Source organism: Aplidium turbinatum, chromosome 7, assembly GCF_918807975.1.
Source record: "Aplidium turbinatum chromosome 7, kaAplTurb1.1, whole genome shotgun sequence".
Classification (NCBI taxonomy): Eukaryota; Metazoa; Chordata; class Ascidiacea; order Aplousobranchia; family Polyclinidae; genus Aplidium; species Aplidium turbinatum.
In genome coordinates, this window is record NC_137478.1 from 15,419,311 (window position 1) to 15,703,888 (window position 284,578).

A 284,578-nucleotide genomic window follows, 5' to 3' on the forward strand; every position below is an offset into this window, starting at 1 on the left:
AAAATATTTTTCATTTTTCCAAATGTAGTTCTTGCAATTTCTATCTGTCTAAGAATTTCATGGTCACACCTCCCATCTTCAGTTATTAAATGACCAAGATATGAAAAAGATTTTACTTTTTGTATTATTTCATTGTCAAGTATAATTTGGAGTACTGGAGTGTCTGGTGATTTTGAGATTATCAATATCATTGATTTGGTCATTTTAACGTTAATTTTCATATTAAATTCTTTACCAATTGAGTTAACATTGTCCAATATTTCTTGAAGATCTTGTGATTCAGCCAACAGAATAGTATCATCAGCATAGCGTAAATTTGTTATATTCGAGCCACCAACTTTTACTCCTTTCATATCATCAATGGGTCAAAAAATCATTTCTGTATATAAATCAAAAAGACATGGAGAAAGTACACATCCTTGGCGTACTCCACGCTTGATATCAATTCCTTTAGACAAATCTTTTTCCATGCGAATAAATGCTTTTTGATTCCAGTACAAATTGATAATAAAACGTAAGTCTTTGCCATTCATACCAATATTGGACAAACAATGAATCAGTTTCTCATGGTTAACTCTATCAAATGCTTTCTCATAATCAATAAAAGATGCATATATATATATATAATACATCTTTATTTACTGCATTGTAACTCTCACAAATTGTTCTGAAGTTAAGTATACCATCTCGTGTTCCTTTACCAGTTATAAATCCACTTTGAGTCATGCTAACCTCATTCTCAATAGATTTTCGATTTCTTAATAAAATTATTCTCAACAAAATTTTCAGTACATGACTGATCAAACTTAATGTTCTAAAGTCACTGCAGTTCTTTGCTTTGGATTTCTTTGGTAGTCTGACAAAAACAGTTTCCTTCATTTCTTTAGGTATAAATCCAGTCATATATATTTCATTACATAATTTGTGTATGCGTTTTAAACTTATGCCATTGAGTGCTTTTAGCATTTCTGGATAAATGTTATCCTTTCCTGCAGCTTTATTACATTTCAGATCTTGAATGGCTTTCTCAACTTCAGATATCAAAATTTCTTCTCCTTCATTATTGGTAATTTCAGGCATACATGTTCTATCATCATCATATATATAATTCTGTTACATACTCTTCCCATCTACTCTAGTCTTTATATCCTCTTCCTGAAATAACATTTTTCCTCCTCTATCCATGATGCAGCTGTTTGCTTGTTCAACTTTCTTCAAACATGTTAGCTGTTTAACTTTATTGTGTAATTCAAGTGACTTATGAGATGCTTCTAGATGTTCTATTTCACTGCATTGATTTTCCCACCAGCTTTGTTTAGCATCTTTGCATAATTGGGATATTTCCTTACTTAAAGCTTTATATTTCTTGTGATTATTGAATTTGTTTTTCTTTCTCTGTTGCATTCATAAGTCAAGTATCTTCTCAGTAATCCAAGGCTGTTTAATATTTTTCCTCTTTGATGGTAAAATGTTGGCAGCTGCATCATTTAAGGTTTCTTTAATTTCATTCCAACTTCTATCTATAGTTTCTTGTGTAATTACTTGAGGAATTTCTGTTTTTCTCTCGATATTGTTCATTTTTAAGCATGTTCATGTCCATATGTTCTGACATATTTGTTCTTTTTAGCTTTATTTGGATTTTCATAACAACTGGATTGTGGTCAGACATTATGTCACATCCTGGATACGTTTTATCTTGTCTTACTGCATTTCTGAACCTCTGGTTTATCATAACATAGTCAATTTGATTCCGAAATTGATAACTTGGACTTTGCCATGTATACAACCGCCTAGCAGGATGTTGAAAAAGAGTGTTCGCTATTACTAAATCATTAAGTTTACAAAATTCCAGCAACCTTCTTCCACGTTCATTTAAATTGCCAAATCCATATCGACCAGTTGTGGGATATTCATGATGATCACCCACAATTGCATTAAAATCGCCCATTACTACATTAACTTCTCCACTTTTAGTATATTTAAGTACATTCTTTATTGACTCATAAAACAACTCAATCTCTTCATCGGTATGCTCTTGGGTTGGTGCATAGATTTGTAATATATTTACATTAAATGGTGCTGCAAACAATTTAATCATCATAACTCTGTTAGAAATTGGCCAAAATCCAATGACTGAGTTAGCTATTTCTTTTTTCATTATCATACCGACGCCGTACATATGCTGTTCTTCTCCTGAATATACAAAAACAAATCTATCTTCTGTCACTTTACCATCACCTATCCATCTAGTTTCACTTATCCCAATTAAATCAAAGTTCATGACCGACATCTCTTGTTTTAAATTTTCGTATCGACCTGCTCTATAAAGGGTTCTTACATTCCATGTTCCTATTTTGAATGCCCTTTTTCTAGTATTCAGCAGTCTACCATCAGACTTATGCCTTCCAGAGAGATTTGGGCATAAGCCATCATCACGAGCAGCTGTGCACATAGAAGAGGTTCCTCCTTCCCTGTAGCTTTTAGGGGACTTCACAGCAGGGGGCCCTGAACAGTCTCCATGACTCATTTTCGTTTTAATAGCTAGCATTGTTTACTATGGAATATATACTTGGTAAGGCTCCAATCTTTTCCAAGGTGACCAGCCAAAAGTGTGCTTAAACGGGTCACATCGTTTTGCTATCATGCCTTCCAAGCCATTGACTATTTATGGTTCTTCTGCCTTTTCAGCCATTCTAGACTTTATGCACTTAAAGGGATCGACTTCCCTACCATGTTAACATGCGCCTCATTTAGTTTAGCCAGCATTATGCCGTTACCAGGTGTGGCCGTTGGTGTGCATTACCAACTTCGTGGAGCCATATATGAGACTTGGAGTTTGTATAAAGGACCAATGTTACCATTACTCTCATATGAGAAAATGGAAGAACTAGAGGTGCTACCTTTCACACAAACCCTCATACACCCCTTTCACCATACACATACACCCGCTTTCACTACACATATTCAAATATGTGTAGCTTTCATACAATATTCAAATATAATTCTATTTGAATAAGATTACACCATGTAACAAAAATTCGCAAAATTTTTAATTTGCGGAAAATTTTTTATGTATTGTGTTCTGTTACTTCAAACTAATCACCAAAATAGCAAAAACAAAGTCTGAAGTGTCCTTACTTTTGATAAAATGTCACTTTTTTCGATTGTTAGTTTTACTCAGAGGTTTTCTGTATTAACCAGCATAATTTTCTATTAAACCTGTAAGCATGCAAACACAAAGAAATAATATGCAAATATAAGCCATATATGCATCATGCAAAGATGAATACACTTCAAAAGTGGTCACATTTGTGTGACTTGCGTCTATACACTGAGATATCTTCTCGTATTGCGAACTATACAGTATACACCCCCCCTCCTTCATGTTGCAAATCCACAACCCTTTATATTTTCTTTCCATAAGATGAAACCTTTCACCATCTTTTCCGCTTCCACCAATCACCCATTACAAGGATCAACAAAATCAAAATGAGAGTGCAGGAAATGCATTTTTATGGACATGAAACACACAATTTTTCATATTTTTTTATCACAGTGTTTCCAAAAGTTGATAATAGTTATTGCTTCGTTGAGCCTATTACCAAAATTCTGAATTTATGTCTGTATTAGGTATGTTGAATTCCTCATGAGAGACGTTTTCTATATCTTGAGACACTACCGTGTCTTATGCAGCTTTTTTGCTCAAGGGTTTGAGAATCGGCAACTCAGCTGCTGACTGCTATGCGAAACAGGTGCAATGGAACATAGCCTAATATGGAAGAATATGCAGTGTCATGTCGGTTTTTTGTTTTTCTAAATCGTGAACTGTCAACCATATAGCAACAACGGTCTTCTGTATGGTTTCGGGGTTCTCTCCAAACTCTTGAAATAGCAAATACTGTAGTATCAAATGTCGTTTTCCTTAGTCAGTCATCTAAATTGGACCGATGTGTTCTGCAGATCACATAAAGGTGCACAGCTTTTAGCTTGGTCAATTTGGTCACTAATTTCCATACCAAAATACATTTCATAAGTATAAAAGCTTCGCTTCTAGCTTTGTTTCATTGCACATTTCGCTTGTTAGTCTGATAGTGACTGATATAGATAGACCACAGAACAAAGGGGGAAACAGTCACCTTTACACGGTCCCCCCTGTAAGTAGCATCATAAAATATGCGAAACGAAGACTGTCAAAACCGAACCTCGACCCGGAACGCTCAGTACAGGACCCCACGAGAACCGCTCTTTTCAGAGCGCGGCAGTTCCACTGTCGACAAGTACCGTCGTCCCACCATCTTACAGCTGAACGCCGAGGGCATCACATCCAGCAAGATTGATGTGATCGAGCAGCTCGCTCATAAGGACCGAGCTCTTGTCATCCTCCTCCAGGAGACCCACTGCACTTCTGCAGACAAGCTAGGAATTCCACACTACTCACTAGCTGGGTTTACCCAAAGCAGGAAGCATGGCCTTGCCACGTTTGTCCATGAGAGCTTAAACTGGACGCTTGCAAACTCCTCCGCCAATGAGGAAATAGAATGGATTTGTGTGAGCATTGAAAATTACAACATCATCAATGTATACAAGCCACCATCCTCACACCTGAACCCATCACCTATACCCGCATTCCCCTCACCCAGTATCTATGCTGGTGACTTTAACTGCCAGCACACCGACTGGGGTTACAAGTACATCAACAGCGACAGAGAATGCCTGGCTGCTTGGGCTGCAAACAACAATCTCGCCCTCCTTTACAATCCAAAAGATCCAGCCAGCTTCTGGTCCGGACGCTGGGGAACGGGCACAAACCCTGACCTGGCCTTTGCAAGCATGGATACAGACAGCTCTCTTCCTGATAGACGTGTGCTAGAGAAGTTTCCACGTTTCCAACACCGACCTTCGCTTATCACTGCTCCTAAGCTTGTCTCTCCCATCCCAAGTGCCCCAGTGAAGCGATGGAACTTCAGAAAGGCCAATTGGAATCGCTACAGCCTCATAACAATCAAATCGCGGCGGAACTACCTTCACCTTCCACAGCCAACGTGGATGAGGCTTACCAAGACTTCTGCCGTGCTATCAAATCCGCAGCTAAACAAGCTATCCCTCTCGTCCGCTGAAAGAACTACACGCCGTGCTGGGATTCAGAGTGTGAAACTTTATACCGCTCTTATCTTCGCGCCTCACCAGGTGCTGCCTCTATCTCAGCCGCAACAAGACTGCTTGATCGGCTGGACTCACGGAGGCTAGAGCAATGGAAAAACACCGTCAACACTATCGACTTTACACACTCTAGCCGGATAGCATGGAGTACTGTCAACAACCTTACGGACCGTTCAGTACGCCCTTCCCGCCGATGCCCCGTTACTGCCAATAACATCGCATCAGAACTAGTAAAAAACGGGACGTACAAAATAGGCGACCGCAAGTTCTCCAAACTTGTAAAGGGGGAAACGTCTAATCTCTGGAAAATCCCAACACCAGACAAGGAAAGCGTTTCTGGTGAATTTACGTCTGATGAGTTCACCGCTGCCCTACAATGAACTAAGACCCGCAAGGCCCCTGGTCCCGATAACATCTGCCCCGAACTTGTACTCCATGCTGGCACCGCCATGAAGTCTTGGCTGCGCAAATTCCTGTCTTCCTGCTTATACCAACTCAAAATCCCCAAAATTTGGAGACGAGCCAAAGTAGTCGCGATCCCTAAGCCTCATAAGCCACAAGAGGATCCGAAGAGCTATCGACCTATATCTCTTCTCTGTATCCCTTTTAAAATCTTCAAACGTCTTATCTACACTTGAGTCGAACCAATTATAGACCCACTCTTGCCCCGGGAACAAGCTGGGTTTGGACGTGGAAGATCTACTGTAGACCAAGTCACTCTCATGACTCAAGACATCAAAGACTGCTTTGAGGCAAAGAAGAAGGCTGGTGCTGTGTTCCTTGACCTCACAGTCGCATACAACACCGTATGGCACCAAGGCTTCACCTGCAAACTCCTCCGCCTGCTCCCGGACAGGCACATGGTCCGCATGATCATGGAGCTCGTTTACAACAGAAGCTTTACTGCTTTACCCTCACCACCGGAAGTGGTAAACCAAGCAGGTTACGATGCCTTAAAAATGACGTTCCTCAGGGATCTGTCCTGGCCCCCCTTCTGTTTAACATCTACATCCACGACTTGCCAATCACGGTATCCGCAAAGTACGCCTACGCCGATGATTTGGCCATTTTACACTTGTCGAATCAATGGAATACATTAAAAGAGACTCTAAACCAGGACATGTCGACACTTTCAGCATATCTCCAGAGATGGAGACTGAAGCTCAGCGAAACCAAACAGTGACGACAGCCTTCCACTTAAACAACCTGGAAGCGAAGCGTGAGCTCAAGATCAACACCGATGGAAAAACCCTGCCCTTCTGCCCAAACCCTAAATATCTAGGGATAGTCCTGGACGCGAAATATTTTTTCCTACGAGATTTTTGTCTCATTTGCATATTTTGGTAAAAGTTTGTATTAAAACCGTGTGAATTCAACGTTTTCTCGTTGGCACGGTTGGTTCAGTGGTTTCATCCTTGCCTAGTGATCGTGAGAACGAGGGTTCGACGCCCGTCGAAGTCAACCTTTTTTTTTTCTTTAAAATAATTTTTGCAGTGCAAAAGAGCTTTTCAAAAAAGTAGGGTTAGGGAAAGCTTATATTTTATTATCATTGCAGAATTTCATTGGCAAATAGTTATTTCGCAATCTGAATCAACCAATCTCTCAAAACACTTTCAAAAAATCTTACTTTTAGAGTGACTGGAATCAATGAGACAAAAATCTCGTAGGAAAAAAAAATTCGCGTCCTGGACAGGTCGCTCACTTACCGTCAACATTTGGAGTCACTACGCAAAAAGATCTCAACACGCACAGCGTTGCTAAGGTGTCTGGCCGGCTCAGGCTGGGGAGCCGGAGTCGATACCCTGCGCATTGCCACCATCGCGCTAGTTCACGCTCCAGCAGAATACTGTGCACCTGTTTGGAGCCGCAGTGCCCACTGCCATCAAATCGGCACTGCCATCAAATCGGCACTGCCATAAACGACGCCTTGCGTATCGTGACAGGATGCCTGCGACCTACACCATCAGAAAATCTCCCTGACCTTGCAGGCATCCAACCAGCTGAGCTTCGTCGCGAAGAAGCTATCCTGTCACTTTCTCGTCGCGCTACGAACCCCAACCACTTGCTCTACTCAAGTCTCTATGAGTCTGTGAACGAGAAACTTCAGCGACTGAAATCGAGACACCCATTTTTACGTGCCGCACAACTTCTGATGAAAACCGCTGAAAATCCATCGGTGCGGCTGCCTGGGCGGACCACCAATAGAGCTCGGAGTGGAAGAAGAACTCCTCAAGACTCCAAAGTTTCATCTCCGACACCAGCAACCACCCAACCGGAATGCATTTGCCAATGAAGGCCTGGGTGCGGCTCAACCGCCTGCGTACTAGCGTCGGACTATTCCGCTCCAACATGCACAAATGGGGGATGGCTCCATCCGCGATTTGTGAGTGTGGCAAGGAGGAACAAACCGTAGACCACACCATTTGTAATTGCGCCAAATGGTGTGCGTGGTCTGCGTGAACTGGATGACAAATCAATTGAATGGCTGCTCGACACCTGCCCAAACATCTAGACCGCATCGCCGCCACTGCCCAAGGGTGGTAAAAAGCAGAGCCTCTCGACCCTTGGAGTGGCGAAGAAGGTTCAAACGAAGAAGACCACAGACAGTGGCGTATGCAGGATTTTCTCAAGGGGGGGGGGGGGCGGCATTGAGAAAAGCGTAGCCAGTAATTTTGAAAGGAGAGGTTTTGACGACCGGCAGGCGAAGCCCGATGGCGTTTTCGCTTAAGACGACACCCAGCGGTGGGGGGTCTGGGGAGCCTCCCCCAGAAAATTTTGAAAAATTACTTTGAATTTGGTGCATTCTGAGAGCATTTTCAACAAAAATGTGGGTATGAATATTGAATATTCCTGTAAAACGGTGCTGTCAGGTGGCATAGCAAAAGGATAAGATCATGTTTTCTTCGGCATTTTTCGGAAACAAAGCCAAGTCTCTATGTTTTCTTGTTGTTAATTCCTGGCTGAGTTGTTTGAATCTTTGGTATTGGCAAAACTCGCTCTTTTAATGCAGTTTTGTTTAAAATTAGGCAAGTTTTTTTTAGACTGAAAGCATCATTCCCAAGCATACAGAGACTGAAAGCATCAATCTCAATATCGTGACGTCACACGCGTGCCAAAGTGGGGTTGTAACTCTCAACCCCTTGGCTACGCCACTGGCCATTGATATCCCAGACGTCTTCATGATATCCCAGTATGGTTTTAGTTTAGACTTTATCCACTTCTCTCTCACTAATCACTATAATAGGCTTACAGAACACTATGCCACATTGGCATACCTGGGGTGGGGTAGGTGGATTGGACCATGTATTTCGTATTGGCTTAGTCTATAAAACAACATTGTTACAGTAATTGCTTTGACAGAGCAATGCAAAACATATTAAATGCCTTAATCTACGCCGTTAACTACTAAAACATTTTTAAGGGAGGGGAGGTGGGCCATGGCCCAATGCCCCCCCCTGCGTACGCCACTGACCACAGATATAGCAAAAAGTTCCAAAACAATCAGTAGAAAATTCAAAGAAAATGAAGGGGTGTACCAGCAAACATCTTTAGGATTGGCCCATGATACAAGAGAAGGATCCCGAGAGGATACAAACTGATATGAATGAATCAACAAGTGAATAAAAAAATAACAGTTAACCTCTCAAGTACATGTAGCTCCACACAGAGTGAAATTTACATGTCTTTTGACTCTTTTTTATTTCTTTAAAAGTATTATTGACTCAAAAAGAATGTCTAAAAAGACATTACGAAAAGTAACTACGGACAAAGGCCAGTGTTTCGATCTTCAGATCTCTTCAGCGTAGTAAAGTGAAAGTAGAAAGTTGTCTTGAGACAAGACAACTTTCTACTCAAGACAACTTTCTACTTTCACTTTACTACGCTGAAGAGATCTGAAGATCGAAACACTGGCCTTTGTCCGTAGTTACTTTTCGTAATGTCTTTTTAGACATTCTTTTTGAGTCAATAATACTTTTAAAGAAATAAAAAAGAGTCAAAAGACATGTAAATTTCACTCTGTGTGGAGCTACATGTACTTGAGAGGTTAACTGTTATTTTTTTATTCACTTGTTCAATCAGTAGAAGTTTGCATTTACGTGATGATCCAATTCCCAACTTATCTGCAATTTTAGGCTAGAGCTTTTCACAGAACACAGTAAGAAACAACAACTGATTGAAACATTTTAAGTTCTATATTTTCTGATTACATTAATAGTACATAAAACAACTTGAAATTTCTGTACTTGCACTATTCCACGACTATGACCAAATAAAGATCATTGTTATGATACAAGCTACTGTTATGAAGCTTAAATGATAGCCACTATGACGTCACACTTTATCGACCTTGTAAACTTGTGGAAAAAAATTGCTAGAAGCATGTTTTAATCAGCAATATCTTTCAAAAAATACTAAAAACTTGATACAACTAATTTTTTCAAAAGTGAGAAAAACTAACTGGTAAAGGTGATCAGGTACTATGACACTTCCTCAAATGGGTGATCAACCTAACACAGAAAGCAATCATTAAGAAATTAAATCAATAGTTTTTTTTCAAGTCTAAACCTTAAACCATTTGACCAGGTTAACACTCACAATAGTATTTCAAATTTTTTTTTTTTAATAATTGAATTAATAATTGATTTATTTTCTTAACTAAATATTTGTTACATGGTGATAGAAACTATTGAAAATATTCAAATATAATTCTATTTGAATAAGAATATTCTGAAGAAGCCACACTTGTGTAGTGAAAGTTCTATATATTATTGAATTGATTTTTCTGATTTGATGTGATATTGTTTACTTTATTTTAAATTGAGGTTGACCACATCATTTTTATGTCTTTGTGAAGTCATAATGGCTCAAGTCATAACTGTTGTCGAAGACTTCACAATAGCTAAAATATAATTATTAGCTTGCAATAGGTATGCTTACAGTTAAAGTGATAAAAACACTTAGAGAAAAATGCAGTGAAAGATTTTTGATTTCCTGGTAACTAAACAATCACTTTACTTTGCGAATAGCAGCCTTAGCCCTTGTCTACTCTTCAGCAGAGTACTGTGCACCTGTCTGGTGCCGCAGTGCTCACTGCCACAACATCGACACTGCCATAAACAGTGCCCTGCGCACAGTGACCGGATGCCTGCGTCCCACACCATTGGACAATCTCCCCATTCTCGCTGGCGTCCAACCTGCTGAGCTTCATCGCGAAGAAGCCACTCTGTCCCTCGGTCGACGGGCACTGGAGCCTAATCATCTTCTCCACCACAAGATCTCTGCCTTCCCAAACGGGCACCCCCGTCGACTGAAATCAAGACACCCATTCGTGCCAGCCGCCCGGCTTCTGATTAACGAAGCTGATGAACAAGACATCTCTGCGGCTACTTGGGCGGACCATAAATGGAATTCTGAATGGAGGTCAAGCACCACCAGACTCCATTCATTCATCCGCGACGCCGACACACGCCCCATCGGCCTGACACTACAGAGACAGGCATGGGTGCGCCTCAACCGTCTCCGTACGGGCGTCGGGCTTTTCCGCTCAACCATGCACCAATGGGGAATGGCTTCTTCCTCCTCCTGTGAATGTGGTGCCGAGGAACAGACCGCAGACCACATCATCAATGACTGTACCATCTTCAAGCCACCTAACGGAGTGGAAGGTCTGCGCGTCATGGATGATGAAACTAAAGACTGGCTGCTCTCTAGCAGCCTTCCAGTGTAGTCCGGGAACATCGTGAATCTGGGGTGGTAAAAGGATAGACCCTCGGCCCCAGAAGCTCAGACGACGACCGACCGACCGACAAAATGGGGAGCCAATCAGAAAAAAAATTATGCAGTCATGGGGAGTGGGGGACCTTAAAGTTTGAGGAATTTTTAAAAAATAACATGAGAATTTTCATATCAAGCAATTGTTTTTTTGATATTTTAATAGCATAATTGAATTCCTCACCCCTGAGAACATAGGAATAGACACTTTGCTCATCATAATTGGACAAGAAATGGTGACTTTAGAGCATTTTTCACAAAATATTCCCACGCACAATGACGCCACTAGTGGCAAAAATGTAAAACTTTACATTGCAATAACTTGAAAGCGACACAAGGTTTCAAAAAAATTCCAACAGTTATGAAAATCATTCTAAAATATGTACCAAATATGTAAAAACAAAGAAAATCTAAGAGATGATGGTGTAAAATTTCTTCAAAATTTGTTGAATTATAATGGAATGACTCACCCTGAACTTGAAATATACAAGGAAGAGCTGATCATAGTGATGAAAGCTATCTTACATTCCAAGAAAACACCAAGAGATGATTACATACATACTTGATTGAGCTCACAGCCTTCTGCCTACAAGCAGACATCTCCGATGTACACAAAAAGTCCAGGTTCTTGAGCTGTGGGGTAGTGCATGAAGCCAGATGAATGGCAAAACTGATTTATGCTATTAAAATGCCACTGTTATCCGAAGAAATTCTTGCCCTTCCAAAGAGTCACACTATTTGTACCTCAAAAACAAATGCAGAAAATTCAACGTTTTTTGAAATTTGTTGTGTTTGTTTATGTTCAGTGGTAGATAGAATGTGGTTCCTCTGCTGATGCTGCTTACAATGACATCAAGCTTCTGAAAAAAATCCTCCTTTATAAAGAAATTGCAGAGTCAGCTTTATTTGCCTTCTAAAAACATCTTTGGTATCTGACAGCAGAATCTGTCCCTGTGATCTTGTTCAGTGACAAAGTAAATGAAAATGGCAAGCTTTTGTCTTTTGAAAAAACATTAAAACCCTTAAAAAGATACAGTATATACAGTACTGGGTTTGGAAAACCACAGTTTGTGATATTTGCACTTTCACCTACTCAATTACATATAAGGATTGGTTCGAACAAGACTCTTGGTTTTTTTTTGAAGTGTTGAACAACACAGAGTTTTTAAGGCATGTCTCCTTGTGGAAAACGGATACGGTATCAATTTTCTTAATGCCAAAGATGTTATCAAATTTCTGCTGGTTACCAACGATTGTGCAGAAAGAAGTGTTAAACTCACAAGTGATTTTATCAGTGGATGTAGGCAGGAAGATAACTTTTAAAATGTGCTGCAAGTTGTGGAACATGAGCGGAACCAAATCTCTTTCTCTAACCTTGAAGAAAACGACACAAATTAACTTTATAAATCACTCATATTTTATCCTTGGGTCTTTTCAACAACATAAAACTGTGAAAATGGTATTGACAATAAAGTTCCTTTTTGCTGATAATTTGGCAAAAACAAATTTTTGATTGGATTAGAAACACACTTTATGTGCTTTTTTAACAAAAACACCATTTTTTTCAAATTTTCAAATTAATACTGACACAATTAAATGGTCCTTTTTCACATCTTTTCTTTCAAATAGTGAGTAAAGAGAGGCTGTAGAACATCTATACAAAGGGCCGAATGACTAGCTGAAGTTTTTAATTTTTGAGGGGCACCAGCCTCACCCTAGCGTACATCACTGCTACTTCTTGTCTTAACTTTTTGTCTTCACGCTTTTCTGAAATTCCATTTGCTGATAGTTTGGAGAATTTCTGACGAAGATCTCATAAGATTGCATTTTTTTTTTCGAGTTTTTCACTGATTCCCTTCATCGTGGTATCAAACTGACCACAAACAAATTTTCTACTGAATTTTACTCAAAATGGGATGTCTCCAGGTCTAATGTTTTCGTTGAGTTCAATTTTTACATTTAGACAACTGGTTCAATATTTTCATTTAAAAATCGCCCTAGTAATAATATAACATAGAAGAAAGTGAAGTTTGGTTAATTTTGAAATGTTTGCGGCAACTCCGACCAGCGACTTTCCCTTTCTCTAATGTTTGCGGATACTCCGATCAGCGACTTCGGTTCTGTTCTTGTTTGTTTGTTTATCTTTATCCTGCATTGCGGGAAAGCGGACTTGAGCGCTATGCACCGGTGTACGCCTTCCGACTTACACCTGACCCACGTTGCAGCCGACGGCAATGTCTGTTTTTTGTTGTCTACTCTACTTATGACTTAAATTTGGTACTACCCATTACAGGCCTCGAAACAACTTTTTTTTTCTGGCGGCCAAACGTGTCCGACTGAAGCAAGCTGTTCAGCGGCCAATCACAAGCACATGGCGGCCATCGGAACTTCGACATGCATCAACGTACAGTCTTCAAAATTAGCACATTTTTACTTCGACAGAAACGTTGCCGAGGCCAAACGACAAAAGTTGAAATTGCCTCGGCAATTGCTGTAAACGTTTATTATGAAACAATTGTACTAAAACATGTAAAACAAGAAGCGAAAAATATATATACTAGAGTAGTTTATCACTACCGCACTGTTTGATTTGTTGTGATGTAATAATACCAAAAGTAGCGATAAAGCGAGCAACAAGATACGCACGTCACACGTAATTCACCTTAAATAAATTAGGTTGATTCAACGTTCGAGTCAGCACAAATCGATTTAATTTTTCGGCGTGCTATATTACGTAACAACAATGCCCAATAAGAAATTTACGTTCGTTTTACATTAATTTGACATCTAACAACGTTGAATGATCCATTCACGCATTGCCGACGCTAATTTTGAAGACTGAATATATCGCATCAATAAAGTACATTGTGATGTCACTTGCATCCTGCTTATGTCAGACATCACCGTCCTTCTGGGTCAATCAATAATAACAATTCAAGCATAGACAGTGTGTATTGTGATTTATCGGGTGCTTTGGTTGCTTTCTAATCCTTTGTGATTATAAGTGGCAAAGTACTTTATTCACAAGGCCGTTTGCGTAGATTTTTTTTCGGAACTTCATGGCGGACAAATGCAGCCGACGGAAGGGCAAGACCCGGCGGACAAAATGTTGGTTTTTGTAGGTTAATCGCGGCCATGGCCGCGATGGCCGCCTTCAGTTTCGAGGCCTGCATTACTCGAAATCTATCACTGGGTACAGGCAATTATCGTAAAGTTTCTTGCCCAGAGAAACAACAGCAAGTGCGGGTGGCTGAAGTCGAACATGCAGGCTCTCGACTGCGAGCCCAACGCGCTAACCACTCGGCCACTATTTTTTCTCTCGATCTTTTCAGAGGGCGAAATAGGGGATACGAAGTGTTCTGGGGACGAAATAGGTGTACCTAGTTGTTGTTAATGCTGAACTTAAGTACGGTAACTTGCAGGCTTCTAGATGGCCAGTGAACTTGAAACGTTTTCCATACTGAAACAAAATTGTATCACCACTTCTTTTGCTTTCTGTATTCTTAGTTAAACAAACATTTACCGGTACTCTCAGTGGATCAATTGTTGATGACTGTAATTGTGCAAACAAAATATCAACATGTGGCATTATTTTGTATTCTTTTCTTCCCGCGCTTTTCAAAGCCGGCAGCTGAATTTGTGCTCTCCAGGTCCAACTTAAGAAAATAAACTAATGAAAAATCAAAGCCTGGAGACACGTCAAGTTAGAAAGTTTTGATAAAAGAATTTTTTGTGGTCACTGCGAAGAAAAATTTTTCAAAATTGATCAGGAATTGTTAAAAAAATGCAATTTGAAGAAATGTTAGAAATTTGCTGAAGGAACAAGCTGAAAGTGAAAGAGACAAGAAGTGGGCTTATTACAAATGGAAATTAACTCTTATAAAAAGTAAACTGTTCTAGACTAATTTGCGATTTATCATTATTAAAATAGAACTTTAAATTATACTAAATTTTTATCATTAAATTGTCAGTAATAGAAAGGTTGACTGCTAGCCTCACTGTTTTTTGAAAGTAGTGTTGCCAGACGTGCTAAGATCAATTACATATAATGTACCGAAATTTGTATCGTCAAAACTGCTTTTTGTAGCAGTAATTTTTTGTGCAAATTGTTACAACAATAATCTTTTTTTTAAATTTGCTTTTAAATACTTGTTTCTAACTTTTCATCGCTTAAGCTTAAGGCTACCTTTTGGTGGCATTGCAAATCGATTTAAATTCTTAAAACTTGTTTTATTTGTGATTTTCATTAAGCTTTTGAAATTTTGAATTGAATTTGATTAATTAACAACATTATTTAAAAAAAAGAAATAGCACCTTATATATTTTTTTATTTCGCTTAATTATATCTCATTGTTTACTACCGGTATTTTGTTTTTCTGAATTCATATGGTCACACTGAGCCAGTTTTATGTAACTTTTTGTTTCTCTGAGTCATTCCTTTATGACATCACAGTTTTATTTTGTTAATTGTCTTGAGACTTCATAATTTAAAGGCAGTGGCTATGCGACCGGATTCGGTCTTTGAATCTAAAACACTATTTGACCGGTCATGACGTTTTTTTTCTTCTTTTTTTCCTTCAAAGTAAAAACCGAGAGAAGAAAAAAAGTGCCTATATAAGTTCTAAATTCAACAACTTTATTCAACTGAGTCCGTGGCGCGTGCGGTTTTTCTCGGGCCGGTGTTCGCGTTTGATACTATCCTGAAGCGCTTTTTTTTAACTAAATTTTGACCCAAAGTGAGCTCAATCGTTAGGCTGCTGCATTTTTGTGGTCAATTTTTAATTCGAGTAGCTTTTTTACGTCTTTTCAAATATAAGTAATAAAGTTAGAGTATTTTTAATTTGCTGGAATTTGAGAATTTCTCTGGGTAAGTTTCCGTTTGTCGTAAGAGAATGTGACCGTGTTTGCCGAACGACACATTACATTTCTGCTCTCAACAAGTTAGTTTGGTCATAGGTGGCTGTAAAAAGTTACTTGTTGAGAGCAAAAACCAAACTAACTTGTTAAGAGCAAAAATGTAATCGTTGTTTGGCAAACACGGTCACATCCTCTTACGACGAACGGAAATTTACCCAGAGAAATTCTCAAATTCCAGCAAATTAAAAATACTCTAACTTTACTACTTCAATTCAATTAAATATTACTTATATTTGAAAAGACGTAAAAAAGCTACTCAAATTAAAAATTGACCACAAAACTGCAGCAGCTTAACGATTGAGTTTACTTTGGTCAAAATTTAATTTAAAAATAAGCGCTCCGGGATAGTATCAAACTCGTTCACTCCCGAACACCAGCCTGAGAAAAATCGCACGCGCCACGGAGTCAGCTGAACAAAATTGTTGAATTTAAAACTTATATATATAGGCACTTTTTTCTTCTCCTGTCGTCTTTTGCTTTGAATGAGAAAAAGAAAAAAGAATACATTATGACGGTCAAATAGTGTTTCAGATTCATCGATCGGGGCCGGTCAAATAGCCACTGCCTAATTTAAAACCTTGAAAAACTTTTCTGGTCTTGAATTTGGTAAAGTTTAAATCGTCCTTGTTGCAAACAAGTGTTAATAACTTAATAAAATTGTACAGTATGCACGTTTTTGTTTTTTTGTAAAACTGAGAAAAAAATGTGGTTGAGCTATGTATGTATTTTTTATATGTAATCGTATCTTTGCTTTTTTTTCACTTTTTTCTAAATTTGTGCGGTCACACTGAGCCGGTTTCCTGTAATTTTGCCTTGCTGAATCTGTTACAGCATCAATTTTTAAAAATGCTTTTGAAGACTCACAAAGCAAAAGTTCAGGAAACTTGTCACTTTTTGAAATTTTTCTTTGTGTTGTAAAGTTTAATTAATCGCCCTTGCACTTGCAAGTGTTAATTGTAATTGTAGGACTATTTCACAAAAATTTTTTTTTTCTTTTTCGCTTCTAGGTTTGGTGGCTGTGCAATTTTAAGATAGTGGTAACACTGTTTTATCGATGTATGTAATATTTTGAACTTTTGGGTTTTGCCATCTTTCCTTTTTGTTGGTGTCAAATTCGTATGTTTACTTTGCCGTTCTGTACATGTTTGCGCCAGCAGCAAAAAAAAAAATTGAATTCTGGAAATTTTTTTTAACCAAAACAAGAAGTTTAGATCATTCAACATTTGTTTAATGCCACTTGCTGCATTCCTGTACTTTCTGACCTAGATTTTTCTAACTTTGGCCTACTGCAGCATTAAATGAGGAGATCTTTAAATTCAAAAGCAGTTTGAACTACTCGGCTTTTGAAGTTCCATCTACTGTAGTTGGCGAAGAAGCCGGAACTTGGTAATGTGGAACTTCTTCCAACACAGTTATTTCTTGAGAGTGAGAAAAAAGTTCGTATCCCAGACAAGTTATTAAAAAATGGTGCAACCTATTTTGTACCCTAAACAATCCGTACCCTCAGTTTGTACCCACATTACGACTATTAAACAAGTATGTATAGAACATGTGGGTTGAATTCAATTGTTTTATAGAACATGTGTTGAACAATGGGGAATATGGTTTTATCTGGCAAGGTTACGATATTTGAGATATTGATTAATGCATTTTGAAGAGTTAATTTAAAAAAGCCTAATTCGAGGAATTCGTTTAATCTGGCAACTCTGCGACTGTGGAAGCAATTTAAATATTGCTTTCATAGATTTGTTAAAAGAAACATAAATCTCGCAAACTTGGCGTTGTTTTTTTCTTTCTCTTTCACTTGTTTCTCCTTTTTGCAAAAACGAGAGCAAGGGAAGCAATATATACAATCTTTGCTTCCGTAAGCTTCCAACTTTTTAAAAATTAAAACCGAGCTGAAATCATACGGGGACGTGAGTTAGAAACTGTTCTAATTTGTATTCAGGTTAAGAAATTACGAAATCGTTTTACTTAAAAATATCTTCTCTTTTTTCAATTTTGACAGGGTAAGCAAGATGCTTCCCCTGCTTCTATTGAGGATACGCCCCTGGTTTATAATTATGTTCAGTCTAGATCTACAAAGGTTGAATTCAATTGTTGGGATTCTTACGCCTAACTAAACCCATCATCTACATATACCTCCGTTCCCCTTACTCAGTATTTACGCTGGAGAATTAACTGCCAGCACACTAACTGAGGTTACATTTACACCAACAACCGCGATGGAAAACGCCTGGCTAAATGGGCTGCAAACAACAACCTGGCTTTTCATTATTCAAAAGATCTAGCTAGCTTCTGGTCCGGTGTAACAGTCCAGAAGTTACCATTACTTCCAGACCGTGTACTGTATACTAGGACTATAGGCGGTCCAGAAGTTATTTAGTTTAATAACTATTTACTATATGATATATATTATACGATATTAGTTGAACTGTTTTTCTCAAGAAGTTATTATTTTGCAAAAAAACTGTTCAAAAGTTTTATCTTTAACACAGTTCTGGAATCAGAATGTATGATTCATAAATATGTCCATAGTGAGATAGTGTTATTGCTTTATTTATTTTTGTTCTACTGTATGTACTGTAAGTAACATGTCAAGATTTATATGCTGGTGAAAATCGAAACCTAACAAAAATTGGTTAAGTACTTAAGTAGGTACCGTATAGGTAATTAGGTGATAGGTATGCTATAAAATGTCTTGCTTTTGCACGATACAACTTTACAGCCGCTAAGTAATATGCAATTTTTGTAATTTCAGGTTTATTAAAATATTTCATCTGTTTTTTTTCAAAACCTTTATTTATCTGCATTAGTTTTGGTAAATTTCTCAAATGCGAGATTAATCATCAACTTTGCAATTTGTTACGATGGAACAAAGAATATTAAAGATTATAAGCTTAAAGTGGACTGTGATTTTTGCATACTTGACGTGCCTGATAGGAGTCTTTATATTTGCTAAGGTTTGACATGAAGTGAATGTTACTGTATGTATGTGCTACTATCCAGGGGCGCAACTAGGGGGGTCATCTAGTCGGCATGACAGCCCCCTTTAAGATTTGCAACTTCAAGAAGACGAACGACTAACTAGAATAAGACTTACCTACTACTTAATGTGTGTCAGTTCAAGCTACGTTTTATGCATACCAAACTTGTTTCACGCTGAAGTCGCATAAACCGCAATACAAAATATTAACAGACCGTCATTTATTCACGCAATATGATGTCATAAAAACAAAATGACTTTCCAGGATAGTAAAACTTTCAGTGCGGGAAACCGGCTCAGCTTTACAAAGCCATCAAGTTGTCATTCTCAAGTTCAGTCGTTTTCTTCTTCTGCCTTTGTTTTTTCAAAACAACACCCACGCGCGTTGCGCGCACACACGTAAGGGACCTCTGTTAATCACATGCAGAAACGGATTGGCATGCACGACGCACGTGACTTGCAGGCGTTTTGCGGATGGCGGAGCATTTTTTCAAAACATTTTTTTTTCTTTTTTTTATAATTTTTTTCCTTTCTCCGTATATTATTTCCGAATCCAATTACCCGATAAAAAAGCGGTTTTTAGATTTGATTCTGGATGGATTCGAATCTTAAGGATTCGAAATTCTACTTTGGGCATCCCTACTTAGGATGCAACCTTATTAACCCACAAAACGAAACTGCAGCTGGCTTTAGGCTAGTCTGATTTGTAAACTTTGTATGGTCGCAACTTCACACATTCTTAAACCAATTTTATAATTTTGGTATCAAAAAGATGGCAATTAAATTTTCTTTGCAATCTTGTCAAACTTGACGTGTATCCAGGCCCTAAGCTTGTGTGGACTACTTTTTAAAATGTGGGCCTGGAGAGCAAACAATTTGCTGCCTAATTTCGAAAGCGCGGGAAACTTTTTTTGAGATTGAATAGCAAGCGCAGACAGAGCGAAAAAGGTCGCTTCGCGCAGCACAGAATTGGATCATTGCGCTGTCAATTTACACTAAGCTAATACTCTAACAATCCAACTGTGATATATCCACTTCTACAAATAATTGTTAGTTTTCTCTCGTTGCCGACCCCCTTTGATTTTTTCTAGTTGCGCCGCTGCTACTATCAATGTACTTTAGTTGCTTGAAACAAAAATTTACTCCTGAGGATTTTATGTATACAATTCTCAATCGCTAATAGAATTCCGTTTCTATGTAAATTTGATTTAAGATTGGTTTTTGAGAGTCTCAAACTTCAGGGTAAAATAGCCTCTTCTGGACATTAATCCTGTCGATTTTGTATGCTTGTTGTAGGGGTAGGCAGTACAGGGTGGATTTTAGGCAATAACTTTGGATTTTGCATCTAGGACTCTTTTTTAGACAATAATATGATATGACAATGCTGAATCAGCAAAAAAAATTGAACTTTAGGCGTTTTTGGCGGTTAGCACCACAAAAAACTGAAAATTGCTTTTTTCAGATTTTAAATTTAACAAAAATCACAATTTTCTGAAATGAATGGTTTTCAGATGTAAAACACTGCATGAACTTGTCGTTTTTTTATGCAAATCAGCTCTGTGAAAATAGAACAATAACTCAAGACTAATTTGGAATAATATTAGTCTAAGAAAAGTCCAAAAAATGGTAAAAAAAGCATAGATATTGAGGCAAAAACACCTAAAATTGAGTTTAATTTCCAAAATATGAAGTAATGATATTTGATACTGCCTGCTATACTTGAGGAATCTTACAGAAATACTTCTTAATTCCCTTCTTGGGAAACATCCCACTCACCATCAATAACACAGTGTAACAAAATAAGAAAAAAATTTTGTCCTTGAGAAATAATTGCTGTTTTCTGTTTGATTTTGCCAAAAAAATACAAAAAATCTTTATTGTACCACAATAACTTCAGGTTTGTGTTCCTCAGATTAGTTTGAATTTTTCTCATTTCTCATGAAAATAGGCATAGCCTATACATAACGTTGAAAATTTACTGTCAGCTGCTTCCAGCAATAGTTACCTACTAATGTGTATAATTAAGTAACAATTAGATTCTGTTTGCACACAAAGCCTTGCAAGGTTTTACTTTTGTGATGAAACAAAAAGGGCTGAGCATTTTTGCAGTCGCATACCTTACTTGAGCAAGTTATTTAAATTTACTGCTTTGCGAGATGCAACCCCTACACAGTGTGTTTGTCTTGTCTTCAACTCTGAGTTACTGGTGAAAAGCGCCCTTACTATCGCCATTAAAAAGACATAAACGATCATCATCATCAACCAATTTTGATTATACAGGCTATGAATTAATCCTCATGAGGGTGTGGCCTGTCTGTCTGTCAAGAACTAAGTCTTCCCCTCCACACCTCGCGATTTATTGGGTTGGCAGAGTCCATTGTTCAGGGCTACAAGGTCACGTTTTACAAGTTCTTCCCAAGAAAGTTTTGGTCTACCTTGTGTCTTGTGATAGTGTCGGAAAATTGTCATAGATAAAGTCCAATGCTGAGCTACTCATTTTTACAACAGAGCAATGGGACTTATTGGATGACAGTGTTCAACTTATTTCACAAAGAAGCTTTTTAGTGTTCTACACATTTAAAGACGGTTTATGCTACTGCCATGATATAGAAGTCTTTCAGGCTAAATAGGCATTTCCTGCAATCCTTGACTGGAAGCTTTTCATCGACAGCTCATCTAAAATATCACAGCTGGATTGTTGAGTAACGCAGACAAGTGTCCCTCCATTCTTCCGGCTTACTCAGTTTATATAAAGGAAGAACATTAAAACATCAAAATCGTGATGAGTGCATTGAAGTAGGACCTCTACAATTGGGAGGTCGTTGGTGATTTCAAGATGGTGGCTTTCATAATGGTGCTTCCGGGTGGTTCTATCAAGTTTTGATGCTGTCTTTGTCTCTGGGATAACAGAAACACCGTTTTTCACAAGAAGAGGAATTGGCCTCCAAGAACCACCTATGAGATTGGACCTTATAATGTAAAACAACAACCTCCGGTAGATGCAACAAAAATACTGATGTCTTCTCTGCACATAAAACTAGGTCTTAAACAACTCTACAGAGGGTGGAGCGGAGCATTCAAGCAATTAAAGAGCTGTTTTAAAACTTTGCAAGATGCAAAAACCAAAGCTGGAATATTTACGTGATCTGAAGTGAAGCGACTGATAAACTCCATTTACTTTCATGATCGAGATGCTGTCTAAAGTATAACAGACAGCTTGGACCTGTTTCATGTCTGTAGTTAACAGATTTTGGGGCAATCACAAGACAGAGAACTATAGGACAGGGTACTTTTTGATCAACTTAGGGATGCATATTAGAATATGGGATTAATATTATATCATTATTATAATAGGCTATTATATGGGATTATTATTATATGAATTAAGGTATTTACTCGCAGAGTCAGTCATGATGGCGGTCATTTTCTGTCAGTTCAGGTATTTTCCCTCAGCGGCACGACTCTGGAAAAAGATACCCAAATCCTTATTTCATCACCCTAACCTCCCCCCCCCCCCCTCTGAGATGCCATCAACAGTTCAAGAAGTCCATTAAATGCATTAACCTCGAAAGCTTCCCCATTTTATACCATAATATTCTTTATCTCTTCTAGTGTCCAGGGTTTTGCAATAGGCCTGTCCTTTTCTGAACACTTTACCATAAAAAAATTGATGCTTTTTTACCATTTATTTGTGTTTTTTTGACTTTTCTTTGACTAATAAAATTCCGAATTAGTTTTGAGTTATTATTCCATCTTCACAGAGCTGATTTGCATAAAAAATGACAAGTTCATGCTGTATTTCACATTTGAAAACCATTTATTCCAAAAAATTGTGATATTTTGTTAAATTTACAACCCGAAAAAGCAATTTTCAGGTTTTTGTGGTGCTAACCGCCAAAAACGCCTAAAGTTCAAATTTTTTTGCTGATTTTGCATTGTCATATCATATTATTGTTTAAAAAAGAGTCCTATGTAAAATCTGAATACCTTCATTTTTACTGCCTACCCCTACTTGTTGGACCTTTAAAGTACTAATGCGGACCTTGGTACTAAGTTAAGACAGGGAAGTTGTCATTCATACTGAGGTGCTTCATAAATATGAAACATTGAAACATATTATGTTGGATTTGAATTAGGCTATTCAATTCAATGGGGCTACTGCCACTGGAAGAGTAGCTGATTTGAGGTACCGGTACATCTCCATCATTACTTGATCTCACCTTTAATCACATGCAAAGCAAGATTTAAAGCATTGGTGAATCTGAATTGTTTACTGTGGAGTTGAAACCAAACTTTCAAATTGTTGTGGGCATGGCATTGGCATACAGGGGTCGATCGTAACTTTTTTTTTCACTAGCCCACCGGACTAGTTGCACCCCGTTTTCACTAGCCCGCACGATTTTTCACTAGTCCGACCAGTTTACTGACTTTTCTATTGTCTGATGACGTATTAACAATAGCGATAACTACCCAGCTAACACTCAGCGTTAGACACTTTGTAGTAACGTTGAATCAGCATTTGATCACGATATATCAACAAAAAAACGTTAATTTTGCTAACTGCTGCTTGCTGGGATGCTGGCTTCGTGCTGGCGACCTGCAGGGTTGCCAACCTGTCTTCACCAAAAAAAGCCAGACCTAGTCACAAAAAAAGCCTAAAAAAAGCCAGCAAAAAACAGCTGAAAAAGCCAATTAGTATTGAGATGAAACATTTAATAACCAATTGAGGCTTTTATTCACTGAAATATAGAAACACAAAACAATAAGAACTAAAGACAAACTAATAGCAATAGGTAACGTAGTAGGCATACAACACAAACTTCTACTGTAACATATAGTTTCAAACATAAGACTGTGACGCTCTGGCAAAGCAGTTGAAAGGAAAGGTTGCTTGCGGTGCCAGAGGCATCGCGCTTCTTAATCAAGCAGCAGATGACGTAACTACCAAACACAAATTCCAGACGTTGTCAAGACGTAAATACCACATTCTTCCCTCCTTCATCTTCGGAACATCATCTTTGAATAACACAATAGCAAATCGACAAAACGATACATTTCATACATGATAAATAAATGCATTACCTACAGGCACCTCAAACGTCGTATATATTGTGACCATATCTTTCAGGTGGTCTAGTTACTCTAGAACAGTGGTTCTTAACCTGGGCGCTACCGCCCCCTAGTGGGCGCTGGTAACTTTTAGAGGGGCGGAAATATTCAGGGGGCGTTATAGGGGGCGCTACATTCAGAAGGTGTAACGTTATTTTCCTCACTGCAAATTTGCTTTAGTAGTTCTGCTGGGGGTACGAGAATCCACCGAGGATGAGGAGCTATATACAGTATAGAGATTGTGTTTAACAAGGGAAGTAGTGATTCTCTCTCAGAGCATTCTATGTTGACCTATACAGCACAATGCACAACACCATCCGACAAGCGTGGACGTCGCTATAATAGCACCTGGACTGGAAGCCAAACGCTAGGCCTCATCTTGGACGGCTAAGAGGATTGCCATATTGGCGGATCGCTTTTATTTCGGACAATACGTCGGAGTAGGACTGGTCCTGGCTGGATAAGCCAGCTAGGAAGAGATTGACCGAACATACTTCGACGACTAAACCCCAGAAATCGTTCGTAGGGTGTGGTGTTGGTTGCAGTGCATAAGAGAGATCGTACTGCGTGTAGAGCTTCGGGTAGGACTGCCTCCCAGCAGCTCTCGGGCTGTTCATATGTTCTTAGCAAGAGTTTGACAGTTCTCCAAACAGTTTGGTTAATTCTTTCACATTGAGAGTTGCCGGTAGGATGGTATGGTGTACTCCGACTACTCGCAATTCCTCTGTCTAAAAGATATTGCTTGAGATCTTGAGACATGAATGAAGAGCCTCGGTCGCTGTGGATATACAAGGGATGACCAAATAAAGAAAAGAGATGACCAAGGCATCGAATAACAGTGGGCGAAGTCATGTCTTTACATGCAAATGCGAAAGGATAGCGACTATACTCATCAACAACAATCAACATATACTTATTCCTGCCATCGAGGGGTCCTTTAAAGTCAATGCTAAGTCTTTCCCATGGTCTCATTGATTTAATCAACAATTCGGGTGGTTTACGATAAAATCGAGGTTTTAATTCAGCGCAGACTTTGCAGTGCAAACAAACATTTTTGACATCTTCCATAGAAAAAGGCAGATTTTTGGTGCGAATGAAATGGGACAAACGTGAAATGCCAGGGTGCCCAAGTTTTTCATGGATTTTGGTAAGACCGGGCGCGTTAGAAGATAGTGTACACGCTCTGGATAACGCATCTGGAACTAGATTGCTCTTACCGGGTCGATGCAAGATGTCGTAATCGAAATTTCCTAATTCGGCACGCCACAGCTGGATTTTGTTGTTTTTAATTTTACCTAGTCGTTTTGGGTCAAACATGAAGGAAACGGCCCTTTGATCTGTCAGAAGTGTAAACTTGCGGCCATGTAATAAATGGTTCCACTTTCTAACCGCATCCATGATAGCCGAAGCTTCTTTTTCCACAGTTGAGTAGTTTGCTTTGCGACGAGAAAATGTTCTAGAGTGAAAGGCAACAGGTTGCCCTCCCTGATTTAAAGTGGCAGTTAAGGTATATATGCTCCGAAGCGTCGCACTCCACTACAAATGGAATTCCTTCTTTGACACTGGTGAGGCAAGCAGATGCAAGACCCTCACGTAAAGTTTCGAAACTTTTAATAGCGTCAGGGGGTAAAGGAATAGAAGATGATAGTTTGGATTGTACTAAAGGTCTAACCTTTTCAGAGAAATCAGGTACCCATTTGGCATAGTAAGAAAACATTCCCAAAACCCGTTGTAATTCCGGTTTAGATTTCGGCAAGGTAAGTTCGAGCAAGGGTTTAAGGCGTTCGGGGTCAGGTTTGATTTTACGGTGTGAAAGTCTATAACCCAGTAAGTCAATCTCATTACGAGCAAAAACACATTTTGATTCATTAAAAGTTAAGCCCTCGGCTTTAGCTGCAGCAAACAAGGCGTTTAATTTTACGTCGTGATCTGCTCGATCATTGCCACACACAGGTATATTATCAAGATAGGCATAGGTGTCAGTCAAATTATGCTTTTCGATCAGTTTGTCAACAATTCGTTGAAAAAACGACACACCGTTAGTAACACCAAATGGTAAGCGCGTGAATTGAAATAATTTTTTTTCGGCTTCAAAAGCCGTAAATGGACGGTCAGCAGGACAAAGCGAAATTTGATAATAGGCGGATTTTAAATCTAAAGTGCTAAACACAGATCCTTCTGCGATTTTCGCAATTTGGTCACTTATTTTAGGAAGCGGATAAGCATCAAGTAACGTAAATCTATTTATAGTTTGTGAATAGTCAACAACCATTCTTGGTTTATGTCGTTCATCTCTTGCAACCAGCACTTGCGCTCGCCAAGGTGAATACGAAGGTTCGATAATTTTCTCGGACAAAAGTTTGCTTGCCTCCTCCCGGATGAATTCACGATCTTCTTGATTGAAATTTCGAGACTTAGTAGCGATAGGCTTGGAGTTAGGTTCCAAACTTTGGAATAAACGAAGAGATTCCATGTTTGAGGCAGATACTCCGCAGTAAGTGTCTCCGATCACTAACTTTCTTTGTGATCCATCAAGTTTGAACACAACTTCTTCATGCTGGTTGAGGAAACCTTGGCCTAGTATGATGTCGGCACAAAGTTTTGGTACTACTCCAAAGACGACGTTGGCATACTTTCTGTCTTGAAGTTTGACGTCTGTACACACTTTCCCCAGCACTTGTGCAGTCAGTTGGTCCGAAGCCATTGAAACTTTAGATGGCTTGCCTTGAGGTTGCAGTTTAATAAATTTTGCAGCTTTGGCACTCATGAAGTTGTCGGATGCACCTGGATCCAGCAAGCAATCGAAATCCACCCCTTTTATTTGTGTACGTAGTGTAGTTTTGTTTAAACATTCTGGGACTGTACCAAGAACAGAATACAAGTGAGATTTTTCAGCATCATCATTAGCTGTTTTGTCATCGTCAAGTGGGGACTTGTGGCCTGCAAATGGTATTGCGGCTGCTTTCCGAAGGTTGTTTTGGCAAACACGTTGAAAATGTCCGATCTTGCCACAAGTATTGCAAAGCTTGTCTTTCGCTGGACAGAAGTATCTGCCACCAGCATGGAGACCACCTCCACAAAAAAAACACTTGCGCTTTGTGCATCCGTTAGAAACTGTAGGTTTCATTGTTGCCGTTTTCACATCGCTGCTGGATTGGTTAGAAATGGATGATGCACGCTGGGGTGAATTAGTTAAATAAGAATTTGAGTGTGTTTTGGCTTGGTCCAGCATTTGAGCTTTTCTAATGGCAGTTGGTAAATCCAATTTTTGCTCTTCAAGTAGTCTCTGTCGAATTGTATTGGAGTTAATGCCATTAATAAAAGCATCTCTTGTAATTTCGTCTTTGTAGGTCTCGGCGTGTGCATTTTCAAATTCGCATTCTCTTGCTAGTTGACGTAATGCGTGAATGTATTCATCGATGGTCTCTTCAGGATTTTGAACTGTGGTCATTAACAAATGTCTAGCAAACACAACATTTTTATTTTGCTGATAAGCATTGTCGAGCGCTGTCCTTGCTGCGACGTAGGTACCTGCATCTGCGATGAAGGCGTAGGTTCTGTGTGAGAGTAAGTTTGCTAGTAACCCCAGCTTGTCGATGTTTTCTGGATTTCCTTTGTTTCTTTCAACCGCAGTTAGAAAAGTTTCAAAAGTTTTTTTCCAGTGATCGTATATTTTCTTTGCTTCGGGATCCTCTGGAAGGATCTCCAGCCTGTTGGGTCGCAGCAATTTGTCCATTAATACAAGTGAATAAAATTGAGATGAAACATTTAATAACCAATTGAGGCTTTTATTCACTGAAATATAGAAACACAAAACAATAAGAACTAAAGACAAACTAATAGCAATAGGTAACGTAGTAGGCATACAACACAAACTTCTACTGTAACATATAGTTTCAAACATAAGACTGCGACGCTCTGGCAAAGCAGTTGAAAGGAAAGGTTGCTTGCGGTGCCAGAGGCATCGCGCTTCTTAATCAAGCAGCAGATGACGTAACTACCAAACACAAATTCCAGACGTTGTCAAGACGTAAATACCACAAGTATTCATTAAACATACACATATAAAAGTGCACAACTGCACAACCAAATAGTGTCCCACCGAACTTTGACTTCAGCGACAACGCAGAAACATAGTTAATGAAAAGACAAGCAACTAGAAAATTGTCTAGTTTCGGCTTCAAAACGAAATTCGGTCGGACACTACAACCAAATATAAGGTAGAAATCACTGCTCGAATTGACGCAGACCGAATTTTTTTCCTAAAAAATATCGCGAAAGAGAAAATTAAGCCAAAAAAAGCCAAAATTATGTTGGCTTTTTATTAATTTGACAAAAAATTGATGAAACATGAAAAAAGCCAGAAAAAGCCTAATTTTTCTGGCTTTTTTTATTTAAATAAAAAATTAGCCTGGAAGCGAGTTGAAGAACAGCCAGATTCCCAAAATCTGGCTTCAAAAAAGCCTAATTGGCAACTCTGGCGACCTGGCGTGCTCACTACTATCCTACCACATGACGTGTCTAGCGGAAATGCGAGAAAAAGTAGTCACGTGCTCAGTTGACCGACTTTGCAGCCTTCTTCGTGCAATTTCGCCTCTGGCAAGCAAATTTCTGCAGTATTTCAGAGTGAGAGTGACGTCGCCAATCGCCATTTTGTAAACCAAAACTTTTCACTGGCGAATATTTTCACTAGCCAATCGGACTAGTACTGCAACATTTCTACTAGTCCGTGCAAATTTTCACTAGCCATTGGCTAGCGGACTACCGCTAAGATCGAACCCTGGCATATGTTTAAAGGTTAGATTAAGTTTGTTGCACCTCAGTTACATAAAGCAGCATTGTATGTATCAGTTTCATATACTTTTCTAGTCTACTAAAATCGAAAATGAATCTTTAGGGATTCTTTCCAACTAAATCAAGCTTGGTTGGAAGTGGAGCAGTTCATCCTAATGCTCCACGTGACGCAGCAACTCGTGATCGCCTGCTAGCAGAAGATTTTGTTAATGTCAAAGGTAAAATTTTCCACCTGATTTTTGTAAATAACAAATTCTATTGTATGAATTAGCTTGATTTTTTAACTGTTTCTCGTCTGATTATGCTTCGTGAAAGGAACAGTGGCGCACAAATCATATTTAAATGAAATTATTCAAGCGTCCTGCAGTAGTAGGATGGCACAGCAGATAAGGTGCTCGCTATCCAATCATGCGAACCTGGTTTGACTCCAGTTCAAGCTGGTTGTTGACAAACACTGCTCACCTCTACCCAGGGTGTAATAAATTGGGTGGGCATAGTTGTTCAAGTAATGGCGGCCAAGAGAAAGGAAACGGCCACCCTCTTGTCAGAGCCGAAGGTTTAGTATATTGAGAACCTTATCTTCTCATTCCCCAAAGCTCAGTAACTGAGTGTGGGACGTTTATCTACCTACACTACAGCATTGGAAAAGAACTTTTTGTAGCAAAATGATTGGATTGCCTAGTCCAGGGATCAACAACTTCCGGCTCTAGAGCGCATGCAGCTCTTTAGCTCCTCCGAAGCGACTCCCTCCAGTGCTCTCACCACTTGCCTATGCATCCAATTTTTAGTTGATAATTACACCTGAAAAATAAAATGATATCAGAGCAATCAGAGTAGTGTTGGGCGATATATCGAATTTTCGATACGATACGATATCTTTTCAATATCGATATTTATTTCAATATTGTTCGATATTTTAACTATTACAGCCCTAACTCGTAACTGCAAACCCCTACAAAACCGTTGCTGAGGCCAAACGGCAAAAGTTGAAATTGCATCGGCAATTGCTATGAACGTTTATTACTGTACTAAAAAATTGTTCCAAAACATGTAAAACGAGAAGCGAAAAATATACTAGAGTAGTCTATCCCGACCGCACGGTTTGATTTGTTGTGATGTAATAATACCCAAAGTAGCGATAAAGCGAGCAACGCGACACGCACGCTGTTACGATAATTCACGTTGAATAACTCACGGGGAGGAAAAGTAAGTTAATTTTGGGTTGATTCAACGTTCGAGTCAGCACAAATCGATTTAATGTTTCCGGCGGGTTATATTGCGTAACAACGATGCCCAATCAGAAATTTACGTTTGTTTTACATTAATTCGACATCTAGCGACGTTGAATTATCATAAAATAACGTTAATTGCTCAACCAAGTACCGGTAACAAATTAATAGCTTCCTGCGAGAAGATTGTCTCAATTTACGTGTGCACTAACATAATTTCGGCACAATTGGGCTACTGCGAGCAACACAAAGTCTGTTTGATGAAGAACTAGATGTCAGAATCGGTATCATCAGAGGATGAGGTTGTCGTGTCATCACTGGAATCGGACACATCAAGAGGCTCATCGCTTGGCTGTAAATCTACACTGTCTTCGCCGTTGTAGCGTGTAATATAGCGTCCACGTTTAGCCGCTTTCGTGCTTTGATACCCATCCACACGCCTCTTTCGCATAGCTCCATCAAGGAGTTGACTTAGGAGCAAATGTATGGCTGTGGCATAACGACTGGGAGGAATGTTTGACCCTAACCTTGCAAGCGCTCATGTGGCCTCAGCATTTTTATTGCCGACGCTAATGCGCCATTCATGCATCTGCGTCGGCAATCACCTCGACACTTGCCGACACTAATTTCGAAGATTGAGAAACTCTTTTCTTAGTTAGAACAAAAATATCGAAAAGTATCGAAATATCGAGTATTTTTTCAAATATCGTATCGTTTTTTTTCAATATCGCCCAACACTAAATCAGAGCATTGTTTACTAATTGATGCATCAATGAGCCATCATTGAGTGATACTGTCTGCCACAAAAATATTTTTTTACAACTTTGGACATTCAAATTTTGACTTACCAATCAGTTTGCACTACAGCATTTGGAGCTAACAGTAGGCCATAGCGTTTCTACTAATAACCATGCATAAGTCAAAAACAGAAATAGGTTGCAGCCAGAAACAGAGGATAACTATAACAGACATAGAGCATTTGCTGGAAAGCACACCATTGTAGATAGTGGAAGAAAGCAGTAGTTAGAACTCATGCAAAGAAGCGGAGCAGAGAAAGGAAGCTTTTAATAATACTCATGTGACTAATGGCTGTTTTTTTAAAACAGGTTGCTGGCCTCTGAGTCAATCTTGATCACAATATTGGAGTCCGACTTCAGTTGGAATTGAACCTCTGTCATACTAGACACCGTAGTAGTGTAGTACAATCTATATGAAGGTTTGATTCCCACTCAAGTCAAAGAAGTCTACAATTCCCATCAAGTTAAAAGTTCGATTTTTGCTCAAGATACTTGGATATGCACTACTGATTAATGATTATCACAAACAAGGGTGATACTTGAGTATGGCGCCTTCCGTGTTTGTTCAATCTGGCTCTTAATGGCTTTGCAAATCCTCACATCGGCTTAAATTGAAAAAATTATCAATGCCAATCACAACAAATTATATCAAATATAGTTACATTCACCTAACAACCTTAACAGCCTGTTTAGGTTGTAAGGACTGTGCTACTCGGTGATATCAACATAGTTTGCCAATGCAGAAATTTAAAAACTAGCTAAGAGACAACGAGCTTGAAGTGTGAAAATTCCAAATGAAACTACCATAGTCTGTTTCGACTTTATTGATCATCGATAGGTTTTTATTCAAGTAGTAGAGAAAATGGCTAATAATCTTGCAGGCATTGAACCTGGTGCCGTGGAGCACTCTCTGGAGAGGATTAAGGGTATATTGGCCACTGCTCAACCAAGTAACCAACTTCATAGGCTCGTTAACTTGTTGGTGAAGTTCTCTGTGCCAATGTGGTGTCAATTAATAGACACATTCGTACATGACAGACAGGGCTGGAAAAAATGCTTAGCTTCCCGGGAATCTGTTTTTTAGAGAAAAATTTCCCACGGCTTAGCCTACAATCATGATAATGATGTCATAATTACACCATTTACACGTTTTCCGGCGAAAAGCCTCATGCAAAAAATATATAAAAGAAGGCTATCTGTAGCTTCATACTTCCAATAAACAGTCTTGGTATAATATCGTAATTTATTCGTAAGTAGGCATGGCACACTGTTTGTTCCTGATGTGCCCACATTGATTGGAATACATTGGAACAACAATAGGCTTAATAAATTAGGCGCCGCATGCTTACAGATTAGATCCACTGACTCACCCACCACTGTGTGAATGTCATGAAATAATAATACGACATCACGAGCTGCTTGTTACATACTTGACAAGTTGACAATAACAACACTACATAGGGGAGTCCGGGGACAAAAGTGACATTTTTAGTCAAATCGTGCCTAGATAAGTTGCTATAAGTTATTTAAAAAAAGAAACACCTGCAACTATTAGTATAAGCATTGAGCTAGTTAGCAGCATTAGCTTGATCACTTTATATTTTGCAATTAGCTCGTAGGAAACAGTAGAAAACTGCAATTTTTTTGTTACATTTGCCCCATGGTGTTGGGCAAATGTAACAAGCATATGGGGCAATTGTAACATTCGTTTCCAGATGTTCCCACGTTTGTAAGAACCCAAATTATTAATGAAAACAAATAGTAGGCTATATAATTATGCATCAAAATAAAAATGCGGTAACGACAAGTTCGAATCAAAAACATTTGGAAATTAAAGCAATTTATGTATTTATTCACAATCACAGCTTTGACACACATAAACTCTGTTGAATTGAATGCTGTGCATTTTTCATGGGCCCAATATCAACATGACACACATTGAACCCATTTCTCTCCTGGAAGGCTATTTCTGAAGTTGTCCCAGCAAACCAAACAAATGTTCATATCGTCTCTGTCTTATTCTGAAAGATAAAGTATACCATGTCACATCAGGGGCAATTGTAACATACAAGGGGTAACTCAACTGTAACTTGTTGTTACAATTGCCCCGTAACCTAGTCGCCATGTTTAAAAGCAAGTTTAACCAATTTCCGATTCTTGCTAGCTGTGAGTGATGAAAGAAAACTAAGCTATTTTCCTGAACTTTATGACAAACAAAGCACTTGCAACCAATTCAAATGTTTCATACTCTAAACCAAAATTAACGAGAAAAGTAAAAAAGTTACTTACCTTTACCAAATTCACCTTTTTCCAGTTAACTCTCTGTAGTTTCTACGCAGGCTAACACTACTTTTCTAGCATATCAATAGCTAAAAGACACATGACCAGTAGGGTGGAGTGAATTTCACTTAATGTTTTGGATTTTGATTTAAGGTGTTGTAATGTTGTCTTTGGGCCTAAAAAACAACCCCGAACATAATTTTGGTTCTCCTACCCCTAAATTGACCCTCCTACCTAAGGTCAAAGGTCACGCGAGGTCAAAATTGCTCTATCTCCACTTGTACTGGTGCTAGAAATCATTGAGTTGAAAGATGGTCGATTTGAGATACCTGTACCGTTGAAGGAAGATATTGATTTATCTAACAATTTTGTGTTGGCGTCAGATAAAGCTGCTGCTTTAAGGAAGAAGGCTTTAAAACAATCTGAACTTCGTGATTTCCTTACTGACACCATGAAGGATCTTAAATCTAATAGCTATATTGAGTGTGGTGGTGAAGCAGAAAATGTAAAGGGATTTGAATGGTATTTACCTACTTTGTGACGTCACAATTAAAAAAGTGTATTGTTTACGATGGCAAGTCTGAATTTCGAGGAACTTGTGTTAATGATGTAATGTTTTCGTGTCCTGATTTGTTAAACCCTCTGGCAGATCTCTTGGCTAGATTTCGGCTGAGTAGATTTGGTTTTGTGGCCGATATGACCAAGTACTTTTTTCACATTTTAGACTCTTCAATACGTAAGCCCAATTTTATTGAACTGCTTACATACACCAGCAGTGCTGTTCGGATCGTGAACGAACGCCCTTTGGTACCTTTGAGTGACGATCCTAGGGATTTTACTGTCATCACCCCTGCCTCACTTTTGACCCCATACTTAGACCCATACTGTGCTGTTAGGCAACCACATGATCGTGACCAATTAAGAAGGGATTATCGGTTCAATTTGTCACTTTCTCAGCAGTTTTGGAGTAAATGGATAGATTTTTACTTGCCAGGTCTTCAGGGCCGGAAAAAATGGCTAAAAATGGCCGAGAATTTGGAGCCTGGTCAACTTGTAGTGGTAGGTTCTCTCCAAGACGTTGGTAAACGTGGGAAGTATCAACTTGGGAGGGTGCATGAGGTAGTTCCACAAATTAGGAAAGGGAAGCCTGTGGTTCGTAGAGCTAAAGTTGCCGTCTGCAACTATGATGAGAGTACGAGGAAAGTGAAAGTAGACTAAGTGTTGAGGGATATTTCGTGCCTCGCCCCCGTAAAGAACACCTAAGTGTTAGGGTTTGAGCCTGGTTTTGTCTGCGGTGGCCGACATTTGTCTGAGCCCAGAACAGTCGGTTATTATTGCAACCATTGTATATAGCGTCATGTTAGCGTGTACCTGTGGTATCAATTTCATGTATCGTCGTGTATTATTCTTATTGTTGTTCATTCTTTGCATGCCCTTTGTGAGTGATTCAAACAATTTGTGTATCGTGTGTTTTTATTGGCTCACAATTGTCGTCAATTCTTTTTTAGTTATGCCATGTCAGACTGTCATAACTAGGGGCCGCTATGTTCCCGACAATTATTCACCAAATCAAACGTCATATAAAACCGTTATGGTCTACTTAACCTAGCTGGCATCTTACGTCATGGAAATTGCTAGAAAATGTCCAAATATTGCACCATCGGTCGTAAGACCTGATGAAATATTGCATCAGCCGCTTTAAACACCTGTTTGAATGACTTCATAATTGTCTTTCATTATTGCGTCACAGTACTGCGTACGTGAGTTTGAGATATTGCAAATCATTCTGATTATTCGTAAAATTGTTTGTTGGAAGTCAGTCGCATATTAAACTGTTTGCTTGGTGCATGCTAGCTGGACAAATTTTCTGTCTTTCATCTAAGTAATCTGTTCTGTAGTGACAAGTTTTAGTGGTGTACGGCGTTGCATCCAATTTCGACAGCCAGGTGGCTAATTTTACAGAAATACAAATTTGAATAGACATTTCGAAGGAGTGTGTCTTTTTCGGTCATTACATGCAGACGAACGGATTCGGGAATCTTATGTTACAATTTTCCCACGAAGAGATTATGGTTTACCGCTGTGACCAACCACATTTGGATACTTTCACCCATCTTGCCAGAGTGCTCAAACTGCCGGAGCAATGAGCTTTGCGCAATGCAGTTCAGCAAGATGTCAGCTAGCAAAGTGCTCAATTGGCAAACCAAGAGCATTACATAACTGCAGACAGGACGTCACTGTTTCGACCTTAAGGTCTCCTTAGTGCAGTAAATCGTACACTAGACATGAACGCCTTATTACTATATAAGCAATGCAGCGTGGGATTTTTCCATTTGTGGTACGTAAATGTATATCAAACTGTTGATTGCAAGAGAACGCACCATTACTACTGCCAGCGTTTCAAACTCCTAAGAAACGACGCAAATTTTTATAGCAAAACCGTAGGGACCCAAAAGGCCTCCAGGTTTTGCAACAGCAATAAGACGCAAGGAAACGTAAGAAAAGCCGCAGGAACCATACTTGGCATACTTAAACGTCGGTTAGTGTTGACATGTATTAACACTTGGTACTATACAAGGTTCCCAGTACAAGGTGTAAAAGCTTCAGAAGCACAATCAGTTAAAATTGACATGAAAAGTTGGTGGGAACAATGAGCTTATTTTATTGCAAAATTTAGCCTGGATGTTCAATTGTTTATTTTATCCATAGCAACAATGCACCAAGCGATCAGCTAAACTCAATAACTTCGATCTTCTCATTGCCTCATAATGCGCATGCAATCCATGCATATAGGATTGAGATTACCAGTCTTGGCAGACATACCAGTGAATAGTGATGCATTGTGTCAGCATCAGGGAACATGAATTGAAGGCATATTTGTGTTTGATTTTCATTCTGCGCTGTTGTAGTTAAGGCTGTGAAATGCAAAAAGTCAGTATTAGTTTTATTTGTAGGAAGTAGCTCTTTTTCCACACTTAATACCATGGTTACAATCAGGTGTTGCCAGAGTTAGGATTGAAGTTAGGAAGGGTTAGGGTAAGTGTTTAGGAAACAGATTAGGATTTTGATCTTTGCCCAGAAGTAAAATTTTTTTCCAAAATACAAGTTTTAGTTTTCAACAGCTTTAAACTTTTCTCAAATCAGGGCAGAATTTCTTGTCTGGCAACACTATTGAGGCTATTATTACACTATGTAGTGTAAATAATAGCCACAGTCTTATTTGTATTACATACGTTACTACACGTGTTAACACAATTTGAACTGTTAACTTAATCACTTACGTCTCTTGTACAGTCTACAACCACAACACAAACCCTATCAGTAACTCAATGGAACGAAAAGTCCAGTGTAGTCTGGGAACATCATGAATCTGAGGTAGTAAAAGGATAGACCCTTAGCCCCATAGGCTCACACGATTGTTCAAACTTTCATGATTTTAATCCACTCTTGCAATGGGTTATGTGTCATTCCTTTTTCAATTTTGTGTCATCATACAACGCTATGACAAATTGACAAGCTATTGGTTACAGCTCAGTGCAGTGACCTTTCAGTTGGCCTGCTACTACAATGTATGCGTCGTATATGGTGATGCAATAACAAAAAACACAAACTAAACTAGCCATACAAAAAGCTATACGTCTAGGGCACACAAGTAACCATGAGAGTAGGCCTATTTTAAAACCTGGAATGATTGCGAGTCCCAAGAACCTATCCACAGGCCCAAGCAATTCAAAGAAAGCACCACATAATCTTTTTCTATCAACTAATGTGTTTTCATCTAATCAATTTTATATGCACTACAGTAGCCTACTACTTTTTGGAGGAAGGCTCCACTCATTGATAGAGTTTTTGTTCTTTTAAGAGGTGTCATTTAGGCATTGTCTTGTTTTGGGGGCACAAGCAGAGGTGGACACTGGGCACCCGCTACTTTTAAAATAGCGCGCTACCGCTACTTGTACCAAAATAGCGCCGCCTAGCGGGAGTGCAACTGAAAAAAAGTAGCGCCTCTCCCGCTACTTTGGAAAAAAATAGCGCCGCTACTCCAACTAAAAAGTAGCGCCGCTACCGCTACTTTTACCAAAAAAGTAGCTACTCCAATTGCTACAAAAGTAGCACACTACTGCCCACATCTGGGCACAAGATCTCTTTAGTGAATGACCCAAATTACCCTTTCAATAAAGACTTTACCAGAACAATTCTAAAGTAAATGAGCTCATAGACTGCTCGTCGTCGTCGTCGTCTGAGCTTCTGGGGCCGAGGGTCTATCCTTTTACCACCCCAGATTCACGATGTTCCCGGACTACACTGGAAGGCTGCTAGAGAGCAGCCAGTCTTTAGTTTCATCATCCATGACGCGCAGACCTTCCACTCCGTTAGGTGGTTTGAAGATGGTACAGTCATTGATGATGTGGTCTGCGGTCTGTTCCTCGGCACCACATTCACAGGAGGAGGAAGAAGCCATTCCCCATTGGTGCATGGTTGAGCGGAAAAGCCCGACGCCCGTACGGAGACGGTTGAGGCGCACCCATGCCTGTCTCTGTAGTGTCAGGCCGATGGGGCGTGTGTCGGCGTCGCGGATGAATGAATGGAGTCTGGTGGTGCTTGACTTCCATTCAGAATTCCATTTATGGTCCGCCCAAGTAGCCGCAGAGATGTCTTGTTCATCAGCTTCGTTGATCAGAAGCCGAGCGGCTGGCACGAATGGGTGTCTTGATTTCAGTCGGCGGGGGTGCCCGTTTGGGAAGGCAGAGATCTTGTGGTGGAGAAGATGGTTAGGCTCCAGTGCCCGTCGACCGAGGGACAGAGTGGCTTCTTCGCGACGAAGCTCAGCAGGTTGGATGCCAGCGAGAATGGGGAGATTGTCCAATGGTGTGGGACGCAGGCATCCGGTCACTGTGCGCAGGGCGCTGTTTATGGCAGTGTCGATGTTGTGGCAGTGAGCACTGCGGCACCAGACAGGTGCACAGTACTCTGCTGAAGAGTAGACAAGGGCTAAGGCTGCTATTCGCAAAGTGTCAGCCCTCGCCCCCCAGCTAGAGCCTGCCAGGCGCTTCAGTAATGCAGCGCGGGATGTCAGTTTCTTGTGCAGTGACACCAAATGGTGGCGGTATGTGAGCGATCTGTCTAGTGTCACCCCAAGATACCTTGGCTCGGGGCAGAAGGACAGAGGTTTTCCGTTGTTGTGGACATGTAGCTCACGATCAGCTTCCCGATTGTGTAGGTGGAAAGCTGCCGCCACAGTTTTGGTTTCGCTGAGTTTCAGTCGCCAGTTCTGGAGATAAGCTGAGATGGTTTGCATGTCCTGGCTCAAGGTGTCATTGATAGACTGCTGAAGCAAAGCAACGTGCAGTCGTGCATTTACTTTATACATATATAACACAGTCATCGGTGGCCTGACCAGTGGGCTATAACATGCAATATACAATACATGCAAACATGATCTACAGCAGTATTAATACAATAGGTAACTTTTTAGTCATAGTCGACCATTGGTTTTTTAAGCTTGGGTTAAAGAATTTTAAAACTTGACTCTATTTCCATTGCAGCTGCTTGTGCAGTTACAGTTACTTCATTTTGTGGCTCACATCTCAAATGTACATTACATACTGGCACTCATAGTCATCAATATAAAAAGATACCACTGAGAAGCCTATTTGCATTAACACTGTCAAAACAGGCTTTGATATTTGAAATATCAACGTATATAAAATTTTATCACCAACAAAAATATAGACCAATTACTTTTGATCCACTAAAATATAAAATTGAACATTTAATACATGAGTACTGGTTATGCTACCATAGTATGCACTAAGCCATTTTACATGTTGTACAACAGTGCACAAAATTTATTTTTGTTAGAAGTTGTTTCTTCAAGCACGTAACTTAGCAGGTAAAGCTTTTAATTTTTCATTAAACATTTTCTTAGAATCTTCCAAGCAGGGTTCCCACGCAGCTGGGAAAGTAGGGATATTGAAAACCAGTTTTCCAGACTGGAAAGAAGTTGGAAATTTTGTGAACCTCTTTCTTGGTATTGAAAAAGTATGGAAAACCTTGATGACTAAATTGTAGATAAAGAATCTTGCGATATAAACCGGATTAAACCGGTTTGGGTTTTTTGCTTCTACATTATTATTTTTTTCATACTGATTCGAATGTAATAGAATCTGGATATACACTTTTAAACCTGTGTAATTGTATGATTGTGAACATTTAGAAATAATACAGCACAGAAATTTTCATTGATCAAGCACTGTTAATGCGCAATATACATGAAAATTTGGTAAGGAATTTTTAAAATTTGGTATTGAAAAAGTAGGGAATTTTTTTATAAAAGATGTTTGGGAACCCTGTTCCAGTGTTCCAAGTCTTCATTTGCTCTTTTTTAATCTTTGACAGACACTTTTGCTGGATTCTACAAAAAAAAAAGAGAAACAAACATTTATAATGATGTGATGTAACACCCCACGAGGTTATCGGTTAAAAAGGTGGCTATGCTACTTGAGGACTGGTGTGAATTAAATTGACTTAAATTGTTCGTTTTGATTAGTATTAGGATTGTTTCGAACAAATACTTTAACAAAATTGTTTTTTTTACTATAAAAAATTAAAGTTAAACAACAGTGATAAATTTAGGTATAGGCAAACGAGACAGTAGCCTAGGCCCCCATTTCAGGGGCCCTTTCTTGTCAGTTTATGCACTTACTTTAATATCATAGCTTATTGAACCAACTCTATTTGATAAAATGACATTTTCAACTTGTTAAATACCGGGTCATCAATGAGTAACATTACAACTTCAAACAACTGTACTTAAGAAAGGGTACACAAGTTTTGAGTAGAGTAATAAACACATAATATTATTGTCAAATAAATAAATATTTAAGAAAAACAAGTTTTGCTCAATGTGTCCGCCATTTGCGTCGATAACAAGTCAGAGACACTTCGAAAGGGACCTACAAGAGTCATGAATAACTCTGAGGTATTTTGGTCCATTCTTTTTTCAGATTAGCCTTCAGTGCTTCCAAACTTTGGTTGTGTTTAGTCGAAACCTTGCTCTCCAGGTAAGACCACATGCCAAAGTCTATGGGGTTCAGGTCTGGGGATGAAGGAAGTCATTCTTCCTTGGGAATAAAAAACGGCACATTGGCTGAAAGCCAGTTTTGCATTCGCTTAGCTCCATGTGAAGGGGCAGTCTCATCGCTGAACACAAGGTTTGGCAGCGTGCCTCCTTCAATGCGATTGCGTGAGAGCAGAATTCTGGCTCGACGTTTCTCAATGGTATTGGCATTTAGCAACTGTTTCTTCATGTGTTTGAATGGGCTCATATCTTCAAATCCTTGAGAACTGTAAACGCAGTCATAGGCGCCGGTTTTGAAAATCATTGGGGGGCAAACTTTCTAGCCGACTGATTGCTTACATTCAAAGTGCTGGCTCAGCACAATCATGCTACTTCTCCATTTTTGCTAGATATACAAAGCTCCATTTTGTTGTGTAGTTTCTACAAAGCAAGAATGTGTGATGCAACAGATATATTTCCTGAGGGGAAACTTTTCAGTGGTCTCTGGAAGCCAACTTCAGATCGGTCATGTTGGCCACTGGTAACAAAAAAGAAAAACTTCAAAGCAATAAAATAGTTTTGCTCTTTTATGTCAAGATTAAATTACAGCGCCACTTCAATCCTTTGTGATTGCCACCACTTACCGAAAACTGTTAATGAGGCGGTAAGTTTATCCATCAAAGTAGGAGCGCTCAATGTCTGTCGTTTGTCAGTGGCCACAACTGGCTGGAACTGCTTTAAAAGCAATAAACATAAACATAAAAATTGTTGGAAGTTTTTACGTAATTTAACGTGGAAAGTAACCGCTCACACATCATTGGCCAATTTTTTAAAATATTGCGTGTTTTATTTTTTCTTGCCTTCAATCGCACTGCAGTATATAACCTGGTGAAATTTTGTTTTGTATGTTATTTGCTCTGAGAATGCGCATTGTCATGGTGCGCGAAACGTCAGTGAAGCAATAAACCATCTTGTTTGTTGTTAATTTTACTTTCAATTTCATCAGATGAACGTTGCAACTAGTGCTAGAAATGATACTTGTCCTGATGAACACCCAAACTTTTCAGTATTTAGGCAAATAATGTTGCATATTACACTCAAAGTTGAACATTACACGTTTATGGGGGCCACATTGGGTCAAAAATGTGTTTTTTGCATTTTTTTTTATAAACTAAATGTTTTAGACTCCAAAATCCTCTGGAAGTTAGATAGGAAACCATGCATTCTGCTTTTTCAAAACCAAGTTTGAGCGTTCTAGGCCTACCAGTTGGTGAGATATAGCCAGATTGGCCGATTTTGACCCGGTGGGTGGTGCCGGCCTACTGCTAGGGCGTCAAATGTGGACCAATCTCAACAAAACTAGGCAAGGTTTCATTTTGGACCACAATGCAGAGGTCTAAACAAGAAAAAGTTTAAAAATCAAAATTTATTTTTTTGGGTCACCCTAGCCTCCACACTGTCATCGTCTGCAAGGTTCCCGAAAGAACAGTTAACAGATTTTCTAATAGAACACAAAACTTATCAACAGTCATGTGGCGTGCTGTACAGCTACATGAACTGGGTTCACCGAGTGAAGCAATCGATGTATGGTTTTCAAAGTAAAATAGGTTGAAAAGTTTTCCATGGCTCTCAAGTTAGACTGCGCTCGGTATTTAGTTACAGAATCTGCAGTGTCATCTTCATCTACAGAATCTTTCAGTCTACAATAGCTATTAAACTTTTATTCAAATTTTCATTCATGGTCTATAGAATTTAGGGCTTAGGCCTAAAGTATATAAAATCGAGAAATATTCAATTTATTAACATTGTAATGCTAAATATTGATTTTAAATACAGTTGTTTGAAGTTGTAACGTCTATTATTGATGACCTTGTAGAGTAGTCTAGTTTCAATGTTTTAAAGTAAGCATGTAAAACCGATTAGGGTGGCCCCAAAGGAGGAATTGTTAACGACTTATTTTTTTTAGTTTTTGGTAAACTTTTCCTTCGGATGACGCCATTTCACAATCTGTAATCTACGTCAGCAATGATTTTACCGCAGTAATTTTGAAGGATGCCGACTGTGCTGAGCTGGAGACAACAGCTTGTCCCATGTATGACAAATCTGTATTTTTGTGGTGAAAATCACTTTCGAAAATCTTGCCCTATGCTCGAGTATATACGGTAGGAATTTTACAGCAATAGCTGTTAAAAGTTGTTTGGAACCAAGATGGTGCTGCTAGGTAGTGATGTCGCACTTGTGCACCCTATTATAAGCTAATTCCTTTCAATAAGTAGATACCACTGTAGATTTTAGAAATCACCAAAAGGGCCTTTTCCTAATTGGGATTTCTCCGAATCCAGTTCTCCGATTGGGTTATCCAAATTGTAGCAGACCGGCCATATTCGGATTCAGCACCCCAAAAATATCCTAAAACTGTTGAAACATCTTTGACATAAGAATTTTTTTTTGTTGGCATGTGTTATAGATGGACTTTCATAATTTCCTGATATATTTGAACCAGCAAGTCATTACATTACTCTAAGGGAATTTATATCTCTATTAATTGCAGAGTGGCTCCCCTTCGACTATAGCCCTTAACTACTTTCATAATTATGAAGAGTAAACTGTTCCAGAGAGAAATGCCTACGACCATTCTTAGGGCTATGGCTGAACTTTAACAATTTATTTAAAGCCTAGTAATGAATAAGCATTTCATGATAATATAAAAGTCTACCAGTGGCTCTGTGACGATCAGGAAACAGGAGTACTGCAGTGTAGATAAACAATTTTCCACCGTTTGAAATGAATTACTGTAATTAAAAATAAATGAAGGGCTCTAAGCTCCCAGCGTCCATTGCTGCCGTGATGTCACTAAATAGTAAATAGCCTCCGACACTACCGCACTGATAGGACATGTTTGGTCGCTGGCTTCCACAAGCAATATTTTTTCATTTTATTTAATTTGAAATGTTTTACTCTTCACTTGCAAACACAATCTTTTATCACAAACAATGCACACTTGACGTGGTAGCTGACTTTTGCTATCTTGGTGATACCATGTCTTCTGGAGGGGGTGTGAGCATGCGGCTTTAACTCAGTGCAAGTCAGCCTGGAAAAAGTTTAGAGAACTCCTCCTTATCCTCACAAGCAAGTAACTTCCTGCTGCAACCAGAGGACAAGTTTACTCGAGTTGTGTGAGGAGTGTCATGCTCTATGGCTCTGAAACGTGGGCTACTTTAGCAAGCACCGTCAAGCGCCTACAACGTAATGACAGAGCAATGGTAAGATGGACCTGCCTAGTCAAGCCTGAAGACAACATCCAGTTTGAGACTCTTCAATCAAAGCTCAAATTAAAAGACATCAGTGAAGTCCTCCAATTAGGCAGACTGAGATGGCTTGGTCGCGTTGAGCACAGCTCAAGCTGGATCTCACAGGTCAGATGTGTCAACATCGCAGCACAGCGGGGTGAAGATAGACCTAAACTTTCATGGGAAGAACTTGTAAAACGTGACCTTGTAGCCCTGAACATGGACTCTGCCAATCCAATAAATCGCGCGGTGTGGATGGGAAGACTTCGTTCTCGACAGACAGACTGGCCACACCCTCGACATGAGCCACAACTAATATGGAGACCTATTGCGTCAAAGAACGAAAGAAGACTAAATGTGTTCCAGGAAGTAAGCGTATTTAAAAAACAAATCGGGTTATGATGAAGTGTGTTTGTGTATGTTGTGGAATAACAAAAACAAGTTTTGTTTCCAAAAGCGGTGGTGATATTCATAAAGTAATTGGAAAATTACCAAGACCAAAAGGAGGTTTCACCCTGCCACGTCATAAATACACAGGTCCGTTCAATCTCCTTGACCAACAACTCGATGCAAACAACAATCCGGTTACTGGTCAAGAACCGTTTAATCAAGTTGATGCTATACCTTTGAAACATGACATCTGCTATCGAGACAATGACAACAAAGCCGGAAAATTAAAATGTGATAAATCCATGTTGGATAAGCTTGTCCAAGACGAAAACAAAAGGAATCAGAGAGTCATTCGACAAGAAATTAGTTCAAGGAACAATTGGAACAAAATACAAATTAGGTTTGGAGTAATAGTAAAAAAAAAGGACTAGCTGATGAGCTGCATAAACCAATAAGGAGAAAATTTACTCGAAGACAGTTATTTTCAAAAGGAGATGATGAAATTTGGGCTGCAGATTTAGTTGAAATGCAAAAATTTTCCAAGTGGAACAATGGTGTGAGGTACTTGTTGATGGTAATTGATGTGTTTTCAAAATTTGGTTTTATTGGGATGACAAAAGATAAAAAGGGTGAAACAGTCGCAAAAGCTTTTCAGAATGTATGTTTTAAGAATGGAAGGAAGCCAAAAATGGTTTGGGCTGATAAAGGGAAAGATTTTTTTAATCAACACGTGAAATCAAAAATCAGGTTGTACACAACAGAAAATGAAGAAAAATTGAATCTGGTTGAACGTTGGAATCGAACAATAAAGGAAAAAATGTGGATACGATTTGTTAAAACAAGCTCAACACGATTTGTAGATTGGCTTCCTGAATTGCTGTGGAAATATAATAACACAAAGCATTCATCCATAAAAATGACTCCGACTGAAGTAAGTTTAAAAAAGAACTCTGGTATTGTTGGTTATAATTTATACAAACATCATCATGAAAACCCTGTGGGAAATCCAAAATTTATATTAGGTGACTTTGTTCGAATCAGCAAATACAAAAGGAAGGTTTTCGATAAAGGCTACACTCCCAATTGGACTGAAAAATATTTTCAAAATTGTGAGAGTCAAAAACACAAGTCCAGTTACGTTTGTGATTGAAGACTTGAATGGAGAGTCCATTCAAGGATCGTTTTATGAACAAGAATTATTAAAAACTAATCAAATCCCTGAATCTACTTTCAGAATAGAAAGAGTCATTCAATGGGATAACAAAAAGAAGCTTGTGTTTGTAAAGTGGAAGGGTTATCCAGAAAAATTTAACAGCTGGATTTCAGTGAAATAGTGGGGGAACAGTTTTCAAACTGAATTCAGTTTGAAAACTACTTTTTTTTTTGTACAGTTTTTACTTCTTTTTTTGCGTGGACTTCAAAGTGAACTTAAATTAAGAACAAGACTGAAAGTCTCTCTTAATATAATAATATTTTTTTTTTTTACTTTAAGTCGTCATCTACGAACGATACTGATCCAGAATTTTCTTTCTCAGAATCTGAGGAAACTTTAAACCTTGAGAAAGGACGCTTGGCTTTTTTATTGAGTTTCTCTTGAAACTCAACTTGAGCAAAAGTTGCTTTCATTTTCAAAGAAACCATATCTTTTGATCCTTCATTGTAGTAGACATTGTCCAATCTGACAACAAACTTAAATTTCATTTCTGTAATAAAAACAGAAGCAAGACAAAAAATTGTGTCTAGTATACTTGTACAGTGTGCACGCCTTACCGAATTTTAACTGCAGCTCTAGTTTAAACGTGCGGGTGGGCGATTAAATTTTGCAGAATGTGAATCCCAAAAAATCAATCAGCAATTTGTCAATGAACATACAACCAAAAAACAATAGACAGAACAACAGTTTGTGTATGTATGATTGTATGTGTTATGCACAATCACTGCATTATCGATCGATGGATCATTCTCTGTTCTCAATCTGTGCTATTGATCGAAAAACCCATAACACTAACTTAACCTCGGACCCCTAATTCCAACTACATCAATTGACTGTGCATAACACATGCATACATTGGCACTGATGCATCCAGGAGTTTGTTTTTGTATCTTTTGGTGATACACTGCATGGCAGTTGATGTAACACCAATACGAAGCCAAAACAATCCATAAAATGTACTGTTTTATTTTTACCCCAAATCAACAACTTTTATTGGGGTAAAAAAACACCTCAATAATAATCAAACACAAACATTTGGAGGCCCCAGTCTTTGTTGCATCAAGTAGCCTCACAACATAGCACTCACAATATAACATTTTAACATTCATACTACCTATCACTAAAACAGAGCAAAAACTTTTTATAAATTCCTCCAAACCTTTTTTTGCACCCTTAGCTGGTCTTATTTACTCTATTTAACGTGTCTTTTCTTTGTCAAATCCAATCTTTTTTCTCTACCCCTCAAAGTATTCAACAGAGACCATTTAAACAGAAACTAAAAAAGTTGAGTGGATATCTACTCATTTTAGATGTAAAATGGTAAGTGTTTTTTTTACCCCAATCAATATCCCCACTTTTTTTTTACCCCATTTGACTACCGTATATTCTAATTTATAGTTTTCTTGTGGATTTCGATTAAATTATGATGTGTTTGTTGTTAACATATAATTTTTTCTCTTTGGTTATTTAGTTTAGTGCAATATAAATCAATTTTTTAAATAACCAAAGAATTCTTAATGGATAGTTGAGAAAGTTTTCAAGTTATTTTTTAACATGATGGATGCCTTGTTGCTTAGTTTCATGTGTTAACGTTTTAATAATTCTGCCATTTAACATTTTACTCTATTGCATATGTAGGAAAAGTTATTGAGGAGGAAGTGATTAACAGGGACGGAATTCCAGCTCCATATCAAAAACTGGTTTTGGTTGTGGTTGATGCCATGAGAGCTGATTTTGTCATATCATCTCTATATGCAAAACACATGCCCTTCTTACATCGTACCATCAGCAGTGGTCATGGGGTAATGTATACTGCCAAAGCAAAACCACCTACTGTTACAATGCCTCGACTTAAGGTGAATAATTGTTGACTACATATTACATAATATAGGCATGGGTGTTACTGAGTAGTTGAGGATTCAAATATACTCAAAAATAGTTATATCGAAACTGATTTGATATATTTCCACCAAAGAAGATGAAGCAAACGCAAAGGTTATGTTTATGGAAACAAACTATGCTCATTAAAATGCGAAATTATTGCAGTGTACAGTGCAGTTTTTATGGCTTTTCTACCTTTTCCTTGTGAAACACGTTAACAATTTGATGATGGTTAGCTTTGCACCTGAAACTAATTGTCATAACCAATAGGTATAGCTCAGACAGCAGGCTACGTTATGTCCTTGAACAAGTGTGATATTTTAATTGTGTGATAATTACGAGATGTTATTATTGATTACTGTCCTAAAGGAACCTTTAATTATGAAATCCTTACAGTGCAATTCGCTTGTAGAAGCTTTTTGTACATGTGGTTCGAGAAACTTCTCTAACTTAAAGAAACTGTCCGACGTAATCTGTCTTGTTGTCACAAACATATTTACGTCTGGCTTCTTCTCTTGTTTGACTTGTAGTAGCTTAGATTGGCAATGCCTCCTCGTGCAGCCAAGATACGGTAGTTGGGTCCAGTTGTTGAATACCAGTAATTCCACTTGGGGGTCGTAAGATGGAACATTCGTGGAGTATGTGTTGCATTGTTTGTTCTACCGCTCCGCAGACACATATCGGCGAATTATGCAACCCCCACCTAAACAGATTAGCTCCAGTACAGCCAACGTCACATCTGTTCCTGTTCAATGTGACCCATGCCTTTCTTGAGAGGTCTGCTCCAGGAGGGATGGAGAGTGCTGGCATAACTGAAAACTGGGGAGGGATATGTGGCAGCTCGTTCCATTCTTGGGCCCATGTTTCCATGCAGCTGAAGTTCTTATTTATAGTGTTCAGCGAAGTTTACGTCTGGCAAAATGTGGCCAGAATAAAGAGGTCTTGTGATGTAACATTACCATAGTTTCTGAAAGTTACTAGTCAAAACAAACCGGCTATAAATAGTGCCGTTGCTGTAATTTGCAATATTTTAGTGAAGTTGAAATGATTGGATAATGAGTAAATAAGAGTTAGTTAAATTAAAAGTTGTGACTGATGAAGAAGAGTTTAATGGGAATTGGATATTATTGTAGTCAAAGTTGATTGAATACAGGGTCATCAGTTAATAAATTGAATATTTCTCGATTTTATATTGTTTAGGTCTAAATTTTATAAGCCATAAATGAAAATTTGAATAAAAGAATAGAATAGCTATTGTAGAGCTCTTCAAATCGGGAAAGTCAAGGAGTGATATTTGCAAGGACTCAAAAATTAACAGAATGTTGGTCTGGAGAACTCTGAAAAGGCACAAAGAAACCGGAAATGTCAAAAATCGACCTGGCCAAAAGTTGCCAAAGGTCGCCCTCGAAGCGCCAGAACTTCAAAATTGATAAAAGCAACCAGAGAAAAGGTGCGAAGAAATCCCAAGAGATCCATTCAAAAACTGGCAAACGAGGCGAACGTGGCCTATGGAACCATGTTCACAGTTCTCAAGAAGGATTTGAAGATGAGCCCATTCAAACACAATAAGAAACAGTTGCTAAATGCCAATACCATTGAGAAACGTCTCTCCAGAGTGCTCTTACGCATTAAAGGAGGCATGCTGCCAAACCTTGTGTTCAGTGATAAAAAGTTTGATGTTCAGCATCATTTTAACAGGCAAAGCCATCGTGTTTGGTCCAGAGATGGTGACGTGCCCTAACCCATTATTGTTAATCATGAAAAATGTTGTATGATGTAAAACACATATTTTGAACAAACCCAGACAACAAAAATGACGGATTTTGCATCTGGGAAGGCACTCAAAAGTAAACACTGGATAAAATGCAAGAATGCAAAAGAAACGATAGCCTATTGTGGAATAAAATACAAAATTCTCTAAACAGAAGGCGTCCTTGGATTTACAGAAGGATTTTGTTGGATTACAGAAGGATTATCGTTGGATTTTCAAAAAATTGCCGAATAGGGAACTAACTGATAAAGACTGTAGCCAAATAGGGAACTAGCCCAATCGGATTAGCCAAATCGGGCTGTAGCCAAATAGGGTAATAGCCGAATCGAACTAGCCCAATCGGACTAGCCGAAACGGGCCATTCCGCCAAACTATACACCTGACACTTCTGAAACTCTTACGTTCTTATCTTAACTTTTTAAGACGAAACTTTTAAGACTAGTCCGAGCTTTCTATGACCACCGGTTCAAAAGTGAGGAATCTAATCTCGGATGCATTTTGAAAACCGCTCGTTAGACCCCCCCCCCCGGTAGCGAGGAGTTCCCGGAGGGGCAACCCAAAAATTTTTTCGTAATACATTTTTTTACACTCATTGTGGCACAATTTTTGGGGTGTACTGAGATTGTTTTAAATTTAGCATACTCCCCTACTTTGGATTATTGCCTATTTTTGTGGTACAATTCATTGCAATGCTGATGAAGAGGAACGTCACACATCCCACAAAGAAAACGCGTTTGGCTGTGACACTGTCTGCATCGACGTCTTTTATTGCAGGGAATAGTTTTTAGAAAGTGGTGCGATGTAGAATTACTTGGTCGACTATATTCAAGAACAAAATCACTTGGGCGGCCAGTGGCAGAGATTGCAATGCGTTTGGAGTTCAAAAGTTTCACAGTCACTTGTCGTCGAAACTCTAGTAGCGAGATTTTCTTGTGATGTTGAACATCAAGCCATAATTTTCACGCATTTACCATACATACATCAACATAATTAGAAAATATTGGCCACCACCATTGTTTACCTCTAATGCAAATGCGATAGTTTAATACCATGTTGTCAGCCAGATCGACACCTCCCATGTACTTATTGTATTGTGAAATCATGTTAGGTTGGCTAACTTGAATCTTCTTTTCTTCTCTGCTGAAGCGAGATGCACTGCTGACTGGGTCAACTGCTAGGAAATTCGATCCCACTGTCACGGCTTTATTATTGTTCCACCAAGTAATGCAAACTTGATTGTTTTCTTCGAAACATGACTCATACCATCCTCTTTCTTTTTTACCAACAACTTTTTATCTGGCAGAGGACAATGCCCAGTGCGATTTTCTCGCATTGTACCACAAGCGTAGTATCCAACGTCGTTTAGGTAAGATAAGAGATCAAAGGAAGTAAAACAGTTGTCAAAGTAAACAGCGTGGTATTCTTTACTCACAATTTGCAGCAGGTCAACAACAGCGTTTCCGCCGAGTCCAAGAGAGCTCTCAGAAGTTTTCTCTTTGTTTGATTTCCCTGCATATAGATCAAAAGCATACACATACCCATTGGACGATACAAGCATCCATGCTTTATATCCGAACCTTACAGGCTTCCCTTGCATGAACATTCTTGCTGGGTGACGTCCTCGATACGGAATAATCTGCTCATCAATAGACAAGTTTGTCTTATGAACTCCGAACTGTTAAAACTTTTTGTTCAGGAGTTCCATATATGGCCTAACTTTGAATAACTTGTCATCTTTGTGGATGGTACAGTTATCATTCAGATATAAATTCATTTTTTATCTCTGAGCAATGTGAACATTTGTCTGCTCAGCACATGACGCACTATAGCAGTGTTGCAGTCAGGATCAAGGGACCAATATATTTCTTCTCGTGGAAGTTTGTGGTAGCCAGTAAACAATAGGAAACCTGTCAATGACTTCATTTCCGAAATCGAACAAGTAAATTTGTGCCTATTGTTTTGTCTGGCGTATGGAACGCTTTAATCAATGAGTAAACTTAGCATTTCTTCATCGAAAAATAATTCGAATACCTCCGTTGGTGACTTTCCCAGCTATTTCCTTTCCAAATCTTCCAGCTTGTCAGCTTCTTTGCTTACAAGAAAAGATAACAAAGAAGCCTTTTTTTTACTCCATTTTACTTCCGATGAGCTGCGTTTTTTCTTCGGATCTGGGTCGTTGGCACATCATCCTTTTGTACTGAGTTGCAATGAATTTCAATCTCTCCTGCAGGGCTGCAGCATCTGGTAGCACTGCTTCACTTTCTGTCAAATGGTTTTCGTCCATACCCTCTTCGTCGCTAACTACAGCAGGATGTGGTGGTGCTATGACAATGTCAATTTCATCTTTTTTACAATCTTCCATATTTTTGAAAGCGGCTAATACCTCCTCTACAGTAAGAAACTTCTGGCGAGACATTATTTTGTGTAACGTAATGCGTTCGGAAAAAATAGTAGTAGCTCGGCCTGCCTCTTGTAACAATCAGTTAGTGTGAGACAGAAAACAAAATCCAGCTGTTTTTCGGTCAAGCCATCAGTAAGACGACTAAGTATCATTTAGAGTTGGACAACCGGTTACTGGCTAGTAATTCTCAGAAATCATTTGCAAATCAGGTCGTCACTTCATTGTTTCGTAAATGCTTTGTTACCAAACAAACAGAAGTTTTTGCCCGTAATCAGCATCTCTTTACGAAACAACGGTGCGTGTCTACTACACTGCATAATAAAGTATCGGTTTAATGCTGACGTTGCAGAAATGGTACAGCAAAGTTTGCACTCAATTATCTCCAGCTCTTTACACATTTGGAAGATGTGCTTACACTGGTATATTCTAGCATCACTACACTATACTTTAATCCAATTTTTGAAAAAAATTTTCCAAAACGCTATTTTAGGAAATATCTAAAAAACTACATTACCTAGACCCATAAAATGTATTAAACACTCATAGGAATATTGGTGTTCTGGAACGTTTGATGTGTATTAGAGCTGCTTTCTAACTATAGTGATTTTCAAGTTACGCCATTTTTTAAAAATTTGGGTTGTTTCCATGAAAACGTAAAGAAAATAGGCGTCAAACATCAATGAAATAAAAAATTTTGATATTAGCATTAGTTTTGACCCCAAACACAACTTTTTGCCAGCCAACAGCAAGATCAGTGAAAGTAAGGTTTTTTTGGTACACTCTACTCTGCATGGAGATGATCATAAAAGCTCTGATTTTGTCTATAACAAAATTGGTCCACTGTGTCATTCTCGCTGGCTGACTTTGGGATCATGAGTTCTAAGGGTTTACATATCTATGGATTCCAAATGCACCTTACAAAAAAAAATAAGCCTTCTTGCAAAATATATTGTTGGCGTTTATTGGAAAAGTCATATTCAAGCTAAATATAAAAGTACAATCATGGATGAGCCAAAGAATCTTTTTCAAGAAATGCAATTGCAAAAGAATCTATTCAATGGCAATGAAGTGCTCCTAGTCATTCAACAGAGTGTTCAACAAAATTGCTTTTTTGCTCATCCCGAAAATGTGCTTTTGGCAATGCTGGGCGATGATAACAAAACCATCACAGCTAATGCAGTCAAACTAATCTCAGATTTGGCGCACCACCAATGATGAAAGTCAATCGTAAAATTCTTCAGTGAAGAGTTTCACCTTCCTAAATTAAATTTTGAGGCAACATCTTATACAGAAATGATAACCATAATTATATGGCAGTGGGTGCTCCACAATATCTTAACTCTCAAACAAAAAAGGAATCATGCCCTTGAATGAACCTCTCCTGACCAAACCTTGCATTAACATTAAGCAAGTTGTGGAACATCCTTTTCATCTGAATTATCCAAGTCACACTAAATCTGTAGAAAATGGAGTTAAACTGACAACAACAGCTACTTGGCGGATAGCCAAGCAAAAACGACAAATTGGTGAAGTTTTGGGCACCATAGAAGGAAAAAAACGGCCATGGGTCAGGAAAAAGTATGTCACCAGAAAATCCAAGCAAACACAGATTCTATTGTGTGAAATGCGATGTGCTGTCACTTCTTGGTTAATAAATTAGTAGTGCTTTCATCACTTTGTCTTTTGCCTAACTCTCAGTAAGAAATCATATCACTTCATTGATCAATTTAAGAAGCATTTACATTGATACTATAAAATAAATTAATAAAAAGTTGTTCAAATCTTGAATTAAGGCATGCAAGTATCTTCCATTCTGAAAAACAATAAAAATGAATACCAACAACATATATCTAGCTCATATAGTACTAATTTTATCATTAAAAACGTGATTTCGGAGGCTCGATTTAAAAATGCTGTTGGGGCAGGGTCTAAACAGGGTCAGATTTCAAAAAAAAATTGGATTTATTAATATTTTGGGCTAAGGCAAAAATTTATCACCCAGGCAAATTGAAATGAAAAAATTGCCTCAAAAGGGGCCACCCCAGTAGCGCAACATGCAGCTTTTCAATGATGATGATAATGATAGCGTATGAGCGATCTTTCCAAGTTAGATTGGAGGTCAGGAAATCTTCAGCCACTCAGCAGTCTCATCGTCCAAGACCCTCAGACCATGCGCACCGTGTGGAGGCCGGTGGGTTAGGCAGTGGTGGATGACATGGTCTGCGGTCTGTTCCGTGGCACCACACTCGCATTCTGATGAAGGAGCCAGGCCCCACTTGTGCATGTCCGAACAAAAGCGGCCGACGCCAGTGCGCAGGCGGTTTAGCCTGACCCACGCAAGCCTTGCGAGGGACATCCCTGGTGGATGGGGATCGGCGTCGGGTATGAAGTCACGGAACGTGGAGGTGTGATTTTGCCACTCCGTGTTCCACATGTGGTTCGTCCAGTGTGCCGCACTTAAACCAAGTTCTTTTGCGTTCTTAAGGAGTTGTTGTGCGGCAGGCACAAAGGGGCGCCTTGATTTCAGCCGCTGCTTTATGGTGGTCGCTTGAATGTTGCATGGAGGAGATGGTCGGGGTCAAAAGCGCGGCGAGCGAGAGAAATCGTGGCTCCTTTATGGCATAGCTCAGCGGGTTGGATGCCTGCTAGGATGCGGAATGGCCCGTTTCGGCGAGTCCGATTCGGCTAATCCGATTCGGCTAGTCCGATTCGGCGAGTTCCCTATTCGGCGAGAGCCTTTTTCGGCGAGTGCCCTATTCGGCGAGTTTTTGAAATTTTATTTTTGAAAGGGAATTATCGGGTACCGTAGCCTAACTGTTTTCACATCGTTTTAGCGTCGCTGAACGTGCAGAAAGGAATAAAAATAAAATGTTTTAACTATTAAATTAAAATTCGTCATGTCAGATCAGTTCAGTTGTTTTTATTTCTGACCATCATATTAAAAACAATACACGTCAACATAGCAAAGGTGGAAGCGACAAAACGTGAACGCTAAAACGTGCTTGAATTCGTCGTGTCCGTTCAGTTGTTTTTAAGGTAGAAGCGACAAAACGCGAACGTTAAAACGTGCTTGTGACCGAAGTAAGTTATTGAGTTGAAAGAAATTTGACACGGTCGCAACACCTTCAGAAAAATTTAAGATGTGAAGGGAAAATAAAAAAAAGAAAATGTTACAAAAAAAAATTCATGTTTATATCTATAAGTTAGTACTTTTGAATAGTTGAAATGATTAGTTTGGATCAACAAATGTGTGGCCTACAGCTTGGATTGAAAGGAAATTATCGGGCACCGTAGCCTAGTTATCCCTACCATCAAAAATTTGTTCCAAGAACCCAGTTAGCCTAACAGTTCATTTTTACATTGTAGTAACAGAATGAAAAGTCTAACCAAATGTGTGGCCTATCGTTTTAACGTTGAAATCGTGTAGAAAAGAGAACTTTGCTGACTAGGATACGTTGCAAGCCTTAAAGCAGCCGGCGGCCATGGCCGCTAAGTAGTGCTTGAATAGCCGCCTGTGCTACCTCCTCCGTCGGCCAAGTTCGGCCGCCGGTTTCTCAATTATTTAATTTCGCAATAGAATGTTCGTGGATTAAATGTCGAAAATATGTAGTATCAAAAAGTGACGCAGAATTAGGTCAGCGCGTCAGAATCACTACTGTTGTATTGAATATATTCAGCTGCGAGCACCAGCGCTGGAAGTCTTGTTTGCAATTCCCGAATGTTTATTTTAACGAAGTGTTAATCCGAAGTGCTAATTTACATCGGCTGGCGATATTGTCGTTTTTATATGGATTCAATGTTGTCGGACATTAAATCGTTGTTAAAAAGGAGAACTTTGTTAGTTGACATCCGTGGGTAAAACACGTGCCTTCATAATTGAGAAATGTCCCCGCTGTGGGTTAGTAACTTCACACCCTCAATGGTGACATCATAACGATATAAATGGTCAGGTTTTATGACAGGCGGTATGCAGTTGAAACAATTTACTGAGCTGCGAGCAGTTAAAACAATTTAGGGTCGTTAGATGGTCCCGCAATACCGGATTACAATCCCGATAGAGCATTTAATCCGTGGTACAACGATTCTATTGCAGGACGTCGCCCAGACTTCAACAACGCTAAGTGATTATTTTAACATTGATGCAAGTTTAATGCTATTTACTTGTGCTATCGTTATTGTATTTTGGCCTCCAAGCACGCAGATTTGGCCGCCGAGAAGGAGCTCTCGGTAGGCCACGATGGCTGCCGGAAAAAAACACGAGTTTTAAGGCCTGCGTTGAAACTGAGAAACATTCACAGTAGCCCTTCGATACGTTGCATTTTTAAGATTATGCATTTTTAAGATAATGTATTTAGACGTTGAATCAATGTACAAATGAACTGTTAGGCTAAATGGGTTCTTGGAACAAATCGAAGGGCTTCTTTGTATGTTTCCCAGTTTCAACGTATCCTAGTCAGCAAAGTTCTCTTTTCTACACGATTTCAACGTTTAGCGTCGTTAAAACGATGTTAAAATGGCAATTTCTGCTGGTTGGGATAACTAGGCTACGGTACCCGATAATTTCCTTCTTTGTTGATAATTTTCAAGCTTTTGTTGATCCAAACTAATCATTTTAACTATTCAAAAGTACTAACTTATAGACATTAAACATGATTTTTTTTTGTAACATTTTCTTTTTTTATTTTCCCTTCATTTTGTTAATTTTTCTGAAGGTGTTGCGACCGTGCCAAATTTTTTTCAACTCAATAACTTACTTCGGTCACAAGCACGTTTTAACGTTCGCGTTTTGTCGCTTCTACCTTTTTCTACACCTTTGCTATGTTGACGTAAATTGTTTTTGATAACAACTGAACTGACATGACGAATTCAAGCACGTTTGAACGTTCGCGTTTTGTCGCTTCTACCTTTGCTATGTTGACGTGTATTCTTTTTCACATGATAGTCAGAAATAAAAACAACTGAACCGAACTGACGTAACGAATTTTAATTTAATAGTTCAAACATTTTATTTTTATTCCTTTCTGCACGACTGCAACGTTTAACGATGTAAAAACGGCAATTATAATTAGGCTACGGTACCCGATAATTCCCTTTCAAAAATAAAATTTCAAAAACTCGCCGAATAGGGCACTCGCCGAAAAAGGCTCTCGCCGAATAGGGAACTCGCCGAATCGGATTAGCCGAATCGGACTCGCCGAATCGGACTCGCCGAATAGTAGCAGACCCGCTAGGATGGGTAGGCAGTGCGTTGGAGTGGGACGCAGGCATCCAGTCACAGTACGCAGTGCGTCGTTGATGGCGGTATCAATCTGGTGGGTGTGAGAACTACGACACCAGACTGGCGCGCAGTACTCAGCGGTGGAATGAACAAGGGCTAGGGTAGCTGTACGAAGAGTTTTAGCACCAACTCCCCAGCCGGAACCCGCCAATCGCCTCAAAAGTGCGACGCGTGTAGATAATGTTTTGCGCAGTGACTTCAAGTGCCGGCAGTACGTGAGTGACCTGTCCAGGGTTATGCCGAGGTATGTAGGTTCGGCAGTCGGCACAGTAGGGCAGGCGTTCCCCATCAATCTTGATGTTTATCTCACGCTGTGCCTCCCGGTTGTTAAGGTGGAAGGCCGCCGACACTGTCTTTGACTTGCTGAGCTGTAGCTTCCATTTCTGGAGGTATGCTGATAGTGTTTGCATGTCTTGGCTGAGGTTCCTCTCCACTGACTGCCAGTTTCCTGCTGAGTGCAGGAGTGCCAGGTCGTCTGCGTAAGCATATTTCCTGGAGGTGGTGGGGGGCAAGTCGTAGGTGTATATGTTGAACAGGAGAGGAGCCAAGACTGAGCCCTGTGGGCGCCGTTTTTAAGTCGGCGTAGTCTGCTTTGACGACAGCTACCGGTTGTGAGGGTAAAACTGCGGTTTTGCACAAGTTCCATCATCATATGGACCATGTGTCTGTCAGGGAGCAGACGGAGTAACTTGCAGGTAAGGCCGCTATGCCATACGGTATCATTGGCAGCCGTGAGATCAACAAACACGGCGCCAGCCTTCTTCTTAGCCGAGAAGCTGTCCTCAATGTCTTGGGTCATAAGTGTGACCTGATTTCTACGGTTGATCGTTTGTGCCGGAAATCAGCTTGTTCACAGGGGAGCTGCGGATCTATTATTGGTTCGACATGGGCGTAGATGAGTCTCTCGAGGATCTTGAAGGAGTTGCAGAGCAGTGAGATTGGACGGTAACTCTTCGGGTCCCCTAGGGGCTTCTTCGGCTTAGGAACTGCAACCACAAGGGCTCTTCTCCAGATTCTGGGAATTTTCAGGTGGCACAAACAGCAGGAAAGGAAGTCTTTTAACCAGGACTTTAAGGAGGCAGAAGCATGGATTATCAACTCCGGGCATAGGTGGTCAGGGTCCGGGGCTTTACCTGGCTTTATGTGCTGGAGGGCGGCGGAAAATTCTTCCGGAGTGAAGTTTTCAATGAAGTTCGGGAACTGTTTTTTTCTTGTTCATCTGCGCTTTAAATACCAGTCATTCTCTGTTGTTCATCCACTAAGCAGTTTAGGTGAACTGTGGTTAGCCTACTTGCAACAGGAGTTATACTGTACAGACAGTGGCGTAGCGTAACCATGGCATGACTTATTTAATTGTGGGGCACTCCAGAAGCAGAAATGTTTAAGTTGACATGAAAATTTAGCCTCGGGCGATATTTGTTCTGTAGCCTAACATTCAAAATTTTACTTATTACCGTATATACTCGAGTGCAGTTCGAGATTTTCGTAAGTGGTTTTACCTCAAAAAGCCAGGTTCAACCTATACACTGGGCAAGCTGTTTCCAGCTCGGCAGCATTCAAAATTAACACATTTTTGTTGCGGCAAAATTATTGCCGACCTAGATTACTGAGTGTGAAACAGCGTCGGCCGAAGTAAAAGTTTTGAATACGTCTGTTTGCCTTGATTCAAACTTCAGTTTCAAATTTAATGATTTCTTGTCAATTCTAAACTGTATACACTTGTTGAGCAATACACAAAGCTCACGAGACAAAAGAGCTGATTTAAGCAATCGATTTTTTTTATTTTGCGTGTATAATCGTTCTTATTCCGTAACATTCTATGATCGTTGAAGTCGATTAGCGGCCGCATAAAACAATGATGTCAGGTTGGCTAAGTGATAATAGCGGTAAGAAGCATCGTTAATGCAGGCAATATCTGCGACCAATACCTCAGTCCTCAATCATGGTGGTCTTTCCTTCCTAAAACCTACTATTATGACACAACAACAAAGACAATATCATTCATAAATCTTATACAAAGACAGTGTTCACTGTTCAGTGTTCTTTTCACTTAGCCTACTTCATTTTGTCAGTAGTGTGATTTTTAACATGCTTTGATTTGGCTTATGGCAGTTTGCCATGTCCGGTTGAATGGGGCTTTGAATTGCAATTTTAGTATAAATGTGACAGTTTATCCAAACCGATTTCAGTTCAGGTCTTTTGAAAAAATAGAGTTTTTTCTTCAAACAGGAATCTTTTACTATATGTACATTATTATTATTTTTCATACTGATTCCTGTGCATGATCATGTTTGGAAATAATACAGCACAGAAGTTTTCATTGATTAAGCACTGTTAATGCGCAATTTTGATCAAAATCAGGTTGGGAATTTTTTTAAATTTAGTATTGAAAAAGTAGGGAATTTGTTTATAAAAAATGTGTGGGAACCCTGTAACGCTACTCTAATAACTTGCGGCACCCTTGCAAAATGTAAATGACATCCTTCGGTGCCGCGGCACCCCGGTTGAGAACCACTGATGTAATGGTTTTACAGTGAGGTGGATACTTTAGTTACAACCTACATAATCCACTATTTGTTGACCCACATGTCACTATGTTGCGATTGTCTTTTGTCATGCATCATTTTGCATATCGTTTAGTATGGCTCTAATTGTGTAACTTTAACTGAACAACCGGAAGACACACCTAGTGAAAAATGCTTATACAGGACTTAGTGAAACATACGAAGTGAACATCTGTCATTCCGGATTAAATTTGTCAGTTAATCAAGCAACAATATCACCATAAGACCATGTCAATGCATTCTGCTGTTATAACATTCGAAACCCATGTGATCACTTCAACGGAAAATTACTTGGGCTGTCTGTAATAGAGCCCATTGTTTTAACATGCTACTGTAGGCTGTTGTATTCATTTTAAAATTTGTGATCATCACCAATCACTTTGAAACTTGTGGTAGACTAGTTATGACTGATTGCAATCGGTACCAGGTTAAGTTTTAGATTTAGATGTTTGTATCAATGATTCTAGTGGCCAAAAAAATTAATATCATTTTCTTGTTCAGGCTCTTTGCACTGGGAGTGTGCCTGGTTACATAGATGTATTGCTGAATTTGGACCAAGCACTGGAATTAAAAGAAGACAATATAATTGCCAGATTTCTTAATGCAGAGAAGAACATAATATTCTTTGGAGATAGTGTCTGGTTAAAGTTATTTCCTCATTCATTTATCCGCTATGATGGAACAACTTCCTTCTTTGTTGCAGACTACACTGAGGTGAACCATACCTGTTAATATTGTGATTTGCACGAAATCAGGAAGCAAATGGTTTATTTTTTTATTCATGATTGATGTCGTGTAGTAATGTAAGTTACAAATGACAGTGAAAAAAAAATCCTTGAACTTTTTTTCATTATATGATTAGACATATTGAATGTCACTGCTTTTTAATGGGCTAAATCATTTGTTACACTACGGACAAATGACAATTTTTTATTTTATTTGACTTCATTAATTATGATTCTTTATTATTAAATTCTAATGTAAAATCATTTTTGAAATCTGCTGGTGATGAACTTTGCTTTAATAAACGTTTTTCCACAAAAAGATCAATTTTAGTAATTGTTTTAACTAAAATTGTGACGTTACACCATGGGACACCTGAAACAACCATCAATTTACCCATTTTTCTGCGATCAGCATTTGCTTCCAGGTAAACTGTAAATAATCCTACCAACACCTGCCATCAGCTCAGGCTCCACTGTTTTAGCCAAAATATCCTTTAGGTTCATCACTCCATTATCATCATCCTCTGGATATTGATAGCGATTAGGTTCACACGATGTTGGATACTTAACTCGTATTCTTCCTTCAGATTTAAGGTGTGTCAAAACCTTCCCTACACTAAAATTTTTGTCATAAATTACCGCAATCCACCATGAGTTTTCAATTTCGTCATCTTTGTCTCTTTTTATTTTGAAAATCAGTAGTTTGATGATTTGTTGACAAGAGATAATTTAGAATTGGTTCTTGCTGTTCTAATGTTATTTGATGGGCTTTTCTAATTCCATTTAAGGCAGGTTCTTCATCAAATTTTCTCTTCTACTTCTCTTTATTGTTTCTGTAATTTCATCTTTAGTAGCTTTTATGATTTTGATTTTAGAATCGTTATTGACCTGGGCAGCAATCACAAAAGAATCTAGGTCATGTACGATAATTCGTCTGGATATGACAAAATCATAAACCGCCCGCTTCACACTACCACCAAGTTCTTGTAATTTTCTTTTTCGCGGTGATTGTGTAAGTGCTTTTCTCATTCTTGAAATAGCCTTATTTCTTGCTGAACCTGTCTTATATTGCGATGTTGGTGTTATTGATATTGTCGTGTTTTCTGCATTATGCTCATTTGAATTTTTTGCTTTCCTCTGTTTTGCTTTCCTTATCCTTTCATACTCTCTCCTCTGTTCTCTCAGCTTATGCTGTTCATCTGTATGAAGTGTTGATTCCTTTATTTTTCTCTTGTTCCTGTATTTCTGGACTACCAATTTCTAGTCTTTTTAAACTTTTCTAGGTCTGCAGCCTTCTTCTTTTCACGACATTTTTTTATCCTATCTGCCCCTGAAGCAGGCATTGTTGTCTAAAACATGGTTAATTTACTGATTCTGATTCAATTAAAATCATTCTAAGTTGTTAACTGAAATTCATATCAGGAGTGTGAATGTAAATATTGCGTTGAAGGTTATGTTACACTACGGGAAATAACAAATAGTTACACTACGGGACACAATTATTTCTCATTATTCAAGGCAGTAGTTTTTTTTCAAATCTGTTAATATTGTTTGAATAAGCTGAAGATGCTATTACAATAGCGAAATCGATTCTTAACTTAATAAATTACACTAAGAGGTTAGATTGTTGTGCAAATGCCAGCATTTGATGAATGCAAATTAGCAGTGTATTATACTTAATAGACTGCAAAATTTTTTTTCTCTAACCGAGTTATATTTTGAAATATATAATGTTAAGCAAATTATGATGACGGTGATTGAAAGACGTCAGTATAGTAATGTGATTCTTACAGTAAAAATTTCCCGCAAATGGGCAAATTTTCCAGGAATGTCATTCCCGGATTCCTTATTTTTTCCAGGCTTGGTCAAAAACTTCTGACAAAGAATTGAGAGAGTTATCCAAGTGAAGGGTGGCCACATTGAAAATAAACAAATTTATTCCTAATATTGTAAGCTCTCATTGCATTTGTAATCCCTTTTTGGTGAAGTTTTATTCATTTTCTATTAATACAGAACACTCAGGGTCGAATGCAGAAAGGTAGCTCAAAATAAACCTAGCTTAATGCCAAGCTCTTCTCAGGCAAGCGGAGTTTCAGTCAAGCTTGGTTTAAAACTTGAGCGCTCTGCAGAAACTAATTTGCAAGGTCGCTTGGCCAAGCCACCCATTGAGCTGCGCTTCATAATAAAACTGGTTTTAAGCCACGTTTTTGACGCAAAGTGTGACGTCACTCGACTTGCCATGGTGATTTTTGAAACCTACCCGACAAATAAAGTAATTGTCAGTTTAGAAAGTTGTTCGTGTAATTAGGGAATTAGGGATGCTTTATTAATGACATCATAATACCTTTTGTAACATCACAATTAAAGTTTGAAACATAAAATTTCTGTCATCGCCAGCAGAAATTCTACATACCAATCAGAAGTTTTATGGTGTTGCCAATTTTCCTTGTGTAATGGGTGCAATTGATTGCACGCATATAGCCTACATATAGTTTCACCTGGTTGTGAAAACGCTGAAATTTTCCGGAACAGGAAAGGCTATTTCTTGATAAACACCCAGTGCATTGTTGATGCAGAATTACGCATTACAAATATTGTCGCATTATGGCCAGAAACAACCCATGATGCACTGATCTTTGATAATAGCCGGATTTGTTCCCAATTTCAACAAGGCAGCGTTAATGAAATACTGTTAGGAGATGGTGGTTACGCTTGCCGAAGTTATTTACTGACTCCGCTGCAAAACCCACTAGGTGCAGCACAGGTGCGCTATAATAGAAGCCATATCAAGACACGAGGAGTTGTGGAAAGAGCTTTCGGTGTTCTTAAACAAAGATTACGCTACATGAGAACGCCGCTGCGGACCAAATTAGAAAATAAATTGGTTATCATTGTGGCAGTGGCCTGTCTGCGCAATGTTGCTATCTCTCACAAAGCATTCATATTATTAGCCTACAGTTGTACGGTATGTATTCCACCTGTAACTCAAATAAATCTGATCAAAATTTTCTCTTTAACCTGGTTGAATGAAATGCTGCTAGTTAGCTTCAGCATTTCCAGAAAGGCCTACAGTTCTACAGACGGAGAATGCACATTTTAGCAAGCTGCAAAAACTGCCCTGCACGATGGACTGATTATGCTGCGTGGTCGATCCATTGTTTGCCCAAGCATCGATCTTGTTTAGTAACTCGTTAGATTCCAAAGTTGTATTCTCGAGAGTTGCATTCACGAAATGAATACTGAACATATTCTAGAGGTACCGCAAATTAAAATTTGCATTCACGAAATGAATACCGACTATATTTTAGAGGTACCGAACACACAACTTCACCGGAATCCTTTGAAATCCAGTTTGCAAAAATGCTTAAGTCAAGATCCGCCGCTGTTGAGTCGCCATTTTTGGCGACTTAAATTGGTGGCTCAAAACCCCTGGAATGAAACGAGTTTTAAGCTAGGCTCAAAGTAAGAATAGTTTCTGCAGTGCAAAACTCGGCTCAAGCCACTGTCCAAGCCTCGCTTGCTTAAAACTAGTTTTGAGCTACCTTTCTGCATTCGACCCTAAGTTTCATCATTTTAGCTCACACAACACTTAGTTGCAAAACATTTCGGAACACCAGGTTATTTGGAATATAAATAGACTTCACATTGCAATATAAAAAACTAATGTTACTGAAGTTAAATTTCAAAGCAGTACATAGGAAGCCAAGTAAAAGAGATACTTCCTAATAAATAAAGGATTTCATTTACCAGTTTTAATGAGGAGAAAACGGGAAAACGTTTTTACCTGTTGTATGCCCGTACGGGAATTGTTTATAGTTAGATTTCATTAGTGAAGTGATCACAAGTTTGTTTTAGTTCAGTTCAGTTGTTTTTATTTCTGACCATCATATCAAAACAATACACGTCAGCATAGCAAAGGTCGAGAAAAGGGTAAAAGCGACAAAATGCGAACGTTAAAACATGCTTGAGACCGAAGTAAGTTATTGCGTTAAAAGAAATTTGGCACGGTCGCAAAACCTTCAGAAAATTTTAAGATATAAAGGTAAAATAAAAAAAGAAAATGTTACAAAACAAAAACAACATATATTTAGGCTATAGCTTTATTAGCCCACATAGCTTTAGCTGATATATTTAAGATTTGTATGGACAGTTGCTATGAAGATCGGCCATGGTGCGTTATCAAGAGTGCTGATGGTCGTAAGGGGAACACGTCTTGATGCGTTGAGCTCATTGCAAAGAAGAGCAAGGCAGGCAAAGAAAACCCCACTAAGAAATCCTACCTCGGGCAAAGCCATTATAAGCACAACGGCACCATAGTCCTTGCATGACTCACAAAATAGATAGGCTATAACTTGACGACATGAAAACAGGCTTCTAGTTTTCAGCCTGTGATCCATGGAAAAGGAGTTTAATGTTTGTAAAAATATAAGCTGATGTAGTACTGTAGTAGTAGTCCAGTTTTATTCCGGTGATGTCCTCGTCACCGAGGGTGGCCAAATTCACCTCCAAGTGCCACAATCGCCTTCACACCCTGCCTCCACATCGATCTGTCTAATTCGGCTACAGTTTTGAATTGTATTTTGTATTTTATTTCACAATAGCCTATTGTTTTTTTTGCATTCCAACAAAGAAAAATAAATTGAAATGAAATTTAGCGCAAAATGTTTGAACTATTAAATCGATATGTTTGCTCACATAAAATCGACATGTATCCTACGTCACCGTCTGTATGCAAACTTAGAATATCTTAGAATCATAAACAGATGAAACCAAGCAACCACACGGCATTTAACATAATATATTAAACTGAAACATAAACTATAAACTACGAACGTTTTCGGCCATGCTAGGGTTGTAAAAATACTGTATTTTTGGTTGTGCGTAAAATACAAATAAAGGTGCGTAAATACAAATGTAAAATACATGTATTTTTTGTATTTTTTCTGTATTTTTCGAAACTCATGAGTACAGTGACTATGCCAATAAAAGCAGTCAATATTTTGGTCCATTTCACCTTTATTTCTCATAAGTCATACATTAAATCATTACACATCATCGCCTTCCACATCGTCATCAACCGTCATCTCAACCCCTAAGCTCTCCACCGCCTCCGCCAAAGCTACTCTCTGGTTCACTCGGTCCTCCGAGAATGACTCCAACATTATGCTGAGTAGCCTACCACGCGGGCCACTCAGAACAACGTGGTGGGCGGTTACACATGTCCGCAATAGAACAATGACCTAATTGTGACCTAGATCGCCTGTGACATCACAATATATAATATCTGTAGAAGACTATAAGGCCATTGCAAGTAAGGTATTAAGTACAATCACTAAACGTTGATAAAAAAGAATATACAGGGCTCTAAAATCCGCAGTTGGAATGGTTGGATTGTGTAAAAGTCCTCATTTGTATACGTTGTTATGTAGGCCTACCATTCCGCGACCCTCAGAAGCATCTTCGCAATCCTCGTTTGGGTCGCGACAATGAGTTTGGGAACCACTGACCTACAAGGACCAAGAACTTCGCGTAACGAGCGGATGCTCCCTGCCATTACGCTGTTGCCAGAGCATGACGCGAGCTTTTAATAAGTTTTCATTTAATATGAAAAATACATGTATTTTTCCGTAGATGTATTTTAAACAAACAACATTCGTGTGAAAATAACTTGTGCAGTGCATCTGAATTAATATGGTATGATAACTGGTATCATCGTGTTAATGTTAATCCTTCCTTTTCTGGTCAGGTGGTTAATGACCAGTCTGGTTGACAGTCACTATACTGATCTGATATTCCTGCGCTCATGGTTCGCTTCTTGCTCAAGTCACACTTGTGGTAGAGTGAAAGAAAACGTATTGCTACATTAAGACCTTAGCTGATACAAAGCGACATTTAATATAACTTATCAAACTGTTTTTTCTTTGTCAATTGTGAAATGGTATTGACACTAAAAACTTCACCTGTCCCAGATGGCAATTTAAGTATTGATAGAAGCTGCGTTTCTCCTTGATAAGAAGCTAGTACAGCAAGGCAGTCGACACTTTTTTTCGAATTGTCTTACTGTCTATGAACAAGCGCCACTCTTGAGCTCTATATTATGGTGCGGTACTTCCATTTTCAGCAGAAGCCCTTTGATGTCTTTGCAGTAACCAAACTCATCTTGTTGGCAAAAATATGGAAGCAATTCTTTTTCTCTAGCATGGTAAAATGTTATGGAAGCTCCGATTCCAAGACAGTTTTTGTCTTTGAGTCGACATGCCAACATTTCTGCTGCTTCTTTGGATAGGTTAAGATCCCTGATGAGATCACTCAGCTCCTCCCTGTTTGAATGTCTCTGGAATAGCTAAACTACTTTCAAACACACTTCCACCGCTGTTACTTGCAGAACTTTCTACCTCTTCATGAAACTTATCATACTCTATGGCTATGTAAGGTACATCACTAAATTCAGGCACAGGCACTTCCTCACAGTGAGGCACAGGTCATTGAGCAGATTCTAAATCTGGGTATTTCAAAGTGCTTTTCTAGTGACGATTAAACCCTTGTATGTCTACCAAACAAAAGTACCGTAGCAATCATTGAAATGGCTTTTTGGTTCTCTCCAAACCATTGGTACACCAAAATTAAGATTTTTGGAATTCATTTGGTTACTTCCTTCGTTAGACTCTCAGTTGATGTTACTTTATCATGGCAGAGGAATCGATTAGTACGCAACGCAAAGGTGAGGTTTTTCTACATGATGGCTACATGTTTCAACTAGCTCAATATAGTGCAGACAGGTTTAAGAAATACTGGCGTTGTTTTCGACGTGATGAAAAAGACGATGTTCTCAATGTAGCCGAAAAAGACTGCAGCTGAATAGGGAACTGGCCGAATCGGACTAGCCGAATTGGACTGTAGCCAAATAGGGAACTAGCCGAATTGGACTAGCCGAATCGGACTACCCAAATAGTAGCAGACCCAGTTCTTTCCATTGTCTTGATATTCCTCTTGCAACCTCCTCAAAATAAAAATAGCATCTGTTGTTCCCTTCCCAAGCATAAATCGTCACTGCATCTCGTCCAGCTTCACCACAGATCTTATTCTCCAACACTGTTTCCACTACCTTCATTGCATGCTCCCACAATTTTATTCCCCTATATCGTTCCATGAAAACAGAAGTGGCTTAAGTCCATTTTTGAAGTTTTGAGATAATCGCAAAAAAACATTTTAAATTTCTTGTATTTCTAATGTTTTGCATGTTTTATTAAACTTCACAATGCTGTTTCTACACATTGTTGACAAAGTGTAAACCCATTCTTAGGCGTGTGTTGGGCCCCCCTGCGGGACCCATATATATATTTTTAACCCCATTTTGCACTTAAGCCAATACTGTTCCAAATATTTTTTCTGTGGGTAAATTGGACATAAGCTCTTTTGGCATAATTATAGGACATAAGCCCATTTGAAACAATTATGCAACCAAAAGTTGCATTAGATGTGACTTAAGCCCTTTTAGGATGAACATTTCATTGCAAATATTTGGATATGCTTCGTATTTCTTCATGGAATTCTCCATAGTGTGTGTGTGTACTATGTAGTGAGAACAGAGTAGGCTAACAGGTCAGCTGCAAGGTTGATATTTCCATGAAATTTAAGTAAAAACCTATTTCATTTGATAGCCCACTTGCAATTATATTTATGATGTTAGTATGCTATATTATGATAATCGTTTCTGAAAAACAAAACTTTAACGAATTAATTATCAAATTATGCGATGCTTGACATACCATAAACCACAGCCTATATGACATTGACACAAGTATATACAAATTAATAACAGTGGTCAGTGGAAGTTTTGGCAGTGAATTCAGTGACACTTACTAAGTACACATAACTAACGGTGGTCAGTAAATCTTGTGGCAGTGGATCCATTGGCACAAGTACACAGATAACAGTGGTCAGTGGAAGTTTTGGCCGTAAATGCAAAGGCACAAGTACACATAACAGTGATCAGTAAAAGTTGTGGCAGTGAATACATTGTCACAAGTATTATACCTTATATTCGTATATAACATTGGTCTGTGAGAGTTTGGCAGTAAATATATTGGCACAAGTAGAAAAATAACAGTGTTCAGTAAAAGTTGTGGCAGTGAATACATTGGCACAAACCATTTAAATGTTGGTCTGAGAAAGTGTTGGCAGTGAATACATTGGAAGAATTACAAATAAATGATCAGTAAAAGTTATGGCAGTGAATCCATTATGACACAAGTACCATATAAACAACATTGGTCTGTGAAAGTTTTGGCAGTGATTATACTGGCACAAGTAGAAAAATAACAGTGTTCAGTAAAAGTTGTGGCAGTAAATACATTAACACAAGTACCATTTAAATAACATTGGTCTGAGAAAGTGTTGGCAGCGAATACATTGGAAGAATTACAAATCAGTGATCAGTAAAAGTTGCGCAGTGAATCCATTATGACATAAGTACCATATAAATAACATTGGTCTATGAAAGTTTTGGAAGTAGATCCATTGACACAAGTGCCATATTGCCATAATTATATACAAATAACATCGGTCTATAAAAGTTTGGCAGTGAGCTGAATACATTGGCACAAGTACAAATAACAGTGGTCAGTGAAAGTTTTGGCAGTCTCAGTGTGTACAGTTAAGCGAGTTTTAGTGGTTAACTGCTAAGAAATTCATTAGTGGTTAACAGAAAATCGGTATTTTGCATTTTGGTTCAATTTAAATGTTTTAGCTCATGATGAAAGGGACAAATTGAGCTTTCGTAGTTGGTATCTAGAGTAACCTGGTAATAACAACTTGTAAAACTGCACTAAAAGCGTTTTATTATGTTGACATAACCTTCACAATGTGTCAATGTCTAAGACGTTTTACACAAAAACGGTTAATCAACTAAAAGTCAGTGGTTAACGCCTAATGAAAAAGTCAGTTAATCCACAGCCCTAATAACACGGCAAGTATTCAAACAGATTCTACTCCATCATCTGATTCTGCATCACTCTCTCCAACCACCTTGAGGTTTTCATAGAATTTCTGATGGTGATTTGGGATAAGGCCCTTCTTGCAAAGTTGCATCAGAGAATCATATTTATCCTTTGTTATTCCCGGAGCAGCTGCGTAACAATTGGGTATGTCTGCCATGGATGGCAAAGCATCAATCAATGAAGTGATGGAAGCAGTGGAGTTTCTCTGGCTCATTCTACATGTTTTCAAGAAAGGAACTTCATGGTACTCTTTTTCAGAGTATTTGTATTTGAATAGTAACATGGTTGGCTTCTCAGCAGTGAACTTTAGGTCCATCATATTATGACCCACAATCGATTACATAACCCTTTCCCTTGAAGATGTGTATCACCATGCTCGTCTTCCATTTATTTGGCATTCCTTTTCCATCTAACACACATTGGCTGATTTTCTGCATTACTTTCAATCCTGTGTCTCCGCTTGCACGGATCATTTCCACAGTGACTTCAGATAGTCCAGGAGCCTTCCCCAATTTCATTTTCTTCATTGCTTGTGTCACCTCCTCTCGAGTTACTCTCTTTAATGGACCTGCTACCACGTTGGCTTCCATATTTTGATCCCAATCGTTTTGTTCGTTCATTATCACCTCCAAATGTTCTTTCCAAATTCTTCCATGATCTTTCTCATTGAAACCAAGTTTTCCGTCCTTTCCTTTAATACATCGTCCACCATCGACATCTTTCCCATTCCGCTTCAGAACCTTCATAAACTTATACACTTTGCTGGGACTGTTTTTTAATTTGGTCAAATCCTGCTCAGTAGACCTCCCCAATCCCCGGACTTTCTTTTGTTTTCTTTTATATTGTGACTTTTCTGCATGGGTTTTCAATGCTGATTTCAAAAATATGCATAAAAATTTTTTTCGATCAACGTCTTGGAAGTTATTCGCCGTTTCTTGGCAACAACTTTTGATAAAAATTACAAAAATTTCCTTTAAAACCCCTTTCCTTTTAACCTAGTATGCTGATAGCTAGATTATCTGAAAGCACTTCTTCAGCTGAAGAATTAAACAAAAAATTATTAAAATTGGACAATCGGTACCAGAGTTATGACCGTTTAAATACCCAGATTATGCAGTCACGCATGACTGATTGTTGTTAATTTATTGCTAAACGATACTAGAAAAATGGTGAAAGTTGCTGTCAAGGGGTTTTTGGGGGTAAGGAGTTCAAAAATTATATTAAAAAGTGTCTCAGAGCAACAGAAAAAAAGTTATTAAAAAATTGATATGAACAGTCATGCATGAATGATTTGTCGCAGTCGCTTCATTCCTACAACGAGATGTATTCCTTAGGCACCACAAATGTTAAATGCCTGGAGTCATATACAGTATAACGTGAAACCGATCATCTCAACGTAGGTAACATCTGGGTACCCAGTGCACTTGATGTTAGAATACATGCTTCATTGCTCAGAAAGAGCTCTGATCAAGTGCAAGATGGTCACGGTCTGCCACAATTTCAATAGCATATCTCACCCAGCATAATGTAGTCTATGTATCTAAATCATGTGGCAAAAAATGGATTAAGTCAGCTGAACTTAACGATAACCTTCTGTAATACATTTTAGGTTTCACTATTGATCAGTTAGCATTTTCTACTTGTATCTTGTATGATTATAAACGTATTGTATACACTTCTGTCTAATATTCCGTGTGTATTCATTTATCCATCATGGAGCTGAGGAAGAGTAAAATGAACAATGGTGGTTTGCTTGGTAATTTGCAGCCTTTAAAACATTTTAAGACAGGACAATTTGGACCAACTACTGGAGATGTTCTTCAGAAAGATGTTTTTCCTTAATTAAATTTCGAGAAACACTGACAACTCGATTTATGATATCTGCTAAGAATGCCGAAAATCTTATTAACAAAAACAAAACATAGCTACCAGAAGATAAGGCAGAAAATATTCAGTTTCTTAAATTACTTGAAACAAACCAACCAGCATCTCTTGGACCCCTTGATAGAAAGAGGTTGAAACGCTTCACGAATTATGCATTGAAGAATCGAATAAAGGTAATAAAGTATGATGTATGTTTGTTCCCAGTATGCTTAACAGTCTAATGATTTTTAAAGTAACATACCGGTACCTATTAATTTTTGATAAGGATCCCTCTGTCAGCATGTGGTATCAGTTTTTTATCCAGTCATCTCTATTAACATTTAAAACAAAATTAGTACTTATAGTTTTGTTTTGAGTAGTGGTAGCAGCAGTATTTATGAATTCTTCGTCAGTATTAGATTCTGTTTCTTCTGATGATGAGGAGAGTAAATTAAGTCCTGAGGTAGATGGCTGAGAATCTGCATTTATCTGTAAAAAGTGTCTTGTTTATGCATCCGTATCAAAAATTCTATGACATTTATAATATATTCGATTCTTCAATGCATAATTCGTGAAGCATTTCAACCTCTTTCTATCAAGGGGTCCAAGAGATGCTTATTGGTTTGTTTCAAGTAATTTAAGAAACTGAATATCATCTGCCTTATCTTCTGGTAGCTATGTTTTGTTTTTGTTAATAAGATTTTTGGCATTCTTAGCAAATATCATAAATCGTGTTGTCAGTGTTTCTCGAAATTAAATTAAGGCAGCAGATTCCTTTTTGGCATGTTTGTATTTCTTGTATTCATCAACCAAATGAATAATTTTGTTTTGGATATTTTTGTTTTGTCATCAGTGGAATGCAAGCAGGCTGCCATACTTTTGCTAGACATACTGCTGTATGTATCCCAATTCCCAAGCTGCGAGCTTCCCACTCTGGTGGTTACGGGGATTTAATTGAAAATGATATATGTATTTCTGAAGAACATCTCCAGTAGTTGGTCCAAATTGTCCTTCCTTAAAGGCTGCAAATTACCAAGCAAACCACCATTGTTCATTTTACTCTTCCTCAGCTCCATGATGGATAAATGAATACACATGGAATATTAGACAGAAGTGTATGCAATACGTTTATAATCATACAAGATACAAGTAGAAAATGCTAGCTGATCAATAGTGAAACCTGAAATGCATTACAGAAGGTTATCGTTAAGTTCAGCTGACTTAATCCATTTTTTGCCACATGATTTAGATACATAGACTACATTATGCTGTGTGAGAGATATGCTATTGAAATTGTGGCGGACCGTGACCATCTTGCACTTGATCAGAGCTCTTTCTGAGCAATGAAGCATGTATTCTAACATCAAGTGCACTGGGTACCCAGATGTTACCTACATTGAGATGATCGGTTTCACGTTATACTGTATATGATTCCAGGCATTTAACGTTTGTGGTGCCTAAGGAATGCATCTCGTTGCAGGAATGAAGCGACTGCGACAAAATCATTCATGCATGACTGTTCATATCAATTTTTTAATAACTTTTTTTCTGTTGCTCTGAGACACTTTTTAATATAATTTTTAAACTCCTTACCCCCAAAAACCCCTTGACAGCAACTTTCACCATTTTTCTAGTATCATTTGGCAATAAATTCACAAAAATTCGTCATGCGTGACCGCGTAATCTGGGTACTTAAACGGTCATAACTCTGGTACCGTTCTGATCTATTTCCGCACCAGTTCTTGTATGCGAATTTTTTTTCCCCAATTACTTCCCTCACCTCTTCATTTCACCACCACATATCTCCTCGTTCCATCCTGCCTTTGTTTTCCCACAAACTTCATCGCAAGCCTGCAGAACTCCATTCCTGAAGGATCCCCATGGATCAGTCACATCGTTGTGAACAAAACTTTCAACTCTCTTCTTAAACCTTTTTCTTGTGTCGGCATCTTCTAACTTCCAAACTTTTCTTTTGATCACCCTTTTTTATTTACAGTTTTGTTCAGACCTTTCTTGTCCAAGTCGGCAACCACCAATCTATGCTGAAGTTCGCATGGTATCGCTTTCACATCTTTGATCAGTTTTCTGTTTTTCCTGCATATCAACCCAAAGTCAATTTCAGTTTCATTTCCACCTGCACTGAAAGTTACTTTTCTTCCTTCCTCTTTCTTAAGCCACGTATTAGCAACACACAGGTCTTTTTCATCATAAAACTCAAGTAGTCGCCTTGCATCGCAATTTCTTTTTCCCACACCAAACCCTCCATGGACATGGGACACCTTAACATTGCCGACCACCACAGCTTGTATCTCCTTCCTTTGACATTCAAAAACCTGACTCCTTTGTTCCTCCGTCGGACTTCCTGTAAACAGCAAACATCTACCTTTCTCGTTCTCAGCTCTTCACTCACCTCAGTACCTCTACAACGCAAGCTTCCTACATTTAGACTTCCCAGTCGCACTCCTGAATTTTTAACAGAAATTTCAGACAACCTGGAGATTCTTCGCACCCCCTGCCCAATGCCCACTTAAGGCAGTGGTTCTAGTGGTAGGCGGTAAAGGACCCTCCTGAGGTGACTTGGTCAGAAAGAAGTGGCAATAGGCTCAAATAAAAGCTTTTCCTCCCAATATATCAATTTTAAGAAAAAAAAAAAATTTTGACTTATGTACAAAAGTTGCACCCTCTTTTTTTCAAAAAAATTACATTTCTTGCCAATTTTAGCCTTTTTCGTCCTAATGCTTCGAAAAACGCTGTATAATGGAATTGTTTTCCTATGAAACGTGTTTGAAACACTTGGTGACATTAATGTGACCAAGTGCTAAGGACTAAAGCAGTAAATGTTCATAAAAAATGTTGAACAACATTTTTACTAAAAATGCTTTTCATTCTGAGGAAAAACGTTAAAATCTGCACTGATGATGTCAAGGCCACATGTGCAAACTTGTCCTCAAAATGTGGAATATCGGTTGAGACTTCCAGATTTGCTGGGAAAATAGTTTGCAAGTATTTGTACCATCATGAGGTCTACTTGTCCAATCCAGCAAATGTTGACCATGAACTACAGGAACTACCCAACAAGAGAGCTTGTTTACCTCTTACAGCTTGGGACTATGAGCACTATCGATATGCAATTCCTTCTGCCAGAACAATTCCTGACTACAAGCAAATGCAAGCATCACATGTGGAGAGAGATGCTTCAATATATTTATTGAAGAAAACTCTTTCTGTAAAATCGACACTTCATTATGATACAACATCATGAAACAGCATTGATGGACAATGGTGTTGAATTTGTGCTTCAACCATTATTTTTTGCTTATGAAGATCGAGAGCAAATTAAAGATTTGATAGTTGAAACCTTTAAACGCCTAGCAACTGCAGCTTCCATTGAAACTGAAAGTGAAGTTAACAGTAAACGCTTTATGGAATAATATTGATTCAATTATGACTGATGCTGTTGCAAAAAATTTGACGATTACTGAACACATTGCAGCAGCAATTCAGAGCAATCATCATCCTGTTCATCTGTTATGCAAGAGCCACACTGTAGAAAAACTTGACATATCAAATCAGGAAGTACTTCAAAAAGTGGAAGCATCAGTGAAACAACAAGAGTCTTTTGAAAAAGTCAATCCGTCACTCCAGTTATTTTTCAGAGGTAAAAAGACCACTGTTGAAGTAGGAATCAATGCATTTATCACTCTTGTTTCTCGAGATAAATGTGGCAAATCATGTTCATTAGCAGACGAGTTTGATCTCATATGCGAAAGAGAGGGATATGTGAAGCGAATCTTTTTATACCAACAGAGGAGATTTGCCAAGCTTGGTAAAGCAGCAGCAGCCATTTTAGAAGCCTACCCAATTCTTCAAAAGCTGCTTGATGAATGCAGCAACACTAACCAACTGGTTGAAGCTTGCAGGTTGTACATGGCAAGTGAGTTATTTTTATACTGAGCTGCAATGCTTGGCTTACTTCAGTCACCACATCACCTTCCCATTTCTCCATTTATGTTTGAAAAAAGTACACAATTGGAACTGGTTAAAATTTTGCCAATACTTTTAATTATAATGATTTATGCCATGACAAAACATCAACACTACAATCATTTGTTGTGAACGTACAAGGCATACATATACAGGAACCTAGTGATGCACTTGCTCTATGCATTCTCAACAAAATGTATCAAGCTGCAGCTGATGGGATAAAGCTTCAGTGTGGTAGAGAGTATGGTTTTGCAGACAAAAATCAAACTTCACGAGCAAGCGATATCTTCATCATGAATGAATCACAACTGCAAGGATTGCCAACAAACAATCTAGCAGCTGAAAGAAATCTTGCAATTTTTGACAAGCGTGCAGCAAAGGCTTCTAAATCAAGAAACAAGAAGTTTACTGGAGTGTCGATAAGAAATGATTTGTGCTTGTATAAAGCAGAACAAGCAAAAGTTCAGAGCAAAATGAAGCAAATAACAAAAATTCTTCTCGATCAAGAAAAAAAATGGAGTGCAGCTCAAAAATCCGAACTGAAGGGGAGAATAGAAGCAAAAATGGCAAAAAAACGAAATTCAATTGACTATACAAAAAAGCTGCTTACTGAATGCAAAGTTTGGTCTGGGCCATGCACTTCCGCAGAAGAACTGATGCAGCTCCTTCAGATGAGACCAAGTCAAGCAGTGTTTATTGTGAAGACAGAGATGGCTTACTATGCCCATTCACACAAGACTGACAAGATGCAGCGACCAGAATTGTATCGACTAAATGGCATATCTCATGATGAAAAATTGGAGAACCTCTTAATTTTGTTGGAAGTAAACTGTATTATTGCTGAAGAACCAACTGCAACTGTTGCAAATTTGCCATCCAATAGTCAAATTATGAATCACTTTTATGCTCATCACCACCAAATGCCAGTGAAGACCACAAGACATTGAGGGTCAACCAGCTGTGCATCATGATTTGGAAAATTACAGAGAAAAATGAAGCATATGAATTAGGGTGATTCAAAAAAAACTTTTTTCTAAATTTGATCAGTTTGGTTGTTTAGACCTGTGCATTTTGGACACGAAAAACACCTCGTCAAGTCTCAGGTCAATCGGTCGACATTTGACGCCCTAGACGTGGACCCCTTTTTTGCCCGGGGCTCGAAAAAGGTATTTTTGCTGTATCTCGGTTGCCACTTGAGGTAGAAGGCTGGGACTAGGCTTAAAATGACCAGAATACATGAGTTCCTATTTAACTTTAAGAGGAACATAGGGTCTATCTAGCTTATTTTCCTCATAAACCTTAATAAACTGATTTTTTACCCAAATTCACTACGACGTGATACAAACCAACCCCCTATTGCCATGTTTATACTTAATTATAACTTCAATAAACTTTAAATATATTTGTTTTCATTTGCTCAGGCTGTATATTAATTTGAAAGTAGTAATTAACTTGAAGTGTTTGATTTCTAAAACCTGAAAATCTGATGGCAATGAAAACAAGAACAGAAACCCGCTTATGGCCATTCGATCGATGTCTAAATGCCACTGATTTTTCATATGTTGGATCACTACCTCCAACGGTTGAAGATGTCTTGTTTAACTGCCGCTCTCGTCACAAACATCACCAACTTGAGACAAGCAGGCAGTCTTCTTTAAAGGATTCAGCAAAGGAAACTGTGGTGGAAGTACAAAAATGGTGGATTCGAGCAGGGTACAAATGTAAGAGAGAGCATGAACTGGTCCTTGACATTTTGAATATTGATAAAAGGTGGAAACAACTCACCCAAGATCACAATAAAATTGTTAATAGAACTAAGAAGATGACAGACTCTATCAATAAGAAGCAGAATGATTTCATCAAAGATTGTGAAATGACTTTTCGTGTTGTACCGATCACATATGAGAAGTATCTCAGTGAATCTGCTGTGCAAACCCAAGACTTGTCTGCTAAACAAAAGTTTCAAACTGACTTGAAATACTTGATGGATATGCATGTACTTGTGGGCAATGATAGGTATGGAGGTATTGGACCTCAAGGTAAGGCTCTTGCATCTGCTAAGAAACAACGAGATGAAAGAAACTCTAAAAGACTAAGATTTGTCAATAGCCAAACTGATGTTGCTTCAACTTCATCTAGCCCACCAGAAGTTTTCAATGCTATCTTTTCCTCTGAATATGAAGCATCTATCTCATCATGTGATAAATCTGATGATTATGTTCCAGTAGCAAAAAAGAAGACTGCAACAGTGACTTTTGGTAAAGAAGCATTGAAAAGGGCAAGTTTACAAGCTGAAATTGATGGTATCAGTACTCGACAACAACTGAAATACACAGCATGTTTAGTTCAAGCTTCAGGTGGATATATTGATGATGTTGCATTGTCACAATCAACTATTCTTCGATACAAAAAACATGCTCGAAAAGAAAAAGTATTGCATATAAATGACGATAATACTGAATTGTTGCAAAATGAAAAAGCTGTTTGGATGCTCCACTGGGATGGCAAAACAATCAAGAAGAAGACTCACACTGGGAAAAACAAGCCAGTTCTTGCTGTAGTACTACATTGCTTGAATGATGATGAAGAAGTGCTGGTGGATGTTATCAACGTTACAGGCCATGGTGGATCAACAAAAGAAACTGAACAAGTGATTGAGTCATTGAAAACAGTTGGTTTTTGTAAAGAGCGCATTCTGGGTGTCGTGTCTGACACTACTGCAGTGAACACTGGATATAAAACTGGAATTACTGTTCAACTTCAAAATCATATAGGACATAGTATTTTACAAATGGCATGTCGACACCATGTAATGGAGTTGGTATGCGGTGGAGCAGCTACTGTTGTTTATGGTGATACTGAATCTCCCTACGAAGCAGTATTCAAAAACTTTGCAGAAGTCTGGAACGAAATTGTTACAGCAAATTATGATATATTTACTTCAAAAAGCAGAAAACTGTATGGTATCAAAGAGACAGTGCTCGATTTTCTTTACAAATGGCTTGAAGATAGCAATAATATTCGTGAGGACTACAGAAAACTGGCTGAGTTATCTGTTCTGTTCCTAGGTGGTGCTTTTCCTCAGTAGTACAACTTCACTTTCAAAGCTCCTGGTGCATTCCACCATGCACGTTGGATGGCCAAGGTCATCTACACCATACAAATTGCTCTTTTTAGATGTCAATTATCTCAGGTAACAGGCTTTACACATTGCAGTTACCTTGACAATATATATTCACTTGCTTCATTTTTGACCATCTTTTATGTCAAGTACTGGTTTAAATCACCAAATACCTTTGATGCAGCAGTCAACGATTTGGAAATGTGGAATGGTATTAATGAAGTTATACATGCATCCAAAGGAGAAATATCCACCTATCCTAATCTCTTCTAATATGATATGTCTGTTGCTGCACAGAACAAGCTAAACTCACATTTATGGTACCTTACAGAGCGTCATGTTGTTTTAGCATTTGCGAGTGATCGAGTTCCATTGACAACTAAAGTACAAATGTGGAAAAAATTACAATCATACAGGTCAAGTTCTAAACGTGCTGTCATTGGGAAAGGTTTGGTGCAGATGCCTGTGTTAAAAAAGTCTACTCGACTCCCTGATCTCATTGGAAGTGACTCTTTTGAATTATTCAAAGTTTTGCCACAATTTGAGTGCTTGACATGGAGCAATCCAAGATTGTGGAGTGAAATGGAAGAGTTAGCTTTATTCCAAAGCCTTCTCCAGAACATACCCTGCACAAATGATGTTGTTGAAAGAGTTCTTGGTATGGTGACTGACATTGAACTGAGACAATCTGCCCCTAAAAGCGAAGCTGGTATCAACGAAGCTATCAAACTTACGTATGCTTATCGTTGTCAAGTCAGAAAAGCAGCTAAACAGTCCTTGACATCAAAAAAAGCTAACACTACTAGTAAAAAGTTCTTGAAAGACTTTAAATGGTGAACGTCCTTATACTGAGCAAACACCATCTTGATAAACTGAACACATGAAACTGCTAATCTTGATTTTTTTTAAACGTTTCATTTTCTCATATCTCTTATTTAAATACGTTTTACCAGTACCTAACAGTTGTATAATTTGTGTGTTATCAATGCCCTTTTTCTATACATGTGAGAGGGAACATATCGCCGCTTGAATTCAAAACTGACTTAAGTCCATTTTTAGCGTTTTGAGATAATTGCAAATAACTGCACTTGACTGTACAACTGAACAAATTTCTTTGACATGGATGTGCACACAGAGACTTACTATTTACCAGTGATAGGCAATATGTTGGTCTACAAAAATCACTGAATACTTTGTCACTAGGTGGTGCCATTTGTATTTCTTTTTGTATGTTGTTGGACTTAAGTCTTTCTTGCTCCGAAATATTTTTGATTCATTTTTATGTAAATGGACATAAGTCTAATTTATCCTGAAGGTTAAGGTATGCACATGCTGAAAAACACGAATGAATTGTTTAACACCAGTGCAGCATCATTCATTTTCATTTGATGAATCACTTTTAGAGGTAAACTATCACAGCATACAGCAAAATAACGTAATTTTTACTCAAACTTTCATGTTCAAAATTTCTTTATCACAAATTTAATTATTTAATCACACCGACACAAACTCTTCCAAAAAACTCTTTTTTTTCTTAACAAACTCTTACACTAACTGTGAATTTGCAACATTTTCCCAAAAGAGAGTAAAACTGCTGTGTAGTTGTGCTGAATTATCTTTTTCTGTTTAATTCACATGTTGCCGTTTCATACAGTTTGTGCAATTGAACTTTCAGTCACTAATTAAATTTAATGTACTTAAACAATAAACTAGGCGAGTAAAAATTGACATAAAAATAGCCGGACCCGGACATTTTTGATAACAACCATTTCTCTTCATAAAAAGATGGGTTACCTGTTTGAGACCCCAAATCTAAAATTCGGCAAAATTCGGACATAAGGAAAGGCCGTTTGAGGGGAGCAATTATTGAACGGCGCGCCGTCTAGCGGAAGGAAAACATAAGTATTTTCCGCCGTGCTAATTCGCGAATTTCAAGTGAAACAAGGATGATTAACAGTGTCTAGAATTACCTTTCAGCAGAATTTGCTATTTTACGTTGATTCAATCGATGCAAAATAACTTATTTTGTTTGTTGAGTGCCTCATGTAACAGAAACTAGGCTGCAATGATAGTGCAGTGGTTGTAAAATTCTGCAAAATGCTGATTAACTAAGATTGATTTCGGAAAGTGTAATCTCGTCTGTTACAACGTATCTGACTAACATCAAAATTACGGGCACATAAAATTTGGTTATGATTTATACCTTGAACTTTTACAAAGAAAAGATTTCAGAAAATACCCCGAACAAATGTTCTTGCATAATTAAGGAGTTGGATAACAACTATAACATCAGATCAGCCAAGCCATTAAATCGATTACATTATTGCCAAAGCAACACAAAAGTGGTTATCTGAAGAAATAGGTCGTTACATAGGTAGCCATTCTTACTTCGATGCAACGTCGCCAAACGTTAAGTTTAGGTAAAATGGAGCAATTTTCAGCAGGTTGTCAACTTGATTTCATATTGACACGTGGCCGGAGCTATGAGACAGTACATGACCAAATGACCATTGACCAATTCTTCAGTTCTAACTTCTAATACGCGTGCAAGCAAGTAGCCTACTTTAAAACGTTGAGTTTTTAAGCCAATATGGAAAGCAATGTAGGCTAAGTAAAATCTGTGAAATTTGTCAGAAAGTTGTTGTCTGAGGAAAAGATGGCAGAACGCTAGGTTCAATAGCAGTATCAGCACTAACCCAGTGGTCTGTTAAGTATCATGATCAAATAAATGAGAATAATTGAGTCCAACGGGAAATTGCAGTCCATAATATTTGCTACAGAAATTATACGAATCGGAAAGCTTTCGCTCAAGTCACAACCAAGCAGATGCGCACAAACCGCACTCTACAGCTTCGCGATTAAGAAGAACTACGTACGACTATAAAACCCATTGTTTGATTTGTGGTGAAGAAATAGATCTTGAAAAACTCAAACAGAATCCAAAGCAATTTTCCTCAATAGGAAATGCGGACATTGTTGACAAAAAACAAAAGAGAAGTTTGCTACTAGATACATTAGTAGCGGAATGTGAAAAGAGAACAGATGACATTTCAATTCAAATAAAATGTAGGATACTTTATGCAGGAGCTATACGAGCTGTAGAAGCTACATATCACAGAGATTTCTCAGTAACCGTACTATAAAATCTGATCAGGTTGGTGAAAGCAGTGGAAGCTCAACTCCCGCAACTCAGATTCGTTGAAGGAAGAAGCATTCAAAAAACTCTGTTTGTGGATGAATGAAATTAATCGAGTAGGTAGGCAGTATACATTGCAAGAGCTACGCGATCACATGTCGGCATTTTTATCTAGCTATGTTCAAACTTACAGTAGCAAACATCTAAAACTGCGTTTGCTGGAGCACTTTGATGAGCAACTGAGCATCACTGAGGTGAAAGGCAAACCTAACGTGGTAACGCAAAAGAAACATGTCGATAACCTTTTGAAGAAGATAAAGAGTTTGAAAAACTAATACAGCAAGCTGGAAGTGTTATAAATAAAGAAATTCAAAAAATTGATAAAGCTCAAACATCTTAGGCCTATCCTGTTCCTGAAGACATTAATCTGGAGTATCTTGCTTCCGAAATACCGGAGTCGCTTAAAGTCTTGATGTGTGAAGTAATGCCTGGATCGCGGAGTGAATCAGAAGAAGCTTCTACAAATCGGTATGTCCCATGTATTTCTGCAGTCAGCAAGCAGGCTATTTTATATTTCCCCTCTTTTATTGTCTATTGGTATTTTTATACATCAGGTCACAAGATCGCGTATTCTTTTGGATGTACTATCATTCCTTGACCTTTTCTCATTATACAGCGAAATAATTTTAAGACATATTGAAGATGAAAGAGGTATTAGTATTGGAGGAAACAACATTAACCACATACGATATGCTGACGACACCGTTTTGATAGCCGACTCGGACGTAAAACTGCAGAACATATTAGATATTGTGTGTACGAAAAGCAAGATATTTGGCATGGAATTAAATAAAAAGAAAACAGAAACAATGGTCATAACAAAGAAGAAAGCAACCGAAACTCCTATTTGTAATTTATCAGTTAATGGAACAATTCTTAAACAGGTCCAAAAATTCAAATACCTCGGTACTATGTTGAATTGGGATGCAAGAGACGAAACAGAGCTCAACATAAGAACAGCCCAAGCAAAAGCAAGCTTCCAACAAATGAAACCAATTCTTTGCAATAAAAATATCTCTTTCAAAACAAGATCTAGAGTTTTAAAATGCTATATTTATCCTGTTTTTCATTACAACTCTGAAACCTGGAATATTTCAACAAAAATGGCAGAAAAGATTAATGCTTTTGAAATGTGGTGCTTCCGTAGAATGCAACGCATTTCATGGCTGGCAAAGAAAACAAATAAAGAAATTCTACACCAAGTGAACCAAACCAGAATTCTGTTAAAAAGTATGAAAACCAGACAATATAAATTTCTCGGCCATGTAGTAAGAAAGCAAAAACTGGAGCATCTCTCTTTAACTGGTAAAATTTTTGGAAAGCGGGCACCTGGCAGACAAAGACAAACACATCTGGAACAATTTAACGACAAGACAGAAACAATCATCCATGCAACATATAATAGGAACATTTGGTCTAATTATTCATCTGAGGCCGTCGATGCCTGGTTCAGGCAAGGCAATTGAAGAAGAAGATCATTCCTTGGTCTTTGTGCAAGTTATGGTCAAGTAATAGCGTTTCAACGATCAGCTGCTGTAAGCCAAGCGAAAAGTGATAATACGGGTGAGGCAATGGACTCTACAAGTCATCCCGGTTCTTTCTATCAGTGGATAACAGATAACTTCGATTTTAATGAAGATACTCTGCCAGGTCATGATACAACGCATGTGATGGGCATTATAAACTGTCAAACACCAAAAATGGCAACTCGACCACTAGTTATTGAAAAACGACACGTCAGTGCAACTGAACTACGGTACTGGAAACTGGAATTAGGTAATCTTGGCAATTTAGTCAAGCCGTATACTGCTGCAAAGATGGGTACTTGGAAAGACGTACGAATCAAGCAGCTGAATGTCTCTGCTGTGTCATTAACGCACTATGAATTGCTTGACACTCTGTGGCTGTGTTCAAATGTATTCAATTCTAAGCCAGTACAATGGCAAGGGTTCATGGCTAGTGTAGTTAAAGGTGAGTTTCAGGTTTCGTCAGTATCATTTAATCCTATGATACCGCTTAATCCCGTAACAGATGAAGCTGTTTACAGAACAATGACATTTGTTCAAGACCAAGCGAGAAAAATGAGCATATGTTGTGCACCACTAACGTTTGACCATTTGAGTCAAATGATTTGACCAAACCCTCTACTTCAGAGCATTCAAAATTAAACAGGACAATTTTAGTATTTTCAAAAATGTTCACTTATGACTTGGTGGTTTTCATCAACTGATGTCCTTTCTCGGAGCAGCTTGCTCTCGGAGAAAATATGCCGATCGTTGCTATTTTGCCACGCGTTCTCTGGCTGCGCTACAACATCCTGCTTTTACGGAATAGGAAAAGTTAAAGTTTTTAAAATCTTAAAAGGTCTGGACAAAGTGCAACGTAAATGTGCCGCCTTCGGAAACAAGGAAGCTTAAAAAGAAGATATTTCCAGAATTGGAGAAGAATTTTCCCAAATTCTGTACAAGCAAGGGTTTTCCATGGATATTTTGGATTTATTGCGCTACAAATTACGCTGTATCCCCAAAATATACATCAGAGAGAGAGAGAGAGATATTGTTTATTTGCCTTTCTAATACGACTCGATATAAAAAAACACAATTACATACAATTCAAAATATGGCAATAGAAAGGTCTGGCAGCACCGAACAACCTTGCGGTTAACCAGTCAAGGTGCTGCCTGTCATCAGTCATCTTACATTGCAGCATCAGACATTATAACTGTATCAATAAAACATAATGATGGATAGAACAGTAGCTTCGAAATCGAATTGAATATATAAGGTTTTGTAGAATATTGAATCAAGACCAGCTGGGAAAACATGAGCATATAATGAATCATATCGTTTAAGAACACAAATACGAGGTTACATGAGATAAAATAATTTAACTGAACGATTTTAACGATTTAATAAGAACTTAACAGGGTAATTTTATAAAGTTTTTTAAACAAAGCAAGGTGTTTGCTTTTAATACATTCATCCAATTCACTCCACAATTTAGTACCCCGATGTGTCAGAAGATTGTGTGCCACGGATTTGTTTATTTGTGGAAGAAAATACTTCATTTTATTTAGTTGTCGAGTGTTGTGCGAGTGAATATTATCAAGTTTTATAAAACGATCTTGCAATACAGGCGGTAGATTATTATTGGAAACTTTATGCATAAATTTTGCAATTTCGAGTTTGTAAATATCTTCACGTTGTAAAATATTCAAAGATTTGTATAAGCTAGTGACGTGACTGAATTTTGTACTTCTAGTGATTGCGCGAATAATATTATTGTGTCTTACGTCAACTTCCTTGATTAGTGTTTTACCTGCAGTACCCCATATAGTAATACCGTATTGAACACGACTATATACTAGACTATAATATAACATAAGCAATGTTTCCTCTAACACATAGTTACGAAGGCGATAAAAAATTCCGTTCAGTTGAAAATCATCATCAGTTGAAAATCATCAGTTGAAAGAATGCCTCCAACAAGTAGAGCATGCTACTTTCACAGTCTTCGTGTGAATCATCAAGTGTCAACATGGCGTCATTTAAAAACTATGCTGAATCCTATTTTCTATGGATACAAGGAAACAGCTTCTGGTCTGGTCCCAATAATGACAGATAATGAATGAGCACCCAAAACCTTTCTGAAAGAAATTAGGTGCAATTGCAGGAGCGCTAAACGTTTATGCACACCTTGTGGTTGCTCCAAGAAAGGCTTTAAACGCAGTATTCACTGTGATTGTGAAGCTCAGTGTGAAAATTTATCACTTTTAGAATGTTAGATACCCAAGAGCTGTAAGTGTAGAAGTATATTTACTTTAATAAAAATAGTTGTATCACTAGAACGGGACCTCAAATTGTTACTGTGGTAGTTTTTGCAAGTAAAATATTTTTTGCAATGAATGATTTGTTAATAAAAGTGAACGCATATATTAAATATACGCTGCCTTTTCTGTTGAAGCATTAATCGCTCAAATCGCTGATGTTCATCGTTGTATTAGCCTATACGTTGATTCTACATCTGCCAACATTGTATCATCATTTGTTTCAGTTGCTAATGTTGTTGAAGTGTCATATAGCCTACATTGAATTACAATTTAACGTATGCAAATATAATTACGTGAAAATCATTAAACTGTAATAAATGGCCAAATACGTCACAAACATGGGCGTCAGCAGAAAAAATGCAGGGCGGGGAGTGCAAAGACGCAATTTTTGAAGCCAAATTTATTTTGTAGGCTAAGCTGCAACATAGGTACGAAAAGTTTTCAATTTAAAGTAACATTTGAGTGGTGAGGTGCGAGAATTGTGAAAAAAAATACTGTTAACGTCTGATGTAAGACTGTAAGTGGCTGTTGAGCCTAAAGCAGAAAAATATTTAGAGAAATCAAAAAAATAAAATAGGGTTGGTTGAAAATCTGATGGAAAAGTTTTTGCCTCGAAGGCGAATCCGATTTTAGAAAATTGCACTCTTGCAAGCAAATTACATGTAAAATCATAATCCAGGGGAGGGGGGTTAGTGCCCTTTTCCTGCCGACACCTATAATCACAACCTTTTTAAATAGTTTTAATACACTTATCTTCTTGTGACTGTTAATTACGTGTATATATGCGTCATATGTTGCATTTTATTTAGAGCAAATATTTAAAACCGCTAGATGGCGCGCTATGCAAATTTAAAATGCGGTTTGGGGCAGTTCCTTAGGTCCGATTTTTGCCGAATTTTAGAATCGTTGGTCTGACTACCAGACAAGCCTCCTGTGACCAAAAAATGGTTGTTATCAAAAATGTCCGGGTCCAATGTCACTTCTTACTTGCCTAAAACAACTACCACTGCTAACTCAACTACTGTATAGCACATAGTCACTACTGCACTTAATTTGTTTATCAAATCCAATGCACTTCAATAATTACCACTACTGTATTGCCAACTCGAGTAAAATTCACCAGCACAATCCTCTTATTAAATTTACTCCATTACTATCATATTTGCTAAATTCAATGCACTTTCATTCACTTTACTACTGGAACAACTTATATATACCACCATAATACGTAATGGCTTTGACTAGTTCACTGCACATAACAGAATGATGCGTTATCATTGCTGACTTGATGTTGTTATCATCAATATGCATAACTTCAAATGAAAAGTGTCTGCAAAGAAGCGCTGGCACTTAATTCTGAGCCTAGTATATGAAATTATACTTCAATACTGTCTTTGTTGGGAGTGACTGGAAGATTTCGAAAGAAGTCATGATGTTGAATTGGAATCAAGCCTTTGAGGCAGAGTTTTTTAAATCATTCTTCTTATCCATTGAAGTGCCAGGAAATGATTTATATAACCTTGGCATAGTGGTAGTGCTCAGCTTCGTCTTCCTGTATTTTCGAAAATTAGGTCTAGTTTTCTGAATGTGCTTTCACTGTAGCTGTATTTTATAAAAAAAATGTTGTTGGCTCTACTTTGGTGATTTTTAGTTACATGATTTTGGACCAGTAGATTCTTTCTCCATTGCAATCATTGACATTGGCTTTCATCATTTTCGAAAACTGAGCTTTTGAAATCAATCACATCACTATGTTGCATGCATTCAACTGGTGGATGCCTTTTGAAGGCAGTCATCATCAAACTTTCCCATTGTGCAGTAGTGTAAATGGTCATTTTGCTTGCAGCACGTTCTATGATTGAATGGGCTGTGTCATTTTAGTTTTGGCTATGCTCAGATACCAAAAAGTTCAAGGTGATTTCATCCAAGCCATAAATCTCGAGAGTAATAGCCAGCATGATATAAACCATACAGTTACTGTTCTGGCCACAGCAACGATCACAAAACAAGTGAATTTTCTTTACACCATAGGTGTTTGCTTTTGATAAAAAACTAAGAAGACATGATGCTACACAAGAACCTTTTCTTGCATGACCTTCGTTTCACTAAAAGCAAGCAGTTTGCATAGAGTTCAAATTAGTCACAGTAAAGTTGTAATTTTTCAACCTTAAACGGTAATAATATGAAGATGCTTTTCCATAAGGTGAAAGCAATCTTTTCTGGAAATCGAATCCTGCAGTAAGAACAGATGCATTATTGGAAGCTTCCTTCTTCATTTTTTCTTTATGCTCTCTTGCAAGTTGTTTTTGTTAATCAGCCTTCATTTGATCGGTAACAAGATGTTCTGGAATATTATCAAAAGCAACACAGCTATCGCATTGATCCTTCTTTGGTTTGTGAAATTTCAGATAGAATCGTTGGGTTAATACTTGGTAATATGTGGAATAATTATCTGGTTGAAACTTACGTTCACTGCAGCATTCAATATACATTCTGTGCATCTCTGCTATAAGTGGAAATGATTGTTCAAAAAATGTTAAAGATGTTACAAACAAATGACTGATTCATTCCTGTACTGTCATGAAAGTGCGTTTCCCCGCTAGAAGGTATAACCAACAATCTTTTCTGATGCTGTATTGGTATAAAATATGTATTCCCTAAGAGATCATGGCAAGACTGTGTGGTTTCTGTTTGTATCTTACGTACAGGTGTACAACTGTACATGACATATTGCAGTAATCTGAAAGTTGCTTAAAGCTCTGAACGCATAGATATAATATAATGTGCATACGACTTGTTCAATTAAACCGCACTTGCCATGCTGCCAGTTGAAGTGCAGGCTAACTGCTATAGCTTTGTTGCAAGGCAAAGTGATTGTTATTATTATGATGTTGATACAATGCAAATTTCACTACTTGCCAGTAATTGGACATGGACTTACAACTAAAATTACATGGATAGTCAATCATTTAGACCGAGAGCCTACGACAGAAGATTTCACCCCATAAGGTACAAAAGGTTTGACCCCTTAAAGTTACTGGGGTCAACCATGTCACTCACAAAAAGTATGGAAGATTGACCGCACCGGGTGGATCTGGACCCTAGAGCCCCCTAAAAAGCCCAAGGTACATGGACCAAACTTGGTGAAAACGAAGTTCTATGTCAGGACATCACAAAAATATCAAATCTAACAATATTTTCGAGTGGAAAGGTGATGTAAGACTCCTCCCAAAGTGACCCCCCAGGGGGTTAATTTCACCCCATAAGGTACATGGACCAAAGTTGGTCAAAACGAAGTCTTATGTCAGGACATCACAAAAATATCAAATCTAACAATATTTTCGGGTGGAAAGGTGATGTAAGATGCCTTCAAAGTGACTTCCCTTAATGTGACCCCCTCGGAAGGTTTATTCCACCCCATAAGGTACATGGACCAAACTTGGTCAAAATGAAGTCTTATGTCAGGACATCACAAAAATATCAAATCTAACAATATTTTCGGGTGGAAAGGTGATGTAAGATGCCTTCAAAGTGACTTCCCTTAATGTGACCCCCTCGGAAGGTTTATTCCACCCCATAAGGTACATGGACCAAACTTGGTCAAAATGAAGTCTTATGTCAGGACATCACAAAAATATCAAATCTAACAATATTTTCGGGTGGAAAGGTGGTGTAAGATGACTTCAAAGTGACTTTCCTTAATGTGACCCCCTCGGAAGGTGTATTTCACCCCGTAAAGTACATGGACCAAACTTGGTCAAAACGAAGTCTTATGTCAGGACATCACAAAAATATCAAATCTAACAATATTTTCGGGTGGAAAGGTGATGTAAGATGTCATCAAAGTGACCCCCAGAGGGTTTATTTCACCATAGAGTACATGGACCAAACGTGGTCAAAACGAAGTCTTCTAGGGCACCACAAAATATCAAATCTAACAATACTCTCAGTTGGAAAGGTGATAAAAGACCTACCCAAAAGTGAATCTCCTCCTATAGTTTAATTTACTTCATCCCTTTCTCGAACCAACCTTGGTGTAACGAAAGTGCTATGCCAGGACAGTACGAATGGATTAAATTTAAAAATATTTTTATATAGGTTTTGATGAAATACATTCACAAGCTGTCCCATGATGCATGAAATGGAACTATAGCCTACTTTACAAAAAGTTTTTGTATAAATCATATTAAGTCAATCGAAAAAAGGCAACAGGACATGACAATACATGGCTTTGTAACACCAAAAACAGAAAGTACGTAAGAAGCATATAGGCTACAGTAGCCAGAAAATTGATCCAAGATCTTGATACCACCACTAAATGTGGACTTAATCGAACAACTGACTATCCAAATCAAAACGTTTCGAAATGAATCATTTGGAACGTTAATTTAGGCAGTAATGAACATTCTCCAGCTGCTACAATAAATAACCCAATAAACCCAATGTAGTAAATTTTTGTTTAATGCCATTTGCTTCATGTCTCCAATCAGTTATTGTAACTGTTCATTCATAAACAGAGATTGTTTGTGTAAATGTAAACGGTAACTCAATTGGTTAGCGCGTCACTTCTGGAACGAAGAAGCTTCAAGATCAATAGCGGCGCTGGTTCGACTCTCGGGGTGTGCGCTTGAGCAACGCACGTTAAGGGCTGCTCTCCATTCAGCGGCATCTAATGGATGGAATAATTCCCCGACAACAAGCCTTCAACAATCGGAAACTTCACTCAGTCAATCTCGGTGACCGGGCCTGCGCCAGTGATTCAAAGCCTCTACAAGTATGCAAAACTGCCAGGATTAAGCTCTGCAAGAAGCTTTCCCAGTCCGAGGATAAAGATTCAATCAATCAATCAATCACTGGTGTCGCTTTTACTTTCTTCGTCTTATTCTTCAGATTCATACAATTCTCCTGTTATATACAGAGAAATAAAGACTGTACGAAACAATTGCTATTATGCACTACAGATATGCGTAACATACAATAGTAATTTTATTATCTTTTACAGACGTCTATTTTTCTTCGAATAATGCAACATTGCAACTTACTATTAACTGGAAAAAGTTCAACATTTATTTGTTATTTAGTGCACCCAGGCATTTTTCTCAAGATTGCAGAAACTATTGGTTATAGGTTCCTAAAACGAAACTTTACAGCCAGTTATTGGCTAATGTTTACAGTAAGAAAGTAAACGACTGATAGACCAGGAGAAAGTTTTATATTTATAAAGGGTAACCCAAGCGACATCCAATGCTGTTTACCTTCTTCTTGACTTTCCTGGATGAGATCAGATTCCACGCAGAGACATCTAAAGATGCTTTATACCTTTACCTTCAAACCACACCACTTTATAAGAACCTCCTTCTTCTTTCCAGCCATACTCTAGCAGCAACGTTGCTGCTTGTTCACTTCTAGTTGAAGATAACCACCATCTTGTGATGAGATGTGTGCGCCTTGTATTCTGGAGAAGTACTCGTAAACAAAGTGGTAGAGTACTACTATCTACAGTAGCTTCTGGTATGCATGATATTCTTTCATTTTCTTTTTTGGGTTTGTAGCCGTCTAAAAACATTTGTAAACGGACTTCGTTGACATAATTAATTTTCTTGTTTTTGTACATGTTACACACAAAGTTCTCTATGGCGATGATAGTGTCTTCACTAATTTCTTTGTCGTGTCCGAGTTGGCTAAAAGCTGCCTGCGCTTCGTGGTTTCCTTGGAGTAATTTCAGCGGCCGCACTTTCCCTTTCCTGCTAAATGACGAGGTGTAATCAGAATCTGTAAAGGCATGATATGCAGGTAAACACTTGCAAATCGTCACTCCAAGTGCGGTAGGCCTATGCAGCTGGTTGATGTTGATGTACCGCTGCGTGTTATTGCTTTGCAAGCCAGCTTCTATCCATATCTTTAATGAAGGATCAAAAGTTCCATAGCAACCTAAGCCAATTACAAGACAGTCAGTGTCAGACGTGCGGATAACCACATTGCTTGGGGCTGGTACATCGCAGACAGCTTGCTTTATCTCTGTATATAACAGGAGAATTGTATGAATCTGAAGAATAAGATGAAGAAAGTGAAAGCGACAGCAGTGACAATGAAGAATAAAGAAACGACCGTTTACATTTACACGAACAATCTCTGTTTATGAATGAACAGTTACGATAACTGATTGGAGACATGAAGCAAATGGCATTAAACAAAAATTTACTGCATTGGGTTTATTAGGTTATTTATTGTAGCAGCTGGAAAATGTTCATTACTGCCTAAATTAACGTTCCAAATGATTCATTTCGAAACGTTTTGATTTGGATAGTCAGTTGTTCGATTAAGTCCACATTTAGTGGTGGTATCAAGATCTTGGATCAATTTTCTGGCTACTGTAGCCTATATGCTTCTTGTGTACTTTCTGTTTTTGGTGTTACAAAGCCATGTATTGTCATGTCCTGTTGCCTTTTTTCGATTGACTTAATATGATTTATACAAAAACTTTTTGTAAAGTAGGCTATAGTTCCATTTCATGCATCATGGGACAGCTTGTGAATGTATTTCATCAAAACCTATATAAAAATATTTTTAAATTTAATCCATTCGTACTGTCCTGGCATAGCACTTTCGTTACACCAAGGTTGGTTCGAGAAAGGGATGAAGTAAATTAAACTATAGGAGGAGATTCACTTTTGGGTAGGTCTTTTATCACCTTTCCAACTGAGAGTATTGTTAGATTTGATATTTTGTGGTGCCCTAGAAGACTTCGTTTTGACCACGTTTGGTCCATGTACTCTATGGTGAAATAAACCCTCTGGGGGTCACTTTGATGACATCTTACATCACCTTTCCACCCGAAAATATTGTTAGATTTGATATTTTTGTGATGTCCTGACATAAGACTTCGTTTTGACCAAGTTTGGTCCATGTACTTTATGGGGTGAAATACACCTTCCGAGGGGGTCACATTAAGGAAAGTCACTTTGAAGTCATCTTACACCACCTTTCCACCCGAAAATATTGTTAGATTTGATATTTTTGTGATGTCCTGACATAAGACTTCATTTTGACCAAGTTTGGTCCATGTACCTTATGGGGTGGAATAAACCTTCCGAGGGGGTCACATTAAGGGAAGTCACTTTGAAGGCATCTTACATCACCTTTCCACCCGAAAATATTGTTAGATTTGATATTTTTGTGATGTCCTGACATAAGACTTCGTTTTGACCAAGTTTGGTCCATGTACCTTATGGGGTGAAATTAACCCCCTGGGGGGTCACTTTGGGGGGAGTCTTACATCACCTTTCCACTCGAAAATATTGTTAGATTTGATATTTTTGTGATGTCCTGACATAGAACTTCGTTTTCACCAAGTTTGGTCCATGTACCTTATGGGGTGAAATTAACCCCCTTTTTGGGCTTTTTAGGGGGCTCTAGGGTCCAGATCCACCCGGTGCGGTCAATCTTCCATACTTTTTGTGAGTGACATGGTTGACCCCAGTAACTTCAAGGGGTCAAACCTTTTGTACCTTATGGGGTGAAATCTTCTGTCGTAGGCTCCCAGACTAATTGGACATAAGTCCAAAAAAGTATCTTAAGTCCAAATTTTTTATAAAAAAATTTATCTTATGTCCATGCATGGACATAAGTCAATATGGAATTAAAACTTGGAAAATTATGTGGACATAAGCCTATGGTATATCTGTTTTTAAGGCAGGTACAGCTTAGCAGATTTGCTCATAATATGGGCTTATGTCCAATTAGGAAAAAAATGCAAAAAAGTCAAAATCATGAAAAGTGGACTTAAGTCAGTCTTGAATTAAAGCGGCGATATGCTATCAATCGCCTGTATTGCAAGATCGTTTTATAAAACTTGATAATATTCACTCGCACAACACTCGACAACTAAATAAAATGAAGTATTTTCTTCCACAAATAAACAAATCCGTGGCACACAATCTTCTGACACATCGGGGTACTAAATTGTGGAGTGAATTGGATGAATGTATTAAAAGCAAACACCTTGCTTTGTTTAAAAAACTTTATAAAATTACCTTGTTAAGTTCTTATTAAATCGTTAAAATCGTTCAGTTAAATTATTTTATCTCATGTAACCTCGTATTTGTGTTCTTAAACGATATGATTCATTATATGCTCATGTTTTCCCAGCTGGTCTTGATTCAATATTCTACAAAACCTTATATATTCAATTCGATTTCGAAGCTACTGTTCCATCCATCATTATGTTTTATTGATACAGTTATAATGTCTGATGCTGCAATGTAAGATGACTGATGACAGGCAGCACCTTGACTGGTTAACCGCAAGGTTGTTCGGTGCTGCCAGACCTTTCTATTGCCATATTTTGATTTGTATGTAATTGTGTTTCTTTATATCGAGTCGTATTAGAAAGGCAAATAAACAATATCTCTCTCTCTCTCTCTCTCTCTCTCTCACTCTCTCTATCAAAACATTCCTTTTAGCAATGAATTTCTATTTGGCTTTCAACCAAAATTCCAAACATCACCAAAGTTCTCTCTAAGTGCGCTGGTTTCATGAATTTTGACCATTTTTGCCCCTTCGAAGGACCTAAAAAACGGTTTTAGGGGATTTATGAAGAAAATGAGCTAGATAGACCCTATGTTCCTCTTAAAGTTAGATAGGAAGTTATGTATTCCGGTCATTTTAAACCTAGTCCCAGCCTTCTACCTCAATTGGCAACCGAGATACAGCAAAAATACCCTTTTCGAGCCCCGGGCAAAAAAGGGGTCCACTTCTAGGGCGTCAAATGTCGACCGATTGACCTCAGACTTGACGAGGTGTTTTTCGTGTCCAAAATGCACAGGTTTAAACAACCAAACTGATCAAATTTAGAAAAAAGTTTTTTTTGAATCACCCTAATATGAATGGTTTATTGCATATATCAAGTCGATAGATGAAGGAAACGTTTGCTTAGACCACTTGTGTCGAGAGAAGGGGCAAATAAATGGTGGCGGTACCCAGCACAAGCAGATATTCACTTTGTATAATGCCAACAAATCCTTAATATTGCTGTAGAAGGGGAATGGCAATTCGATTCTCGCATCAACAGATTTGCTTTGTTCAACGTTAATGAGATCTAATTAGCATATGACAATACTCTAAACTGACAACTGTTTGACTCAGTGCAACAAATGCTTAATTTTTGCTGTGTATTATGTCGCCAATTGTATAAGCTTTATGCTTATTATACATATTTTGGAGATTAAATTGTTTGTGAAAAAGGTTGTTATTTGCAAGAAAATCACATTTTTCAAAGAAGTGTAAAAAAAGTATGATAAAGCTAGATTTTCATTTCTGCTTGATTTTGTACAAAAAAAAGCATTGCAAATATGAGTTTAAGTTTTTGGTATGCTAATGCAAAATGCCTTGCAGATTTTTTTCAAAAATCGCTTTTTGAAACTCAGTTTTTTCAATTTTTTTTTTATAAAAACGAGTTATTCATATATTTTGACATATAATAAGAGGGTTGCCGCTTGTTTTTGAAGATATACCATTTTACCCCCTACCTCTAGTGGTTCCCAAACTTTTTCAGCTTGTGTCACACTAGAAAAATTTTAAAATGCTCGTGGCACACTTACAAGAGAAGAAAAGTTGCTTTAAAAAAAATTATTTTCACATGTTAATGGGATGGTGGATGTGCTTGTTTATATGACTGAAACGAGGTTGCATTGTTGACAAATATACCCGCATATCATCGTCAATTCCAAACAGTCTCTCGTTTAGGCTACAGCTTTTTATTTCAGTCAAAACAGAAAAGCCATGTTCAAATAGCCATGAAGATGCAAATGGCAATATAATTTTGATTGCTTTTGCACTGATCATGGAATAGGATTTGGAAGCAGACAGTAAAAACTCATCCAAGTTTTTTTGTGGAAACAGCGTTTGAAAAAAACGGGTTGTTTTATAAATCAATGAGCTGTTCCTTTTCCTCTGCAAAAAGATTGCTTGCTTGATTCATTGCTTGCAAATGGTGGGAAGTAATATTGCAGAGCAAGCTGAAGTCAAGACAATGTGCTGATGATTTGTGGAATGATTTCTTGTTTATGAGTTGATTTATTAAGAGCAGGAAACGAATCAAAGACTTTATCCCCTGCATTGAAGGACCGCTAACAGTACAAACGCTCACGCAGTTACTCCATTTCAACTCAGAAAGAAAAATATCTTCATCTACCAATTTGAATATGTCTTCTCCTTAGGTTGTGCCCTTCATTTCTTTGCAAAACAAACATTCATTTAATGAAGCGAATAAAAGCCAGCAGATGAGATTTCCCAGTTCTGTCAGTAGATTCGTTAACTGGTAAAGACCATAGTACAGACAGCTCTTTGCCTGTAGCAAAAAAGTGGTCACGAACTTGATTCTTTAAATCTGAAGATAGCTCTTCTATGCTTCGTGAAATTGTGTTATTTGACAACGGAACTCCAACTTTTTCCGGGCAGCACTACCAAGCATTTCTTCAACAACAATGGCTAATACTGGTGCAATTACTGATTCTGCATTATCCTTTAATGTTGGAAGATTTTTCTCCGAAATGTCTGCTAAGCTTACTGGGAAAAAGCGACTCATTAGATAAGACTATATTGCAGAAAGGTTGTTGGTTATCTTCGAGTCCTGAAGCATTAAACTCGTAGCCTACTGAACGTATTCTTCTTTATATTTACGCTTAGGCTTTTGCTGTGCTGTCTCTTTCTGTTTGGATGTACTAGCTTTATCAAAATACTTTTCCATAAATAGCTTGGCATTTAAGATTATATAAACTGAGATCTGAACAAATAAAACCCTTAAAATAGTCAAATATTTTTACAGTTTGAGAACCATAGTATTAGAATAGTCGTAAGCAAGCCGTAAGCGCAAATCAAATCTTCATTATACTCGCTTTACTACACCAACCGGGTGGTGCACAGAACTAACAATGATAGAAATTTAATTCCAACATATCAGTCCAATTATGACATGGCAAGTACCCTACTGTATCGGCAATGCCATAATTGGTTTCATCTTATTTATCATCATCTATTGAAGCAGTAAGAGCGCTTTTAAGTCGCATATGCTTATCTGCATGGTTTATTTTAAATATCTATACAGTTTTGTTTCCAAAATTCCAATCAAATTTGCGGCACACTTGAGAATCTCTGGAGGCACACTAGTGTGCCGAGGCACACAGTTTGGAAATCACTGCCTTAAGGGCTGCCGAGGACTGGGGGCCATTCCTTTTTTAACACTTATCATTAGGATTTTTAGTGCATGGTTTTCTACAGGGAGCATGCCCTTGCTTACCCCCAACCTCCATTTAAAGACCGGAGTGGTCTTGATGACCGGATGCCTCTGCATGACATACTAACGAGTTTGGGCAACCTGGGTTTGACTTAAGTTTTCCTTCTTAAATGATGTTGCCATTGTAGCCGTTGTAGCATGTAGCTATCCTCCACCTATGCCGCCAACCTGCCTGGCACGAGCAGCAATGTCCGAAATGAGGGCCAGAGCTACCAGCGGGATGTGTTCCGGTGCCAACAAGCCCAGACCTACAGCTACCGCAAAATGACTTCGGACTTTTCTGAATTTTCAAGAAAAACAAACATTTCATATGCAATGATGATGATGATGGCGTATGAGCGATCTTTCCAGGCTAGATTGGAGGGCAGGAAATCTTCAGCCACTCAGCAGTCTCGTCGTCCAGGACCCTCAGACCATGCGCACCGTGAGGAGGCCGGTGGGTTAGGCAGTGGTGGATGACATGGTCTGCGGTCTGTTCCGTGGCACCACACTCGCATTCTGATGAAGGAGCCAGGCCCCACTTGTGCATGTCCAAACGAAAGCGGCCGACGCCAATTCGCAGGCGAGCCTGACCCACGCAAGCCTTGCGAGGGGCATTCTTGGTGGACGGGGATCGGCGTCGGGTATGAAGTCACGGAGCGTGGAGGTGTGATTTTGCCACTCCGTGTTCCACATGTGGTTCGTCCAGTGTGCCGCACTTAAACCAAGTTTTTCTGCGTTCTTAAGGAGTTGTTGTGCGGCAGGCACAAAGGGGCGTCTTGATTTTAGCCGCTGCTTTATAGGTGGTGGTCTCTTGAATGTTGCATGGAGGAGATGGTCGGGGTCCAAAGCGCGGCGAGCGAGAGAAATCGTGGCTCCTTTACAGCGTAGCTCAGCGGGTTGGATGCCTGCTAGGATGGGTAGGCAGTCCGTTGGAGTGGGACGCAGGCATCCAGTCACAGTACGCAGAGCGTCGTTGATGGCGGTATCAATCTGGTGGGTGTGAGAACTACGACACCAGACCGGCGCGCAGTACTCATCGGTGGAATGAACAAGGGCTAGGGCAGCTGTATGAAGAGTTTTAGGCACCAGCTCCCCAGCCGGAACCCGCCAATCGCCTCAAAAGTGCGACGCATGTAGATAGTTTTTTGCGCAGTGACTTCAAGTGCCGGCGGTACGTGAGTGACCTGTCCAGGGTTATGCCGAGGTATGTAGGTTCGGCAGTCGGCACAGTAGGGCAGGCGTTCCCCATCAATCTTGATGTTTATCTCACGCTGTGCCTCCCGGTTGTTACGGTGGAAGGCCGCCGACACTGTCTTTGGCTTGCTGAGCTGTAGCTTCCATTTCTGGAGGTATGCTGATAGTGTTTGCATGTCTTGGCTGAGGTTCCTCTCCACTGTGCAGGAGTGCCAGGTCGTCTGCGTAAGCATATTTCCTGGAGATGGTGGGGGGCAAGTCGTAGGTGTATATGTTGAACAGGAGAGGAGTCAAGACTGAGCCCTGTAGGCGCCGTTTTTAAGTCGGCGTAGTCTGCTTCGACGGCCGCTACCGGTTGTGAGGGTAAAACTGCGGTTTTGCACAAGTTCCATCATCATATGGACCATGTGTCTGTCAGGGAGCAGACGGAGTAACTTGCAGGTAAGGCCGTTATGCCATACGGTATCATAGGCAGCCGTGAGATCAACAAACACGGCGCCATCCTTCTTCTTAGCCGAGAAGCTGTCCTCAATGTCTTGGGTCATAAGTGTGACCTGATCTACGGTTGATCGTCCGTGTCGGAAACCAGCTTGTTCACGGGGGAGCTGCGGATCTATTATTGGTTCGACACGGGCGTAGATGAGTCTCTCGAGGATCTTGAAGGGGATGCAGAGCAGTGAGATTGGACGGTAACTCTTCGGGTCCCCTAGGGGCTTCTTCGGCTTGGGAACTGCAACCACAAGGGCTCTTCTCCAGATTCTGGTAATTTTCAGGTGGCGCAAACAGCAGGAAAGGAAGTCTTTTAACCAGGACTTTAAGGAGGCAGAAGCATGGAGTATCAACTCCGGGCATAGGTGGTCAGGGCCCGGGGCTTTACCTGGCTTTATGTGCTGGAAGGCGGCGGAAAATTCTTCCGGGGTGAACTCACCCGAGATGTTGTCCCCGTCTGGGGTTGTTACCCTCCAGAGGTCCGTCATTTCTTGCAAGATCTATCTGATTCACGGTCTCTCGATTTGTATTTCCCGTTCTCCACAAGTTGTGAGGCGATGGAATTTGTTGAAACGGGACATTGTTGACGAAAGGCACGTGATCTGCCAGTTAGGTTGTTCAGTGTACTCCATGCTATGCAATGATTTTTATGCAATGAAACCTAATAATAAAAACAATCAACCTTTCTTAATATTTTGTCATATTGCATTATTAAAACCTTCTTCACATTTTTCAAAATCTTCGCATTGTTAGTCATAGTGCTTATTGTTGGACTAAGTAAAACGCACAGCTACAAACCTGGCGTAAATTTTGATAAAAAGGTCTGAAGTCATTTTGTGGTAGCTGTAGGGTAAGGTGCTACCTCTCCTCCTGACATTGAGGATGCAGTTTAATGTCATACCCAGGACAATGAGGACATGTACTATTGTACACTTGTACAGTATGATAAAATGAACAAGTAATCATGTACAAATATTGCATGCGCTATTGCGCTCATTCAAGTAATTTAATACAATAGCCTAGGTAACTCGTTTAATGAACGAAGTTACTTTGTAGTGTTCTCATTAGCAATTAGCATGATAACTAACCACCGTCAACATTGAATATCAACTTAAAGAAAAAGTTATTAGATAGAATGACTTCTGAAGCATGGCTTTCAGCAAAACGTTATTTACTTTATGTAGAGTCTAGAATTATAGTTCCCAACATTTTTTAGTCGCCAACGCCCATCTTCAACCTACAATTGGTTTCACTGTTTTGTTTTTATGACAACAGGGATTTTGAAATCTGCTTTGCAAAGTTAGCCTCAGTGGTAATATACGGTAACGGTACATCAATCGCTTGCTTGCCCATGATGGTAGGTTTGGTGCTGTGAGCACCAAAACTTCTCTACTGATTGGAATGAAATTGCAGTCGTAATGATTCCTTCGATTTTGAATAAATAAGATTGTCATCAGCAATGCTATTTGATTCAAAAACAAATAGATTTCTATCCCATGTTTTAACTGCTTGCAATAAGTATTCCCAGAACAAAAAACCACTACTGATAAAGACGTTTGCAGAACATCCAAGTGTGGTACACTAAATTCTTTTTGAAAAGAGATCACTGAGCATCATTCAGAAAAGTTTTTGTTTATGATGCAATAAATTTAAGAAAAGCTACAAATATCCTAATTGTTATGATACTGTTGTCCGTTATAATGGTAGTTTGTCATTTTTTTATGTTTCTCCTCATTGCGCAAACAATAGAGAAATAAAGTAACCTACACGCAGTTAATACCAACTCGCAGACCCCTTTGCACCATCTCACAAACCCCACTATAAAAAATAAAGGTCAGTCCCATACCCATACTTGAATCCAAGCATCGGGGGATATGTTCTCATTATACTAAGCCTTCAACACTAATGAGAGTATAGGGTGGCAGGTGCCTTTAAGCCGCCTTTCCATCAGCAACTATGCCCACCCAGTTTATTACACCCTGGGTAGAGGTGAGCGGTGTTTTTTAACAAACAGCTTAAACTGGGAGTCGAACCAGGATTGCATGATTGGAAAGCGAGCACCATCCTCCTGCATTATCCTCAAGGGGACCGCAAACCCCATTTGGGAAATCTTTGGTCTAGATGTTTGAAGCTGGTTAGCATATCCAAGTTAGTCGCAATATCTCCTTTCTAAAGCTAACATAAAAAAGGTCAAAACCTGAGTTATCATGATGCGTTTGTAATGCATTGTATTACGAAAACTTTTAAAACAGAGTTTGAGAAGTGGTGAATTAGTAGATAACTGCAGTTGATGTTTGCTGACTGTATTTTTCTTTGAGCAAAAATTTCACACTTGTACTTTGTACGAGACATTACGTTTATTGTTTGAGTATCATCAGTTTGCACACTGTGACTCAGACCATTAATACTTTTTTTGCTTTCTGGGTTTGAAACCGTTCACAGGAAACAAAGTTACTGAAAATATGTGAAAACTGCAGTAACAATATTAAACAATATTTTCACAGGTTGATTTCAATGTTACACGTCATTTAACTCGCGAATTACACGAAAGAAGAGATTGGGACGTAATGATACTTCACTACCTTGGCATGGATCACATTGGTCATCTTGCCGGGCCAACCTCTCCATTTATGCCTCATAAACTAGCAGAGATGGATTCTGTTCTCAGTACTATTTATTCTGGTGTGAAAGACGAGGTTAGTATTGATTAGGACCTGTCAATGAACAAACGTTTATAAATCTTTAAGTTTTCAATCCTGTTCCTCGTAATGTTACCTAGTTGGCACTGTAAAAACTTCATGAAGAAAAATGGATTGTGCGACCGATGTACAGTACACCAATGCCACGAGATGTGTTCGTGTTGGACTGTATACCATAGCCAAGAGTTTGATGTGAAGATGCTAAAGTTCACCACTGTTCAGTTTTTAGCTCTTTGTTCGTTCTGGAAGCTTTGTCAAGAAAGTGCCGGGCCACTTGTCCTTTGTAGGATCTGCATGCAGACAACTTAATCATTGTAGCCGACAACCGAAAAATGTCTGGACAGAAGAAGAAATTGTTTTATTTTGCATCATCAGCAGTTCAGCCTCACAACTTGTGGAGAATGGGAAATACAAATCGAGAGACCGTGAATCAGATAGATCCATCTTGCAAAAAATGACAGACCTCTGGAGGGTAACAACCCCAGACGGGGACAACATCTCAGGTGAGTTCACCCCGGAAGAATTTTCCGCCGCCCTCCAGCACATAAAGCCAGGTAAAGCCCCGGACCCTGACCACCTATGCCCGGAGTTGATACTCCATGCTGCTGCCTCCTTAAAGTCCTGGTTAAAAGACTTCCTTTCCTGCTGTTTGTGCCACCTGAAAATTACCAGAATCTGGAGAAGAGCCCTTGTGGTTGCAGGAAACTGGTAGTTAGTGGAGAGGAACCTCAGCCAAGACATGCAAACACTATCAGCATACCTCCAGAAATGGAAGCTACAGCTCAGCAAGTCAAAGACAGTGTCGGCGGCCTTCCACCTTAATAACCGGGAGGCACAGCGTGAGATAAACATCAACATTGATGGGGAACGCCTGCCCTACTGTGCCCAACCTACACACCTCGGCATAACCCTGGACAGGTCACTCATGTACCGCCGGCACTTGAAGTCACTGCGCAAAAAACTATCTACACGCGTCGCACTTTTGAGGCGATTGGCGGGTTTCGGCTGGGGAGCTGGTGCCTAAAACTGTTCGTACAGCCACCCTAGCCCTTGTTCATTCCACCGATGAGTACTGCGCGCCGGTCTGGTGTTGTAGTTCTCACACCCACCAGATTGATACCGCCATCAACGACACACTGCGTACTGTGACTGGATGCCTGCGTCCCACTCCAACGGACTGCCTACTCATCCTAGTAGGCATCCAACCCGCTGAGCTACGCCGTAAAGGAGCCACGATTTCTCTCACTTGCCGCGCTTTTGACCCCGACCATCTCCTCCATGCAACATTCAAGCGACCACCACCTATAAAGCAGGGGATGAAATCAAGACGCCCCTTTGTGCCTGCCGCACAACAACTACTTAAGAACGCAGAAGAACTTGGTTTAAGTGCGGCACACTGGACGAACCACATGTGGAACACGGAGTGGCAACATCACACCTCTCCGCTCCGTGACTTCATACCCGACGCCGATTCCCGTCCACCAGGGATGTCCCTCGCAAGGCTTGCGTAGGTCAGGCTCGCCTGCGAACTGGCATCGGCCGTTTTTGTTTGGACATGCACAAGTGGGGCCTGGCTCCTTCATCAGAATGCGAGTGTGGTGCCACGGAACAGACCGCAGACCATGTCATCCACCACTGCCTAACCCACCGGCCTCTACACTGTGCGCATGGTCTGAGGGTCCTGGACGACGAGACTGCTGAGTGGCTGAAGATTTCCTGCCCTCCAATCTAGCCTGGAAAGATCGCTCATACGCCATCATCATCATCAACAGTTCAGCACATATGAAAAAAACAATACAAGATTACTATGTGAGTTGGGTTGTTTGCTGATGATGATGGGAGTGGCAGAAGGACCGAACTGGTTATCAAGTCTGCCTCACACGTGCGGTGTCATAGCTTATTTGACATGGAATAGTGTCGGTGTTGAACGCAAATATATTATATTATATACATTATACATTACAACATAAAAAACATTATACTGTATTTATCCGTGTATAAGTCGCATTCGTGTATAAGTCACACCCCAAAATTTGGCTCAAATATTGGTATAAAAGTTTTTTTAGCAATTTTTTTTGAAAAACAAAAAAACAAAATACCTTACTTTCATGTCGCCACGTGTTGGCTTGCCGAGACATGCCTTTTTCTCATTGCAATCTAGCGTGCCGCACACGAACAGATGCGAGATGTTCACGTTAAAATTCACATGCATGCTGTGCAGTGAACATGTTAATGCGATGCTTGCATTCCTCGCACGCAAAATACAAATGCTTAATAGCAGCGCTAACGTGCAATCTGTAGCATTCGTTTGTCAGAAGTTCAGAACCTTGTGTATAAATCCGCACGCTTGTGTATAAGTCGCACCCCAACCTTTTTGGGCAAGATTTGGTGCAAAATTTTGCGACTTGTATAATACACAGATAAATAGGTTCATACAAAATTCAACAGTTCAGTATGAAAACAGGAATACAGAAATGATTCAGAAATACAAAATGGCATATACGAGTACAATGCAACACACAACACAGCATAGGCTACTGGTAAGACAAAAGCAAATATACAGTAATTAGCGAGATACGGTGAGAATAAGTGGAAACAGTTTGATGGTACTGTATTAGTTACTTATACCCAGACATTAAGTGCAGTTTTAATGTTTTAGTAAACATACTCTAGTAATTTGTTCCAAGTGCTTGTTCCAAGAAATTTAATTGAGCGTTGACCAAGCTTTGTATGCATTCTTGGTTTGAAAAGTGAATCTTTCTTAGCACCTGTGGTATTATAGTTATGCGTTTCATCACTAGGACGAAAGTACTCAAAACAAAAATTGCTGGTAGATGTCCTTTATTGGTTTTATAAACAAACTTACATACTTCTATTAAAAACCTGTCTTCAACTTGTACTTTTCACTTGGAAAAAGAAATGCTTGTTAATGAACGCTGATAATACCAAATTTTTGATCTGCGAACAAGACTGGAAGAATTACAAAATTCAGGAAAAATTCCTTGTGTGGTTAGTTACAAAGATGTAGGCCGCACTGTGCGGCCGCAAGCACCGGGTGGGTACATAAAAGTGCCAGCACTGGATATAAAAGACGCTATTAATATAGATCACTTGTCTAAAGACCCTGAGTTTAAATTTTCGTGATGCCAACGAACAGCTTGACTAAACAGGGTTGCAAATAATAGTTTTAAAATGGACCTATTGTGGGCAGTTTGTTTTCAGATGGAAACTGCCCACCAAGAGGTCCCAGATTTTTTTTTTTTGAAATCGGGTTGCAGAATAAAAAAATTTGACCCTTGCTCTATGCCACTGTGGACTTGAATAATGAATACCGTATGTACACTCGCACCTACAATATGGAATTATCAACTGGGGATGCGCAGTTGCGCACCCACAAAATACTTGAATAGAATTCAAGTTAGACAAAATAAGATAATTAAAATCGTTACAGGAGCATTTGAAATGAAAACTAAATTACTGCCACTCTATCAAGAAAATAAAATACTAACTGTTAATTCTATTTATAAACTAGAAATAAGCAAATTTATGTACAAATTTTATAATAATAAACTACCGGAAAACTTCAAAACTTTCTTTACACATGTATCAGCTATTCGTGCGTATAACTTAGTTCAAGTCTTATGTCACAGTGTCTGGCTTTGATCTCCGAGTAATATTGATAAGGCAAGGTTGGTTACAAAGTTAGATAATACGAGTAGGCTACTACAGCAAGATGCAACAAACTTTGTTAAGTTTTGGTACCGTATTACAGTAAGAAAGAAAAAGCCCAGGGAAAATTCTGAAAGTGAGAATGAGGGCGATGAACTTACTACTAGGAAATTTAGTGGTGTTAGACGCATATATTAAAGGAACAACGAATGTAAAGATTAGCTCTGTCAATTATCACAACACATCGTTATCTCCTATGGCTGCAGCTTCACCATATCTGGCCGACAATACTCCAAGCCATCACTTTCCGATCATCAAGGCCCTCGACAATATGAGTGACAATGAAAATAATCAAAATTAATAGCCTAGGTTGTTTGAAATCGCATATTTTATCGCTAAACAAGAGCGCGCATTTATGCTTTTTCCTCAATTAGCCAGTCTGGAAAGAAGACACGGAGTAGATCTCGGTATTACGTATCTTAACGACAAGCAATGATCGCGTGGAGATTGGTGCAAGTTTTTGAAGATCGATACTATTGAAGCTCTCATGTGCATATGCCTGGACGGCCCTGACTGCACTGATTATAACCCCGAGCCTGCCATGAACTCATGGAATACTGATACTATGTTGGAGAGGCGACCGCATCACTGAGAGAGCAAAAAATAATTGCATTTTTTCTAATGTTTTGTTTATTGTTTTCGTCACTTTCGCTCACATGACACGCAAAAATAAACTTAAATAAATAAAGCCTAGTGAAGCTTTGCACAGCAGAAAATAGCGTTAGTGTAGAAGTTTTCCGACTCGTGCCCAGAGCATTGTGACGCAAGAAGCCATGCGACCTCGGAGGTGGAAGTTGATCAGTTATGCGGTGTATTATTTTTTAAATATTTATTTGCATCAGACATAAAGTCCATAGAATTCAAAATTTTGACAAACATATTATCATCATCATCATATTTAGCAGCTACACGGTGCTTTGACTCTTCAAGCGCACTTCGTTGGTTTGATGAAAGTTTTTCAGAGTGACTTCGCTGAAATTTAAAAAGCCTAAACCGTAACTATAGTTCTCAAATGGCGAAGACTTATCAAGATAAAGGGATTAAGTATGACGATCGACGTTAAAACTGGTGTGTCCGCCGTGAGACTTAATTTGTCCGCCGAGATAGCTGCTTAGACCGGACACGTTTGTTCGTCGTCAACAAAAACGAATTTCGAGGCCTGTTATATGATTGAGCAACACCTGTTGTGTTGGCCTCAAACCTCCTCACTCTGTTGTCAAGTTCTGGTTTTGGCTTGGCACATGGCTTAATGGGTACATGATATAGAAGGTTTGATAATTTCTTAGCTGCAGTAAGTTAGAGCTTTGGTGCAACTAGTTCTCGTCGAACATTTGCTTTCTGGAAAGTAAAATTTATCATACTTTTTAATCTAAATAATAAAATCTAACCTAGATACTACATCCCTATCCCAGCTTTATCAGGTTCCAGTTTCTTTTGAACTTTTCATGTATTCGTTCAAGCATAGTTTTTAATAAATATCATCTATGATATTATAGACAAAGTTTTGTTGTGATGCCACTTTTGTGCTGTTTGGCCATTAGCATAAAATTGATTATTCAAAACGACCTACAGACGACTCGGTTAACGTTTAAAAAAAAATCATACAAAACACAGACCATCAGTCAAGGGTGTCAGCAAGGACAGTCAGTGCACTTCTGGCTCTATCAATGGTGAAAAGATATGGTTTACACAGTGCCGGTCTTTGAGATGTGCAAACCGTGCGATCCGCAAATTAGGGGGCCCGCAATTTACTCAGAAAATGCAGTAGTTTTGTCATTTTCAAAGGAAAAATTCAACAAGTGAATTCAACAAAGGAATTCGCAACAAGAAAACATAGAGACTCAACGAATTCAACCTATTTCGTCGTCTGAATATTTCGTACCCTGAAAAGATCGAGAAAAAAAAACGACATGGCCGAAATCGCTGATCGGAGTTGCCGCAAACATTTCAAAATTTCTCGATCTTTTCAGGGGACGAAATAAGTCGAAATTTAATTTTGTTACACGATTTCAGGGGACGAAATAGGTTGCATCCAGACTCAACATACTGTAGAGACATAGCTTTATTTCCGAAAAATGCCAAAGAAAGCATGATCTTATCCTTTTGCTATGCCACCGGACAGCACCATTTCACAGTAATATTCATACTTAAATTTTTGTTGAACATGCTCTCAGAATGTCCCAAATTCAAAGTAATTTTTCAAAATTTTCTGGGGGAGGCCCCCCAGACCCCCCGCCGCTGGTTGTCGTCTTTGGCGATCACGCCGCCACCGCCGCCCCTCCCCTTTCAAAGTACCTAGCTACGCCACTGAATTGGATTATTGTCATTGGGGCCCGCAAAAGCATATTCCGCACAGGGCCCGAAAAACCCTAAGACCGGCACTGGTTTACATTTCTTAAGATAGTCATAACTTTTGTCATCATTTGATATTGGAATCTTTAGGTGAATACAGGGTCATCAATAATTAATTAACGTTACAACTTGAAGCAACTGTATTTAACTTCAATATTTAGCAATAATTAAAATTTAACAAAATGTTGGTCTGGAGAACTCTGAAAAGGCACAAAGAAACTGGAAATGTTAAAAATCAGAGAAAAGGTGTGAAGAAATCCCAAGAGATCCATTCAAAAACTGGCAAAGGAGATAAACGTAGCCTACGGAACCATGTTCATTGAACCACAGTTTTCAAGAAGGATTTGAAGATGAACCCGTTTAAACGCATGAAGAACAAAGACAAATAAAACCAAGCAACCGCACGGCATTTAACATAATACATTAAAGTGAACATAAACTAAAAACTACAAACGTTTTCGGCCATACACATGTTAGCCCTTTTCAAGTAACAAAAAATAATTGATTTTACACCTACAATGAAAATAAAAAGACAGTAAAATCTACGAATCTTTGCACTTAAAATCATGCAATCCTCACCTCAATACGCAGTTGTTTGCCGCAGGCCCTTCCTATTTGCTTGCCTTTACTTAATTTATCATATGATGAGTTTTTGCCATGCGGAATGAGCCGCAATGTGATGTGCCTTTCTCCCCTGGTTTGCCATTTCATTCTTATACATTTCGTTTTTCAATTCATTGTGTAGATCAGTTATTTATTTTTAATGTAGTTGTAAAATCAGTTAATTTTCGTTACTTGAAAATGGCTAATATGTGTATGGCCGAGAATGTTTGTAGTTTATAATTTACTAGTAAATTATGTTCACTTTAGTTTAATGTACAGGGTGTGCCAGAAAAACCTACCACATTTCAAATTGTTACTGTACCAAAGCTGTAGCAGTCTGACAGGAGGTTGAATTGAAATTTTGTAGCAAAGGACTTACCATTTGTGTTTCAGGTTTTAGTTTTTATAAGTAAATAATCTTTTTGTGCAAATTTCTTAAATTTTGTGTCAGTATGTAAAATGGCCTGCACTGGCGAACACCATGCATTTATTGTGGAAGATTTCATTAGAAATGGAAAAGTTGAGAAATTTTAAGACTCATTTCAAACACCCCTTCTTCACACTCATTTCAAACTTAACCGTAACGATCCTGGTCCCAATCGAAAATCTGTAATGCTCTGGGTCAAAAATTTCAGAGCTACTGGTTCAGCACTAAAGCGAAAGCCACCCGGAAAGCCTCGAAGTGTTCGAACTCCAAAAACATCCTTGCTGTAAAAGAGTCAATTTAGCAATCTATTAATCGTTCAGCACGTAAGCATGCCTCGGCATTGAGGCTTTTGAGCGAAATACATCAAATGGTCACCTTTTCACTTTGGGATGAGACAATAAATGTTTTAATTGCTTGTAAATGTTGTCTCTTTTTCCTAGTTTGAAATGTGGTAGGTTGTTCTGACGCACCCTGTATTATTAGAGTGTACACTGTACGGCTTCAAAACTTTTTTCAAATTTTTCAGTGAAATCAATTTTTTTTGTCGGGAAATAAGCTAAAAACTCATAATCTCAAATATTTTCCCCTACTCCAACAATTCAAGGTCCCAACTCAAGAAAGAAATTTGGTGTAAAATCATGGTACTGGGGAGGAGAATTTTAACCACTAAAAAGGACTTTGAAGCTTTTTGCAGATATTAGCCTATGAGTAGCATTAAGAGTTACACATATAAAAAAGTGTGCCACAGTGGTCACTGGGTTCATTGGGTTCAAAGAGCTATGGGGCTGGAAGAGCCCCAAACAGTGGCTGCAAGGACCCCAAAAGTGTCTTAGTCGGCTTTATGAAAATGACGGGGTCGACTTGCACTATAATTGCAAGTTCAATATAATTAATCTAATTAGCAAGCCAAAGATAGTTTAGCCTTGCTACAATGCTATAAGGAATAACATATTGAACTATTTAGTTTACAGATTGTCGGTAACATGATCCAGCACTGTTTACTGGTAGGTAGTCATCTCAAACGGGTTGCTCAAAATTGACAAACATGAAGAGCTGTTGCCTGGATGTGCACTTGCAGCTTCCCATTCCAGACGATTTGTGACTTAGAATGAGTTACTCAGTAGTACTCAGTGGTCTCTGAAACTAAGAGTTTAATAGATTAATTATTTAAAAATAAAACAAAAAAAAACAGCTATCAGGGTTCGACCTTAACTTTTTTTCGCACTGGCCAACCGGACCAGTGGCTAACCATTTGCACTGGTTCGCACGAGATCGCACTGGTCCGTCCGTTTACTGATAAAAACAAGATTGTCGTTTGAAGCACGAGGCCAACCCAGGGAAAACCACCTTAAAACGACAATAATAAATGGTGGCTATAACATGGAAATATACAATGGCAATTTAACAGTAACAACAGATTATCTAGGCAAGACATTCAATCTACGTTGAGTCTTCAATCTACTTGGGGCTCTTCCTCAATTTTTGAATCCGATAATGGGTCATAATCGGAATCTGATGACGGGACGATCACGGGGTCATAATCGGAATCCGATGTGTGTTTGTCTGGCCTTGTATTAAGTTAATTTGATGCCTCATCACTCACATTAGGGTGTACCAAAAAAACCTTACTTTTACTGATTTTGCTGTTGGCTGGCAAAAAGTTGTGTTTGGGGTCAAAACTAATGCTAATATAAAAATTTTAAATTTCATTGATGTTTGACGCCTATTTTCTTTACGTTTTCATGGAAACAACCCAAATTTTTAAAAAATGGCCCAACTTGAAAACCACTATAGTTAGACAGCTCTAATACACATCAAACGTTCCAGAACATTAATATTCCTATGAGTGTTTAACCCATTGCCCGCGCGTCCTTACAAGGACGTGAAAACTGGGCATTTTAGATTCCGAATTGCTCTCTTCAGATTGCTAATTTTTTTCAACTTTTTTTTTCTTCGGTTAGCATACCATTATAGCTATAGAAACAGCGCAAGAGCGTTTTCATAAATAAGTTTTAGTGTTCACTAGGCAACGTTCAATGTGGACCTTTTGTAAAATATGGAGCCAGCACATGATACACGAACTGTGACCTGCAAAATCGAGGTATGTAAAATTGTTTTTAATCAACTTTGTGTTTTGATAAATCTATTAATATGTATAGCTATGTGCCCAAAGCGAAATAATTTATTTTTCTCTTATTATTTTTTCTGAATACAAGTTAGAAGTTAGGTGAGTCCCTGCAGGGACGCTTGGGCACTGGCGCGGACGCTTTGTGTCAACTGTAGACATATAGGCAGGTTCGCCTAATGCTATAGGATTTCGTATGTTTTCATTTCTGGGCAAAAACAAACGTTATTTGTAACGCGCTGATATTCAATTTGCAAAACTGGGCGTTTTAGTTCGAGTAGTAGGTTAGGTTAGGTCATCACTTTCGTACGCGGACGGTGGTGCTTTGGGATCTAGGAGTAGGCGCTTTCACAGTTTTTGTACTGTAAATTGAGATCTTATAAATATTCATGTATCTTTAATTTACCTTAATTTTTAAAAGTTCATGCATAATTAATTTTTTTCACTTTTTATAGGAAAAGTCATTTCACTGTTCAAGAAATTTTGGAAGAGGCTCCACCCAAGAAGCCTACAGATATTGTAATTTTTTCCTCCTGATGAATCCGGCAACGTGAGCGATGAGGACAGTGAAAATGAAGATGAGGGTGTCAAAAACGTGAACAATGTCGGAAAAGAAATCCTGAACCAGAAAGGCGAAATAGTGATTCATCACAATGAAGATACTCAGGACATGGATTTTGTTGAAGATAAGGAGAGGCATACATTTGATAAAGATGAGACAGAGCCGCTACCGGAACCATCCAAAGCCAACCCATTGCGTTGCAACCCAAGAAGAAACGTAAAGAAAGTACTGGCAACACAAGAAAGTGGGTCAACGCCCGTTGCGTTACATGACCTGGAAGAAGAATTATCGTACAACATACCTGCCAAGAGACAGTTTACAGAATTACCCAAACTAATTGGAAATGTCACACCTGTAACTAAAAAGAGGAAGGGCGTCCATGAAAAACTGTGTCTCCTAACTCATCATCAAGTAAAGAAGAGTTAACAGAAGAAAAGATACCTACGCGTCAGAAACAAAGATAGGATCCAGTCTACAGCCAAAAATCAACTGAGGAAAAAAATTCCTCCTTTTCCTGAAGCTGAAAAACCATGATAATTTACCCATTGATCCTGATAATGTGAAAACGCCGTATGATGTTATGAAACTCTTCATCTCTGACTGATGGGTTTGTGAACAAAGTAGTGAGAGAGACCCAGAGGTATGCAGCACTACAAAACCAATTGGCCTTCCAGTCAAAGATGGATAATTCCTTAATAAGAGCAAGTCATGCAATAATGTTTATGACAGGATACATCACCCCTTTTACACGCAGGATGTATTGGGAGAGGAGAGATGATACAAGCAATGTGATGGCAAGAAGAGCTATGTCAATGAATATTTTTGATGAGGTAATGCGCTATAGCCATTTTTCCAACTTAAACCACTTTAAAGACGACTCATTTTGAAAAATTACCCTTCTTTTTGAGACTTTGAATGAGATAGCAGCCAAATTTGTAGACAAAAAATGAGTGCGTAGCTGTAGACGAATCAATGATCCGTTATGTTGGCCCCTCACCCTCTCAAGTAAATCATAAAGGGCAAACCAACAAGATTCGGGTATAAAATTTGGTCTATGTGCAGTCCCTCTGGAAAGCTAATCCACTGTGTCCCCTACGCTAGAACAAAAACAAAAACATCTTCAAGTATGGATTGAGTCAGGGGGCCTGACGTTGTTTATGGCCTTATGAAAAGTGTTCAACTGATTCCTGGTTCGAAGGTTGTGTGCGACAATCTTTTCAAGAGCCTGGATTTGATAGATCGTTTGTCTTAGAAAGGGATAGGTATTTTGGGGACAATGAGGTGAAATCGAATGAACAATCTATCTTTACCATTTAAGAAAAAGACCAATGATATGAAGAAGGGAGATATGAAGCAATTTTACCTTGGAGATAATCAAACCATTGTTGTTGGAAAGATTCTTGAACACGGTACTGTCTTTCAGTTATAGTAGGTAATCATTTTATCAAATTTTAGATACTCTCGTGATGCAGTAATGAAACTGGACGTGGATCAGCCTTACTTACTCAAGATCTACAGTAACAACATGGTAGGTGTGGAACTGTTGGACAATCTCAGTTCCTGTTCAAAGTCCAAATAGATCTCGGCATATGGACTTTGAAAACTGATTTAGAGTAATTTTGGGGTGCTGAATCCGAATCTGACCTCAGATTTATCCTATCACGTCAGGTTTGTGAGATATGATAACAGCAAATTGTTACTCTTGTCAAAAGTGGAAGATTTGACGTTGCGTTTATTGCACATACACATTGTGCTATATCCAGAAATCCAGGCCATGTAGTGCGTAAGTAGCTGGAATACACTCACCAAGTCACCAACTATAATTTTGATACCAATTTGTTTTCTAAGCAACATTATTAACAAGGCAGTAATAACAAGCTAAAAGGGAGGCTAAAAGTATAACTGACCCCCTTCCCCATCAATGTTTTGCATGAAACTACAAAATTTTTAGCAGGCCTATGGCAATGCTTAGCCAGTAACCTTACTTAGGCTGTTTTGGCCTGTCTAAGTGTCTAACACTAACCTTTCGCTATAGCACTGCATATTATGTTGGTGGTGAAAGCAACGCCAAATCTTCTACTTTTGACAAAAGTAACAATTTGTTGTTATCAGTTCTCACAAACTGACCTGATAGGATAAATCTGAGGTCAGATTCGGATTCAGCACCCCAAAATTACTCTAAATCAGTCTTCAAAGTTCATGGAGCAAAAAAAATTTTTTTTTTGTAGACCAGTGTAATATGTGGATTATGCCTGCATTGCGCTTGGGCAATTGGGCATGTTGAATGTTGATGAAGACTTGCAGTTTTTGTCAGTCGGGGAATTATGTCATTCAAGGTAGCTAACACTTGCTTGTAGGCTACTTACGACTCATGTAATCAACCCTTTCAAAAGTTTCATGATCTTGTCTGAGTACTGCAAAGTGCATCAAGGTTTGCTTCCCATCTTGGTTTGAAATAAAACACCACAATTCATTACCTGATGGGTCAAAAAACTTCTTCAATATGTTGCAAAGAAATCTTCCCAAAGCAAGAAGTAAAAGAGATTTCCAAGAAGGTTTTGGAATGCAATGCATTATTCGCTCAATCTGAAAATGTCATTGTTGGTATGCTAGGTGATGAAGGCTGCCAAGTTAGAAGAGCAGCAGTCCAACAAATCTATTCCTCAGGTTCACAAGCACAGGAAAAACAAAGCAAAAATCATGTTGGCTCCTCACAAAAAGCAGAAGATGAAAATCGAAAGCTGAGAAAGGAAATTTCACCAGCGGTGCCACCTGCAATATGCAGATTTCTTGTGCCACAGCTTAATACTAAAACAAAATCATACCACCAACAGTTTATGAAGCTTGGCACAGTTCATAAGTCTGAGCCACCTATCAATCATGAAATCGCTAACAGATCAACAGCTTGACAATGTCATCGACGAACCTCTGCGGCTGGATTATCCTTGCCACAACCAAGCAGTGGAGCGTCACGTCAATCTTGTGACTGAAGCAAGCTTATATGCTGTAGGTTTTAAAAGAAGGGATGACCTGGGCTGATTCATCAGGTACGATCTCGTCAATTTATGAAAGAATTCAACAGCAAGAAGCAATTCCCACTAGCGTTAACCCACTAGATTGACATGTTCACCTTTTTGTGCTGATTGCTGAAGTCTCAATGTAGTACCGGTAGTCTAGCACATGCAGCAGTATGGAGTATATCAATCTGTGTGCTGGTATTTTCTCGACAATGATTTCATGGCAGATCACAGTCTACCCATCACCAATTACGTCTACCAATTACACTATATGTTTTATGCACCTACACTTTCAACAGTCCAGTTAGTAACCCCCAGGTCATGCAGCTGTGTGTGTACATGACATGAGCACTATATTGTATTTCCAATCACACTACTGTACCGTTAGACCACTGCCAACATCCTCTCGATTAACTTTTGTATTCTCTATGTCATGTGTGCCGTATATTATGCATACTATGCTGTGTATTTATTGCAAATGCAATAAGCAAAAGTATCCAAGTTATCTGTGACCAGTATATGCAGTACAGCATGTGCATTTACCCAATATATACCCATTACTTTGTGCTTGCGCTACCGTTTTTGTCCAAAACACTGTCGAATATACGTTTTTTGTCATAACTTTTTTTCTAGTGAAATTAAGGCAAAAAGTCCTCTTAGAGCAGATAAAAACATTACGATTCTGCATCATTTGATATCAAACTCATGTTCCTAGCACTAGCAGTTCCAAAGTTACATCCGATTTGAAAATTTTGGGGGTCTTCCTCCATAAAATGAGAGGGGTAGCACGGCCAATAGGTGGTACAACTCCCTGAAACCAGTTTTGTTGTTGTTTTTTGCCAATTTCTCAGGGGTCTAGACCCCCTTTTTTTAATTTAAAAAAGTTTTTTTTTTCAATCCACCCTATTGTCAAGCTAACAAGGGGATACGGGCAATTGGGATGTGGAGCACCTAAACCTTGACTAAATTTTTTGAAATTTTGTAATTTTGCTTCTTTAGTCAAGCCTCACCAACAAAAAAAATAATTTTGTTTTCGATCATTTTTTTAATTTTTGGGGGCACACGACGCACCCTAGCCGAGGTGTTTTTATCTAGGTTCACTAGAATGCCACTAGTGCCCACAAAAGGAAAACTATGTCAAACCAAGAAAAATCTGTCGGCTATAGCCGACGTCTGTCGAATTGGCACAGAAAACACTGTCGGCTATAGCCGACAGCCGAACGGAAGTGGTTAATAAATTATGCCAATTCAAAGCTTTTTTTAATAGTTTTATGCAAGTAAGGTAAAACTTTACTTTTGATATATTCCTTGCAAATACCAAAGTTGCTTCTATTTGTAACACTAAAGTATCAGGCAAAATATCGGTATCGGCCTAAAAAAGTGGTATCAGTATCAACCAAAATAATGGGTCACAATTCTTTCTAGCTTTTACCAGGAAAGAGACTTGGAAAGGATTAATGACGTAGTTTAATGGGATATCACCGAAAAGCAGTCAATTGAATGTCGAATAGTTCTACCAGTGAAATGGTATATGAAAATACTTGAAGGACTCCAACAAACAGCTCAACACTTCCAGCAAATAATCAAAGTAACAATAAACAGCAATAAATTCCAACGCTTATTATTCTTAATCGACTTTGTGATTCACTCACAGCTTCTCATATGATTACTTCACAGTGTAGATTCAAACGATCTGTTATTGCCTGATGCTGCGGCTTCTTTTTGGCAATATCAAATTACACTAGCTTTCGGAACACAGTTCCCTAGTCATGTGCTATGACGAATGGTGTTGAAGTCAGTGAGTGGTTTTTGAAAGTGGCTCTTTGGTTTAGCTGAAGGACTACAGGACAGTAACCGATATTAACATATCGCTTAAGAATTTTACAATTAAAAAAGTATGCTCGGTCAAGACATAATGTAGCCTGTTGAGAGGTTTCGCATATTGATTGTGGCATAATGGTATCGGTACATCTCTATTTTTTATCTAAACTCTATTATATAAACACAATATAAATGTTGTTATTATTACGTAGTAACTTTGCAATGTGCATGTCTCTGCAGTACTTCACTTAAGTCTTAATATAAGAGAATTCAGCTATCAGATTCACTTGAGTGGACTAACCCGCCCAAGCTAGCAAAGATCGTTTCAACGTCTGGTGATGTTGAAATGGCATAAAATTAAAACAAATTTTAGAACCTGTGGAATGTGATTCAAAAATCGCAATGAAAAACTCTTGGAAGTGACGTTTCTCTTCATCACAAACGAGGCAGTCAGTTGTCAGTTCTGAAAGCTTGTGCATGGTGTCTACACCATATCGTCGTTAATAAGCTGAACTATCGTAAGTCCAAATTTTTCAAAATTGCGTTTTTGATTGATTTGGTATCTTTATAGACTACAGTTTATTTATAGTTTTGCAAAAAAAAATTAATAAAATGGGACTTACGATACTCTGCTCTGAAAGCTATTTTACATGTTTCACGTTGACACTCCCTTTCCTTTTAGTTAACTTTTCTTTCAATCAGTTTTAGCATTTGATGTTTAAGGCTTAGTTATATTTCTTTCTATTTCGCATAGGCTACAACAATTTTGCTGTATTATTGTAACTACATTTCGTCAATTTTTTTTTTTGTTAAACTATCGTATGTCCATATTCATTTTTCTAACGTTCAATTTTTGCAAAAAAGAATTATCTTTTTTTTCTACAACAAAGCTCCATGAAAAGCAATGTTTAGTTTTTATGTTTTTTCGTTAGAAAACTTTTAGAAAGATCAAACAATGTACAGCAAACACAGCGTGAACTTAAAAATTCAATTTTCTCAAAACTGCATTTTTGGAGTTACGATAGTTCAGCTTATTAGCGACGATATATTGTCGTAGGCCACGCTTCGCGATCTAAGCTGGTACAGCTTAACCTGGATGCATCGTCACCCCAATCAATCATGCTGTAGCCATGGGTTGTGGGAGGTCGGTTCTTTGAAATCTCTGGCCTGTCTATGTTTAGTGTGCTTTTCTCGTCATGTCATTTATTTGTTCCTATTCATTGTCAATGCAAGTAAAGCAATTCATCACCTAATTCACTTTTGCTTTACTGCTGCTGTTGTTGACTGTTATCACAAGTGGCAACTGAGGTAAACGTGTACATGCTACATACAATAACATTTCATGAGATTGATGTCTCAACTGGCTGCTTGTTATAGGAAAATGTGATGATCGTTGTCACAAGCGACCATGGAATGAGTGAACAAGGGAGCCACGGTGGAACCACAACACATGAGATCGATACACCACTTGTTTTTATCACACCATCAGCAATATTACGGTAACTTAAATGTCTCTTGAAGTCTTTAAAGATTAATTCCACTAAAGTTTATATTTTAATGACTGGAAGTTATGAGTAAAACAGTGTTACTTTATTGATCATGCAGTTGTATGATTGACCGCTGTAGCCTTGGGTTGCTTTATTGTTCTCAAGGCATCTATTGACATTCGGATGTCTTTGGTTTTTCATCATTTTTGTCTGACAATTATTGCTTTAATTTGGTTAGTGTGCCTGAACATTTTACTGAGAATTGTTTTTGGTTATTATGTCTAATTTATTTATTCTTCAATAATGTAGTTTGTAAACCATGTCTTCAAGTTTTGAAGAATTATCTTAATTTTACTGTCAAAATTGTTGACACTGGGGTCATTTCATTATAATACAGACAAAAGTTTAAAATTTTGGCACCACTTAATTTTTTTATTGACTTAAAACATACTTCTCACTTTTCTGAGAAGAATGGTGCAAATTTGATGAAAATCAGACAAGCAGTTCTCGAGTTATAAGTGAAATAATCTTAGCCACTAGGTGGCTTCATAGATAAGGAGCAATAGAAGAACGGCAATATCTCAAGAACCGCTCAACATATTTGGATAATTTTTAGCTCTACCCCAGGGTCATTTCATTATATTTCAGACACAATTATGACTTTTTGGAACCATGCAATTTTTTTATTGGCTTATTTTATTCCTCTCACTATGCTGAGAAAAATGACTCCAATTTTATGAAAATTGGGTCAGCAGTTTTCGAGATATCACATCATTTCTATGCTGTCACTAGGTGTCCTCGCGAACAGAAGAGCAACACGTTTATGACCATAACTCTAGACCCACTGGTCCAATCTTAAAAATTTTTGTGTTTAACCCCATGTTTTCACTGGTGGGCTTTCCAATAACATTGTGTAAAATGAGCTACTGGCAGTAGTTTTCATGATAGACTAATTTTGACTACATTTTATCCGCGGCAGATATGACAATGATCTGAATTTTTTTTCAATTTTTTTCTTTATGAATTGGAAGAGGAAGGTTTGATGTGTGTTGTATATCATTTTCAACTAGTTACTCATTAATTAAGAGCATTTTGTAACTCAGCAATTAGGCTCGAACCTGATCAGTATTGTATTCCAAGGTTGGCAAAACTGTTTACAGATAAATACTGCTGTGTAACAGTCACTTAGCCGAAATGGATTAATTTTAAGTAACTTAACTGCACTTGTAGTTAACCTTCTATATATATATATACACAGAGCAACTTAAACTTATGAGCATAGAATATGCTGTATTTTAAGCATCGATTGTTTAACTGTTTTCAATCACATTATCATTTTTAAACTCGCTCATGGGGAGTTGGGGTCAACCAATGCTGTCGAGCATAGGCTACAGTACATATTACACACAGGTTTAATAGGCTGAATCGAAAATGTGGGAAAATATGCATAACATGCATTTCAGCATTTTGAACAGTTCCTTCAAACATATTAGCAACATGCAAATTCTAATACTTTTTATCCTTGTGAAAGAATCTCTAACTAGAACGTACAGGAGAGTTTCATTTGTTGTTCATGAAAGTTCATAGGAGCTTGTTAATTTCTTTCGCAATGGAATTTGGAAACATATATGTACATCCTGTTGATGTAGTTGGTGCATTTAATGTCATGAGTATAGATGCAATATCCACATAAGACATTTGTCTTCATGACGAGCCCAAATGAAAGAAGGAGATGGTCCACAAGGATGCATGAAGTTAGCAGTAATGTCATTATGTTCTCGATCAACATGGTCAATCATACTAAACCACCCCTTTCCATCATAAGCACACGCTACATGTTGATATTTTGATTTTTTCCATGTCCAGTGAAGTTGCTTTTGAAAAGAACTGATGTGTTCCAGCAACTTGAACAATTGAACATCATCAGAAAGACGCTTGAAACTGACTGACTCGATTCCTTCAGAGCAAACAAAATGATACTCTCTGGTAGGCCTACTGGGCCTACTACTTTCCAAAGGCCAACCCTTTGGAAATCTCTTGGAGTTAAGATACGTTCTTTGACAGTCCACTTCATCAGCTTTCATGAATGTAAATCTGATGCCCTTGATGTTCTCCTTGCAATATTCGTATGCATCTGAAGCAGGGATATCTATAACTACGGGATTGGAAACTCTATTCAGTGTTGTACATCAGTAGGGTCATCACATTACTACGAGTACAGAAAGATTAACAAAATAAAATATCGACTAAAAGATACACAAAATTATATTTTACAATAATATACAAAATGTACAATCACATTAAAATTTAATTGATGTATAAAAGTACATTTACGATTCTAGAAAAAAAAAACGATGAATCCAAAAATGACTGAACCATAGGCATACGAAGCCGAGCAACGTGATCAAGTTTAACATCTTCAAGTTTACATTTACATAAACATAAAACTACACAACAAATTAAGTAGCGAACGTTTTCGACATCACAAGATGTCCTCTTCAGGAATAATATACATATTTGTTTATACTTGATCACGTTGCTCGGCTTCGTATGCCTATGGTTCAACAAGACAAACTCTCTACCGAAGCTCTACCAAAAATGACTGAATGCAACGAGTCCAAACACCGCCTACTGTTGTTCTTTAGCATTTTGCGTACTGCAAATCGGATCAGAAGTAAATGAGGAGTGTTCAGCAATCAGTGAATATGCTGTTGTATCATCAACTTGTTCACAGACCAATCCAGTACGAAACCAATACGTTTACGATGTCATCTGAACTAAAACCAATAGTCATTCTGGAAATTTTTTAAGGAGCAAACAAAATACAACATAACTGCACTAATGGAATACAAACAAATAAACAAACCAGGCAAGCGTAAACCTTACAATTTACAGCAGGTGAATTGATTGTTACGCTTTTAGTTGTTCGTTTAGCCTACTACTTGCTGCCATTTGAGGTCAATTTATGTGATTCTTTACCACAGCAGCGCACAAAGAAAAATGACCCTACTGGTGTATAAAATGGTTTTCAGTTCCACAGAGTTTCCAATCCCGTAGTTATAGATATCCCTGATCTGAAGCATTTAACATTTGCTGGCCCCTTGGTCGACTTAAGCTTTCATTAGCCAACTTTCGCTTGACTGTTCCCCCAATACTATCGCAAGGTGACTTTTCATGGCTTGTCGCAAAAAATGACCAGCTTGCTTGGAGACCAAAATCGTTGAAATGATAAGAAAGGTTAAGAAAATATTTGTAAATTTTATATTGAGCGGCACAGCCATCCGAAAAATATTCAATATAATCGTATATTCTATTTTTGCTGAAAACTTGAAATACATGAATTTTTTGCTGCTGTAAAAGTCGAAGTTGATGTAGTAACTATCTAAAAATGGCATATAGTCCACATGTAACCTTCCTCTTTCTAATGATAAATTTTTTTTTTCAAAAAAACTCAGATCATTGTCATTTTGGTCGCGGATTAAAGGTAGTCAAAACTAGTCTATCATGAAAACTACTGCCAGTAGCTCATTTTACACAATGTTATTGGAAAGCCCACCAGTGAAAACATGGGGTTAGACACAAAAATTTTTAAGATTGGACCAGTGGGTCTAGAGTTATGGTCATAAACATGTTGCTCTTCTGTTCGCGAGGACACCTAGTGACAGCATATAAATGATGTGATATCTTGAAAACCGCTGACCCAATTTTCATAAAATTGGTGTCATTTTTCTCAGCATAATGATAGGAAAGCCAATAAAAAAATTGCATGGTTCCAATGCCCGTTCGAATTATAATGAAATGACCCCCCAATGTTTTCTGGGGTGGGCTATCTGTCTATTCTATGAACACTCAAACAAGTTTTGGCTACTACTAAAAAGAAATTGACCTTTTGTCGTAACTTTTCAAAACAATTTTTTTTTTATTTGGGTAGAGGAAAGATTGATAAAAAGTTTGGTAAACACAGTGTAGTGCTAAAGTCCCAACTTTTAGCCCAAATCACATTTAAATGTAGTGAAAGATGGTTCCCTGAAGAGTTCAATATTCCTTTGTGATGTCATAGTGATGTTTGTTTTCCCTTAATCACACCATTGTGCTGTCATAGACATGTTTAAAAGAAATATGGTTGCACTTAATTCATCCAATTTGAACTAGTTTGCAAGACTTTAGCACTTTTCTGTTTTTGCCAAACTTTTCGTCAAGCTTTTCTCTGCCCAATTAAAAAAAATATTTTTTTTAAGTTACGCATCATGGTTTTATTGGTGAGTAACGACAACAGGTCAATTTCTTTTTATACCAAAAAGTAGTAGCCAAAACTTGTTTTAGTGTTCATAAACAGATAGCCCACCCCAGAAAACATTGGGGTAGATCTAAAAATTATCGAAATATGCTGAGCGGTTCTTGCATAGGCGTAGCCAGGGGGGCGAAAGGGGCCATGGCCCCCCCCCCAAATTTTCAAAGTTTGGATTCCGAAGTGGAGCCCTTTGTTGAGAATATAATAAAATTTGCAGAAATTTATAACGTTTTCCAAGACATCTGGCTATTAACACCCCAAGGACTTGTTTTAGACACACAGAAAGACACCAATAAATTTTGCAAATCGTAAATCGCGCAAAATTTACTGGATTTACGTTTTTTTTAACTAATTTGTGGAAGCAATTTCAGAATGGCTTACTCTGTTGGGTTTTTCTGTAGCTGAGTTTCTGGTGTTCTCTAATTTTAGCCGCAGATTTTACCCGTTCGTGTGTAAGAGCTACCTTTAATAAGTTAATAGCTGTTTATCTGCTAATAAATTTCATACAAATATTACCTTAAAAGTGTTTCCAGAAAGCGCTATAATCCATTATTTAAGTGTAATTTTGCAAAAATTTTCCGGGGAGCATGCCCCCGGACCCCCCTAGAGTACGCGCGCCTTCGGCACGCTCTAACCCCCACCAGTTTCATTGCTTCCCCTTGCTCAAGCCACCAAGATACGCCACTGCACATCAGGTGGCGATGTCTTAAATCAAACACTTTGTCGTTCTCTTCAATTCATCAAATATTTGGCCCCCCCAAATTTTTTTCCTGGCTACGCCACTGGGTTCTTGAGATATTCCCGTTTTTCTATAGCTTTTTATCTATGAAGCCACCTAACGGCCAAGGGTTATTTTACTTATAACTCGAGAACTGCTTATCTGATTTTCATCAAATTTGCACCATTCTTCTCAGAAATGTGAGAAGCATGTTTTAAGCCAATAAAAAAAATTAGGTGGTGCCAACCAATGTTCCTATTATAATAAAATGACCCACTTGCTGAAAACTCACTAGTATTGTGTGAACAATTTCTAATTTCTGGTTTTGGCTTTTGGTACGTTGTGTATCAGTTGACTTGACAGCTACTTTGATTCAATCTGTTCTCAGATCAGAAGGTAATCAAGAAAATTTAGTGGAGCAAACAGACTTTGCATCCACCTTGGCAGTTTTATTTGGCCTCCGTATACCATCAGGGTCCATGGGCCATGTTATACCATCCATGTTGAATGTGAGTTTCAATGTTTTCAGTTATTGGAGAATTATTACAGGATGCATGTAGTGCTGCGTTGATGTATAATTTCCACTTGGATGTTAAGGGTATATAGCAGGGACAGTGGAATACCGGGACGACTCACTTAACTGATTTTTCTTTCAAAATGAACAGCTGGAGGGTCACTAAGAAGTTCAAAAATTAGCAGAACTGCACAACGTTTTCTTTGCTTTTAGTTAAATTCATTCTCATCAAATGAATTGTTATATTTGGTTAAAATTTTGGGTGCTAGAAAATCTGCAAAACCTTACTGCAGCAGTATGAGGCTACCTACCGTTATCGATGTTGCATGAAGTCTACCCCTGCATTATCATGACTTGAATACTATTAAATAAACACGATATCACATATTTCCTACATTTATTTTGGCGATACACAATTTGTACACACGTGAGATGGTAATATAAAGTGCACCTGAGTATGCGACATATGGCAGTAGACCTCAAGCTGTAGTTGCATCAAATTTTGTCATAACATTATGACCCTCCAGTTGTCCACCTTAATTTTGAGTGAGCAATCTCCTACTTCTACCATCCCTAGTATATAGTATACATTACATACAGTATTTTCTTAGTTTAAAAAACTTTTATTTAGTTCAATCTCCTGGAAGTGTTTTTGTAGAAAATAACATCCTGTGCAAATTTTATTATTAATGTTGCTCATTGGATTTGAACTTACACGGATGAAGCATAGGCTTTTATTATAGAATATCAGGCATCTAAGCTCCTTTATTTTTCCGGCTACCTGGCATAGACTATTGTACTACAAGTCCTCTTTCACTGCTGCCAAATTGTTGCACTCAACAGCCACAATAAAAAATTGTATTTTTAAAAATCTGTTAATATTAATATCATGATTTTGGATTCATGTCTTTTAGGTGCGGACAGTTAGGGGCCTGTCAAATAGGTGCGTACACTATTGCGTCAGGATATTTAGGTGCGGCACATTGCAGCGCTCAGTCATTTACAGTGATTTCCATGACCACAATTTTTTTTTCATCAACACAAAATATTTTTCTTCACTTACCGGTACTCTTTAATGCTGAATATATATATTTTTTGGTGGTAACCACTTTTAGCTACTTGCGTCTACTTTACAAAAAAATAATTTCATCCGAAAACTCCAACAACTTTAAACATACTTGCGAAGATCGTGATTAAGAGCAAGGATTTCGCAGTTTACAGAGAAATCCCTATTGCATAATTGTGCAGTTGGGGATATTCGTGGATACAACAAATCTTTCAATTGCACGTTCATTATGGAATAAATTTACTTACATTTGACATGGTTAGCTCCTGCATACGTACTGATTATTTTCAGATAGTTTCATCTGAAAAAAAACACCAAACCTTGGTGTAATGGATCTCGAAAACGATGTGGATCCCGAAGACAATATACCTACTGATTATTTTCAGATAGTTTCATCTGAAAAAAAACACCAAACCTTGGTGTAATGGATCTCGAAAACGATGTGGATCCCGAAGACAATACAAATTACCGCGGGATCCGCAATTATCCTGATTCTTATTTATTTAGTGAAGAAATATTAATCTAAACATTTTAAAGACTTGGAAACACAATATCAATGGCCGTGGCCGAGTGGTTAGCGCGTTCGGCTTGCAGTCGAGAGCCTGCATGTTCGACTCCAGCCACCCGCACTTGCTGTTGTTTCTCTGGGCAAGAAACTTTACGATAATTGCCTCTACCTAGTGATCGATTTCGAGTAATGGGTACTACCAAATTGAAGTCATATGTAGAGTAGACAACCGGAAACAGACATTGCCGTCGGCTGCAGCGTGGGTCAGGTGTATGTCTGAAGGCGTACACTGATGCATAGCGCTCAAGTCCGCTTTCCCGCAATGCAGGATAAAGATAAACAAACAAACAAAACAAACATTACTCAGCAATGAATACTGAAAAGTTTAGGTGTTCATCAGGACAATTATCCTTTCTAGCACTAGTTGCAATGTTCATCTGATGAAATTGAAAGTAAAATTAACAACAAACAAGATAGTTTATTGCTTCACTGACGTTTCGTGCACCATGACAATGCGCATCCTCAGAGCAAATAACATACAAAACTACTGTAGTGCGATTAAAGGCAAGAAAAAACAAAACACGCAATATTTAAAAAAATTGGCCAATGATGTGTGAGCGGTTACTTTCCACGTTAAATTACGTAAAAACTTCCAACAAAAACATAAAAATTCGAAGCAGTGACGACCAACAGAAAAAGTGCGATTGAAGGCTAGAGAAATAGAACACAATGTTTCAAAGATTGGCTAATGACGTGCGGTTACTTTCGACGTTAAATTACGTAAAAAACTTCCAACAGTATTTTCTTAGTTTAAACATACTTTTCTTGAGGAATTAAAAAGCATGGCAAAAATACTTTCCGAGAAGCGTATTTTCGCTTTGCATACGATTCCACCGACCGACCCATCAGATTGTAATTCTAGGTGGGGGTTGCTTAAAGTTATTCCAATGCGATGTCCAGCCACACTGGCCCAGTGGTTGATTAAAACGCGTACAGTGAGTGGAATTATTATGCTTCCGGGCAGTTGAAAAATATTTAGCTTAGTAGCCTACTGCAAACATGTTGTAAATCAACAATTGTTGCCATGCTGATAAGCACCGCAAGTGACAGTTGTCTAATAATAATTAATCAAAGAAAGACCGTTTTGTAGACTCTCACAAAAGGGATGAAAAACCAACTCATTGCTTTTTTAGAGGGAACGTTGTTCATGAGTTAAGACAGAAACGTTTTTTTGGTCATTTCTACAAGCGTTTGTTTAATGGGGCTAGTTTCTTTCTCCCTGTTATTGGTGCCTATTTTTGCTGATATGTTTGCAGGTCACTATTGTTGCCTGTCTTGCGATGTGTCAAAGATTTCCTTGTTTACTGAAACTGTTAATTGCAAGATATCTTTTGTGAAACAAAGTGACAACACTTATCTTGCTTGGCGATAATATTCGCTCACCTCACTATAAGTGCGCAAAACAAGTGGCCTCGTTTATTAGACATTGTTAAAGAAGTCAAAAGTGTTGTTAAAGGAGCTTGGCCTGGCAGTAGCGTAGTTCGACTAATTTTGTTGCTGCGGTATTCTAAGATTTTTTGTTTGTCGTATCCAGGCTTACACCCGGTTTTTGAAGATTTAGATTAAATGGACGGGAAGGCAAGGAAGCCAATCTTTGTGTACACCTTCAGGCATGCCTTTAAGTGTGCTGCCACAGACACAGCCGCAATCCGCATGCTCTTGAGCAGTGTCGAACCGGCGGCCTTTCGATTGCCGTTCCAGTGTTCTCGCTACTCGGCTATGCAGCCGACATTCTAAGATAAATATTAACAACATGTAACGCTGGATACTGGGTACAAAATGCGTTCTTTTCTAGCATAAGAGTCAACCTACCTAAAATTTTATTTGTGCGGTCCGCCACAGCTCTCATTAGCGCCAAAGTGGCCCGCATGCAAAAAAGGTTGGTGACCCCTGCTATAGATGGTATGGCAGATTTCTTCAAAATGTAAAGTTTGCTCAAGCCCATTTTTACTTGAGTGGTATTAACAAAATCATCTTCAGTGAAGTGAAGAGAACATATACGACTAGTTTTGTATGGCTCATCCCACTTTCGAACACTTGAAGAAAACTTTGACCATTTTCTTCTCAGCACCTTGTTTTGTGGGAAAGCGTGAAGAGAAAGCACACGGTCTTTGTCACTGACACTGTCACATAAACAGCAATTTGTAGGCATTGCCTCAAGCCCTCAACCATAAATTAAAGGTACTGTAAAACCTTACAACTTTGCCCGGGTGGACAACTTTGCCCAAAATTTGTGACTTGTACATCCGACCACAATACGGTTTTCATGATTTATTGGTTTTGTTTAATGGATTATATTGTTAAATATGAATATTTTATCAATTGTTTCAGCAGAAAAAAATAACTTTTTAAGATTATTTTCATTAAGTTAATTCCAAATGAAAATACAAGGGAAAAAAAATGCAAAAACTATGTGTCGGAAATTTCAGTCAAAGGTCATTTACCCATGCAGAGTGTTTTCCCTATGCAAAGCTTCTATATTTATTCATGAGTATGTGCAAATGAGTTTTTATTAAATTCAAAAAAGTTTGATTTTTTTTGGGCATTTTAGTGGTTTTGATCCCTTATTTTGTGCTTTGGGTACAACTTTGTCCACTCCTCATGATCACTCCAGCAAACACAAACTGTCTATTTCTTGCATATAACTTTTATAAAGTTTGTACCTAAGGTCATGAAATTGATTACAGGTCACTAAGAAACACATTGCTGTGATTGGTTAAAATAGCATCATTGAGGTGATACCTTATTCAGCTAAATCTCTAATTGCTAGCAGTTTTTATAGCAGCAGAAACAAGCTGGATTGATGGCTATGATTTTTTCTCTGTTGTTTAGTTATAATTTTTAGGATAAGCTTGCACACAGCTCTGGTTCCAGAGCTACAGCTTGCTCCATCACTAGTGCTGTCTACCAGGTTGACGTTCCAAATCACCACATTTTGGCACTATATGACATCTGACGACGTTGTGCAGAATACGGGAATCTATATCAATGCCGACATGGAAACAACAGCAGCTCTTTCAAAACCAAACAAAGATGAATTAATGGTGTCTAATTGGGTAGTGGACAGTGGTGGAATTTAATATTGGTTCAACCTCCCGAAACACAACGGATGACAATAGCAAATTGTATGCAGGCCAAATCACAAGAAAAGTTTCCAATTCAGTTTATGAAGTCAGATTCTTAAGGCTCCCATACAATTTGTCTTGTGACAAGTACTCATGGCCCTTGAATGAGGATCACACCTTTGTGGACTTTGATGCCATATCTCGCGTTCTTCCAGAACCATTCGTTGATCGACGAAACAATATTTTCTTTTCTGTAGGGGTAGGCAGTACAGGGTGGATTTTAGGCACTAACTTTGGATTTTGCATAGGACTCTTTTTTAAACAATGAGGGGGTATGAAGTAAGGATTTGAGTAACTGATTCCAGAGTCATGCCGCTGAGGGAAAATACCTAAACAGATTTTATTAAATACATTTAGTAGGCTACTATGATTATGTTAATCTTGTTACTAATACTATAATTGTTTTTTCAGATGACAGAAAATAATACAATATTTTACTTCCCAAAAATTATGATGCAGCGATTGCTATATTTAGTGTTGCCCAAAAGCTGAAATCAGAGAAGATGACGCTTTGCATCAGGTTATATGTTACTACTTTGATAAAAACATTGACAAAAGCATTCGGAATAAGGTTACATCATCGAATACATTAAGTGATCAACTGATTGGTTGTCGTTGTATTTCACATGTGCCCCGACCGATTAGCACTGATATTCAGTTGATCACTTAATGTATTCGATAGGTCGGTTTCGTCTTCAATTTGCATGTATTGTTCTTCAATCCTATCTTGTTCAATGATTGCCTGTTGTTCAGCTAGTTCTGATTCCTTTTCTATGACATACTCAATTTCTTTACTGATGCGCAATTGCGCATGACTTGATACCCCAGTTGGTCGATATAAAAAGCCTTTTCATCGCTTGATAAATCATCCATATTCTTCCCTATTTCTAGAAGACAATTGGTTGGTACTGTAGCCTATACGTCTTGCGATTCTTTATGAACATCAATAACATTTTTCTCCAGGATTTGTGGAGATGCCAAATACTCTTTTTCACAAAAGCCATTCCTATCTTTTTTGGTTTTGTGCAGTTGTGTTCGGCATAAACATGATTGTGGTAGTGGGTTATGACCTTTTGAACTTTCTCCATGATGCATTTCCGGTCAATGATGTAATCTTTTCCGAATGCTTTTGTCCATGTTTTTATCAAAGTAGTAACATATAACCTGATGCAAAGCGTCATCTCTGATTTCAGTTTTTGGGTAACACTAAATATAGCAATCGCTGCATCATAATTTTTGGGAAGTACATCCCCTAGCACAAATATTGTATTATTTTCTGTCATCTGAAAAAAACAATTATATGATAGTATTAGTAACAAGACTAACATAATCATAGTAGCCTACTAAATGTATTTAATAAAATCTGTTTAGGTATTTTCCCTCAGCGGGAAGACTCTGGAATTAGTTACTCAATTCCTTACTTCATACCCCCTCCCCCCAGAAATGTCCTCCTCTCGGTTTAAGAAGTCCATTAAATGCATTAACCTTGAAATCTTCACCATTTTATACCCCACCATTCTACTGTATCTCTTCTGGTGTCCAGGGCTTTGCAATAGGTCTGTCCTTTCCTGAACACTTTATCATAAAAAATTGATATTTTTTCACCATTTTTTTGTGTTTTTTGGACTTTTCTTTGACTAATAAAATTCCAAATTAGTCTTGAGTTATTATTCCATCTTCACAGAGCCCATTTGCATAAAAAAATGACAAGTTTATGCAGTATTTTACATTTGAAAACCATTTATTCCAGAAAATTGTGATTTTTTTTTAAATTCACAATCCGAAAATGCAATTTTCAGTTTTTTGTGGTGCTAACCGCCAAAAACGCCTAAAGTTTAAATTTTTTTGCTGATTCTGCATTGTCATATCATATTATTGTTTAAAAAAGAGTCCTATGCAAAATCTGAATACCTTCATTTTTACTGCCTACCCCTATTTTCTGTGTAATTTTTCACAAACTGTAAAACGTGTATTGTAATCATTCTCCTGTTGGTATCCAAAAATTCATTTTTGTAACATCCACTGTTGCCGCTGTGTCACAGAAAGGTTCGTGCATGATTGATGATACTGTCGTTCAGTAGTTGTTCACATTTCTTTACTGTTTATGTTAGCAATTTCTATTCAATAAACAAGTTGATTTCAATATACGATCATTAAGCCTGGAGTGGCTAATTACGACCATAAGGGTAACCAATTGTATAAAGTCCCTACCAATTGGCCAGAAAGTTATTTTTCTACTGTAAGTTATTTTTAAAAACACTGCTTGTGGGCAAAGTTGTATGATACCATGTTAAAATTACTTGATCCACAACTAAATGTGTAAAATATAGCCAAAAAACTAGCTGTGGGCAAAGTTGCCACTTTGGGGACAACTTTGTCCAGCAAAATAAAACAAAAAAAAAATAATGAAAAAGATTACTTCTGATAATTTAAGTTGTTGCATTCTTTAGCACTTGTGTTTGCAAACCAGATAAGCCATTGCAACAAGAATTACTTCCTTTACAACAAAATTTACAACAAATAATCGTCAGCTAAGTCATGATATCTGGGCAAAGTTGTAAGGTTTCACGGTACTGTTTGTGAGATACTGTTGTTACACTGCAAATGGCTATAGCCAGATTAGGACAAATAAAAAAGTATCAAAATTGTAACCTTATGAAAGTGCAATTTCAATTGAATTGAGATGCTGTTTGATAAAAATAAACTCAACCCATTTGATCGAAACCTGATAAAAATAATAAGTTCAATTTTTCATTTCGGTAATTCTTAATCTGCACATTCTTTAGACCAACAGAGCCCCACACTTCACGTTTTGCAGTAGCCGTACTATACCTTACCAAGTCAGCACAAAAAAAATGTATCCTTCCCGCTTATGGTGACGTCACAGCGGTGTTGCCGTTTTTATTTTCGCAATTGAATGAGTGCCAGATTCGCCGATGTCAACAAAAGTTTGCAAGCGTGTAACTTAGTAGCCTGTTGATATTTTTTACAATTTCCTGGTCAGGGAAGTTTGTTAGTGTTATCTTTTTGGTATCTTAGGTAAATTTAGCGAATTTATTTACCTGTCAGAGGCACTTTAAAAATTCAAGCTAACGACTCGCCTACCTCTCTACCTAACGAATTTCACCAGCTTGCAATATTCAGACAATTGTAAATTTGTTTAAATAAGTTTTTACATTCTCCTTTTTTCATTCTCTTTTTGCAACCTTAAAATTTTCCAAACTGCAAAACTCACTATCTCTCTCTAGTGTTTGCTTTTTTGAACTTTTATTTGTCACATAGCGCTAAAGTATTACTTCTCGCTTCCATTGATGTTTCACTAGTCATTCTAGGCCCACCAGAAGAAAATTTACAGCAAAGTTAGTGCAGACGTTCAGAAAGATTTCAATTTGATTTGGGAAAGGTTTTTGGGCCTAGGTCAAACTTTGCTGATTGCTAAAATTTGAAAAGCGGTTTTAGTCTAATTTTTAGTGCAAAAAGAAGGATAGCAATCTTCTTACCTACGGTGCCATTTCAGTCTTTGAGTTAAAACAAATTAGCTTGTTTATTTTGAAATTCGTGTTTCCACTTATTTCACTAAATATTCGTGGTTAGGGAAATCGCTATACATGCTATTCGGTATGTCCAATTTATCAGAAATGCTTGATTATGCGACAGTTCTTTCCGCTATGTTACAAAGTAAATTTCAGTTTGTAATTTTCACATTTGAATTAACTTGTGCATTGTGCAAACTAGATTTAAATTAAGGGTATGAAACATTCGGGCCGCATGCGGCTGGGTCATTCCATGTCAATTCAACCAGGCCAGTTAACCCAAAATCCCAGATTAGACTAAAATTAAGCCAAAAAGAAAGATTATGTAATTCTGAGCAAAATAAAGTTTGTTTTAGCAAAATCGGACTAGAGGTTGCAGAGTTATAGCATTTAAAAAAACAAAACTTTTTGTGCTCATTCAACCATGACATGTATTGATTTTGACACCAGTGACATTGAAACAGTCATAACTTTGCTTAGGTGGGAAGATAAAACTTGAAACCAAGTTCTATAGACAGGTTATTGATTGATCTTCATGTTAAGTTAAACTTTTATTTATTTATTTTGGAGGTCAACTACTTTTAAAAAAGTGTGCTACTGCTACTTGGCACTACACCTAAATGACTTAACACTGACATTTCAACGTTGTTATAGAAAACACGTTTTAGGTGAAATTTATTGTTACACATCGTTCAAAAGCAAAAGCATTACACATGTGAGCCGCTTAGTTCTGCCTACTTTGGCTTCAACACGTCTTTTCCAATGGAGGCAATCTCTCCACTGCAGCACTAAAAGAAATGAGAGGTGTTGTATTTAATAAAGAGACATTATAAATCGGCAGTGGCTATTTGACCGGCTCCGGTCTTTGAATCTGAAACACTATTTGACCGGTCATGACGTCACTACATAAGCACTTTTTTCTCTTTCAAAGCAAAAGACGATAAGCGCCTTAACTCTTAAATTCAACACGTTTTCTTCAACTCAGTCCGTGGCGCATACGTAACGTCTCGGGCTGCCATTCTAGAGGGAATGAGTTCGATACTACCTGGAAGCATTCTTTTTTTTTTTTAACTACAAAAGGATACAAACTGATATGAATGAATCAACAAGTGAATAAAAAAGTTTCAAAACGAATTAAAAAAGTTTTTTCTAATCTTTATTTTTAACAAATTCCTTTCATTTCTTAGCACAAATTCTCTGAAAAATTCACACCTTCTAATAGGCTGTAAGATTACGTTTCGCTGAAGTCCGAAGTTAAAAATTAAATCCAGTCTCATTGTTGCACAACAATCAGTCAAGTTTCAAATCATCATCTCAACCAACCCTTCAAGACAACTTTCCACTTTCACTTTACTACGCTACGCTGAAGAGGTCGGGAGATCGAAACACTGGCCTTTGTCCGTAGTTGCTTTTCATAATGTCTTTTTAGACATTCTTTTTGGGTCAATAATGTCTTTTTAGATATTACTTTTAAAGAAATAAAAAGGAGTCAAAAGGCATGTAAATTTCACTCTGTGTGGAGCTACATGTACTTGAGAGGTTAGGCTAACTGTTATTCTTTTATTCACAAATTAAAAAAACTTAACTTTATTACTCACATTTGGAAAGATTTAAAAAAATGGGCTGTAGGCTACTCAAATTAAAAATTGACGACAAAAATGCACTTTGGGTCAAAATTAAGTTAAAAAAAAAAAATAGAATGCTTCCAGGTAGTATCGAACTCATTCCCTCTAGAATGGCAGCCCGAGACGTTACGTATGCGCCACGGACTGAGTTGAAGAAAACGTGTTGAATTTAAAACTTAAGGCGCTTGTCGTCTTTTGCTTTGAAAGAGAAGAAGAAAAAAGTGCTTATGTAGTGACGTCATGACCGGTCAAATAGTGTTTCAGATTCAAAGACCGGAGCCGGTCAAATAGCCACTGCCTTATAAATCTGCACTAGGAAAGCTCGAGGACTTGCTTGTGTCAAAAAAACAGGCCTGCACAGTTGATTTTTTTTTTCTTTCCGACGTTTCATGCGATGGCACCAAAACAACAAAAAATCATTCTCAGAGTAATGACTGGTGTTGACTGTTGGTGTCACTCTTGGCGGTATCAACGTAGCTTGATGTTTCTCGCAATAATCAAATGATTTCTGCTTTGATTTTTTACTTATTGTTTCCATGAAAAATCTCTAAAAAAAAAGTCATTTTTTTAAACTTTATGTTAGAAAATAGTTGGTAGTGGAAGTAAAGCTGAAAGAAACATAGTTTCTCTTCGCTACTGCCAGGGCTGCAATTTTTACTTTCTTGACAAACGACCAAAAATTGTGCGTTTGTTTGTAGAATAGTAATATGATGTCACAAGAGCTATTTAGTATTTAGGCTATGCCGCTGACATAACCTACTGTCTCATCATCATCATCATCAACCAATTTAGATTATACAGGCCATGAATTAATCCTCATTGTCGAGGGTGTGGCCTGTCTGTCTGTCGAGAACGAAGTCTTCCCCTCCACACTTCGCGATTTATTGGGTTGGCAGAGTCCATGTTCAGGGCTACAAGGTCACGTTTTACAAGTTCTTCCCAAGAAAGTTTTGGTCTACCTTGACCCCGCTGTGCTGCGATGTTGACACATCTGACCTGTGAGATCCAGCTTGAGCTGCGCTCAACGTGACCAAGCCATCTCAGTCTGCCTAATTGGAGAATTTACGTAAGTTTACGTAAGAAAATTTACGTAAGTCAACACTCTTATGATTGCACCACATGATGCCCCCCCCCCGATTGTTCCTCGACCTGACAACGACCAGTCTGCCTAATTGGAGAACTTCACTGATGTCTTTTAATTTGAGCTTTGATAGCAGAGTCTCAAACCGGATGTTGTCCTCAGGCCCGACCAGACAGGTCCATCTTACCATCGCTCTGTCATTACGTTGTAGGCGCTTGACGGTGCTTGCTAAAGTAGCCCACGTTTCAGAACCATAAAGCATGACACTCCTCACACAACTGGAGTAAACTTGTCCTCTGGTTGCAGCAGGAAGTTGCTTGCTTGTGAGGATAGGGAGAAGTTCTCTAAACTTTTTCCAGGCTGACTTGCACCGAGTTATAGCCGCATGCTCACACCCCCCTCCAGAAGACATGGTATCACCAAGGTAGCAGAAGTCAGCTACCACGTCAAGTGTGCCACCTTCAATCTCAACCAATGTCTGATAGAGATTTTTTTCCTTTGGCAGAACGCAAATTAAAGAAAACGGAAGAATACTAGGCCTACGATAATACAAAACAACGGCGTAATGTTACAGCGTTTAAGGTGTGCCGAGATGGCAAACAAGCCTCTTCGTACAACATTGCAACTTCAGACCCAGATCTTTCGATTGTTGGTGGTACTTCAACATGAGAGGTCGTTTCAACTTCCTGATTAGTTTGAACGTTCAGTGAAGCCATGCTATCACCAGGGCCTGACCTTATATTTGCAGATGGAAGCTCACCGAACGAAGCAATATTGTTAATTGGCTCAAACGGCAAAATACAAACTGGCATAGACATTGACAACTAAAAGTAGCCGAGATCATTTCATCTATAAAAGAAACCCGTTGTGTCGAATAGCACGAAACGTGTGTGGCGAAATGCCAGGCGTTATTAAAGCACTCTCCCGCAGTGTTCAAAATGGCGGCGCGGACGCCTTGGGAGTTTCTCGCGTGAATCGTCGCTTTAGGCCTTACCTTGAAGTACCTGCCGCAAGAAAATTTACGTAAGTCAACACTCTTATGATTGCACCACATGATGCCCCCCCCCCGATTGTTCCTCGACCTGACAACGTTTAGTCCTTTCTCAGTTTTTTTCTCCTTTTTTTCTGCAAGGCACAACGTTTGTCGAATAGTGACGGCGCGTGTCGAGCGACATTGTCGCCGAAAAAGGCAAAAATCGCAGCCCTGGCTGCCGCTGAGGTGAAATGTGGTATCTGTATTAGAGATGCCGCGAACCCAAAATTTTATCCGCACACCGCACCGCAACTGACTCATCTATCCGTGCACCGCACCGCACACCGCAATTTATCTGGGACTTTGACACTGCACCGCACCGCATACAGCAAATTACAAAATTTAAAAAAAATATTTTAACGCCTTATTTTTTAGAAAGTCAATTGTAGCAAAAAGCACCCATGGCATGTAATTGGTAACCTACCAGTACAGTTGTGCACTAATTGGCTAGGCTAACCAGATCATATTCTCTTATCAGGATTGCATCTAAGTTCTAAGACATAATACAAACTAAGACAAATAGAATGTTCCTGGATCCAGTATCAGGACTTTTGAACACTTTTTGTAAGCAATAATGCAATTTTAATGTCAGTGGCTATATGAACTACACACACAAGAGTAAAACTTATAGCCTGAACTCACTGGGCTAACTGTTATAGTAACTAATGCTGTAGTTGCGCTAGGCCTATAGCCTGGTAACTGGGAGCTAAGCTTATCAGCTAGGCTATTAACCAAAAACATTCGTACAGCTTCCCTGACAAGCCAGCCCCAAAACCCTGTCAACTGCAAGCCATTTGAAATTTGCATAGCTTTCCAGCTTAGGGTTTCCAAAGGAAAAAAAAAACTGATCCGTGTTTCCAATTTAAATTTGAAGTTTTATAACTGATTTTCTTGAAAAGTTAACAGTTAACGTTTACGAAAGTTTAATTTCTTGAAAGTTTATGTTTACGAAAATTTAATTTCTTGAAAATTTACGCGGCAAGCGGCGCGGCTTTCTCATTTCAACCTTCCACGCGGCGAAAAAGTCAAAAGCGGCCACAAACGCGGCGCGGCTTGCATCACTAATCTGTATCACTGAACAGTTTTGGTTATTTGATAGTGACAAATAAACTTAAAAACTGGTGCTGCTTTGGCTAATCAATAATCAGGCCTCGAAATTCGTTTGTGTTGACAGCGGACAAACGTGTCCGATCGGAGCAGCTATCTCGGCGGACAAATTAAGTCTCACGGCGGACACACCAGTTTTAGCCGTCGATCATCAATTCGTCATGCTTAATCACATTGTCTTGACAATAATTCTTCGCCATTTCAGAACTATAACTACGGTTTTAGAAGGCTTTTTAAAAATTCAGTAAAGTCACTCTGAAAGGCTTTCATCAGACAAACGACTTGCGCTTGAAGAGTCAAAGCGCGTTGTAGCTGGTCAATATGTCACATAACTGATTAACTTCACCGAACGAGGTCGTGTAGCTTATTGCGTCACAATGCTCTGGGCAGGAGTGGGAAAATTTCTATACCAACGCTACTATTTTCTGCTGTGATAAGTTTCACAGGCTTTTTTCTTTAAGTTTATTTTTGCGTGTCATGTGAGCGAAAGTGAATTTTCCTTGGATCTTTTCTTTCTTACTGTAATACCAAAACTTAACAAGTTTTGTTGCATCTTGCTGTAATAGCCTACTCGTATAATCTAATTTAGTAACCAACCTTGCCGTATCATTATTACTCGGAGATCAAAGCCAGACATGTGACGTAAGACATGCACAAAGTTGGGCATGATAAGTGTAGAAGTACCTGTACTCCTATCGATTCTTAGCGAAGAATTCACCTTTGTTACGCTGATTCAATGTCATCAATGGTTGAAGCAATGTAAAAGTCGAAAGTTTTCCTCTTTGAATGGAAGCTAAGGGATACAGTAATCACATTTTCTAGATGTTCGCTGGAAAATATATTATTGCAACAATTGTTTGTGCTATGCAATGACGATTTGTATCGCTAGTTCCTGTGTTATTTCTCGGCGGACAAATATGACCGATCTACATGGTACTTCCCGCGGACATCACATGCTGTGACGGCGGACATGTCCGATGTCTGCCGTGAATTTCGAGGCCTGATAATCATGTAGATTGTAGCCTATTATTTTGCTTGGCAACTGAATTTTCATTTCAAAATCTGTGTTGGACTGTTGGTCATTGGCCAAGCATGTAATATTGTATCCAACATATCTGGAATAGTTGGTACTTTCAGAGGTCATTTCACGACTTCTCGGCGCCAGGAGCTTTGAGTTCTGCATCGATATCTTTCTTGTTATTGAAGGAGTGGCCTCACTCTTTTACGTTTTAGTTTTTCTGTTGTGACACATTGACGATGTTTCCGATTTTATTACGACTTTGATATGATACATTCTCATTATGCCGTATCTTAAAATTTTAGTAACCAGACTAAATGGTGTGTGAGTGCAATATTAAATAACATTGAAGAGATCTTTGATGCTTGTCTATTGATCAAAGGTTATGAACCGAGAAGAGCACCTATACTCGTTGCAATACAATTGTCATCAATTGCTCACCCTGACTGCCTCATCAGTTGGTTTGGATGCATTTGCTCTCACCTCGTCTAACCCTTTAGTGGCGTACAGGTAATATACTGGTTGTGAAAAACCTAAGCCTGTGTATTGCATGATTTGCTGTTGCATAGAAAGTGTAGAAACCTAAAATATGTGTTTCAAGATTCATGCAATTGTACAAAAGATACTGCTGAGTTTAGTGAACTGTGAAAGTTAATTAGTCGTTATTGTCATAGAGTATCGCTTATTACAAACTAGATTTCAATGACACGTCATATGTGCCATAGCAAACGAGGACAAAATGAGTTTTCAAACTATGTCCCATGACTAAGTCTGGCTCGTTTCACTGGTTAATCCAATTCTAGCATCTAATCAAGAGAGCGCGGAATCAAGGATAGATAGCTAGGAGATCATACAGAATTTGCAGTCTATAATGATAAACAGGTCTACGTGTCAAGTTTTAAGTTTGAAACGTTTTTGGTTCACAGCCTCAACACAAGGCGAACTATAGTATAAGTTGAGTTCAGCAAACGTTCTGATTGTTGTGTAATGCATCACAATGTTCTAACTTTATTTATAGCACCCGGGCATGGGGCAAAACGAACACAGCATACGACTGCTATAAAAAAGATATCTGAAAAGAACATGGCTTCTCATTCACTCAAAACAAAATCGCCAATTAGGAGTTGAAAAAACTCGTAAAAAAGACCAAATAAAGCAAGTAGACGACAAAATTAACACACTCAACACCCTACCACCACAAAAAATCTATTACGCTGCCATACAGAAACTAAAGACACAATCTAAAAACATTAGTTGGGGAATTAAATAAAAAAGATGCAAATGAGAACATCCTTGCAGCTTCACCAGCAAAAGCTGTATCCTTGATTGTTGGGAGAAATTCTACAAAAAACTCATAAATTCATTAAATTATGGATTCTATTCATTAAGACCCCCTTTTAGGGTGAAACAGGCTGTAGAGGTTTTAGAAATTAACAACGATATTTGATGTACCGGTAATATAAACAATAAATGCTATTAATACAAAAAGTGTTCAATGCCAAGCGAAAGGCCAAACAGAGCAAATTATACCAAAGTTAGTTACTAGTTCATAAAAAACCTCAATGGCGAACATAACTGTGGATGGACCATGATATTTTGGGATCAACACCCTTGTCCTTGCAGTCCCAAACCGCCTCAGATATTTCTGTGCTATGTTTAGACCTATCCATGAAGAAACATTTGTGGTCGGAGAAACATTTTCCAGAAGTATTTTTTCAACAACCAATCTAGTTTAGGACCTTTAGGCCGCTATCAATAGTGGCTTTATAAATAACGGCCTCATGCAAGCATTGCCCATTTGAAGGGCAATCGGATTTCACCCTACAAGCTGAAATAGTTCATTTTTAGCCTGCAATATTGATTTATTGTGGGTGCAATGCAAGGTTCGCAGCACAACTAACCTATAGCTTAGCTTAATAGTATTGCAGTTAAATATCTTATGCAATTGGGTGGAGTGAATTTCACTTAATGTTTTAGATTTTAATTTAAGGTGTTGTAATGTTGTCTTTGAGCCTAGCCTAAAAAATAACCCTGAACATAATTTTGGTTCTCCTACCCCTAAATTGACCCTCCTACCTGAAGTCAAAGGTCATGCGAGGTCAAAATTGCTCTATTGCCACTTCTACTGGTGCTAGAAATCTGTTTAATGGCTTAAAAGATTTAGAAGACCCATATTTCTATCTGTTGTAAGAGAACTTTTTCTTCTATTGCTAGTAGAATTTGACTAAACAGCAAAAATATAGTTTTTGTAGTATTTTTGCTTATACAACATTACAGTTAACGAACTTCAACAGCCAAAATAGTAAATTCCACCCTATAATGCAATATATGCTGGATTGCTGGGGCGGAAAGTGGATAGAAATAAGTCTAAAAATTCCTTACCAATGTTGCTATCAACCTGTAAGCTGAAAGAAGGATTAAACCATAACATTTTCAAGCTTCTTTTTCTAGATGTCTGCGAGTTGTTAGCAGGATTGTAGCACACTTTCTCCATAAAAACCACTTTTCAAGAGGGCATTATTATAAACAGATGTATTCTTATCAAATTTATTCTGGCCAAAGGATGTGGACGTTTGTCTCTTAAAGTGCAACTGCACGATGACTTTGACCGCACTTTATCTGAAAGAGCATGTTTCAATCTGTAAATACCAATCTCGCCCTTACTTTTTAAGGCTATATTTATCTCAATAAAAATTATCAAAACTATGGTTTTCCACGTGCTTGTATTTTTGGCCACGTTCCTGCCATGGTGGATTGCATTGCGCAACACGCGGATTATGACGTCAGTTGGAGTCAGACAGAAGCGACAATCGCTTTTGCAAGTCCTTTAGTTGTGTTTGTTCTAGAGCAGTGGTCTGCAACCTTTTTTAACAAAAGAGCGATTCTGTTACATATTTTGGCAGAAATGACCAGCTGAGAGCCACAAAACGTGATATATGTGTTTCAAGTAGATCAGACCACAGTTTCTTTGCTACCGAACAATTCTTTTTTATGCCGTCATCTCTATCTGTGTACGGCTTTCCTCGTTTACAATCTATTGAGCTGCCACAAAACTAGCAGCATTGGTGTGGCATGGGGCTGTTTTCCATTTATTGAAAGCTTCCTTACTCTGCTCCAATCTTTGCATAAGTTCCAATACTGCCTACTTTAACTAATCTCCAAAATGGGAAAATGTGCAGCAAAATTAATGCTCTATGGCTGTTCTGACAGTGCCTGTTGAAGTCATTTATTTTGGGATTTTTTCCCACATAGGGTATTAAGCATGCAGATATGCCAACATCATTTGCATTGTATGCAAAGTTTATGTCCAATTGTCCATGCTGAGTAACATCTCTGCTTTCGCCTAAAACTTTTCTCTTTTTGATTTGTGCATGGATAGGACTCATAAAAAAGGGTATGCTGTTCAGTGTTCCAGCCAAAAGATGTAAACTGACCTGATAAAGTCAAAACTTGAATAACAAAAATTGTAAAAAAAGTCTATTATTTTCTGATAGAGTATCACTCGATCAGAGTTGGCTCATTGCTGCATCATCTTGCACAACTAGTAAACAACGTTGTTGTTTTTTTCATTATCACAGTCGAACGCATAGGCTATACCAAATCATGTCAAATCTGGAGGAAGCCGCTTCAGAGGAGCTAAAGAGCTGCAAGTTTCCGACCACTGTCCTGGAAGAAGGAGGTTTTTTTTGCTGCTTCAATCTTGTTGCACGTGCTTTCTATGTGAAAGCAGGTAGTATAGGCTCTTTGCAATCTCAAATTTGAAAAAAATAAGCCCGGTCTGTTGACTTATCCATTGAAGTTGTTGGTTAAGGGACAGACCAAAGCTGTCATAGGCCCACGCGAGGTAGTATGGTACGTCTTAACCAATGTTATGTGACATTCGAACCACGAAATCGAGCAGCGTGTAAGGGTGCTTAACGGCATGGCGGAGAGCACCTCTTGCATCACTGTGTTGGACGAATCCCATGCAATGGTCAATCCAGCCGTCCTACAAACCTTCTTCAGGGTTGATAGGAAAAATTGGGAAAAAGATGGCAAGCCCAGAGGACGCGATGGAAAGTTGTCAAATGAGTGAGTTTACTTGAGCTTGTTTACTGTTCAACAGCCTTTCAAGAGCTGGTTGCGCAATTGTTCCATTCATTATATTAAATGAAGCTGTTATATCTCCCAGGAAATTCAGGCTGGTCGCTTATAAGCACGTGCTGGAGTGGCTGTTGGATGGAGAAGTTCTGGGCAAGTCAAACAGAGTCGTGCTGCCATCCTGCATTGTCTCTTTCATCCGCAGAAAGTACCCCAGCGACGATGGAGATTATGCTGGGTTCCGAAGACCAGTGTTACTATTTTAGTCTTTTTAAAACCAAACCTGGTTTAGTTGCAACTGTTTTTTTTTTCGATTTGGTGTTTTTTTGGTTTGGTTTGTTTTCGATTTGTGTGTCGTAATGCGATTTTTCATCAGTATTGTATGTTGGTTTATTTTTTAGTTTATTTCTGCTTCAATTTGGTTTATTCTGGTCTTTTTTTTAGCTTCATCTAGATTATTTTAAAAAAATCTAGATGTCAACACTGCCGAAGACAGTCCCAATGAATGCTAAAGCGTTATCGCATGATAGTCGACTGTAATATGTCCTACAATACAATACAAAATGTTTTCGATATAACCAAGTTTGCCTGTTGTAATCTACGAAACTAGCCTTCGGCGATGGGCTTTGCAAACCACTCCTGGCACACAGGCATGAACAACTAAATTTGTATAATGCTGGCTGAAAGATGCGTCTTCATTATGGAATGGATGCCTTATAAATTTGCGCATTCACTAGCAACCAAGCCTATCTTGGCTAGTTTGGTCTCCACTAAGCTCGACTCCAACTGACGTCATATCACTGGGTGGCGTTAACGAGTTTGCCACTTCCAGGTAGCGTGAAAGAGGCGCTAGAGAGCGTGGGAAAAGGGTCGGTTTTTCGGCTGTGAGCCTCAATTGTAAGGAAGTGAGTTTTTCAACAGGTACCAGATGTCTTGGCAATGGATTCTAGCCAATGTTAATTCGATCGTGCAGTTGCACTTTAATGTTAAGTGGGTGATTAGACTGGGCATGGATAAAATTGGATCACTGTTGGGTTTTCGGTCAGGCCAGAATTTACCGGACAACAGATTTAGAGTTACATCAAGAAAATCAGTTTTAATCAGGCCAGTTTTAACAGTAATACCTAAACCATGTTGTTTGAATGATTGAATAACATTTTTTCCTGCAACTTTCCTGCAACAGTTTGGCATGTTCTAAGGAAACGATTGCACACGAGACCCTATAATTATAAACTGCAACAAACCTGGTGGAACTGAAGCAGAAAATCACTATTGTGTTGGAAACTGTTACAGAAGTGTGGTAAATTCGTAACTTATTTAACTTGTGCTAAAGAGCACTGCACTTCTGCACTGCTTGTGGATTTACTCTTGATCAGTGCTCCGCGTTTGTTCCTTCAGCTCTTTGCCTTCCTTTCTAAGTTTTACAACGCTAGCGTTCTATTCTGTATTTGTCAGTCCTTGTAACTGCTAGTTTTAGCTAGCTTAACTTATTTAGCTAGCTTAACTCTCATAGTTTTAGCTAGCTTAACTTAAAACGTAAAGAAAATATAAACATGGAAACGTAAAGAAAATAGGCATCAAATAACAATGAAATTTTTTTATTTTTATATTAGTATTAGTTTTGACCCCAAGCACAACGTTTTGCCAGCCAACAGCAAGATCAGTGAAAGTAAGGTTTTTTTTTGCTACACCTTACCTTCCATACACTACTGAAGAAACCAAGCTTATCTGTCGTCAATGTCAAGTATGCGCTGAACTAAAGCCTTGGTTCCATTGTCCAGATCCTGGTACTCTCTTCAAAGCCACACGGACATGGGAACACCTTGCTGTGGACTTCAAAGGCCCAGTGAACGGTACACGACCATATCTACTTGTGATTGTTGATAAATTTAGCCAATACCCGTTGTATTTTCCTGCAAATCGATGACTTCAGAAACAGTGATTAACCACTTGGCATCTCTATTTTGCTCATTCGGTTTCCCCTCGTACATTCACAGTGATCAAGGAACATCCTTTACCAGTCGAGAGGTTAAGCAGTACTTGACCACACGCGCCATAGCCACTAGCTACTCGTCGCGTTATCACCCACAAGGAAATGGACAGGTAGAGAGAACTAATCAAACGATATGGAAGACTATTAAGTTACTTCTTTGCTGTGATGTCATTCCAGAAGAACAGTGGGAACAAGTGCTACCTCTCGTTCTCCTTTCCGTTATATCATTGCTATGCACTGTCACTGATCAAACTCCGCACGAAAGGTTCTTCTTGTTTCCTCGGCGAGCTATGTATGGTATTTCAATGCCTACATGGCTTCTAGATAAGGGTACTGTTCTTTAACATAAATTTGTACGCAACAAAAGTGACCTCATTTGCAACCCTGTAACTCTGCTGTCCGCAAACCCCACGTATGCTCGCATTCAGTGTCCCGATGGCACAAGTACAGTCTCCAAGTCTGACTTAGCTTCGTTTCTGACTATAGAGTCACCACCAGCCACAAAGAACTTGTCCTCATCTTGAATAAATAAAAACTGTGAAGATACTGTTCAAGAACAAAGTCCTGTTACGAACTCTTCCATACTGGTACAAAACTTAAATATTGATCAGCATACAGATATCGTTGACCTACCAGAAGCAGCGATCCAGGAGTAGAACCTAGATGTTCTGCTAGAGAAATTAGGAAAAGGAGACCACCTAACAGATATGGTGAATGGACTGTTTAATGAGTTACATTTTTTAACATGCTTGTGGACATGTTAAAATTGGGACTGTTAATGTGTGAAAATTCTTAAGCACGAAACATTCACAAACGCCATGGACCGGTTACAACTTTATCAAGAGAATTCTTATGTATTTTATGTAATTTATTAATCGATTAATTTATGTTCAAACTGCATCTGTTCTTACAAAATTTGGCAAGATAGAATGTATTAAATTTGTGACTTATCTAACTCGTGTTATAGAGCACTGCTCGACAAACTCGAGTCCAATTCGACAAACACTGGACACAAAGTTGCAAAGACAGACAAAATTATAAAGATATGGGGAAGGCCTTCATCCTGCAGTGGAACAACAATGGCTGATAATGATGATGAATGATAGAGCACTGCACGAGTGCACTGCTTGTAGGTTTACACTCAATCAGTGCTCCGTGTTTGTGCCTTCAGCTCTTTGCCTTCCTTTCTTCTACAACGCTCCATTCTACTACTACAATTCTATTGTGTATTTGTCAGTCCTTGTAGTTGTAACTGTATTATTATCTCTCTCTTTCTTATTTTCAGAACTGTGTTATGGATGTGTCAATCCTAAGTTTATTTTAAAAAGCCTAATTAATGTATGTTTTTCTTGGGCTTGTTATGGTCAGTTAAAGAAGACTTGCTGTACAACGAGTTTGGGACGAACTCGATTACTGACTTGACATACGTGCCGTGTTGCTGACAGAGCACACATTAAAAATTTGTGAACATTTTTTTGAAAACTGATATTACATGTGTTGTGCCATTGATAGCGTGCAAATGACAATTTGATTTTATAATTTGACATGAAATTTAAATATTTACTGTTGTACCTGTCAAGTTTCATTGGCTTGGACTTGGAGTACATACTTTTTGAGATATTTAAGTCTCAAATGATGTCAAGTTTTTTGAAACACCTTGTATAATTGTATAGCCATCTATATTCATAAGTGATTTGGCAAAATCAAATCACTTATTTTGCTGTAGGCTTAATAATATCATGGGATATGATTTATTTTTTTGTTTCAGATATGCACACACCACACAGGTTACACATCCATATAAGATTACATGAGAAAAAAGAAACAAAAAATACACATATGGGAGAGACTACAAACATTTTAATCTTCCTAGTGCAACAATTTACAGGCAGCATCATAAACGTTTGATCTTAGATAGACATTGGTGTGTAGCAGGGTACAAATTAGAATTATTTTCAGAGTTTGGGCAGCGTAACGAAATATTTTACACATTTTTTCTCAATAGAGCATTGACAGTTATTACATGACAACGAACTTGGTGAGTATTCACACTTTCATATCTATGTTAACCAAAGGCACGTCTGTATGCCTTATTGTAGGCAACTTTGAACTTCTTTTTTCATTTAGCAGAAACATTAGTCCACACTCTACAGGTGTGAATTAAAAAGGCATATAATCAGCTTGAAACACAGCTCGTTTTACATCTATACTACACCATTTAAAAAACGAAGGCACATTATTAGGCGGCAAAATACAAAGCTCACATCAGAAATTAAGGGAGCAAGTCTTTTAGGCGCAGACAGTTAGGCGCCAGTCAAAAAGGTGTTCACACTGTGGCTTCAGGATATTTAGGTGCGGAGCACTGTGGCGCCTGTTCGTTTAGGTGCTATTCCTAGTGAAGTCTGCAGATTGTATCAGCTTGGCAGGTAGGCCAATTCTTGCGATTACGTGTGAGACAACACTCTACAACATAAATACATTTCTGTCGGGCATATGAACCCTGGCTACAAGTTGCAAGCATAATGGTGCGACTTTGCTCATTATTGAAGGTAGTAGGGGTTTTGACGGAAAACTAAGTTACTCTTCACTCAAGCCTACCACCCGTTTGAATATAGGCTACGGCATATTTTTTACTGATGTTTAGTGTAGTTATTATTTGACTTAACTAAAAGTGAACTCAGTCATGTTTGGAAACTTGAATAATTTATTGATAAAGCTTTTGCCGACGCAAACCTGGACTAACAACAAATAAATGCCAAACATGCACATTAAAAAAACAATGAAAACTATTGATACTATAAAAAAGTGCTCAATGCTAAGCAAAAAGACAAAGCAGAGCGAATTAAATCAAATATAGTTTTTACTATCTGAAGCCTTTACAAATTGTTTCACCTAACGGATCATCAGAAGGTCTTATTCAAATAGAATTCTATTTATATAAGACCTTCTGATGATCCGTTAGGTGAAACAATTTGTAAAGGCTTCAGATAGTAATAACTATATTTGATTTAAAAAAACAATATATTTTTTCTGTTCAATATAATATTTTGTGTGAAAAGCATTGCCGGTTTAAGCAGCTTCATTCACGGAAGCCACGACATATTTTCCTGTTCAATAAGCAATTAAACATTTTGTGTGAAAAGCATTGCCAGATAAATAGTCCAGTCAAAATAGGGTTTGACCCACCACTAATTGCAAATGTTTCGACCCATACATTTTCTGAAAGCTTACATCATACAGAATAACATACTAAAAATCTGCCACAAAAAATTTAGTGGAACCCCCTTTTTAGGGGTAAAAACAAAATGGCCGCCGTGTGTCCTAAAAATCTTCATTTTTCCATATTTTTTTACCTTTTTTTTTCACCTGAATCAAATGGGTGCTTTTCAAATGACCACGAACAGAAAAACCACTTGATTCTTCAGTTGAGACATCTAATGAAACGACTACTATTAGGCGCAGTGTCTCCATCTGATTTAGATCAGAATGAAGTGCTTCAGTGCTTGGAACAGAAAGTACAGCAAACTAAAGACACCCTAAAAGAATTTAGAACAGCACGACTTTGGCTACAATACATTTCGATAGTCACAATCCTGTGCAGATTCATCAAAGCAGAGCGACTAGGCTTATGGCCATTGCATCTGCAGTCCAAGTATGAAATGCTTCCGTAGCCTACTTCGCAGCGTCAGGTCACAATCATTATGTGAAAAGTATCCACTTGTACCTAGACAAGATGTCCAAACTTCAGAGTGAGATGCCTCTTGTCCACAAGCACTTCGTGGAAGGACATCACGTTGTTCGTCGCACAGACAGATGCTGGGCTGGTCTCTGGACTGACCTGACAATCGAACAATGTCTAATGAGGAGCCTGAAGTCAAGGGGTGGACTTAAAAGGGGGCGTGGATTGACAGAGACACAACGACTCATCTGGGTTCTATCTGCACCAGCATGTGCCCAAGTAAATGAAACCATGCAAGAGTTCGCAGGCTTGAAATTTCTCACCAGTGAGCAACACAAAGATAGTACCCCCCAAGGATGAGCAGAGATATGAAAGATCTTCAAGATCTAATTCAGTATTTGACAGTGAGAAATCCATTTCGAAAGGATGGCCCACCAAGCTTGAGAAGCATAGTGACAGGCATTGCAGCTCATGACAGTGTCAACTGTGGCTCAGCATGGGATGCAGGTATGAAAATCCTTGCACTAATGCCTGGAGTAAAGGTGACTGAGCATTCCTTCAGAAAGAAACACCTAGCCATCACCATGGGTGCAAAAGAATCGGTCAAGTCAAGGACAGGGAAGTGAGTGTTGATCCCATCCTCCCAGCACAACAACAAATCAGCTACCAGAGGTATTCCAGTATGAACTTTGTCAATTTCCATCAGCCTTGTTTGTATCAAAGTCCATCATTAGACTAGCCAACAAGGCTTCCTTGGCTGACTTCTTGTGGTCTTCATCAATTGAGTCTGCTCCAAAACCATCTAAGCCCTTAGTCCAGCATGTACTAGATGGAGGTGCCCTGCTCCATAAACTTCCTTGAACAAAAGGAGCTGCATGGGATGAAATCATGCAGATGTACACTGATTATGTGATGTCCAAATATGGAGCCTGTATTGTTGTGTTTGATGGTTACACAGATTCGCTATTCACAAAAGATGGTGCTCACTTCCGAAGAACTGTTGGTAGGATTGGGGCTGAAGTAATCTTCGATCCAACAATAAAGCTCCAAACCAAAAAGGAAGACTTTCTTGCTAACCATAAAAATAAACAGTAACTAATCCATATGATAGGGGACAGACTCGAAAGAGCAGGATGTGTTGTCCACCATGCCAGAGGAGATGCAGATGTCCTGATAGTAGAAACCGCGATGTCATCTGCACAGCAACAAGACACTGTAGTTTGAGCAAGTGATACTGACATTCTGATTTTGCTCATACATTACAAGAAGAGTAATACCACACACAACATCTAGTTGCAAACAGCATCTAAAAAGGGCACTAAAAAACCATCAAAGTGCTGGAACATTTCAGTCACCAGAAAACTTCTTGGAGACACTGTGTCAAATAATCTTCTCTTTGCCCATGCACTGTTGGGATGTGATACCACTTCAAGGGTATTTGGAATAGGCAAACAGAAAGCTGTTACAAAACTAAGAACTGATGAAAACTTCACAAAAGCTGCAGCAACTTTCATGTCATTCTCTGCAAATGCAAATGATGTTGTAAAAGCAGGGAAGTCGGCTCTAATTGCCATGTACAATGGAAGGCAAGATGACAATCTTGACGATCTAAGATATCAAATTTTCTGCGGAAAGACAGCAAGAAGTACGACTGCAGTAGACCCATGTTCTCTTCCTCCCTCGTCATCAGAGGTGGGCACCCGCTACTTTTAAAGTAGCACGCTACCCATTACCGCTACTTGGGCCAAAATAGCGCACGCTACCGCTACCCGCTACTAATTTACAAAAGTAGCGCGTTACCCGCTGCCGCTATTCGGGCCAAAGTAGCGTGCGCTACCGCTACTTTTGTCTAAAGTGACACTAGGAAACACTCAAGTCCCTAGTGACGCAAAAACAACCTTGAAAACGAATGTTATCATTCGTTTACGTTGTCATTTTAACGTCGTTATAGAAAACACATTCTATAGGAAATTTACTGTTATGCATCTTTCAAAAACACGAGCATTTCAAAATGAGAGTCACTAAGTCCTGCCAGCTTTCGCTTAAGCACATCTTTTCCAACAGAGAAAGGTCTCTCCACCGCAGCACTGGAAGGAATGAGGGTGTTGTATTTAATGAACAGATGTGTTTACTCGGTATTCGAAAAGCTCAAGAACTTGCTCTTGTCCGAAAAAAAAAGGCGTCCATAATTGCTGCTTCCTTCTGCACCGCTGTTTCACGGGATGGCGCCAATACACCAAAAAATAGACCCTCGGAGTCATGACTGGTGTTGGTGTCACTCTTCTCGGTATCAACCTGACTTGATGCCTCTCGCAACAGTCGAATTACATCTGTCTTAATTTTTTCTCGCAGTGCGTCAGCATCATTCGTGGAAACGTAGTGCAAAAATTGTAGCCACGACGTCTTGAAGGAAGGATGAAGACATGATGCCATAACGCATTTTATGTCGTTGAAGCACTTGTTGAATCGTTTCTTCACCCCTTCAAAGACTTTCACTTTCAACTCCTCACAGGTCACAAGATCACTGATCTCGGTCAACTTCTTCGCACAAATTGTGATAGTTGGAAGCAAGACTCCGTAATACGCCTTGGACTCGCCCTGGAGAATGTCTAAAGCCTGGCAGATAGGCTTCATCACACGGAGATATTCGCCGAAAAAGTTGACGTCAGCTAGAAAAGACCGAAACTTTGCAACCAAACCGATTATATAGCTGCTTGACCACGCCAGTATTGCCAAAAAAACAAGCATTTTTTTCAATTTAATTTAAAAAGTAGCGGGTAGCGGAGTGCGACTGAAAAAAAGTAGTACCTCTCCGCTACCGCTACTTTGGAGAAAAAATAGCGCCGCTACTGCAGCCGCTACTTCAACAAAAAGTAGCACCGCTACCGCTACTTTTACCAAAAAAGTAGTGCGCTACTTCCCACCTCTGCACGTCATCAGCAGCGAGGTTTCACAGTCTCAGGGTATATCATCAAGTGCAGGTGTGACTGGGTCATGAGACAGATGTGCCACCGGAACAGTAGGGTTGGCGTTTTAGTAAAGGCAGTCTGGTGCCTGTGATGACAGACAAACCTCCAGCTCCATCTCAGTTCCTGGAAATGATTGTCTGCAACTGCAAGACCGGCTGTTCTACATTTCGATGCACATGCCGGAAATCTGGTTTAGAATTTACAGTTGCATGTGGTGAATGTCATGGGTCATGTTCAAATTCGTCATTAGGCCTAATGGAAGGCATTGACTCTGATGATGATGCTTTGGTTTGAACTATTAATTGTTTGATAAAATTAGGTCTTTTACAGAATTAAATTGTGCGAATTAGGTTAAACGATAAGGAAAAACGAAGATTTTTGAGACTCTTGGCGGCCATATTATTTTAAAATTTTGTTATAAAATTTTATTAAGACAAATTTTTATCTCGTTTTGCAACTTTCCAGTGTCTGTTTCCTTGTACCAGAAATATAGAACGAGCCCTTTTACAGAACTAAATTACATGAATTAGGTGAAAAGATATGTTAAAATGAAGATTTTTGGGACACATGGTGGCCATTTTGTTTTTACCCCCAAAAGGGGTGTTCCACTAAATTTTTCGTGGCAGATTTTTAGTATGTTATTCTGTATGATGTAAGCTTTCAGAAAATGTATGGGTCAAAACATTTGCAATTAGTGGTGGGTCAATCCCTATTTTGAGCTGGATTGACTGGACTAAAAGCAGCTTCACTCAATCACTCACTGAAGGCATGATTAACAACAAACAAATGCATGCGCATTATCAAAACAGCATATTTTACTGTTGAATATAACATTTTATGTGAAAAGCATTGCCCTACCTGCCAAGCTGATACAATCTGCAGACTTTACTAGGAATAGCACCTAAATGAACGGGCGCCACGGTGCTCCGCACCTAAATATCCTGACGCCACACGGCCACAGTTTGTGCACCTATTTTCTTTGCAAACTTTTACATTTTGGAATTGTGTTTCAACCAGCTGCTGGTAAAAAGGCATGAAAGATGTCGCTTTCGCAGAGAAGCTCAATTAACTGCAGGTGAGCAATTAACTGCAGGTGAACAATTGCAGTAATATCTCGAAAGCGGTCATTGCATTTGCTAGCAATTAAATGAATTCTCAATTGTGAGACTCATTAACTATACTCTTCAAACAATAATAGTTGATTTTGCAATTATGTATGGCCCAACAATGATTGTAACTTTTGTCGCTTGGGTTTGGTGTGCGAGAAAATATTTAATATTGTCTTATTGTCTTTCGTTATTTTTTCAGAAATTGCTGGTTAAATTTGTATGATGTCTGATGAATATGTCCAAGCCAAAAATAACATATCGTGCAACAACAGGCGCGGGTCATACAAAAACGCATTGCCAGTCGGACGTTTGACACCCTTGACCTAATCCCTTGAACCATAAAAAATCAGCTACAGTCAGCAATTATTTTTATTTCAGACATGGCTTGAGTTTTCACAATGAATTTCTTGATGGCAAACACAAAGGTGATCCAGAGTGGTTCCATTCAACTAGAACTAATTATATTACTTGCCTGGCCGCTCTATCCGACAAGCTTACGTCTAGACTGGCATCGTACGATTATGGATTCATGGCATTTGGAAGCATTGTTTTAATTATTGTAAGCTTTGTTGTTTTGTTTTGTTGCAAATGTTTGTACTCTAGTATCTGCAAAATTAGTTTGGAACTGAAATGTTAATGAAACCATTTTTTTATCAAAAGACCCGCATGCTAGGGTGTTTAAAAAAAAATTGGATTTTGGGTATGCATAGCCTGGTATGCGGTGAGAAAACAAGTTCCCCAAACTTTTAGCTTGATTGGATATAATTAACAGACCTCTCAAAGGACATTGATATTGCATGGAATAACCCTATGCTTATGCATTGGCATTAGCCATTAGCCCCACATGCCTATTATTGCATACAAACATGACCGTAACCAAAACGAAATTGGCTTATAACAGCCCATTTGCCTAGTTGTTCCTTGAATGGTTTATCAAAGCTCAATGTACTGAACGCGAACTTTGCAAATTACTTGAGCTTATTGAGCATTTCATTCAACATCTTAAAAGAATAGGAAAAATGAAGCTAACGAATGAGAACATAAGAACAAAAAAGAACAAATCCAAACATGAAGTTTAGGATTTTGATAGTAGCATGGCAAGAATGTCCTTCTTTCCTGGCGTTGTTGCTAATACTTGACGATGGTACTCAATAATCGTTGTTGGTGAGCGCAAGATTGAAATCTGTGGCTACCTTGACAGCTCGTTCGGCACAATCATTGACTACGCGGATTGCACATACAAGCCCCCTGCCCTGTTTATAGTCATCTCGACTAAGACGACTATCCATGTTTCTGGATGAGCTGATAAGAACTCCTGTGGCAAGTGGAGTGCTTCAAATAAATGCAGCGTATCGAAGTCAGCAACCTTCATCGCACTAAACAATGCCACGTCATCAGGACACACTCGACGAACATTCTTGGATTTCGCTAGTTTTGATAGTGTTGCTACCAGTTCACGTTTCTGATCGGTGGGCAGGGCATCATCAAATAGAGCAAGACAGATGAGGTCCTCACTCAAATACCACAGATGGCCACGCAAGTTGTGCATGGCTTGTTGTGCCACTTGACGATCCACACGTTCAAATTGCTCCAGCAGCTGCAACAGCAAAAGGTCATTGCCCGGAGCTAATGTGGTCACCGGTGCAGTTACCCACATTCTCACATGAATCGTCACAATACATAGTGCAATGCGTCGGAGTGCCTGCAGTTCATGTTTAATCAGCTTATACTGCTGATGAAAAGCAAAGATTTTAAGGCAGTATATTCCTTTTGCCATCCAGTGAGCATGATGGTATTCACCAGGTGGTCTGAACTTTTGCTTGATCTACAACAGGATGACCAAGAAGAAGAAGGGAAGGATGATGAACTCGCGATAACCCTCCCTTAGTTGATGTTCACACAGCTGTTTCATAGCAAGTCGATAACTTCACACTAGTGCTTAGATAACCAGACGTGTTCACCGTCAGACAGTTTTTCATTTCCAGATGTGTCATCATCAAGAGGAGTTGAAAGGGATTGGTCAATAAATGGCCACGGATCTTTGAATTTCCGGAACAAAGCAATTTCTGGTCCGGAGCTCACAAAGAACGTATCAAATATTGCAGTTGCTACTACTTCCAGAATATGATGTCGACAGGCAAGGAAGAGTAGCCGGCGATCGAATGCCTGTTGCAATAGAGTGATTGCTCCTGTATGAATGTCTGTGTTGTTTGCGGTGGTATCAAAGCATAAGCCAGCGAGACGATCCATGACTCTTGTCCATTCTTGTAGAACCTGGACAACGTTCCCCCCATCTGCCGTCCAGTTCCAGCCGATAGACAGGGAATTCGAGCAACTTTTTCACACTTTGGCCCGAAACCACCACAGCCAAACGATCACTTTTTCCACCATAAAGACTTGGCAACATTTTACCATCAAAATGGGAAACAAGCGGTACTACGGCATGAAAGTTATCCCTCACCGCTCCACAAACTACTTTTCGTGACTCTTTGCATGCTGTGATGTATAGAGATAGTGAGTGACAATATACCCTATTGTTATCACCCGATATTTCCTTATCTTGGAGATAAAATTATTTATCCCATGCGTGTGATGAGATAGAGTTGAATACAAGGTGAAAATAGTAGCATTCATATTCCACTGCAGTGGAATATGAATTCAGAGAGTGGAACATGAACTCTGACAGTGAAATATGAACTGTGACAGAATATCGGCTGTCAATTGTAGATATTGGCTGTCAAAACTGTGAAAATACATTCTTTTCTGAGAAAGAAAATGGGCAAAAACGTTCACTGAAGCGTCCATGTTTGAGTCATGTGACTTTTAGCTAGTGCTTGTTTTGTTTGTCCTCTTGACATCAGTGAACTATTCTATTGCTCCATCGATGCAACTATCAAGTGTACTTCGCCAACCAAAACATTGAATGATTATTATAAGGGACACAAATTGGCCTCAATTCAGCTAATTTAGGTGGCTCATCCCACTTCGTGGAAAAAAAACAGAACAAAAGTCGTGAAAAATGAACCTGTCATATTTCACTCCGTTTAGTTCTGTCTAAGTACACCGGTAGTCCACTGCTAAATAGTTCTGATTTCGAAGTCACTATCCCCATCCATAGTGCAAAAGTTATTAAGTCCAGGCCTTGAAATTCGTTTTTGTTGACGGCGGACAAACGTGTCCGGTCTGAGCAGCTATCTCGGCGGACAAATTAAGTCTCACGGCGGACACACCAATTTTAGCGTCGACGTCATGCTTAATCACTTTATCTTGATAATTCTTTGCCATTTAAGAGCTATAGCTACGGTTTAGAAGGCTTTCATAAGACCAACGACGTGCGCTTGAAGAATCAAAGCGCCGTGTAGCTGCTTAATTTGCCGCATAACTGATTAACTTCCACGAGGCCGTGTGGCTTCTTGCATCACAATTAGAGATGTAAAAAAACGTTTTTTTTTTGTTTTATAAAAACACAACCGTTTTTTTGTTTTTTATTCTTTTTGTTTTTTATTCGTTTTTTTTAACCTATTTTGACATTAAATGTCACAATATGTAGCATTTAGGGTAAACTCATTGCAATAACACAACAGATTATTCATCTGAGGACTCTGATGTCGCATAACTACTTTGTAGCAGACAAATAGACTCTTACTACATCAGACTTTTGTTACTTTCATTAAATTTGTTCTTATTCCCAAATAAAATAAGTTTTTATCTTTGATGTTTGTTTTGTATCTTTCTCCAGCATTGGAGGAATATGGGTAAAACTTTATACTTGTCAGGAAAAGTATTATGAAGCATTTATTCACCATGTGAACACTGAGCAGTACTGAAAAACTCCACTTTAAAGGGGAAATTTCTTCATTCAGGGTTTATAGTTACTAGCAATAGTCAACATGAGTTTGAAAGGAACAGTAACCTAAACCTTTTCTGACAAATGCACTTACTTCTGACAGCTAAAAATATCAGTGATAAGATCTCTTGCATTATGTTACAAATGATCTGCAGAAGCATCAATGATAAAGTGTCTAAGACCTTACAAAGGAATACTTCTGTTTCAACATTTATAAAGCATATACATCATTGCTAAGGTATCACTTAAAAAATATGTTTGAACAAGCTATTAGCAATAGCTTGCATTAGTAAATTACCACAAACAAGGTAATGTGTGTTCTGAATTCTGCCATCCAGTGGCGTAGCTAGGGGGGTTGGGGGTTTCAACCCCCCTTTGGCACGCGTGTGACGTCACGATATTGAGAATGATACTTTCAGTCTCTTTATGTCTCTAAAACAAAGTTTGCCTAATTTTAAACAAAACTGCATTAAAAGAGCGAGTTTTTCCAATACCAAACATTCAAATATCTCAGCCAGACATTAGCAAGAAGAAAACATAGAGACTTAGCTTTATTTCCGAAAAATGCCAAAGAAAACATTATCTTATCCTTTTACTATGCCACCGGACAGCACTATTTTACAGGAATATTCATACCCACATTTTGGTTGAAAGGGCTCTTTGAATGCACCAAATTCAAAGTAATTTTTCAAAATTTTCTGGGAAGGGCCTCCCAGACCCCCCACCGCTGGATGTCGTCTTAGGCGAACTTAAAGGAAGGGATGGAAAACTTGGTTTCAGTGAGAAAGATCGTGGAAGAATTTGGAAAGAACATATGGAGGTGATAATGAACGAGGAAAACAATTGGGATCAAAATGTGGAAGCCGACGTGGTAGCAGGTCCATTAAAGAGAGTAACTCGAGAGGAGGTGACGCAAGCAATGAAGAAAATGAAATCGGGGAAGGCTACTGGACTATCTGAAATCACTGTGGAAATGATACGTGCAAGTGGAGAGACAGGACTGAAAGTACTGCAGGAAATCAGCCAATGTGTGTTAGATGGAAAGGAATGCCAAATGAATGGAAGACGACCGTGGTGATACCCATCTTCAAGGGAAAGGGTGATGCATTCGATTGTAGGTCATATAGGGGAATAAAACTGTTGGAGCATGCAATGAAGGTAGTGGAAACAGTGTTGGAGAATAGAATAAGATCTGTGGTAAAGCTGGACGAAATGCAGTGTGGATTTATGTCTGGGAAGGGAACGACAGATGCTATTTTTATTTTGAGAAGGTTGCAAGAGGAATATCGGGACAAGGGAGAGAACTTGTACATGTGCTTCGTGGACATGGAAAAGGCGTTTGATAGAGTTCCAGGAAGAGTGATGGAATGGGCAGTGAGAAAGAAAGAAGTACCAGAGGCACTTGTGCAAGCAACAATGAGTCTGTATGACGGGCAAGGACAAGAGTTCGAGTTGGATCTGCCCTCTCAGGCGAGTTTTCAGTGAAGGTGGGTGTACACCAGGGTTCTGTTTTCTCTCCTCTAATTTTTGCCATTGTGATTGATGTGTACGAGAAGATTCATTGATGGAGATACTATACGCGGATGATTTGGTTTTGTTGAGTGACACAATGGAAGACCTGAGGGAGAAATTTGAGATGTGGAAGGAGTCGCTTCAATCTAAAGGTATGCATGTGAACATCAAAAAGACAAAGGTCGTTATAAGTGGAACGGAAGGGGAAATCACAATGAGCAAAATTGACCCATGTGGAAAAAGAGTGATGGCAAATTTTGTTAAGTGTACAAAATGCAGGAAGTGGGTGCATGGGAGATGCGCAAAGATGAAGAGAGTGACATGCAGATCCGGAGATGGTTTTGAATGTGAAAGATGCAGGAAGATTGAGGAAGGAATGGTTGGTCCTGTTGAAAAGCTGAATGACAAAGTTGAATCCGTGAATGCCTTTTGCTATCTAGGAGATAGATTGAATGCAAGTGGTGGTTGTAAAGCGGCAGTGACTGCAAGAGTAAGGTTTAGTTGGGTGAAATTCAGAGAGTGTCGAGAGTTGTTATGTGGTAGAAGATTTCCGTTGAAAATGAGGGGAAGAATTTATACTAGTTGTGTGAGATCTGCAATGCTGTACGGAAGTGAGACATGGTGCTTACGGAAAAACGAATTGGCGATTATAAGAAGAACTGTGAGAGCGATGGTGACAGCAATGTGTGGTGTGAAGCTGATGGACAAAAGGAATACTGAAGAACTTATGAGCTTGCTTGGGTTGAATGAAAATGTTGATAAGTTGGCGAAAGCGAATGGAGTGAGGTGGTATGGGCATGTTTTGAGAAGGGATGAAGATAATGTTTTGAGAAGAGCGCTGGAGTTGCGAGTGGAGGGTCGTAGAAAACAAGGAAGACCCAAAAAAACGTGGAAAAGGCAAGTTGAGGAAGAAAGCAGCAAGGTGGGCTTAACAAGAGAGGACGCGTTAGACAGATCGATGTGGAGGCAGGGTGTGAAGGCGATTGCGGCATTTGGAGGTGAATTCGGCCACCCTCGGTAACGGGGACGTCACCGGATTAAAACTGGACTACTACTACTACTACTGGTACACCTTTCTTTTGCTGTTTTCTTGCCCTAAACACTAACTTTCAGGATTTAAATTTAGAAAATAATAAAGCTATAGGTAAAGTTGTGAAAACACGATTCACCGACTTCACCTTGTGTTTTTGGTCGATTTCAATCTATGACGTCATGAAATTTTGACAATTGCTAAGTTAGGTGGCCCGATCAGGCGATCACTCATGTGTAATTGACAAAGATACCTGTGACTGCACAAAGGTTCTTCGTCCCTGTTTTAGTCAATAGAGATGAGTCTAAGTAAAAAACGTCATAATCTACTACAATAGAAGTAAGTCATGTGACCATCATGCTAGTTGTATAGAGTGACTTTAACTATACTGTATATGTCAGGTGACATGCAGTCAGTTGAATATTTCATATCTTAAGATCAATGTTATTAATTTTGTATGTACTCGAAGTTTACGATTTAAGTGATAATGATAACGACGATGACAATGGACGGAATATCTTTGATTTGCTCTAATATAAAATATGGAAATACTAGTCCTCCTTGGACAGTGGTTACAAGATTGAAAAAAAAATTATGAACTTAAATTTTTTATAAGTGAAGTGATCCTTTACTATTATTTTGGTCAGCGTTTTTTTGAAATGTCCCAAAATGTAAAATCTTGAATTTTACATTTTGTTGACATAATTTCTACAATTTTGCAATTTACCGGTCAACATTTTTTCAGTGTGTTGTATTTTAATGTCAAAAATATGTCAATATTGGTTTGGGAGTAATTCAGGATAAAACATTCCAAAAATTATAGATTCAGCAACTTTTCAATTTCTACGCTGTATAATTGGATTTAATTTTCCTCTTTTATGGAGACGTGTTGTTTATATACTGAGTTTTCCAAAATCAGTGTGAGGACTGAGGAGTAACTTTTCGGATGGAAAACTGTATGCTTTTTTGTAAGCTCTAGTTTAACCATGGAAGAATTCATTGCATGTCACTCCTCACAAAAATTCATCATGCTAAAGCCTAATGGTGGATTCCGCCTTATAGTCCGTATTTAATGGCTAATAACTTCAAATGTGACTAATAAAGATTTTCTGTTTTTGTGAACCAACACAGCAAACTGTCCACTTGAAGCGGTTGACTGTCTCATATCATTACTATAAGACAGTGTTTCTCAACCTTTTTTGGCCCAACGCCCAACTTCATGAACTGGCAAAATTTTACCGCCCCCCCTAACAATAACGATTCATTACGAAAAGCGAATATAAAACAATAAATACTATTAATACTACAAAAAGTGCTTAATGCCAAGCACAAAGCCAAGCGGTTATAAGTAAATTGTTCGTAAACAATAATTGTTCGTAAAACAATTGTTCGTAAAACAATTGTTCGTAAACAACAATCATCATCATCATCTTAATCCATCGTCGGTTTGTTCCCCACTAGTGGGGGTGGCCGATTGTTTCCGCGCAGCAATTGTTTTAATCCCTTTTCTCCATTTCACCCTGTCCCTTGCATCTTCCTCCTTCAGTCCGACTTTTTTAAATTCATCCTTCTCTTGTTGTTTCCACGTTCTTCTTGGACGACCGCGTTTCCTCTTCCCATCCACCTTTAGATCCAGTGCCTTTCTAAGAAAACTTCCTTCCTCCCTCCTTATCACATGTCCATACCATCTTACTCCATTTGCCCTTGCCAGTTGGTCTATGGTCTCTCTCATCTCTAGCATATCCAACAATTCTTCAGTCCTTTTTTCCCTTCTCGTTTTCACCCCACACAGTGCTCTCACCATTGACCTTTCCGTTCTTCTCAGGATTGCCAGTTCACTCTCTCTCAATATCCATGTCTCGCTACCATATAGCATTGCAGGCCGCACACAGCTCCGATATACTTTCTCTTTCATCCTTAGTGAGAATTTTCTGCCATACAACATTTCCCCACATTCCATTCCCCACATTCCCTGAACAATATTGTTTGTAAACAATTGTTCGTAAAACAATTGTTCGTAAGCAGTTGTTCGTAAAATTAAATCCCTAAAACAATTCTTCCTAAAGCATTTCTTGGTATACATCAAATCTCAATTGCATGCACGAAGAAATGCTTTATGAAGAATTGTTTTACAAAGAATTAATTTTACAAACAATTGTTTACGAAAAAACGTCGGACACCAAGCTAAGCAGAGCGAATTACATCCAATATAGGCTAACCAGTCTCTAAAACCCTTACACCTTGCCCTTACAGCCTGTTTTACCCTAAAAGGTGGATCATCAGAAGGTCCTTATTCAAATACTTCTATTTCTGTTAGAATATAAGGACCTTCTGATGATCCCCTTGTTAGGGTGAAACAGGCTGTAAGGGTTTTTAGAGACTATAGTAACTATATTTGATGAAAAGCAAATATATATTTGCGAGCATAAAAACTGGATTGGCCTAGTAGTAGTCAGTGTGAACCTTGTGCTTGGTGAGAAAGTGCCAGTTTCTTCACATCCGGCGTAAAGCCAGTGAGAAACATTCGAAGATCACCTCTTGTGGATATGTCAAGTGGGTTTCGCTGTTTGGTATGTAGCAGAACAACACAGCTGAATCCCTTTTCCACCAGATGAGGCAGGAAATGTTACCACGAAGATACAAGCTCTTTGACAAAATCGTTATGCCGAGCGGTGGATAGGTTAAAGAATGCCTCCTAATAATCAAAACGCCCCCCTTAAGCCGAGGTAATCATACCGCCCCCCTAAAAAATCAAAACGCCCCCTGGGGGCAGTACCGCCCCCGTTGAGAACCACTGCTATAAGACTTGTCACTCAATGCAACAAACAGTGTTCCAGCCTTATTTTTTAATCAAATTTATGATAAAAAAAATGAGGCTGGTATGCAGGTACACTGTTTGTTGTATTGAGTAACAAGTCTTATAATAACTTCAAACGTGTGTATTTTGAACCATAGTACTTATGTGAAAGCAATTCAGCATTAAATTAACTTTTTAATGAGATATAAAGATCAATTTTAGACGATTTCGAATTTTTGGACTGTGGGAGCTACTGCCATTATGGAAAAATGACCAAAACTCACTATTCCCAAAGAGGAATCATGGAGCTTTTTTTGGTGACTCCACATCACCAATCGAACCTCCTGATAAAGTTTCAGCTTAAATATTTTTTTCCGGCTCAAATCATTCAGCGACTGGACTATTTCTTTAGCAATATTACTCAGAGATCAAAGCCAGACATTGTGACGTAAGACTTGAACTAAGTTACACGTGATTAGTGTAGAAGTACCAGCACCCATCAATTCTTAGTGAAGAATTCACCTTTGCTATGCTAATTCAATGTCATCAATCGTCGAAGCAACATAAAAATCGAAAGTTTTCCTGCTTGAATGGAAGCTAAGGGATTCACATTACAAAATTCACATAAGTTACTAGATGCGCGGTAGAATGTGCAGGAAATTATATTCTTGCAAGAATTCTTCGTGCTTTGCAATGACGACTTGTATCGCTAATTCCTGTGTTATTTCTCGGCGGACAAATATGACCGATCTAGATGGTACTTCCCGCGGAGGCTTGAAGTCCTTGAGAGGTCAGTAAAAGAACTCCAATCAGGCTAACCCCTTTACAGTTCTTATTTTCTCCCTCAACCTCACTAAATGAGGGGTACCGTATATACTCGAGTAAAGGCCGATCTCGTGTATAAGTCAAACCCCTACTTTTGAGCTGAAAATCGGTGATATTTCCTTCTCTCGTGTATAAGTCGAATAGCTTATTCCTGACACTACCATTGGCATTGACATACGGTGAAGAAATTTCAAAGTAGACAGCATTGGCATAGACATACGGTGAGGAAATTTCAAGGTAGAGCGAAGAGAAACTTACGCTGCTGCATTATTACTCACGGCAATAACAAATAAACTAGCTGCGGTTAATTAGACGCGCTATTTTCAACAAGGTTCCTGCTGTAAGATCAATTATGATTCAACAGAATGCATTGTTTTGTCATCAGACGCACGAGAATCGAAATCCGCTCATGAAAATTAGCACTTGGCCTTCCTGTATAAAACCGAATGAAATTTATTCTGTAAAATTATTTTTGTACTCACCAAAGTATAGACGAGTTGTTGTGAAGTTCCGCATACAAAATGGCCAATAAGCGCAATTAATTCATGGGAAAGTTCAAGCTAACTGTTGTTGAATTTGCCGAAAAAAGACAAATTCTGTCGCTGCCCGTGAGTTTAATACCTCAGAAAAACGAGGTGTTAAACGTTAGAACATGGAGAAAGCTCATCGCAATTGAAAGGGATGCCGAAGTCAAAATGTGCCAATTGAGGGAAATGCTGTTCATATCCTAAACTTGAGAAATTTGAGAATGTTATTTTCAAATTTGTCAATGAAACCAGGCAAAACGGGCACAGTGTATCCAGAGGACAGATACGACTCTTAGCCTTGAAGAAAGCAGTGGATATGAATATCATGTTCAAAGCAAGTGCCAATTGGTGCACTAGGTTTATGAGGCGACACAATTTAGTGTTGCGCCAAAAAAAACAAAATTTCTCAACACCTTCCTTCTGAATTTGACGAGAAAGTCTTGTCATTTCAGCAATTTGTCATCAAACACAGCAAGAAAAGTAATTACCGGCTGGCATGCATCCGCAACATAGATGAAACGCCCATGAATTTTGGCATGCTTGTAAACCGAACGGTAAATCCAGTGGGAGAAAAAACGATTTTAGTGAAATCCACCGGCCATGAAAAATCTCGGTTTGCAGTCATTTTGGCCTGTATGGCCGATGGCGCAAAGTTGAAACCTATGGTGATTTTCAAACGAAAGACCTTATCCAAGCTGAAGTTCCCATCAGGGTTGGTGCTGCATGTACACGAGAAAGGTTGGATGGACGAAAATGGAATGAAAATTTGGCTCAACAAAGTGTGGAACACCAGGCCAGGTGCTTTACAAAAAGAAAAAAGTTTATCAGTGTGGGACATGTTTAGGTTCCATCTCATGAAGTCCGTCACAGATGCACACCGGCAAGTCAACACTGATATTGCTGTCATACCTGGTGGGTTGACAAGCTTAGTTCAACCGCTGGATGTGTGCTTAAATAAACCTTTCAAAGACAACATTCGAAACTGTTGGAGTACGTGGATTGTCAAAGGAGAAAAGAGCTTCACAAAGGGTGGCAACATTTGTGCGCCATTATTACCAACTATATGTGAGTGGGTGTTAGAAGCGTGGAAAAAAGTTCAGCCAAGCACGGTAGAAACGTCATTTAAGAAATGTGGCATTTGTAATGCGCTTGATGGCACAGAATACGAGTTTCTCTGGGACAATGGGGAGAGCGATTCCGAAAATGAAAGGGAAGGCGACGTTGAGAACTTGTGTGACGATCGACTAAATGAGGAAAAATGAGAAAAACTATTTTGTAATGAAAGCAAAGACGAGTTTCATGGGTTTTAAAACTGACCTACTGTATTATCGTAACTTATTTTCTGGTGTCATTTTGTCTTATAGTTTACATTTCCTATTTGTTTCTTTTGTTATTACACTTATTTTTCGAAGAGTCTTCTATTCTCTATACAACCCAAAGCAACCCAGTCAGCCTTGGAATTTAGCATCGACTATCGGCGATTGCCGAAGTACTGGTATTCGAACAAAATAATGCACTGCCTCTGCAAAAACTCCTAACTGCATGTTTATCACAAAAACTTAGTCAACAAATGAACATTCAACGCTGGTAGACATTGAATCAATGTAAAAAATGGGCTAATGTCCGCCAGCAATTGTTTATCTTGGGCGAAAAAACTTATCCCGTTGTGCAAAGGAAAAACTGTAACTTCTGACGTGAGTGGTTGAACTCAAACAAAACTAGTCCACTATTATGACTCCCCACGAGTTTCTTGAAGCAATGTATGGGAATTAAATCGTAAACCGATAAAAGGTGTTCAATGGTCTTGGTCGCAAATATTGCCTGCATTAATGATGTACATGGGTGGGAAAGACGATAACCTTCTCGCGGTTCACCCTGTCAGTACTGATTTTTCAGGAAGCTAATCATCGTCTAGGCTTGCGGGCTGACAGCCGCATAAACACCGAGTGGGTGGTAAAAGGATAAACCCTCGGCCCACCTTCGGAAAGATGTCTAACTTTCAACAAGCACCTTCAAGGCCCAACACTATACCATGGGAAATCACCATCGGCACATGGAATGTACGAGGCCTTAATGCTGAAACCAAAAAGCAAACTCTGGGCAAAGACTGCCAAAGCTACAATATTGACCTCTTATGCATTCAAGAAACCAAAATCAAGGACCACCAAGAAGTCAACCTACAAACAGGGCACAAACTTGTCCTGCTGCTTGGGATTTATTATTGGCCAAAGACTGATCAACCACGTTGTGAACTATAAGTACGTTAGCGACAGAATTGCAACTATGGACCTCGCTATTCCAACTCGAAATGGTAGTCTAACAAAAATGCGGCTGATCAACGCCTATGGACCAACCTCTGAAAGAGCAGCAGAAACACCAGAAAATCTTGAAAATTTCTATGCAGAACTTCACACTGCTAGCACCACCCCCGCTAACTGGCTTACTTTTATATGTGGCGACATGAACTCCAAACTCGGAAAGCTTACCCAAGATGACATTGACACGGGCCTAAACGCATGCCTGGGCAGTTACGGCACTGGCCAACGCAATCTGAACGGTAATGCACTCATGGATTTCCTTTCTGCCAATGGTTACTTTGCTAGCAACACTGCCTTTCAACACCCAAGCAGACACCGCACTACCTGGACGGGATTTATCAAAGATCCAAACAACCCCAATTTAAGTAAGCCTATTTACAACCAAATTGACTATGTCATCTGTCAACAGAAAGCACGCCCTCTACTACAAAACGCAAGGTCTTTTGCAGGCACGGGCCTCAACTCTGACCACAAGCTTGTTTCCACGAAACTAAGAATTGATAAAATTCATTTAATTCACAAACGCCATCCAAAGAAATCCAAGCAACAGAGAATCAACATCCATCGTCTGAGAGATGATCGAAAGACCCAGCAATCATATAGGAAAATTCTGAAGAATATGTTGAGCGAATTAGACCGCAACGATGATCCAAACACAACTATAAACCATCTACTTGACTGCATGAAAGTTTCAGCCATAAAAGCTGCCGGCATCATCAGAAGCGACCCACCACAACATACGTTTGATCAACAAGTAGCAGATCTGTCCAAACAGTAAAAAGCCTTAAGGCTACAAGTTTATCAAAGCACAAACAACATGGAACGCTCTAACCTCCGAAAGAAACGTACAAACATCCTACACAGCATATCCAAAAGATTAAAGGAGGTTGCAATAGAAAAAGCCAACTCTTTGGCAGAAGAAATATCCGCATCTGAAGACAGCAGTAAAATGTTCCAAGCAGCAAAACTACTTAAAGCGAGAAAGCCTCCTACCCCCATCATGATTCAAGATGTCAATGGCAGTTTTGTGCTCTCAGACAAAAGCAAAGTAGAGATTGTAAGAAAATGGTTTCAGCAACAATTTACAGATTCAGATGATGAACCAATACAACCATTCACCGGAGAGGCAAGACCATTGCAAACACCAATAACCACTGAGGAAGTGTTTGCAGCAATTTCTTCTTTGAAAAACCGTCGTGCTGCTGGCCCTGATAACGTCAACAACGAACTCTTCAAATTCTCCAAAGACATAACCTCAGGATTAATATCACAGACTATTAATGAATCTTTCAAACAACACAAACCAGTAGACACCATCGGCGAAGGCATACTAATTGCTATACCAAAACCCAAGAAACCAAAAGGACCACCAGCTAATCTTCGACCCATTGTGCTCCTCAATAGCATCAGAAAAATCCTCTCCATCATCATTTTGCATCGGATTAGAGACAAAATTGACAGCTTCACTGGACCCTTCCAAAGCGGTTTTAAACGTGGCAGAAGCTGTGCTGACATTGTCTGGGCACAACGTATGCTCGTTTCAGTGGTAATGGCTAGAAAATGGGACTTCCACAAAATGGGAATAGATATGTCCAAAGCCTTTGACACCATCAAACGCAAAAAAATCCTTCAAATTTTAGACCAAGCTGGCTGTGATGAAGATGAACCGCGACTAACCCGCACCCTGCTAGCTGGCACGAAACTGTATGTGCGCATTAACAACGAAATGTCCGCAAACTTTGAGACTACCATCGGTTCCCCTCAAGGAGACAGTCTCTCCCCAATACTCTTCACCTGCTACCTATCTGCAGCATTGAGCTCAGTGCGAGAGCAGTCCTCCAGACCAAACCCCCCTATATCTGACACATGCATGCCTTTGGAAATGGAGTATGCAGACGATGTTGAGTTTCTGGATGAGGAAAGACAGCCACTTGATATGCTACAATCTATTGCTACAAAGAACCTGAAAAACTACAATCTTTTCATGAATGAGACTAAAACTGAATTCACCCACATATTTCTTGCAGACACAAATGAAACTGATACTGATAGCCTACCGATTCGAGGAAACGAAAAATGGCGTACACACAAACTTTTGGGATTATTATTGTGCAGCTCTGCCGATGTCAAATCCCGCTGCAATTTAGGCAATGTCGCTTTCAGATCACACTGGAAACTATGGAGCAAGAGATCGAGAATCCCATTACAGTTGCGACTAAGATTGTACAACACGTACTGCATCCCAATAATGATCTACAACTGTAATAGCTGGTCTGTTACCAAAGCAAGTCTTGAAAGATTGAATGCCTGTCATCGAAGACATTTACGTGTCATAACTGGTCATACTTGGCCAAACAGTCTTATCTCGAACAAAAATCTCTACAAAATATGCAACAGTGTACCATTGTCTTGCAAGATCTCCACCATGAGATGGAACATGTTTGGACACATTCTGAGACTTCACCAGGACTCACCTCCTCAGAAAGCCCTTGAATTTGCAATAATTGGCAGCAAAAAGTACCAAGGCCTAACCGGACGTCACCGTACCAATTTATTACAACTGCTGAGATCTGACATCAGAAAAGCTGGCCTGGGATCCCTGCTCAGCAAATCACATCTCCATCGATTGCAAAACATCGCAAAGGACAAAACAGAATGGAGATCCTATCAACCTTGTTGAAAGACTGATCGAAGCCAGCGGATGCCAAACGATTTGGCTACACTGGCGGCGGAGACAGTTACAATAATAATTAATGATGTCTCTTACCGCTTTATCACCTAGCCCACCCGACATCATTGTTTCATGCAGCCGCTAAGGTTTGACATCGACTTCAACGATCATGGAATGTTACGTAATAAGAACGATTATATCCTACACACAAAAATAAAAAAATTGATCGCTTAAAACAGGTGTTTTTGCTTTTCAAAGCTTTTAGTTTGGTCGACGCCATTTCACAATCCGTAAACTATGTCGGGAATGATTTTGCCGCAGCAAAAATGCTTTAATTTTGAAGGCTGCCGAGCTGGAAGCAACAGCTTGTCCCGTGTATAAGTCAAACCTGTCATTTTGAGGTGAAAATCACTTGTAAAATCTTGACCTATACTCAAGTATATACGCCATACGGTATGCAATATGCATCATCAAAATCCAAAAAAAAATTTTTTGCATACAATCATGAAACACCCTACTGCATGTGTACTATTTTTCCTTTTTAACAAGCTTTCATTCCATTCTAAACCTGACATAGGCACTAAATACATTTTCAGAAGCCAGTAGTCAAAGCGACTGCCCACTGTAATTGTTTTAATAGCTTGCAAACTATGGTCCCTTATTTTGACATTTATATTATATCATGGTAATGTTTTAATGTATCGGACATCGGTGATACTATTTTGCTTTCATAGATCATCTTTGTTTATTTAGGGATTCTGTGGTGTGTTGTTTTTGTGGTTTGGCACCTTGTTACGGAATAGACATGTCAGTGCACCAAAGAACGAACCTATAAGAAGTCTCACACGGATTTTGATTGTGGAACTTCTTGGGTGCTTGCTTTATGCAGCAACTTTGCCTGGAAGTAGTTTTGTGGAGGAAGAACACCAGATATGGCATTTTTTTACCATTTCTATTATCTCATCCATGTTTGTAGCCTTTCTAAAAACAATCGCTCATACTGACAAAGCTCCTTTCCTCGGCACTGCAAATTCCTCTCTTCTTTACGATGCCAGGTTGTTCAAAGGTGACTCTGTATTGAGACAACGAAAAGATGTGTTGAAAACTGAAACTTGGAAACTTCTGCCGAATGACAAAGAGTTGTTAAATAAAAACGACAACATGCAAAATGGCTCTGCAAACGAAATGAAATACATTGATGACGCTGATAATCCTTCTGTTATAAAAAGACGACACTTCAAACATGTCATAGTTGGATTGGGCACTCTTGTCGTGCACCGCCTGTTGAGGTCATGGAACCAAACAGGAATTAAACATGCGGCTGATCCAGATATTGGTGAGTTATGTTCTATTTCTTGAATGTTAAGAAATTTGATATTTGATCAGGATTAATTGCAGTAAAGAAGACTAGGTTCACATCATAACGATATGCCACAGCAATCTGCCAAGGCAAAATCTGGGTCTTGGATAAACCTCATTGACCAACAAACTAGCCACCCGTAGAACAAGTTAAAACAACAAGCATCATCTTCATACTGATGAAAAATTGAGGACTGGTGACCATGCCATTCATATCAAATAAAAGTATTGTACATGCAGCCTGCTTTAACCTTTTTGGGTCTTTTCAGTATGACGCAGTTTCTTGAGAGTAGTTATTACTAGTCAAGCTACATGAAAAGACTTTGCAAGGCACATTAATCGCTTAATGGTAACACCTTTTTTATCTAACGTTGTTGACTGAATGTTTCTATCAAAGTTATAAAAAAAAAACAATAAGCGTGAAGTCGTGCACATTGAGCTTAAAACAGTGAGAAACATATAACACTGTTCCAGTGTTCCTATTTGGTTGTGAACAGGGCTGGAAAAATTGTTTAGCTTCCCGGAAATCTGATTTTTAGTGAAAAAATTTCACGCGGCTAAGAATCACGATAATGATGTCATAATTACACCGTTTGGTTTTCTGGCGAAAAGTCTCACGCAAAAAATATATTATAAACGTCCATCTGTAGCTTCATAGTTCCAATAAACAGTCTTGGTATCATATTTTATTCGTAAGCAGGCATGGCGCACTGTTTGTGCCTGATGTGCCCACTATGATCGGAATAAATTGAAACAACAATAGGCTTAATAAATTAGATGTCGCATGCTTACAGATTAGATCCACTGACTCACCGACCACCATGTGAATGTCATGAAACAATACGACATCACGAGCCGCTTGTTACGTACTTGACAAGTTGACAATAACAATACTTCATGCTCGAATGGGTTGATAGTATGTGCAATGTGCATGAATTACGAAAAGCGATATAGGCATATGGCACAAAAAAACGGCCAGAGGGCTGAATGCACAAGTTTCGCTGAGTGAGAACACAAGACATTGCGAAAATTACTTCTATAACCTATAAAACAACCAGTCCGATGCACGAAGAATAACGAAACGCATTAATTAATTTGGCAATAAAATCAAAATTACGACGCTAAAACAGCTGTTTTTGTAAATCAAAGAAACCACAAGCAAGTTTTGCCCATGCGAAATTAATAGAAATGCATTACCGGACATAAAAGATGGTGACGATTTCTTGTTGTTTGGTCCATCTACCATAGCACCCACTTTGTACATTATCGAGCGAACATCATTAGTATAATACTAAAATGCCTTAGTTTTCCTTTGAAATGTAGATTGCGAGCCTGTTTCACGATGCTGTTACACTTGCTTATATGTGGCCCATTCCAGTGAATGAGCAGCCCGTCGCTAATGTCTTTATGTATTTTTTATTTGTAGATGTCTTTGTACCTCCACAAACATTTCGAATTTTTTCAATGACACTTCCCAATTCCCATGCTTTTTATGACGCTTTCTGTATGCTTCCTACGTCACCATCTGTATGCAAACTTAGAATATATTAGAATCCACAATTATTACAAAATTCCAAATCCGACGACGCCTTCTGTTTATTTAGAGAATGTTGTATTTTATTCCACAATATCGTTTCTTTTATGGTTGAAATTATCGAAGCTTTAGATGAGTGGGGTTTAGACATAACCACTAACCAGGGGCAGCAAAAGTGGTTATTACAAGTGTTGTTTCAAAGATAAAACACTTTGCGAAAGAGATTTAGATCATTTAAACTGACTTAAAGAGTGCCGAAAGCGAAAAATAGTCTACTTTGCTCTTGCCCGCAAAACAGCAGCTGATCGCATGGCCTTCTCATACAGTATGGAAATTTCAAAGTAGGTGATAGAATAACTTACGCTGCTGGAATAGTCACGTAACTATTCACTGCAATATTAAGTACACCAGCTAAATTAGACTCGCTATTTTCAACGAGGTCTTCCCGCTGTGAGATCAATTATGATTCAACAGAACGCATTGTTTTGTTTGCAATGTGTGAGAATTAAATTGAAAACTGATAAAAGAAAAGGTGTTTAATGGTCTTGGCCGCAGATATCGCCTGCAATAGCGACGTCTCTTACCGCTATTATCACCTAGCTAACCTGACATCATTGTTTTATGCGACCGCTTAGGTTTGACATTGACTTCAACGATCATGGAATGTTACGTAATGAGAACGATTATATCCTACACGCAAAAATAAAGAAATCGATTTCCTAAAACAGCTCTTTCTGTTTTGTCTCTTGAGCTTTGCATATTGCTCAAGTGCATAAAGTTTAGAATTGACAAGAAATCATTAAATTTGAAATTGAAATTCGAATCACTGGAAATAAACGTATTCAAAGCTACGTCAACAGTGATTTTGCAGCAGTAAAAATGCGTTCATTTTGAAAACTGCCAAGCTGGAGACAATAGCTTGTCCCGTGTATAGGTTGAACCTGTCTTTTTGAGGTGAAATTCACTTGCGAAAATCTCGAGTATATACGGTATTCGATAAAAGACTGTAAAAACTTTCGATAAAAAACAGAAGAGAAAACACTTCGCCATTGTTAACGCGTTGAAGGTAAGTAATTAGCAAAACGTGCGATACGAGGTTAATAAAACCGATAGCGGGTTTCCACTCTGCTTGAAATCATGATTTTCTGCGTTTTATTTTGATAACTTTACTGTCTTGATTGTTGTTATTCACTCGCACGAACAGGAAATGCATCGGCTTGTTTTCCAACTGTTCCAATTATGAGCTAACAATATCAAAATTTTTACGACTAGGCGTACTGCATGCTTTAAACTAATCGTTTCAATCAGCGGTTCTAATAAATGCGGTTTGCGAACTAGGTGTCAATATAAACAAGACACTAAGCTTAATCAAAGACTACTTTATTTGAGTAAAAGTTTAAAAAGTTTTTAAGTTTTTAAACTTTTTCGCCCTCTAAAGTTTTTTTCAAAAGTCGGCGCCTATGATTGTCGAATAAAATACAAAATACAATTCAAAACTGTAGCCGAATATGGAACTAGACGAATCGGACAAGCCGAATCGGACTGTAGCCGAATAGGGAAATAGCCGAATTGGACTAGCCGAATAGTAGCAGACTCCCATTTGTGCAATCCTGTCGTATTTCGTTTGCTGCTGAATAATTTCAAAACCGAGTATTAGTTTTAGTTCTTATGACATCTTAAACGTACCGGTATTGATTTCGTACTGGGTTGGTCTGTGAATAAGTTTATCATAAAAGCCTACGACAACACATTTCACTGATTGTTGAACACTCTTTGTTTACTTCTGATTCGGTTTGCAATTCGCAAAATGCTAATGAACAACAGGACATTTTTGGATTTGGATTCATTTGTTTTTTGATTTTTTGGATTCATGGTTTTAAACGTTTGTACATAAAATAAGTTTTGATGTGAGTGTACAGCTGTGCATTTGATATTGTTATTGCGAAATTGAATTTTATAGTATACATTTTTTAGTTGATACAAACAGTGTTTTAGTTTAATAATTCTTCTGGACATGTTGATGTTGACCCTACTGATGTCTTCTTCTTTTATTGTCGCAATCATAGGCGTCGATTTTTTCTTAGAAGAGAGGAATTCTGGGTGGGCGAGAGTTTTCAAACAGATTTCATTGGATGTGTATGTTCACAAATTCGCAATGGTTAGTCTTTCTCACAAAGACTGCGTTTAGCGTCGCTGCAGCAATTAAGCTTTAATAGGTTTGATGTTTGCGTTTTTGCGCCTTGCGATCTTATGAGCGCTGCTAATAGTGCTAAACTAAACAAATTTCTTTTATGTCTTCCTTTGCGACCTAAAAAGCGCGTGACTCGTGACCTGTGATCTTTAAAGTGGAGTCTTCGGATTTGCCGCAAAATGTTCGGACAGGTGACTACAGTAACAGGTACCATCAGGGTTAAGACGCATCCACTGGAATTCGGAAAAAAGCTTCCTTTGCAACACACGACCTTCCCGAGCCGGAAGCTGATTCGGCAGCATGCTAACGTCAAATGGAGCAGGAATAGATCCATGGCTCATGCTGTCTTCTACAACTACAGGTGCATTGTCTGAGATATTGACTTCACCACTGTCCGTCCTTGAAGCACTGCTTTCTTCATCAATGTCATCTCTACGTTCATTCGTGCTAGACGTGATTTCTTCAACGTTATTATCTCGACGCCTTTTGGAAGCTGATTTTAAGAATGCTCAAATGGATGTTTGACTTTGCTTCATGTTTAACTTTTCAATAGTGAAATGACAACATTGCGTGTTGCCCCAATTTATACCCAGCAACAAGTTTGTGAGGAAAAATTTGTAAAAAGCGATTGTTTCAGTACGTCGTTAGTTTGTATCGGTTATTTTATTGTCATGTTCATTAGGATGTCATATTCATATTCCATTACGCTGACCCCAGTGTGTGGCAGTTGCTGTAGCAACAAGAATGCAGTGAGCACCGCCTTTTTTCAACGCAGCGTTGTTGTGAAATTGCTTTGTTCTGTCGGATACACAGCGAGACCCATCTAGCGTAAAACAAGAAGTTGCGCTGCAGTTGATTGGATAATTCAGCATTTAACAAAAACGGAAATAATTGTAACGATCACTTCATAAGTGTCATGAATACAGGGTGGGCAAATCATATTTTGCCCACCCTCGTTTCACGGTAGGGTGGCGCCACCCACCCGGCCCACCCTACTTCGACGCATATGGTCGCACTTGATTCCAAGCGTTGAGTGCCTTTTGCATGAAAAGTTTCCAAGATTCTCTGTTGTTTGCTGTGTGTATTAGGTGTATGTTCATGTTGGTTTTGTCGGTTTGTTGCTTTAAGTAGGTTAATCTTTGTCTGCCTTGGGCACCCTTCCCTTCAATTTTGCCTGTGAGAGAGAGAGATGTTCTGATTTTCCTTTTCACAGCACAAGTCCTAAAAATTGCAGTTGATTTTCTTTGATATTTTTTAGTAGATTCTTTGAATGTTTGACTTGATTTAAAACATTTTGGTTGCTTTTTTTGTCAGTCCAGGAAATCCTCTGCATTTTTCGGAATGCCCACATTTCAAACCCATTTATTCTTTGATGAATTGTCCAGGTTTCTAAATTATATTTTAAAATTGGATGTATAGCACTGATGTACACATACTGATGTAGTGATGTATAGCACTAAAAAGAGTTTCCAATCCTGTAATTATAGATATCCCTGGTCGATTTTTAGATGCTAAAGTCTAGGGGGTTCAGGTCTGGGGATGAAGGAGACCATTTTTTCTTGTAAATGAAGAACGGCACATTGGCTGAAAGCCGATTTTGCTTTCTCTTAGCTCCATGTGAAGGGGCAGTATGTTGTTGGAATGACCAATTACATTTTTTGAAATTATTTCTTTGCCCAAGGCAACAATGAACCCTCAAGAATATTATTTCCGTAGTTTTTTTGGTTCATTTTCACTCCTTTATCATCAAAAGTCAATGAGCTCTTTCCTGATTTGTGGCCTGCGGCCCACACCATCACTGATGCCACCCCTTGTCTCCGAGTGACTACCGGGGTTCCACGTCACCATCTCTTGACCAAACATGATCACTCTGACTGTTAAAATGATGCTAGACATTAAATTTCATATCGCTAAACAGTGAACACAAGGTTTGGCAGTTTGCCTCGTTCATTGCGTGAGAGCAGAATTCAGGCTCTGGAAAGACGTTTCTCAATGGTATTGGCATTTAGCAACTGTTTCTTCATGTGTATGAATGGGCTCATCTTCAAATCCTACATTACAAGTTTGAGAACTGGTCATTCCACGTCAACTCAACAGGGTGTGCAACCTCGACCCTTTTAAATTTTCTTGAAATTCACAGTAGAGTTTTATATCGATGTATATTGAACACAAAAAAAATTTCAGTTCATTATTTCAAGAGGTTTAGAAATTACAGCCCTTCAAAATGCGTTCTCATGTAAATTTTCTTCCATGTTTGTGTCTTCACAACTTTTCGTGTAAAGCATTTACAAATCTGAAATTTGGTATGCTGATTCAGAAGCAGCCCTAGTTTTTATATCTACCATCAAAATTGCTAATTTCAAATTAGTTTTAGATATAGAACCTTTTAAAGATTGAAATTTTTACATTTGAAATTTTTTTATCAATTTTTAATGTCCGCTATTTCCCAAACCGATAGTCCCAGAACTTCCATTTTGCATATCATTATTCTATACTAGTTGGTAATTAACCCCTATGTTTGTTTGTCGTATCCAGGCTTCCACCTGGTGGTTGAAGATTTACATTAAGTGGACGGGAAGGCAAGTAAGCCAATCTTCGTGTCCACCTTTAGGCATGCCTTTAAGTGCCCTGCCAAAGACACAGCCGCATGCTCTTGAGCGGTGTCGAACCGGCGCCCTTTCGAACGTCGTTCTAGGGCTCTCACCACTCTACTATGCACTATGCAGCCGACCCTTATGAGACTGACACCAAACAAATGTGAAATTATTAAAGTTTAGAAGCTGCAAAGATGAAGCCGAGCAAAAAGACTCAAAATGTGCCATCTTGTGGTTAATATTGGACCAATTTAACAGTATCAGACAGTCATTCAGGAAGTTGAAACTTTCAGGAAAAAATCTTCTTTGCCTAAGCCATTTACAATTCAAGTTTCAAATATTTAACCCAACTCCTTCAATAGTAAATGCAGCTGTGAAATCATGAGCTTGACCATCACATGCAAAAGTCTCGGGGGTGTGAAGTAGGATGGCTTACTTGGCAAAAATGAAAATGTTTTCAAATGTGCTGAGGACACCCTTTTAAATGGTGAGGTTGTTAGAAAAAATAACTCCTGCAAAACATTTTTGAATTTGAAATTGATTTAGGGGTGGGCCTCACCCCCTGAAGTTCTGTGCCCTCCCCCAAAATACCAAATCGTTATATCTCAAAAACTGCTGAAGCTAGAGATACAGTTTTTGTGGCAAAAGATGCAGAAAACATGATTTTCTATCTGCTTTCTGAACAGTCTTTTTCTTCTTCGTTTGAACCTTCTTCGCCACTCCAAGGGTCGAGGGGCTCTGCCTTTTACCACCCTTGGGCAGTGGCGGCGACGCGGTCTAGATGTTTGGGCAGGTGTCGAGCAGCCATTCAACTGATTTGTCATCCAGTTCACGCAGACCACGCACACCATTTGGCGCATGGTAGATGGCGCAATTGCAAATGGTGTGGTCTACGGTTTGTTCCTCCTTGCCATACTCACAAATAGCGCGACGAGAAAGTGACAGGATAGCTTCTTCGCGACGAAGCTCAGCTGGTTGGATGCCTGCAAGGACAGGGAGATTTTCCGATGGTGTAGGTCGCAGGCATCCTGTCACGATACGCAAGGCGTCGTCTATGGCAGTGTCGATTTGATGGCAGTGGGCACTGCGGCTCCAGACAGGTGCACAGTAGTCTGCTGGAGCGTGAACTAGCGCGATGGTGGCAATGCGCAGGGTATCGACTCCGGCTCCCCAACCTGAGCCGGCCAGACGCCTTAGCAAAGCTGTGCGTGTTGAGATTTCTGCATGAGTGAACAGTGATTTCTGAACAGTAGAAAGCAGTTATTTCGAAAAAACTGTTTTGGGTACCATATTCTACTATACAAAAGTGTGCGGTAGGGTGATTCATAAATTGATTTTTTTTTTAATTCAATGGGGCACCCTCTTGTATCGTGTCAATACCTGAAAAATAATCCTGTCAAATTTTTAGAGCAATCAAAAGCATTTTTAAGGTTGCTACCGACTTTGAAAGCTGCACATAATACACAAATGGGTCATTTCCTGTCAACTCAACAGGGTGTGTAAGCTCGATCCTCTTAGATTTTCTTGAAATTCACACTAAAGTTTCATGTTGATGTATAATGAACACAAAAAAAATGTCAGCTCATTATCTCAAAGAGGGCGCCCCATTGAATTAAAAAAAATCAATTTATGAATCACCCTAATACTGGTATTGGTAAAGGCAAGGGGCGGGCCTGTAGTGGACGTCGTAATGTCGTATAGTCCAGACTATCCACTCTTACCTAGCTGTGAGTATTTAGCCTACAGCAACATTCCGAGCGCGGTAGTGCTGTGGTCATGCAGGATTGCAGGTATTTATTGTAGAAACAAATCTTCAAACCATTGCACTGACATAAAGGGTTGCAACCGCAAAATGTCTCGATCTCTTGGAATCACGATATACAAAAGCACTGTAGCATGCAACATAATATGTAGGCTACAACGCTAAGAAGGTGTAAGACTACGGGCGGAATTCAGACTTGCGTCTCAAACTAAGTCAGGCTTTTGCTTAAATCAGACTTATATAGGCCAGGCTTATACGAGAAACTTATTTGCGATGCAGAATCTCAACTTGTGCGCGACTTTTATAAGACCATATTAAGCCTCTGTTTTTTCGCGCAAAAAAGAAATTGCTATGGCAACTCGTCGGTTGAGGTAATAAAGCGTAAAACTTAAGGTTGTATAGCTGAGCTACATTCATGTTGAATCAAAAATAAGGCACTGTTGTGCTTTAAACTCCCAACTAGAAAAAAGTCCTTTCTTTGTGATGTTGAAATACGTTATAGTTGCATCAATAAGTCGTTCATTAACTATCGTAGGTGCAAAGTAATCCATGGCAACAGATCTGGCACAAAAAGTACATTCACAAGCAAGTAATACTCATTTAACAATGACACAATGTAAAACAGGAGTGTCCAACCTTTTTGGCCAAAGGGCCACATGTAGTTTACGAATGGTTGCGCGGGCCACTTGAGTATTTACTGCTAATTTGTAATCTTAAAAATGACTATCTGATAATTTCTAATTAAAACCCTCACACCCAAAGTCTAATTTTAGAAATGTGTTTGTATATTTTATGGGTTATACTGTATAAGAAAAGTGAAGTTGGTTTTAAAGTGGTTTAAGGTTTTTAGTTGAAAGCAAGCCAGCAGCAAAGCGTAAAAAATGTCAAATTGGCAATTGACCCTTCTGATGTTGCCGGAACAGCGGAGTTGCGCGTCCCGTAATGTATTGTCCGGCTGCCCCTAGGTTCATCCACGAAAAACTTGCTCGCACAAGTAAGTGCTGCCAAATAATGATGTCACGAAAACTGCCAATCTATGAATCCTCTGATCTTTTTCTGAAGAAACATTTTTTTTTGTAAAATTCTAGCAATAGAAAGTTTTGAACTTCTCTCGCTAAAAGCAAGAAATATTGCTGATTGACTGACTCTTGAAGCACCAGTACTATTGTGTGGAAAAGGGTGGACGTAACAATGTGGAAAATGTGATGCATAACAACGTGCATTGTGATACAATAAAATTAACTTGAACAGTTGCGTAATGCGCACCCCATGCACTAGGGATTATAGAGTAATAGAGAAAGAAAGCAAATAAGAAATGCCAATTTATCGGAATGTAAGTTTGGCATAAATTACGTTGGCGATTGAGTTTATTATATAATATATGTCATTTCGAAAAATATCACGCGGGCCACTCAGAACCTTCTCGCGGGCCATATGTGGCCCGATGGCCACGGGTTGGACGCCCCTGATGTAAAACAACGTTATGCCAATATGCACATGGCTTTCGTTTACAATAATTCATCAATTCGAAAAAATCAGGTAACTCAAGTTATATTTGATGCCTAAATAGTAAAGTTTTGACTTCGCTTGCACAATTTTATATTTACAAAAGTGATGTTACAAGCGATATTAACCTTAAACTTCCTGAAGTCCAAACAATATTATGTTGAGGCAAAATAAAAGATTATAATTAGGCTAAAAGCGAATAGCAGAAAATGTTATATTGCAAAATGTGCAGTATAGCTTACATGACCTTAAAAAGGCACCATTGCCCCCTGCCCCCCATTCCACACAAAAATTGAAGCCAGGGTGCTCCATCCCATAGGCGCCGACTTTTCAAAAAATTTTAGGGGGCGAGAAGGGTGATGATGCCGTAACTTAAACGCTATTTTACTCAATTAAAATAGTCTTTGATTAAGCTTACTGTCTTGTTTATATTAACACCTAGGTCACAAACGGAATTCATTAGAACCGCTGCTTGAAACGATTAGTTTTACGCATGCAGTAGGCCTACGCCTAGTCGTAAAAAATTTGATATTGTTACCTCATAATGGGAACATTTGGAAAACAAGCCTATTCATTTCTTTTTTGTGCGAGTGAATAACAACGATCAAAACAGTGAAGTTATCGAAATAAAGCGCAAAAAATTTTGATCTCAAGCAGAGTGGAAACCCGCTATCAGTTTTATTACCGTAACCTCGTTTCGCTCGTTTTGCTAATTACTTACCTTTAAAGCGTTAACAACGGTGAAGTTTTTCTGTTTTTTTTTTATCGAAAGTCTTTATAGTCTTTTATCGAATGCCGTATATCGACGGTCAAAAACAAAAAAGTTGTAAGTGCATTTTTGCACTTGGGAGTAAAAGGCCAAAAAAAAAATTTTTTTGTTCTTTTTTAAATTTTGTTAATGCTTTTACTTTGAGCATTAATATCTGTAACTATAGTAGTAAAATAGTAGTAGATAGCTCAAGTGCATAGGTTTTGAAAATGCAAAAAAAGGAATTTCTCAAAATGTCACTTACGACTTTCTTGTTTTTGACCATTGATATACTCGAGTATAGGTCAAGATGTTCGCATTTTGCAAGTGATTTTCACCTCAAAAAGACGGGTTCAACTTATGTTTCCAGCTCGGCAGTTTTCAAAATAAACGCATTTTACTGTGCCAAAATCATTGGCGACGTAGATTACGGAGTGTGAAATAGCGTCGGCCGAAGTAAAAATTTTGAATACGTTTATTAAATGATTTCTTTTCGATTCTAAACTTTATGTATTCGTTGAGCAATATACAAAGCTCACGAGATAAAACAGCAGAAAGAGCTGTTGTAAGAGATCTATTTTTTTATTTTTGCATGCAGGATATAATTGTTCTTATTACGTAACATGCGATGATCGTTGAAGTCGATGTCAAACCTTAGCGAGTATAAGCCTTGCTAAAGCAGAAGTCTGCTTTCTGAATTGCAAAATTGATGCTTAAGACAGACGTTTATTCAGACAGACTTAAGCCGCCTTAAGTCTGGTTTCTGAATTCCACCCTACATGTCTTATGTTAAACTGCCGGTAGCAAGAATGTGCTCAACGTATTTGTGGAATTCCAAAATACAAGTACTTGAAGAATTGCACAAATACTTGAATTCCTAGCTAGCGTTTCAAATTTCTAATAAACCACACATTGTCCTAAAGAAAAACTGCAGGGGATGAAAAGCCTCCAGGTTTCACAACAGTAATAAGACATAAAAACACATAAGAAAAACTGCAGGACGCTACAGGCCCATGACCTAAGTGTTAAGTGGTCAGACAGGCTCCACTAAGGTGATACGAGGTAGATGGGAATATGCAAATCAATAAGATAGCTTCGCAGTAAATTCACAATGAAATGAAACTGGAAAAGCAGGACCAGCAAACCGAGACCTCTACTTGACAAGAGGCAAATTCGTTGTCTTGATGTTGATCGAAGATTTCATCAGTGAAGATCAGTGAATTTGATCAGTCAAATCTTTTGTTAGGCTACTGCAGATTCATTTATTTATTTAGTAATAGTTTTTTAGGTAATGATTTCGCATGTTTGCTTTTTAATTTTAGGCACTTTTGATGCTCTACAGTTGTAGAGCGAAATGCATATGCCATAAATAGGGCTCTGCTTATTCTCCATGCATTTTTAATAATAAAATATTTAATTGACACTTGATGGATAATTTCTGGCCTGCTGCTTCTTAGTAAGGAGATCCCCTATCCTTAATGGATCTCAATAAATACAAGAGTTTACCATGATGTCAAATTTTTTGAAAGGCCCTGTAGAATGAGATACCACAAAAATATTTAAAATATATATCTATACCGCCAAACGGAGCCGGTAGAGATGGGGCTGATTCACAGAATGTTTCAAAAAGTTGCATAAATATGTTCTAATGCTTAGTAGTTTGTTTTGTTAAGAAAGAATCTTTTTGTTTTATTTTTCAATTCCTCAAAGAGTCAAGTGTTTTTCTAGGTTCTAAAAATTAAAAAAAAATGGTGCATGGGCCCGTCTATTAAAAAGTTGGCTGTCCATTTGTGAAACAGAAAGACTGATGATATCACTTGCCTAGAAGTACCTTCATTTAGTAGGCATTGTCAAAGAAGTCAAAAGTGTTGTTAAAGGCGCTTGACCTGGCAGTAGCATTGTTCGGTTTTACTTTTATTGCTACGGTACTCTGAGATAAATATTAATATCATGTAAAGCTGGATACTGGATTTGCAATGGATTCTTTTCTAGCATAAGAGATAAGAGTTAACTTATCTAAAATTTTATTAGTGCGGCCTTTATTGCCAAAAGTGGCCCGCATGCAAAAAAAGGATGACAACCTCTGGTCTAGTAGCAATCTGGGCAGACGTAATTGTTGAAAAAATTTTTTTGTAACTTTCACCTTCTCTGAAAGCAGTGTCCTTCTTTATGTACTTTATTTTTCTTACTGACTGTAGAAGACATGACAGTTTTACTTTACAAAATTTGATTCTCTTCTGCCTGACTGTATCATCTGCCATCAAATTGACACTGCAACGACATCTTGCATATTGTGACTGGATGCCTGCGACTTACACCATCCGACAACCTTTCCATCCTTGCATGCATCCAACTGGCTGAACTTCGTTGTGAAGAAGCCATTGAACGATAAATCCCAATGAGTTCCTCCACACAATGTTCGATGAGTCTGCAAGTGAGCAACTCCGGGCATTGAAATAGAGATACCCATTTACAGAGGCACATAACTTCTCATGAAAACTGCTGAAAACCAAGCCTTAAGTGCAGCTGTCTAGTGTCTAGGCGGACCACCAATGGAGTTTGGAGTAGAAGAAGAACTCCACCAGACTTCATAGCTTCTTCTCCAATAATATTTTATTTTGCCCTCATTGCAACAACATACATTACACTGTGATCACAGATGTCATACAGCAGACAACAGGAAGCAGCGAGATGACATAATAGTCTTCGAGTCAGCTGTTCCCCTTATTTTGGTATGCCATTAAGTGCGTTTGCCAAGACACAGTCGTGTGCTCTGAAGCAGTGTCGAACCCACATCCTTTCGAACATCGCGCAAACGTTTTCACCTCTTCGGTGTAGCCGACTCAATTGCTTTCGTACTGGCATGGACTATATCACTTCAACATGCACAAGCATGGGGTGGCACCATCTGCTATCTGTGAGTGCGGCAAGGAAGAATCTTCCGCAGACCATACCATGAGCAACTGCGCCATTTATCATGCGTCAAATGGTGTGCATTTGGCTTAACCAAATGGCTTAACTATGCGTTTATCAGCAGTGAAGTTTTAATTCATGGTGAATTTTTTATTAATTAGGTGATTGGTTGAATACACCGGAAAACAAATCAGCTTTGTCTGTTCTTTCTGTCACTAGCTTGGCTGTGATATGCACACTAATGGAGCTAATTTGTTACACACATGACATAATTCGCACTGGCTTGATAGCGTGTGGGTTATGCGCTGTGTATTGCTACAGACTGGCGGTTAATATAGTGTCACTCCCTGGCTACAAGCCTTCAAAAAGTTTGTGAGTATAGTTGCTATTTTCTAGATACACTGCATATTAATACTTTAAGCTTTATTGGACAGGAAGCATGGATTGTATCTGTTTTGCCATGGTGCCTTTTAAATAATGGTCAAATATAGTTTTTCTTTAGTTTTTGCAATTGCCATATTTTTTATTTGTCTTAGATGTCCATTAAAATTAAAATAAGTTTTGAAGTATGTGTTAAAAATAATGTTAAAGCCGACATTTAATTTTTGAACAAAATTTTAATTTCCCAATAGTTTCTAGTGAGTTTTTTTTCTGGAAATATCACATCAACCCCCGTTTGTTTTGAATATAATGTTTGTATCCATTTTCCAGGGGACTGCTGCCCTCTTGGATTGCCTATTCCTGTGCTGGATTGCTGGTTGCTAAAGCAGTTTATCATCGCGTCATCTCCCTCATGAACGATCGGGAACACCCAACCAAATCTCGATGCGCTTGTTATTGTATATCCTCAACTGCACCTTCTTGTGCTACCAGATGCCTGGATTGCTTTCAATCTGCTGTTGTGCTTTTATCAGCATTACTCGTCCGACCACATAATCACTGTGCTTTAGCTTTTAATTTGTTCTTGTACTTGTCAATGTATCGACTGATCTGGCCGGTGGTTATTGAACGAAAATTCAGGATCTTGGAAAAGGAAGTAGGAAACCGGCAGCCTAACGAAGCAATTTCATCAACCGAAGCGCTTAGCCGCGTGGTTTTAGCCTATTGGTTTGGCCAAATGTCTTACTTTACTATGGTAAGTTGAGAATTTGCCATAGTCATTCAGTGATAGTTCTCATATTAGTCTGTACTTTCATCCAGCAAAGAATTTGCCCGTGTGTAGGTTTGCCAAACACACTCGTATTGATTTTAACTTCTTTCGTTCTACTAACTAAAACATCCCAGAAAGATAAAACGAGTGTGTTTCTTCAATGCAGTGTGTTTCGCAAACTTACACTCACTAGACATAATTCTCTTTAGACAAGCTTTGTTCCTTTTCATTATCAATGTAATCTTGTGAATTCTCTCCTTTTCTGGGCTTACCATATCTGTAATTCTTACTCTTCCATACACCAAAAATTTAAAATCATTAAAAAGATGCTTGGACGTAACGACTACCGTCAACCGGGCTACTTTGATTGAATTTCAATACATTTGTTTGCACAAATATAATGTACAATACTGATTGTTGAAATAAGCATACTTTTCTTGACATTAGGCATCCGTAGAAGAACTGGAAAAGCTTTGAAGTCACAATTATTTCAATTTTTTTAAATTTTTGTGGCTATCAAAGTAACCCGTGTTTGGGGTTATTTTGATATATGCCACTATTGCCACAAATTAATGGGGTTTCTTTTATAGTAGAATGCCTTTTGATAATAGCAAAACATTTGCAGTGGCAGAGTTTATATCGAAACTAATATGTTACCAGACTACCCCTTGCCCGAAATGCTACACGTTTCATAGCGCCTTGCAATAAATTTAATCACTTTATAAGTAAATATCTGATGAAAACATTGCCAAACAACATCATAAGCAACAGTAAACCATTTCCTAAGCGTACAGCGTTAACACCATAAAATGAGCGTACAGCGTTAACACCATCTCGCCCTTTTGCGGCAAGTTTGTTTATTGAGCAATAACAAAGTAGCATCTCAAATTGGTGAAAATTCAGCATTTTGGTCGTCGATACGGAGGCAGTAAACCTTAAGCTTCGAACATGCCTTTACATAGGAAAGTTCTGAGTACATCCCACTTACAATTTATAACTAGCCAGTAGAAAAATTATAAAAAAAATTATGTTAAAATGGAAAGTGAAATTTCCCCCTTTTTTAAAAAAAAATGAAAGTTTGACCCCCCTGAGGGGGCAGAAGATGCACCCCCAAACTGATAACATTTTGCACACGTAATTTTTTCATGCATGTGCCACTTTTTATGACAAGCCGTTTTTGAATTTCAAAAAAAGTCAAAAACGGCCCACCCTAATGGCTCATGTAGAAAAAAGGCTTATAAAAAGTCAGAGTTCACAAGCAGGGCTTCGATTTTTGCCTTTTTCTGCGGCAATGCCACTCGACACGCGTCGTCACTATTCGACAAACGCGTGCCTTACAGAAAAAAAGGAAAAAAAACTGAGAGAGGACATGTAGTCAGGTCGAAGAACAATTGGGGGGGAGCATCACTTGATGCAATCACAAGCGTGCCGACTTATATAAATTTCCTTGTGACAGATACTTCAAGGCAAGATCTAAAAGCGACGCCTCATGCGAGAAATTCCCAAGGCGTTCGCGTCGCCATTTTGAACACTGCAGGAAAATGCTTTGACCGAAGTTCTAACGCCTGGCATCAAACATTTTGCTACACACGTTTCGTGCTATTCGACACAACGGGTTTCTTTTATAAATGAAATAACCTAGGCTCATTTTAGTTGACAATATCTATGCTAGTTTGTATTTCGTCGTATGAGCCAATTAACATTATTGCTGTGTTTAAAATGACTCTGTTGGATACTTGTTACGAAATTTTTTCACATTTAGAAAACAGCCTAGTTTCCTACCCGATGTTCAGAAATACAGATAAAAAAAAAAAAACACTATTTTTTTGGAAAGAGGTTCTCTTCTGGAAGAACATTTTAAATACTGCTGGAAAATGCTTTGATCGAAATTTTAACACCTGGCATCAAACATTTCGCCACACCTGTTTCATGCTATTCGACACAACAGGTTTCTTTTATAGATAAAATAACCGAACTAGGCTGCTTTTAATTTGTCACCGTCTATGCCAGTTTGGATTTCGCCGTATGAACCAATTAACAAAATTGACTCTGTGAGATAATTATTATGCAAATTTATTTTACATCTAGAAAATGCCGAATTTCCGACCAGATGTTTAGAATCAGAGGTACTACGACAGTTTATCGAACGACTATTAATCGAACAACAGTTTATCGAAACGACAGTTTATCGAAACGACAGTTAATCGAACGACAGTTAATCGAACGACAGTTTATCGAACGACAGTTTATTGAACAACAATTTATCGAACGACAGTTAATCAAAAACCTAACCACTAACCCCAACCCCTAACCATTATCTCCTAGCCCCTAACTATTCCACTGCATATGTGAATCGTCGTTCGATAAACTGTTGTTTCGATAAACAATCGTTCGATGAACTGTCGTTTCGATAAACAGTCGTTTCGATGAACTGTCGTTTCGATGAATTGTCGTTCGATGAACTGTGTTTCGATACACTGTCGTTCGATGAACTGTCGTTCGATAAATTGTCTTTCGATAAATTGTCGCGTCACAGAATCGGAAATACATATGAGAAAGGCCATTATATACTGTATATGAGTTCGCTTCCAGAAGAACAGTAGGAAATCACTGGGCATGGACAGGGCAGGGTAATAGGCAAGTTGTTCGAACTGCATAGACTCCCTGACTACAGATAGGGATAGTCTTCAGTTAATCAGTATCTTATTATGACTAAAATACGAAAGGTTCCTCCCCCAACACGGCTGGCAAAAGCTTTATTTTCGTGTTTCTTGGTAACTTGCATATTTCGCTTTTAACTGTGTTTGCGTGCGGGACTGCGGGCATGTGCATAACCATTTACGTACTAAGCGAGACTAAAAAGATGCCAAAGAAAAAAATCTCTATCACGCCGTATGTTACGCTAGTGATATAGCTTAAGGGCTTTTTTCTTTTGCGTTCCTCAGTTTCACGTTTGCAATAGTTCTCTTCCTGGAGCAAAACAAATAATATACATGTTCGGTAGGTACACAACTTAGTGCTTGATACTCCTTTGCAATCACTCAACCGGCGTGCGGTTATTAGCTTAAGTGACTTTGATGTACAATGTATCACATACATCAATTGCAACAAGCAACAAGATTTCACTGAAATTTCAACGTGTTTCAGCTACCACTAAATGTTTAAAAGAATGTATAAAACTTCACATTAAGTGTTATTGTATTCGTTTTGTAAAACTTTTAATATCGCAATATTCCAAAAGTACATATGCAGCATTGTTTGACTTTACCAAGTTACAGTAATCTCCAACCTGATGAAAATGAACCCAAACAGATGTATGTTTGCTTTAAGGGTTTACGAAATACAGGTATTTATAGTTTGACCCATTTCGTCAAATACCCCCGAATTTAGAAAGCCTTAAGCTATCCCTAAACATTAATATTTTTCAAAAATATTTTACACAAGGTGTTTTTGTAGTAAATGGAAACTTTTGAAAGGGTGAGAATTTAAAATATCAAAATTTCACTTTTTCTGAACCACCCTAATGTACATCCACACAACTTGTGCGATAATTCACGGCCAAACGCATCTGACTTTGTGACGTCATATTACTATTCGATAAACAAACACAGAATATTTGGTCTTTCGACAAGTAAGAAAAAATCGCAGCCCTGTAATCACAAGTATCCTTGCAATGGCAATTGGTAATACCTCAGATGCTTTTTATAACCAAATACAACATCTATAAATTCAACGAAAGAACATACAATAATAACAAAGTCTTTGATAAGTGATAATGATAAGTGATAATCCTAATGATAAGTGTCAAAAATAGAATGGCCCCCAGTCCCCGGCAGCCCTTAAATGGGCAGGGGGTGCGAAGAATCTCCGGGTTGTCTGACATTTCTGTTAAAAATTCAGGGATACGACTAGGAAGTCTAAATGTTGGAAGTTTGCGTTGTAGAGGTACTGAGGTGAGTGAAGAGCTGAGAATGAGGAAGGTAGATGTTTGCTGTTTACAGGAAGTCCGATGGAGGAACAAAGGAGCCAGGTTTTTGGGTGTCAAAGGAAGGAGATACAAGCTGTGGTGGTCGGGCAATGATATTGGGACCGGAGGAGTTGGGATTTTGGTAAAGGAAGAGCTATATGAAAATGTTGTTGAGGTTCGTAGACAGAGTGACAGAGTAATGGCGATAGTGATGGTGGTCGAGAATGTAGTGATGAGAGTAATCTGTGCTTATGCGCCACAAAGTGGAAGATCCGATGCAGAAAAAGAAAGGTTTTATGACGAAATGGCCTATGAATGGAGCACAAGAAGTGATCAGGAAATTGTATTGGGTCTTGGGGACTTTAATGGCCACGTTGGCCAACAAATTGATGGGTTTGAAGGTGTTCATGGAGGGTTTGGCGTGGGAGAAAGAAATCGCGATGGAAGGCGACTACTTGAGTTCTGTGATGAAAAGGACCTGTGTGTTGCAAATACCTGGTTCAAGAAAGAGGAAGGACGAAAAGTGACTTTCAGTGCAGGTGGAAATAAAACCGAAATTGACTTTGGGTTGGTATGCAGGAAAAACAGAAAACTGATCAAAGATGTGAAAGCGATACCATGCGAACTTCAGCATAGGTTGGTGGTTATCGATTTGGACAAGAAAAGTCTGAAGAAAACTGTAAATAAAAAAAGGGTGATCAAAAGAAAAGTTTGGAAGTTAGAAGATGCCGACACAAGAGAAAGGTTTAAAAAGAGAGTTGAAAGTCTTGTTCACAACGATGTGAATGATGTATGGGGATCCTTCAAGAATGGAGTTCTGCAAGCTTGCGATGAAGTTTGTGGGAAAACAAAAGGCAGGATAGATCGAGGAGATACGTGGTGGTGGAATGAAGATGTGAGGGAAGTAATTGGGGAGAAAAAAGTTGCATTCAAGGATTGGTGCAGAAATAGATTAGAAGAAACTAAGCTCAAGTACAAACAATTGAAAAATCGGGCAAAGAGAATAGTTGCAAAAGCTATGAAGAAAGAAGCTGAGCAGGAATTGACCAAATTAAAAAACAATCCTAACGAAGTATATAAGTTTATGAAGGTTATGAAGCGGGATGGGAAAGATGTAGATGGTGGACGATGTATTAAAGGAAGGGATGGAAAACTTGGTTTCAGTGAGAAAGATCGTGGAAGAATTTGGAAAGAACATATGGAGATGATAATGAACGAGGAAAACGATTGGGATCAAAATGTGGAAGCCGACGTGGTAGCAGGTCCATTAAAGAGAGTTACTCGAGAGGAGGTGATGCAAGCAATGAAGAAAATGAAATCGGGGAAGGCTCCTGGACTATCTAAAGTCACTGTGGAAATGATACGCGCAAGTGGAGAGACAGGATTGAAAGTAATGCAGGAAATCAGTCAACGTGTGTTAGATGGAAAAGGAATGCCAAATGAATGGAAGATGAGTGTGGTGATACCCATCTTCAAGGGAAAGGGTGATGTAATGGATTGTGGGTCATATAGGGGAATAAAACTGTTGGAGCATGCAATGAAGGTAGTGGAAAGGGTGTTGGAGAATAGAATACGATCTGTGGTGAAGCTGGACGAGATGCAGTGTGGATTTATGCCTGGGAAGGGAACGACAGATGCTATTTTTATTTTGAGAAGGTTGCAAGAGGAATATCGGGACAAGGGTAAGAACTTGTACATGTGTTTCGTGGACATGGAAAAGGCGTTTGATAGAGTTCCAAGAAGAGTGATGGAATGGGCAATGAGAAAAAAAGTAATGCCAGAAGCTCTCGTTCAAGCCGTAATGGGTCTTTACGACGGTGCAAGGACGAGAGTTCGCGTTGGATCTGCCCTCTCAGGTGAGTTTTCGGTGAAGGTCGGTGTACACCAGGGTTCTGTCCTCTCTCCTCTAATCTTTACCATTGTGATTGATGTGATTACCGAATGTGTAAGAGAAGATTCATTAATGGAGATACTGTACGCCGATGATTTGGTTTTGTTGAGTGACACAATGGAAGATCTGAGAGGGAAATTTGAGAAGTGGAAGGAGTCGTTTGAATGTAAAGGTATGCGTGTGAACATCAAAAAGACAAAGGTCGTAATAAGCGGAACGGAAGGGGAAATCACAATGAGCAAAATTGACCCATGTGGCGTCTGCGGAAGAAGAGTGATGGCAAATTCTGTTACATGTACGAAATGCAAGAAATGGGTGCATGGAAGATGTGCAAAGATGAAGAGAGTGACATGCAGATCTGGAGATGGTTTTGAATGTGAAAGATGCAAGAAGATTGAGGAAGGAATGATTGGTCCTGTTGAAAAGCTGAATGATGAAGTTGAATCAGTAAATGCCTTTTGCTATCTAGGAGATAGATTGAATGCCAGTGGTGGTTGTGAAGCGGCAGTGACTGCAAGAGGAAGGTTTGGTTGGGTGAAATTCAGAGAGTGTCGAGAGTTGTTATGTGGTAGAAGATTTCCGTTGAAAATGAGAGGAAGAATTTATACTAGTTGTGTGAGATCTGCAATGCTGTACGGAAGTGAGACATGGTGCTTACGGGAAAACGAATTGGCGATTTTAAGAAGAACTGAGAGAGCGATGGTGAGAGCAATGTGTGGTGTAAAGCTGATGGACAAAAGGAATACTGAAGAACTTATGAGCTTGCTTGGGTTGAATGAGAGTGTTGATAAGTTGGCAAAAGCGAATGGAGTGAGGTGGTATGGGCATGTTTTGAGAAGGGATGAAGATGATGTTTTGAGAAGAGCGCTGGAGTTGCGAGTGGAGGGTCGGAGAAAACAAGGAAGACCAAAGAAAACATGGAAAAAGCAAGTTGAGGAAGAAAGCAGCAAGGTGGGCTTGACAAGAGAGGACGCGTTAGACAGATCGATGTGGAGGCAGGGTGTGAAGACGATTGCGGCACTTGGAGGTGAATCCGGCCACCCTCGGTAACGGGGACATCACCGGATAAAAACTGGACTACTACTACTACACACTTTGAAGTACAATAAAACTTGTAGTTGTACTTAATTACTCGTCCCATTCCAAGCAATTTACATCAAATTTCAAGCCACTTCTGTTTGACAGTGTTGGTTCTTCAAGTTTGCCAATAATATCCTCCATGATCACAAAGTCAGTGTTATGCTGATTCAATGTGAAAAGATCAGGTGGTTTGAGCATTTTTAAGTACACAATACCAAATGCATCTTCTTTGGACTCTTGGACTAAGGCAATATACTTTTTCATACCGGTAATTGTGTTTCTTTCAGCTTGCACACATTTTCACTCGGAACAATACTGCTTCTAGTTCATAGTTGTCAAAAAAATTGACTATCGTCTCACAATCAACTTCAGCACGAGCCAGTTTAACATTTTCTGCTATACGTTGTGTCAAATTATGTCTTTTTATGAAAGAAGAAACCCAATCATCACCTGGGCAATTGTCTATGAATGCTTTCAATTGGACACCTTTCTTATCCAAGTAACTTTTCACGAACATGTCAGTCCCATTTAATGGGTGTCTCCACTGTTTTAGCACATCAATTACATGTAGTAGATTTTCCTCTTCAATTTTAGTCAACGCAATCAGGTGACCTGGCTTATTTGGGTGCTTGTTCTTCATTTTATTCCAGAGAGTGCCATAGGGTATGTTGTGTGATTTCGCAGTCTCATAGATGCTAGCTCCTTCTTGTACTTAACTGAGTGCCAGCTGCATAACTTTAAGCTGTGTGTTATTGTATATCCGGCTACTTTAAAGTTTATCTAAAACAATCTAAACTGAAATGAAAACAAATTATTGACACATGATGTGGGATCTCAAGAGACCAACCAATGGAAGATAGGATTGTTATATTTCCATCAATAAGTGTACTTATCAAAGTAGCCCCTATCTATCAAAGTTACCCCGTTGTATTAAAGTAGCCCCGGTTGACGGAACCCAACACAAATAGTGAGGTTGCATTTTATAAATTCGGGGCGCTGATTCCGAATATGAGTTTGTTTTTGTATAATATGAACATTACATGCATGGCTAATCAACAAAATGCAAAGCCAAGCTAATGAAATCGCTTGGTTATTCTTGCAAATCGGATGTGTTGTTACAAAGTGGAGTAGTACAGACGAAATCGATTAATCGTATCACTTATTTGCCAGACATTTTGATGCGACTATGCGATTGATTTGTTTACCCTATTTGCTAAAAAAAAGGATTATCGTGAATGGGCGTAATTGTTGAGAAGATGTCTGTGCTGACTAGGCTGCAATGCACATTACAACTGATACTTCCTACAATTGCTTACAATTCTGGTTAAACTTTAAAGAGTTTACTAGTTCTGTGTTACATAACACTATGCTGTATGTTACAGCCTACAAAACTGGTCCTTTTTACATTGATTTACCATCTGCAGACGTTAAATCAATGTAAAGAAGACCAGCTTTGCTGACTGGGAGAGCATCTACGATCGAAGCATTTTTCTGCAAACTATGGCAATCGGACTTCTTTCCATCTCACCAATCTCTGCGACGTCACAACGCGAACTTTGACCGCTGAAGTTGTTGATTCAAGCGTGCTATTTTTAGCTCCGTACCTGCTGTGTAGTTTTGAGTATGAAACGTGGCCTACAAAAATAGAGGTATAGTAGAAAAACACCGCTCACACTCACTGTTTGTTTTTAAATCACAAAGGTTTTTTTCAAGTCTTTTGCGCTGTCTCATAAAATAACTAAAAAAAAGTAACTTTTGTGACAAAAAATCGCCCTAGTTATTACCAATAAGGATTTTTGGTCCAGCCTTTTCCTTAGCTCTTGAATATATATTTTGAAAAAACAGTTTTCAACGGTGCGCAAATGAAACTAGAGCTCGACCGATATATCGGTCAGCCGATATGTATCGGCCGATATCAGGTGTAGCCGATATATCGTATCGGCTATTTTTCGCCGATAAACATCGGCCAGCAAAAGCACACTCAAAACCATCCATGCATGCCTTTAGAAGAAACACAAGTTTCTCAAACGTGCTTACATAGCACAAACAATTGCTGTGAGAATATAATTTCCCGCCCATTCTAGTGCGAGCATCTAGAAAATGTTAATACTGTATCCCTTAGCTTCAATTCAAGCAGGAAAAATTTCGGGTTTTACGTTGCTTCAACGATTGATGACATTGAATCAGTGTAACAAAGGTGAATTTTTCGCTAAGAATCGTTGGGAGTGCGGGTGTACTTCTACACTAACCACGCACAGCTTATTTCAAGTCTTACGTCACAATGCCTGGCTTTGATCTCCGAGTGATATTGATAAGGCAAGATTCGTTACAAAATGAGATCATACGAGTAGGCTATCGCAGCAAGATGCCGCAAAATTTGTCAAGTTTTGGTATTACAGTAAGAAAGAAAAGATCCAGGGAAAATTAACTTTTGTTCACATGACACGCAAAAATAAACCCGAAGAAAAAATCCTAGTGAAACTTTGCACAGAAGAAAATAGTAGCGTCATTGTAGAAGTGGCAAAAATAAAGAAAAAATCCTGGTGAAACTTTGCACAGAAGAAAATAGTAGCGTCATTGTAGAAGTTGCAAAAATAAACCCAAAGAAAAAAGCCTAGTGAAACTTTGCACAGAAGAAAATAGTAGCGTCATTATAGAAGTTTTCCGATTCGTGCCCAGAGCATTGTGACGCAAGAAGCCACACGACCTCTTTCGGTGGAAGTTATGCGGCGTAATTAAGCAAGCAACCACCTGCGCCGAGTCCCGGGCGGGCGGGCCGCGCCCGCCGGACATTTCAGGAATTAAAAAAAAAAATTAATTCAATTTTAAGTCCAAAAATTTCTGTAACCATCTGCCAACTTCTAATACTAGCCTACTTACCTTATTCGCAAGGCTTTGTTGCCATATGATAGGCCCTACTAGACCTACTAATTAGGCGATTAGTTTTCGTCAATTATTGCCATGTTACATTCATGCAACGTTAAACAACGTTGATTCCTCGTTAAACGAGCAAAAGTGTTCAGCTGCGCCGTTTGTCTCCACTCTGCCACTCGTAAGCCCAGTGCTATAAATCAAGTAAACTGCGCAAACCTGTGAGGAACTTCCATACAGCAAAATCTGTCATTTTTACATTGGTTCAATGTCCGCAGACGTCACAGCAATGTAAAAATGACGGATTTTGCTGTCTGGGTTCATTCGCAGCAAAAGTCTGACCGCAATTTCCACTGCTGTTACATCGTTTTAACATCGCCAGATGTTAAATCGGTGTAAAAACTGTAGCATTGTTCTTCAAAGGAGTAATTTTCTCTCAAACGACGCCATCAATTAACTCTGCTGCTAAAATGCTCTATGTTGTCGTCTCAACCAGGGTTGCAAGTCGATATTGAAAAAAGTAGGGGATAAATCGATATCGATAGTCAAACAAAAAAGTAGAGAAATATCCGATTTCGATAGCTTCCCAAAAAAGTAGAGAAATATCCGATTTCGATAGCCTTCCAAAAAGTAGAGAAATATCCGATTTCAATAGCCTCCCAAAAAAGTAGAGAATAAAGAATAGGCTAATCGATATTAAACGCAATTAAAAAAAATACAAATCAAGTATCTGATTTTATACTGCCTACCAGTGCTACCTTTCTGCTCAATCATGCATAACTTCAAACAAAATGCTTATCCTTTCAACTCCGCTGGATCGGGATTGTTCAATTATCGTTTTTCTCGCATGAGTGTCAAAATACGTTATGATATCTTTGTCCATCGTATGTTATTAAGTAGAATTAAAGGCTTGAAAAAAGTCGCAAAACAATCGAATAAAGAATATCGATTCACATAAAAAAAAGTAAAGAAAAACCATAAACGATATTGGCAGAAAAAAGAAAAGACTATGACGTAATCGATATTGAAAAAGTAGAAAATAGCGCTATCGAATAGCGATTTGGAACCGATACGTGCAACCCTGGTCTCAACCATCACAGTTGCGTCTGTTACGTCACTGATATTAAACTGTGCACTACCGAACAGTGCACACGTGTTGGTTTGGCCGGATGAAACCGTTGGTTGTCACTCATTAGTTGCAATTCAACTCCTTTGTTAACTGTTCTATTGTAGATTCAATGTAAGCTCGGTTCAATAGCGCAGTTTATCGCTAGATATTTGCAATTTATAGTAGTAGGAACTAGGAAGCCTAGATCTTGGACCTTGGTGGCAGGAAAACAACAGTGGAGTTCTACATTATTATTGGTGATCACGACGTGACGTGACAGTATGTGTTCGCCCACCCAGCTACAGTATTTTGAAAACTCAGCGCCTATGACAGCAACCAATGCATAAACTTTCTTGGACTGGTTTGTTGCTTAATAACCTTGTTGGTAACAAATTTTTCGTAATTGATATATATCGGCCGATATATATCGGTATCGGCCTAAAAATTTCATAAATATCGGTATCGGTATCGGCCTGAAAAAGTGATATCGGTCGAGCTCTAAATGAAACCATCCTGAAGATGTACTATCATATATTGTCCCATCTGGACCACTATTGGTCCAATTTGTGTATACAATAATAATTTGTGTATACCGTCCACCATCGGTGGAGCCTCCACCCGGACGGCACAGCTGCAAGGGGCAATGGACAAGTTCAGACGCCCCACCATTCTGCAGCTCAACATAGAAGTCTACACAACAAGCAAGATCAAAGTTGTGGAGCAGCTTGCCCATCCCAACCGGGCACTCGTCATCCTCCTCCAAGAGACCCACTGCACCTCTGCAGATAGGCTAGCTATTCCCAACTACACGCTAGCCGGGTCTACCTTAAGCAGGAAGCACGGCATTGCCACGTTTGTGCATGAGAGCCTGAAGTGGACCTTTGTCAACCAATCTCCAATTGAGGCTGAGATTGAGTGGGTGTGCATTAGTATCTCAGATGGGCTAACCCTAGGGCTAACCCTAAAGCTCCTCCGCATGATCCCAGACAAAAAGGTAGTGCGATTTCTCGCAAATATTCTGGCAAATCGGACCTTTCTGCTTAAGACGAGTGACGGGCAGTGCAGCCGGCCTCGTCGCTTAAAAAACGGTGTTCCGCAAGGATCATGCTTATCACCCCTACTATTTAACATCTACATTAGTGACATGCCAGAGACCACGTCACGCCAGTACGGCTATGCTGATGATCTGGCACTACTCAATTCTGACAAGTCCTGGCATGTGGTAGAGGAAGCACTTACAGATGACATGGCCCAAATCGCAGACTACCTGAAGCTGTGGATGCTGAAACTGAGCCTGGCAAAGACCACCGTCACACCTTTTCACCTTTGCAACATGAAATCAACACGCCAATTGTCAGTCTCTCTCAACGGAAACCCACTCCCACACAACCCGTGTCCCACCTACCTAGGAGTGAAGCTCGACCGACAATTAACGTACAAACACCATGCTGAAGCCCTTCATGCTAAGCTATCAGCACGCAACAACTTGCTGAGATGCCTAGCTGGAACATCCTGGGGTGCTAGTACATCCACACTCCGTACAAGTGCTCTTGCACTTGTTTACAGCACCTCCGAATATGCTTCCCCCACTTGGTGCCGCAGCGTACACACTTCCAAAATTGACACTGCCCTCAACACCACCATGAGAATAATCACCGGTTGCCTGCTTCCAACTCCCACTGACTTTCTGCCGGTACTATCAGGCATCGCCCCAGGTAGACTTCGTAGGGAAAACCACGTACATAGCCTGGTCCTACAAGCTATGTCAAGGGATGACCACCTCCTCAACCAGATTGTCCTAAACTCGCACTCCCAAAAGCCCCAGCGCTTGAAATCTCGACGCCCGTTCTCCCGACATGCTGCAGCTATCTGCAAATCGAACTTCCACATTTCCGAAGTTTGGAACCGTGAATGGAGAGAAGTTGCGAGACCAACCCAACTCACAGTCCTTCCCAATACCAACACCCCACCTGGAGCAGAACTACCCCGGAAGGAATGGGTGAAGCTCAATCGCCTGCGGACTGGAGTGGGCCGTTTCAGCAGCAACATGTTCCAGTGGGGCCTCGCCGATTCACCATCTTGTGCGTGTGGCTCAGATTTTCAAACTGCACACCACATTATCTATCAATGTCCTGTATACCGACCACAAGATAGACATGTGGACCTAACAATGCTCGATGAATACACAATCCATTGGCTGCTGTGCCTGGATGTAACAACGTGATCTGTGGCGGCCTCAAACGCAAGAAGAAGAAGTATCTCAGACTACAACATCGTCAACATTTACAAGCCCCCACCCTCGCGAATGTTGCCATTATCCCTCCCAACGTTCCCCTCCCCCAGTCTCTACGCTGGTGACTTCAACTGCCAGCACATCGACTGGGGCTACAACAACACAAGCAGCGACGGAGAATTGCTGGCTGACTGGGCCTCTACAAACCATCTTGACCTCCTATTCAATCTAAAGGAACCAGCCAGTTTCCACTCCGGCCGCTGGGGAACAGGGACAAACCCTGACTTGGCCTTGGCGAGTGTCGACAGCTCTCTTCCTGAAAGGTGTGTGCTTGAAAAGTTCCCGTGGTCCCAACACCGGCCGTCCCTCATCATCGCCCAAAACTTGTGGCTCCTGTCCCGAGTTCACCGGTGAAGCGATGGAACTTCAAAAAAGCCGATTGGAATCAATACAGCCTCCTGACCAATGAGTCTGCTGCAAAGTTACCATCACCTGAAACATGCAACGCAGACGAGGCATACCAGAACTTCTGCAATGCCATAATAACTGCGGCAAAGGCCACAATACCACGCGGCCATCGAACCAGCTATACACCTTGCTGGGACTCTGAGTGTGAAGCTCTCTATCGCTCCTACCTAAGCGCCACAAGTGGTGCTGCTTCTAACACCGCCGCCACCAGACTACTTGAGCGGCTGGACAAAAAGAAGCTTGAGCGATGGAACGAAGCTGTCCAAACCATCGACTTCTCACATTCAAGCCGCAAAGTATGGAGCATCGTCAACAACCTCACTGGGCGCTCAGCAAACTCCCCTCGTCAGTGCCCCGTTTCTGCTAATGCCATCGCTTCCCAGCTAGTGCTGAACGGGGTCTACAAGACAAAAGACCGCAAGGCATCCCGCCTTGTTGCCAAGGAAGTATCTGCCCTTTGGCGAGTGGAAACACCACAAGAGGAAGCAATCTCTGGAGACTTCACCCCAGAGGAATTTGCCACCGCCCTCCGCCTAGTGAAACCACACAAGTCTCCAGGGCCGGATAAGATCTGCCCTGAGTTTGTGCTCCATGCTGGCCATGCCCTAAAGTCCTGGTTACGTAGATTCCTCTCTCCTGCCTGCACCACCTCACAATCCCAAAAATCTGGAGAAGAGCTTTAGTAGTTGCGATCCCTAAGCCTCACAAGCCACCAGAGCACCCAAGGAGTTATCGTCCGATATCCCTCCTCTGTGTTCCTTTCAAGATCCTCGAAATACTGATCTGCGCACGCGTCAACCCAATCATCGACCCGCTCCTTCCAAAAGAGCAAGCTGGGTTTCTGCGCGGAAAATCCACCGTAGATCAGGTCACACTCTTAACCTAAGACATCGAGGATTGCTTTGAGGCAAAAAAGAAGGCCGGCGCTGTCTTTCTAGATCTTACAGTATGACACCGTATGGCATCGCGGCCTTACTTGCAAGCTGCTTCGCCTGCTTCCTGACCGACATATGGTTCATATGATTATGGAACTTGTCAGGAATAGAAGCTTCACCCTCACCACCGGTAGCTCACGGCGAAGCAGACTGAGACGCCTGAAAAACGGCGTCCCACAGAGATCGGTCCTGGCTCCACTTCTTTTCAACATCTACACCCACGACCTGCCAACTACGGTCTCCGCAAAATATGCTTATGCGGACGACCTGTCATTTCTCCACTCCGCAAAGTCGTGGGAAAATCTAGAAGACACCTTGAGCCAGGACACGAAAACTCTCTCAGCCTATCTCCAGAACTGGCGACTGAAACTCAGCGAAACCAAAACTGTGGCAGCAGCTTTCCACCTCCATAATCGGGAAGCTGATCGTGAGCTACACGTCCAGAACAACAGAAAATCTCTGTCTTTCTGCCCCGAACCAAGATATCTTGGGGTGACACTGGACAGATCGCTCACATACCGCCACCATTTGGTGTCACTGCGCAAGAAACTTACATCCCGCGCTTCGCTACTCAAGCGCCTGGCAGGCTCTAGCTGGGGGGCGAGGGCTGACACTTTGCGTATAGCAGCCTTAGCCCTTGTCTACTCTTCAGCAGAGTACTGTGCACCTGTTTGGTGCCGCAGTGCTCACTGCCATAACATCGACACTGCCATAAACAGCGCTCTGCGCACAGTGACCGGATGCCTGCGTCCCACACCATTGGACAATCTCCCCATTCTCGCTGGCATCCAACCCGCTGAGCTTTGTCGCCAAGAAGCCACTCTGTCCCTCGGTTGACGGGCACTGGAGCCTAACCACCTTCTCCACCACAAGATCTCTGCTCTCCCAAACGAGCACCACCGTTGATTGAAATCAAGACACCCATTCGTGCCAGCCGCTCAACTTCTTATCAATGAAGTTCTGAATGGAAGTCAACCTCCACCAGACTCTATTCGTTCATCCCCGACGCCGACACACGCCCCATCGGTCTAACATTACCAAGACAGGCATGGGTGCACCTCAACCGTCTCCGCATGGGCGTCGGGCTTTTCCGCTCAACCATGCACCAATGGGGAATGGCCTCTTCCTCCTGTGAATGTGGTGCCGAGGAACAGACCGCAGACCATATCATCAATGCCTGCTCCATCTTCAAGCCACCTAACGGAGTGGAAGGTCTGCGTGTCATGGATGATGAAACCAAAGACTGGCTGCTCTCTAGCAGCCTTCCAGTGTAGTCCGGGAACATCGTGAGTCTGGGGTGGTAAAAGGATAGACCCTCGGCCCCAGACGCTCACACGACGACGACGATAAAATAATTAGTTTGCAATGTTCTTCAACTGAAAGAAACTGCACAAATGAAATTACGCACTACATTTCACAACAGTAGGCTACTTTTATTCAGCTTTTTTTTTAATTCTCAAGAGTTTTCTGATATAAACTTTTAAACATGCTTTCCAACACTTCCTTCTCAAGTCGAAATAATTTGTCCGCGTCCATTCCTTGGAAGGCCAGTCGCTGACGGATGACATCAAAAGCATTTAAACTTGTTTATTGGGAAGTGTGATTATTCCTTTTGTCTGCTCTTGTGTTTTAATGAAGTCCAGCTGTGCGAAAATTGGTTGTTCGCTGTGCGATGTCTAGCACATAAGATTATGGCCTGGGATTACAGACACTTGTCTTTGTTTTGATCGTATGCGTCTGTCTCACCTTTGCTTCATTTCGCCTTTGAACATTGCAGACATTTATGCGAAGAAAAGAGAGAGATTCACTTATCGCTTACGGGTACAATTATACGATTAAATGATGAAGTATGCAAACGAGAAGCAAATCCTGATACTGTTATCCGACTTATTGTTCTAAACAGTATACGCTTAACCGATGGTTTTACTTAACATTACATTGGATTTGGTTTGGGATGTCAGGTTTTGATTCAAATAAATGATTGATACGTTTAAGCGGTATACTATTAACCGATTTCGTCTGTAATACATGTAAAACTATCCTGGTATGCAAGAGCTGATCCTGATGGGCACGCCACCCAAAACCCCCTGTCAATCTTTCCATTATTGTTTAATCACAATATTTATGTTGTTCAATTTGCTTGAAGTTTTTATGTTGAATTCCTCAGCCCCCCCAATTATTTCTAGATCCGAAGTGGTACGGGTTGCAAACACAAAATAACAATAAATTAGATATAGATTACACTTAATACTACTACGGGCAAGTAGGATTGAAAAAGTTCTGTCTTATGCACAATAACTTGCACTTCAAATGTTTCAAGGCACTACCTGCGATAAGGCAAATACACACATTTTTACAAAAATTTTAAATTAAAATTACAAAAATAAATTAGGTTAATGGGTAAAAACGGAGTTCATATTCATGTTCAGCGCACCGAAACTATCCAGAAACACTTTATCTCTTTGAAGTTATTTTTGTGTTGTTGAACGTTACAATATTTCCACTTTTTCGTCCTATACTTGTTGGCATCAACAATCATTTGTTATTTACCCATTTTTCTTGTTTCCAGGGTAATTCCAATAGCCTTGCAACTGTTGATGTATCTGCTGCATACATCGGGCTATCTGATAGTGCTGGCTGGTATAATTACACTTTTGCTGGATTTCTTGGTGTATTTTCTACGTATCTTGGTCCTATATTGTGGATGACCATGTGCACTGCTGATATCATGAAAGCAAAATATGGTAATAGTGAGCAATTATAAGTTATGATTGGCTATGAATAATATGTACCATTTTACTTCATTTTTTAATGAATGATTGAGTGAACGTGGGAATGGCTAGGCTAAGCTTTGTCAGCTTTTGCTGAACATTTTGCAATCTTGTAGAATAACAAATTTTGCCAAGTTTGTTGATACGCTTCTCGAGGGATACGTCAGAGACAATGAGACATGCCAGGGAAGTAAAGTGATATCAACATTTATACATGGTGTATTGGTGCAGCGGCGCAGCTAGAAAAAATCAAAGGGGGTCGGCAACGAGAGAGAAAACTAACAATTATTTGTAGAAGTGGATATATCACAGTTAGATTGTTAAGAGTATTAGCCTAGTGTAAATTGACAGCATAATGATCCAATTCTGTGTCGTGCGAAGCGATCTTTTTCGCTCTGTCTGCGCCTGCTACTCACTCTCAAAAAAAGTTTCCCGCACTTTCGAAAGTAGGCAGTAAATTGTTTGCTCTCCAGGCCCACATTTTAAAAAGTAGTTCACACAAGCTTAGGGCCTGGATACACGTCAAGTTTGGACAAGATTATAAAGAAAATTTAATTGCCGTCTTTTGGATACCAAAATTATAAAATTAGTTTAAGAATGTGTGAAGTTGCGACCATACGAGACAGCTATTAATGTAATAGCGACATCCCAAGCACATTAATGGAGGAGATGATCTGAGTACAAAGACTATAATCCTTCATCTACTGGTATATTATAATTCCAAGTGGAAAGGTGGGATGCAGTACAGCTTCAACCAAAAATAGCAGAACTCGCACAAATATCATCATCGTCAAAATGTTGTTAGATAAAAAGTAAGGGTTGAACAGTCCATACGAACACCGAAAATAAACCATAAACTGTCTCGAACTGAACGCAGAGCTGCAGAATAATGATACCAATACCAAAAGTTCAGAGGTGGGCAGTAGCGTGCTACTTTTTGGAGCAGTAGCACTGCTACATTTTTGTTAGAGTAGCAGCTCTACTTTTTTTCAATGTAGCAGTAGCGGACAGGCGCTATATTTTTTTCAGTCACACTCCTTCTACTCATTACGTAACTACTAACTACATAGAGCGAAAAAAATAACTCGTTTTTGGAATTTTTTCATGGAAACAATGCGTGAAAAAATCATAGTAGAAACTGTGGTAAACATCATTTGACTACTGCGGGACACATCAAGCCATGTTGATACCGACAAGAGTGACACCAACACCAATCACGACTTTGAGAATGAATTTTTTTATTTGTTGGTGCCATCGCATGAAACGTTGATACGGAAAGAAAAGTCAATTGTGGAAGCCTTTTTTATACAGAAGCATGTCCTTGCGCTTTCTTAATGCCAAATTATAATGTATCTTTAATAAATACAACACTCCCATTCAATAGCATAGTGTCTAAGTGGCACATGCCCCCCAATGATTTTGGATCTGTTTGGCTTTTTCCTCACCCTTTCCTGGACAATCTAAACCGCTTTCTTTGAGCAGTGCGAGGTCTTTCACTCCTAGGACGATTTTCAGATGTACCAAGTTCCTTAAATCTATTCACAACATGTTAAACGGCGAATTTGGCAACTTTTAAGAGCTTAAAGATCTCAGAGTTGGTTTTTTCAGCGCGATGAAGCTGGATGATGGCTTCTTTTTGGCTCATTTTAACCGTATCTGTTACTGCTTCCTTTTGGCGGCAAGAGTTACTGGCCGAGACTATCAGGTCCACGTCTCTCTTATTGCTAATCACTCCATCGGCTTATATCAAATAAGAACAGGAAAGAGTATGCCGTTGATCAAAAGCCTTATCTATCACTTCAATCAATTTATTTCGCAAAATATATTCGTGATTGTGTATTTTAGGTAGAAAAGGTGATAAAGACTCGGTTTTTGACCTATTTTCAGCATTTCTTGGTCAAATTTCTCAGTTCACATTTTATTTTGAAAGTCTTCTTGCGTTGAACACAGAATTTCATCGATTGTTTCTGTGCAAACAGTATTCCATGCACTTTTTGCACTACAAAGCAATTTGCGCAAATAACAAATTACCTTCCTAATTATTGTCTGCCAGCAAAGTATGACTCATATCACGTCAGATCGCGACCCCCTACCCAGACAGCAAAATCGACGTTGAATCAATGTAAAAATGACGGATTTTGTTGCTTGGGTACAGGATGGAGTTTTAGCGCCGCCGACAAACACAAAATGAAACTGCACGCTAAGTAATAGTAAACTGTCAATCAAGCTATTGAATATCAGCAAATTTTTTGCATTTCATAACTGGCTGTGACAAAAGGTTTATTGTGAACTTCACAATTATCCGATACCAACATAATCGGGATTAAAAGTTGTGACAAGAAAAAAAAGTAAAAGTCAAGAAATCTCAGGTTTCTAGCGTCACTGCTTCTATGTGAAATTGCTGAATTAGCAGAGGGCGAGACCATAGGGTCTGCGCCAGTAACAGGTACGGTTAAACCTTACAACTAATGCTTACAATTAGACCTAAATTTTAGAGAATTTAGAAAGATATTTAGCATATTAAAAGGCATATAAGTGACATTCCATTTTATTTGAATAAGAACTTTCTGATCATCCCCCTTAAGGTGAAACAGGCTGAGTGTAGACGTTTTAGAAAATAATAACTATATTTGACGTAAGTGACACTCAATTATATGTTTAATCAAAAAATGAAAAAAAAAAATCCAAGGACTTTCTGTTCACCCTGTATAAGGTGTGGACAAGAGGTATGGACAATATTTTCGCCTGAGGGTATTTCCTCCGAAATGTGATGTATTTTAAATACTGCTGGTACATATTTTCTTTGCCTTATTTTTTTTGCGAGTTCTTCTTTCGTATAAGAGTTTGTTTTTTTTGGACTACAATTTCATTGTGGTCAAATGTCCGGGCATTTTTCGAGCAGCCACTTGATTGTAGAGTCCTCCAGCATTGACAGGCCAACTGCCTTTGGAGAAGTAAACGTCGGGCAGTGGTAGAGCACCACAGTTGCATGCCGCAGATGTTGGTAGGCCCCATTTGTGCATCAAGGAAGCGAAGCGCCCAACACCCGTGCGAAGGCGATTCAACCGTACCCAGGCAGGTTGCCTGAGCTCAGCGTTGGGGACAAAAGTGTGGAGTCTGGAGGTGTTGTCTGTCCACTTCTCTTGCCAGGTATTGATGATCGAGGATGAGGCACTGGTGTTGTGCTCCAGCAAGGATTGTGCTTCTCGATTTGAGGCGTTTCTCGATTCTCGATTTGAGACGTTTCTTTATTACTGATCTGGTGATGTAGCTGTGGAGTGCATGGCGTGGCTCCAGTGACCAGCGAGCCAGGAAGACTGTGGTAGCTTTGCGGCGAAGCTCAGCAGGGGCGATGCCTGAAAGAACTGGTAAAAGGTAAAAGTAAACTGCTTTGCTTCCTTATTGTTTAGATGGAAAGCGGTCAACACCGTTTTAGATTTACTGAGCTTGAGTCTCCACTTGTGGAGGTAGTCGGACGTCTTGGCCATATCTTGAGTTAGAGTCCTTTTCAGTGGAGGAGACCATTCCGAAGCGTTATGCACCATAGCCAGGTCGTCGGCATAGGCATACAGCTTAGATGTTGTTAGTGGAAGGTCATGAATGTAAACATTAAAAAGGAGTGGAGCCAGGACAGATCCCTGGGGAACACCGTTCTTGAGGCGGCTTGGCCTGCTTCTTTGTCCGCGTCCGGTAGGGTATTCCCCCATTATAATACCCTACATTTTTGATTGGTTGAATTTTTGATTCATTTGGTTGAATTCCCCCATTTTATGGGGGAATACCCCCAAGATTCTCAAAAGTTAGTTAATTATATTAAGACTGTCTGACTATCTGATAAAATTTAATTTGATTACTCTAAATCTTTTTCACACAATTTTTGTTCATATTATTTGTCGAGTTAACCATTTTTTTGTTTGGACGAGCCTCCAATGTAGGGTTTTCCTAATAATTGGCTATATTTTTAGTGTAGACTTTTGGTTATTGAGAGATAATTTAAAGGATAATTTAGGCTTCCTGTCTGTCTAGGGGTATGATTTCCTACAAAAATTAAACAAATTAAATCGAATATTAAATATGTTTTATCATTGTTCAAAGTTACAATTTTGCTATTCGGGGAATTGAGAAATATCTAACCAATTTAATTTATTGCAACGGGTGTCTGAAAAGCGACATTCTCCCGTCGTGAAATTTACCTTCTCGTTCCAAAGTTGTTCAGTCCGCTTTGCAAGTCTGTCCCTGAGTGTCTGCCTTTTTCAATTTCTCGCTTATTTCATAATATACCGGTAATACCTTTTTATCAGTAATAGCTTATCGTGAGAGTTATAAAAGCAAAACCGGTTACATAGTTGTGTCGCTTTAGAAATACAGATGTGTTGAGCTAAATTCCATGTGAGTGACATTGGTTAAACAGGAAGCATGACCTAAGTTTCGTGAGAACTTGGGTTTTGAATTTGCAGCGTTGAAATGCATTTTGCAATTCTGATAAGTTTCGGTTAAATGTTAAAATATAAATTTGTTATTGATTGAGTTTCGCTTTTATTTCACTGATTCTCATCATTTTCTTTGATGAAGCGAGGGTTTCGTGGCTCAGTCGAAGGTTATGCAATTGATTGAGTTTCGCTTAAATATAAATTTGTTGCTTAAAAACATGTTACATGACCAATTACGTTTTTTCAAGTGTTTCTTTGCCCAAGACAACAATGAACCCTCAAGAATATCATTTCGGTAGTTTTCTTTGTTCAATTTCGCCAACTTCGCCACCATCTCTTGACCAAACATGATCATTCTGACTGCTGAAATGATGCTGTGCATCAAATTTCTTCTCATCGCTGAACACAAGGTTTGGCAGCCTGCCTCCTCGTGCAATGCGTGAGAGCAGAACTCTTGACTCTGGAGAGACGTTGCTCAATAGTATTGGCATTTAGCAACTGTTTCTTATTGTGTTTGAATGGGCTCATCTTCAAATCCTTCCTGAGAACTGTGAACATGGTTCCATAGGCCACCTTCGCCTCCTTTGCCAGTTTTTAAATGGATGTCTTGGGTTTCTTCGCACATTTTCTCTGGTTGCTTTTATCAATTTTGAAGTTCTGGCGGTTCGAGGGCGACCTTGGCCAGGTCGATTTTTGACATTTCCAGTTTCCTTGTGCCTTATGAGAGTTCTCCAGACCAACATTCTGTTAATTTTTAAGTTCTTGCAAATATCACTCCTTGACTTGCCCGATTTGAAGAGCTCTACAATAGCTATTCTTATTCAAATTTTCATTCATGGCCTATAAAATTTAGGCCTAAAAATATAAAATCGAGAAATGTTCAATTTATTAACATTGTACGGTAACGCTAAACATTGATGTTAAATACAGTTGTTTAAAGTTGTAACGTTAATTATTGATGACCCTGTATACCAGGTTGGTCCTAGACTGTGTGCATGAAAGGCCACATTAAAGGGGACCTGAAATGAAAAATTTAAATTTTTTTGGTGACTTTTTGGTGTTTAAGTATTGACTTTTTCGAAATTTTTTTTTGATATACCTTTTTGTTTGTGAGATATAACCAAATAAAAATCGACCACCTGTTGGCGCTATGTGTCTTGTGACGTCATCGGCGGGCAACCAAGTAAACAGCTTCACGCATTTGCCTTAGAAACGTGAGTAATACAAGATCAACACAAACAAGATGTCTGAAACTAGACAAGGATTTCTCTTTAAACCAAAAAGACGGCGACTTGACAGCAAAGAACATCATTCTGATTCGTGCTCTGATAACACCAGTCCGGACAGCAGTCGAATGGAAAATTTGCATTGAAAAAAATGCAGGAAATAATTTGCTTGAACCAAGTGGTTTATATCAACTAAAAGTAGCCTATGTATTCAGAGTTGCCTACCCTGCCAATGTTTTACTGTCCTACTGACCTGTTTCAAAGTCTTGTTGTTTTCTCGCTTTGCTATTCGATCCAAACGCCCGATCGTACTCACAGACCTGTACTAGGTCGATCGAGTTTTGTGGGTACTGCATTGACACTGGCTTTTACATATCTTGAAAAATTAAAGACAGAAAGAACAGCTTCAGGGATGAGCAGGTGTCTGGACTTGGTGCCTTATAGCTCTGCCTGTAGATCACGTTGGTAATCGCTGTCCAGAAGATGATTGCTGTACACACGGCAGTGCTTGTTTACAGGCGGGTCTTTGAGTTTCATCGCCGAGATCCATTTCTTCAGCTTGTCGTCATTATTCAGCGGTAAACGATGAAAGGATACCCCTTTGACGATTCCCCGGTTAGTACAACCGGGAGCCATACAAGAAGCCACCATTTTAAGGGCGTAAAAACTACCTTAGCACAAAATTGTTTGCTGTTTCGGTAGCCTACGCGATTTGTTCCTTGTGTTTGCACGCAAAACAGTAGACCTTGGATACGGCGTTGCCAGCCAATGACGTCATCAAAAATTTTGACCAATCAGAATCATTCAAATCAAACAAGGTTTTTTTAGGATTTTTAATTAATGGTAATACAAATAATAAAAAAATTGTTGAAAAACGTTTTTATTTCAGAAAGATCTACAAATACAAAAGCCATGTATTTTCGTTGCAATGCACCTTTAAGGTTTGAAGAAAATTTGACTGCCACAAAAAATATGATTTTCAGCTTGTTTGCGACTCAAAAAAGTGATTTTCAGTTAGTAAAAAAGACAATATACGACACATCAACAAAATAACAAACTAAAACAATATATTTTTTCTTGCTTTTGCGTGCTTTAAATCCGGTGGTCGACAGACGCAATCAGCCATTCAGGGTTTCGTCAACCTATCTGTTCAGTTTGTCGTTTTTTAATCACATCATATGTGAGCAAGTGCTTTCGAAATTATATGTGCTACCGAACATAGAACTCATTTTCAGTGCAAAGTCTTTTACGTTAAACTTCTGTGGAACCGATATTACTTGCAAGGACACCAGACCATGTAGTTTACCATTGTGATTGGCAAGAAATACCTTTCTTTCCAATTAAAATTGAATTTTCTGGTTTCTTCTGACACCTTTTTTTTGACAATAATTTTATTAATTAATTACTTAAATAGATAAGTTAGCAGCTAGCTTAAACTAAATTCGGGAGTTAGTGATAGCAACAAAGAGTAGGGGAAAGTAGGGCATAATGAGGTGGTAGGGCAAAACGAGGTTCTCATTTTTTTAAAAAACTACTTACGCAACATAGTGGAAACTTTGGTAGGAAGTAGCCATCTTGGAATTGAATCAGTTTTTAGTTCATGAAACTACATGTGAAATGGGTTTCTTCATTTTTGTTAGCCTACTTCTGGAAGCTATATGCTACAGGACATAGCAGAATTACAGTTTGTTTATTAATAGATCTCAGGGATTCATAGTATAGGAATCGCCAACTCGGCTGGATGTCTGACAAGCGGAGTGTAAAAGTGTTGCCAGATATTTTTTAAATTTTTAGTAAAAATATCATTTTAGCATTTGTAAAGTAGCGGTTGCCCAAAATTTTCCCGTAAATAAACGGACAAGGTTTGGGCAATCACTACTCTTTAAAAATGCTAAAAAATTAGTTTTTCTAAAAATTTAAAAAATATTTGGCAACACTTTTACACTCCCTTTGTCAGATATCCAGCGGAGTTGGTCATCCCTATACTATGAATCCCTGATGGATCTTAAATTATAGCTTATAATCATTCAGGAATATCCTAGCTAATATTTTTTATCATAATTATGGTTCAAATGTTATTTCTGCTATTTTGCATGTTTATTGTTTAATCATCAACGATAAACTTGTTTCTAGACTGTCAATGCATTGTTGCTGTGCAAATTTCTGATTCACTTCTCTCATCCCATTTTGCCCCACCCATGGGGCAAAATGGGAAAAAAGGCACCTCTGGAATTTATTTAATACTTAAATGAGCATTATCATTTTTGATATTTTTTTTGTTTGATTTGTGTAGCATGATGCCCAACCTTTCTGCTAAAAAAAAAATTGTTCGTTTTGCTTAAGTTTCTAGAATTTTATGACTGTTTAGGCTTAAGTATCCCATTTTGCCCGACTTTCCCCTAAACGCATGCCAGGGTTTGGACCAGCCTGACTTATACGTTTAAAACATTACCCAAGGCAATAAATATTTGCACGCTTCCATTGCAGATTATCGTTTCGTAGTTTTAAAGGCATCTCAATTGTATTTTACAGCATACAGCGATAATTGCAAAAGTGAAGATTCTTCATCAAAAGCGGTCACTTGCACGTTGTCAGTCTTCCGTCTCTTTTCCTTGGCTGTGTTTGTTGCCGTAGCAACAGGTCATCGTTATCATTTATTTATTTGGAGTGTTTTTTCCCCAAAGCTGCTATACGAAATCGCCAACACAATTGTGCATTTTTTCCTTCTCATTTTCATTACTTTACTGTGGTGATGTAGTTTGTTGTGTGTCGAAGTACTTCCGCGCTCGCTTCACGATTTACTTAGCTTCGACAATCAGGGCTGTAGGCTAAACTGTAGTAGAGTCGTAATTGGAAGGATTTTATCTTGTCCTAAGTTGGTAAACATAAGCTCGACTCCAAGTTTACTTTTGTCGAAATCAAGAACACTGAGACTTTTGTTTGCAGTTGTGCATCTTTATTATCAATTTCGCTCGGAATAGTAAACGCCGGAAATGGTAAAAGAAAATTTTTAATTTAAATTTGGCATAGTTTTAAAATTCCAAGCATGAGAAGTTTTATGGCCCAGCCTCAGTGGTGGATTTAGGTTTGGGGGAAGGGGCGAGGCAGGATTTAAAGAGGGGCCCATTTCAGAAATCGATGATTTAACTCTTTCATATCTGGGCTTTTTGAGACGATGTTTTTCTGGGCAGGGGCACAAAGTGCCTTAAAGTTTAACCGCATATAACTTCTTTCAGTTATGAACTAGAATCTTTTACCGCTGGAAAAACAATCGCAAGGCCTTTGAGCGTTGAATGATATTAACGTGTTTGTAATACATATTATTAAAGTTTGTTAATAAACGTGTTTATGAACGCGGGTCAAATTTGAAAGCTGCCTGATTTTTATAATAAAGAAACAAACCTTTCGTTTTTTCCACTCTCGTGTCATTTGCCTTTTTCTAGACCTCTTTTTCGCTGTGATGGTCAGAAATAAAAACAAAACTCAACTGAACTGTGAAGACGTATTGTCGCCTGATTAGTTACGCTTGGCCGGCCAACAAGCAAACTATGACAATTCGATGATTACGACGATCTTGTGTGTGTTCGAACAATGCCCTTAGAATTGCGACTGCTTTCCACATTTCGCTGCTTTCCAGATAGAATAAACAAGTTTTATTCCGTTACAGAAAGTCTGTCCCTGATGTTTCGTCGATGCATTTCTACGTTGAATCAACGTAAAATGCTTGATCATTATTGTAACAATATGTTGCTTACTTTGATTGTAGCCTATCGCACAAACTACAAATCAAACATTACGATTTTTTCTTTTTATGTGCTCTACCCTTGTTCGACGACATTGCCGAAGTCGTAAATACGCTTGTTTCTTAGAAGATGCTGAAGCCCAAATTTAATTATTTTTGATGCATGTTGTATTCCCATAATAATAACAAAATTGCTCGATTATTGATTTTACAACGCCTTATCGTACCCTAGATTCTTGCAAGTATATTCACTTGTATTTATCTCGTAGAGCGTCGATACAATATAATATAACACCTGTCATGCTACATACACAACGTGTTTTGTCAGCACCACGGTGTAATGAATTCTAGGTCATTGATTTTCGTTATGAGTTCATAGCATCCCTACAATGAAGAATGAGAGGTACTTCAAGCGGTCCCATCATTGCTAAAAATCATTATACGTTTCACATATTTGTGTAATCGGTTGTAACAGTCTAATTATGCTAATTTACTGTCATTCAACCTATTTAGACAAATATAGATGAGTTTATATCGGACAGATAACAAAGTATCCTGGCTCATTTTAATTTCTTTGCGCAAAACTTATAAACTTTACAGCTATTCTACGTCATTTTGATGTCTCATGGCACTTTGTTATTTATGAGATGAAGAATACTTTGAATAAGACACAAAGCATTCCTGATTATTGCGGCAAACTCTTGAATTATGTAAAATCGTACTGATGAATTCCTCTAAAGGTGCGATATAGATTATCTGCAACAGGTTTGCAGTATATTTAGCTCTGGGAGTACTATGAGCAACTGTCCAAATAAAACGACATCTACGATATGTTAGTATGCTAAAGACCAACGTTGCGTACAGGAGTAATGTAGAAATGCACATAATACCATGGCGATATTACAAGTCAGATTACATCATTAGGCTATATGAAAAAAATATGTTTTATGGCCCAATTAATTTGATATTGAAAAGGCCAGAAGTAAAGTAATAAACTTCGGAGCATAACCGTAGGATTTAGAGGAAATTCGGACTATGAATATCAAAGCTAACACATTAGCGAACATATTATTCAAACGTTTCGATAACTGCTGTTTTCATCGTCAGTCAAAAGTAAGAATGAAGCTATGTTTTTACAATGGCAAAATCGAGCGAAAAATGCGATACAGTAGTTGAGTCACCTCGGCTATCAAAATCAGTCACTCAACAACGATTCAACATCTGCCAACGTTGAATCAATGCAAATGGCTGACTCTGCCAGCAAGGGATAATATAGCGTCTGAATAATAATTGTAACGAATGTCTGCTCTTTCCTCCAATTATTGTATTATTAAATTTAACTTCTTAATTGCTCAAAACACGAACAGTTGAAGACAAAAATCTTCTCACACCCTATATTGGATTTATTTTTCTTGCAAAATGAAGTCATTTTGTTTCAGCAAGTGGCCCGTGTGTACCTTATACCAGGGCTTCTCAAACTATGGGTCGCGAACCCAAATGGGGTCGCGTAATAAAATTTTGGGGTCATAATGAAATAGTTTAATTTAATCTAGTGCCGGTAGGTTGTAGTCTTGCCATGATGTCAATTAATTGACCACAACCGTCGGTGTGAAATGTCGAACGATAAAATATAACCAATCGTAACAATTGATGCATTGTTACGCTGTCATTGCTGTAACGTGCTGACCAAAAGTAACCTTACCGCTCGCATTATGATTTCAAAGTAGCCTAGGCTGCCTAGCAACTAGTTTCTGAAGGAACCTAGACTAAAGTTTAAACAAGGATGCCAGAGCTTGGTTTTTCCACCTAGATCTGGGTTTTTTTGACGGAAGTGGCTGCATTTACGGCGCCGTAAATACAGCCGCTCCATGTCTCTTTTTTTAATCTTTACGTCGCTTTTACTGCGCATGCGCGCTGTTGCTGGAAAAAAAGTGCGTTTATAACTTCTAAATTGAACTGTTTTTGCCAAGTGAATCAGTGGCGCGTGCGATTTTTGTCTGGCTCATACTTGCAAGGATATGAGTTCGATTCCACCGAAAGGTAGTTTTTTTTTAACTCAATTCTAACCCAAAGTGACTCAATCGTTAGGCTACGTATTTTTGTGGCCGTTCAGTTTAGTTTGTTTTTAGTTCTGACCATCACAACGAAAAGACAGTACCGTATATGACAACATAACAGAAGTATAGAAAAAGGTAGAAGCGACAAAACGCGGACGTTATAGCGTGTATGATAGCAAAGCAGGACAATCAGTATAAAATATGGCACGGTTGTAACACCTAAAAATTTTATAAGTTTAGAATTTTTTTTTTTACTCATTTTAATTGTTAAAGAAAAAAAACTCACTAGCCTTTTTTCTCGGTGTTACGACGACGCCACGGTTACGACCGTGCCATATTTCAAACTGATTGTCCTGCTTTGGTATCATGCACGCTATAACCACCGCGTTTTGTCGCTTCTACCGTTTTCTAAAAAGGCATGGAATATAAAATTTTTAGGTGTTACGACCGTGCCATATTTTAAACTGATTGTCCTGCTTTGGATTCATACACGCCATGATGTACGCGTTTTGTCGCTTCTATCTTTTTCTATACCTCTGTTATGTTTGTCATTATTATACTGCTTTTTCGTTGTGATGGTCAGAACTAAAAACAAACTAAACTGAACGGCCACAAAAATACGTAGCCTAACCGTGGCCTAACGATTGAGTCACTTCGGGTTAGAATTAAATTTTTAAAAAAAATTACCTTTCGGTGGAATCGAACTCATATCCTTGCGCATATGAGCCAGACAGAGATCGCACGCGCCACTGATTCACTTGGCAAAAACAGTTGAATTTAGAAGTTATATACGCACTTTTTTCCAGCAACAGCGCGCATGCGCAGTAAAAGCGACGTAAAGATTAAAAAAAAGGCATGGAACGGCTGTATTTACGGCGCCGTAAATGCAGCCACTTCCTTTTTTGACCACATCTGGGTTTTAAGTTTTTTTAATTCAAATTTAGGTAAATCTAGGTTTTTAAGTTTGTACAGAGCTTGCATGGTATTAAGGCACCAGGATCCTCGATAAATGGTCCACACTGCAATACAAAAATGATAAGGTAATGTTTTTTGCATCAGCTACTGCAGTCAGTGAGGTACAGGATGCTGAAGAAATGATCCAACTGTATGAAAATGTGGATGACTAAAAATTGGAGTAGTACAACTATTTGTGTTACTGAACAATTGAACATTTATTTATTGTGAATTTGAGTTATTCTTTTCAACATTATGTTCAAATGAAAAAAGCTAAGCAGGGTTTATTGCTAAGAACCAAGTTACCGTAGTTGTACACCAAACTGTAAGCACTTAGCAGGCATGATGATTCTCCTCAGCCGCAGTCTACAACTCACGCAGCAAAAAGTTTAGTTCAAAAGTCAAAACTAACCTCAATGGCTAGCCTATACACTCATACATCTAGTCAGTTTTATAAATTTTGGTTAAACACACACTGGACCTTGCTAGCTAGACGCTTTACCATAAAGGCAATTTTGAACCAAAATCTTTGCTGTGGCCTATATAGGCCTACCAAGCTCTTGTTTTTGTATATACTGTAGTTATATTCCATTAACTACCATACCAACATAAGCATGTATATTGTATAATTATTAGGGCAAGTTTTTGTTGCACTAAAAACATGAGAAAGTTGCACTTAATTTTAACAAAAGTTGCAGTAAAAACTTGCATTTATTTATTTACCTTTTTACCATTCATTTACTTCGAAACACTAGACACAACCTGTTTCCGTTTATGCGGGCTTGGCCAAAAGCCAAGTCATACTTCCACTTCTAATTTAGTTCGGGCACTGTCGTGCTTTGCTGAGGTTGTTGAAGTTCTAGCTTGCAAGCAAACTGTTGCGTCATAGATAACATTGAGATGCAGCTAATCCATCACATAGCTTTTGTTATGCAAATCAAAGAAAATAGAACCATACTGTACTAGAAACAGTTTTACAGCATGTTTTTTAAATCACTCCTTTACATTTTGCTCAATACTTGATAAAAGTTGCATGAAAAATAGAAAAAAGTTGCAATATAAAATTCCTACAAACAGCTTAAAACATCATACCACATAAATTCTGAGTATTTAGGAAGCTGTAAAAAAAAGTTGCAAAAACTTGCCCTAATTAATTATATACGTCGTGTTACTATTTGTAGCTTTCTGAGGCTTCTGTGTAATGATTTAAAATGGTGCTAAAAGCACTCGCAGGTTTTTTTAACCGCTTTACTACACATTTTCGGGACCTGGGTTTTTTTTCCTCATCTGGGTTTTTTTAGCACGCAATCTAAGTTTATTAGAAATTTGTCACTGGCATCCCTGAGTTTAAATCAGTTACAAGATTAATTGACTATGGATCAGTGGTTAGGTTCCGTAGATTCATGTGGTAACAATGGAAGCACAAAGAAAACAAATTGAGACAAAAGAACTAATCCCGTTTTAATGTCATTAACGTGGATGGCCCATAATGGGGTCACATAGAAATATATTTTTCAAAATGGGGTCGCAGAACAAAAAAGTTTGAGAAGCCCTGCCTTATACCACAGTTCAAAATTATGGTTTCGAATGTGTATTATGATGCAAAGCAAACGGCAAATTTATTAGCAACCGAAGATGAAAGAGATGCAAATTTTTCGGATAGTGATATTGATTTGCCTTTATCTGATGGTGAAGGTGGTCCGCTAACATCTGACAAGAGTAACGAAGATGAGGTCGTGACCGTCAGACATAGGCAGTCCCAACGTCGTAGGAGCCATGACGTCAAATCATTAGATAGCGCCTTGGATGAGGAAAATTACTATACATTGCCTGACCAGGAAGAGGAGCGAATTTCGGTGGTTGTTGACCAAAGAAGAAGAGAGAAAGTTGTTTGGAGTACCAAACAACCATCAATAAGAGGAAGACAAAACTCTGCTAATGTGGTGCACAGTTTACCAGGAGTAAAGCGCGATTATCAATATGCAACGACGTCGTATGATGCATGGCGTTTCTTATTTACAGCAGAGATGATCTACATCATTGTTTCAAGCACCAGCACATGTATACGAGAGAGGCTATCGCGAATATCGGAGGCTCAACGAACATCTTGGCATGCTTCACATTTTCAGCAAACTGATGCCATGGAACTAGAAGCATTCATTGGATTGTGGTGTATTAGAGGACTACTCAAGCGAACATTTCACCGAATTAAGATTGCTTTTCCCATTTATATGGACATCCTATAGCCTATTTAGTGCGACAATGTCGTTGAACCGATTCAAATTTGTGTCTGCAAATATTCGTTTTGATGATAAAAGCACTAGGGCCAATCGCTGGCAAAGTGACCGATTTACAGCAATCAGAGAACTTTTCCAATATTTTACTGGAAATTGTGAAAAGATTTTAATACCAGAAGACTTCCTTTCACTGGATGAGACTTTGTTTCCATCCCGCGTTGGTGTGTCCTTCAGGCAATAAGCTTTAGGCAAAAAATAAGCCTGCTAAATATGATTTTTTGCTAAGAAGCATAAATAGTGCGCGTATGTCATTCACCTATACCGCCATAGCTTATGCGTGTAAGCCAGTAGGTGTACCAGGACCACACTATCTGACTTCCACTATGGAATATGTGGAAACGTTGGTACACAATTTGAACAGAGTTTCTTCACTTCAAGGACGAAACATATCCCTTGATCGCTTTTACACTTCACTTGATTAGGCAGAATGGCTTTGGAACAAAAACATAACTTTAGTTGGAAAATGGCAAAGCAATAGAAAAGGGGTTAGCGAGTTAAAATCTCTCACTGATTGGGAAGCCATCAGTACCAAAATTTACTGGGAGGAGTCGAGAAACCACATTACCGTTACGTCGTACGCAGTCAAACCAAAATCTACCGGTAAACGCAATGTTCTGGTCTTATCAACTATGCACCCAATCCTTGGAGTAACCAAAGATGACGGAAAGGAAAAACCTGCAATAATCAAGCTCTACGATTTTACCAAGGGTGGGACTGATGTCGTCGACCAGAAGATGGCATATTATAGCGTCAAGCCGAAATCAGCAAAATGGACTGTGTCTGCATTTTCTTTCATTTTAGACGTTGCGCGGGTCAATGCGATGACCATTAGTTACTTGAACCGTAGATATCTTATAGCCTATATAGATATGCAACTCAGTGGTGCGTAACGATGTTTGAAGGCTAACAGCGTAGCTATGGCTGTATGCATTGACTTCAAACTTGGCACAGCAAAACAACTTTATTTTTAATATATTTTTTTGGTTTTTGTTTAAATAAAACTTTCTTCGTTTTCAAGTTGACGTATGGATTGCTTGTGATGACGTCACATTCTCGTTCCGCATGGACTGCTTTATGGAGATTCTGGCGATTGAAAACAAATCATAGTCACAGAGGGTACCTCTAAATACCCATTGTCTGGCATTGTAGGTATTGTCGGGCATTGTCGGCTTTTTGGGGGGTTGTGGAGCATTTTCAGGGGTTGTCGAACATTTTCAGGCGTTTCAGGTATTGTAGAGTAGGCTAACTACTTTCAGGCATTGTTGGGAATTTGATTGATTGATTGATTGAATCTTTATCCTCGGACTGGGAAAGCTTCTTGCAGAGCTTAATCCTGGCAGTTTCGCATACTTGTAGAGGCTTTGAATCACTGACGCAGGCCCGGTCACCGAGATTGACAGAGTGAAGTTTCCGATTGTTGAAGTCTTGTTGCCAGGGAATTATTCCATCCATTAGATGCCGCTGAATGGAGAGCAGTCCTTAACGTGCGTTGCTCAAGCGCACACCCCGAGAGTCGAACCAGCGGCGCTTGATCTTGAAGCTTCTTCGTTCCAGAAGTGACGCGCTAACCAATTGAGCTATCGGGGCGGATTTCTAGGCATTGTGTAGGATTTACAGACATTGTCAATCATTATCAGTGGTTGACAGGCTTGTGAGGCATTGTCGAACATTTTCAGGCATTATCGAACATATTCAGGGGTTGTCGAGCATTTTCAGGGGTTGTCAGGCATTGTAGAGTAGCTACTTTCAGGCATTGTTGGGAATTTCCAGGCATTGTCTAGGATTTCCAGGCATTGTCGATCAATATCAGTGTTTGACAGGTTTGGCAGTCATTATGGAACATTTTCAGGCATTGCCGAACATTTTCAGGGATTGTGGAGCATTTTCAGGGGTTGTCAGGCATTGTAGAGTAGCTACTTTCAGACATTTGTTGCGAATTTCCAGGCATTGTCTAGGATTTCCAGGTATTGTCGATCAATATCAGTGTTTGACAGGTTTGGTAGTCATTATGGAACATATTCAGGGATTGTCGAGCATTTTCAGGGGTTGTCAGGCATTGTAGAGTAGCTACTTTCAGGCATTGTTGGGAATTTCCAGGCATTGTCTAGGATTTCCAGGCATTGTTGATCATTATTAGTGGTTGATGGGTTTGTCAGGCATTGTCGAACATTTTCAGGGGTTGTCTAGCATTTTCAGGGGTAGTCAGGCATTCTAGATTAAGCTACTTTCAGGCATTGTTGGGCATTTCCTAGCTTGTCTAGGATTTCCAGGCATTGTCGATCATTATTGGTTTTTGACACGTTTGTAAGGCATTGTCGAACATTTTCATGCATTTTTATTCCCAGCTCTGCATGCGCAGCAGAATGATCCCTTTCTATTGTGCGTAGGTTGTAAACGTATTTACGGTATACACAAACACAGCAGCGTTTAAATGACCTGGCTATCATAAGTATCGACAATGCCTGACAAACCTGTCAAAACCTGGTAATGATCGACAACCCAAGAAAACGTTCGACAATGCCTAACAAACCTATCTACCACTGAATATGTTCGACAATGCCTGGAAATCCTAGACAATGCCTGAAGATGTCCGACAATCAGTGGCGTAGCTAGGGGGGGAAGGAGGGGCGGACCGCCCCGGGCGGCACGTCTGGGGGCGGCACTTTCAGACTACGATATTTGATTTTGATTATAATCTGATAAAAACGCATTTCATTTTCACACAGGGCCGGATTTAACTGATGGGGGGCCCGGGGCACTTTTAGATCAGGGGCCCCCGTGAAAAAAAATTCGCCTATGGCGCGAAACACCCCCTCGACGTCTACAGTAGCATCAATCCAGCACTGCACAGCATTTTGCAGAAACCACCAAAGCTAAAAGAAAAAAAATAACACAAAATCACATTTTTTTCACGTAGGGGGGCCCTTTAAAAGTCGGAGGTCCGGGGTACCTGCACCCTCTGACCCCCCCCTAAATCCTAGACAATGCCTTGAAATTACCGACAATGCCTGAAAGTAGCTACTCTACAATGCCTGACAACCTCTGAAAATGCTCGACAACCCCTGAAAATGTTCGACAATCCCTGAAAATGTTCGACAATGCCTGAAAATGTTCCATAATGACTACCAAACCTGTCAACCACTGATATTGATCAACAATGCCTGGAAATCCTTGACAATGCCTGGAAATTCCCGACAATGCCTGAAAGTAGCTACTCTACAATGCCTGACAACTCCTGAAAATCCTCGACAACCCCTGAAAATGTTTGGCAATGCCTGAAAATGTTCTATAATGCCTAACAAACCCGTCAACCACTGATAATGATCGACAATGCCTGGAAATCCTAGACAATGCCTAAAAGTAGCTACTCTACAATGCCTGACAACCCCTGAAAATGCTTGAAAATTTCTGACAATGCCTAACAACAAGCCTGTCAACCATTGATAAGTAGCCTAGGTAAAGACTTTTTTTGGAGCTATAGTTCCAGGACAAGCTGAAGTTTTATTCAATTAATCTACTGAGTGTTACCAAAATGAAAGTTACTGGTGGCTACCGAAAGCTGTGCTATAGCATTTGGTAGCCTAGTTATGGTGTGTACCAAACATTAAAATTGTCTTGGTTTGGCGGTTGGATCCGTGATGCTAATGAAGCTGTCTCAGCAGGGGGGAGGATGCCCCCTGCCCTCAAATTTTCTCTGGATGGGGGGCAATGGTGCCCTTTTAAGGTCATGTAAGCTACTGCACATTTTGCAATATAGGCTAACAACTTCTGCTATTCGCTTTTAGCCAAATTATAGGGCCTATAGCCTACAGTTGGCCCACACAAATTATCCCGTGGACACATTTTATACTTTGCAGCAGATTGTGATGCTATGAATGTGAAATTTACCTTTCGTTTCTTGTTCAAGTTATTGCAATTATTCATCTGTCTCACATTTCGACTTTCATGGCTAATAGCGGGAAAACGAACGAGTTGCCCAGCATTATCGCTACCGTATATCTCACCCTAAAATCGTTCCGGCGCCCCTCTATCTCAGGTTTGTAAACTGCCTACAACAAGCTTTAATGAGTCACTGGAAATAAGCTTAAATGGTAGTTCCAACGATCATGAAACAGAAGTTGCATAACCTACGTGAAGAAAGATTATTGTCTTGATTTTTCCTAGTAGGCTATTCTGTGAAAGCTTGAAATATACGCCAAACAAAATATTCCAAAGGAGCTCAAAAGCCGCCACTCGCCAAGCCCAAACCGTACAATAATAGCCTACCATAGATACGCTAGCCAAGCGGGCAACCTTGATTGTTGATTGTGTCCATAAAGTCAGTCGAGCGTGACGATAATTCCACGATTGCTGAGTTGCATATCTATCTATGCTTGAACCGCGAGTTGTCCTTTTCACAAGCCAAGGGAGACGAAAGTTTTGTGGAGGGGTGGCAGCTAGCCATGTCATTAGTCAAACCACACATGTCTAGACGATCGGATGATGTACCTATTCTACGTGGGTCACTCCGCCATGCAATGTCAACATTTTTGGGACGAAACCATGGATTAACAGCAAACTCAAATTTGTTATTACCAGTGGTTTTCATAATGAAATAGCGGGCTATCATAAGATTTGTTCTTATCATGTTATCGTTGATTATGAGATTAGATATTTTAATCACAGTATTTGGTCATTTCTGCTATATGGCTGTGAATCCTGGACTGTATGCCCGAAGATAGTAAAGAAGATCAACAGTGCTGAAATTTGGTTCATTCGTAGAATGATGGGAATTAACTGGATGGATAAAATCACTAAAGAAGAAGTGTGGAGACGCTCTGGGTGCACCCCTGGCGTCCTCATCACAACTATCAAAAAAAGGCAAATGACATTTATCGGGCATGTCTACCGCAAACGCGGAATTGAACACTCGGCAATGATGGGGCGATTTCCTGGCCAGAGACACCAGGGGCGTCCACGTTTGGAAATCTTCAAAAATCTTTCAACGTGGACAAACCAAAATTTTGAAAATCTAATTAGAAGTATGGACAATCGATCGTTGTGGAGACTCACGGTAGCCTCACAAAAGCGGGGTATTTTTCTATCTATTAATTGATCGAAATATTACTTATAAAGCTGTGCGGTTCAATTTTATTACCATTATACTTGACGATGCTAATTTACTACACTTGCAATACGGTCTGTTTTGTAGCCTACAATATTTCGCACAAGTCATATTTTTTTTGTGACTGGAATTTCTTGTCTTCGAAAAATTTTGATAAGTCGGTTTTTCTCAATGCAATGACGAGCTGCATGTCTTCATTTTCAATAAACAGTGCCTGGATGACATTATGTGTTTCCATTTTCGCTGATAAGCATTACTTTCACAGATCAAATGTTTATACTGTTTCAACGTCTGACGATGGTGAACCGCTGTAAAGCGGCCGATATTTCCTGCGAAAGTTTTGCGTAACAAAAAAGCATTCATTCAAGAGGAATGCAATTTGAAACAGACTCATGATTTTCTTAGGTTGTATCGCAACATCGCTGAACGTTGTATCGACATAAGCAAAGTATCTATAAGCTGTTAGCACTCGCAATGACACGATAGGACATATCAAGCTGTGCTTATTTCTCTACGATGAGAATTAGGTCAGGGCAAGAACGGCAAACCAGAGTTGACCTTTCGCTGCTTGATATTTGAGCAAACAAATTATATGGTAGATTATATTATGGTAGAGTAGATTACTTACATACGTTCGACGTCTGTTGATGTTGTGTATGTCTTGTAAAAGCAGCGCGATCATTTCGGTTACAGCTGCATAAGCTAACGCAAGGCGAGGAACGAAAGTAGATGTTCATAATAATTTGACGTCTACTGGCGTTGAATCAATGCAAATAGGGTGATGTTTCTATAAAAGATTCAATTTTGCAAGTTGGGCACGTGCTATGCGCTGGCGCGTATCACCAGTGAATAAAGAAACAACAGGAGAAAATTTCTGCTCCTAAAAAGAGCAAACTGCAAAATTGTTTGTGACAAGGTGTCATAAACCACGTTGTATTTCAAATAGTATCTGAGATACAAATTTTTGAGTAGCATCTCCAATATGCGTATGAACTTTGTGACAAAGTCATAAAATTTCAGCTTTTTAGAATAGTTTTATCGTATGGTTTTCAGCGTTTAAAAATTCGTAAGGCATGAGATGCCCTAGCCCAGGCATGAAAGTGTTAATGACTTATCGTCAATTTTTGTGTCAGTGTATAATCACTTGGTTGATAAATGTGTTTTAACACAAAGAACTGTCTATGTAGCCAGCAAAGACTGTGTGTAGGATGGTGTAAGTATTATTGCACATGTCAGTGAGCCTGGAAACGAGACGGCAAAAAGGAAACACCCTAAGACTCTGTCGAATGATGCTGTAGCATATATAAGTTACTATATAGGCCTATGTTCAAAATATTTTTTTGAAGGGGACAATTTCCCCCCTGACTACGTCCCTGTATGTAGCCTAGCTATGCGTTCACTAATTTTCATCTGTAACAACACAAATATGCGCTAACAAGGATTTACATGCAAGAAAATCAATCACCTCAGGTTCTTTCTTGAGGCTCCCTTAGTCCACATCCGCGATTACTTTGTTACATTAAAACTAAACCTAGCCTACTCTATTTAACAAGCTGAAAAAGTCGCTTTATTAAATAGAGTAGTTTCAATGTATTGAAGTAATTGCGTTAACCGACTTGAGTGGAGGAGGCTTGAGGTAACTGGTTTTCTTTTGGTTTGCTAAACACTTCTTTGGATAAACCCTGGCACAAAAGACGCAATGACAAAGTGGAAAATTTTGCCAACTAATACTTTTTTTTTATCAAATTAAAAGAAATTAAGTCGTAATCAATCTCTTTCTTGGGAGCTCCCTCTAATCAGTTTTTTACGCTTATTTTAAAACATTGAAACTACTCTATTTAATAAAGTGACTTTTTCAGTTTGTTAAATGGAGTTTCTCATGTTTCCCTACCTGTAATACCCCTGACATCAACAACGATTGTCTGGATTAACCTCGCAACACACTTAGTAGCCTACACTGGATAAGTCTATCTTGGGTACCGTAACCATTAATCATGGCGATCTTAATGCACAGTCCATGCCTACGTGTAGTTTCAAATTTGACTGAAGGGTGACAAAATATAATATAAATAGAGGCCGAATAAATATAGTCTTTTTGCATATTTTATGTAATTTAGAGCTACTTTTGGGCTATTGTAACCAAACAAATACTGGACTAGATTTTGGCATTTGTGCTGGAAATCTAAGCGGCGTCTGGCAACACTCGTAGCAAAGAAAGATTTGTCATTTTTTAATCATTTCAAATGAATGTAAAGTAAATTTGGTTTAGAGTTCAAAATCGAAATTACATCGACCCCCAGTTTGCACGATGGCAAAGCCTGTGTGTAGGAGGGTGTCCCATTTTTGGACAACGTTTCAGGAAAAATAAGGTTGGGTCATATTCTGAATGGATTTTCAACGCTGAATTCAAAAAGAATTTTTTTAATTGTGACGTCATCTTGAGTTGATACCTAGCGAATTTTTGCAATTCTGGCTATATCTCAAGAATGGTAAGAGATTGAGAGCTGGGAGAACAAGTTATTTAGAAAAAATATGTTCTTGTTTATTTTCGTTTGAAGAAATATATAAAATAATATAATATTACCCGAATTCGATTTTAGGAATATTTTTATTTAGATTGTTTAGTTAGTTGCTTGGGAATGATGAACTTCCAAGTTGAAAAGTGAGTCATCAGGCAAATATAATACAGTTGGTTTTGAATCTTTATCATTGGACTGACAAAGCCTTGATAGGTTATTCCTGGTAGTTTCGCATACTTGTAGAGGCTGTTGATGCAGGGCCGATACCGAAATTGGCAGAGTGAAGTTTTTCCTATTGTTGAAGTGTTGTTGCCAGGAAATTAATCCATTCACTGGATGCCATTGAAAGGAGAACAGTCCTGAAATGTGTTGCTCAAGCGCACACCCCGAGAGTCGAACCAGCGCCGTGTGGTCTTGAGCCGGACGCGTAACCACTGAGCTAACGGGGCGGATGAACTTGCTGGTGAAGTTGGACAGACTCACTATTGTCATCAAAAGAACCAGTATTGATGTCAACAGCGTGCAGACTAAAGGTTTATCAGTGACATCTGTAGGCATGAACTCTTCATCACAAAATATATCGCCGTCAAATGGGTAAATCCCTGAGACTCTAAATCCAGCTTGGATATTGGCAGGTGTCATTGCTTTGGGAAAAGCTCGACCTACCAAACCAGGTATTTCGTGGATTGTCAAAGTCCTTCCAGGGTTTTCTTTCAGCCTCGAATTACATGCATTGTTATAAAAACGCTTGAAAGGCCCATAAACAGTTCGATCAAGGGGCTGCACCTTGTGAGGAGGAAAGGAGAGCAAAACCACTCCTTGTTCTCGAGCATAAATAATAACATTTGCAGTGGACATGGCTGTTATCGGTAGGCACTTTAACATCACCCACTCGTCGAAGAGCGCCTGCTTTTCAATGTGAAATTGCTTTGTGTTTTAGTCACAATTTTCCTTATAAACTCCATTGATTGCAGTCATTAAGATCCTTCTTGCACTCAGTTTAGTTGCAGAAGAAAAAATAGTATTAGCAGAAGGTGGGAATCGAACCCACGAAATCGAAATTACTACTCCTCTGCCCTAACCTAACCATTAGGCAACGCTGGTTGTAGCGAAGCATTCAGTTAAATTTCTTTGTATCAAAATTTTTCGATCAGAATATCACGTGTCGAGTCACATGACTGAAATCAGCTGAATCGCGAGTACGCTTTTCGACGAGTGGATAATGAGTGCCTACCGCTGTTATCATGATTGTCAAGCATCAGCACCTCTTTGTTGCTTTTGCTTGGTTTAATCTGTGCCACAAAATGCTTCATAAAAGGAAGAAAATTTTCTGGCGTCTTCCAGCCGCTTGGATGGGTTGTAGGGGAGACTCAGGTAAGTTGGCCCACTCTAAATATCTTTTAAAGTAGGCTACAATAGTTATTGTGACGTATCAAACGCATAGCCTACCGAGAGAATGCTGTTGAAACTACCTTACCACCAGGTTGGGAGGCTCTAGCGAGCACTATAAACATGTGAGCACAATTTTTTATGAAACATTATAATTTTTGGATTTGAGAATTTTTTAGATGTCAAATAAGTTTTTTCTTGTTATATAACAGAGGTCGGCAACCTGCGGCTCCGGAGCCACATGCGGCTCTTTCAGCTCTCTGCTCTGGCTCCCGTGACTTTAAACACTGCGAGCTTGGGCAATACAAAAAATTTTTGTTGTAACTTAATAACTGCTTTAGGCTATAGTTTAAACTAGTTTTGTTGAAAATTATGACTTACCGGTACAAATCCGTTTAGTATGTTTTTTTTTCACCAAGATTTAATGCTTTTATCTTGCTAAGGAAAAAACCATTTAGGACTGTTAGGAATAATGGCGGCTCCTCACGGCTTACAATGCATGTATTGTATGCGGACAGATTCCGATTTGCCCGCCCGTCTGTGAAACGTTAAAGAGCATATTGTTACGTGATTTACCGCACAATTAATGTTAGCATTATCTTATACCTGGCAGTGTCACAGTGCAGTTTGTAGTAGCCTGTAGTATTTTGTAAGCAGTTAAAAGTGTCAGATACCTACTCTTTGTTAAATATGTAAATCGCCATTAGTTATTAATCAGTAACTTTGGCAAATTTGCCAAATTATTGCCAGTATACCAGCGTTATCTTTACTAGTAAGTAGGGATGTGCCGATTACAGAATTTTTGCCGATGCCGATTCTTAAATATTTGCTGATTCCGATGCCGATTCCGATGCCGATTCTTTTGTTAAATGATTAAAGCTGCTTTTAGTTGGCGCTTTACAAGTGGTTGCGGTTTTGTTACAAGTTGCTGCCTTTGAAGTGTCTAAAAGCGTTCACTTTGTCGCCTGCTCTAGACAGGGTGATTTTTACGGTAGTTCTTTACTTCTTGCGCACTACAAAGTGGTGATAGACACGCGTTTTATTTGTCGCGGAAATCAGTGAAAAGAGAAAAATCGCCATCGCTCACAGAGTGCAAAATAAACGTAGCTTAATGCAGTGTGCAAAATATTATTGTGCGATTTGAAGTATTTTTCTCGCAGAATTCAAGAAAATGCCAGAAACAAGAAGAGAAAAAGACTAGAGTGTAAAAGACAATGAGCGCAGCAGTATTGAATATACAAAAAAAACTCTTAAAAAGTAACACACCAGCCTTGCATTCAAAGTGCATCAATAGGTGAAAAAAGAAAAACATCTTGTGAAGAAATTACTATTGTTTTCGAACGCAGAGTTGCAGACAATCTTGTTGCTTAGCAAACACGTGAAGATTACCGGGTTGCTGGTTTGATTACGTTTGCGCAATCACACGATTGTTTGTTGAACGCATTAAGCGTAATAGGCCTATGCTTGGAATTCACTTCTCTCTGCTTAGTAAATTAACATTAAGCAACTTTCAGTGAGTACGAATTTTACAACAATTAAACAATAATTACGAAGAACATTTGCGCTTTTTAATATTGAAAATTAAAGGCACGTAAATTAAAATGCAATAACATCAACTTTTCTCCAGTTGCTGGAGTAAGTCTGTTCCGTTGAGGCGTGAAAATATTGCCACCTGTGCTAAAAATTCGTTCGCTTTCTATCGACGATGGTGGTGACGAAAGCAATTTATTTGCAATTTTGCTCAGCTCAGGAAACATAGTATTGTTTGCTTTCCACCAAAGCATTACATTAACATCTCTTGGTGGAAGTGACAATGTGCAATATTTTTCCATTTCATCTTTCAGCTTCAGTGCATTTGGCAGTAACATAGTCCGTTTCATGGGTTGAACAAACAATCGAGTGATTAGGCTATTACGCCAACGAGGTAATATTTTTTCACGTGTTTACTAAGTGACAAGATTAATTCACTGCAATTCAGCGTCTGAAAAGATATAACTTGCAACTTCACACGTTGTTTTTCATTGACGCCCTTTGTTTTTTTCTAAAAGCGTTTTGAATCTTTCAGACAGTTGCTCTCATTTTCTTTGCAGTTTATACTCCCTCGCTTTTTCTCTTCTTGCTTTTAGCGCCTCCCATACTGCAAGCTAATAACTATTACGTAATAATCCATTTCTCCTTTAACTTAATTCTAACCGTTGTGTAATCATTCAACTTTTATATTTTATCTGGTCTGATTTTCTCTTTGAACGTTTTTCGTCATTTCAAAGAAAGAAAGTATTTTGATCTCGTGCCTACTAAACAAGAGTTTACAAAATGGCGAACAATCGTCATAATTTAGACTACCGCTCTCCGAATGCTAGTTGACGTTGATGGGGTTGTTCAAAGAAGCCGTTTTTTGATCGGTGTTTCCACGCGCTCGCGCTACTTTTGCTTAGGAAACTTTGATATAAAGAATCGGCAATTTTTTCCGATGCCGATTCCGATGCCGATTCTCCAAAAATTGCCGATACCTGCCGATGCCGATTAATCGGCACATCCTTACTAGTAAGCCTAGTTTCCGTAGTCTAGAGCAGGAGCAAAATTCAGGAGCAAATATCGCATTAGCTGGGTGAAATAAATGATTATTTGAAAATGTATGTTTTTACCCAATACTGTGCCCGTAGGTAGCCTACTAAAAAGGGTTGTGTTTAATAGTCAGGCTTTGTTTGTTGAAATTCTAGAATATTCGCATGTACAAAGCAAAAATTGAAAGAAATTCTACATGAAGTGTAGGCTATAATTACCTTTGGTTTTAGTGGCCAACTCGACAGTTACATGTTATGGCTCCGAATATGTCTTAATTTGAAGAAACTTCGGAACATTGGCTCTTTTAATGCTAAAGGTCGCCGACCTCTGTTATATAAGAAAGGCTATTATTTAGCAGTGACGATCGGTGAGGGAATGCAGTGCTTACCTGAGTGAAAACTATGCAAAATATCATGACTGAATTCTAGGTTTAACTTCTTATTATTTTTATCACGTCTATTTTAACTTGAAAATTACTGTATTCGTGACTAAGGCACCTGCAGCTAATAAGGCCGGCTAATTTTCAAACCTCAATATTTTTCTAAATACTGCATAATTTTGAACGAAACTTGGAATGAGGATACTTTGGGTCTATCTAAACAACATATCTATGAAACAAGTTTCTAAGTAAACAGGGTTGTAAAATATTAAAAAAATCTCAAGCGAGCTTTATTAGATCCACGTGTTGTGAATAAGGCCCGGTTTGAATTAGCACCAAAAGTGATGGAAAAGGTGTATTTTCACAATAACAACACCACAAAACAAATTCTACTCGACAACACAGGCACATAACTAATAATTAAATACACAGAGACAACTATTCCCTCCCCCGCCCCATGCTCCATTTTTTAAAAAGCGACATGGTGTTTTTAGATATGGCAGGGATGATAAAGTATTTTGATTCTGAAATTATGATATTTCCATTGCAATAAAAAATTGGATTAATGGTGTAACAAGAATTGTTTAGGTCACTCCAGTTTTTAACCCTCACTTTCTTAACCAGGGGTGCACAACGTTACCCCAGGGGCCCATGGGCCTCATTACCAAAATTAGCCTAGTCTGATCATCATTATCAGTCTTGCTTTAATTAGAAAAAAATTCAAATTTATTGGTTTTACTGCATCAGCATGTACATATCTTTCACATAAAATGCAAAAAAACGGAAGTCAAAGCGGTTTGTTAACTGCAGAACAATCTAAAATATGTGAAAATTAATAAAACCGCTCAGTTTCAGCCCCCTTAAACTTCAACTTTCCGTAACTCAAAAAGTTCTCAACTTTAGGCTGTGAAACTTTACCAGTTAGTCTCAATTCACCATAGCAGCAATCAGAGCTTCCAATTTTGTTTAAAAGAGTTGTAATAACGGAGATCCAGGAGGTGGACCTTATTACTGGCCGGGCCTTATTAGCTGCAGATGCCTTAGAATTACTCGTAACGCTTGTGAGTAGTCTAAGTTCTCACCAAACCGCATGTCTTGCCTATAAATGCCAATTAACGCAAACGCTCCTGTCAGAAACAACCACTGAAGCTCCAGGGAAGCAACTATCAAAGTTGCTTTCCCAGGTTCAAAAAAGTCAAAAAACGCCTTCGTTTTATCCAATCCTCACTCGTTTTGCAAAACGTCACCAGCTGCTTAGCCAATCAGATGTGTTATGGTTAGAGTTGCTTACCCAGTGATGTCAATGCGTACATTCGCTAGAGCGGCTAGACTAACTCGTCAGAATAGTCACGGTACACAGCACAGCATCATAATGCCAAAAAGCTTGTTGCTGTTTTTTGATGTCTCCTCGCCATGTAGGCTACTTTAGCCTACTACTAGCTTTCATAATCATGCCTTTGCCCTTTTTACAGCGTTGATATAACGTTACTTCGCCAATGAACGTTCAGTTGCGGATGCAATATTTAGTTCGTTAAGCTTCTATACGCAGGAGGCAAAGTTATCCAGCTTTTTGTAAAAATTGCTTGCGGTTGTAATGTTTAGGCCTAAGTGTTAGTTTTTGTAGTGTAGGCCTAACTGAATATCTGAGAATGAACATTCATGACGATTTAAACAACTATTATTCCATGTCTAACACAGGATTTTTGGAACAGACCGCAGACCACATCATCAATGACTGCTCCATCTTCAAGCCACCTAACGGAGTGGAAGGTCTGCGTGTCATGGATGATGAAACCAAAGACTGGCTGCTCTCTAGTAGCCTTCCAGTGTAGTCCGGAAACATCGTGAATCTGGGATGGTAAAAGGATAGACCCTCGGCCCCAGACGCTCACACGACGACGACGATAAAATAATTAGTTTGCAATGTTCTTCAACTGAAAGAAACTGCACAAATGAAATTACGCACTACATTTCACAACAGTAGGCTACTTTTATTCAGCTTTTTTCTTAATTCTCAAGAGTTTTCTGATTTAAACTTTTAAACATGCTTTCCAACACTTCCTTCTCAAGTCGAGTTCGGCCAGAATTGCAGAGTTAAACATTTTACTCAAAAGTGCATGGAAATGCCGTAATTCCTCTTCTAAAGTAGATAACTTAGATCCAAAAGTTAACAATTCTTGCCTTTCACCCAAAGAACCTAGGACTACAGAAAGTTCCCCAATTTGAGTCAAAATATCCCTTCTAAGATGCCGGGCCTCTCGAACTGACTTAGCCTCATCGTTACTGGGTCCCTCCCCAGAATGGCCTGCCCGACCGCAAAGAACATCATTAGGCTTAAACTCAGTCGAGTCGACGGCGGCCGAGTCCCTGTCGCCACCGAGTGTAGACATATTAAATGTTGGGGCTAAATTTAACAATTAAAAAAATTAAGTTACACAAACACACAAAAATATTACAGTAGCTATAGTGTCACGATTTCTTTCTATCTCTTACCAGGAAAAAGACTTGGAAAGATTCAATGACGTAGTTTAATGGGTCAACCGAAAAGCAGTCAATTAAATGTCGAATATTTCTACTAGCGAAATGATAATCTGACTTCTTGAAGAACTTAAACGAACGGCTTCTCAAATAACTCTAATTTCTGCATCAACTACCAATCCACAACTCATAGCACAACTCTCATAATCAACTCATAACAATCACCATAATAATAATCTCAGAATAATCAGAATACAAACCACACCACCATTTATAGTTGGCTGTTCAGTCCAGTAACATCGAGAAGGTTACGTAACGTCACATTGTTCTGTCAAGTTGCAATAAATGTCAACAAGCAGAAGCTTATAGAAGTCTAAAGAATGTCACGTTCGCAAGAAGATTCTTACATAATAACGATTTCGCAATCGGACATTTACTGATAAACAACCTTATGACGTCATGACAAACGACGCTCAGAAATCATGGAAAACAACAGAACCTTCTAGATTTGCATGCTTACAGATGATTCTAGAAATACGATACATAATACAAATTTCTCAATCAGAGGTTACTTCAGGTCATAACCGATAATAACACATCGCACCAGAATTCTACTACCAAAACAACACATTCGTTGAAGATACAAAGCAAACCATCGCGAGTCATTGCACCTTGATTGTGACATACGCCCCCCCTTAGAATATTGTTGCAAACAATATAACAACACAATCAATACAAAACATATTACAAAACAATTAATTACTCAATAATCAGTTCTCATAAGTCTGTCGTTGCATGATCTACCAACGATAGCTTTTCTCAAAACAATAGTCACGTTTACTGCGAAAGTTTCCATCGTCCTCAATATCTTCAGTGCACCGGCGAGCGAGATGACCCATCTTCCTACATCGGAAACACCTCCTCTCCGGACAGTCCTTGGCGAGATGTCCTTCTTTATGACATTTGTAGCAAGCCTTTTCATCAAAAGGGCAGCTCCTAGCTATATGTCCAATCTCCCCACATCGGTAGCAATGGTTGTCACGGCAACGTCTGTTTTCTGAATGTCCGCCGTTAGCAACGCATTCCCTAGCGAAGTGTCCGCGTCTACCGCATCTATAGCAAACTCCAAATGGTCGTCGCCTGCCTCTTCTCGGTTCTTCGCGCTCGTAGCATCCGTCATCGTGAGATCGTTGCTGATTATCTGCAGAACAATCTCGAGCAAAGTGACCATTCTTGCCACAAGAATCACAAGTAACTTCAGAATCTCTCTCAATAACATTTCCGATTATAAGATCAACTAAAGAGTTTTGTAAACATAATGCTTTCACAGTCCCACTACAATATGGAGTTTCGATATATATCATCGCTAACGGTCCTTGGATTGAAGTGGTATCTATCTTTGTCACATGGCCAGTTTTTCCCGTTAACTGATTGTCATTTACTAAATCTCTCCTCACCATTATACCCGTAGAACCAGAATCACGTAAAACTTTTACCTTTTTGTTTCCAACTTTTTCATCCACTACTGGCAGGTAATCTTCAGGTATTATTTTTCCGCAAACATCTTCATCCGGTTTCTCCTCGTCAAGCTTGGGTTCAGGAATCATTAACGCACAACCGCATCGATAAACGTCCGTGTCTTTATCTTTTCCAGACTGATTAGGTAAGGAAAACGACTTATCCTTGCATTCCTTCGCTTCGTGTCCTTGCCTATTGCAACGATTGCACCACTTCCTCGATTCCTGATGATTTCTGTTAGTCTTCTTCCGGCAGTTAACAGACTTGTGACCTAAGCCATTACAATTAAAACAACGTACTTCTCTTGGAACAGCACCTCCTTTAAAATTATTTGTTTGCTCTTCGTCATTATCGCATGACAACGTCTCTTCAGTCGACAACTTCTCATCATGAGCAACTAAATACTGTTCCGCCACACTGGCTATGTCTTCTAAATTCTTCGGACTTCTTTCCATTAAATAAACAGACAGATCTTTTGAACATGAATCTGTGAATTGTTCCTTAACTATAAGGTTTGCCAATCCGTCCAATGATTGTTCGGCCCCCGAAAGTTCAAACCACTTTAACAAAAGGTTTCTCAAACGTTCAATAAATTGACCTGGACTTTCGTGTCGTTCAGGCTTTGCCTCACGGAATCTTTGACGGTATCCATGCTCAGTAAAATTGTATCGCTTTAACAGAGCTAACTTCAATCTGTCGTAGTTCATGGCTTCTTCTTGCGAAAGTCTTGAATATACATCAAGAGCTTGTCCTGATAATAACATGCTTAGCTGGGTAGCCCACGTCGACTTTTCCAATTTGGCTATTGTAGCATATCTTTCAAATCTTAACAAATAACTATCCAACTCATCTCTTTCTTCAACAAATGATGGCAAATCTGGACGTCTAACTTGCGCCACAATAACATCTCGAGCATTATCATTAGTAGAGTTAGATCGCTCACCAATGTCCAGCTTTTGTCTTTCTAATTCAAGTTTTAACTTTTCCAATTCATATTGCGCTCTTCTTCCTTCAGCTTCTGCTTCGCGCTGCGCTTGTTTCTCTTCAGCTTCTCGTTGAGCTTGTTTTTCTTCAGCTTCTCGTTGAGCTTGTTTTTCTTCAGCTTCAGCTTCGCGCTGCGCTTGTTTCTCTTCAGCTTCTCGTTGAGCTTGTTTTTCTTCAGCTTCAGCTTCGCGCTGCGCCCGCTTCTCCTCTGCTTCAGCTTCAAGTTGTGCTCGCTTTTCCTCAGCTTCAAGTTCTGCTTTCCTTATTTCACGAGCAGCTCTTCTATCTTCTCTTTCGTCAGCTTCTCGCTGAGCTTTTTGGGCCATTATCTTGTGATACTCTTCCATCACAAACTGAGACTTTTCATTGTCACTCAGCCCCATTCGTTCAGCCATGCTCCGTAAGTCTTCAATCATCTCATGTTTGACGGCATCCGCCATTTTGACAGCTTGTTGTTAATTTATTATTCTTTCAATAAATCTTTCGGTATTCTTCGGTTTTTCGGTATTCCCGGACGAGCCCCCAGAATGTCACGATTTCTTTCTATCTCTTACCAGGAAAAAGACTTGGAAAGATTCAATGACGTAGTTTAATGGGTCAACCGAAAAGCAGTCAATTAAATGTCGAATATTTCTACTAGCGAAATGATAATCTGACTTCTTGAAGAACTTAAACGAACGGCTTCTCAAATAACTCTAATTTCTGCATCAACTACCAATCCACAACTCATAGCACAACTCTCATAATCAACTCATAACAATCACCATAATAATAATCTCAGAATAATCAGAATACAAACCACACCACCATTTATAGTTGGCTGTTCAGTCCAGTAACATCGAGAAGGTTACGTAACGTCACATTGTTCTGTCAAGTTGCAATAAATGTCAACAAGCAGAAGCTTATAGAAGTCTAAAGAATGTCACGTTCGCAAGAAGATTCTTACATAATAACGATTTCGCAATCGGACATTTACTGATAAACAACCTTATGACGTCATGACAAACGACGCTCAGAAATCATGAAAAACAACAGAACCTTCTAGATTTGCATGCTTACAGATGATTCTAGAAATACGATACATAATACAGATTTCTCAATCAGAGGTTACTTCAGGTCATAACCGATAATAACACATCGCACCAGAATTCTACTACCAAAACAACACATTCGTTGAAGATACAAAGCAAACCATCGCGAGTCATTGCACCTTGATTGTGACATATAGAAAAAAAACTGCAAAGACCGTAAAAAATGCAAAAAAGAATTAAAATGCACAATACCGTAGTTGTAGCCTACGGGTATATGAAGTCCTAAAGTTCCACAAAACTTGCTTGGATTCGATCACTTGAATCTTCAAGCACAAATGGATTGTCTTTAATCTTTTTTCTTGCCAATAAATGTCAATGTTGTTTTTTCTTCAGAACCAACAAAGAAACGCCTTTAATTTTTACCTTGAAGTTCTTCAGTACCAACTGAGAAGAAATGTCGTTAATTTTCTTTTGCTTCTGTAGACTACCAACCAACAAGATCTTCTTTTATTATTTCTTTGCTTCTGTAGCCTACCAACCAACAACTTCGTCTTTATTATTTATGTTTTGCCTGTGCTTCCGTACAAACATTAGCCAGAGAATCGTCTTTATTATTTATGGTCACAGCGGTAAACCATAATCTCTTCGTGGGAAAATTGTAACGTAAGATTCCCGGATCCGTTCGTCTGTATGTAATGACCGAAAAAGAAACACTCTTTTGAAACGTCTATTCAAAAAGTGTATTCCTGTAAAATTAGCCACCTGGCTGTCGAAAATGGAGGGCAACGCGATACACCACTAAAAACCTGTCACTACAATCCAAACTACTTAAATAAAGACGGATATTTCGTCCAGCTGGCAAGCACCAAGCAAACAGTTAAATTTGCGACCAACTTTCAAGCAACAGCCTTACGAATCAACAATTTTAAAAATGAGAGAATAGATTTGCGATATCTCAAACTCACATAAACAGTACCTGTGACGCAATAATGAAAGACATTGTCACGCAATTCAAACAGGTGTTCAAAGTTGGTAATGCAATGTTTCATCAGGTCTTACGAACGATGGTGCAATAGTTGGACATTTTGTAGCAATTTCCATGACGTAAGATGCCAGCTAAGATTCAGTAGACCTAAACGGTTTTATATGACGTTTGATTTGGTGAAAATTGTCTGTAACAATGCTTCTGGTGCTACAGGCACATCCACCATTATTGGGACAAGTTCGTTGTTGCTATTGTTTCTCCATCCCCATTCACAAACATTGACTTTAAATGCTAAAGACGTAACCCATGGAAGTAGGCTGCTCTTTGGCTCGGTGGTAGCTTTTCCGGTGCAATTATCCCTCCGCATGCCATATACATGTAATTGTCACGTCTAAAAGTAAACAAAGATAAATATTACATACAGGGTATCTAGAATAGGACAATATCTTAAAAGTGTAAACATTATTATATAATCCCTATGTAAAAATACATACCTGAGTTTAGTAAGCGTTGAATCTTCATTGCAACAATACCAGATCTTGAATGCAGTTATAGAGGCTTCCCGACCTCATTTTGGGAACTCCAGACATTGCTGATAATTTCAGAATTCTCTTTCAGCGTTTCTGATTTTTGCAAACTTCTTTTCCCTTTTCCAAATATCGATGACGTTGTGTTGCATCCTGACCAGGCATGGAGGAAAAGAAGATCTTCTTTATTATCTTTAATACTTGGGTTGGCTTCTTTGATTCTCCAGGCTTTGTTGAAGCGCTTCTTGGTCGAAGTAAATATCATCATGAGTGTCAGTCTTCCAATGATGCAGTAGCATAGTAACTACACCAGTATCATCAGCAATGACATTTACTGGACCTTTACGAAGAGAAGCATAATCAAGGGATTTCGCTACAATGGAACCGTCAGCATCATCAGAGCATTTTGCCTCGCGTAATTAACCGCCATGCGATGTGCCTTTCTCCTCTGCTTTGCAGTTTCATTTTTGTGCATTTCGTTTTTCAATATTCATTGTGTAGATCAGTTATTTTCAATGTAGATGTTTAGGCTATTGTGAAATCATCAGAGCAGTTGTGAACTTCAACTTCGGATTATCTCAGAAGGGTAGAAACAAACTTGATGAATTCAGCCTTGGTTTCGATGCAGCTGAGGTAGCGATCTTGAGTAAAAGGAAGTGAATTGCTCGGATCAATTTTCACAAACGTGCTCTGTGGAACGGAATTTCGGCACAAGTGCTTGTGACTTTTAGTACTTTCGTCATGATAGACATCAAACACAACAACAGCATGGGTATAATGGTTTTGGATATATTTCTGTTCCGGCGGGTCAATTGCCCTTTTGATTATAATTGTAATGAAATTTGTAACTTGGCTGGCTGAATTAAGCAACGTTGAATTTGCGTTCTTTCATTGTTCTATGTGACGTGGCCCGCCTGATGACCAATACGTTTAATCTCTGATTGTCGCCTTTGCCGCGTGCCGGGAGCGTGGTTTCTGGAGACTTTTTGCCATTGTGTTGGTTTTCATTTCATTATCGAAAAAAAGCAACCAGCTCAGTCGCCGAGTGGTTTCGCCTTCGGCTCTGGTGCTGGTAGATCTGAGATCGATTCCAGGTCGGGTCAAACCGAAGACTTTAAAAACGGTACCGATTGTGTTCTATCCTGCATAGCGTAGTGAGAATGAGTCGGGTAATAATGTGATAACATCGTAAATCTGATATGAATTAAAAATGAGCCCTGTCGCTAAAAGACCTTAGCTGTTGTAGAGCGACAATAAATAAAACCATAACATTATTATTATTATTATCGAAGAAAGCAAGCTAGAGAAATGAATGTGTACCACGGATTTAAGTTATCGTTGTTAAAGCCATTGTAAGTTTATACAAAATCAGGTTTTTATCCCAACTCACTAACTCAATAAATAAATCAAGAAACCATTGCAATAATGATTGAGGCAGACCGAGGAGGGATTGTAGGCAGGCAGTGAGCACCTACTCTTGTAACCAAAAATAAAAACCTGATAATTGGACAACTGAAGTAAAGAACTATAAAGTATCTAAATAACGAAATAAAAGAATTAAAGAAACTAACAAAATTGGCAGAATTGAAAGAACAAGAACTAAAGGACTAACTTAAGAATAACAAATTTAAATTTCAACCAAAGAAGACTTGCAACGAAAGACTCAGTGCACTTGTATAGCCTACTTTAATCGATTGTGCTGTAAACTGGAACTCTACTGTAGCCTAATTGTGTATAATAATTTGTTTAAAATACTGCATTGTTTGTCAAGAGGCTTGCGTCACCGTAACTCAGCGAGCGGTAAGTCCCTAATTAATGTTGGTTACGCTGTCTGTAACATGTACCATGTTTTTAACTAACAAATTTATATTTTAACATTTAACCGAAATTTATCAGTATTGCAAAATGCATTTCAATGCTGCAAATTCAAAACCTAACGTTCTCATAGAACATAAGTCAAGCTTCCTGTTAACAAACGCCACTCACACAGAATCTAGCTCAACACATCTGTATTTCTAAAGCGACATAACTATGAAACCGGTATAGCTTTTCCCTTGATTCTTACGATAGCTGTTATTGATGAAAAGGCTCTACCGGTATATTATGAAGTAAGCGGGGAATTGAAAAGGACAGGCATTCGAAATGTGACTAGCAAAACGAACGGACTGATTTTAGAACAAGAAGGTTAAATTCACGACTGGGGAATGTCACTCTTCTGACACCGGTCGCACTAAATTATATTGATTAGAGATATTTTTCAATTCCCGAATAGCAAATTTGAAACTTTGATTTAATAAAAAATGATTCATTCTATTTAATTCGTTTGCTTTTTTGTAGGAAGTCATACCCCTAGACTAGACAGCCAGAAGCCTAAATTATCCTTTTTTAATTAGAGACTTAAGAGTCTCTCAATATTCTTTTAAATTATCCTTTTTATTTTCCTTTTATAACAAAGTACGACAACTAGACAGCCAAACCCTACACTGGGGAACTAAGTTAAGCAAAACCCTACACTAGGGGACTTAAGAAAGCTAAAAATCCTACACTGGGGGCTCGTCCAAACAAAGTAAAAAATTGTTAGTTTGTGAAAAAATTTTTAGTGTAGCCAAATTAGACAGAATATTTATTAGGTAGTCAGACAGTCTTAATGTAATTAACTTATTAAACCTTTAATTTAACATATGTAATATAAATATTAGCCTACCACATTGGTGACACTCAGACAAGTAAGTTTAGAAATATTCTCCAAACTAGCTATAAAAAAATCTGGTAAGTACCCTATGCTACAATTTTTATCATAAATACCTTTTAAAAACATGTTACTTGATATAACATTTCACACGTTAGTTCGACAATAAATTTTGTGTAGCCTACTGTACTCTTAAGCGCAACGCCGGCATTTATTGCTTGTCAAACGTAACTGATTTTTGTTGTTTGCTCATGGAAAGTAATAAAGCGAATTGTTCAGCGGCAGACAGCCCATTTAGACGCCGATGTCAACAATTTATTTACATGTTAAACCGCCATTTGCCACTTTTAATATTTTTAAACGTTCACATTAGAATAATTAGATTCACTGATTAGTAATTACCAACAAGTTGCCTTTTCAGGGAAACATAACCATGTAATTTTTTGTTTAAAATTCACAGCGTCAAATGTAACTTGAATTTTTAGCTCATTTTAATATTCCTTTTATTTTGCCTTACTCGGCATCGCAGATTGCAGGACACCCCGTCCCAATCTTATTTTATACAGACGTGCAGGCACCGCTCTGCAAAGCGTTGTGGTTTCGCTCCCAAGCAACCATCGTAATTTTTGTGCGTGTTTTTACTCCGGCTAGGAGACACTTTGGTACCCTTATACGTTCTCAGCTGAAGCCATCAGTTCGTGTAACTCCCTGGGGCAAAGGAAAGGGGAAATCATGCGAAGCCGCCTGGACACATAAGGTTGTTATCGTTCCTCCCATTTTCTTTTATAATTATTAGGAGCTAGCATGATTTGAGGAATTTTGTTTAGTTATTTTAGCCGCTGTTTTTCTTTTGTTTGGAATTGCAGTATATGCACAGTTATTTACCCTGAATATGGAACTTTGTGTGCAAAAGCTTGGTTGGCATTTGGCCATGTAATTTCTTTTGTTTCTTGATAAGGCAGGAGCGCTGCCACGTTCTAAAATCGATTAAACAGCACCATTCATCCCACGTCGTTCAAACGTTGATTACCCATTACAAAACATGCTAGACGTTTTATGCCTACCGATTTTATCTCGGTATGTTCTATTGAACCATTACTGTTTCCTGTTACATACACCCTATTAGCCGTAAGCTTAGCCTACGCCATGACACTGTCATGTTACGTAGTATTTCCATTTACCCTATCTTATTATTTACCGCTTTTACATATCGTACTTCAAGCTAAGCCATGTCTCACTGACATTGTTCATTCACTGATATCGCATCATCACCTGTTTTTCACTGCATTTTATTACAATTTCAGGTGCTCACCATTTCACCTTGCCTACGTTAACTAAGCTATTCGTTCTCAACGACTTCGCTTATACACTGACATTGCATCCCCTGTATTGTATCACATTGTATATAATTACAGTCTACCGATTTTCTCGCCTGTTTTCATATTAAACAGTTTCTCGTATATGCTGGCATTTGCCGCCATGACTAAATCATGTCGCCCAGTTGTTTCAACAATTTTGCTATACTTTTATTATTGTGTTATACTATCGTGTAGTCTACATACCTTACTTATTACATGTACCTTGCGGATGCTACTCTGTATCGCTTTTTGCAGAAGCGCCACCTCGCCACATGGTTGCTGCTACGACGGGATGCGAGAGACATTGAGAGACTGACAGCACTACGACGGATGACACGACAGAGTTATCAACGTCATCGCCACCACACTGTGGCCCTCATCAACTTACCTCCACGTGAGATGCCTCTATTCAGACATGCCTTTACTAAAGAAGCTCTACGGACACGACGTCAACTCGGCTAACCTCATTGCCGCCTACATGCACCGAAGCTGCATCGTTACCTTTCAACATGGTCAATCCCATGTCCACTGCTACATTGCGACACCACGCGTAGTTGCATTGTTACGCACTCAAGCCTTCTTCACACAAGAAGCACTGCTGCTTGCGACACACCGACGTGCACCACAGTTGCACTGTCTATCCAGCATCCAGCTGCTCAAGACGTCTGCTTTACAGCTTGCGACCTTACAAGCTGACTACTCATTCATGTCGTGCTCACTGCTCATCATCCGTCAACAGACATAAACTGAACTGCTCATCAGCACTGCTTGTCATAGTCTCGAACTCAACATGCTTGAACTACATAGCATATCTGGTCCTCAAATACATTACTCTCATAAACGCCATCTTTGTCTAGCTAGTACAACCTTCGCGCACGCGCCGCTCGCCGTTATTTTATTATTATTATGTTTGCTTCTATGAGTGTCAAGCCTATCTCCCCGGACGCGGGGCATGAACAATCAAGGACACTCACCTGCCTATATAGCCTAGCCTACCATATTTGTGTATATCGTCCTAAGCCAAAAGGACCCCAGGGAATTAAGACATCGCCTTATCTCTTATGATAAACGACTGTTGCCCCTGTAACCGCAATTACTGTAGCCTATTACAGTCCTGCAATTATTGTATATCGTAGCCTACTAAGCCAACATGGCTCCCAGGGAACTTAAGACATCGCCTTATCTCTTATGATAAACGACTGTTACCCCTGTAACCGCAATTACTGTAGCCTATTACAGTCCTGCAATTATTGTAGGCCTATACCGTAGCCTACTAAGCCAAAATGGCTCCCAGGGAACTTAAGACATCGCCTTATCTCTTATGATAAACGACTGTTACCCCTGTAACCGCAATTACTGTAGCCTATTACAGTCCTGCAATTATTGGATATCGTAGCCTACTAAGCCAAAATGGCTCCCAGGGAACTTAAGACATCGCCTTATCTCTTATGATAAACGACTGTTATCCCTGCAATCACGTTATCGACTACTTGTTAAATTATGTGTGCGTCCAATCTCCTCATCCCACGAAAGGAGGGGGGTCATGTGTCTTCCCCTAGCAATTGTTAGCCTACAATTGTCAATTTTCTTTGTAAAAAACATATCTTATAACCACACACCTATATATTGTTGCAACATGTATAACCGAGTTATTGTAATATTATTTATCTGTTATTTTGCCGTAAGGAGGGAAGTGTGTAACATGTACCATGTTTTTAACTAACAAATTTATATTTTAACATTTAACCGAAATTTATCAGTATTGCAAAATGCATTTCAATGCTGCAAATTCAAAACCTAACGTTCTCATAGAACATAAGTCAAGCTTCCTGTTAACAAACGCCACTCACACAGAATCTAGCTCAACACATCTGTATTTCTAAAGCGACATAACTATGAAACCGGTATAGCTTTTCCCTTGATTCTTACGATAGCTGTTATTGATGAAAAGGCTCTACCGGTATATTATGAAGTAAGCGGGGAATTGAAAAGGACAGGCATTCGAAATGTGACTAGCAAAACGAACGGACTGATTTTAGAACAAGAAGGTTAAATTCACGACTGGGGAATGTCACTCTTCTGACACCGGTCGCACTAAATTATATTGATTAGAGATATTTTTCAATTCCCGAATAGCAAATTTGAAACTTTGATTTAATAAAAAATGATTCATTCTATTTAATTCGTTTGCTTTTTTGTAGGAAGTCATACCCCTAGACTAGACAGCCAGAAGCCTAAATTATCCTTTTTTAATTAGAGACTTAAGAGTCTTTCAATATTCTTTTAAATTATCCTTTTTATTTTCCTTTTATAACAAAGTACGACAACTAGACAGCCAAACCCTACACTGGGGAACTAAGTTAAGCAAAACCCTACACTAGGGGACTTAAGAAAGCTAAAAACCCTACATGTCCATTACGTTACGTGTGTCGCTATTACTGTGTGTAGGCTATAGTATACAGTAGTGAAAATTTGTTTTTTGAATTGATAAATGGAAGGTGATGATGATGATGGCGTATGAGCGATCTTTCCAGGCTAGATTGGAGGGCAGGAAATCTTCAGCCACTCAGTAGTCTCGTCGTCCAGGATTCTCAGACCATGCGCATCGTGTGGAGGCCGGTGGGTTAGGCAGTGGTGGATGACATGGTCTGCGGTCTGTTCCGTGGCACCACACTCGCATTCTGATGAAGGAGGCAGGCCCCACTTGTGCATGTCCGAACGAAAGCGGCCGACGCCAGTTCGCAGGCGGTTAAGCCTGACCCACGCAAGCCTTGCGAGGGACATCCCTGGTGGACGGGGATCGGCGTCGGGTATGAAGTCACGGAGCGTGGAGGTGTGATTTTGCCACTCCGTGTTCCACATGTGGTTCGTCCAGTGTGCCGCACTTAAACAAAGTTCTTCGGCGTTCTTAAGGAGTTGTTGTGCGGCAGGCACAAAGGGGCGTCTTGATTTCAACCGCTGCTTTATAGGTGGTGGTCTCTTGAGTGTTGCATGGAGGAGACGGTCGGGGTCCAAAGCGCGGCGAGCGAGAGAAATCGTGGCTCCTTTACGGCGTAGCTCAGCGGGTTGGATGCCTGCTAGGATGGGTAGGCAGTCCGTTGGAGTGGGACGCAAGCATCCAGTCACAGTACGCAGTGCGTCGTTGATGGCGGTATCAATCTGGTGGGTGTGAGAACTACGACACCAGACCGGCGCGCAGTACTCAGCGTGGAATGAACAAGGGCTAGGGTAGCTGTACGAAGAGTTTTAGCACCAGCTCCCCAGCCGGAACCCGCCAATCGCCTCAAAAGTGCGACGCGTGTAGATAGTTTTTTGCGCAGTGACTTCAAATGCCGGCGGTACGTGAGTGACCTGTCCAGGGTTATGCCGAGGTATGTAGGTTCGGCACAGTAGGGCAGGCGTTCCCCATCAATCTTGATGTTTATCTCACGCTGTGCCTCCCGGTTGTTAAGGTGGAAGGCCGCCGACACTGTCTTTGACTTGCTGAGCTGTAGCTTCCATTTCTGGAGGTATGCTGATAGTGTTTGCATGTCTTGGCTGAGGTTCCTCTCCACTGACTGCCAGTTTCCTGCTGAGTGCAGGAGTGCCAGGTCGTCTGCGTAAGCATATTTCCTGGAGGTGGTGGGGGGCAAGTCGTAGGTGTATATGTTGAACAGGAGAGGAGCCAAGACTGAGCCCTGTGGGACGCCGTTTTTAAGTCGGCGTAGTCTGCTTCGACGACCGCTACCGGTTGTGAGGGTAAAACTGCGGTTTTGCACAAGTTCCATCATCATATGGACCATGTGTCTGTCAGGGAGCAGACGGAGTAACTTGCAGGTAAGGCCGCTATGCCATACGGTGTCATAGGCAGCCGTGAGATCAACAAACACGACGCCAGCCTTCTTCTTAGCCGAGAAGCTGTCCTCAATGTCTTGGGTCATAAGTGTGACCTGATCTACGGTTGATCGTCCGTGTCGGAAACCAGCTTGTTCACGGGGGAGCTGCGGATCTATTATTGGTTCTACACGGGCGTAGATGAGTCTCTCGAGGATCTTAAAGGGGATGCAGAGCAGTGAGATTGGACGGTAACTCTTCGGGTCCCCTGGGGGCTTCTTCGGCTTAGGGACTGCAACCACAAGGGCTCTTCTCCAGATTCTGGGAATTCTCAGGTGGCGCAAACAGCAGGAAAGGAAGTCTTTTAACCAGGACTTTAAGGAGGCAGCAGCATGGAGTATCAACTCCGGGCATAGGTGGTCAGGGCCCGGGGCTTTACCTGGCTTTATGTGCTGGAAGGCGGCGGAAAACTCTTCCGGGGTGAACTCACCCGAGATGTTGTCCCCGTCTGGGGTTGTTACCCTCCAGAGGTCCGTCATTTCTTGCAAGACGGATCTATCAGATTCACGGTCTCTCGATTTGTTTTTCCCGTTCTCCACAAGTTGTGAGGCGATGGAGTTTGCTGAAACGGGACATTGTTGACGAGAGGCACGTGATCTGCCAGTTAGGTTGTTCAGTGTACTCCATGCTATGCGGCTGGAGTGCGTGAAGTCGATTGATTCAACGGCTTCTGTCCAGCGCTCCTTCCTCTTTAAGTCCAGCCTTGCCAGCAGAGCTGTGGCTGAGCTGTTGGTGTCATTGCCCTGAGGGGCGTGGAGGAAGTCGGAGTAGAGGCTTTCGCACTCCTTATCCCAGCACGGTATGTAGGCTAGGTCTTTCGTCGGCCGCGGGGGATGGATTGTTTTGCCGCTGATGTTATTGCATCACAAAAGTCCTGGTAGGCTTCTTCCACGTTGTTGGTGTGAGGGGATGGGAGATACTGTGTGGCTTCATTGGTGAGGAGGCTATAGTACTCCCAGTTAGCCATTCTGAAGTTCCATCGATTAACAGGCTTGCTCGGGACAGGCATTATGAGCGTTGGAGCCGTGATAATCGAGGGTCGATGTTGGGACCTGGGGAACTTCTCTAGCACACGTCTGTCCGGTTGGCAATTATCGGGGTCATCACTTGCGAAAGCCAGATCGGGGTTTGTACCAGTGTTCCAGCGTCCGGAGAAGAAGCTCGCTGCACCCTTGGGATCGTGCAGTAGGGTGAGGTTGTTATTGGCTGACCATGAGGCCAGGCTTTCTCCGTCGGTGTTGGTGGTGTTGTAGCCCCAATCAACGTGGTGGCAATTAAAATCGCCAGCATAGAGGCTGGGTTGGGGGAACACTGGGATGGCTGTTGGTGTTAAGCGTGAGGGTGGTGGCTTATAGACATTGATGATGTGATAGCCTGATATGTCTATGCATTACCACTCTATCTCCGACTGGGCACTGGATTGGTCTATTGGCGTCCAGCTCCTTTGCTCATGGACAAACGTGGCGAGGCCGTGTTTCCTGCTGATGGTTGCGCCTGCGAGTGTGAAGTTGGGTAATACCAACTTATCCACAGATGTGCAGTGGGTCTCCTGGAGGAGAATAACGAAGGCCTGATGTTTTGTGGCCAGATACTCGATGATGCTGAGCTTGCTGGCCGTAATGCCCTCGGTGTTCAGCTGCAGTACGGTAGGTCGTCGGTACTTTTCGACAGAGGAGCTGCCGCGCCCTGAGAAGGGCGTTTCCCTATCCACCCTGGGCTGAACCTGGGCCTGGTTTGCTCGAGTGTGACAAGCTTCGTTTCGCATATATTTTCTCAAAGATATGGTACTGACGGGAGGGACCACGAGAAGGTGCTTGTTCTTCCCCCCCAATGGAAGGTGACGGTGGCCATCCGGTGTCTCGTGCGTTTCCCGTTGGCAGTGGGACAGGGGGCGCTGCGTCTGGGGGTGGTGCGGCGGAACACCCGGGCGTTGGGCAGGTGTATCCTTGGGGGTTTATGGCAGCCCTACCCATGCTGATTTCACTGCAGAAGCTGTGCTCAGGGACGTCAGACACAAAAAAAGAGAGGTGCTGCAGGGGGTTGGAGAAGTAAGGAGAGGTCTCCCCATTGTACATGATGAAGTGTTGCTAGAGCGGGCCTTGGTTGATATGGCGGAGTTAGAGGGCAACTTTGGAGAACTGTTAGAACTTGCGAATAAACTAAAGGATAGCACTATGATATCTGAAGCTACAGAACAGGTCAGGTTAGAGATTGAGGAATTGAGACGTAGCCTACTATAAAACAGAAGCAAATCTCCAAGGTAGATACAAAATTAGGTACAATAAAAGGAAAATCAACCACCAGGGCTTCGAGTAGTCGCTCGCGCCGTTCAAAAGAAGAAGAGATTGAAATCCGGCTCGAAATGGAGAAGTTGCGGTGGGAAAAACAGATGCGGGTGAACAAAGCCAAAGCAGAAGAAGCCAAAGCCGAAGCAGAGGAAGCCGAAGCCAGAGCCGAAATTGAAAAGCAGATCAAGGCAGCCGAACTGAGAGCAAGGCAAAGTAAGCTTGACTTGTTTTCACAATATGGATCGGACCAAGGGTCGGAGCGCGGCCAACGACGGCCTACGGCCAGTAGTCTCGGAGTCACCGACTACATCCCTACAGCGATAGAAAAGGTCCAGAGGTGGGACGCTGACATTATCAATCCGCCTGGGAGATCCCATGACATTCATGGGGCCGCTAGCATAGATGCCCAACCTAAACAGAGCCAGGCTAAACAGGAGAATTTAATGGAACCGCCACATAGAGAAACTCCCCTAAGAAAGCTCTTTCCAGGAAACGCCCTCACAAACAAGTATAGAACGTGGACTAAAGATAATTTTTTGGCAAAACTGCCCGGGGGGACCCATGGGGCCGCTGAAAGAGAACCTCATTATGATTATCAACGTGATTTTTATAGAGAGCAGGTTGTGAAACCGTCACAAACATGCCCCTTAACTGTAAGGAAAGATCTTAAAGGTGAGAGATATAATTCACCACTAGTTAAAGATGATGGCCGTGAAACTAGACATGTTATGACATCCCCGCCAGGACTTAATGCAAACAGAGGTGCTGAGGATCAACAAAACTGGTTCTATAAATATCATAATTATCGTACTTTCTATGACAGGGCCGCATTGATCAACTATGACGGCAACAACATGCCATTTATATTTTTTAAAAACCGTATCGAATCACTAATGGAGAGTTGCCCATTTGAGGGAAATCGGCTAACTTTGCTACAGGCAGCCTGCGTACGTAGCGCCGCGCAAACCATTTCTAACTTAGCATCGGATACTTCTGGTTGGAGCGAAAAGGAAAGGATCGATATGTCGCTGGATCGCTTGTCGCAGCGCTTTGGCGTTAGAGGCGGATTTCTCGCGGAGCCGGAGATTCGGCGGATACAGCATGGCAATAAATTATCTGGGATGTCATCATCCTCAATAAAGGAATTCAAAGACGAGCTGGCTCAGTGTACCCTCTTCGCTAGAGCGTATAACCAGCGTCATCAGCTAGAAGGACGTTTTGTACTAGACTTGGCAGGTCGATTACCTGGATATGCGAAGAAAGACTTTTGTATTATCTGAAAGAGCAATATGGTAGCACCGAAGAACCAAGCTTCCAAAGCCTAATGGATTTCGTAAATTGCGAAGAGACGTGTCGCTCTACGGACTTCGCCATACGCTTAATGGAGGAAGTCGTTGCTAAAAAAGATACAAAACGGTCGGCGAGTGATAATCACATTATGCGTATTCGTCAAACCTCAGCACAGCCCGTCAGAAATGTCACCCAAGGTAGCAGTCGCGGGTCTGGCTCTAGTTCTGGGAGCCGAGAAGAAACGTTTGGTAGCCGCTCTTTTGAGGGTACGAGGAAGGACATACTTTATATCTATTGTGAGAGTAGGAATAAGCAAGAGCGTCACAGACTACCCAATTGTCCCGAGTTCCTAAACTTGACGCCGTCGCGACGCCGGGATGTTATCGCCACGACTGGTCGTTGTCTAAACTGCCTACGTCTGGGACACCAAGCAAAAAACTGCACCCAACCATGTAATTGTAGGCGCTGCGGCGAAGATTTCCGATTTAAGCACTATTATCTACTGCACGACGCCTATGTGAATCCTCAAGGAACATCGGGCAATGGCAATGGTCTTAGAACGGCACCTGCCGTCACTAATCGTAGTGTAAGCATCGCTCATAAGAGGGCAGTGTTTAATCGTGTCACGGCTGTGCGAGTCATAAACCCATCTAATGGAGAGACCACTCTGGTTTACTGTCAACACGACCCAGGCTCGCAGCTCACATTTGTTTCAAGCCGATTGGTTAAAGAATTGTATCTAAAATCCGCGGATAATGTCTCTTTCCGCATGGACACTCTAGCAGGCAAACAAGAAATACACTCTGATCTGGTTAAATTTAATATCCAATCCTTAGTTACTGACGAACTGTATGGTGATGTGGAAGCAGTGGTAAATGCACCTTGGAGTGACCATGTCGAAACATTGCCGCAGCATCAAGACTTAAATAGGTTTTCACATTTCGATAATGTTGAATTGATTTCGTTACCTAACAAAATGTCGGTCGATATTCTAATCGGGAATGACCATGCTTACTTGATGCGAGTATTAGAAGAACGTGTTGGCATGACTCGGGAAGAGCCCCATGCTATTTTAACCCCACTGGGCTGGCTGGCTAGTGGAGGTCGAGGTTCTATGATCTTGGGTGATTCTAAAGTACGTCGTGTTGCCATTAATGGTAACGTCGCTGAGGAGTCACTTAGTCTTGACAGTTTTGATGCGCAGGAGATTGAAATCAGTCGCTTAAAACATGTTATAAAGGATTTAACCCTAACAGATGAAACGATAGAACTGTCCCGTAATGATGTCATAGCACAAAAATTTGTTGAGACGCAAATGAAAGTTGAAGATGGGAGATTTGAAATGCCCGTACCGTTAAAAACCGACTTTGAATTACCGGATAACTACTCTTTGGCTCTTGACCGTGTTCTGAGCTTACGACGAAAGGCTTTAAAGCAATCTGATGTTCGAATATTCTTAGTAGACACGATGACTGAAATGCAGTCCAGTGAGTACATTGAGCCGGTAAAAGACGACGACTCATCGGCATGTGTGTGGTACCTACCATATTTTGTGACATCTCAAGCAAAAAAGCGAGTGGTATATGACGGCAAATCTGAGTTTAAGGGTAGGTGTGTTAATGATGTGATTTTGTCGGGCCCAGACATATTAAACCCTTTAACACAAGTTCTGGCTCGCTTTAGATTGGGAAAGTTTGGCCTAATGGCGGACTTAACCAAGTGCTTCTTCCAGATTCAATTACCAATGGAACAACGCGACTTGTTCCGTTTGCTATGGTTTGAGAATAATGATATTGAAAAGGGCAAAGTAATTCCGTTTAGATTTTGTGTACGCCCGTGGGGAATTAAAAGCAGTCCATACGTCGCATGCTTAGCCATTCAAAAAATGATTGAACAAAACCCCACGGGAGCCAGTGACCTGACCCTGAGAACCAATCGAAAAAATATGTATATGGACGATCTGATATTCTCTGGAAATAGCCTTGATGAGGTCAGTGAGATTGCTAAAGAAGCCATTGACTTGTTCGATAGCCGAGGCTTTAGTTTGGTGAAATGGAGTGCCAACAAAGGGGCGTTGGATGTTTTGTACAACTTCAAAAAGGAGATGTTAGCTTCTTCCTTTCGCGATATCGACCTCAAAAAAGACGACACAGACTTACCAGTAGCAAAAACTTTAGGTTGTGTGTGGCAAACCGAGTCAGATTCATTCTTCATTAAGTGCTCTCTCCGACCCTTAGAGAAGTACACACGTCGCTCAATGTTAAGCCAACTTGGCCAAAACTTCGATCCACTAGGGTTCGGCGCTTCATTCTTCCTAAAAGCTAGGTTAATTCTGCAGCGTTTAGCTATCGAAGGTCTTGATTGGGACACCGAAGTGCCACAAAGCTACATGAAAGAATGGAAGTCGTGGCTTCATTCTTTAGATTTGCTAAAACAATTTTCCATACCTAGATGGTATTTTGTAAACACCGAGCCGTGTTGCGCAGATGATGATATCGTATATCAGTTACATGGATTCAGTGATGCCTCCAATCACTCCTTTTCCTCCGTTGTGTATATACGTAGGCTGTGTAACGGAGTCCCTTGTGTATCCTTTGTTTTTGGCAAAATTAGGGTTGTCCTCAAGCATCAAAGTGCATGGCCGATTGCCAGAAAGGAGCTTGTAGCCGCGCTTAATACTACGGAGCTGTTAAACCAGGCAGCTAATGCACTACACCTGCCTGATCTTAGAAAACATTTCTGGTGTGACTCGAATACTGTCCTTCAGTGGATCAGAAACCCTGATTTACGATTATGCAAGTTTGTTACTCGTAGGTTAAATCGTATTTTACTCTTGTCAGAGGTGAGCGAATGGCATTACTGCCCGACACATCTCAACTCGGCAGACGTGGGAACCAGACCGAACGCCATCACCAAAACAGGTTCCAGAGAGATGTGGTTGAGCGGTCCATCTTTTCTCATGCATGAAGGCGAGGTCCCAACGGTGAATGGAGCAGATGCTGCTATTCGTAAAATGGAACTGTCGCCGGAGATGACGGTAAGAGAAAATGCAACTGGCTCCATTAGCAAGATGATCGAAACCGCACCTACTTTGTACGTGTTGAATAAGAGAGCCGCCTATCTTGTAGCTTTCACGGAGTTCATTGTATCCAAATGCAAGAAACATGGGTATGTAAAACCAAAGTTAAATGCATCTTATCTAGAGGACGCTTTAAATAGGGTTGTTTCCTACGTACAAAAAGTAGTGTATAGAGATTTGGACACACGGGGGAGACTTCGTATTGAAGGTCGTTTGAGTAAGTCTCCCGAAATAACTGTCGATGCGAAGCATCCTCTTATTTTGCCTTCGAGGCACGCATTGACACGGCTAGTTGTCCTTGACGCTCATTGTGATAGCTATCACTGTGGTGCGCAACAGACACTGTTATCTACTCGTCAACGTTTTTGGATTGCAAATGGTAATTCCTCGGTGAAACATTATTTGCATGACTGCGCTCCATGTGCCTTAGAGAAAGCAAAGCCTATCAGGCAGCTTATGTCGGATCTACCATTACCACGAACCACGGCCTATAACAAACCCTTCTTCAACAGTGGCATAGATTATTTTGGTCCAGGCATCCAGGCCGGATAGCGACTGTCAAAACAGCGACTGTCATAATGGCGACTTCATAATAGCGACGTAATGAAGTGAGCGACATTCCAAACAGCGATTGTATAATGCCGACTGCATTAAAACAGCGACTGTTATGATAGCGACTTAAGTCGCTATCATAACTAGGGCCATTTAAAGTCATTAAAGTCATATTTTTTTCTATGCATCAGTAAGTCGTGAAATCAATTTTAACGCAAAAACCGCATCCCTATGAGGTATATTAAGAAAGTTATGAAGTCATATAAAGTCATATTTTTCCTGGTTAGGTCATAAATCAGCTTTTTAAGTTATATAGTCATATTTTTGAGTTATAAAGTCATACCGTTGTATACTTTAAATAAAAAATACCAATTTAAGCGGTGAAGCAATTAAGCACTAAGAAAGTAAGGCAATTTCTGATGGAACGAAGGCAAACTGTAGGATTAGCCTACATAACACTTACAGTCACAGACCTATATTTTATGAGGTCACACATTGAGGTCAACTTAATACTCAAAATGGAAAGTTGTACGTACACCATCAAAGAGGCCCATGCTGATATAAATGCCCTTGATTTCGGAAAAGATCCGCTTGAGCTCAAAAATTACATTAAAAAGCGATTGGACAAAAACGATGTGAAACAAATTATGGAGTTACAAAGACAAGACATTTCACCAGCGCTTTATGCAAAACTGCAGAAGTGTCAACCCACATCAGCGTCTGTGGAGCGCTCATTTTCCTTACTAAAGTCATTATTACGTCCAAATCGTAACTTCAAAGACTCTAACATTCCACACTACATGAAACTGTACTACAACAGTGGTTTAAAATAAAAATGGATGTGTATTACTGTTATGTTGCGTATGTTTTACTCTTTAGTTCCGTGAGTGACGTTGTTCGTATGTAAAAATAAACGATTTTCACATAATGTCATATAAAGTCATATTTTCCAAAAAATAAAGTCATATTATTGATTTTTTAAGGTCATATAAAAATGGCCCTAATCATAACAGTCGCTGTTTTAATGCAGTCGGCATTTATACAATCGCTGTTTGGAATGTCGCTCACTTCATTACGTCGCTATTATGAAGTCGCCATTATGACAGTCGCTGTTTTGACAGTCGCTATCCGGCCTGGATGCCGTCATCCGCAGGGCTCCAATATGCGTAACTCAACAACATGTCTTAGTAACGTATGCTCTACAGGGATCTCAGTCATCGGCCTCGTTATAAGTAGCTAGTTAGTTACTGTGTAGTGCATTTGATTTGTTTGCTATTGTGTGTTTCATGAAAATGATGTAAATACTAATCGTGTAAGTATTCGCCAGCGATCTCAGTGATTTGCGTCATCATAAGTAGCATAGTTAGTTACTGTGTAGTGCCTTTGATTTGTTTGCTACTGTGTGTGTCTCATGAAACTAACGTAGATATTAATAGTATTTGCCTGGCCATTGTGGTCAGGGTATCCCAGTGCCTTGCACTCCTATAAAGGATAGTCACCGTTTCTGTGTAGCTTTGATGTACATACTTTCTGTGTATTGCATGTCGGGAATCGACCCTTCTACTTTAACTTTGTTTTTAATTATGTGCCATAATTAGGGGCCGCAATGTTCCGGCGGGTCAATTGCCCTTTTGATTATAATTGTAATGAAATTTGTAACTTGGCTGGCTGAATTAAGCAACGTTAAATTTGCGTTCTTTCACTGTTCTATGTGACGTGGCCCGCCTGATGACCAATACGTTTAATCTCTGATTGTCGCCTTTGCCGCGTGCCGGGAGCGTGGTTTCTGGAGACTTTTTGCCATTGTGTTGGTTTTCATTTCATTATCGAAAAAAGCAAGCTAGAGAAATGAATGTGTACCACGGATTTAAGTTATCGTTGTTAAAGCCATTGTAAGTTTATACAAAATCAGGTTTTTATCCCAACTCACTAACTCAATAAATAAATCAAGAAACCATTGCAATTATGATTGAGGCAGACCGAGGAGGGATTGTAGGCAGGCAGTGAGCACCTACTCTTGTAACCAATTTCACATACGAACTTCAAACTTCCGAAAACTTCATTCCTTTTTTCCAGCAAACTTTATGTAGTAGGCCTAATGCACCACCGTCGATAATAGAAGTTGCTTGTTGATTTCCTCCAAGGCATGCGACGAAGAACCAGGCAAAAGAATTTTTCAAAAAGAGGGTTTGTCAGGCTTTCTCATCATGCCTTCCTTGAACATCGACATTGGCTCTGAAGTCAACTCGAATTCTAAAAATTGCTCAAGGCTTTCCTCGCTTTCAGCAACAGCAAACATCCTATTGACCATGACTTTCGAACCAATACCACTTGCACTACTTTTTGTTTTGTTTACTTCCATTAAGGATTCTAATGGTTTGATAAATTGATTGATGCAATAGTAATTGCTACCCTATCTAAACCTTTTTGGATATTTTGACCAATTTGCCCCGCTTGTTCACAATTGACGTCATCTTTTCCAGCTATGGACACGAGACCGTTTGAAAGAGAAGATAGGTTTACATCTGGTACCAAGAATGTTTTTTTTGTTGTTAACCAGAACAGAAACTTTTACAGTCTTCGTAATCCCTCTTTTTTCTTGAAGCACCCAACTCTTCATGCTGGTTAGCCTACTTCATAGAAACTGAGCCTTATTTAGTTGCGTCATTGCTTCATGAATACTTGCCGAGTGACTCACACTAAAAACCCAAAGATGTCGAACACTTTCTGTCATACTTTTCCTTCCGTCAATCCTCCACGCGACTTAATTGAGCGCATACGAGCTTGCTCGATCGCAAGATCTTTCCAAATTCAGGTGCAGCTTTTTGTTGTCCTCTTTACTGTGTGCTGCTCGGTTAGGAGTTGATCGTAGGCCTACAACCATAGATGAAAAGAGAATTCTGCAATTATCCGCAATATCTAGAGTCATGGTGTTGAATGTAATAGTATAGTAGCCTAAGTATGCTTGAAATACAAAGATAGTTTCACATCTTTTTCGTATCTAAGTAATAATTTGTATGAACGACATATTCCAGAGACTAGACGAAAAACTTAAGAATGAAGGTTTTTTTTCACTTTTGCATAACGTCGATGTTGGTACCGAAAAGGAATTCTCTTGCAATAAAGATGAAACAGGACAAGACGAGGAGGAAAGCAACATCTTTGTCGTTTTTGATGATGATTATAGCTTCAATTTTTGTTTCGCTTACTTTGTTTAATTCTTGTTAACAAATGTAGAAGAATAAGTCCAACAGTGACGAATAATTTCAAATTTGCCTGAAATTCATAGATTTATCCTTTTGCTTAATCGGTAATAACTATTTTTCTGTACATTTTCAGAGTTCTGGTTAATAGAAAAAGTTATTCCCCTTGAAAAAAGCTAAAAAATGATGTATAATATGTCCTATTTTGAAAAACTTGAAATTTTCATAAAGGGATTATGACGTCATTTGGAAAAAGGGCCCAAAAGGGAGTTTTCCATCATCCCATTGATGGGGATTTTTTTCTGAGCAATTTGCATAGTATGGGGAAGGTCTGAGAAAAGTATCAGCTTGATAAAAGTTTTTTCCCACAAAAAACCTCCCACGACTGCACTACTGTGGATATCATGGAGCAAACCTCTGAAATGTTAAACGGTCACTATTCAATTGGGTTGCTCTGGAAGAACGACGGTCCTAACCTGCCATACAATCGCCCAATGGCAGTGCGGCGTTTAGAGAACATGAAGAAACGCCTCAAAGCTGACCCACAATTGCTTGAAAAGTACACTGAAAAAATGAATGACTACTTAGATAATGGGCATGCTGTTCCTCTCCCTGATGGAGCGCATTCCCCACCTGGTAAGACCAACTATGTGCCTTACCATTGCACTGCTGCTCAAACGAAGTTCAGGGTCGTTTTTGACTGTAGTGCAAGGTCGCAAGGTGTTGCCCTGAACGATGAATTGCTCAATGGCCCTGACTTAACAAACAACCTGGTTGGTGTGTTGTTGAGGTTCAGACAACACCCAGTCGCTGTAGTCGGTGACATTAAAGCTATGTTTTTGCAAGTGTTAGTGGCTGAAAAGGATCAAGATGTTTTCCGGTTTGTTTGGTACCCCAATGGAGATCTCGATAAGCCCCTGATGGATTATCGCATGCGAACTCATGTCTTTGATGCCAAGTCCTCCCCAACATGTGCCACCTTTGCTTTGAGGAAAACGGCAGAAGAAAACTTGACGGGTGTGGGTGAGGAAACTGTCAGGACAGTTGCTAGGAACTTTTACGTGGATGATTTGTGCAAATCATGCGCCAACCCAGATGAAGCTGTAAACTTGCTGAGAGAGCTACAGCAACTTCTCAAGAGCGGCGGGTTTCACTTAACTAAATTTTTGTCTAATGACACCAGTGTTTTAGGCTCTATTCCACAGGAAGATGTAGCGTCAGCCGTCGACACCAGTCATTGCAGCCTTCCGGTTCAGAAGACATTGGGAGTCTATTGGGATGCCGCTACTGATCGTCTGAGGGTAAAGGTTAATGTCACAGAAAAGGGATTCACTCGACGAGGTCTGCTTTCGATGGTAAGCCAGGTCTTCGACCCTATTGGCGTTCTGTGCCCGTTCGTTTTACCTGCACGCAGGTTGCTCCAGGAAGCCTGTCGTCAGGAGTTGGGTTGGGACGCAGATCTTCTATCGGTCCCAGGGTTAGGGGACCACTGGAATAAATGGCTTAGTGATCTTCCCAAACTTGAAAGCGTGTCACTCTCGAGGAGCTTATCTCTTTCTGATAAAATCGTTTCCTCGATTGAACTTCATACATTTTCTGACGCCTCACCGAGTGGATATGGTGCATGCTGTTATGTTTTGATTCGTTACTCGGATAATTGTGTCACTTGTAATTTTGCTATGGGGAAATCACGAGTAGTTCCTTTAAAACCCATTAGTATATCAAGACTAGAACTTGTAACTGCTGTAACAGCAGTCAAAATGAGCGCGTTTGTGGCACGCGAATTGGAGTGGGAAATTTCGAGATCTTTGTTGTGGACTGATGCTACCGTCGTTTTGCGTTATATCCACAACAGATCATCTAGATTCACACTTTTGTAGCCAATCGTTTGCATGTCATTCATTGTTTGTCGTCTACTGAGCAGTGGCGTTTTGTTCCCACGTCTTTAAATCCGGCCGACCTCAGTTTTCGAGGTGTGTGGCCTGAACAAATCGATGCGGCCAAGTTGTGGCTACATGGTCCAGACTTTCTCTGTGAGCACAAGACTAATTGGCCTAAGCCTACATGATCTAGACTTTCTCTGTGAGCACGAGACTAATTGGCCTAAGCAACCCGATTTCTTACGATGTTTGCCTAAAGACGACCCTAAAGTGAAAGACTGTCAAACTTTGCAACACCCACTTAGCAACCGTCGCAGAAGACCCGTTGCAACATTTGTTTCGCCGTTTTTCGAACTTTTATGATTTGCAGCGCACCGTAGCGTGGCTATTTCGTTTTTGGCGGATTTTGAAACGCCGCGTGCGGAAAGAGTCGATTCCGAATGGGCTGTTGACTCGTGAAGACATGGATGATGCCTGTTTTTCCATCATCAAAGCGGTACAGTGGCAAGTGTTTCCCGAAGTAATGTCGACGCTCATCAACCACAAAGACTTTAAGGAAGATGTGAACCTTTTTACCGAGCAGCAGTTGTCCAAGAATCCGATGCTTAAATGTGTCCAAGCGCTGAATCCTTACCTAGTTGATGGCTTGTTACGAGTGGGTGGCCGTCTACAAAAGGCATCTCTCCCATCGGAGGCCAAGCACTCGATCATTCTGCCAAATCGTCACCCGGTAACCGATTTACTCATCATGATGGTTCATGTGGAAGAAGGTCACATGGGAGCTTCACAAGTCGTTTCCACCCTGAACCGTCGGTACTGATATCCTGATTCTGATATCTTGAATTTTTGTACTGATTTAAATCATGATTTAAGCTTCTTTAAGAAAGGTTCTAGTTTGGAATAGCGAGTTTTACATACGATCATACAACGCAACACGACTGCAAATCTACATAACGATGAACCATGGTTGGAAGTCGGCATAGCGCCTTACAAAAGGGAGATTACTGAATTGAATTTTCGAGACGTGCAAGGTAGTTCGCGGTATGTGCTCAAAGGCCAGAATCTTCTAGATAGAACAATTCTAATGACGTGGAACGTGACGTCAGAGACATAGCTCTCTGGCGATACACATCCCAGAGATGTACTTGGACCGCAAAAGGTTAATCAACCGTACCAGATGCTGTGTAGCCAATGTGGTACGGTAGCCTTAAATAAAGGCAGGGTTATTATTATTAAGTAGGCTACCAGCAACCGATTTTAAAGCGGCGATAGGCTTTAACCTAGAAGGCTTCTGTGACATCAGCTTATCTACAGATTACAGTGACGAAATGATACACAGTTCTGAAGAAATCCATAGGCTTACCGGTACTTTAGGTTTGATTTAGGCTTACAAAGCTAACATAATGTGGTCAAAGCCAACATTTAGCTTATATGAGGCTTTATCATACAAAAAAATAACATTAAATAAGCCAATGAGGCGGTTAAAGTCAACATCAAGAGTATATATTAGGTTTTATCATACAAACCTAATACTTTTTTTATAACTGGTCATCTGGCAAAACCAAATATACGCCATATTTTAATAAACAAACAAAAACCTGACTTAAATTTCATTCTTAAAAATTTTGTTTGGTTGTCAGTTCCAGCCCTCCAAAATCAACTTCGAGTGTTTTACCTTGGTAATTTTAAAGCTATAAACACAAAAAGTTGTTTATCTAGAAAACTTGAAAATGGCGGATATTGGATTCTGCCAAATCACTGCAGAGCTGTCCTACCGATCAAATATACTGTACACAATCAGATCATCTCAAAATATGTCCGTGAATTTCATCTTTTGTTTTGCTAAGTTGTTCTTGCACTCCAATTCTTTTCCTAATTGCTTCATTTGTAATGTGTGTTTTTATATGATATTTTTAATATTTTTCTGTAGCACCAGAGTTGAAAAGCATTAATTTTTTTGTGAATTTCTTTGCTGCTACACTGTTAACTGAAAACTAGAGAATGAACCAACACAAAAGGACCCAAGCCAGGCAATCGGCAAACTCACACTACGCTGTTGGCAAGAGAGATGTGGTGCGTAACGACACGCGCTACACCACATTCTTCCCCGCCAAATAAACTTCGAAAAGAACCAAACAAGATGTTGACTCAGAAGCCATATCTTTCTGGTGACTTTCGAATTCTAGTAGAACTTCTCAAGATAGGTGTACTTTTGTCGGTAAACCCTTCATTAGTTGATGTGATCGAATTTGTAATATCACAAGTAAGCCTATTGTCTTCGCGAACGTCAGTAGTTAAATTCGAAGGAGCGTCTGTTGACGGCGTGTTATAATCGTTTCTTAGTATGTTATGGATTTCAGGTTCTTCCGGCACATTTAAGGTAAGATCCGTCGTTGTAGAACAGCGTTCTTCAACCATCAGTTCATCAACCTCAGTTTGAGGAGAGGGTGCCAAATCCGAAGTCGAAACAGTCGCCTCTCTTCCACTTTGATATCGTACACGGGCATAAGTAGGGTTCGCATTGAGTAATATTACTGGATCACAGGCAGGTTCACTTTTATTACGCACAAAGCGTCGCAGTAAAACTGTTTTACCGGAGTCCAAAAGCCACGAAGGCATTGCCATGCCATACATGGCTCGTCGTGCAAATGAGAATAACCTCTCGTGGGGTGTTTGATTAGTCGCGACACATAGCAATGACCTAATAGAATGTAAAGCCTGTGGAAGGACTTTCTCCCAATCGTCCTCCAGAACATGGTGCGTTTTCAAAAGAAGGTGGTTTATTTTTTTCCATACCATTTGATTTGTCCTTTCGCACAGTCCATTTCCTTGAGGATGGTAAGGTGGTGAGCAACTAGTAGCTATTCCACGCGTAGAAAATCGGCTAGTGAAAGCAGTTCCTCGATCGCTGTGGATGTAAGCAGGGAAACCAAACAGGCAAAATAAGTTAGTTAAACAATTAATGACGGACTCGGAAGACATTCTTTTGCATGGAAACACAAATGGGTAGCGACTATATTAGCGAAGTTATCCGAGGCACCTGAATCCAGAAGGACTTCAACTGGACGTCCATTTACCAAAGCGCCCACCACTGTGCGATGTAGGCAGATAGGAGCTCCAGCAAAATATAACGGGCCTCTGTGCCTGGAAAGCGTTGACGAGTAATGAAGAGAATCCGCGTTAGCAACTGGGTTTTCTGCAGCAGAAGCCAAGATATTGATGAACTTTTACTGCGACATACCTTGAAAAAATGCCCTAGCTTTCCACAGTTGTAGCTTTTCTGATTGTGTGCTGGACAGGACCAACGGTCATGGAGTGGTCCGTTACAAAAGTAACATGATTTTCTAGTTTGTATCTTGGACTTGGAAGTGGCTGCAGAAACGTCGTGATCCTTGTGCTCTGGACGTATGTTGTTACCTTCTTGCGCATAATTTGTCGTTGAGGCTATCAAAGTGTCTGCAGCTCTCCCCATGATGCAACATTGTTGTTGTGCTCTTTCTATACTGTCGCTCAGTTCCGAAGCACGTTGAACGTCTATGTTATTCTCTTCCAAAAGACGTTGGTGGATGACAAGAGACTGTAAGCAATTTATGAAAGAATCCCGAATAAGCAGCTCTTTATACGTTTGGGCAGAAACGTCCCCAAAAGTGAAGTCCTTAGAAAGTAGTTTCAGAAAGTTTTTAGCGCTCTAGGGTATTCCAAGACCGTTTCTCCACTGGCTTGCTTTCGGCTGATTAGTAAATGCCTGGCGTAGACATTTTTCTTCTTCTTCTTTACGTATGTTCTACTGAGAGTATCTACAATTGCATCATAGTCGTCAACTTCCTCGACATAGAGGTATACCTCTGGGGACAAGAAGCTACGTATTATTCGAGTTTTGTTGATATTAGGAGTTCCTTCCTGGCGAACCTCAAGTGTAGCGATGTAGTCAGTGACAGTCTGAAACCAGAACTTGAAAATGGTAGGAGCGTCAGCGGTGGTAGGATCAACTAAAAGGTTTTTAGGACGAGGAAAATGTCTGTCCATCTTTCTGATTCTTGCTTAAATAAGTTTATTAAATTGACATGACCTACATTGAAACCAACAAACTCATTTCAGTAAAGTAGACATTAATAAACTTAAAACGTGATTATCCTGCAATTGAAAACTAGCCTTAAAGAATGTTAACAGAAAGTATTAAATGACAAACTAAAACAAGACTCTACTTAAAGTGCCGATTGCACTGCTACACTGTTAACTGAAAACTAGAGAATGAACCAACACGAAAGAAGCCCAAGCCAGGCAATCGGAAAACTTACACTACACTGTTGGCAAGAGAGGTGTGGTGCGTGACGACACGCGCTACACCACATGTACTATTGTTCTCCTTCCAGCTTAATTTTTATTTTATTATTTTCATTGCTTTTTCGATCAGCATTGTATTTGTTTTCTTCAAATTGAATTTCATTCCGTATTTTTTACTGATTTCATTGATTTTGTCCATGCTTTCTTGCATTTTTCTTTTGTGTCGGCGAGAATGACAGTGTCATCTGCGTATCGTACGTTGCTTATTATTTGACCATTAAATTTTACTTCGTTTTTGTTTAGTATTGTTAATGTTTTCTTGATTATTGCTTCGCTGTACAAATGGAATAATATTGGTGAGAGTATGCAACCCTGCCGAACTCCTTTGAATATCGGGAAAATTTCTGTGAGACTGCTACCACTTCGAAATGCTGCTGTTTGTTTAAAATATATGTTTTTTATAAGTCTTCTTTCTAACAACAGGACATTAAATTTGTCAAGCAATTGTAGTAATTTGGGAATATTTTACCCAGTCAAATGCTTTGCTGTAATCTATGTATGCAATGCAAGTGTGTTTTCCTGTTTCTATTCTCCGTTCGCCAATCGTTCGTAGAAGGAAGATTGCATTTCTTGTTCCGAATCCTTTTTTATATCCCACTTGATTTTCATCAATTTGTTGTTGTATTATTGGGATTATTCTTTTTTTGCTAATGTGTAGCAGAATTTACTGGCGTGTGAAATCAGACTTATAGTCCTGTGCTCTTCACACGTTTTTGTTATTTTTGGTATTGGGATTAGATAGCCTACTTTCAGTAAAGTCATCCGGAATTTCACCACTATTATATATCTTGTTTATTAGTTTCGTCATGTTCTGCAATCTCCTAGTTGTTTCAGATTTTCCGCAGGAATTTCAACTATCCCATTTGATTCAGTATTTCTTCCGTCATCCACTGTTGCTTTTTCTCTAACAATTGCTTCCCGCATATCTTTTCAGCAACTTCTTTTATACAATTTTTCATCTTATTCCAGTCCGGTTCTAAACATTTCTTTGCAAGTTTATTGTCCAGTTCTTCTTTAAATTTTCTCGTTGTCTAGGATAGCCTACTCTAGCTTGTTGACGTCCCACAATGAACGCTTCTTTGTTTTCCTCAATGCTGTCAATTTTTTTTTTTTTGCACACCACCAGGTTATGATCAGAATCGCAGTCTGCACTTGTTCGTGCCTTTGCATTGATCATCCCATTCCTGTGTCGTTTACTCATTACAATGTAGTCTACTTGATTTTTTGCGATTCCGTCTGGCGATCTCTACGTGTAGACCAGTCGCGGAATGATTTAACCCGGCAAAAAAATAATATGAAGCTGAAATTTTGTGAGGATGTTCGATTGAAGCAGGGATATCTAAAGAAGGGGATACGAAGGCTTTTATTACGTCTGACAATAGAAGGGCTTTTGTTTATCAAAAATAATCTGTGTTTATCGTAAAATGACAATTGGCACCGATAGTAGTTTACTAAATCTTGTTATAATAACTTGCATTACGCTATTAACATCAGGCCTGGATATTCACACCATACTCGTGGTTGCTTGTTAATTCAACTACCCAATACTTGCTTTACATCTAGCCTCCTGCAAAGGCTTTGTTATAAAAAAACAGCTTACTGGTAACTTTTCAACGGTTTTGTAAACAAGTATTCTTTAAATATACTCTACGTAACATTTGCTAACGGTCTTCTGTAGCTCGTTGTACCAGCTGCACTATAAAACTTTCTACGATTTTAAAAAGAACCACATGTTTAAAGCACTACAAACTACCGCCCTGGTAGTGTTATGAGAATAAGGCAATTGCTGTGAGTCTTCATATCCCCTTCTCTAGATATCCCTGGATTGATGATGTGGAAGTGACCAAAAAAAGCTCCATGATTCCCATTTGGGAATAGTACGTTTTGGCCGTTTTTCTATAATGGCAGCAGCTCCCATAGATCAAAAATTCGAAATCGTCTAAAATTGATCTTTTATGCCTTATTAGAAAGATAATTTAATGCTGAGTCGCTTTCGCATAAGAACTATGGTAAAAAATACACACACACATGACGTTTTATACTTAGATTCATCTTTATTGACAAAAAGATTGATTGTCCAAGAAATACATCGTTGGAAAACATTGAACTGAAGAACTGTTTACCTCTTTATTTTCACATCCTTCACCATGTCAACCATTGCATGCTGTTACGCAACTGAGGTCATGCTTCTCACATAAACATCTCTTTGTAACACATTGATTGGCATTTGCATCTTATAACCTGCTGAACACACTCTGGAGAAACTTCATTGTCCGTCATTATTGGAGAATAGCACTCCTCTTTCTTTGACTCTATTTCTCTATCGCTAACAATTTCCGTATGGTTACTTGATGATGTGCACGAAGAGCATGGTAATAAGCTGCTCTGCTTGTTGGTGTCATTTTTTCTGGTTCCAACAAGCCTTTGGTTGCCATCTCCATATTATTATTTATTTGTGTCAGACAAAGCTGTCCATATCCAAAACAGAACGAAATAATACACAAACTGCAAATGCACAAAGGTCACCGAGAGCCACTTCGGATGTTATCAGTAAGAGCTCACTAAATATCTACTGTTTCAAATTTACATACAATGAGCGTTGGAAGAGTTGAAAGTATTCAGAACGATAAAAACAATCAGATGACATAAGGTCTGATATAAAGCGATTTGAGGAGTGTATGCAACAGTTAATAAACGAAAACATGTTTATCCTCAATAAAGCATCAAACGTTGTTATATTATTCATTACTTGATATTCACGAGCACTGACATAACGAGGCAAACTGTGCAATATTCTGAAAGAATTATTCTAAGCAACACGTAATCGTTTCATACTAGAATATCTAAACTTGTTCCACTACTGGGATGCGTAAAACGACATACAATAAGAACGAAATACCATGTTTTTTTTACAGCGGGTGAACATTTAGAAAAATTAGATTTTGCATTGTTTGTAGCACAGTAGGCCTACCTACTGAGAGCGTACTTGCCTTGAAATATGATTTTCATCTGATATCATCATATAATGAAAGGTATACATATGAAATAATAGCTTATTACAGAGATGTTTAAAAGACCAAAGAAATTATCTTGAATTGCCTCTCTTCTGCGTTAACTTATTTAAAGTGTTACACTCTTATGCAAAAATGCAATGTTTTTGAGATCGGTGCTAAATTGCTGATTTGTTAAAATACACGTGGTTCGTTAATTTTCTGTACTAGGGTAATTTAGAGTGATCTTCAGCGAGAAATATACATGTAGGGATTGTAGGCTATACAACAACTGACTTAGCCAATAGGCTACTTTTAAAACTAACTTGCGCTTCGTTAAGGTGTCAAATTTCTTTTCACCATACTGTACATTGCTACAAAGATTGGTTCTGCTAACATTACTGTTACGAACAATCGTTCTTCAAATGAAACGTCACATAACTTACGTCATGGAAATTGCTAAAAAATGAGCCGAGATTGCAACATACTTCATAAGACTTGCAAAACATTGCACAATTTCTTTGAACACCTGTTGATAATTGCATAACATTGCATATGGACTATTACATCACAGAAGCTGGCTACGTGCGTTTGAAATATCTCAAATCAGTTTCGTCATTTAGAATTGTCGTTTTGAAAAGTTGGTCGAATATTAAAAGTGTTTTGCTTGTGCTTACCAACTAGACAAAATTTCCGTATTTTATCTCAGTAATTTGTATTGTGGTGACAAGTTTTAGTGGCGTGCCGTGTTGCGTTCCAATTTCGACAGCCAGTGGCTATTTTTTGCAGAAATACAATTCTTGAAAAAGGACGTTTTCAGAAGAGTAGTGTCATCGCATACAGACGAACGGATCCGGGAATTTTATGTTACAACTTTCCCACGAAGATATTATGGTTTACCGCTGTAACCATAAAAAATAAAAGACGTTGTTTTGTAACTTGGTTTAGAAAAACTTAAAGCACAAACATAAAAGACGATCCTCTGGCTAGTGTTGGTATTGTTCCCGACAATTATTCACCAAATCAAACGTCATATAAAACCGTTATGGTCTACTTAACCTAGCTGGCATCTTACGTCATGGAAATTGCTAGAAAATGTCCAAATATTGCACCATCGGTCGTAAGACCTGATGAAATATTGCATCAGCCGCTTTGAACACCTGTTTGAATGACTTCATAATTGTCTTTCATTATTGCGTCACAATACTGCGTACGTGAGTTTGAGATATTGCAAATCATTCTGGTTATTCGTAAAATTGTTTGTTGGAAGTCAGTCGCATATTTAACTGTTTGCTTGGTGCTTGCTAGCTGGACAAATTTTCCGTCTTTTATCTAAGTAATCTGTTCTGTAGTGACAAGTTTTAGTGGTGTACGGCGTTGCATCCCAATTTCGACAGCTTTGAGGCTATTTTTACAGAAATACAATTCTCGAATAGAGGTTTCCTAAAGAGTGTTTCTTTTTCGGTCATTACATACAGACGAACGGATCCGGGAACTTTATGTTACAATTTTCCCACGAAGAGATTATGGTTTACCGCTGTGACCATAAAAAAATAAAAGATGTGTTTGTTGTCAGCTAGTGCAGAAGTACTTCAGAAGCACATAAAAAATAAAAGACGAGTTCTTGTCAGTTGGTAGGCCAAGAAGAAATTAAAGCAAAATAATAAAAGAAGATCTTGTTGGTTGGTAGTCTACAGAAGCAAAGAAAATTAAAGACATTTCTTCTCAGTTGGCACTGAAGAACTTCAAGTTAAAAATTAAAGGCGTTTCTTTGTTGGTTCTGAAGAAAAAACAACATTGACATTCATTTGAAGAAAAAGATTAAAGACAATCGATCTGTGCTTGAAGATTCAAGTGAACGAATCCAAGCAAGTTTTGTGGAACTTTAGGACTTCATTCATATACCCTTACATCTTATTGTGCATTTAAATTCTTTTTTGTATTTTTACGGTCTTTGCAGTTAAGTTTTTTATAACTTAATTTTGTGTGTTTGTGTAACTTAATTTTTTTAATTGTTAAATTTAGCCCCAACATTTAATATGCCTACACTCGGTGGCGACAGGGATTCGACCGCCGTCGACTCGACTGAGTTTAAGCCTGATGATGTTCTTTGCGGTCGGGCAGGCCATTCTGGGGAGCGACCCAGTAACGATGAGGCTAAGTCAGTTCGAGAGGCCTGGCATCTTAGAAGGGATATTTTGACTCAAATTGGGGAACTTTCTGTGGCCCTAGGTTCTTCAATTGAGTGATAAGCAGGAACTGTTAATTTTTAGATCTAAGTTCTCTACTTTGGAAGAGGATTTACGGCATTTCCATGCTCTTTTGACTGAAATTAAGACTAAAATTTTTAACTCTGCATTCTTGGCAGAACTTCGTGATAGGGTAGACCCCGAATTTAACTCGTTAAAAAATAACTTTGAACAAAAAGTAAGTGAGTTCTCAGATATGTTGGATGCTGACATACATCCTGAGGATAGTGCCTCAAATGTAAGCACTAGGATGTCTACGAGTTCGTCTCGGATAGTGGCACAAATTAACCTACAGCTAAGACGAGAGGAGCTCCAGATACAAGCTGACGCCGAAGCAAGAGTTGCTGAGGCCATGGCGAGAGCTGAGGCCATTAGAGCTGAGGCTGCCTTGAGAGCTGAGGCCAAAGCAAGAGGTGCTGAAGCCATAAGAGCTGAGGCTGCCGCGAGAGCTGAGGCCGAAGCGAGAGCTGCTGAGGCCGTACGAGCAGAGGCCGCCGCGAGAGCTGAGGCCGAAGCGAGAGCTGCTGAGGCCGCCGCGAGAGCCGAAGCGAGAGCTGCTGAGTTCGCACTCAAAGACGCTCAGTTGAGGGCTGAACAACGTAAAGAGGTAGTTTTAGCTGAATATCGTTCAGAGTTGGGCTCCCGAAGTAGTTCTAAGAAGGCCTCTTCTAGCCATTCCAGAAATGAACATCAATCGCGGTTTAATTTACATAACCTTTTCCAGACGCCTGTTCAATCCGTAAGTGGACCAGTACAATCCACATGTTTTCAAGCTGTTTCAGGAGGTCTCGGGGCCGCAGCTAAGGATCTTCCGAAGGATCTAAAGCCAAGGCCAGCGAATTTTAGCCGAACTCCTCCCCCAGAGCGTACAGGTCACGGGGCCGCCATCAGAAGTAATGTTTTGCCCCCTTCACAGTTTTCTGTGCCGCTAGTTTTTGATCGCCTAGCTACACGTAATTTGAATGGTTGTGAGAGGCGTATCGCGTCTCCTGATTTTAATGTGTGTGAGGATCGTGATCGGGCTGTGCATGTGACTGAGCCCACTCAGCCCCTTAAGGGATATAGCTTGTCTTATCCTGCTAAATCGAGTTCTTAACAACAGGATTGCTTTTTTGAATACCAAAATAGTAGGACGTTTTTCGATAAGGCGCCTTGATTGGTTACGATGGTAATAATATGCCATTTATCTTCTTTAAAAATCGTATTACGGCCTTAATGGCAGCTTCGCCTTTTAAAGGAACTCATTTGACTTTGTTACAAGCAGCTTGTGTTAGAACAGCCGCGCAAACGATTGCTAATTTAGTTTCCGACACTCCTGGCTTGTCAGAAGAAGACAGGATAGAAATGTCGTTAGCTCGCTTGTCCCAGCGTTTTGGGGTTCGTGGAGGTCTTTTCGCCGAACCGGAAATTAGAAAGTATCGCTATGGTAGCAAATTGACTTCGATCTCTTCCAGTGATCTGAAAAAGTTTAAAGATGAATTGTCGCAGTGTCTGCTTTACGCGCAAGCTTATGGTCAGCGTGATAAATTGGAAGGACGTTTTGTTTTGGATTTGGCTAAGCGACTCCCGTTTGACGCTAAGCAGCGTTATCTTGACTTTTTAGGTGATCAGTATGGTGGTACTGATGAGCCTACTTTTCAGAGTTTGTTTGTTTGTTTATCTTTATCCTGCATTGCGGGAAAGTGGACTTGAGCGCTATGCATCGGTGTACGCCTTCCGACGTACACCTGACCCACGCTGCAGCCGACTGCAATGTCTGTTTCCGGTTGTCTACTCTATTTATGACTGAAATTTGGTACTACCCATTACTCGAAATCGACCACAGGCAATTATCGTAAAGTTTCTTGCCCAGAGAAACAACAGCAAGTGCGGGTGGCTGGAGTCGAACATACAGGCTCTCGACTGCGAGCCCAATGCGCTAACCACTCGGCCACATTTGTAGTACGGGAGGAAACGCGCAAGTCGATTGATTTTAGCATTATGCTAATGGGCAATTCTGGTGAGTCGCAGCATTTTAAAAAGTTTGGCAAAGGAAAATTGCCTTCTTGTCCGGTTAGGCAGATGTCGGTAAAACCCCATGATAATGTGATGTCAGGGAGTTCGCAGTACTCGACTGCTGTTGGCGCACTGCGCGGTGGTGTGGCCAGACGTAGTGACATACCGGCATGTTTTTATTGTTCGTCACGTGGTCAAGTTGAATATCATTTTTTGTCTAATTGTAAAGAATTTTTGCGCTTGACACCTAAAGATCGGAGAGATGTCATTGTGAAAGCTGGCAAATGCTTGAATTGTTTGCGCCAGCATATGGTTAGGGATTGCGTTCATGCAAACAACTGTCGTAAGTGTGGGCCTAACAACGATAGGAAACACTATTTTCTTCTGCATGATTTTTATGTGACGTCACGTGATTCTCTGGATTCGATTGGCAAAGATGATGCTGGTGCCAGAGTTCCTGTGCGTAATGTTAAGATTGGAAATGTTAAAGTGGCTTTTAACCGCATTACTGCTGCTCGTGTTTTGAATCCAATGACTGGCAAATCGAAGTTGGTGTATTGTCAGCATGATCCTGGTTCGCAGTTGACTTTTGTTTCGAGTGATTTGGTGTGCGAACTTAACGTTAAACCGTATGACAAAGCGTCGTTTAAAATGGATACTCTGGCTGGTCAGAAACCTACTTGTGCTAACCTTGTTAAACTCAACATCCAGTCGTTAGAGACGAATGAACTGTTTTGTGATATAACTTCGGTGGTTAACCCAGCTTGGGCTGACGATGTTAAAACTTTACCACATAAGCAGGATTTAAGTGGTTTCCGTCATTTTCATGACGTGAATATGTTTCATTTGAATGATTGTAGTACTGTAGATGTACTGATTGGCAACGACAACGCTTATTTGATGTGGGCAAAAGAAGAGCGTGTTGGTGATAATCGTAGTGAACCACATGCTTTGCTCACTCCTCTCGGTTGGTTGGCTTGTGGTGGTAAGTCACCCTTAGATGAAAGCGTTGCTAATGTGTGCAGAGTGCAGACGTCTTCAGAGTCGGATGTCATCTCTAGCTTTCAGCGTAAAATTGAGTCTCGTGATATGGAAATAGCAGACCTGAATAAAGTCATTCAGGATTTGACTTTGCAAAATGAAACCTGTGATGACATTTTGGACATTTTGGCTAGAAAACTTGTTGAACCGAATATTGAGTTGAAAGATGGTCGATTTGAGATACCTGTACCGTTGAAGGAAGATGTTGATTTACCTAACAAATTTGTGCTGGCGTCAGATAGAGCTGCTGCTTTAAGGAAGAAGGCTTTAAAACAATCTGAATTTCGAGGAACTTGTGTTAATGATGTAATGTTTTCGGGTCCTGATTTTTTAAACCCTCTGGCAGATCTCTTGGCCAGATTTCGGCTTAGTGGATTTGGTTTCGTGGCCGATATGACCAAGTACTTTTTTCACATTTTGGACACTTCAATTCGTAAGCCCAATTTTATTGAACTGCTTACGTACACTGGCAGTGCCGTTCGGATCGTGAACGAACGCCCTTTGGTACTTTTGAGTGACGACCCTAGGGATTTTACTGTCATCACCCCTGCCTCACTTTTGACCCCATACTTAGACCCATATTGTGCTGTTGGGCAACCACATGATCGTGACCAACTAAGAAGGGACTATCGGTTCAATTTGTCACTTTCTCAGCAGTTTTGAAGCATATGGATAGATTTTTACTTGCCAGGTCTTCAGGGCCGGAAAAAATGGCTAAAAATGGCCGAGAATTTGGAGCCTGGTCAACTTGTAGTGGTAGGTTTTCTCCAAGACATTGGTAAACGTGGGAAGTATCAACTTGGGAGGGTGCATGAGGTAGTTCCACAAATTAGGAAAGGGAAGCCTGTGGTTCGTAGAGCTAAAGTTGCCGTTTGCAACTATGATGAGAGTACGGGGAAAGTGAAAGTAGACTACGTGTTGAGGGATATTTCGTGCCTCGCCCCGTAAAGAACACCTAAGTGTTAGGGTTTGAGCCTGGTTTTGTCTGCGGTGGCCGACACTTGTCTGAGCCCAGAACAGTCGGTTATTATCGTAACCATTGTATATAGCGTCATTTTAGCGTGTACCTATGGTACCAATTTCATGTATTGTCGTGTATTATTCGTATTGTTGTTCATTCTTTGCATGCCCTTTGTATTTACGTATTAACTTAAACGTGAATGATTCAAACAATTTGTGTATCGTGTGTTTTTATTCATTGGCTCACAATTGTCGTCAATTCTTTTTTAGTTATGCCATGTCAGACTGTCATAACTAGGGGCCGCTATGTTCCCGACAATTATTCACCAAATCAAACGTCATATAAAACCGTTATGGTCTACTTAACCTAGCTGGCATCTTACGTCATGGAAATAGCTAGAAAATGTCCAAATATTACACCATCGGTCGTAAGACCTGATGAAATATTGCATCAGCCGCTTTGAACACCTGTTTGAATGATTTCATAATTGTCTTTCATTATTGCGTCACAATACTGCGTACGTGAGTTTGAGATATTGCAAATCATTCTGGTTATTCGTAAAATTGTTTGTTGGAAGTCAGTCGCATATTTAACTGTTTGCTTGTTGCTTGTTAGCTGAACAAATTTTCCGTCTTTTATCTAAGTAATCTGTTCTGTAGTGACAAGTTTTAGTGGTGTACGGCGTTGCATCCCAATTTCGACAGCTTTGAGGCTATTTTTACAGAAATACAATTCTCGAATAGAGGTTTTCTAAAGAGTGTTTCTTTTTCGGTCATTACATACAGACGAACGGATCCGGGAACTTTATGTTACAATTTTCCCACGAAGAGATTATGGTTTACCGCTGTGACCAGGTATAAGTTAGAAGAACTTAAAGCACAAAAAAATAAATAAAAGACGTGTTCTTGTCAGTTGAGACAGAAGCACATCAAGAAAGAAAAATCAAAGACGCTTTCTTGTCAGTTGGGACCGAAGAACTTCAAGCTAAAAATTAAAGACGTCTCTTTGTTGGTCATTGGCAAGAAAGAAAATTAAAGACTATCGATCTGTGCTTGAAGATTCAACTGGATGAATCCAAGCAAGTTGTGTGGAACTTTCAATAACCGAGATTGAAAGACTCCAGAAGGGGTTAAACTTCATATACCCCTACAACTACGGTACTGTGCATTTAAATTCTTTTTTGTATTTTTACGTTTATTGCAGTTAAGTTTTTATAACTACTGTAATTGTTTGTGTGTGTGTAACTTAATTTTTAATTCTTCAACCCAGTATTTAATATGTCTACACTCGGTGTCGACAAGGCTCGACTGCCGTCCACTCAATTGGGTTTAAACCTAATGATGTTCTTTGCGGTCGGGCAGGCCATTCTGGCGAGGGCCCCAGTAACGATGATGGTAAGTTAGTTAGGGAGGCCCGGTATCTTGGAAGAGATATTTTGACTCAAATTGGAGAACTTTCTGTAGTCCTAGGTTCTTTGAGTGATAAGCGGGAATTGTTAATTTTTAGATCTAAGTTCTCTACTTTGAAAAAGAATTTTCCATACGGCATTTCCATGCACTTTTGAGTGAAATTTTTAACTCTGCAATTTTAGTAGAACTTCGTGATGGGGTAGATCCCGAATTTAACTCGTCAAAAAATAAATTCAAACAAAAGGAAAGTGAGTACTCCGATATGTTGGATGCTGACATACATCTTGAGGATAGCGCCTCAAATGTAAGCACTAAGATGTCTAGGAGTTCGTCTCGGATAGTTGCACAAATTAACCTACAGCTAAGACGAGAGGAGCTCCAGATACAAGCCGAGGCCGAAGCAAGAGCTGTTGAAGCCACCGCGAGAGCTGAGGCCATACGAGCTGAGACTGCCGCGAAAGCTGAGGCCGAAGCGAGAGCTGTTGAGGCCGCCGCGAGAGCCGAAGCGAGAGCTGCTGAGTTCGCACTCAAAGACGCCCAATTGAGGGCTGAACAACGTAAGGAGGTAGCTTTAGCTAAATATCGATCAGAGGTGGGCTCCCGGCGTAGCTCTAAGAAGGGCTCTTCTAGGCATTCCAGAAGTGAACATCAATCGCGGTTTAATTTACATAACCTTTTCCAGACGCCTGTTCATTTCGTAGGTGGACCAGTACAATCTACATGTTTTCCAGCTGTTTCAGGAGGTCTCGGGGCCGCAGCTAAGGGTCTTCCGAAGGCCCTAGAGCCAAGGCCTGCGAATTATAGTCGAACTCCTCTCCCAGAGCGTACAGGTCACGGGCCGCCATCAGAAGTAATGTTTTGCCTTCACAGTTTTCTGCGCCGCTAGGTTTTGATCGCCCAGCTACACGTAATTTGAGTGGTTGTGAGAGGCGTGTCGCGTCTACTGATTTTAATGTGTGTGAGGATCGTGATCGGGCTGTGCATGTGACTGAGCCCACTCAGCCCCTTAAGGGAGATAGCTTGTCTTCTCCCGCTAAATCGAGTTCTCAACAGCAGGATTGCTTTTTTGAATACCAAAATAGTAGGACGTTTTTTGATAAGGCGGCCTTGATTGGTTACGATGGTAATAATATGCCATTTATCTTCTTTAAAAATCGTATTACGGCTTTGATGGCAGCTTCACCTTTTAAAGGGACTCATTTGACTTTGTTACAAGCAGCTTGTGTTAGAACAGCTGCGCAAACGATTTCTAATTTGGTTTCCGACACTCCTGGCTTGTCAGAGGTAGACGGGATAGAAATGTCGTTAGATCACTTATCTCAACGTTTTGGAGTTCGTGGAGGTCGTATTGCTGAACCAGAAATTAGAAAATATCGCTATGGTAGCAAATTGACTTCGATCTCTTCTAGTGATTTGAAAGAGTTTAAAGATGAATTGTCGCAGTGCCTGCTTTACGCGCAAGCTTATGATCAGCGTGATAAATTGGAAGGACGTTTTGTTTTGGATTTGGCTAAGCGACTCCCGTTTGATGCTAAACAACGCTATCTTGACTTTTTAGGTGATCAGTATGCAGTGATGTACGCGCAAACAAAAAATATTGACGCCGTCAGCGTAACCGCAAACGTTCTAAAATGCATACGCCGTATGCGTCAACGCAACTTGTAAAAAAAGTTGGCGGCGTCAGTGTCAGCGCATACACTAGCGTAAACTAATTTTGTTTGCTGGATACCAAACATTCACACGGTATAAACCACTCGAAACAAACAAGTTTTATTTTGAATTTCTACAAAGAAACACAAGCATCTGAAAGTGTTCATTTGACATTTTGCTGTGTTTTGGTTCCAATATGTCTTTGCCTATTGAAAACATTCTTTCAACTGCAGCGCTGGAAGGTATTGACGTGTTGTAGCGAAAAAAATACATTAAAAAGTATGTGTTGACGCTATGCACTAAAAAACCGCAAAAACTTTACGGCATTGCCTCAAGCGCAAACTATCCAAAAAAATGTGGCCGTAAGCGTTAGCGTAAACAAAAAGTTTACGCCGCAAGTCTGCGGCGTAGAAGTTGCGGCGTATACGTACATCTCTGTCAGTATGGTAGCACTAATGAGCCTACTTTTCAGAGCTTGTTCGATTTTGTAGTAGCCTACGGGAAGAAATGCGCAAGTCGACTGATTTTAGCATTATGTTAATGGGCAATTCTGGTGAGTCACAGCATTTTAAAAAATTTGGCAAAGGAAAATTGCCTTCATGTCCGGTTAGGCAGACGTCGGTAAAATCCCATGATAATGTGATGTCAGGGAGTTCACAGTACTCGACTGCTGTTGGCGCACCGCGCGGTGGTGAGGCCAGACGTAGAGATCTACCGGCATGTATTTATTGTTCATCACCGGGTCAAGTCGAATATCATTTTTTGTCTGATTGTAAAGAATTTTTGCGCTTGACACCTAAAGATCGGAGAGATGTTATCGTGAAAGCTGGCAATGTTTGAATTGTCTGCGCCAGCATATGGTTAGGAACTGTGTTCATGCAAACAACTGTCATAAGTGTGGGCCTAACAACGATAAGAAACACTTTTATGTGACATCACATGATTTTTATGTGACGTCACATGATTCTCTGGATTCGGTTGGCAAAGATGATGCTTGTGCCAGAGTTCCTGTGCGTAATGTTAAGATTGGAAATGTTAAAGCAGCCTTTAATCGCATTACTGCTGCTCGTGTTTTGAATCCAATGACTGGTAAATCGAAGTTGGTGTATTGTCAGCATGATCCTGGTTCGCAGTTGACTTTTGTTTCGACTGATTTGGTGTGCGAACTTGGCCTTAAACCGTATGACAAAGCGTCGTTTAAAATGGATACTCTGGCTGGTCAAAAAGCCACTTGTGCTGACCTTGTTAAACTCAACATCAAATCGTTAGAGACGGATGAACTGTTTTGTGATGTATCTTCGGTGGTTAACCCAGCTTGGGATGACGATGTTAAAACTTTACCACATAAGCAGGATTTAAGTGGTTTCCGTCATTTTCATGACGTGAACAATCGGATGTCATCTCTGGCTTTCAGCGTAAAATTGAGTCTCGTGATATGGAAATAGCAGACCTGAATAAAGTCATTCAGGATTTGACATTGCAATATGAAACCTGTGAATTATATGGCAATAACATTTTGGCTAGAGAACTTGTTGAACCGAATATTGAGTTGAAAGATGGTCGATTTGAGATATCTGTACCGTTGAAGGAAGATATTGATCTACCTAACAATTTTGTGTTGGCGTCCGATAGAGCTGCTGCTTTAAGAAAGAAGGCTTTAAAACAACCTGAACTTCGTGATTTCCTTACTGACACCATGAAAGATCTTAAATGTAATGGTTATATTGAACGTGCTGGTGAAGCAGGAAATGTAAAGGGATTTGAGTGGTATTTACCATACTTTGTGACGTCACAATTAAAAAAGCGCATTATTTACGATGGCAAGTCTGAATTCCGAGGAACTTGTGTAAATGATGTAATGTTTTCGGGTCCTGACTTGTTAAACCCTCTGGCAAACGTCTTGGCTAGATTTCGGCTTGGTAGGTTTGGTTTCATGGCCGATGTGATTAAACAATTTTTTCACATTTTGGACACTTCAGTACGTAAGCCCAATTTTATTGAACTGCTTACGTACACAGACAGTGTCGCTCGGATCGTGAACGAACGCCCTTTGGTACTTTTGAGCGACGACCCTAGGGATTTTACTGTCATCACCCCTGCCTCACTGTTGACCCCATATTTTGACCCATACTGTGCTCTTGGGGAACCACATGATCGTGACCAATTAAGAAGGGATTATCGGTTCAATTTGTCACTTTCTCAGCAGTTTTGGAGGAAATGGATCGATTTTTACTTGCCAGGGCTTCAGGGCCGGAAAAAAATGGCTAAAAGTGGCCGAGAATTTGGAGCCTGGTCAACTTGTAGTGGTGGATTCTCTCCAAGACATTGGTAAACGTGGGAAGTATCAACTTGGGAGGGTGCATGGGATTGTCCCACAAATCAGGAAAGGGAAGCCTGTGGTTCGTAAAGCTAAAGTTGCCGTTTGCAACTATGATGAGAGTACGAGGAAAGTGAAAGTACACTACGTGTTGAGGGATATTTTGTGCCTCGCCCCGTAAAGAACACTTAGGAGTTAGGGTTTGAGCTTAGTTCTGTCTGCGGTGGCCGACATTTGTCTGAGCCAAGAACAGTCGGTTATTATCGCAACCATTGTATATAGCGTGTACCTATGGTACTATAGCCTCTACAAGTATGCAAAAACTGCCAGGATTAAGCTCTGCAAGAAGCTTTCCCAGTCCGAGGATAAAAATTCAATCAATCAATCAATCAATTAAATGTATTGTCGTGTATTATTCTTATTGTTGTTCATTTTTTGCATGCCCTTTATATTTGCTTATTAACCTACCTGTGAGTGATTCAAACAATTTGTGTATCGTGTGTTTTCATTTATTGGCTCACGATTGTCCTTAAATTCTTTTTTAGTTATGCCATGTCAGACTGTCATAACTAGGGGTTACGAACAATCGTTCTTCAAATGTAACGTCACATAACTTACGTCATGGAAATTGCTAAAAAATGAGCCGAGATTGCAACATACTTCGTAAGACTTGTAAAACATTGCACAATTTCTTTGAACACCTGTTGATAATTGCATAACATTGCATATGGACTATTACGTCACAGAAGCTGGTTATGTGCGTTTGAAATATCTCGTCAGTTTTGTCATTTAGAATTGTCGTTTTGAAAAGTTGGTCGAATATTAAAAGTGTTTTGCTTGTGCTTACCAACTAGACGAAATTTCCGTCTTTTATCTCAGTATTTTGTATTGTGGTGACAAGTTTTAGTGGCGTACCGTGTAGCGTCCCAATTTCGACAGCCAGTGGCTATTTTTTGCAGAAATACAATTCTTGAAAAAGGACGTTTTCAGAAGAGTATTTTTTCGTTTCGGTGTCATCGCATACAGACGAACGGATCCGGGAATTTTATGTTACAACTTTCCCACGAAGATATTATGGTTTACCGCTGTGACCAATTGCTATTTTAGCTTGGCTCTGCCCAAGCATCGCTCATTTCTGTGGATTAATCTTTCAGTTCATCAGATTTTTCACAAGGTTGAGAAAGTTTGCTTTTCTGACCATCCATTTCCGAATGGAGCCGAAACAATATCACAGCCGGACCATGCATGCATTAATAGAAGATGCTCTCTGATTGTCTCCAGTGGTGCTGAAACAGTTTTTATGCTCCAGCCACCATCCCTTCTGAGCCTTTTCTTGAAAAAACACAACATCTTCAAAATCTTCCCGCCAATGATAGAGTAACATAACAATGATGTCTGTGTCATCGGCTACAACAATAGGATTTCGTCTGTTTGCAGAAAAATTGATTGCTATTTCCACAATTTCAATGTCAGCATCACCATCACAGTTAGTTACTTGCTGTCCATCTTTCTTCAAACTCTCAGACATCAGATCCATAAATTGAGCTTTGTTGTGTCCATTCGAAAGAAAACGATCCTGTGTAGCTGGTATAGAATTGATAGACGCCACTTAATGATAAAACATGCGTTTTCGTTAGAAATTTAAATCTTAACTTATGACAGTTCAATGAATCATAACATCAAAAGTGGGCACTTTTGGACCACAGTTCTTATGTGAAAGTGATTCAGCATAAAATTATCTTTCTAATGAGGTATAAAACATCAATTTTAGGCAATTTCGAATTTTTGGCCCATGGGAGGTGCTGCCATTATGAAAAAATGGCCCTCACTATTCCCAAAGGGGAATCATCGGTTGACTGTCTGGTATCATTACTATAATAGGCTACTTGTTACGCAATGCAACAAACAGTGTACCAGCCTCATCTTTTAATCATAGATCAATTTCGCTATAGCGAAATCTTTTTTTTTTAAATGAGGCTGGTAGGCTACACTGTTTTTTGCATTGAGTAACAAGTCTTATAGTAATGATTAGGGCCATTTAAAGTCATTAAAGTCATATTTTTTTCTATGCATCAGTAAGTCGTGAAATCAATTTTAACGCAAAAACCGCATTCCTATGAGGTATATTAAGAAAGTTATAAAGTCATATAAAGTCATATTTTCCTGGTTAGGTCATAAATCAGCTTTTTAAGTTATATAGTCATATTTTTGAGTTATAAAGTCATACCGTTGTATACTTTAAATAAAAAATACCAATTTAAGCGGTGAAGCAATTAAGCACTAAGAAAGTAAGGCAATTTCTGATTGAAGGAAGGCAAACTGTAGGATTAGCCTACATAACACTTACAGTCACAGACCTATATTTTATGAGGTCACACATTGAGGTCAGCTTAATACTCAAAATGGAAAGTTGTACGTACACCATCAAAGAGGCCCATGCTGATCTAAATGCCCTTGATTTCGGAAAAGATCCGCTTGAGCTCAAAAATTACATTAACAAGCGATTGGACAAAAATGATGTGAAACAAATTATGGAGCTACAATGAGAAGACATTTCACCAGCGCTTTATGCAAAACTGCAGAAGTGTCAACCCACATCAGCGTCTGTGGAGCGCTCATTTTCCTTACTAAAGTCGTTTTTACGTCCAAATCGTAACTTCGTAAGGCTCTAACATTCTACAACAGTGGTTTAAAATAAAAATGAATGTGTATTACTGTTATGTTGCGTATATTTTACTCTTTAGTTCCGTGAGTGACGTTGATCGTATGTAAAAATAAACGATTTTCACATAAAGTCATATTTTCCAAAAAATAAAGTCATATTATTGATTTTTTAAGGTCATATAAAAATGGCCCTAGTGATGATACCAGGATAAATGGCATTTCCATAATTCGCTATAGCGAAATCGATGTATGATTAATAAATGAGGCTAGCCTACTGTTTGTTGCATTGAGTAACAAGTCTTATAACTTCAAATGGGTGTATTTTTGACCGTAGTTCTTATGTGAAAGCGATTCGGCATTAAATTGCCTTTCTAATGAGGTAGCCTATACATTTGCATAATTTTAAAGAAAACACCGAAATTGTTATGAATTGGCACAACGCTGGCAATGCTTCTGACCGATGTTAGCCAACCACACAACTGTGTTTTGAAGCAATACCACATGAAATGAGGTTTGTGTTAGTAATTTTAAAGATTAAAACAAATAAACCTGAAATAAAATCTTTGAGACCTTTTTGAACGCATGATAAGAAATAAGTTATTGAAATTGATGGCGTATTGTTGGCAAAATGTTGGACATAATTGCCAATCTTGTGCCCTCACATCCAGCATATAGCCGACATTGCAATTGTTTATTTTGTGGAAACGTGTAGGGCAAATGGAAACTTAAACTGTTTCAGTATCAAGCACGGAATCACGTTCGTGTTTCTGTTGCTCCTACCTTTTTCTAGACCTCTGCTCCGTTTGGCATAAACAAACTGAAATGAAACTACCTTGTTGGCAAACCGTTGGCTACACCTCTGACCAACGATGGTCTTAAGTATTCATAGTATACTTGTAGGGTATTATAAAAACAATAACAGCATTGATAGCCTATTATAAAAATGTAAAATTGTAGCAAAATGATGGTATACATTTGCATAATTTTAAAGAAAACACCGAAATTGTTATGAATTGGCACAACGCTGGCAATGCTTCTGACCGATGTTAGCCAACCACACAACTGTGTTTTGAAGCAATACCACATGAAATGAAGTTTGTGTTAGTAATTTTAAAGATTAAAACAAATAAACCTGAAATAAAATCTTTGAGACCTTTTTGAACGCATAATAAGAAATAAGTTATTGAAACTGATGGCGTATTGTTGGCAACATGTTGGACATACAAATTGCCAAACTTGTGCCCTCACATCCAGCATATAGCCAACGTTGCAATTGTTTATTTTGTGGAAACGTGTAGGGCTAATGGAAAGTTTAAACTGTTTGGGTATCAAGCACGTTATCGCGTTCGCGTTTTGTTGCTCCAGCCTTTTTCTAGACCTCTGCTCAGTTTGGCATAAACAAACTAAAATGAAACTACTTTGTTGGCAAACTGTTGGCTACACTTCTGACCAACGCTGGTCTTAAGTATTCATAGTATACTTGTAGGGTATCAGAAAATAATAACAGCATTGATAGCCTATTATTAAAATGTGAAATTGTAGCAAAATGATGGTATACATTTGCATAATTTTGAAGAAAACACCGAAATTGTTATGAATTGGCACAACGCTGGCAATGCTTCTGACCGATGTCAGCCAATCACACAACTGTGTTTTGAAGCAATACCACATGAAAAGAGGTTTGTGTTAGTATTTTTAAAGTTTAAAACAAATAAACCTGAAATAAAATCTTTAAGACCTTTTTGAATGCATAATAAGAAGTATTGAAATTGTTGGCGTAATGTTGGCAATGTTGGCAAAATGTTGGACAAAATTGCCAGCCTTGTGCTAACATACCCAGCATATAGCCAACGCTGGCCCAGCAATCAATGTTTGCTGGGTGGTGAGCGATTTCACCAATGCATATCTACAATGGAAAAGAGGTACCAGGGAAAACAGAATCAATCAATGCCTGCTGACTTTTGCTGGATGATATCTAGGGATGCTCCATTAACTGTATACAAGCGACAGGCCAAATAGAGAACAGATAAAATAGATTAGAAGTTTATATTTCAAAAGTGACAATTATTTGTTGCATATGCTATGTTGAAATATAAACGCATGCAATTATTACACTGTTTGTCGATTGTGACTGTTGTGTTCAATAAAGTGTACCAGAGATTGCCATTGTAGACAAGGGTGCGGGAAGTAGGGGTGCTCAAGGGGCTGCAGCCCTCCCTAGAGCTAATTCAGCCCCCCCTGGAATTTTCGATAATTGCTTCAGCCCCCCCTAGAAAATTCTGACAATTTAAGGTACATAACCCAGCTAGAAATTTCACGTGTATTACACGTAGATTCTACGTACCTTGGGTCGTGTATTATACGTTAATTTTCACATATAATACACGCATATGTGTAGACACTATTTCACGTGCATTACACGTGTATTTGGTGGTGGATTTTACGTGTTTTACGCCCGCATTACACCTAATTTCCTCGTATCTGACAACACTAATACACGTGTTTTCCACGTATATTTGGTGGTGGATTTTACGTGTTTTACACCCGCATTACACCTAATTTCCTCGTATCTGACACGTAGATTCTACGTACCTTGGGTCGTGTATTATACGTTAATTTTCACGTATAATACACACATATGTGTAGACACTATTTCACGTGCATTACACGTATATTTGGTGGTGGATTTTACGTGTTTTACGCCCGCATTACACCTAATTTCCTCGTATCTGACAACACTAATACACGTGTTTTCCACGTATATTTGGTGGTGGATTTTACGTGTTGTACACCCGCATTACACCTAATTTCCTCGTATCTGACACGTAGATTCTATGTACCTTGGGTCGTGTATTATACGTTCATTTTCACGTATACTACACGCATATGTGTAGACACTATTTCACGTGTATTACACGTATATCTGGTGGTGGATTTTACGTGTTTTACACCAGCATTACACCTAATTTCCTCGTATCTGACACGTAGATTCTAAGTTCCTTGGGTCGTGTATTATACGTTAATTTTCACGTATAATACACGTATAAGTGTCGACACTATTTCACGTGTATTACTCGTATATTTGGTGGTGGATTTTACGTGTTTTTACACCCACATTCTACCTAATTTCCGCGTACCGTATCTGAAATCAACAATTTAACACATTTGTATTTATTTAACACATTTGTATAACACATATTGGTATAAGAGGCTACTGTCCAATTGTGACCCTTCTAGCACTCATTCGGAGAGTTAACGCTTGTTTTGAACTTTATTTGGAATTAGAGAAGAAAAAGAGCAATAGCAGTGGTGGGCATCGAACCCGCGTCAATGAAAGCCAACCAGCTGACAAAACCCCTAAACCAACCAGCTGACAAAAAATCCATCACTTAATTTGCTTTCTATCATCTTCTTTTCGTCATTTTTACGTCACTTAAACCGGGCTTATGATTGGTTGGCGGTTTCATTCTAGTCATTTTTAGTGGCAGAATTTCGACTTGTTAAAGTGGCTACCGTACCAAACCTTAGTAAGTAATTGTTTAATATCAGTAAGCGAGACCACTTAAATTTACACTAAGAACTATCGTTAAAAGATCACATTAATTTGCGACTAAAAAATGTCATGAAGTTTCCTTTTTACATAACGTAATAAAAACGTGTAAAGACACCTACAAAAACACATAATCTAACTTATATCCTAAAAAATGCGGAGGAGCGTGGTTGACACCAATCCACTTGAGTGGAGAATTCTTTCTGTTTATACCGTCCTTGGGAGGTAGTTTTACCTAACACAGATTAAAAATTGCCCAAATGAACGAAAGAACTTCAACACGTTTAATATACATGGAAAATACGTGTTACTTTTCAACAGATGGAAACGTGCAATACACGTGGAAACAACATATAATCAAAATACAAAAAATCCCGGTAAAACATCCTTCTGCTCGGGTAAACATTTTTTCTCTTTTGTATGCCCTCTTCTGGGTGTGATTTTACCTTATATACCTTAAAAATTAGTCAAATAATCATAGGATTTTGAACACGTGTAATATACGTGGAAAACACGTGTTATTTTTGCAAGCGTTATATTCAAAAAATAATCCCTGATAAAACTTCTAGAATCATATTTACAAACTAGTCATACTAAATGATAGCTAAAATATGTCTCTAAAAAAATGTTTTTTAAACAAGTGAATTTGTGTTGGTGTACACAAACTCCTTAATAACACCTGAATTCTACCTAAGATACCATACTACCTAAAATCAACCAAAAATCAACGTGTAATATACGTAGCTTTCTAGCTGGGAACGTAGTAAAGGAGGTGAGGCTTGTTGCCGATGCCCACTTCGTTTAAACAGTTGCAGTTGTAATTCGTGAATCGTCTAAACGTAAATATTTATGCATGTCGCTTTTTGGTTCCGATGAAGTTGCCTGCAATTTGCTGGGTTTGTGTCCTACTCGTTGGTGCGTTCGTGCTTCTGCCCTCGCTCGTGTTGTTAAGTGCTACCCTACCCTGTTGCAATGTCTGACAGACATGACAGAAGATAGTGCAATGAGAGGAGACGCACGTACAAAGATATTCGGCTTGGTAAAACAAGCACGCACGATGCGACCTTATTTTGCGATTACCTGCAGCGATAAAGTTTTTCAGCCTGCAGAAGCCGTCGCAAGATAGCTCCAAAACAAGAAGATCTCTGCTTCTACAGCTTTAGAATCCATCACCATTCTCCACAAACGGATAACAAATCTCAGAAAATATGAATCCGTTTACAAGCCTATGGAAGCAGAGAACGTCTTTACGTCTGCTAATAACCTAAAGACGCCAAAAGATCCCGGAGTGAGCAAAACTCCAGTAAGATTTCGAAACACAGAGGAATCGGATGCTTTGTCGTCTGCGGGAGAAGGAGCGTGGAAACGGCAATACACTAAAGCCCTTAATTTGGTTCAAGCTGAGCTTGATCGAAGATTCAACCAGGCGGATCTGCTTACAGCAGCCAACAGAGAGAAGGCCCTTCTGAGCTGTGCAAACGGTGACGAAAGGTCTGATACTGAGATCAGCTTACCCGATGCCACCAGAATAATCTCCTAAAAACGCAACTTACCTTGCTCAGCGCTGTTGTAAGTGGAAAAATCGCAAACTCCGTTAAAAAGGTTGCTGAGATACTCTCGCAACTAAACCTCCAAGCACTAAATCTTTTCAAAGAAACGCGGAAATTCGTGGAGCTCTGTCTTTGCCTCCCGATTTCAGCTGCATCATCAGAACGTTCTTTTTCTGCTCTAAACGCCTGAAAACATGCTTGAGAAGCTCAATGACACAAAAAAGACTTACTCATCTTGCGTTGATGCATGTCCGGTTGCGTAGTCGTCGGCATTCGTCGGCTGCGTAGCCGAGTGGTGAGAACGTCTGCGCGACGTTCGAAAGGACGTGGGTTCGACACCGCTCCAGAGCACGCGGCTGTGTCTCGGCGAAAGACACTTAAAGGCAAGCCAAAATAAGGGGAGCAGCTGACTCGAAAACTATATGTCACTTCGCTGCTTCCTGTCGTATCGCATCTGTGATCGCAGTGTACTGTATGTTATCGCAATGGGCGCAAATAAAAACATGATTATGTCCACCAAAACACTGTCGATGTCAAAGAACTCATGACACAGTTTATAGAAAAAACACTTGAGCGAAAAGCACTCTTCGGAAGCGTATTTCATATTGATTTCCTGAACAGCTGCTTTGTTGTTACCGTTCTTCATTTGTTACAATAACAAAGTGTGTGATTTGGCGTCGTTTTTTGCACAGGAGGGGACCGAATTCTTACAACCCGTTCTTAAAGTTCAGCTGCATAAGGGGGGTCTGGGGGGCTTCGCCCCCCAGAAGCTGACAACACTACGAAAGCTTCGGCCCCCCCTAGAGAAAAATAGTTCCCGCGCCACTGATTGTAGATCCACATATAAAAATGAAAAAAAGTTTTTATCTTTTAAACTAGAGCTAATCAGCAATTTTATCCGACATTTTTGAGTTCAATTTTTGAATCCAAAAATGCATAGCCTAAGAATCAACTGTTTTCTTATCAGAAGCAAACAACTTTTGAAAAATTGTTGAACAGTGATTATCATTGATGAATTTTTGTTCTATAAGATAGTGTTTCATATCCATAGTCCAGCTCTGCCATGATTTGGATGAACCTAATATCCGCCATTTTCAAGTTTTCTACATAAACAATTTTTTGTGTTTATTGCTGTAAAATGACCAAGGTAAAACACTCGAAGTTGACTTTTGTAAGGCTGGAACGGACAACCAAACGTAACTTTTAAGAATAAAATTTATGACAGGTTTTTGTTTGTTTATTAAAACATGGCGTATATTTGGTTTTGCCAGATAACTAGTTATAAAAAATGTATTAGGTACCTAACTAACCTAATAAATCAAATATAGTTATTACTATCTGAAGCCTTTACAAATTGTTTCACCTAACGGATCATCTAACGCTCTGCTTTGCCTTTTTGCATGGCATTGAGCACTTTTTGTAGTATTAATAGTTTTTATTGTTTTAACTAACCTAATATATATTCTCGATGTTGGCTTTAACCACCTTATTGGCTTATTTTATGTCATGCATTTGTATGTTAAAACCTAATATAAGCTAAGTGTTTGGCTTTAACCGCCTTATTGACTTATTTCATGTTATGCTTTTGCATGGTAAAGCCTAATATAAGCTAAATGTTGGCTTTGTAAGCCTAAATCAAACCTAAAGTAAGCCTCTGGATTTCTACCAGAACTGTGTATCATTTCGTCACTGTAATCTGTAGATAACTTTGCTGATATCACAGAAGCCTACTAGGTTAAAGGATATCGCCGATTTAAAATCGGTTGCTGGTAGCCTACTTGATTCCCATGCCTTCATTTAAGGCTACCGTAGGCTGCTACATTGGCTACACAGCATCTGGTACGGTTGATTAGAAATGCCCAAACACACCGAGTAGCGTACTCCCGGGCCTCTGCTTTAAATTTTAATAATCGTATGCAAGCTAAGCTATTTAGCGTACCGTAAAGTCAACTAAGCCATCAATACACCAGTAGGCTACAAAGTCAAACTGATCGACGAGACGTAAATGATACGGCATTTAATGAAAATCTAGTGTGTTTGGACGAACAATTTTAGGCTAGCCTATATAATTAGTGCTTAACAACATTTTAACCCAATCTACGTTATCGCACGCTTTTAAATCCGCTTCAAGCAACTCAAGGGATGTAAGATGTGGTGAAGTAGCCTGCTGCAATGCTGCTGAAATTTTGCCTGTCACGTGACGATATCCTGTTATGTGATTGGAGTAGACGAGTATGTTAGGTTTCAGAAAATTATTCTTGCACAGATTAAAATATGTTAGGTTTTACACACCAATCATCTCGAAAACCATACTAAGCTTACATTGGGGAACAAACTTTTGTCCGGAGATGCATGAAGTCTTTAAACGTAGAAAAATGCAAAAAAGTTATTTTTGACAAAATGGCGGATATTAGGTTTGCCAATATCATGGCAGAGCTGCACAGAAACAATTATTTGAAGCCGGTTCTAATTTAACTTTGGCAAAAGCAATTCAACTAATGGAAGCATTTGAAGCTGTCCAAAAAAGTGAAGAAATATTTGAAACTAAATCCTTTTTATAAACCATTTAAACCTACCTTGTTAAAATGCAATAAGGCTAAAGAATGTAACAAATGTGGATTGTGGAGGGCCCTAAATGTCCCGTTGGAATAAATTTTTAATTTTAGTGGCAAAATTGGCCATTTTAAACGTATATGTGCTTTGTAGAAAAAACAGCATAAACAATCAGGAGCTGTGGGCTCTCATATTGGTACCAAAACTGAAACTGTTTCCACTGCAGCAGTGGATAGTCACAAAAAAGAATTTATCATCTCCACTGGTTCTGACTGGACAGTGGATAGTGATCGGACCAAACAGCTTGCTGGATTTAGGTTCGACAAAAACCGCCTAACTAAACCTACCAGAGACATGTGCAATTCTGCGACTACAACAGGAGAAACTCTGTCATCCTTGGCTTTTGTAAAGCCACGTTTAAATTGGAACAGAAAGAAATTGAGTCTAAATCGGTGGTGTTTGAAAGTGTCAAAACACCACTGCTTGCAATTGATGTGTCAAAATCCATGGGCATTGTCAATATCACAAAACAAGCTGATCAATATCCGGAGCTACAAATACAATCGAATGATGTTGTTCTTTAAGGTGTTGGACTGGTAGTGGTTTTAAATGACGTGCCATTTGGTGTAAATACCACTGCAAATGATGGTGTTAAGACAACGAAACAGCAGTTGTTCTCGGAATTTAAGGACGTGTTTGAAAGTCAGCCTCCAATAAAAGGGGAGAAGTTTAAGATTTCACTGGTAGAAAGTGCAGTTCCTTGTTGTGTCAAGAAGGCCAGAAGAATTCCGGTAGCACATGAAATTGCACAAGAGGAACTTGACGAGTTGCTGAAAGAAGGCATCATCACACCAGTGACTACCCCGACAGAATGGGTGAATCCAATTGTCATCTAACCAAAGAAAAATCAAAATGGACTATTTAATGGGAAGGTACGTCTCTGTGTTGACTTTTGCCATTTGAATAAGTATTGTTTACATGAACACTACAGACTAAACCACGCCGAGTGTGCTGGAAGTAGCACAAAGCATCAAAACTGATCAAGCCAAATGTTTCTCCACATTTGATGCATGGAAAGGCTATCACCAAATTGAGTAGGTTGAAGAAAGCAAGCCTCTAACAAACTTCATTACACCTTTTGGTCGGTATCGTTATAAAAAAGCACCTTTTGGGATAAATTCAATTCGCAAAGACTGTTCTAAAGTTTCCTCTTCAGAAGGTGAACTTGCCTGAGAAGTTGCATCCTTACTGGAATGTTCGAAATGAACTGCTGATTAGTGACGATGACTTTACACTTAAAGAGTATAAGATTGTAAATCTTCTAATGTTGAGGACGATTCCTATCATTTCATGTTTGCCCCTTTTTGTTTACAATTTATTCTTACTTGAACCTGTGTGACAATGTAGCACAACGAAGTTGCTGATTCTCTTGTGCTTTCTTTTCATGTGGTGTTCGGTCGCAAGGTGGACGGTAAGAAAACTTTAGTTTAAATTGCTTCCTATTGGTTAGTTACTGTTAAAATTATGCTGTTTATCACTTGTTAATTACTTTCTGGTCAAATTACAATTTTCATGTTGACTGTAGTTTTTACTTGTGGTGAGAGTCAGGCTAGACTGGTAGGTTAGCGATAAAAACCAGCCATCCACCGAGCGGGATGCTACATTGGATTTAAACTAAAGACCTCTTAATTTGTGTTGTGTTAAATTGGATTATTCCTAGTAAATGATTTGTGGTGTCTTGTGTAACCACTAGTGTTTATGCATTGTAAATTTCAATGCTAATTGTGTCGTCATAGTGCTGTTTGCACTTGGTCTTTAGTGAATTTGTTTCTTTGTGTAATCAGTTGAAAGGCTAGTCATTTTAACTTGCTTAGTGTTGATTAACTCTTGTGCTGTGTTGAGAAATTGTGTTGTGCTGTTAAACTTGTGTTGAAGTTGTGAGACATTGTTTAATGTTAAGGATAAAGTAAGTGTTGAACTTGTGTTTGCTGGTGGTGTAGCCTCATTAAGTGAATTTGGTTGAATGCACCAAAGTCAGCATAATTATTATCTTAGATCTCGTGTTACCAGTTGTAAGAAAATGTCTGAGCAGTCTGATACAAGTAACAGTGTAGCTGTAGAAAGTGACAATGGGGCCGTACTCGGTGTGAGTTCTGTGGCCAGTCATTCAAGTGTCAGTGAGCCAAGTGGTTCTGAAGTGACAACTGTGGTGAATAAACAAGTGTCTTCATCCAAGGAATTGTCCTTGCTGATGAAAGGATTTCTAAGCGTCGAGAGAAAATTATGTGAGTTCAAACATGAGATGTGGACTGCCATTGGTCAACCAGATGCCGATGAGTTGGTCAATGAGCTAATCGAAAGATGTGAGTTGGCAATGACAGATGCCAAGTTCTTGTATGAGA

The 284,578-nt window shown here is 39.3% G+C and overlaps 4 protein-coding genes across 6 annotated transcripts; 3 read left to right on the forward strand and 1 right to left on the reverse strand.

Moving 5' to 3' along the window:
* Window positions 1–1,516: 1,516 nt before the first annotated feature.
* On the reverse strand, window positions 1,517–2,548 carry LOC145773784 (protein CFDP2-like). The gene has a single exon (XM_082584914.1). The coding sequence runs from the start codon at window positions 2,546–2,548 to the stop codon at window positions 1,517–1,519; it is 1,032 nt and encodes a 343-aa protein (XP_082441040.1).
* Window positions 2,549–16,242: 13,694 nt separating this feature from the next.
* LOC145774820 (GPI ethanolamine phosphate transferase 2, catalytic subunit-like) lies at window positions 16,243–208,638 on the forward strand. Of its 3 annotated transcripts, XM_082586138.1 has the most exons (15): window positions 16,243–18,812; window positions 28,842–28,956; window positions 46,636–46,853; window positions 59,394–59,606; window positions 100,072–100,267; window positions 103,259–103,272; window positions 116,280–116,401; window positions 121,787–121,907; window positions 136,451–136,578; window positions 150,277–150,457; window positions 166,179–166,761; window positions 180,194–180,404; window positions 180,744–181,167; window positions 198,305–198,479; window positions 206,695–208,638. In XM_082586138.1, exons 1-15 carry the CDS (start codon window positions 18,720–18,722, stop codon window positions 206,913–206,915), a joined length of 3,015 nt encoding a protein of 1,004 aa, XP_082442264.1. In that variant the 5' UTR covers window positions 16,243–18,719; the 3' UTR covers window positions 206,916–208,638. The 3 variants fall into 3 exon arrangements, 2 of the variants coding, with proteins under 2 accessions (XP_082442264.1, XP_082442262.1); XR_014290061.1 differs by lacking the exons at window positions 103,259–103,272; window positions 206,695–208,638 and adding an exon at window positions 189,545–189,769 and having other exon boundaries at window positions 100,072–100,263; window positions 198,305–198,380; XM_082586136.1 differs by lacking the exon at window positions 103,259–103,272 and having other exon boundaries at window positions 100,072–100,263.
* A 35,585-nt stretch (window positions 208,639–244,223) lies between these two features.
* On the forward strand, window positions 244,224–247,820 carry LOC145773785 (uncharacterized). Its single transcript, XM_082584915.1, has 2 exons — window positions 244,224–246,750; window positions 247,030–247,820. The coding sequence occupies exons 1-2, from the start codon at window positions 244,224–244,226 to the stop codon at window positions 247,818–247,820; spliced, it is 3,318 nt and encodes a 1,105-aa protein (XP_082441041.1).
* A 3,607-nt stretch (window positions 247,821–251,427) lies between these two features.
* Window positions 251,428–252,903, forward strand: LOC145773786 (uncharacterized). Its single transcript, XM_082584916.1, has one exon. The coding sequence runs from the start codon at window positions 251,428–251,430 to the stop codon at window positions 252,901–252,903; it is 1,476 nt and encodes a 491-aa protein (XP_082441042.1).
* Window positions 252,904–284,578: the final 31,675 nt, after the last annotated feature.

What these genes read in the sequence shown, in the direction of transcription:
- LOC145773784 (XM_082584914.1), bottom strand. Translation starts at nt 2,548, where the DNA reads ATGCTAGCTATTAAAACGAAAATGAGTCATGGAGACTGTTCAGGGCCC.
- LOC145774820 (XM_082586138.1), top strand. Translation starts at nt 18,720, where the DNA reads ATGGAACAAAGAATATTAAAGATTATAAGCTTAAAGTGGACTGTGATT. An exon ending in TTATACCATCCATGTTGAAT is followed by an intron (nt 121,908 to 136,450) that starts GTGAGTTTCAAT and finishes TATTGATCAAAG; the next exon opens with GTTATGAACCGAGAAGAGCA. An exon ending in AACCCTTTAGTGGCGTACAG is followed by an intron (nt 136,579 to 150,276) that starts GTAATATACTGG and finishes TTTTTATTTCAG; the next exon opens with ACATGGCTTGAGTTTTCACA.
- LOC145773785 (XM_082584915.1), top strand. Translation starts at nt 244,224, where the DNA reads ATGGATTTCGTAAATTGCGAAGAGACGTGTCGCTCTACGGACTTCGCC. An exon ending in TTCCTCCGTTGTGTATATAC is followed by an intron (nt 246,751 to 247,029) that starts GTAGGCTGTGTA and finishes TACTCTTGTCAG; the next exon opens with AGGTGAGCGAATGGCATTAC.
- LOC145773786 (XM_082584916.1), top strand. Translation starts at nt 251,428, where the DNA reads ATGGAGCAAACCTCTGAAATGTTAAACGGTCACTATTCAATTGGGTTG.